The sequence below is a fragment of the Mustela erminea genome, chromosome 3 (genome assembly GCF_009829155.1).
Source record: "Mustela erminea isolate mMusErm1 chromosome 3, mMusErm1.Pri, whole genome shotgun sequence".
Taxonomy (NCBI): Eukaryota; Metazoa; Chordata; class Mammalia; order Carnivora; family Mustelidae; genus Mustela; species Mustela erminea.
The window spans coordinates 71,677,677-71,917,727 of NC_045616.1; the positions used below are offsets into that span (position 1 = coordinate 71,677,677).

Genomic DNA, 240,051 nt, shown 5'->3' on the forward strand with positions numbered 1-240,051 from the left:
CTATATAATGTCTTCTCCAATGGAAATAGTCATCTTTTTTTCAGTTTCTCTTTAAAAATAGTTTACTTAGATTCACAGTAAGTTGCAAAAATAGTAGAGCGTTTTCTTATACCCTTTTCCTTAGTTTTCCCCAAGGTTAAATCTTACATAATTATAGCACATGATCAAAACCAGAAAATTGACATTGGTATAATATGTGCTTATGATTTTGTGCCATTTTATTGCATTGTATAAATTTGAGTAACCACCACTGCCTTTGAGACATAGAATTAGTCTATCATTGGGGCACCTGGGGGGCTCAGTCAGTTAGGCATCTGACTCTTGATTTCGGCTCAGGCTGTACACCAAAAGCACATGAGAGATCCCAGTTTCTCTGCATGCTCACCAACATTTGATAGCATCATTTCTAATTTTATCTGTTCTAATAGGTATGTAGTAATATCGTAGTTTTAATTTCTCTACTGGATAGTTATGTTGACAATCTTTTGAAGTGTGTTTAACTATCTTCTTTGTCAAAATGTGTCTTCATGGGTTTTTTGGGGTTGGGGTTTTCTAATTGTCTTGTTCATTTCTTTACTGTTGAGTTTGGAGAGTTCCTCATATATTCTAATAGGAGTCCTATGTCAGCTGTGTGGTTTGCACGTATTTTCTCTCTCTGACCCACAGCGCCCTCTCTTCCCCACACCCCAGCCTCTGGCAAACATGACTGCACTCCCTTTTCCTGAATTCAGTGACTTTCTGTTATTTTTAAAAAATTGTACATATAAATGACACCATACACTATTTCTCTAGCTTATTTCCCTTGTGTAATGCCTCCTAGGTTCATGTATGTTGTGGCACATGTGAAGTGAACCAAAAATCAGGTGATCATCTTTTAATTAACAGGGAAAGAATAGTAGCTAAGTCAGAGCAGTAGACTAATGAATAGTGAAGAGATTCTTGGATGAAGTGCTTGTTCTTAAATTGATGCTACCCTTAACTGTGTTTTAATGAGAATCAGGCAGATAGAAGCAAATAACACATCAGGAAAACAGAGTAATTTATTTAGTCCTTAATGTTCTTCTCACCTCTCAGAAAAGCTTGTCTCCTAGAAAAAGAAAGAACAATTGTCTGTCTGTCTGTCTGACTACTTACCTACCCAATTACCTGCTTATTAAGGCAGGGCCTATGAAAGAAGGAAAAGATAAGGATTGAAATCTAAGGGGATATGTGAAAATATATGGAATGTTTAATGGTGAGTTGGACATCAGGGACATTACTTAAGGCAGGAACCAAGAAGATTTTAGACTTTTGGAAGTAGATATAATAAAATAGAGATTAAAAATAAAGAGGTTAGGAAGAAATGAAAGGGATTTCCTTGTCCTTTTATTCTGTCGCATGAAAGTGTGAGATGTACTGGTACTGGAGATAATGTATATTGGTGACAATTAGTGCACTCTGATGCTTTGTGCTACACAGAATTGAAATACCAATATAAATCACCTACGTGGGACTCAGGCTTTGTAAGTTGGGAAGAGGGAAAATCACAAATGTTCATTGAAACATGGGTAGATAGGAGCAGAAGGTAAGCCCAGTGATACATTCCCAAATAAAGTATCTGTTGTCTGACAGTATATTTGTGTAGCATATGCTTTATTCTCACATATGGTTTATGGTTAGTGGTGATAAATGCTTTTATATTTTCTGAAGAAATCTGTGCACGTCCGATAAGGAGTGGAAGGGCGAGCCAGGAGTGGGGGAGTAGCTCCCCAGCCCTGCCCTTAGCACCTGCTGTCCTGGCTGTGCTGCTCTGTGCTCGGAGGCCCAGTCCTCCTTTTCAGAGCTGCAAGGGGTGGGCAAGTCCGAGGCCCTAAAGAGGAGGTTCTAAAATATTCTTTGTTTTCCTTTTTTCCCCACACAGAGCTTGTCTGGTGATATGAAGGGACGCATTCTTACTTTTCTAGTGTAGCAAAATAAAATGTGCTCATTTAAATTTTCATACCTGATTTTACCTCTCACTAGTCTATATTTTGTAGAATTATCCAAGCATAGATTTTTCCATTGAGTGGATGGAATGGAATTTGGGTTGGATCCAGATGCAGTGCTAGGACATCAAATTATAAAGAGATACTGTCAAAGTTCAAGGACAGTTCTTAGGGAGAAAAAAATGCTTATCTTCTTGCTGTTAAGGAGTACATTGCAAAAGTGAGATTGATTTCCTTTGAAAATGTTTTAAATAAATTCCTTGTTTTGTGTTAACAGGTGCATTCATGCACATGCCCACATCCACACCTAAGTTTTCTTTTGAATGTTTCAGATCCTTGGTGGTTTAAATAAATGTTTTCCACTGTATTTTTTTTTTTATTCATGAATTTGACTAATCTACTATGTGCAGTTCTGATTTCATTGTTGCTCTTTGTCATGGTATTAGATTTTAAGGTATAGAACATCCAGAATTTATGCTTATTAATATGGTTCTATAAATGCTTGGCAAACATAGCCAGAGGTGACTGAGAGACATTTTTTGTTCTCACCAGGAAGAAAGGAGGGATTATTGCCAAATTCATCAATGAACTATGTCCAAAAATTCACCTTGCAATAGTTAAAAATGAGATTGGGCCAAATTTATAAAGGGCTTATAATAGACTAGTTGATAAAATCATTTTCCTAAACATATCTGATAGTTTTAAGTATATAATTTATGAAAGTAAAACGTAACTCCTTTTTCTTAGCTATAAGCTGTACATATGTATATGATTCCAGGAAAGAGACATTTTTCCCCAGGGAGGGCGTGTGTGTGTCTTCGTAGTTTGTAGAAGGAAAAAGACACACACGATTACTACCTGGATTAGGAACAGTGACTGGCAATGACCACCAGCTCTGTACGGTAGCGTCCGTTAACCTGGGTGGGGCTTTATCTGGTAGAGGTGGTACAACTTTCACTTAATTTCCTTCTACTTTTAGCCCACAAAAGCCAAAATGCATGTGCTGATATACATAGATACTGATGATGTTGTATCAATCCATGATAACAGAAAGCAGAGAGGAGTGTAAGACTTGGCAGCAACAGTTTTAGCCTTTACGTGAATAATCAGATACCAGGTAGATTTCCAAACTCTATTTTTAAATTAGATGGAATATATAGACTCCTAGGTAATAAGAATTTGTTCTGAAATTCTCAGGCTATGTGATGAGCATTTAAGTGGAGTTCAAATCATGAGCAAACCTGAACACTGTTTACAGAACAAGTGGGCATTTATTCATTAAGTAGTGATTGAGCATATTTGGTTTTTTGTTGAGTCAACAAGTGAATAACCAGATCTTATATCTAGGTGTTATCATTGAGTTTTGCTGTGTGAATATGTACTACTTTATATGAAAGCTTTAAGAGTAGAGGGAAATGCAATCCAGGAGGTTAAAACCAAAGGGAACTAATTCACAGAGACAAAGTAGAACAAGAGCATCAGAAAGGATAAAGAGGAAAGGTAGCAGGTAATAAAAAATGGAATATTAGCTGGCTACCCTCTAGTTTAGTATTTTTCTTCAATAATTTATTGATATGAACTCTGAACATCTACCTTATATGTTACAGATCACATAATTTTACTGGGTAAACATAACAAATATAAAATGACTTTTAAGATTGTGTTCAAGTTTTTACAGTTAAAATTACATGCTTAGAAAGGCAGCACGCCGGCTGCTTTAAAAAAAGTATTAATTTAAATGCATATTAATTTAGACAGGGCTGATTAAGAATGTAGAAGTTTCTTTGGAAACCCTTTATAATGAAAATATATAGTATAAAAATACAAGAGTTTAAAATACGAGAACATTTTAAGCCAGCTTCTAAAGCCATTTATATATTGACATGCTGATTATAAATCTTCAGTCTTTAAAACAGAACTCAACTAGCTGAGGTCTCTTAGGGTTTCCTCCAATTACCTTGAATTGATGAGGTTTATGGTAATTTATCATTTTTATAGCCTTGGAATTTGCCACTATACTTACCTCAAGGTTTTTGTGTTTTCCTTTTTTTCCCCAAGCAACCTACTTATTTTCTATGGGCCCTCCTTTCAGCATCTAATTTGGTTTTATTTCACTGACAAATAACGTCCATAGGGGGCAGGCTTCCTACTGGGAGCAAGGGTGTGCTGATGAAAACATTTATTTTTGGTCGTTGTCCTTTAATTAGATAGTCAGGCTTTGCACTGAAGTGAAAAAGATCTTTATTAAGTAAGTCATTCAGATGTATTGAAAAAGATTTAATGACCAAAATGTACAAGAGGTACAAATAGAAAGTGATCAAGATGATTAGTTCTCACATTTTACCACCTCTTAGATTCAACCTAGAGAACTTTTGAGAATCCCTATTGCTATATCAATTAAATCAGAACATTTAGGAAGGAATAGGACCTAGGTAAGAGGATTTTTTTTAAAAAGATTTTATATATTTGAGAGAGAAAGAGAGAGAATAAGCCGGGGGAGGGGCAGAGAAGCAGGCTCCCCCCTGAGCAGAGAGCCCAGTGTGGGGACTTGATCTCAGGACCCTGGGATCATGACCTGAGCTGAAGGCAGACACCTAACCTACTAAGCCACCCAGGCACCCTAGGTACGAGTCTTTTTTTTTTTTTTTTTTTTTTAAGATTTTATTTATTTACTTGACAGACAGAGATCACAGGAGGCAGAGAGGCAGTGAGAGGAAGGAAGCAGGCTCCCCGCTGAGCAGAGAGCCCGATGCGGGGCTCAATCCCAGGACCCTGGAATCATGACCTGAGCCGAAGGCAGAGGCTTTAACCCACTGAGCCACCCAGGCACCCCTAGGTACGAGTATTTCAAAACACCCTCCCAAGTGAGTCTACTCTGTGGCCAAATTTGAAAACCAGTGACCTGTTCCAGCTTGAAAAGGGCTCTTGGGTTTGTTTTGTTCTTTAATATGTGATAGCTGTTACATGTGGCCCCAAAGCCTGAAATATTTACTGTACAGCCATTGACAGAAAAAGCCATTTGGCCCACAATATAGATTATCATGTTTTCTCAGACAAAGGCTTCGGATCACATGAGAACTTGTTAGAAATGCAGGATGTGAGAGGCGCCTGGGTGGCTCAGTGGGTTAAAGCCTCTACCTTTAGTTCAGGTCATGATCCCAGGGTTCTAGGATCGAGCCCTGAATTGGGCTCTCTGCTCGGCAGGGAGCCTACTTCCCTTCCTCTCTCTGCCTGCCTCTCTGCCTACTTGTGATCTCTGTCAAATAAATAAATTAAATCTTTAATTAAGACAGATCCCTAGGGGATTCATAGGGATAGTAAAGTGGGAGAAGCACCGACACATGTTATGTTGATGACAGTAAGTATTGAGCTCCCTGATAATTTCCTTTACTGACTTAGATTTTATACTCCTTTTACCAAGGATTATTTTCCTATTTTAACCCTGCACAGTGATTTCCCGGGGTGATAGATTTATGCTGTTCTGTTGAGAATCTTAGTTCTCTTGCCTTGAATCTGCAGTGGACTAAGTGACGTTCTTGATGAATGGAAAGCCCCCCAAATACCATCCCAGGACTTGTGGCGATCAGCTGGTGAGGAGCAGCTGTGTGGTTTCTGCCTGGCTTTCATGAGCGTGCCCTGTGGGAGTTGCGAGCCACCGTGGAAGGTGTCTGACCGCTCTGAGCCTGCCAGGCTAGAGACATGTGTAGGTACTCCATTTGACCGTTGTACCTGAGCCCACCTTTCAGTCACCCCTGCACGTCCCCCCACCCCAAAAGACTCTAGCCCTCTGGAAGAGTCTCCTGCCCCAGAGTTGTCACCAGCTGACCTCTGCTGTTGCCATGTGCAGCAGAAGAATCATACAGCTGAGACCCATCTGAAGCTCTGATCCGCAAAGCTGTGACAGATAATACAATGATTGTTTTCTTGAGCCACTGCATTTGGGATAGTTTGTTGTCCAGCCGTAGATAATCAGGCCATCTATGTAGGACATTTAAACACTTCTACGGTACCAGAGAATTATTATTAAGAGTGATGCAATAAACTTGTGAGTTAGTCCTCATTTTAAGGTTGGTCATTTTCTCTAAATAGGCCAGAGATAAAATTTAGTGGAAGGGCAATTAGTTGAGCATACTCTTTGTGATGGCTTTGTGGTATGTCAGTTTGGCTAGACTAAACTGCATTCTCTAGAATTGTCTTTGCAGTATGTTTCTAAAGAATAAGAGCTATTCTTCCTAGGAGTTGGGAGATGGAAGGGAAATAGCAGCTGTTTGTAACACATGCACACGTACTCCTACTTATTCAGTAAAACATTAAATGGTACTGTAAAGAGACTTTGCAGATATGAAGTCCGTAATCAGTCATTAGGAAAATTACTAGGATGGGCCTGACTTAATCAGTTGAAAGTTCTTAAAAGACAGCAGCTTGGACCAGTGTCATTGCAATTCTAGCCTTCTTGTGATCTTCCATTTCTGACTGCCTGCCCTATGGATTCTGGATTTGTCTGACCAGGTCCCCAAAGTGTATAAGCCATTTCAGTTCCTCACTATGCATATGTGTACACACACACACACACACATACACACGCATCTGTACTGGAGGTGCAAATGCACCCATAGCTATGTCTGCAGGAATGGGGAGATTCGTCCTGCTGGGTTTGCTTGTTGGGTTGGCACGGACACAGATTTTGATTCCAGCAGTGCTTCCTGGAGAATGGAGCTTAAGGATGAATCCTCTGAGTGGATTCTGATTTTCTGGAATTGTTTCTTGAATCTGATAATATTTAAAGGCACAAATGGGCCTCTTCCCAGGAGCAAAAAGGGACATTGAATGTTCCTGGCATGATGTGGGTCAAGAACTGCTCAAAGTCTCACTTTTGGCTACGTGGCACTGAGCACCTGTAGAAAGTCGGTGCTTACATATGAGCTACTCGAGAACATTTCTGTCAAAATAAGGTGCACGATGGCATTGGTTAGTTACTTCCTCCTGTCCAGAGCGAAGTGGGGGATGAAAAGGATGAGCTGAAAACATCTATACCTGTCCTCCAAGAAACGCTTTTCTGTGGCTGACCACTGTATTTGGTCCGGCCAGAGCTATAGCGTTTTTGAGAACCAAAGTTAGAAGGTCCTCCTGGGTGTGGCTCATTCACAATGCAAATTCAATTCCCAGCCAGTGATTTTAAATTTTGGTTTCTGACTGTGAAGGAATAGGTTCCTAAAACTGAAGTGAAAATTTACGGGTAGATTCTGATAAAGGTGAGGATCTGAACTTCCTTAATAAAACTGAATCATCTTTGCCAGTAGATGTAGCCCTTTTACCTCTACCTGGGGACCTGAACAGCCTGGACTGGCCTCAGCAGAAGTAGTTGCCAACAGGGAACACCCGGCCATTCTCAGAACCTACAACCCAGCAGCCCTTTTTGTGTCTAGATCTACAACTAGATTGAAATCACAGCAACTCTCAAAAATGAGGTGCTAGTTGTGGCTCAGGAGGAGGGGTGAAACACACCAAAAAGAACTGAAAGATTTGAAAAACTTTTATAGACAGAAAGCCAGAGGGTGTATGTGAGAATGGGTATTATAGGAACGTCATCAAGCTGGAGGGGATATAAAGTTAGATCATGCTCACTTTGTTGATATGGCTGACTCATCAGAGATTCTGGGCTCAGTATTTAACCTGAAAGAGTTAAGAAGGGTTCTAAATGGTTGGGCAGTTGGTCAGCTGGCTGGACCCAAAACGTGACCTATGTTAAATGAAGTCAAAATGCATTATATCGTAGAGGATGGTATCCAATGGCTTAAGGAGATGGTAATGGTATAGTATATATATTCTGTAAGACTTGCTTTCCAACCATGGAAGGACACACCTTTTACAACAGCTGTGAAAACAAAGAAGTCATGGGGGGAGCCTCAGCCTCTTTGAAAAACTCTGTGGTCTCTCTTCTTGGTAGGTCAGAAATTAGAAGGGAGACCACTGCCATTGAACTAGGATCACTAAACACAGTGGCGGTAACAGGATCCTGGGAAGGCAGGAGCCACACGGTGGTGGCAAGTCATTGCCAAAGACACAGTCGACATGGTTAATATAATGAATAGTGCGGTCAAAATGGTAATCAGATTAGTCCGATTTACAGAGATTTATGCGGTTAGCCAATTATCAAGATATTTCCAGAGCAGAAATAGATGATCAGTCTATTGAATTCTTACTTTATCTGTATAAGCAGAGGAGTTCTAAGTCTGCTGAACAGAAGTCTGACTTAAATTACCGAAACACAGTCAGTGCCTTCTATAAATTCCGGGTTTGAGCTGGTTACAAACCCAGGCTCCCCCACACCCTGCTACGCTGCCAAAAATATACTTAGTGTTAATCTGTCTCCCAGTCTTCCCCTAAAGGCATCCATAGCCCTTTGCCAGGTTGACCGTACATTGGAGAAAGAGCTTTCTGGGATGTAATTTAGCCTAGCCATGTTGACACCCCTCAAAGCCGTCACACCTTGCCTTCCCGTTGTCACCTGGGTAAACTGATCTCCTTAAACCATACTGCTTGACATGATAAGGCTGTTTCTATTGCGAACATGCCAGTTCTTTCCAGAACAGGATACAAAGTCCTGGGGTGATGTTCCGCTAATCCTTTGTAATGTAAATCCCAAGATTAATTAGCATCAGTACATCTTGTGATATAAAATTAGCTATTATGAACACAACTTATGCTAGATGATCGTAGGATAAGGCAAAGATAAAAATATTCAGTAATATTAATATCCACAATCACAAATCACACACTATTAATCAGTATAGACTTTTAGTTTCTTATAAGAAAAACGGACAGCCTAGGGGACTGCTAGAACTTTGGAACCCTGGGAGATTTCCCCTTACCATTGTCTTTCAGGGATGACCAGAGTAAGGCTGTAGAGTACCTTTGGATGGTACCTGTAGATCACACTGAACCCTTGGCCCATCATGCCCGAGTGTTTTGCTCAGTCAGCGTGGCTTAGACAGGAAGACAGAGTTATGAGCTGAGAGGGTGAAGATAACGTAGCAGGAATAGTGACCACCGACACTTGGTCTGCTTCCTCATGTGTGTCACTTAGGCTCTCAGGGCTTCCTCAAGCCTGATTTTATTTTATTTATTTATTTTAAAAAATATTTATTTGACAGAGACAGCAAGAGAGGGAATAAAGGCAGGGGGAGTGGGAGAGGGAGAAGCAGGCCTCCTGCCCAGCAGGGAGCCCTATTCAGGGCTTGATCCCAGGACCCTGGGAACATGACATGAGCCGAAGGCAGATGCTTAAGGACTGAGCCACCCCAGGTGCCCCTCAAGCCTGGTTTTATATACACACCACTATCATTTGAGGATGAAATGCTGCTATGCATGCCTGATGTCATGGCTTGGTGATGGATCAGACAATTCATAATGGGTAGCTCAGGGATTATGGCCACTTCATGGCCCACTGGCACATGTTCAATCTCTGAGAAGGCCCGAAAGCTGTTTCTCAAAAGAAGAGTTATCTCCAGAGGATGGCGTGGCATTAGTCTAAAACTGTAGGGCTCTGTCCTGTGATCTACCTATGGAAGCTTGCCAGAAGCTTCAAACGGCAGTCCCATCTACCTCTGACCATTAGACGCCTTTAGAAGTGTGGGATGTTGTGGCTCAAATGACAGAGCAGTTTGTGTGGTAGCGTGGACCTGTTGAAGAACTCTCTCTTATTCTAGTACTGCTCAGTACTGGAAGGGGTATTTTGACATGCTACAAAACCTGGACCCTTAAAAATGTCACTGAGGAGGGATGCCTCTGAATTGTTTTGTTACTGGTGAAGTCTCTATATTAGGAACTGGACTTCTTAGGGGTAGTGAAAAGAATACTTCCTCAAGAAGTAGGCATGTCTATCTTTGACTTCTGGCTGTAGCACTTGGTAGCTATGTGACATTAGAAAAGTTACCTAACCTCTTTTAGCTCTAATTTTCTCGTCTACAAAATGGACATAGTAACAGAAGTCTTCTAGGGTTGTTGTGAGAAATACGATACTATATACAAAACACCTTGATAGTATGTGGTACACATTTATCACTGAAGATGTTAGTTCCTCCTTTTGCTTTACGGAATCACACATTCAGATGTTTGGGTAACAGGTGATTTTCAGTCTGCAACTGACTCTGCCATGAGTTAGACCTAGTTAGCTATGGGAATTTTTATGGTGTAGACTTGGCTCAGCTGCAATTATATTGCCCAGAGTCCTTTTTCTGTCTGGTCCTATTATAGTGGATTTGTACTTTGCCTGGTAAGCTCAGCTTATGATACTTTTCCCAGAATTCCTTTCGGTATAGTTTGCCGAACAGAGATTTTCAGGAGACTTGAAAAGCAGAAGCACGACCTGCGATTACACTCTGAAGGTCTTTGAGGTCTGAGGCAATGAGAGGCTGATGGAAATGGCCAGCAGGTTGCAGTTTGTGCTTGTTTTCTCCTGATCTGCATTCATCTTGTCTTGACTGGTGGTTCTCTGACCAGGAGGCCCCGGCTCACCCCCCCCATTCTTGGGCTAGGTATTCACAGAAGTCAGTGCATGGAGCTCGTGGCTCTACAGAGCCCAAGCTTCTTTTTGTGGCCCCACTTTAAGAGCTGGATTGGTTGAGCTACCACACTTCCCTGAAACTTGCCTTTTCTAATGTTTAGGAAGATTTCTCTCTGATTTTTGAACTCTCCTTTTTAGACCTTTACTTTCCCAGCTCTTCCAGCGTTTGTGTAAGGCCTCATTCCTAGCTAGGGTCCTTATTCCTTAATGTAATATATATCTTGAGTTTTCTTCCCTGACTGAAAGACTCTGCTGTCTAGTACAGTGGCCAGCTGTTAGCCGCACGTGCCTATTGAGCCCTGATGTGGGGCTAGTCTGAATTGAGACACACCGTGTGGAATAAATACCAGATTTTAAAGACTTAATACAGAAAACACAGTATCTATTATTCTAAAACTAATGTGATATTAATTCTATATTAAAATGATAACATGAGGGGCATCTGGGTGGCTCAGTGGGTTAAGCCTCTGCCTTGGGCTTAGGTCATGATCTCAGGGTCCTGAGATGGAGCCTCACATAGAGCTCTCTGCTCAGCAGGGAGCCTGCTTCCCCCTCTCTCTCTGCCTGCTTCTCTGCCTACTTGTGATCTCTGTCTGTCAAATAAATAAAATCTTTAAAATAAAAGATAACATGTTGAATGTAATCAGGTTAAGCACATTATTAAAATGTGTTTCTTGTCACTTTTACATGTAGCTGTTAGAATATTTAAAATTACATACAGGCTCACATTTACATTTCTCTGACAGCATGAACCTAAGTCTTTTTATTATATAGAGATGCTTTTTATGTGCTGGTGGCTACAAGGAGAATTTTCCTTTCTTTATCCATCATCTTATTATATCCGGGGTAGGTGTTGCTGTGGAATGAAATAAACATCTTCCAGGCATCTAGAGCTAGATGGAAGGAATCAAGGTTTGGTGGTGGTTAGGTGGAGTTGAAAAGCCATGTGAGTGCTTTGCCTCTAATATATAGGTTTGTATGAAATTTTGTGGATTAATGTGTGAATCCAAATATTACTATAATTCTTTTTTTCTATGATGAAACATATCCTAATTCCCAAGAAAAATAAACTTAGAAGGAAGGTTTAGTGAAAACAATTTGTTCTTAGTTGAAGACTGTTACTATATTAGGAAACCAAACACGGAAGAATATGTTGTAAAATATTTAGTGCCTGTAAAATATAAGCTTCGGACTGCCAAATATTTAAAAATTGCTCTTATTATTATATCAAGCATAGCCTGTGTAAAGAATATTTTAATTATAGTTGAAAATTATATAAGTAGTCTATAACTCCTTTCTTGTCTTACCAGTAATGTCTAAAATATTTTAGAAACAGATCTAGTAGGAGATGTTTGAGCTTAAGGATAATTTGATAGGATACTCTCAGGTTTATGACCAAAGGTAGAGCTCAGTAATGTACTGAGTGAATGTTACGATTTGCTGGCTAGATGATTAAGTGTATAGGACTATTATACAGAGCCGCAACTGTTAGGAAAAGGAGGCCCCATTTTCTCTGGATTGGTATGGAATGGCACGCTGCTCCTAAACGGTGGGAGTGCAAAAATGATTCAGAGCACTATTTGAGGTACTTATTACATTAGATGCTTTTAAGAAATAACACTGTAATTCCAATTTTGTAGGGAGGTATCATCAGTAGAATTTTAAATGTTAAGAAAACAAATGCCCAAAATGGTATTTATTTTATCAAACGTAAAACTTCCTGGAGAACATCGAAAATAGGAACTCCTATTCCTCAACTTTCTGAATAGTTTTTTTATTTTTTTTTTAAGGAAATGTTTTCTGAGGGAAATAAGGATGTCTATTTTCTTTTCTTTTTTTTTTTTTTTAAAGATTCCACTTATTTATTTGACAGACAGAGATCACAAGTAGGCAGAGAGGCAGGCAGAGAGTGAGAAAGAGGAGGAAGCAGGCTCCCCGCGGAGCAGAGAGCCTGATGTAGGGCTCGATCTCAGGACCCTGGGATCATGACCTGAGCCGAAGGCAGAGGCTTTAACCCACTGAGCCACCCAGGCACCCCTCTGAATAGTTTTATAAATACAGCAGAAAGTATTTGCTTTAGGTTCTCAGTAGGATGCTTTTCTCAGTGTGGCCATGTGCCAGGAGCCAAGTGCCACGATGCTACTAAATCTTGGGTTCAAACGAACTGGGACCCATGAAAGAAGAAAAGTGACTCTTCATCCTGCTGGCTGGAACACTTGACTTACAATTCGGTGTTGCCTAATGGCCCACTTAATTTTTGCTATACTATGGCTTGTCAGCTTCAGGCAAAGTAAAATTTAGTTGTTTGGAATTAAGAACTCTACTCATGCATGAAAGGTATTTGTACCTTATTATTAATATCTTTAAAAAAATAAGACCTCTCCTAGGGCCTTTTTGAAAGTAAGATTTTAAAGAGTGGAGAAGAAAAAGAACACATTTACTAACAGCTTGCTTTCACTAGCATTGTCTTTTAATCCACAAATACTATTTTTTCCTTTTCCTTTTTACAAAAGAAGAAACAAAAGTAGAGAGGTTAAATAACTTGGCTGTTGCTAAATAATTGGTAAATACTGCTTTGTCTTTGCATAAATTGTTTGTCAAAGAACTTTTAGATCTGTTTCATCATTTTCTTGTGAACTGAATTTTACCCCAGAGAAATCCTCTGAAGATCTGTTTTATGAAGCATAGTTTTACAGGTGAGGAAAATGAGGAAAGAAAGGTTAAGTAAATCTTAGTCCTATAACTCAGGATGGTAAAGAGTTCTCTTGATTCTTGCAGTTGTAATGAATAGTAAGAATTTGAGGTAAGAAGAAATGTCACAGTATATTTTATTATGTATCTCCAGAAGTGGTGATATTAGTGATAAGGATGATCTCACATTTGTTCTCTTCAGAGAGATTCTAGATAAAGATATCAAGGCCAAAATTTGCGTATTGGGGGAAAAATAGGGAAAGGAGGAGAAATAGTTTTTTCCTTAAAAAAGGGGTGGGAGGGGCGCCTGGGTGGCTCAGTGGGTTAAGCCTCTGTCTTCGGCTCAGGTCATGATCCCAGGGTCCTGGGATCGAGCCCCGCATCGGGCTCTGCTCAGCGGGGAGCCTGCTTCCTTCCTCTCACTGCCTCTCTGCCTCCTGTGATCTCTATCAAATAAATAAATAAAATCTTTAAAAAAAAGGAGGGGGGAGTCTGATTTGTGGATTTTAAATACTAACATACTGCTGCCGCCAAGTAATTTCAGAAGCTTATTCAATAGATTTATATAAAATTATAGCATAACTCATTGTAATTCCCATATATTGGATAACTGGTATAGTACAATTCTCAAGTGCCAAAACAATGAGAAGTTTATCTTTTGGGAACAGTTACTGTAGTGACAGGGTTGCAAGATCCATTTGAGGTTTTTGAGTTCCTGGTTTTCCTAAGTGTGGCTCATGGGCCAGGAGATGCACACCACCTGATAGCTTATCAGCAATGAGGAAACTCAAGCCTACCCCATCCCTTCTGAAAAATATGCGTTTTAATAAGACTTAATTGTGGGCATATGAAGGTTTAAGAAGTAATGCGGTTCACTTTTGACCGAGGTTGATTTTAACACTATATATACTTACCTACAAATATTGAGATCAGAAGAGATAATACTGGTAGCATCCATTTAGTCCTGCAGAATTTGTGAAACAGGACTACATACTTTTTTTTTTTTGACACGTTAAAATTTTTTTAAATGAGAAAATTAAATTGCATTGTAGCTACACCATTATGTTTTAAAAATCTTCTATGGAATTCACAACTAGGTACCTATTAATCTTCTGTTGTAAGGGAAATGAAAAGTCAAGGACTGTAGCTTACTCTTAGTTATATCTCATACCTACATTAATATATATCATGGTGTTATTAATTATAGTCACTTAACTACCCTTTTGTTTTCTTTCAACAAATGGTAAGACCTGCTTCCAAAACCGGAATGCTTTTATGCACTCTTATCCAAATACCTTCCTCATCAGTCTCCTTCCCCAATATTTGAGGTACATCACCAGTGGACCAGAGCACTTTTCTTCTTGGAGCCAAGATGGAACCTCAGAATCCTTCTCAATAAAGGTAGCCACAACAAACCAATCTAAGTTTGCAAACAGAATGGAAGCTCTTATCAAATGTAGTATTGCATATTATATCATGTCCTGCAGATACTGTTTTTCATTGGTATAAGCAATGAAAATTGTTACACAGTGTAAGTAGTTAATTCCTGCATTCTTGATTCAGATCATCTCTTACATTCCCAAAGCTCCTTTAGCAGTATTAGGACCAAACAGTCTTTAGCGAATATCCCAGCTTCATCAAATTTTATCAGGTGCCACAGACAGTAAAATCACAGGTCTTGAAATCCCTCATAAATGAAGATAAATCAATTACTTTTAACTTTGTGTGACTTTGGTCACATCACTTCTCGTCCTCACCAATAACATGAAATTAACATCATCTTATTCCAAGTGTACTGAGGAGATTAAATTAGTTAATATGTTAATGGGACCAGCTAAGCATCTAAGATAGAACAGTTATGTAAATAAGTGTTATCCTTTCTCACTTCCCTTTTCCTCTTAATGGTTTTGTTGGTAGACGAGGTGACACATGTAAAGCAATGAAAATATTAACCTAGTTCTTACAAGAGCAATAACCTCTCTCACTCTGCTGTCAATAATAAAAATGGAACTTACTGGGCAGTCCATGTACTTAGTAGGTACTCTTGGGTGAGGCTCACAGGCTTATAAAAGTGTGAAAGAGTAAGAGAAACAGGACTGTGTCTTAGCAGCACTTAAATTTATTGACGGGTAGGTAAGGAGAGGGAACCATAAACTTGGTGATAACAGTCCAAAAACTATCTTGAGAAGTGTTGAAATAAGAAAAATGATTCTCACAATATATCTATTGCACCATGTGAGAGATCCTGAACAAGGGTGGGAATGGCAAAGTATTTGCTTTTCTGACCCTATAACAGAAGCACGATTATTAGATAGATAAATGTACATTGTAGTAGACACGTACTGTTCTCACAGGATGTTAATACCATGGCCTGAAGATACTTCATGATGTTTCTCATAAGATCTGTGTAAGAACTAAAAATGTATAAAAGCAATTCTTACTATAGGTGTTGTCTTCAATAAAAAAGGAAAACCAAGGCATCCTGGAGAAAAGGATACACTGATTGAACTTACTGAACGCATATAGTGAGAATTACTAAAGTTAGAAACTACATGAAAGTCAAAGTTGAATGTGTTGGGACACCTGGGTGGCTCAGTAGGTTAAGCCGCTGCCTTCAGCTCAGGTCATGATCTCAGGGTCCTGGGATCGAGCCCCACATCAGGCTCTCTGCTCAGCAGGGAGCCTGCTTCCCCCTCTCTCTTTGTCTGCCTCTCTGCCTACTTGTGATCTCTCTGTCAAATAAATAAAATTTTTTAAAAAAGTTGAATGTGTTAAAATCTTCAGGTCTTAGGCCCACTGTGCTGTCTGATGGTGTCTTCTGCATTCAACTGCAGCCATCTGTGAAGAGTCGAAAACTGACTGTCATTGCATTTAATCAGTGTATTCCCTTTTATAAGGCATTCCTTAACAAATGATCCAGAGAAAAACCAAGTGTTTAAAAATCTCTATCTTGGGGCACCTGGGTGGCTCAGTGGGTTAAGCCTCTGTCTTCGGCTCAGGTCATGATCCCAGGGTCCTGGGATTGAGCCCCACATCGGGCTCTCTGCTCAGCAGGGAGCCTGTTTCCCCCCTCTCCTCTGCCTGCCTCTCTGCTTACTTGTGATCTGTCAAATAAATAAATAAAATCTTTAAAAAAAAAAATCCCTATCTTCATTTAGCCACAGAGAAGGCATTTAAGTGATAACTTATTATTAATTGGCCTTTTTTTGGGTCATATCATTTCAACTACCTTGGAAGCAAGATTCCAAGGCAGAAAGAACAGTAATAGTGGCTTTGCTGTTACATTGAGTGTTTATTACCAGAGTGACATTAGTAATAGAGCAGACTGAGAAATATTAAGTGCTTTTTTTTCGTGCTTGATTTTGGTGATCCTTTGTACAACAAATTCTTATTCTTTCTATGTTTTGTCTAATTTAGATCCCCCTAGCTTCTACTGAGCATAAAATGAATGATTTCAGTTTGTGAAATTGTTTTTTTACAATCAAGAAATAAATCACCTGCTGAAAGAATTCAGAAATGTAACTTAACTTGGGGCATTTTTTAAACGCATGTGTGAGAGTATATAACCTTCACAGTAATTAAGCTCTGGAGAAATAGAAATTGTTGATAGAGATAGCTTAGAAAATTAAACCTTATTAAATAATAATAATTAGGGCATATATTGGACTTCATCAGTTTCAGGATTTTTTTTTTCCTTTGTTCTTTATCGGAAAATGAGTTTTTATGTGGTGGACCTGTGAAAAACACTAAACAAGAACAACATATAATCTGTTTCACTTTAAAGCTCATTCATTATTTATAAATTTATTTTTCTTCATAAATTTATTATCTATTGAATGGTGACTGCATGACAGATTCCAGAAGAAAATGGTTTCTTCTTATCTCAGGTTTTCTCTGGCTTCTAATAAACTGGGAGCTCTAGGAAATACTGCACTTCTTAATATTTGGCAGCTTGTATCTTCATTTGCATACAATTTAAATATTTTAAAGTAAAATTAGAAATTTATAATATTTCTAAATTTACTTTAATATGCCAAATGATGTTATTCTCAGACTGTTAAGACTCATATAGCCCATCTAGAATGTTCCTCCAGACTATCCCTTTTTTTTTTAAAGAGTATTTAAGGTATTATTTTTATTTGTACTTAGTTTGTGGATACAGATCTATAAATTGATATTATCACCAATGAGCTACTATAATCATACTGGGAATCAAATTTGTTACTCTGAGAACTCTCTTATCTGTTATACTATTAAGTTTGCTCATGTATAGTTAGAACCATTTATTTATTTATTTATTTGCGTAGGCTCCATGCCCAGTGTGAAGCCCAGTGCAGGGACTGAATTCACGGAGATCAAGACCAGAGCTGAGCTCAAGAGTTGGACACTTAACTGACTGAGCCATCCAGGTGCCCCTTTAATCAACTTTTTAATTTAGGAATGAGTAAAAGCATATTTGCTAGAGATGATAATCCAGGAATTGCTTGGGAAATGGCTGCAGTTCATTTTAAAGTTCTTGAGATACTGTCCCCCCACCAATCTGTGTTTTGTTAATTTTTCAGTCCTGACACACATTACCTACACTTGGAGCAATAAATTATAAATACCTATTTTTATTTTTGTAAGGTAATACTGAGGTTTGTAAAAATATTGTTTTACAAGATATTAGTTATATACCACTAGACTAAGCACTATTAGTCTATTTTGATACATGAGGAAAAACTGATGTTTGTAAAATGTATTTAGTTTTCTGCTTTCTAGATTTGATAGTGTCTAGTGCACACTGCTGTTTCCTTTCAGAGACATAATTTTAAAAACAGTAACAGTGTAGAATAAAAATCTGTTATTCTGTCATATTTCTTAGAACATTACGTCTCATCAGATAGGTGCTTTTATTCAAATACACTTAGTTGTAATTAGGCCAAATTTGGACTTTTCCTAGACTGAACTCTTGAGGCCTTGACAGTGACAATTTGTTTGATGGTGATATTTTTAGTGCCATGACAGTTTCACTTTCCTTGTGTAAGAGTATGCTCACTGCTTTATCAGATATATAATAGCACAGTGTAGGAATGTTGTTCATAATCAAAACACTCCTCATAGGTTACACAAAGACCACCTTAATGACTGAAATAAGCCTACTTCTTTGTGCCTTAGTTTTCTCACTTGTGAAAGTGGGGTACTAGTGTTGTTTCCTATTCTGGAATAATTTAGATTTCCTTATTATTTTTTTTAAATTAAGGGGAAAACCAATTCCAAGGCTTATAATACTGTAATAATAAAAAGAAATGCCAGGTTTTCTTTGTATATACTTATAAGCCTATTTCCAAAAATTCCTTATTCCAGACATTAAATTACTTAATAAGAAAGAAAAAAATGTAAAAGCCACTCTTTATTGCACATGTACAATATATTTAACAATCTCTGTGTTAAACAAATCACTAAAGTAGTTACATTTTGGACATGCATTGCTCTTTAAACTACTGAAAGTCAGTAAGTATTTTAATTCTTCAGGTGAGTAATCCTGTAATTTGGAAAGGATTAATATATCTCTTTCTATTGGGGGTCTTTCACATTTACTATTCTGTTCTTACAATAAATAAAAATGTTGCATTAATGCTATTATTAGGTCTGTTTAAAGAACAGCCAGCTTTTTTGATAATAGAACAGAAAATAAGTAGAGATAATTGGAAACCAAAACTGAATATACCCTGCTAGATTAGTTCCCAGAAAGTATAATTTATGTTTAATGCACATAATTTGCCCAAGAATAAGTGGTGATTGACGAAATATTTTTTCAGCAAAGATACTATCTACCCAGATTATCATTTCATTTTGCTTTTTCCTACTTTTCAGTGGAGAGAAAACCTGTCTTTACAATTAAGTATAAAAGCAGAATTGTAAAATTAGAGCCAATAAATCCTAAACCAGGAAGAATTATGAAATTAATAGTGCATTGTTGCTAAGTGCTAGACAGAATAGCTTCTCAGTAAACTGTAGTTTGTTACATGAAAAACATTAATAAATAAGTCCATTATTCCCATACCTATAAACACCGACAATTTATATAATGCAACATTATAAAAACTTCAAAGCACATTTTAAAAAGGTTTAATTGCTATCTACATCATTTGTGATTGTTCAACTGTAGTAAGATATGAAAATTCCTAAAACGGAAAGAAAAAATAGCAAAGAAAGCAGAAAACAATGAATCCAATGACCCAGTTCACTGAATAAATATAGATGATCACCATATCCATGTCAAACCACCATCCACGGCTATCATCCTCAAAGTGCAGATAATCCATCCTGTGTGCACCATGTGGGAATTGCCTTCTTGTAACTGGAGCTGCACGTCTATGGAAACCTACAAGATGCATCAAAACGTTATTGTAAAGCGCATGGAATTCAGGTATGCGCTCAGAAAGGAAGCTGTGTTATGAACACTGGGACCGTGAACAGAGCGTATCTTGATGTCACTGAGTGATATGTTGTATTCCTGACAGCTTTTTTCCCCCCCAATGATAAACAATAGTCAGGGTCTCTTTTAGTTATGGGTTTTAAGGGCAGGATCAGTAAAATTAGCAAAGAGTATGGGGTATGGAGTCAGGAGACCTATTCTTGTTCTGTCACCTTCTTGGGCAAGCTATTTGATCGCTTTGGGTCTCTGTCTGATCATCTATACCATCCAATGACTTAATCACAGCAGATCCTCACAAATTTTTAAATTATTTTCACAGGTGAGCAATTTCTACATTTGAACTCGATTCAGGTTGTATTGTCACAACTGCTCTTTGTAACTAGTGATCACCAACTTAACCTTTTATCTCATACCTTGAGAATTTTATTGGTATTTGAATAAAATTCTATGAGGAGGGGCACCTGGGTGGCTCAGTCTGTTAAGCATCCACCTTCGGCTCAGGTCATGATCCCAGCGTCCCGGAATCAAGCCCCACGTCTGGCTCTCAGAGGGTCTGCTTCTCCTTCTACCTCTTCCCCTGCTCATGCTTTACAAAAAAAAAAAAAAAAAAATTCTATAAGGAAAATATCTCGTTTTAGCACTGGACAAACCGGACAAAATGGTATACCTTTGAAGAAATTTAGGTTTAATTTTTATAAATTTTAAAGCATGGGCTTACTTAAGGAGATTGGTATGTAAAAAGCCAATCTCAAAATCTCTAGCAACAACCTTGAAGAAAATGCACGGGGTATGTGAACGTGGAATGTTAGCAGTAAGTCAAGATGCTACCAGGTACTTCTGCAATGGACATAATTCTATTCCCAACCTGATTATGATTCAGGCCTCCCTAGTTTTCACATACAGATAGTTTTTTTTTCTGTTATATTCTGTCATATGGTGTTTAGATTGGCTCTAGCTGGTTTTTCATGCCCTTGTCTGCTCTTTGCTGATGATGTCAAGAGAGACATGAAGCTCTAAAACGAAAGCACTGCTTAAAGACATCGGAGAAGGAAAAACCGTAACAGGAACACAGGAATACATAAAATCATTTAAATTGAAAACAACATAGAACCTGGACCTGCCAATTGATATTTCACTATGAGACGTTAGTTTGTAAAAAGCCCTCTTGCTATGGTAAAAGTCACATCAGTGGTTGAAAGCATATGAAAAATGCAACCAGTCGGTCATTTGATCGGACTCCACATGCCAGAAAATTATAAAACCAACCAACCAACCAGCCATCAAACAAAAATACAAATGGACCAAAAATGCCCTACTGTATCCTTTGGCTACTCAGGGCTCTGAAACTCAACTAGTATACTACAGAAGCCAACTAGATCTGATCAGAAGTGTTTAGTAAAGGGACTAATTTTACCAGAAATTAATGCACTCAGTATTTAATAGTAGTAGGTGTGAAATTTTTTGTATGTGAGTGTATACTTGTCAGTGCTTACATTTTGGGACCAGAAAAACTACTGGCCATAGCTAAAGAAAACAAAATCTATATGGATAAAGGGAACATCTAGAGGAAACACCACCATGGGATCCTTCCCAGGCAACTGGTGGCTCTTTGATCTCAGTTTTTAGCTGAAGTGTTTGAGAGCTGCCTTACAGCACAGGAACACATGTGCAGGGAGGAACTTTCCTGGCGGGGGTCCTAAATGCAGAGTATTTCAGGAAACCATAAAACCGCCATGATGGTCCAAGTGCTGAGTCCTGATTTTAGCTGGTCAGGCCAAATGTCCACTTGCATTGCTATGTGTTTGTGGATTTTTTGGTCCCTATAGTGAAGGTAATCACCAGTCGGTGCCTGAAGGTGACCAAGATCAGAAGCAGCCTACAAGTCCCAAGCAGATATCTTGGAGACATTAGGATCCTGGTGCCCAATTCTCAGGCCAGGGTGATCAGAGGGTGATAGGATCATTTTGCTTGACCCCCGTGGCTGTACAGTTGGGTGAGGATATCCTTGCAGATCAAAGCGCCTACAGCTTCAGCCTCACTACTGCCAGCAGCCCATCGCTGTGCCAGCTTCCACATGGACACCTTCTCTGACAGGTTATTTTCCAGAGTGGTGTCTATTGTTCACACAGAAGCCAGTGCCCCCCAAAGCTCACAGTTGTGTATTGCACAGGCCACTCACTGACAGTACAGACCTCTGGACTTGGGACTCCTTGGGGGTGACCGGTGTTGGACTCCAACGTGGCTGCTGCAGCCCCAACTTAGCTCTATGTAATATGTGCACAGGTGCCACCCCCAAGGGTATAGAGGCCTTCCAAACACTCTGACACAGCCTTCCTCCCACCTTATTAAGGGAGCCATTTTTCCTATGGCTTCCCTGGACAAAGCTAAAATCCCATCTGTCCTGAGACTGACCTTGCTAGTCATGTTTCAGACGTTCTAGCCCTCAATTTCAGGCAGTAAAGTAGACCTTTCCACTCTGTCTACAGCTATGGGTAGATCTATACATACAGCAATCTGGAAGAAAGAGTATAGCAGGAGAGAGATGGAGGAATTTAGGACCAGATACATGTAGCTACAGAAAGAGACATAAGATAGAACCTATGGAGCAAATGCAGATGGAGATACAGGTGTATCTGTGTATATGTCTAACTGGCAAATAGAATTCTTTTCTGATTTGCAGACTCTGAACATAAAGGTGTTGGAAAGTGGGCCTTAAATGAGGAAATCCAAAATCTCTCATCTCCCAGGGTAAAATGTTAATATTTTGAGGCAGAATTAAAAAAACAAGGAAATAAACTGCTGGCACCCATATTAAAAAAAAAAAAGTGGTGGTTCTTGTATGACTAAATGAAAGTATTACTGAGAAATATTACATCTCCTTGTGATATATTGCACTTTTTCCCGGTAATAGGTACCTGCTAATTATTTAGAGCTTGAACATAAGCTTGCCCAATGGCAACATCTCTTGATTGACCAATACATAGTTTCAGAGTCTTCTAAAAAAAAAAAAATCCAAATTTTAAAGGACTGATAATCTGATCGTAATCTTTGGTTTTTACTTACTAATGCCTACTTCAAGTATTTCTGTCCTTATTAGTTTTAGTGGGGACAATACAATAAACTATGGAAAAGCTATAATTTTGGTAGCTGCTAGTAACTCCAGTGATAAAGGTTCTGTGAGGCTCAAGCTTTAAGCAGATTCTCGTTCATCTAATTTAACAATAGAAGAACACTAAACATGTTCCAGACTAAGCTGCTTATTCTGATGGCAAGTTTACACTCACTTGGGTAGTAGTATTTAAAGTCAAACTTCTTTGATCAAGGATAATTCTAGATAACTGTTTATAGGATTTATATTTAAGAAAAGTTGTACATAGTTAAGTCATATGGACATCTTAATTTTTGTAATCAATGAACATGCAATAACTTTTTAAATAACATTTAGTTGTGTCTTTTCCGATTACTTTCATCAATATTTTATAATTTTCAGTAAATTATATTTACTTACATTATGTAGATGTAAAACATGAAATTAAAAAGGATGAGATAAAGGGGAAATGGTAAATTAGAGGGCCATATTTCAAATAGATTTTTAATAATTCATAATGTTTTTGGCTGACTTCCTATCACATTTTATTTTTAAATTATTAATTTTTATTGCTTATAAAAGGTTTACAATAGGATGATGTTTCTTCCCGTCTTTTTTGTTTGCTTTGTTAGTATTAAGTCTCTTGTGTACTTTGCACTAATATTTATCTAAAACTAGATAATATAATGTAAAATCCATTTAACTGGGCATATGCAAACTTCAACATATTTTAACAGATAGAAAACACACCAACGAAGTCCGTCCTTCTGTTATTCGACTTCCAGTTTTCCTCCGCCAATATTACATACCATCATAACCTCTAAGTAAGAATGTCACTGTTAGTCTTCACTCAATATTATTGAAGCTTAACTTCTGTTTAGATAAGTAGAATATATTCTTTTATGTTCTCTTCCCACATTCCAGTGGGTTGCTTTGTACCCACCTGGGCAGGTATTCTTTTTTGGAGAGCATATTAAGGGAATTTCATCCCAACAGGTTTTTAAGACTATCTAACCACCATTCTCTAAACTGTAGTCATTATTTTAAGAGAAAAGGGGGTCTTTCAGTTAGTATAGGAGGGAGGGGAAGTGGGAAGAGTTTTTCGCACATTCAAAGATTAGCCTAATACACAAACACAAATATTTCCAAAGTAGCTGATATTCCTTTTCCAAAGCTTCTTCACAAATAGAGGCTGGAGAATAGGTAGCACTATTATTGGAAATTATTATTATATAACAAAGTGATTTTTCTGACCTAAAGGATTATTTATAAACCTTAGATGTTTCAGATGTAAGTTTCAGTTGGTTGGGTCAAAGGAACGATGGTATTAATGGAATAGCCCTAGAAAAAAGTAGGGCCAAGAGAAGACATGGCACAAAAGACAAAGCATTATGGGTGGGGAGATCATATGTGCTGGTTTCCCTAGGACAGTCTCAGTTTACTTTTGTTGTCCTGGTAGAAGTACTAATAGAGTGCCTCTCATTCTGAAAGTGTTCTCATTAATGCTAATTTCCAGCTCTGACCACCACAAAGATTCAGGCAGTAAGTTTTTATAGGTAAGGTAGATAAGGATCATTGCTTGTTTAATATTAATTTCTTCTTCAAGAAAAAGAGAGATGGGGAGAGAGAGGGAGGGTCAGAGGAAGAGAAGATCTTAAGCAGGATCCATGCCCAGCGTGGAGCCTGATGAGGGGTTGATCTCATGACCCAAGCTGAAATCAAGGCAGCCACTTAACCCCCTGAGCCACTCAGGTGTCCCTTACATTTTTTTCTAGGTGGGGAGTTAGTAAGTAGGTTTTTGTAAATATTTTGGGATTTTCAAAGCTATAAACTGGATGGGAGGATCATAATTTCTCAATCAAAATCTGATGAAAGGAAAATCACCTCACAGATACTGTTACTTGGTATGTATTAGATTATGACATCAGAAGAATTGCAAGAATACTAACCAGTGATTAATTCCAGTAATCAGTAACTGATTCCCCTGTAAAATGATTACAATGAAAGGACCTAATCACTGGGCTACCATGAGGATTAGATGAATTAATACATATAAATCACAGGCCTGGTCCATTATAAAGGTTCAGTGCATGTCAGATTTTTCTTCTTACATTATTATTACTATTGTTACTATTAATATGTGGAAGAAGCTACCTTTTCTTGCCAGAGCTTGTTCTTCATATTATGTCTATCTTTTCTGGATAAATCAATGAGTTGACCATTGATGGTTCAAACAAAATGGTTTCTAGCTGTTTAAGTATGAGTTGATTTCTTCAAGGCAGTGGCTAATTTTAAGTACACTCTCAGAATCAGACACTGAAACTATGAGATCTAATCAACATTTATAGAGGCATATTTGCGATCTGTTAGTCGCTGAGGATTTTAAGGTATTTTAGGAAACTATTAGGAAATATTATTATATATTATATATATAATATATACTAAGAAACTAAGGTAGTTTAGGAAAGTAGGAGTCTGGAACAGTGTTTCTCAATCTTTTTTTTTTTTTAAATTAGCACCCCCATAAGGGGAAAAATAAGTTAAATTTAAATTTATGTATTCTAATCAATAAATTAACTTAAACCTACTTTCTTCCTAATGAGAGAAAATAAGTAGGAAAGAATAAGATTTTGTCAGGTACAGTTAAGCTTTTGAGGGCCACAAACCAAAGTACTGTCTAGGATTTTTTGGTGGCCCCCCAAACCAATCTTTGCCCCCTAAAATCCTAGGATGGCCTAGGAGACAGTATGCCTAAAACTATCATAATAATGAAATATATACATATATAGTGATATAGGCAACTACTTTATTCCAAGAGCATTTGGATTGGAATTAATGGAGTGAAAACTTCTGCACCAGGAATTCACTTTTACATGGACTTAACGACAACCTATTACTGGTGACAACCAATAATAATTAGTCTGGTATTCAGACATGGTTTAAAAAGTATCTAATAATATTAGTACTTCTACCTGTGCTATTTTAAAGTAAAGAACACAGTAAAAACATAAACCTCATACCCCCCCCCCCCATATATTACAGGGAAAAAAAAGCACTGTGCAGGGAAAATCATCCTCATCAAGAGATCAGAAAATTTGGATTCTTGTGCCAATATTAAACATAACCATTTGGTCGAGTCAAAATAGTGTCTCTGTATCTTCCAAGATGTTCATATGGTTTTCCTTCTTTAATCTGTTAAGGTGATGAATTCACACAGATTTTTTTTAAATGTTGAATAATTTAAATCTATTAAAGTGATGAATTAAAGTGACAGATTTTCCAATGTTTCATCATCCCTTCATACCTAAGACAAATTACATGTATTCATGATACTCATTTTCATATACTGATGAATTCAGCTTTATATATTTTATATGGAATTTTTATGCCTATGTTTGTAAGGAAGATTGGTGTATAATTTTCTGTTTTATGTTATTTTTGCCTGGTTTATCATTATTTTATTGGCTTTTTAAAATATGTTGGCAAATGGGTGACAATTCTACATCGGTCTCTGTGTGTCTGTGTATCTTGTAAACAGAATTAATGACTGCTTCTATTCTGTACTGTTTCTTGAAAGATATTCCTATAGCATATAATCTTGGCAGAGAGGATGTTCCCTTTTGGGAACAAACTATATTTAAAATATATCAAATAATTATAAAATAATTATAATATATAAAATAATCATAAAATAATTGAATTTTGGGGCATCTGGATGGCTCAGATGGTTGAGCATCTGACTTTTGATTTAGGCTCAGGTCATGATCTCAGTGTCGTGAGATTAAGTCCCGCATTGGGCTCTGTGCTGAGCATGGAGCCTGCTTAAGACTTTCTCTCTCTCTGCCCCCACCTCCTGCTTGCACTCTCTCTCTTAAAAAATATAAAATAAAACTTAGAAAAAGAACTAAATTTTATGAGCTCAGAGCTCTCCAGGTAACACAACCCAGTGTGTGTGTGTAGGTATCATCCGGGCCCTATCTGTAATGTCCTTGGAGAAAAAGGGATCAGGTATCCATCATCAATTCTGCTGTTTTGGCTAATGTTGTGAGTAACAGACCATCCTTTGTTTCTGCCCCAGGAATCTTACACTTTTTGCAAACATCCTTGAAAGTGGAACACTAATTTGTTAGCTTGCTATTAGGGTAAAATCTCAGACCCTTAAGAGTTCTCAACATTTACAGTCTTGTGTCCTTTTTACTCTATGAAACAATGTGCATAAAATTACAATCCTTGATGGTTTGGTGAATCTAGCCTATAAAACCATTTGGGCCTGTTGTCTTTTCAAGTTTGGGGGTAAATTTTTAAATTCCAATTCTTTACTAGTTGTATCAGTTTCTTTATTAATTGCTAGTCTGTTAATGTTTTCTAAGGTTTTCTTAAGTTGTTTTTGGCATTTTTATACATTATCCATTCAATCCAAGTTTTTAAACACATTGGGCTAAAATTTGCATAACTGTGGTACATTTAGTGCTCCACGCAAATAATCTGGTCTTCTGAGTACATCGTTTATTTTGCACTTCTCTGCTGCTGAGAAGGTTAGGCATGGCCATGAGACTTGACCAACGAAGATGACTGTTCAAACAAAATATTCTGCATTGCTTCTGGGTAGAGCATTTATCAGTTTGAAAGGCTGCAGCAGTCTTTTCCCTTCCTCCCCAGCAACTACCAAAATACCAGACAGACTGCCCAGTCAGCTTCGGTCATAAGGCTTAAGATGATGTAGCACAGAGGACTCAGGAGGTAAGGGAAAATTATTCCAACGTCACTAGGCATTCTGGTTGAGAATCACAAAGTAATCTATAAAGCTAGTCAAGAAAAGGATGATAATCCCTCAAGTTGAATCTGACACCCCCCCCTTTTTTTCTTCATGTGTGAAAGTACTCTTGGAGAAATTTCATTGTGTGAAACTGAAGAGTGACAAAGGACTGTGGAGAAAATCTCCAAGTCAGAGTTAGGTTGAGAGAAAAATACAAAGAAGAAACCACATTCTAGAATTTTATAAATTCTATTTTATAAATAGAATTTATAAATTTATTTTATAAATACAATTTTATAAATTCTATTTTCTAAAAACAATTTTACCTCTGAAGGATTTTTCTCCTATCCTAGAATATAAAGGCCATCACTCCCTGCCCCTCTGTATGGTTTAAGTTTACATTCACCATCAGAGACTATAAATAAGGTAGGCTCCATTATTTTGAAGACTCTTTCAGAGACATAAAGATTGTGCACAATTATCTCATATATTTTTCAATTTTAGCAAATTTCACAGTGCTTATACTGGGTACTAAATGTGTTTGCTGAATGGATGGATGAGTGAGTGCCTGTATATAAGGAAAGACAGCAGAAAATAGAATGAATAATTAGCCTGTTTTCCCAGAATGTTTCAAATCAGGCCTCCCAAATATATTTTTAGCAGGAACGGAATATTATTATGAATGTATTTGAGATGCATTTTGTAGCTCTTAAGAAAAAATATTCTTTAGAAGTTAGTTCAGAGAGCACTGAAATTAGTATTAAAAGGGAAAGAGTCATCTGTCATATGCCAAGCATTGGGCAAAGCCTCAGATATATCACTGAACAAGACAGACACACTGCATGCTCAGAGCTTAAACTCTGGTGGAATGAACAACGATGACAGACTATTACTGATTGATTCTTATTTTATAGTCATTGCAATAAGTATCAAATTCATCAACACTTTGTAAATAAGGGAATTAATTAAGGCTGATGGAGGTAGGATAACTTCTACTAAGATTTGAACCCATTTCTTTTTCTCTCATCTGGGGACCATTTGATTCCCAATTCTGCTAGTTAACAACTGTGTGATCCTGAGCAAGTTACTTCACCTTTCTTACTGAGTTTCTGGAGATAATGAATGAGGACAGTAAGATCCTTTCCAACCTTACCCATCTTAAATCTTACATGTAGTTAGGTGCTTTCAAAAAAGGATGTATGCGATATCCTTCATGTGTGATGAGACAGACAAAAGGCTGAAGCACAGTATTTTACTGCTGTCTTTTTCGTATTACATAAGACATTTATGGTGCCAAGTTGATTGATCTAAGTAGGCCTTAGCAGAGGTGGAGTGATATTTTTATAGTCAAAAGTAGGTATAGAGTTACTCTGTTAATATATTTGAAAAGCTAATACAAAATGAATTTTAAATGTCATCTTTTTCTCCTGTATTTTTAGGATACCAGAGTCAAATGTATAAGTCCTATAAACTTAATTTTTTTCTAATGAATACATTAACTATGTGTGGATTATTCATAATTCTATAACACCTGTTTAATTTTCAGTATACAGTTGAACCATGAACAACATGGATTTCAGCTGTGCGGGGTCACTTACACGTGGATTCTTTTTTTTTTTTTTTAAGATTTATTTACTTTAGAGAAAAGGGAATGTGAGCTGGGGAGGAGCAGAAGGAGGGAAAGAATCTCAAGCAGACTCCCCCCTGAGCACAGAGTCCCATTCTGGGGCTCCATCTCAGCACCCTGAGATCATGACTTGAGTTGAAGAGTCGGGGGGTTAAACAACTAAGCCATCCAGGTGCCGCACAAGTGGATTTTTTCCCAATAAATACATACACAGTAATGTAAATGTATTCCCTTTTCCTTATGATTTTCTTAACATTTTTCTCTTGCTTTACAGTAAGAATACAATATATAATACATATACAAATAGACTGTATATCTTATCAGCCAGGCTTCTGGTCAGCAGTTGGTTATAAGTAGCCTTGAAGGAGTCAAAATTTAAGTGCGGATTTTTAATTATGGAGGGGTATTGGCAACCTTAACATGTGTGTTGTTCAAGGGTCAACTGTAGTTTATAAAATTCTCAGGCAAAAATCACAAAAAATTCTCATGTTTTGTTTCTGTTAACAAGGTAAAAAATGAACACCATGATTTCTTTCAAAGATATTTTTGTGGCAAAAAAATATATAACACAAAATCTGCCATTTTAACCATTTTTTGGCATACAACTCAATAGCATTAATTACATTTACAAAGTTGTACAACCATTATCACAAAGACAACTTCTGTAGCCATTAAGGAGTAATTTCCCATTCTCCTCAGTCTCTGGTAACCTCTAATCAATGAATTTGTCTATTCCAGGTATGGCCTAGGAGTCAGATCATAAAATATTCATCCTTTGGGGTCTGGTTATTTTACCCAGTGTAACATTTTCAAGGTTCACTGATACTGTAAGCAGGTATCATAAATTCATTTCTTTTCATGGTTAAATAATATTCCATTGTATGTGTATACCACATTTATGTTTATCCATTGATTTCTTTATGGCTACCTGGATTGCTTCCATTTGTTGTCTATGATGAATAATGCTGTAGTAAACATTGGGATACGAGTATCTCTTCGAGTCCCTGTTTTCAGTTCTTTGGGGTATATATTCAGGAGAAGATCTGTTAAGTCATGGTAATTCTATATTTAGCTTTTTGAGGAAACTCCAAAATATTTTTGCAGTGGGATGCATCATTTTACTTCACTACCAGCAATCTTTGAGGATTCCTATTTCTCCACATTTTTGTAAATACTTGTTTTCTGTTAAAAATTTTTGTTAGAGCTGTTCTAGTAGGTGTGATCTCATTGTGGTTTTCATTCCCTTAATGACAAATGATGTTGAGCCTTTTTAAAATATCCTTATTGGTTATTTGTATATCTTTGGAGAAATGTCTATTCAAGTCTGTTGCTCATTTTTTAATTGGGTTGTCTTACTGAGTTCTTTATATATATTGTGGGTATTAAGCCCTTATGAAATATGATTTGTAAATGTTTTCTCGTATGGAGGCTGCATTTAATGAAGTTCAGTGTTTTAATTTTAGTGCTCGTGTTTTTGGTATTATGCCCAAGAATCCAGTGGTCATGAAGATTTGCCCCTGTATTTTCTTCAAAAGAGTTTTATGGTTTTCTGTCAGAATGGCTAAAATTAATACAGCAAACAACAGGTGTTGGCAAGGATGCAGAGAAGGGGCAACCCTCTTGTACTGTTGGTGGGAAAGCAAACTGGGGCAGCCACTCCGGAGAACAGTATGGAGATTCCTCAAAAAATTAAAAATAGAACTACCTATAATCCAGCAATTTCACTAATAGGTATTTACCCAAAGGATACAAAAATACTGATTCGAAGGGCACATGCACCCCATTTTTTATAGCAGCAATGTCCACAATAGCCAAACTATAGAAAGAGTCCAGATGCCTATCAACAGATGAATGGATAAAGAAGATGTGGCATGCATACAACACACACACACACAAATAGAATATTACTCAGCCATCACAAAGAATGAATGCTTGCCATTTGCAATGATGTGGATGGGGCTAGAGTGTATTATGCTAAGTGAAATATATTAGTCAGAGAAAGACAAATACCATATGATCTCAACCATATATGGAATTTAAGAAAAAAACAGATCAACATATGGGAAGAGGAAAACAAAGGAGAGAGGGAAACCCTAAGAGACTCTTGAGGATACAGAACAGAGGGCTGATGGAGGGAAGAGAGTAGGAGAACGGCTAGATGAGTGATGGATATTAGAGCACTTGTGATGAGCACTGGATATTGTATGTCAGTGAGGAGTCACTGAAATCTATTCCTAAAACCAACATTGCACTGTATGTTAAGTGCAAATTAAATTAAGAATAATGAACTAGTAACCTTATTATTTTCTGTTCTGTGTGAACTTTTAGGACATACCACATAAGCAATGTAGAATAAAATATAAATGACTAGAAACTTTGAGTTTCTAGAAACATGTAATCAGTCCTTTTAAGTTCTGTTTGGTATGTTTTGAGAAATCATCCTTATAGTCTTTCATTTTCCCAGATTAGAGAAAGCAACGAAAGAAAAAGCAGTCTCTGTGCCAATATTACTGTATTCGCTCTTTTCAATTTTAAGAAAAAGGAAATTTAAATGTAATAATGAAAAAAATAATGGGATAGAAATTAAATGGTGTTAGATTATATTATCATATTCTATTATAACATCTATGTATATAGCCTTGCATTATATCTAGTGTAGCTATAAAATATTTCAGCTATTTCAACACTGGTACAATTGTGATGTTATTCTGTTTTAAGTGTCTCAGGCTGTTTTGGTTAACTCTAACACAAGCCTAATTAAGGAAAGGTGAAAATTTGAAGTTTTATCTGTTCAGGCATTTGAAAGTTTTCAGTGCCAAATTAAAAATCTGGAAACATGAAAATGTCTTCATATTATCCTATTAACTTCAGTGAGCTAATACTCTAATGCTATTAAAATTTGTAGGTATACATCTCATTTAATATTAATCTATTTTAAGCCATAATAAGTAAGTCCTTCTACTTCATGTGCACTGCAAAAATAAAAGACGCAGCTACAGCTATGGTATAGTTAATCATAGTCTTTCTGCTAGTTGACAAGAAGGATCTGGAACTTCTAAGCATGTCTTCAGATTATTAGCATACTCTTCATGTCCCCAAAGGAAACAAGCTGGGACTTCCCTAGATACTTACTACTTTTTAATCCTTTTTAGAATTTATCTCTTGAGATTACCCTGATAGCCAATTCAATCCAATTTCCTCTTTTAACAGATATATTTTTTTAACATATATGTATTTACAGATGAACAGACAAATACTTAGTGCCTTGGATATAATACCATTTTATGGTCTCCCCAAATGTCCTGGCATTTTGCTCAGAGAAGTGTTCACAGCATATTGGCTAAACTCTAGTTTGTGCAATTACTTGTAGATTTCTTAAATTTGCACTGTAGTTTCAGTTGTTTGTATTTGCTATCCAAAACAAATGGACAACTGTCACACACTATTAAACTATCGCTACACTAAGCCAGGGTTAATTTCATTTTAGTGTAAAACAAACACCATCTCCTTTATCTATAGCGTTGAATTCCATCTAATTAATCTGCTCTTCATAATATTATGAATATGTTCCTGCCTGGAAGTCAGAGAATTAAATAAAAGGGTTTTTAAGGTCTTTCCATTCTGAGTCCACATTTCTGTATTGCTGTATAACTACAAGTCCTAGCAGCTTCTAGAGTGATGTACCTCACCTTTGGTACTTTGGCTGCACATTGTAATCTCTGGAGGAGCTCTAAATACTGACATCTGGGATCCATCTCCAGAGATTCTGATTTAATTGGTCTGGGATATGGCTAGGGCACCAGGATTCATTCATGGTCACAGTGTGAAATAACAAATTAATACCCAGAAACTGTTTTGCTTCAAAAAACAAAACAAAGCCTTAGCTCTTTCCTTCCTTAATACAGAAAAAAAAAACTATTTTCCATCTGTTAAAGTCAGTTGAGGACCTGGAAACTTTCCGAGATGAGAAGTTCTGTTTCATAATAATGGTCTTATTTTGTAGTTGCTCTATTTTAGGAAGGTTAATTCCTGAAATTCTGGATTAAGATTATGAATGCTGATGATTATCTCTCTTGGAAGTTCTTTATCTTTTTATTAGTGTGATCAAGCTAACTGCTCACCTAAGTGGAGTGAAAAGAGTATGAGTAGTTTACATTTTACTTGCTATGAGGGATACATGATGCAAACCAAATTCCTTAGAAGCTGGTTATGTCATTTTGAAAAAAATGGTTTTTACTATGCAAATTTAATAATACTCTACAAAAAGAAAAAAAACCCCAAATTCCTTCCATAATGTCACAATTTTTGTTAGTCTAAAATAATATTTTTTTAGATTTATATATATTTAACATAACTTACTAACAATTTGAAGGCTTCTGGTCAGTAAATATGAGTAATGTTAGATTGTATAACTATCTTATATGAGGAAATGCAAACTATAATTTGTTCTACTTAGTATCTGTCATGACAGGTGGTATGAGTGTTTTTGGTTGGACATGTCCCTATTTTAAAGAGAAATTCTAGTTTTCAAATCATTTGTATCTGAGCACTTAGCATCATTTCATTAAGAAATTGTTGGACTATAGATTCCATCTCTTCAATCCATCTATAATTAACACATTTTATTTAATGAGCACTTCCTTGTTACTTCATTTTTCTCTTAGATAAATGTTGAGGTTATTATGGTGCTTTCTAATAAAGTTATGGATGGAGGCACGAGTATATAGAGATATAAGAGGCATGAAACACTCTTGTGGATAGTTATCTTTTCATTGGAGAGATTGTCCTAAGGGTGAAGCAGCCACACCTGTAAATATAAACCCTATTTATCATGAAAAGAAACAAGATTTGGAGTGACTACAAGTGTTCACTTATACTGTGCACTGCAGAACTCCAGAGAGCACCTTTCAAAAACATGACAATTTTAAAGGTCCTTCCAGGACTGCAGTGTGGCAGTCCTGACTTCAAAGCTCTGATTGCTTTTAGAATAGTCTAGGAGTTAAACTCTATGATGAGGTGGCCTAGACTAAGCTAAGGAAGAGTAAGCTACACTGTATAAAATATATTATCTAGATTCTGGTGAATGCAAGGCACCCATTATACTTGAGTTCAGGAAGTAGAAGTGGGAGGAGAACAAGGCATGTCAATTCAAGGCAATGGCTGTGAACCCAGAGACCTGAGCCACTGATACTATAGGGCTCAGTGACTATTAATTCCCAGTGTCCTTTTTGTTGTTTTTAACAGCTTCCATTTTCTATTGACATTGTCCACTCTTTTACCTATGTTGCCCATCTTTTTCTCTCTTCATTAGCATTTGTTTAAATAGCTATTTTAATATCCTAGTCTTATAACTCCAACATCTAGATCACTGGGGATCTACTATTTTTTGCTTCCTCTCAATTATTGGTCACATTTTCCTAACCTTTGCTTGTCTCATAATTCTTTATTGTATGAATGATTCATGCAAATAGAAGTAAATATTATTTCCTCCCAAGACAGGGCTGACTCTTTTGTCAGACAGCTAGGGTGAGAGCCTGATCACCTGAACTTGATAATTAATCAGCTGGGGTAGAGGTAAAGTAAGGCTGCAGATTTCACTACACTCAGTCTACCTCACTCTACAGCCTATCCTATGTTTTTTTGCAGTCCTTTAATGGGACTTTATCTCTGTAGCCCTATGGAGTTCACTATGGGACCACAGGACATTTGTACTCTGTTTTTCAGGTCTTGACTCCTTCTTGAGCATCGTCCTTTGGGTTTTTATTTAAGAGTTTAGTAGGTCTCTATCTTCTCTAATCTGAAAGGTCTGCTTTTCAGAGGTTGTAAATGGAAGTCTATTCATCCTATAAGGTTTAAAATAGGGGAAATGTCAGACTTCTGCAGAAGGTGGTGGAGTAGAAGGATCCTAAGCTTACTTCATCCCACAAATACAACTTGATAACACTGACATCAGTGCAAATAACCCAGAAAAAAACCCGAAGACTGGCAGAACAGGCTGTCCACAGGTAAATGTAGAGAAGAGGCCACATCAAAGAAGGTAGGAAGGGTGGAGATATGGTGGAAAGCTAAACAGACCCATGGGGCTGTCTGTGGGAGGGGAGGATGCTGCAGGCTTGGAGAGTGAAGAGAAACAGACCCTCACACCAGACACCCCATATACGGGGAAACTGCATAGGAAGAACGAATCCCTCAGCATTTGGCTTTGAAAACCAGAGGGGCATAATTTCTTGGATTTTTATAATCAGTAGGACTTAATACCTGGGACTTCAAAAATCAGTGGGCTGGGCTCTCAGAAACCTGGGAGGACTCAAGGAAAATGAGTCCCCACCTTTAAAGAGACAGCAAAACAAAGAGCCCCACTGAGATTTAGCATAGAAGCAGGAGTTTGAAAAACACATGGGGTGTATGAGAAGGGCGTTTGTTTACTAAACTCAGAGTAGTCTGTGCTGGAGGGGCAGGGATCTTTGGGAGACTTCTCCAAGAACAAAAGACCTGGTGGGTCACTCCAAAGTGACTCTTTTCCTGGGGAGTAGGGGAGACAACCACAAACACTAATTTGACTATGGCCCCAGCAGAGGGTTGGGGGCAGACATCTGGTCAGACTGCAGGTCTCACCAACCAGTGGAAGCTTCTTAGGGGACAACACAGGGAAAGTGCTCTGCAGTTGGGTGCTACCATATCTCCGGCAAACATGTGTTCTGACTCAAGCCTAGTGTGGCTCCAGATTAGCCCACTAACAGCACAGGGACCAAATGCTCCCCAAAACAGACTGAAGATAAAGGCAGCTCAGCCACAACACTGGGACAGAGGAGATACCTCTCATGTGCCAGGTTCTGGTGAACAGGGGACATGGTACTGCAGGACACTAAATGACCTCTTCTTCATAAGACTACTACTTTCAAGAGCAAGAGATGTAGCTGACTTTCTTAAAAACAAACACAGATAATTAGACAAAATAAGACAAATATGTGTGAAATGAACCATAGCAATAGAGCTAAATAAAAGAGATAAGTAATACACCTGATAGAGAATTTAAAGTAATGGTCAGAATGTCTGTAAGACCCTAAGCAAAGAGAAAACAATAAAGAACAAATCAGAGATGAAGAACTCATTAACTGAAATTAGAGGAAGCAGAAGAATGTCTAAATGACCTAGAGAACAGAGTAAAGGAAAGAAATCAAGCTGAACAGGAGACAGAAAAAATATGGGGAACTCAGTGACACCATCAAGCTTAATAATATTCACATTATAGAGATCCCACAATGAGAAGAGAGAAAAGGGGGCAGAAAATTTATCTGAAGAAATAATAGCTAAAAGTTTGAGTCTAGAGAAACAGAAATCCAGTTCCAGGAGGCACAGAGAGCCCTCAACAAAAATCAACCCACGTGGTTCCACACCAAGACACATAGTAATTAAAACAGCATCAAGTTCTTAAAAGTGACAAGAGAAAATTTTAAAAAATTACATACACGGAAAAGCCCATAAGACACACAGTGATTTTTCAGCAGATACTCTGCAAGGCAGAAGGGACTGGCATGATAAACCCAAAATTCTGAAAGAAAACCTGCAACCGAGTATACTCCAGCAAAGCTATGATTCAGCATAGAAAGAGATAAAGAGTTTCCCAAACAAAAGTTAAAGGAATTCATCGCCACTAAATCAGCTCTACCAGAATTGTTAAATGGGACTCTCTGAGTAGAAAGGAAAGACCATAAAAGTAGGAGTAAGAAGAGCAGGAAGCAGAAAAACAGTAAAATTAAGTCTATTTTTAAAAGTTCATGGAGCCACAAAATGAAAAGATATAAAGTATGACACCATATACCTAGAATGTGGGAGAGAAGTAAAAGAATGAGTTCAAACTTAAGCGACCATCAACTTAATACAGACTTAATAAGATATTACATACAAACCTAATGGTAACCATAAAAGAAAAATAGATATGCAAAAAATGAAGAAAAAGAAACCCAGGTACATCACTAAATAAAGCTAGCAGAGAATGAGGGAAAATACATATATATGGAGACAAATAAAATGAAAACACAATGGTCCAAAAAGTCTTTGGATTCAGCAAAAGCTGTCCTAAGAGGGAAGTTTATAGCAATACAGGCCTATCACAAATCAGTACAAAGGTTAAAAACCACATTATCATTTTAAGAGATATTAAAAAGGCATTTGACAAATTAGAACATCCATTCATGATAGAAACCATAACAAAGTGGATTTAGAGGGAACATACGTCAACATAATAAAGACCTTGTATGAAAAACCCAAAGGTAACTTCATACTCAATGGTAAAATACTGAGAGCTTTTCCCCTGTGATCAGCAACAAGACAAGGATTTCCACTCACTTCTATTTAACATAGTACTGGGAATGGGAAAAAGTCTCTTCAACAAATGGTGTTGAGGAAAATGAATAGCTCTATCTAAAAGAACAAAATTGGACCACTATCCTATACCATACACAAAAAATTCAAAATGGATTAAAGACCTAAGATGTGAGATCAGACCATTAAAATGCTAGAAAAGAGCACCGGCAGTAATTTCACATAGGCCATAGCAATGTTTTTCTGGATATGTCTCCTGAGGCAAGGGAAACAAAAGCAAAAGTAAACTACTGGGACTACATTGAAATAAAAAGCTTCTGCACAGCAAAGGAAACTGTTAACTAAAAGATAACCTATTGAATGGGAGAAGCTATTTGCAAATGACTTATCTGATAAAGGGTTAGTATCCAAAATATATCAAGAACTGATAAAACTCAGCACCCTGAAAACAAAAATCCAATTAAAAAGGGGACAGAAAACATCAATAGACATTTCTCCACAGAGGATATACAGATGGCCAACAGACACATGAAAAGATGTTCAACATCATTAGAGAAATGCAAATCAAAACCACAATAAGATATCACCTTACACTGTCAGAATGGCTACAAAAACCAACAAGGAAATACCAACGGTTGGCAAGGATGCACAGAAAAAAGAACCCTTGTGCACTACTGGTGGGAACAGAAATTGGTACAGCTACTGTGGCAAACAATATGGAGGTTCCTCCAAAAACTGTAAGCAGCATTACATTTTGACCCAGAAATTCCACTACCAGGTATTTACCCAAAGGATATGAAAACACTAATTTGAAAAAATATATGGACCCCTGTTTATTGCAGAATTATTTACAATGGCTAAATTATGGAAGCAGCCCAAGTATCCATTGATAGATGCCTGGATAAGAAGATGTGTATGTGTGTGTGTGTAATGGGATATTACTCAGCCATAAAAAGGAATGAAATTTTGACATTTACAACAAAATGGATGGAGCTAGAGAATATAAATCTAAGTGAAATAAGACAGCCAATTGAAGAGAAATACCATATGATTTCACTCATATGTGGAATTTAAAAAACAACAAAAATGAACAAAGGAAAAAGAGACAAACTAAAAAACAGACTTGTTACTATATGGAACAAAGTGACGGTTACCAGAGGGAAGGTGGGAGGGGGTGGATCAAGAGTACATGTGCCCCGGGCACTGAGTGTTATATGGTATTGTACAATTACTGTATTATATACATGAAACAAACACTGTGTTAACTATACAGAAATTAAAATAAAGTTAAAATAAGGGAAATTTCTTAAGGAGAATTCTTACTATATATTTGTTGTAGGCCCCTTTCTATATTATGACTTGATAGTTAAACTCTGTAAGACTGCAGGAAATTCCTTTTTTGGCACCAACTACTTAATCTCTAGTTTTGCCACAGCTCTTAGCAGATGTCTTAGAGGGGAAATTTGCCATGTTTGGATTACTCTTCCAATCTGACATGCCAGTCCATATGGTTATTGAAACCTCTGCTCATTTCTCGTACTCCTAGTAGACTTCTCTCCCTATGGCAAGGACAATCCTGAGATAATTCCCAGCCTTAGAAAATACTCCCAAAGAAGCACATAGCTGGCAATATTAGCTTTCCTTGGGGACTTTCCCCACACTGGAATTTTAATTCAGTTTACATTTTAAAATTTCCATATCTCTTTATTACTATGATTTTTGTAATTTATTATTTCCCCCTAAGACAGGGGCATTGATACTGATTCTTCCCATCATTTATTATATTTTACTATATCTTATATATCCTGGAGGAAGAACTCTCCACTGTTACTCCCAGAAATAGTAGCTTGACATGTACTTATTCCTGCTGTTTTTCAGGGTTCTTTGGCTATTTTCTCATTGTCGTGGTCTGAATCAGGCCCCATGTACCCCTCTAATCTGGTTCCCTCATCCAGCACATCCATCTTTTGTTTTTGGTTTTTGTTTTTTTTTGCTGATGATCAAATGAGATTGCTGAGCCAAGAAAGAACAGCCCTGCATCCTATTTTATCACTGTATCTCAAATATGTAATAAGTCTACAACACAGTGGAGGTTTACTAAAATTGTTCATATTTTCTGATCATTTGGGATAAAAGGTGTAATATAACACAAACAATAGTCTGCAGCCACTGCACAGACCCAGAATCCTCATCAGAGAACCTTTATGTTCCCTGTTTACCTGTCATTACTCACAAGAGTACGCCACACACCTTAATCATAGAATAGGTTAAAATGATTACTAGGTGTCTCAGTGGTGGATTAAGTTTTTCATTTCTTCTCTTAAGGTCCATCTCCTTAATCTTCATTTTTCATTCCAAAACTGACCACAGTTTCCCAGGATGATTCATAATCAATACATGTATTGCTCACTGCCCCAACATAGTGGTCAGACATTAGAACAAATGAACACTGCTGAAATACTTTTTTAAAAAAATTAAATAACACCATTTACTAGACAATGACAGTCCAGTTTGAGTTTGGCTGTGCTGAGTTTCTTCTTCTTTTTTTTTAATATATATTTTATAATTTTTTATTTTTTATAAACATACATTTTTATCCCCAGGGGTACAGGTCTGTGAATTGCCAGGTTTACACACTTCACAGCACTCACCATAGCACATTACCCTCCCCAATGTCCACAATCCCACCACCCTCTCCCTAGTCCCTCCCCCCAGCAACCCTCAGTTTGTTTTGTGAGATTAAGAGTCACTTATGGTTTGTCTCCCTCCCAATCCTGTGCTGAGTTTCTTTATTCTTTCAAAATATTCAGTGTCCATCCAGTACCAGAGTCATCTTACTATTTTTCAGCAAGTTTAACTTTGTGTCATCCATTGTACAGAGTAGTTAGGGAATGTACCGGTATTAGGGAAAGCAATTAAAATCATCAGCTCAGGGCCAATGTCAGATGCAGCCACTCTCTCTCACCCTAAGAATTTGTCTCCAGTGCTAATTTCAGATGCCAGTGGTCAGTGGGTGGGTTTTAAATTTATGTGCATATGTATACATTTATGTTATATATCCAAGTGTCTGGAAATGTATTTTCAGCCAACATCCAACTTCATATGGAATTAATAAAGCAAGTTCTATATATGCAAAATAATAAAGGGGATGAGTTTGTGTGTGTGAGTCTATAAGTATGTATGTGAGAGACAGAGTGGGAGAGAATGAAAGTGCTGGTAGTTTTTAAGAGCTTTGGAATGGTGATGTTTGCAAAAATGTACAATTTGTATTAGAATTCATCTGGATCATAAACTTAAGAAAAGGCATTCTAATTTTGAGTCCAGTGCCTAATGGAACTATTCTGCCTTAGATAGAGACCATGGATTCAATGACCCAACACCAGATTAACACTGGGTCACATGAATGGGATGGACATACTCTAAATTAATGTGAGCTAGCACTTTTAAACCTCTTGTCAGGTACTAGTTGCAGCTATGACTCTGTCAATCTTAGTTCTTTTCCCTTAAGTAACTGCTATTTCTAGACATTTCATCCTCAATTTATTAGTGTCCAATTTCCAATTGACATGGTTCCCAGCCCTGTTACTATCTCTGAAACAGGATCTAGAAACCAGATTCCATAAGGAACAGTTGAAGGAATGTGAATATTTCATGTATGGAATTAAGACTTGCAAAGAACATCAAATGTGTCTTTGTATATTCTAAGAAAAATCTCTGTATAATCTAGGAAGATAAAGGCATACCAATAAAAGAAAACTGTGAGAAGGCAGATTTTATTCAACAGAGATTTGTCTGATAGAATTGTTAAAATGTACAAACTTCCTTTTTTAGGTAGTGAACTCCCTAACACTGCATGTGATAAGCAGAGTATAGAAGTCCTTCTCTGAGTGGGATCATTGAGGCTGTTTGTGTACTTGTTGGAGCAGTTACATTGCGTATCCTCTGTAGCTCCTTATAATCTATACTCTATATTTTAGTGGGAACGCATCTAACTACTTGTTTTTAATGTAGTTTATGATACTGTCAGGCTTTGATACGTGGTTGGCTTCTGAAAAAAAAATTTAAACTCCTAAGTAAATCCTACAGCAAAAATAAAGTCTGATTCTGTCACTGGAAAATAAATAGAAAGGAAAAGGTACTATGGAATTTGTAAGCCCTTTCAAAAAATTATCCTGTGAATAAAATTGCTCCAGTTTCAGAGGAAATGTAAAGGTTAACGCACTCTCCTCTAAGAGGCACCATGAAGTCTGTAGCATATTTGAAAATTTCTGACTTATCTCCAGCTCTGTGAGAAGGCAAATTTCTGGTTTATATTCAGACTCCTGCTGTTTGAGCATGTATTGTTTTGTTTTCTATTAGAGATAAGCATTCTTTTCCATGTGGATATTCCTTCATTTATATTGAGCATGTATAAACTTGCAGAATTATTCTAACACCTTCAGATAATATTATGTCCAAATAAAACAATTCCCCAGGCTTTCACAAGAAATGAATGAATTTGTCATAAATAGATCTCAGATGCCTGAAAATCAGCTCCATGCTTTTTATTACTGTCAGGAAAATTAAGACATGGAGTTTTAAATCATGACCTTTTTTTTTTTTTTTTAATTTCCTTGACTTGAGAGTATAGTCAGAAAAAAATTCAACATGGAACTTTTTTCTTTTTTTTTTGCTGCAAAAGATCTTGGTAAAACTTCTTAGCTAGTTAGCTTCATATGCATAATTATGTAAAAGTGTTTGCTTCGAGAACCAACCAACATGACATGAGTGGAAATCATGTCAACTGGATACTGATAAACTGAGGATACAATGCCTGGAAATGGTGGACACTTCAGGTAAGAGAACAAAGACTGACAAGAGTCATCAGTGAAAATAGTACCTGATAACAAATAGAAAGTGTTAGCTCATGTTTATCTAGAATATTTCCATCCCTTTCCACATCACCCATTTTATGTATAAAATATGAATTTATAAGAAGAAAAACATTTAAAACATGTCAGCTTTGATCTGTCCACAGAAGCTTGGCAGGCCAGAAGAGAGTGGAATGATACATTCAATGTGTTGAATGGTAAAAATATGCAGTCAAGAATACTTTATCCAGCAAGGCTGTTATTCAGAAAAGGAGAGAAAAAGAGTTTCCCAGACAAACAGAAACTCAAGAAATTCATGACCACTAAACCACCCCTGCAAGATATAATGAAGGGGACTCTTTGGGGGAAAATAAGACCAAAAGCAACCAAGACTAGAAGAAGGAGCATCACAAGAACACCAACTTTGCAGGGAACACAATAGTACTAAATTCGTATCTATCAATCACTCTGAATGTAAGTGGACTAATTGCTCCAATCAAAAGACAAAGGTTATCAGAACTGATTAAAAAAAAAAAATAGACCCTACAAGAGACTCATTTTAGAACTAAAGACACCTGCAGATTGAAAGTGAGGGGGTGGAGAACCTGTCATTCTAATGGATGTCAAAAGACAACCAGATAGCCATACTCATATCAGACAAGCTAGATTTCAGACCACATACTATGATGAGATGAAGAAGGGCATTACAGTATGATTAAGGGGTCCATCTATCAAGAAGATCTAACAATTAATACTATGCTCCCAACTTGGGAGCACCCAAAAGATAAATCAATTAATAACACACTAAAGGAGGGGCACCTGGGTGGCTCCGTGGGTTAAACCTCTGCCTTCGGCTCAGATCATGACCTCAGGGTCCTGGGATCAAGCCCCCCTTACCCCCCCCCCCCCGCCCCATCGCCCCTCATTGGGCTCTCTGCTCAGCAGGGAACCTGCTTCTCTGCCTACTTGTGATCTCTCTCTCCCTGTCAAATAAATAAATAATTTAAAAAAAATAACACACTAAAGGAACACAGTGATGATAATACAATAATAGTAGGGAACTTTAACACCCTATTTACATCAATGGAGAGATCATCAAAGCAGAAAATAAACAAGGAAATAATGCTTTGAATGACACACTGGACCAGATGGATTTAACAGGTATACTAAGAACATTTCATCCTAAAGTAGAAGAATATACCTTCTTCTCAAGTGCTTATGGAACATTCTCCAGAAAAGATCACTTGTGGGTCAAAAATCAGCCCTCAACAAGTACTAAAAGACAAGTCATACCATACATATTTCAGACCTTGATACTATGAAACTTGAGGTCAACCACAAGAAAAAAATTGGGATGACCACAGATATACAGAGGTTAAAGAATGAATGGGTTAACCAAGAAATTAAATAAGAAATAAAAAAATACATAGAATCAAATGCAAATGAAAATAAGACAGTCCAAAACCTTTGGAATGCAGCAAAGGAAGTCCTAAAAGGGACATAAATTGCAATATAGGTCTACCTCAAAGAAGCAAGAAAAGCCTCAAATACACCTAAAAGAGCTAGAAAAAGAAAGCAAATAAAGCAAATACAGCAAAAGAAGGGAAATAAAGATTAGAGCAGAAAAAAACCAATACAGAAACAGAAAAAAACAAAACAAAACCCAAAACCCAAAACCCAGCAGAACATATCAATGAAACTAAGAGCTGGCTCTTTGAAAGAATTACTAAAATTGATATACCCCTAGCCAGATTAATCAAAAAGAAAAGAGAAAGGACCCAAATAAATAAAATCATGAATGAAAGAGGAGAGATTACAACCAACACCACAGAAATATGAACAATTATAAGAGTATTATGAAAAATTATATGCCAGCAAAAAGTATTTTGGAAGAAATGGACAAATTCTAGAAACATACAAACTACCAAAGCTGAAACAGGAAGAAATAGAAAATTTGAATAGACCCATAACCAGCAAAGAAATTGAATCAGTAATCAAAAATCTCCAACAAACAGAGAAGGCCAGATGGCTTCCCAGGGGAATTCTACCAGACATCTAAATAAGAGTTAATACCTATTCTTCCCAAACTGTTAAAAAAAAAAAGAAGGAAAACTTCTAGACTCATTCTACAAGACCAGTATTACCTTCAATCCAAAACCAGATAAAGACCCCACTAAAAAGGAGAATTCTAGTCCAATATTCCTAATGAACAAGGATGCAGAAATTCTCAAGATACTAGCAAATCAAATTCAATGCTACATTAAAAGAATTATTCACCCCAAACAAGTAGAATCTATTCCTGGGTTGCAAGGCTGGTTCAGTATTTGCAAGTCAACATAATATAACACGTTAATAAAAAAAAGGATAAGAACCATATGATCTTCTTAACATACGCAGAAGAAGCATCTGACAAAATAAAGCCTGCCCTCACCCTAAAACCTCAACAAAGTAGGGATACAGACAACATATCTCAACATCATAAGGCCATATACAAAAGATCCACATCTAATAACCTCCTCAATGGGAAAAAACTGAGAGATTTTCCTCTACGATCGGGGCAAGACAGAGATGTCCACTCTCACCAATGCTATTTAACATAATACTCCAAGTCTTAGCCTCAGCAATCAGTCAACAAAAGGCATCCAAACTGAGAAGGAAGAAGTCACACTTCACCATCTGGAAGAAGATGATACTCTATGTAGAACATCTGAAAGACTCCACAAAAAAATTGCTAGAACTAATACACGAAGTCAGCAAAATCACAGGGTACAAAATCAACATACAGAAATATGTTGCACTTCTATATAGCAATAATGAAGTAGTAGAAAAAGAAACCAAGGAATCAATCCCATTTACAATTACACCAAAAACCTTAAGATACCTAGGAATAAACCTAACCAAAGAGGGAGAAGATCTATACTCTGAAAACTATATAACACTCATGAAATAAATTGAAGAGGACACAATGAAAGGGAAAAACATTCCATGATCAAGAACTCTAAGAACAAACATTGTTAAAATGTCTGTACTACCCAAAGCGAACTATACATTTAATGCAATCCCTGTAAATATGCCACCAGCATTTTTCACAGAGCTAGAACAAATAATCCTAAAATCTGTATGGAACCACAAAGACCCTGAACAGCCAAAGTAATCCTGAAAAAAAGGAAAAGCTATGGACATCATGATTCCAGACTTCAAGCTGTATTACAAAGCTGTGATCATTAAGACAATATGGTACTGGCACAAAACACACATATCAATGAAACAGAATAGAAAACCCAGAAATGGACCCAGAAGTGTATGATCAACTAATCTTCAACAAAGCAGTAAAGAATATCCAATGGAAAAAAAGACAGTTTCTTCAACAAATAGTGCTGGGGAAAACTGGACAGACACAGGCAGAATGAAACTGGACCGCTTTCTTATACCATACACAAAAATAAATGAAAAATGGGTGAGACCTAAATGTGAGACAGGAAACTATCAAAATCCCAGAGAAGAACAGAGGCAGCACCATTTTTTACCTTGGCTGTAGCAACTTCTTCCTAGACACATTGCCAGAGGCAAGGGAAACAAAAGCAAAAATCAACTACTGGGTCTTCACCAAGCTAAAAAGTTTCTGCACAATGAAGGAAGCATCCACAAAACTAAAAGACAGCCTATGGAATGGGAGAAGATATTTGCAAATAACATACCTGATAAAGGGTTAGTACCAGAATCTGTAAAGAACTTATCAAACTCAACACCCCAAAACCAAATAATCCAGTTAAGAAATGGGCAGAAGACATGAATAGACACTTTTCCAAAGAAGACATCCAGACGGAAAACAGAATTATGAAAAGACGCTGAATGTCTCTCATCAACAGGGAAATACAAATCAAAACCCCAATGAGATACCACTTCACACCTGTCAGAATGTCTAAAATTAATAACACAGGAATCCAGAGATGTTGGCAAGGATGACGAGAAAGGGGAACCCTCCTGTACTGTTGTTGGGAATGCAGACTGGTATAGCCACTGGAAAACAGTATGGAGGCTCCTCAAAAAGTTAAAAATAGAACTACCCTCTGACTCAACAATTGCACTACTAGGTATTTATCTGAAGTATATGAAAATATGGATTTGACACGCACCCTGATGCTTATAGCAGCATTGTGAACAGTACCAAAACTATGGAAAGAGCCCAAATGTCCATTGGCTCATGAATGGATAAGGAAGATGTAGTATGTATTTATGTATATTTATATATAAATATATGGATACATATACATGTACATACCCATATTTTTACACAAAGTAAAATATTACTCAGCCATCATAAAGAATGAAATCTTGCCATTTGTAGTGATGTGAATGGAGCTAGAGGGGATTATGCTAAGCAAAGTAAGTTAATCAGAGAAAGACAAATACCATATGATTTCACTCATATGTGGAATTTAAGAAACAAAACAGATGAGCCCATTGGAACACAAGAAGAGGGAGGGAAGCTAATCCTAAAAGACTTAATGACAGAGAACAAACTGAGGGTTAATGGAGGGAAGAGGGAAGGGGAGTGGGCTAAATGGGTGATGAGTATAAAGCAGGGTGCTTGTTAGGATGAACACTGGGTGTTGTATATAAGTAATGAATCACTAAATTCTACTTCTGAAACCAGTATTACACTATATGTTAACTAGAACTTAGTAAGAATTTGAAAAGAAAAAGAGAAAACATGTCTGCTTGACTCTTCAGTATTTCCAAGATACTAATTAATAGGGTAAAAGGAATAGGTCTACTCTAGTGTGAGTGAGCTATATGGCTAAATGAATTCTCTAAGAGTTTATGTGAACTTTATTGATTTGGAAATCTAAAACTAGGTTAAAATGTTTTTTTTTGTTTCTGTAGAACACTAATTTTGTGGATCCAAAGGCAGCTATGGGAATGTCCATTCTGTTTCATACAACATCCCCTTTCTCACCTTACTTCCTTCTACCAACCTCAGAAAACTAGGCTGTAAAGAATATTTTCTTAGGAAAACAATTAACATGGCAAAGGTGGCATGGTATGTTGAGTATGGTAGTAAAACTGTGGGAATCACAGACCCCAATTTTCAAATATGACCTCATTTCCTGCAACTGTATTATCTTTCAGGAAGATAATTCAATCAATATCTTATTAAATGTGGTTTCTTTCTCTCTCTCTCTCTCTCTCTTTTTTTTTTTTTTTAGATTTTATTTATTTATTTGACAGACAGAAATCACGAAGTGGTCAGAGAAGCAGGCAGAGAGAGAGGAGGAAGCAGGCTCCCTGCTGAGCAGAGAGCCCGATGTGGGGCTCGATCCCAGGATCCTGGGATCATGACCTGAGCCGAAGGCAGAGGCGTTAATCCACTGAGCCACCCAGGTGCCCCCCCCCTTTTTTGTCTTTTTAAGATTTTATTTATTTATTTGACAGAGAGGGATCACAAGTAGGCAGAGAGGCAGGCAGAGAGAGAGGAGGGGAAACAGGCTCCCCGCTGAGCAGAGAGCTCGATGCGGGGCTTGATCTCAGGACCCTGGGATCATGACCTGAGCCGAAGGTAGAGCTGAGCCACCCAGGTGCCCTAAATGTAGTTTATTTCTTATAAAAATATTAAGAAATGAAGAAAAATACTACATGTAACGTATATGATTGCCAAGAAGGAAATTTATGACCTTAACTATTAATTTTTAATAAGTAAAAAGGATAAAAATTAATGACCTAAAAAGCCATGTTAATATGGCATAAAAAGGACAGAATAAACCCAAGGAGTGTAGCAATAAGGATTTAATAAAGTACAGAAATTAATGAAGTGGAAAGTAAAGATATAATAGAGTCAATTTCAAAAATTTTTAAATGTTTTTTGTTTAAAAATTTTGTTTTTATTTTTTGATTAAAAAGAATAAAATTGAGAAGTATCTAGCAAGATCAGAAAAAAAAAGAAAAAGAAAAAACCACCCAGGGTATGAGTAAATAATAAGAATACAAAGAAAACATAACTTTAGATATGGGATAGATTAAAAGATATAAACAACTTTTTGTTAACAAATTTTAAAACAAAAAAATGGACAAATTTCTAGCAAAATGGTATATAAACCAACTCAAGAAGAAATTGATAAAACAAATATATTCTAAAAAAGGAAATGGAGGCAATTTTACTCATATATACATATATTTTGAGACACATATATATGTCTCAAAATATTAGCAAACCAAATCTAGCAGGGCACAAAAATGATCAAATTGAGTTTATCTCAGGAATATAACAGTAGTTTCACATGAGAAAATCTATTACAACCTATTAATGCAATTCAGTACATTAACAGATTCATGAAGTAGAACTATTAAGATCATCTCAAGAAATGCTGAAAAAAAATCACAAAATTAAAAATCTATTCAAGAAAAAATTATTAGCAAATTGGGAACAGATGGTGACTTTCTTAAAACCTGATATAGAGTATCCACTGAAAACACAGAGCAACAGTCTACTCAATGGTAAATATTAAGTATATATTTTAATATCAGATATGCTATCACTTTTCCAATTCAAAATCAAATAGAAGCCCTAGCTCAGAAAGTATGGTAAGATAAAACAGAAAAAAGTATATTACACTGAAAGATATAAAACTGTCTTAATTTCAGATAAGACAGATATGATGGTCTTCACTGAAAGCTCTCCAAACTCAATAATTAGAGTGAATATAATTTATTAAACTTGCTAAATATAGACCACTATGCCACACAATTACATGTATATACAACAATAATTATGGAATAATTTTTAAAACCTAGCATCACTGCATAATAAATATTCAGAAGAGTAGGCTATTATTTAAAGAAAGAACTTCTGTAACTTAAGAGATAGATTCTAGATAAAGACCTAAATGAGAAGGTAAAACTATAAAGTTAATATAAAAAAAATCTAAGAGGAAATTTTTGGATTTGAGAATTTCTCAAAACTTCAAAACACAGTAAGGCAAAAGTAAGGTGGATTTAATTATATCAAAGTTAAGGATTTCTTTCAGTGAAGGACAACATAAACAATATACAGATGATAGTGTGGGATAAGAAATCTGTAATGTCTAAAGTTGGTCAGGGATTAATACAGAGACTATATAAGAAATGTGGGAAGAATGATAAAGGCAAAAACCCTTTTAGAAAAATGAGTAAAGGATTAAAAAAATAAGAATCCAAAAGACTAATAAGTATTTGAAAGAATCTCAACCCATTAAAGATCAGATATATGCAAATTAAAATAATGGAGGTTCCTAAGTCTTATTCTCTAACACGTGTCAATTTCCAAAATTCTAATTCTTCCCACCCTTCAAGCACTGTTAATAGGTACCTACATCAGTCTTTTGGGAGAACTGCCGGCACTAATTTAGTCAAGTTAGGTGTATGCATATTCTATGATGTAGACATTAGCTCCTAAGTCTACACACTACATAAATATTCACTTGGTTCACATTAAGATATTCATTAGTGTTATGTATGGTGTCAGGGACTGGAAGGCATCCTGCATTCCAGTCAGGGAATAGATAGATAAAATGTGGTAGATGCTTATCGAAGTAGAGCATTAATTAGAACCCACAGATTAGAGGTACACATAGCAGCCTGGATGGATCTAAAAGTTTGGTGCTAGGTAAAAAAGTAAGAAACGGGGGTGACTGGGTGGCTCAGTTGGTTAAGCCTCTGCCTTCAGCTCAGGTCATGATCCTAGGGTCCTAGGATGAAACCTTGCATTAGGCTTCCTGTTTAGCAGGGAACCTCCTACTCCCTTCTCCTGCTCTCCCTGCTTGTACACTCTTTCTCTCTGTCAAATAATTAAATAAATAAAAATTTTTTAAAAAGAGAGTGCAATATATATTTCTGTAAATTAAAATATATGCACAGAAAATAACAAATACTATATAAGAATACTAACAAAAAGATACACATTAAATAAACCAAACATAATGGAGAGTAGAGTATGGGGATAAAAGGAAACCAGTGAGTGTGGACTAGTGATGATGGTATGCCATAAATTAAGAAACAGGACTCGTCCAACTCTGCACTCAAGGTTTAGAAATGGAGAAAAGAGGACAACAACATAGCAAGTATATAGAAATAAATCTATACAAAAGATGTCTAAGGCAATTTGTAAAGAAAATTATAAAGTTTTATTAGAAGGCATTAAAGATTTAGAAGATCTAAATAAAAGAAGATTAAAAACTAGTTAGTAGACAGGAAGAATTGTTGCTGTAAGATGTCGGTTCTCTCCAAATTGACTCATACATTGAATAAGACCTCTTTATTTCAATACAGTGTAATTTTACATAGAACTTGACAAGATGATTCTAAAATTCAAAGAGCCAGGATAAAAACACACAAAACCCCAAAACCAAGGCTCTCTTACGGCACAATTAGTTTGAAAGGGGACATCAAGACTTATTATAAAGCTTTACTAATTAACACAATATGGTACTGAGGTTTTGGAAAGATGATGGAGTAAGAGAATCCTGAGTTCTTGTTCCGTGGACAGGAAGAGATAACAACTGCATCAATGCAACTGTCCTTGAAACCAACCTGAGGACTACCAGACCTTCTGCAGCTAATCCTAGAAAGAAAGTCACATAGAGAAAGGTAGGAGGAGTGGACACTGTTGGGACCAAAGTTCCTGCATGACTAACCACAAATGGGAGAAACAAGAGGATCAGGTTACATGCCAGTCACCCTAGGCGCTGGGGACCTGCACCGAGAAGATGAGTCCCATAGTATTTGGTTTCAAAAGCGAGCAGGGCCTAACTCTGGGAACTTTAAAAATCAGCGGGCCTAATTCCCAGAGAGCCATGGGGTGATAAGAAACTGAGTCCCCAAACATAAAGGGCCAGCATACTAAGTAACTTATCTTGAGACACAAGCACAGAAGCAGCACTTTGAAAAGTGCCTAGGATATACATGAAGAAGCTTTATTGACTATTCTAAGAATGTGTTTCCGAGGGGCAGGGATCTGTGGATTTTTCCACCAAAAGTACTGGTGAGTACCATTTCTCTTCCTCTTCCCTGGCCTAGACAGCCAGAGTCAGTGGTAACACTATTGACCTTGCTGGTACTGTGTGTCCTGCCCTAGCATTTCCCTGCCAACCTGTCCCTTCTGACCCACCTGCCTTAGCAGGCATTCCTCTAAAGTGGCTCCAGTCCTAACAATTCCTATAGGTGGCCCTTGCTGGAATGGCACCACTCCAAAATGAATCCTGTCCCGGGAAAAGGGAGATAATCCCAGACACCAGTATGCCTGTAGTTCCTGCAGTTGGGCCTCTTAGCAAGCTGCATAGGGAACAGCCCTGCCCTTCAGTATGCTTGCAACTATGGTAGAAAAGTTAACTCTAGACAAGTAGGCTGAGTGCTGTCCCACCCACCAATAAGCTCCAATATAGCAGAAGGGCCTTTCAAAGACTGAGGGAGCAAACCCTGCCCAGTGTGCTGACAGCAAGTAAAGCTGGTCATTGCAGCTGGCTGGGCTTAAGACAATCATGGCTCAGACACAACAGGAGGGCACATGCAGCCCACACAAGAGATACCCCTGGAGCAGCTGGCTCTGGTGACCACGGGTAATTGAGCTATAGGGCATCACAGGACCTCTTCTAAACTAGGCCACTACTTTCAATATCATGAGTTGTAGCTGAACTACCTAATATACAGAAATAAACACAGAGAGTTAGAAAAAAGGAGGCAAAGGAATAAGTCCCAAATGAAAGAACAAGACAAAATCATAGTAAAAGAGCTAAATGAAACAGAGATAAGCAGCATTTCTGATAAAGAATTAATAATAATAGTCATACATTAACAGATATTTCTCCAAAGACATACAGGTGGCCAGAAGACACAAGAAAAGATGCTCAACATCACTCATCATCAGGGAAATGCAAATCAAAACTACAATGAATTATCACTTCATACCTGTCAGAATGGCTAAAATCAACATAAGAAAAAAATACTGGCAAGCATGGGCTGAAAAAGGAACCCTCTTGCACTGTTGGTGGGAATGCAAACTGGCAGCCATTGTGGAAAACAGTATGGTGTTTCTTTCAAAAGTTAAAAATCGGACTCCCCTACAACCCAGTAATTGTACTACTGGGTATTTATACCCAAAATAGAAAAACACTAATTCAAAGGGATATATGCACCTTGATGTTTATAGCAGCATTATTTACAACAGCCCAGATATGGAAGCAGCGTAAGTGTCCCTTGATAGATGAATGGATAAAGAAGATGTGAGAGAGAGATATATATCATATATACATGATCTATGTATATATATGTGATATATATACACACATGTACGTATATACATACATGTATATATCATGGAATATTATTCAGCCATTAAAAGAATAAAATCTTGCCATTTCTAAGAACATGGATGGAGCTAGAGAGCTACAGAGTATAATGCTAAGTTAGAGAAAGGCAAGTACCATATAATTTCACTCATATGTGGAATTTAGAAAACAAATCAGCAAAGGAAAAGAAAAAGAAACCAAGATACACACTCTTAACTATAGAGAACAAACTGATGGTTACTAGAGAGGGCTAGGTGGGGGATGCATGAAAGAGATGATGGGGATTAAGGAGGGCACTTGTTGAGATGAGCACTGGGTGACCACAGAATTGTTGAATCACTATATTGTGTACCTGAAACTAATAAGACACTATGTTAACTACAATGGAGTTATAATAAAACAATAAAAAATGGTCATAAAGATACTAATTGGAAACTGAGAAACAAGTGGATGGAATCAGGGAGAAGATGTTGGAACTAGAGTTCAGAATAACGATTATAAAGATATTAGAGAATCCCTTTCTGGAGAAATAAAAGAACTAAAATCTAACCAAGTCAAAATCAGAAAGGCTATTAATGAGGTGCAATAAAAAATGGAGGTTCTTAACTGCTACAGTAAATGAGGGTGAAGAGAGAATTAGTGATACAGAAGACTAAGTGATGGAGAACAAAGAAGCTGAGAAAGAGAGAGATAAACAACTACGGGTTCACAAGGGTAGAATTCAAGAGATAAGATGTTTCATCACAAGATGAAACAATATTAAAAAACTGGGGTCCCAGAAGAAGAAAAAGAGAGAGAGAAAGAAGGTATACCGCAGCAAATTATAGTGGAGGACTTCCCCAATTTGAGGAAGGAAATAGGCATTAAAATCCAGGAAGCACATAGAATCCCCTCAGAATCAATAAAAATAGGTCAACACCCTGTCATCTAATAGTAAAACTTACAAGTCTCCAGAACAAAGAGTAAATCCTGAAAGCAGCTCAGGACAAGAAGTCTGTAAGCTACAAAGGTAGACTGGCAGCAGACCTATCCACAGAGACCTGGCAGGCCAGAAAGGACTGGTATGATATATTCAGAGCACTAAAAGAGAAAAATATGCAGCCAAGAATACTCTACCCAGCTAGGCTGTCATTGAAAATAGAAGGAGAGATAAAAAGCTTCCAGGACAAACAAAAATTAAAAGAATTTGCAAACACCAAACCAGCCCTATAGGAAATATTGAAAGGGGTCCTCTAAGCAGAGAGAGAGCCTAAAAGTAATGACCAGAGAGGAAAAGAGACATATACAGTAACGGTCACCTTACAGGCAATATAGTGGCACTAAATTCATACCTTTCAATAGTTACCCTGAATGTAAGTGGGCTAAATGCCCTAATCAAAAGACACAGGGTATCAAAATGGATAAAAAAACAAAACCCATCAATATACTGTCTACAAGGAACTCATTTTAGATCCAAAGACACCTCCAGATTTAAAGTGAAGAGGTGGAAAACAGTTTACTATGCTAATGGACATCAAAAGAAAGCTGGGCTGGCAATCCTTATATCAGATAAATTAGACTTTAAGGCAAAGACTATAACAAGAGATGAGAAAGGACAGCATATCATACTTAAAGGGTCTGTCCAACACGAGCCAACAATTTTAAATATGCCCCTAACATGGGAGCAGCCAATTATATAAACCAATTATTAACAAAATCAAAGAAACACATCGACAATAATACAGTAATAGTAGGGGACTTTAACACCCCCCTCACTGAAATGGACAGATCATCTAAGCAAAATATCAATGAGGAAACAGACTTTAAATGACACACTGGACCAGATCGGCATCATAGATATATTTGAACATTCCACTCCAAAGCAATAAAATAACATTCTTCTCCAGTGCACATGGAACATTCTCCAGAATAGATCACATCCTGGGTCACAAATTGGGTCTCAACTAGTACCAAAATATTGGGATCATTCTCTGCATATTTTTTGGATCACAATGCTTTGAAACTAGAACTCAATAACAAGAGGAAAGTTGGAAAGAACTGAAATACATGGATGCTAAAGAGCATCCTACTAAAGAATGAATGGGTCAACCAGGAAATTAAAGAAGAATTTTTTAAAAATTCATGGAAACAAATGAATATGAAAAAAACAACAGTTCAAAATCTTTGGGACACAGCAAAGGCGGTCCTAAAAGGAAAGTATATAGCAACACAAACCTTTCTTAAGAAACAAGAAAGGTCTTAAAATACACAACCTAACTCTACACCTAAGGGAGTGGGAGACAGAAGAGCAAATGAAGCCTAAAGCCAGCAGGAGAAGAGAAATAATAAACATCAGAGCAAAAATCAATGAAATAGAAACCAAAAGAACAGTAGAATACATCAACAAAACTAGGAGCTGGTTCTTTGAAAGAATTAAAAGATTGATAAACCCTGGCCAGACTTATCAAAAAGAAAAGAGAAAGGACCCAAATCAATAAAATCATGAATGAAACAGGAGAGATCACAACAAACACTAAAGGAATACAAACAATTAGAAGAACATGTTATGAGCAACTCTATGCCAGCAAATTTGACAATCTGGAAGAAATGGATGTATTCCTAGAGTTGTATAAACCACCAAAACTGAACCAGAAAGAAACAGAAAACCTGAACAGACCCCAAACCAGTAAGGAAACTGAAGCAGTCATCAAAAATCTCCCAACAAACAAGAGCCCAAGGCCAGATGGCTTCCCAAGGGAATTTAAAAAAGAATTAATACCTATTCTCCTGAAACTGTTCCAAAAGACAGAAATAGAAGAAAAACATCCAAACTCATTTTATGAGGCCAGCATTACCTTGATCCCAAAATCAGAGAAAGAGCCCATCAGAAAGGAGAATTATAGACCAATATCCCTGATGACATAGATGCAAAATTTCTCACCAAAATACTAGCCAATAGGATCCAACAGTGCATTAAAAGAATTATTCACCACGACCAAGTGGGATTTATCCCTGGGCTGCAAGGTTGGTTCAACATCTGCAAATCAATCAATGTGATACATATTAGTAAATGAAAGAACAATAACCATACGACACCTCAATAGATGCTGAAAAAGCTTTTGATAATGTACAGCATCTTTCTTGATCAAAACTCTACACAGTGTAGGCATAGAGAGTACATACCTCAATATCATAAAAGCCATCTATGAAAAGCCCACAGCAAGTATCATTCTCAATGGGAAAAACTGAGAGCTTTCCCCCTAAGTCAGGAACATGGCAGGGATGTCCGCTATCACCACTGCTATTCAACATAGTACTTCAAGTCCTCGCCTTAGCAATCAGACAACAAAAAGAAATAGAAGGCATCCAAATTGGCAAAGAAGAAGTCAAACTCTCAGTCTGCAGATGATATGATACTTTATGTGGAAAACCCAAAAGACTCTACTCCAAAACTGCTTGAACTCAAACAGGAATTCAGTAAAGTGTCAGGATATAAAGTCAATGCACAGAAATCAGTTGCATTTCTATACACCAGCAACAAGACAGAAGAAAGAGAAATTAAGGAGTCAATCCCATTTACAATTGCACCCCAAACCGTTAGAGACCTAGAAATAAATCTAACCAAAGAGCCAAAGAATCTGTACTCAGAAAACTATAGAATACTCATGAAAGAAATTGAGGAAGACACAGAGAAATGGAAAAACGTTCCATGCTCATGGATTGGAATAACAAATATGAAAATGTCTATGCTGGGACGCCTGGGTGGTTCAGTTGGTTAAGCAGCTGCCTTCGGCTCAGGTAATGATCCCAGCGTCCTGGGATCGAGTCCCACATCGGGCTCCTTGCTCAGCGGGGAGCCTGCTTCTCCCTCTGCCTCTGCCTGCCATTCTGTCTGCCTGTGCTCACTCTCTCCCTCTCTCTCTCTGATAAATAAATAAAATCTTTAAAAAAAAAAAAAGAAAATGTCTATGCTACTTAGAGCAATCTACACATTTAAAGAAATCCCTCAACTTTTTCCAAAGAAATGGAATAAATAATTCTAAAATTTGTATGGAACTAGAAAAGATCCTAAATTGCCAGAGGAATGTTGAAAAAGATAACCAAAGCTGGTGGCATCACAATTCCAGACTTTAAGTTCTTACATATTAGGTAAAGGGCTAGTATTCAAAATCTATAAAGATCTTATCAAACTCAACACCCAAAGCTGTACTCATCAAGACAGTATGGTAGTGGCACAAAAACAGACACATAGATCAATGGGAAAGAATAGAAATCCCAGAAATGGATCTTCAAGTATGGTCAACTCATCTTTGACAAAGCAGGAAAGCATGTCCAATGGAGAAAAGACAGTCTCTCCAACAAATGGTGTGGGGAAAGTTGAACAGCTATGCAGAAAAATGAAATTGGGCCATTTCCTTACACCATACACAAAAATAGTCTCAAAATGGATCAAAGACCTCAGTGTGAGACAGGAATCCATCCAAATCCTCAAGGAGAACACAGGCAACAAGCTCTGTGACCTCACCTACAGCAACTTCTTCCTAGATACATCACTAAAGGCAAGGGAAGCAAGGACAAAAATGAACTATTGGGACTTCATCAAGATAAATAGCTTCTGCACAGCAAAGGAAACAGTCAACAAAACCAAAAGACAACTGACAGAATGGGAGAAAATATTTGCAAATGAAATATTAGGTAAAGGGCCAGTATCCAAAATCTATAAAGAACTTATCAAACTCAAACCCAAAGAACAAATAATCCAGTCATGAAATGGGCAGAAGACATGAACAGACATTTCTGCAAAGAAGACATCCAAATGGCCAAAAGACACATGAAAAAGTGCTCAACATCACTCGGCATCAGGGAAATACAAATCAAAACCTCACTGAGACACCACCTCACACCAGTCAGAATGGCTAAAATTAACCAGTCAGGAAATGACAGGTGTTAGCAAGGATGCAGAGAAAGGGGACCCTCCTACACTGTTGGTGGGAATGCAAGCTGGTACAGCCACTCTGGAAAACGGTATTGAAGTTCCTCAAGAAGGTGATAATAGAGCTACCTTATGACCCAGCAACTGCACTACTGTGTCTTTACCCCAAAGATACAAATATACAAATGTAGTGATTCGAAGGAGCATGTGCACCTGAACGTCCATATCAATGTCCACAATAGCCAAACTATGGAAAGAGCCTAAATGTCCACCAGCAGAGGAATGGTTGAAGAAGACATGTGATACGCACACACACACACACACACACACGTATGTGTATGTGTATATATGTATATATACATACATGTACACACACACATACATGAATATTATGCAGCCATCAAAAAGCCTCCAAATATATATTATGCAGCTATCAAAAGCCCATGAAATCTTGCCATTTGCAATGACATGGATGGAACTAGAGGGTATTAAGCTAAGTGAAATAAGTCAGAGAAAGACAATTATCATATGACTTCACTGATATGAGGAATTTGAGAAACAAGACAGAGGATCATGGGGGAAGTGAGGGAAAAATGTAACAAGATGAAGCCAGACAGGGAGACAAACCATAAGAGACTCTTCATATGAGGAAACAAATTGAGGGTTGTTGGAGCGGAGAGGGGTGGGAAGGATGGGGTTGTTGGGTGCTAGACATTGATGTGCTAAGGTGAGTGCTGTGAATAGTGTAAGACTGATGTATCACAGACCTGTATCCCTGAAACAAATAATATATTCTATGTTAATAAAAAAAACGAAAATGGGGTGCCTGGGTGGCTCAGTGGGTTGAGCCTCTGCCTTCGGCTCAGGTCGTGATTTCAGGGTCCTGGGATCGAGCCCCACATTGGGCTCTCTGCTCAGTTGGGAGCCTGCTTCCTCCTCTCTCTCTGCCTACTTGTGATCTCTCTCTCTGTCAAATAAATAAATAAAATCTTAAAAAAAAAAAAGAAAACATATAAGCAGTAAGAGAAAACAGTTACATACGAGGTAACCCCCATAAGGCTAACATCTGATTTTTTAGCAGAAACTGTTCAAGCCAGAGGAAAATGGCATGATATATTTAAAGTGCTGAAGGAAAAAAATCCTACAATGAAAATACTCTGTTAGAGCAAAATTGTCAAATCAATATGTTGTACACCTGCAACTAATATAACACTGTATTTCACTTAAAAATATTTTTAATTTTTAAAATTATTTTAAATATTTAATTAAAAACTTAATTAAAAATTATGGTTTGGGAAAAGAATTAGACAAACAGATGAAAGGAACCCAATAAAGACCTCAGAAATAGGCCCACATACATTGGAATATAAAATATGACAGACTAGTATGCATCAGTGGAGAAATGATGAATTATTTTCAATAAATGATAACTGAAAAAAGCTAAATAGGAAGAAAGCCCAAATTAATTGTATCCCTACCTACAATATAGCAAAATAAACAACCCTCACAAAACTCAGGAAACAACAACACAATCAATTCCAAATAACTTTAGACTATTTGAAAAAGACACAGGAAGATATCTTAATGACACTGGGGATAGAGAAGAATTTCACGAGGCAGATAATACAGACCAGAAAGATGGTGAAACAAATGCAAAACCACAATTAATCAGAAGATTCCAGAAAGACAACAAACAAACCACAACTGGGAGATGGTAGTGGCTATTCATTCATACAATTAAGAGAAAAAGGAGTCACCTGGAAATATTTTAAAACTCTCAAACATCAGTAAGAAAAATGCAACCAATAAGAAAATGGACAAAATTTATATAGGGATTTCACAGATGAAAAAAATGCAATAGTCAATATTCATATAAAGCTACGATTATTCCCCATTAGTTATTAGGGAATTGAAATTAAAAACCCAATGAGATACCACTTTTATACCTATCAGACTGGAAAATCTAAAGGACTGAAAATACCAAATGTGATAGACAAAGGTGATGATAAATCAGTACATTTAGGAAAAGCTTGTAACAAGTTCTGTGAAATCATATGGATAAGACAAATACAAAATCACAAAGAACCAAGTATTTAAATGATAGTTTCAGTATCTTGGGATACAAAAAGGTGAAGGAAATTGTTTGGTTATCTGAAAGGTGCACCATTCTTTTTTAAAATTTGGGTGTACAGTAGACGATAGGATACAAATGAATCTTTTAAAGTATCTAATTCATATTTTAAGTTTTCTTTGGTACAAAATCTTTCAAATAAGACTGATTTTCTTACACTTGCTTTCATATATGCTTAAGTGTATCTATACCAAATCTGGGGATGAGTCTCTACAGCTAGTTATTACTTTATAAAATAGTACATGTTTATAAAATGTCTTTAAACTATTTTCTTGGTTCAAACCACTGTATAAAGTTATATCTGTCCTTAAACTACTTTCTTCATGCCTCAGGGATTTCATAAATCAATTTATTTTTTGCCTCAACCATAGAGGCCCCATTTCTATCTCCTTTTGGTTTCATGTCATCGTGGTACTGATTTTTTAGGTCTTCTGTAGAAGCTCCCCTACAGCCTGGCTCCTTGAAGATCAGAGTTCTCCATACCTGCAGCTTTCTAGTTGTAAATATCATAATATCACAAGTTGTAAATGCTAAAACTGCACAGTAGTTCATGCACTGACCATGGTTTTATAAAAGGAGAAATTACATATTATGTCCATATTGTATGATTATCATTCTACAGAAAGAAATTCTCAAAGGTCAAAAAGGTATTAGAGATTGCCTCGACCTTATTTTGTTAATTTAGGATGTGATTGCACATTAGCTCATTTGATACTTACAACTAAATTAATTAGATTGCATATATATACATGCTCCCATTTTACATATGGGAAAACAGAAGAATGGGTTCCTATGACACCTCTGAAGTCATTCCACTAGTCAGACCTGAACCCAGAAACTGGTATTCCTATCCCACTATAATATCTCTGCTACACTCAGTACACCAAGACACTGCTATTTTCTATTTGTTTTAAATTTGTGAGGCAATTGTAAAATATAAAATTAAATAAACTTACCTATGATAATGAATTATTCAGGATCCTTATAAGGAACACTAGTGCTTTGGTCAAATACAACTTTTGTCAAATCTGATACTTTTGCAATGAATTCATTATCTACATATTAAACATTATTGACAGCAAGGCAAAGTAAATTTAATCACTTGTTTTTCTCAAGTTTTGCTCTTAATATATAGTTTCTATTTTCTTCATATATATATTGAAGATTTACCCAGAAGATACTTAGCAAAATTCTTCCTTAAAACTGATCAATGCAGAAACACGTTTCCACTAACATTTTAATTAGTAAAAAATGGCTTCAAAGAGAGACCTTGGACAAAGTTACCAAACTTTTTTTGCATTAGTTTCCTTACCTCCAAAAAGATGGAATGCTTTTCTACAGCTTGGTAGTGGCCATTTTGCAGAGCTGGATTTCTGAAAGCTTTGTTTTATTTTCAAATATTCTTTAGGAAAGAATCTTTTTGTGGCATTGTTCAGTTCTAGAGTAAAGCAAAAGAAAACAGTAGCTAAACATTAATTTGAATACAGTGACAAGAATATGAAAAATGATTGTTGTAGTATTTTTTTTTAAAAGATTTTATTTATTTATTTGACAGACAAGATCACAAGTAGGCAGAGAGGCAGGCAGAGAAAGAGAGAGAGAGGAAGCAGGCTCCCTGCTGAGCAGAGAGCCCGATGCGGGGCTCGATCCCAGGACCCTGGGATCATGACCTGAGCCGAAGGCAGAGGCTTTAACCCACTGAGCCACCCAGGCGCCCCTATTGTTGTAGTATTTTGATAATCAATTCAGATCACTTTAAGAGAGAAGGAAAAGTGGAGTCAACATTGTAATTTTAACTCAAGCAAACCTAATTCCCCCAAATTCACATTTGATACAACTTCGATGTGTCTATACATAGAATACAGACCTACTGGGTTATCTCCTATGTCCTCTGCTATGCCAGACACAGCCAAGAGTGAGACACAGTCCCTGTCCTTAAGAAGACTGAAGAGTAAAAGATGGAAATAAACAGACAAAAAAGGAGAAGAATGTATTCTAGATGTGTGAAATAGCAACTTGAGTGCAATAATGGCTCGGGATGTATGACGAAAAGGAAAAACCTCTTGAGTACTTTTTCCTACTTCATAATCTCTATTTCATTCTATATGTGGTGGTCGAGCATTTACTGAATTTAATGCTACTGATTTTGAGGGAGTTTAAAAAATATGGAATCAAATTCTCAACCTTTCAGAGATTTGCTTATGAGCCAAAAAGAAAATATTCAGTTGAAGTAAACACAGAACAATCTGTGAAAAGGCAGGAGGATACTTATTTTAAATTCTAGAAAATATCCGAACTCTATATAAGCCACAGAAAGCACGAGGACATAGAAAAGAAATGCTCACATCTAAGGAGAACAACACAAGTCAGGGAAAGAGTTAAATCTGCTATTACAGCCTGCATTCAATAGAATATGGCTAGTTTGAATCACAGAAATACCAGTCATATAAATTTTTTTAAAGAAAATTCTTTATTTAAATTCAACTTAGTTAACATATACTATATTATTAGTTTCAGGGGTAAAATTTAGTGGTTCTTCAGTTGCATAGAATACTCGGTGCGCATTACACCAAGTACCCTCCTTAATGCAGTAATGTAGGTCTTAAAACCAACTCTTTTGACCTAGCAGTTTCTCACCCTCAGGTCTATTGGTAAGTACACACCCTATAGAATATGGGGTTCAGAAGAGTTCTGCATGCTGGGAAAAGAGAGGCCAGTCAGGAATATCTCACTCAGTATTGATGACTATCTGTACATCCTATGAAAATAAATTTAAACTTTATTTTCACATTCTTTACTAGTAAATCATTCAAAGCTAAAATCTGGCTTAGGAAGTCTCATTATTCAGCTAAATATGCATCCTAATGACAAAGGCAGATATAACAGAGACAAAACAAACCAAGAAGTGTTTATTTGACAGTGTCAAAATTGAGTTATGGGTGTTACAGCCTGTGAATAATGATAATTACATAATTTATGCTGAACTCATGTTTGTATTTAAGACTTCCTATTTTATTAGCTAGGCAAACCATAGTTAAAGATTTATCCACTTTTTAAAAAAAGATTTTATCTATTTATTTGACAGACAGAGATTACAAGTAGGCAGAGAGGCAGGCAGAGAGAGAGAGGAGGAAGCAGGCTCCCCGCTGAGCAGAGAGCCTGATGCGGGGCTCGATCCCAGGACCCTGAGATCATGACCCAAGCCGAAGGCAGAGGCTTTAACCCATTGAGCCACCCAGGCGCCCCAAGAGTTATCCACTTCAATCTGATAATTCCATTTATTATTTCTATTACAATACTTTATACTCATAATATAATTTTTGTTCCAGAATAGTAAATGAACTGTTATCATTTTTAACCCTTCAGTCCCAGGAGAACTCTGTTAATATTGTAAGACTTTTTCAAGTTAGAGCATTTATCCAAGCTTTCACCTCAAGCAGTGTGTTCACTTTGTACTTGCTGAGGTTCTTTAATGACTTTGGACCACTCAAGAATCATTTTAGTCAATGTTTCATCACCGAAGAATAAGTAGTTTACTCTATGCTAGAGGAATAATAAGGGGAGGAGGAGATCTAGTAAATTAAGCCCAGTTTAACCATCACATTTACTGAGTTCTTACTATGATTAAGACGAAATGTTAAGTACTTTATGCTGTGATGATGCATACTTTTATTCTTTTGTATGTAAAGTTACACTTCAAGATTCAGAAAATGGCTTTTGAAGTCCTATGGATACAGATATAATACTGGATCCTCAAAAGACTATCAGAGCATCCATTCCTAGCTTCTAAGAATCCATAATTCTGTCTTCTGTGTGTAAAGAAATTGGGTTCTCTCTTCCCTGTCCATTGTATCACATTCAATGCTACAGTCTGGTTTATCACTTTTAAAAACTGTCAAAGTCACACATGTCTATGATTTTAAAAATCCAATAGTACAGAGGGCAAAACCAAAACAATACAAAAAACAAAACAATCATGTGTACCCCCACTTCCAATGCCCAAGGACTGTTTAAGTGTTCCTATTGTTAGTTTTTTTTCCTGGAGATCAACCTCCTCAAGTAAAAGTCAGTCATTTTTAAGACTTGGTTTACAAAGCACTAGCAATATGTGAAATGATCAGGGTAATACTGAATGAAAATGTTTAAAAAAAGTTACCTATTTAATGTGTAGAAGGAATGTATAAACTAGATCAAATAAATTCACAAATATATTGCTAAGGATGAGGCTAATGTCAGTATTTAAGGAAAAAATGGTGATATAAAGAAAATTCTTAAGAAAAAAGTAATTCAGGTGGCACATGGATACAGTAAAAATTGTATAGATGGTACCGGATGGGTGCTTCACATGGGTACAAAATGAGTTTCACCAGAGAGTTAAGATCCCTTGCAAATGGCACTTTCTTGCCCCTCTTACACAGGTGCAAAGTAAGCACTGCCTTTGAGGCCCTGAAGATTTTAAGATACTTTGTGCACTTTCATTGTTTGAAAAGCACTGCTCTAAATATGCTTACTTTGATATTTCTTTATAATAAAAATATTTATTTGCACATATTAAAGCTTGAGAATGACTGCACTAGAAAATATCATGACACAGTCAGATACTCTTACTGATAAAAAGAATGAGTCTGGATTTCAGGCTCAGTGACTATTCTGTACAAGACAAACCAAAAAATAAAAGAGTGGAGGCATGGATGGACACAAGAACAAAACCACCATTAGCATAAGAATTAACAGACTGGACTTACTGGTAGAGAATAAGAGGAAGTGTGAAATGCTCTTAATGGGAATAGGGATAATAGATGAAGACCAATTATAGAGCAGATAAAAAGAGAAGTGTGATATTCTTTCGAATGAGCTGCATGTCCTGGATAAAGCCCAGCAGGACATGAGAATGTCAGACGGAACACAGAAAAATTTTCAACTGTGTAGGACTAGCCCCAAAACACTAGGATAACTGTCATCACTGCTCCCGCTGACTAGATGCCAGTATCATCCCCCAATTATTGCGACAGCCAAAATATCCCCAGTGAAAAATCATAGGCCTCCTCCATGCTTAAAGTCCTGGATTAGCTTAAATGTCATTTCCTTATTTAGTTAAGGACTTCGGTAAAATTTTCTTTTCTTTTTTCCAATACAGTTTACCAGTAGATCTGCTCATCAGCATGTTCTGCTAAGTAAAGGCCCGAAAGTAGTGGGTATAGGGATAGGGACATCAAAAGGGAGATGGAGCTTGAATGGAAGCAAACAGTGGAACAGGGGAGTCACTCTTGCTGAGGTTTGGTGCATCTGAATGGGGAGGAGCGATGGCGCTCAGTGATTTTGCAGTTGGGGAGGAGGTCATACTGACCCTAGCTCCTTTTGCAATCAGTACCTGAGACACTCACATTTACTATATAACCATGGGTTAGGATCTCCAAACGTGGATACTATGTCTGTAGTAGGACTGCCTACAGTAGGATCCTTCAGTGTCAGTCCACAATAGGGGAAGTGACATGCTTGGTTTGGAGGCTTCAGTCAGAAAGTCAATTCAAGAAAATACGACACGTTCCCTCAAACAAAAGCATGATATTCCTGTCTGAGGTATTCCTCCTCTGTCACCTTGACAACTCCCACTCCACATAATGCTTGTAAACCATGGCCTTTTCCTTTCCTTGATGTGCTGATTTTAGATGGCCTGCAGATCCTGTTATGAAGCATATAGCCCCTCCCTGAATAGACTAAGTGTTGGGATACTGATGTGGGGACCCTGCATCAGCAATGATGTGAGGTTGCCAGTCAATGAATGGGAAGGTTCTCACCTATCCAGTCTTCCTCCTCAGACCTGCCTACACTGGTGTCCTTCTCATCTTCAAAGAAAAAAAGTATTCTAATTAATTTGGGACATACCAGAATTTCCCCAATCTCACAAGCAAGCTTAGAATCTGCCTTGTCCAAACTTGAGGACCCTCCTTTTTCCCAAAGTGACTTCACCATTTTATGTTTTATTTATTTATTAATGTTTTTAGTTTATTTTTTATTAACATGTACTGTATTATTTGTTTCAGGTGTACAGGTCTGTGATTCATCAGTCTCTAAGTACTCTAAGACAATAAACTAACTTCTCCAAAGTATCACCAAAAGCACTTGAAACCAGAAAAGGAAAAAAGTCTCTTTTACAATAGCAACAACAAAAATATACAGGCAGAAAGCTAGTAAGAATTGTGCAGAGACTTTAGGAAGGAGATTGCAGAAATGTATTGAGAGGTGATATACCATAATAACAATTACTCAATGTTATATCAATGTAAATTAAAAATATGAATTATTCCCATATAACTTATAATTTTAATGTACTTTTGATTTATTAAAACATTCAAGATACAGTAACTTTATCAGTAAAGTAGGGGCACCTGGGTGGCTCAGTGGGTTAAGCCTATGCCTTCGGCTCAGGTCATGATCTCACAGTCTTGGGATCAAGCACCACGTCAGCCTCTCTGCTCAGCAGGGAGCCTGCTTCCCCCCCCCCTGCCCCCACTATGCATACTTATTATCTCTCTCTCTCTGTCAAATAAATAAAATCTTAAAAAAAAAGAGTAAAGTAATGGGGGTGGTACCTGGGTGGCTCAGTCAGCTAAGTGTCCAGCTCTTGGTTTCAGCTCAAGTCATGATCTCTGAGTCCTTAGTTGGAGCCTCCCTTGCTAAGGGCTCCGTACTCAGTGTGAAATCTGCTTGCGATTCTCCCTCTGCCCTTTCCCCTGCTCACAGGTGTACTTTCTCTCTCTAAAATAAATAAAAATCTTAAAAAAGCATAAAGTAACAGTATATGATAAGATGGAAATATGAATGGAAAAGAACAGCTGCCAAGAAATACATTTATATTTTAGTAATTGTTGTTATTATTTTTTAAAGAATGGAAATTCAATTAGAATAGGAAAAATGGACTGTTCAACACTGTTACCAGGATAAATGTCTAAGGACATGGAAAAAAAGCAATCCATTCTTAATCAAACCAGGCACCATAAAGATGTTAAATGGAGTTAAATGTGGGGATAGAAGGACAAAATGGAAACCTAAAATAAATGTAGTTAAGAGAATGTTTATATTATTCTTTAGTGGATAAGGCCTTTTAATACCTAACTTTGAAATTAGAAATAATAAACACCAAGATTGCTACATGAGACCTCATAAAAATATAAAAGTTCTGCACAATCACAAAACATAATAAACACAAAGGACAAACAGGAAAATGATTTACTGCCTATGACAAAAGTTGACACTAATTAAAAAAAATATTTTTTAAAGGTTTTTATTTATTTATTTGAGAGACAGATAGCAAGAGAGAGAGAGAGAGAGAGCAAGCACAGAGAGAGATTGAGAGGGAGAAGCACACTTCCTGCTGAGCTAAGAGCCTGATGCAGGGCTTGATCCCAGGACCATGAGATTGTGACCTGAGCTGAAGGCAGACGCTTAACCCACTGACCCACCCAGGTGCCCCTAAAAAGTCTTCTTGTTAACAAGCAAGAAAAACCATAAGAAAAATCAGCGAAGGTCAGGGTCAGAGATTTAAAAAGAAACAGAACAAAACAAACAAAAAATGCCCAGAGTGTAGAGAAAATAACCCTTGGATAATGCTGCTTACAATAATTTTAGAACATAATTTTGCAACATATACATAGCTTTAAAACACAGAGGGTTTTAACTACCAGTTCTACTTCTGGAAATCCCTTGCAAAAAAATACTCAGTGATGTGTGCAAAATATTTATCCCTATATACCAGCAAATAATAACAAATAAATAACTAAACTAAATGTCCCATATAGTAGACAACTTAAGTAGATCATGACATAATGACAAGCATTTTTAAGTGAAGCCAAGCAGGTTAAAAAAAAGCCCTATGTACAATATGATCACATTTTTTTCTGTAAGAAAAATAATTAAGTTCACATATGTAAAATATTCTAGAAGGATACACAGTCAAGGTGGTCTCTAAATGTTAGGACTACGGAGGATTTTGAGTTTATAATTTTATCTGGACGTTCCAATTCTTCTCTAATGAAATTGTATTACTTACATAATGTAAAAAGTTATTTCTATAAGAAAACTAGACGATAATGTTTTGGCTACTAGCAATGTCACTTGCCCTAAATTATACTTTGGTATTTCTTAAGCATTTATCGAGTATACCGAAAGACACAGTGTCAGGAAACCTGATACTGCATTTGCTCTGAGGATGTTTTTGAGGACACTGCCTACTCTGTTTCTCAATATGCCCTAGAAGAGAAATCACATAAGAATTCCTTTTCAAGTGCCAGAAAAATGTTCGCTTATTCTTAGGAAGTGGGATGTTTCTTTTAACGAACCATGAGAACCACTTAATTGTACACTTACTTTTCTTTTTCCTTAGAAGGGAGAATATCTAAAACTAAAAACTTCCTCTAATTATAGTTACTATATACAGTCATATGGTTTATGTATCTGCCCATCTACACTCACCTGCAGAATGTGGAGATAGCATTTTCCTCCCTAACATTTGGTCCACAGTAGTGCACTCAGTAAATACTAGCTCTGCTTAGTTCTATCATTCTTCCCTTTTTCTTCAGCAATTCTCTATGTTCCACACTCATTAGTTTTTCCTCTCTCCATTAGTGTGTTTTAAATACTATGTTAACTGGGTGATGGGCATTAAGGAGGGCCCAAGATGTGATGAGCTCTGGGTATTACACAAAACTGATAAATGATTGAACACTATACCTGAAACTAATGATATACTACTATAAGTTGGCTAGTTGAATTTAAATTAAAAAAGAAAAGAATAAATAGTATGTCATATTCCATCTTTACTGATACTTAGGTAATTATGTTAACGAAACAGAAGAGTTACCTGTCTGGAAAAAGACTCTGGAAATAACTGTCCGACACAATGGGCAGGGAGTGCTTGCAGGATTGTCTCTGGCAAGAGTCCGTAAGCAGGGCTCACAGAAGACGTGGCGGCACGGGTAACACATGTATGGGCTGAAATAAACATCCAGACACACTGCACAGATGTAACTTTCCTTTTCTTCTGCATATGCATTGTCATCATCTGTACTCATCTCATTATTCAAAGTCTGCAAAACATAAGCAAAAATAATTTTCCTGGCTCAGTATGAGATTGGTTTCCTTAAGAGTGAGTGCCTTTATATTTTGTTAAAATGAATAAAAATATTTATGAGAAGCACATAATATCTGTTTTTGTGATATATTCAAAGTTACAAAAAGGTTACCTTGCAACATAAGAAACTCAAAACATATACGAAAAAGCCAGAAGTCTTAATTTTTCTTTTTAGTTTTTTAAATAATGCTGAATGCTAAAATATACCCCAAATACTGAAGCATACCTGTATCTCTATTTAATCAGTACTAGTTAAGTAAGTATCAGGTATGTCCGACCCAGGATTATAGACAGATTCCCCATCTATCCTACTCCCACTAGGGCAAATAAAGTGCTTGTCACAAGGTTATGGAAACTTATATTGGCACGCGCAGATGATGAAAAGTGAGGGCAAGAGGATATCATATTTATTCTCATACCATGCATGCATTCTCTATATTTTGTCCCTTTGTGGACCTCAAGGCCCCAAGAAATGGCCAAAGCCTAATGTACATCAGGCAGCAGACAAGGCAAAAAGACTTGCAGTAATTCCAGGATGAGCCTTGTGCTGGGAAATAGGATGAGTCCCTTCCTGCCTCCCAAAGAAAATAGGTAAGAAAGAGGTACTTAGGAAAGAGGCAGCTTAGACATTAGCATCATGAGATCTGGTAAAAGAATTCCTGGGACTTAGCCTCACAATTTCCCCATCTGTGAAGATGATGTGAGGATGACACAAGGTAATCCACTAGATAACAGGCACTCTGTGAAATCCCATATAAAAAACAAAGTTTAATACAGAAAGGATATGAAGTAAATGTCTCTCGCCAACAGAAAGCTTGTGGCTATGATCTGAACAATAATAAAGAAAAATCTGCAGGAAAGGCAACAAAATCCATAATTTTCGCTCATTATTGACGTATTAATATTTCCTCCTAAACTTCTAAGATATTTGCAAAGCGAAAGGCATAAGTAAATAATTAGTACTGAATTGGGCATCCCAAATAAAAACATCTAAGGACCTAGATGCTGATTTACCTAAATTTTATTTCATAATGCCAACTTATTCTGCTTGCATTAGATGCTCAGGACTGTGCCTTGAGATTTGAACTAATTAACCTTGAAGAAACCCAGGGCATTAAAAAAAAACCATAATTTGTAAAACCTCTTAAAGCATTTCAAATTGTGACCCAAATATTTGCACAGAATTTTATTTCTATGAAGTACTTTTTGTCTCTACATATGCAACAAAAGATTTCAGTAAAATACACATTAAAGAAATAAAATCTTTGTTATTTAAAAACACAATATTTTAAAAATAAACTTGATGTAAGTTTGAAAACAGAAAGTAAGGTCACAACTATTCATCTATTACTTAAGCTAAGTGAAGCAACCCTCCCCATAGAAATAACATTAATAAAGAAATGTGGAATTCACTATGTCTTAAGGAGTTAAACAGTTTAAGAGTTTTTATTAATTCAGAACAATTTATATCTGCCAATAAATACAGTTATACAAGAAGACAAAAAGTACCTCAAGGATAGAGTTCTACTGGGTTTTTCTCCAAATTGCAGAGATATATGGTTGTATAATAGAAAATCTGCTGTTGGATGGAGAACTACACTTTATAAAGTTTTTTATTTAAATTCTCATTAGTTAGTCAATTATATTTAAAAAATTAATTACTCATTAAGGGAGTACTACCGACCTAGAAAGAGGTTTTTAATAGGTGTGTCTATGAACTCATCTTCTATCTCCTCGACAGTTTTTTTTTTTTAATTTTATTTATTTGTTTGACAGAGAGATAAAGCAAGAGAGGGAACACAAGCAGGGTGAGTGGGAGAGGGAGAAGCAGGCTTCCCCCAGGGCCCAATGCAGGGCTCCGTCGTCCTGAGCCGAAGGAAGATGCTTAACAGCTGAGCCATCCAGGCATACCTCAATATTTCAATTGTTATAGATGAAGACCCCAGAAATGTTTATCAGAAGTGGAGGAAAGAGGACAGAAAAGAGAGCTGGCAAGAACGAAAATCCTTTCTGGAACAAGGTATGCCGTTAGGAAATAATTTAAAAATGTAAACTATGCTAAACCAGTTGGCAGAGTCAAGATTAAAAAAGATCGAATTTAACAGGGATATATATAAATTCCTAATTGAAGGCTCCAAAATGGACTGCACATGTAGAAGATGAACAAAACTTAGCTAAAAGCAATTTATGTAAAGAAGACCTAGGGATTTTAACTGACTTAACTAAGCTCAATATATGATGTGGTTACTTAAAAAGCAAATCTAAATTCAAGCGCAGGATAGGGTGGGTTTATGTGCCTCTCACTGTATAAAGATCACAACAGATTTGTAGTTACTTGGAGGAACACAGACAAACTAGAGTTATCAATAGAAACACTGAGGGCCACAGCAGCATGACTTCTGAAACTACCTCCTTGGAAGAACTGTTAAAAGATGGAGGATATTCAGGCACCTGGGTGGCTTAGTCAGTTAAGCCTCTGCCTTCAGCTGGGGTCATGATCCCAGGGTCCTGGGATCAAGTCCTGATTCAGGCTCTGTGCTCAGAGGGGAGTTTGCTTCTCCTTCAACCCACACCCCTTTGCTGGTGATCTCTCTCTCAAGCTCTTTCTCTCTCAAATAAATAAATAAAACCTTAAAAAAAAAAACGATGGATTGTGAGGGTTGCTGGGGGGAGGGGGTTTGGGAGAAGGGGGTGGGATTGTGGACACTGGGGAGGGTATGTGCTTTGGTGAGTGCTGTGAAGTGTGTAAACCTGGTGATTCACAGACCTGTACCCCTGGGGATAAAAATATATGTTTATAAAAAATAAAAAAATTAAAAAAAAAAAAAGATGGAGGACATTAATTCAGAAAAATATTAAGAGGCGATGAGATAAACAAGCATCTGCATGAAAGTGATCCTAATTTTCCTCTGTGTCGTTTTCATGAACAGATCTAAAAACAAACGGTATTAAGAGAAAGTAGATTATAAAATACCTATTTACAAGCCAATGACATGAACACAGAATACCATTTTCCTCTTACACAGTACACTTGTCATGGAGCTAAACATTTATCTTGTGTTCCCCAGGAAATACTTTGGGACTAGAAATAAGACAAAGCTGTACATATTAACTAATTTCCTTACCACAAAACCCCTATGAAGTAGGTAGTATTACTATCAGCATTTTTTATAATAAAGAAAACTGAGAAACTGAGAGCTCATTAACTCAGACGGCTAGTGGTGCAGCTGGAATTTCAATCCAGCCCGTCCGGATCTGGAGCAGCACTCTTCTTCACTACCACATTCTTAAGTGAGTTTAGGGACTTCGAAATGTCCTAGCAAAAAATAAATGTTAACGTCTGATGATTATGATGTAGGTTAAAAGAAAAAGACAAATTTAGATAGGATCTACAGGGCAGTAAGTGTTAAGGCACAGTTATTAAAATTAGCAAATGAATATAATAGGTGTCCAATGTACAACTAGTTTTGGCTCCAAGGGAATTATTCCACAAAGAACCACACGCATGCAGGCTCTCAAACTCCTTTCTAGGGGGTTCCAGTCTCAGAAGGACAAAGTAAACTGATAAATAATCTAAAGCAATGTTTCCAAAAAACCCAGTAAAAACTAGCCCCAAAATTAACAGACCAAGAGTTGTTATTAGTAATAATGACAACAAAACAGCAGTGCCTCTAGCTCATTTACCGTGTTGCGATTACTGCTATATTTGGTCTTATTTCTCCAACTTACTGTTTTTTAATAAGTGATAGGAGGGCAGTGAGTAAGAGCAAGACTCCAGAGCCTGTTTGGGCTCTGCCACTACTGCCAGTGAGACCTTATGCAAATCACTTCACTCCCTGGAGTCTCACTTTCCTCATTTGTGAGGTGGGGATACTGGAAGTACCTAACTCATAGATGCTGAAAGGATTAAATGAGGTAATATATATAAAACATAAAACCTGGAGCGTGTTCGCTGCTGTCATTATATTTAATGTTTTATTTAATGTTGTATATTTAATGTTGTATTAAAAAATGAGTTTTATGTTTACAGAAAAATTGTACAGAAAATATAAAGAATTCCCACATACCTCCTTCCACCACACACACACATACGCACACACATGCACGCGCGCGCACGTGCACATAGTTTCACCTTCTGTTACCATTATGGTACATTTTTGGAGTTGATAACCAATACTGATACATTACTATTAACTGAAGTCCTTAGTTTATTTAGTATATAGGCTGCCAAAGCGAGCCCAAGTCCCTACTTTACATTAGGGTTCAGTCTTGGCTTTGTACATTCTATGGGTTTTAACAAATGAATGCCATCTATCCACAATTACAATATCACATAGGATTTGTTTCACTGTCCTAAAAGCCCCATGCTCCCCCTATTCATCCCTTTTACCTTTTCCCCAACTCCTGGCAACTACTGGTCTCTGTATAGTGTTCCTTTCCCAGAACGTCATGTAATAGGAGTTACACAGGATGTAGTCTTCTCAGACTGGCTCCTTTCACTTAGTGTTATGCATTCAAAGTTCTTCCTAATTGATCTTGAAGTTACTCCAGGTCGCTAATGAGAACTGCTCTTAATTCTACATCAGTTAATATCTTGGCTTTTAAGAAAAGCAATAAATTTGCTTCATTTTCTAAGTAAATGCAAACTGCCTTCCACCCTTTGGATATTCCTGAAAGACTGTGGTCCAGTGATAGCAGGCTGTCTTATTTTCGAGGACTGTTACATTTTTTTCAAAAACCTATCTTTATAATTCTATTTTCTTTAAACATATGAGTTGAAATCAATATCATGATTTGATTTTGCTTCAAGCTGTCTCCAAAGAAAGTAACGAATATAATGAAAATAAGTTAAGATTTGCACCCAATTAATTTATTCTCTGTGTATATGTATTCTACCACATGCAGGGGAGAAAAAACAGCCAAAAGCCAGTTTCTGCTAAGAATGACCTTGATGAAGCAGGAAAAAGATTAATTTTTATTAATTATTTATTTTTAATACACCATGTGAGAGAAACAGGAAGTACACAGAAAGCATTTCTGCTGTATACCGAAGCATTTTTTTTTTTTTTTTAAGAAAAATCTCCTTTGTTATTGTTTTAGTTGTGAGCTGAACTAGCTATTTTTCCCACTGAATACCATTGTTATGTAATAAACAATGGCCAGGAAAATTCACTATTTAGATCTGGTTATTTGACAGGCATTTTTACAAAAATGAACAAAACAAACCTGTCACTTCAAAGGAAAAAACTGATAGTATTTGTTGCCAAATAAAATGATAAAATTTGGGCTTTCAAGCAAAAATCAAAATTTTAGAAATCTTCTGGATGCTTATAGTGTCCTAATACTTACAGAATTCTCTGAAGAGATGATATTAACAATTTTTTGATATTGCTTACTGAAATAAGACATTTAGAAGAGCTGTATGATTCAGTGAACCAAGAGTTAAATGCATGATATTATAAAACTATGCATAAGTAAATTAAGTACTCAAAGTGTAAAGACAGACCAATGGATTTCAATGTAACAGAGCAAAGTTCACATCAAGTGTCAGATTCCATATTGCAACTAACTTTTAATAATCTAGCACTTGTCAAGTTTTGGTGTAATATCAAAGACATCTATCCAAAATCATCTTGAAAAGCTATTATAATACAATTCCATTTTCTATGTGTCTAGCTAGATTTTCTTCATATACTTCAATCAAAACAACAGAAAAAGCTGGGGACATCACATTGCTGGATTTCAAGCTTTATTACAAAGCTGTGATCACCAAGACAGCATGGTACTGGCACAAAAACAGACACACAGACCAATGTAACAGAGCAGAGAGCCCAGATATGGACCCTTAACTCTATGGTCAAATAATCTTTGACAAAGCAGGAAAAAATATCCAATGGAAAAAAGACAGTCTCTTCAATAAATTGTGCTGGAAAATTGGACAGCTATATACCGAAGAATGAAACTCGACCATTCTCTTACACCATACACAAAGATAAAACTCAGAATGTTTGAAAGACCTCAATGTGAGACAGGAATCGATCAAAATCCCAGAGAACACAGGCAGCAACCTCTTCAACACTGGCCACAGGAACTTCTTTTAAGACACGTCTCCAAAGAAAACAAAAGCGAAAATGAACTTCTGGGACTTCATCAAGATCAAAAGTACATCAAAGGAAACAGTCAGCAAAACTAAGAGGCAACCCACGGAATGGGAGAAGATATTCACAAATGACACTACAAACAAGGGGCTGATATCCAAGATCTATAAAGAACTTCTCAAACTCAATACCCACAAAAAGATAACCAAGTCAAAAAACAGGCAGAAGACGAGCAGACTCTTCTCCAAAGAATGGAGAAATGGCTAACAGGCACATGAAAAAGTGTTTATCATCATTAGCCATCAGGGAAAGTCAAATCAAAATCACATTGAGATACCACCTTACACACCAGTTAGAACAGCCAAAATTAACAAGGCAAGAAACAAAAAATGTTGGAGAGGATGTGGAGAAAGGGGAACCCTCTTACACTGTTGGTGGGAATGCAAATTGGTGCAGCCACTTTGGAACACAGTGTGGAGGTTCCTCAAAAAATTAAAAATAGAGCTACCCTATGACCTGGCAATTGCACTACTGGGTATTTACCCCAAAGGTACAGATGTAGTGAAAAGAAGGGCCCTATGTACCACAATGTTCTTAGTAGCAACGTCCACAATAGCCAAACTGTGGAAATAACTGAGATGCCCTTCAACAGACAAATGGATAAAGAAGATGTGGTCCATATACACAATGGAATATTACTCAGCCATCAGAAAGGATGAATAACCAACTTTTGCATCAACATAGATGGGACTGGAGGAGATTATGCTGAGTGAAATAGGTCAAGCAGAGAAAGATCATTATCATATGGTTTCACTTACTTGTAGAACCTAAGGAATAAAATGGAGGACACTGGGAGAAAGAACAGAAAAATGAAGCGGGGGAGAGTCAGAGGGGGAGACGAATCATGAGAGACTGTGGACTCTGAGAAACAAACTGAGGGTTTTAGAGGGGAGGGGAGTGGCGGGATGTATTGGCCCAGAGACGGGTATTAAGGAGGGCACATATGGCATGGAGCACTGGGTAATATATGTAAATAATGCATCCAAAACTAATGACATGATGATTCACAGAACTGTACCCTGGGGGACAAATAATACATTATATGTTAATAAAAATAATTTAAAAAAACTAATGACATACTGCATGGTGACTAACATAACAAAATAAAATAATAAACAGAAAAATAACAACATATGGCAACAGATTGTACGCAGAAACAGATGTGAGAATACATATGTTGTTTCTTAGGCCAAATATTAAAGAGATTTGCAAAAATTAAAGCAAATACCATTCTCAAATTTTTTGAATAAATTATTTTTTATTTATGTGTGAAATTTTTGTTGAAGATTGTAAATATGTAAACCATATCTATAAAAATTAACACATTTAACTGAACTTTTTTTTAATTAAAAAAAATTTTTTTATTAACATATAATGTATTATTAGCCCCAGGGGGATAGGTCTGTGAATCACCAGGTTTACACACTTCACAGCACTCACCATAGCACATACCTTCCCCAATGTCCATAACCCCACTACGCTCTCCCTAGCCCCTTCCCCCAGCAACCCTCGGTTTGTTTTGTGAGATTAAGAGTCTCTTATGGTTTGTCTCCCTCCTGATCCCATCTTGTTTCATTTATTCTTTTCCTATCCCCCAAACCCCCCACGTTGCCTCTCAACTTCCTCATATCAGGGAGATCATATGATAATTGTCTTTCTCTGACTGACTTATTTCGCGAAGCATAATACCCTCTAGTTCCATCCATATCATCGCAAATGGCAAGATTTCATTTCTTTGGATGGCTGCATAGTATTCCATTGCATATATATACCACATCTTCTTTATCCATTGAATAAATTATTTTTCATAATATATGTTATGATTCCATGTAATGAAATTATCTGTGTATGAATTAATAAATCTTTAGAATGTCTTCTCAGTTTTAATATATAACATGGTAAATATTTATAATCCATATACACAAAAGTTCTTTGGTACTCTCAATAACTTTAAGATTTTAAAGGGATCTTGAGCCCGAAAAGTATGAGAACAAATACGCTAGGAGGTAGAAAGCAAAGGTGAGTTGGGCCATAGGCCTGTATTAGATACTGTACTGAAGCATGTATGTTTTTAGTGAATTGGCAATATTAACAGTAATCTCATCTTACTAAGCAAGATGATTTAGGCAAAGAATATAATGCAGAGTCTAAATTATGGTCAGGTATCTTCTATCTGAGATCTAAAGATATAAAGCTCTAAGAAGTATGAAAAGAATGGCAGCACACAGTAGGTAAGGAGAGAGGAAGTAAGTATGGAGCATTTACTTCAGAAAGCCATACCTAGATACACCACCGTATAGAGAGAAAAATCAATCCGCTTAATATTTACAGTTCTCTTAGATGACAAATAACCTCATTTATTTTTTTAATTTTTATTTCTTTAAAGATTTTATTTATTGAGAGAGAGCATGTGTGCAAACAATGGGAGGAGCAAAGCGAGAGGGACAAGAAAACTCCAAACTGACTGCAGAGACCAATGCAGGGCTCACCTCAGGACCCTGAGAGCATGACCTGAGCTAAAATAAAGAGTGGGACAATCAACCAGCTGAGCCACCCAGGATCTCAATAAATAACATCATTTAAAATGAAAAGTAAGGGTGCCTAGGTGGCTCAGTGGTTAAGTGTCTGCTTTCAGCTTAGGTCATGATCCCAGGGTCCTGGTATCGAGCCCCACATTGAGCCCTACATCGGATTCCCTGCTCAGCAGAAGGCCTGCTTCTCCCTCTCCCACTTCCCCTGCTTGTGTTCCCTCTCTCACTCTCTCTCTCTATCAAATAAATAAACAAAATCTTTAAAAATAAATGAAAAGCAAGAGCTACTATAATACTCCGAGGTGGCCTCTAAAGCATCAAGGAAAGATGAAATGATCTTCAATAGGATTTTAGTTATACTTTCTACGTTATAATTATTTGATAACTGGCAACTCATATGGGGTTGCTTAATACAAATATTCACCTAATCAGAACACCTCATTAATAAGCTATTCTAGATAGACTGCAAATTACTTTATCTGAACTCGTTTTTTTTATAGCACTTTGCAAAACAGAAATACAGCTTTAGATTAGAGCTAATTCTAGGAATCTATGTCAAAATAATCTAAATATCCTGTACTTAAAAAAAAATCCAAAATAACATCCCAAGGTGTAGAGTGAATGTCAGTAGTTAGTACCTACAAAAGAAGAAACACACCAAATCCCTACAACCTGTGGTAAAGGAAAAACAAAATTCATGGGTCCTCAAATGAATACTGGGGCTGTTATAATTCAAAATTTTGAGTGGAAATTTCCCAGTATTTATTTCTGTAATCTTCCAGCATACCCATAGAAAGGAAGAGACTAAATGAAGTCTCCGCATACCTTTAGGAGGTGACCAATGATGGCTGAGAATATTTTTTCCCACACCATCATACTTCTCCGTATGTTTGTAGGTTATTACCATACTGAGTATTGCCCAAGCCATCAGATACAGAGTTATTCAGAAACCATTTATTCATTATGTTACTTCATAAATAAATATCCCTTCAGGCTTCCACTCTGTATACTGATGAAACTAGATATATGTATAAAATAGAACATTCCAAAGAAGTACATATGGTCACTTTCCCTATACTGGCCATTGGAAGACTTACATTTATCCCATTAAAAGCTCCGGGGGATGCAATTTTGTGGAGCTTATTTGTTCTCTTTTAAATATGAATATTAAACCACAGCAGTAATCAATTTACTTATGAAGCAAAAATCAAGTAAATGAAGTAAAAAAACTAAGGAAATAGTCCTTGCCTTGAAAGAACAGAAATTGACCCACATTCACAGTAAATAATTGCAAATGCTCAGCCCAGAATTTATAAATTTCCCCAGATTACTTGGGTCTGGGGACTAAACGCAATGAATTAGAATGGAAACTCTTCTTCAGCAAAAATCGAAGAATATATTTCTGCCATTTCTGGCTTACTTTAGAGTACATATGTGCTCTAAAATTTACTGTTTTTTTTTTAATAGAAAAACTTATGACTTCTGGTTTATATAAGTTGTATTGCTCACCACCCCCATTTTTGGCATTTGAAATAAAATGTTTGCAATATTTTGCAATGCTGGTCACTTTTTCAAAGTATCTTCTGTTTTTAGTTTGAAAACCAAGGATGTGCTAGCAGTTATTTTAAAAATACTGCATGTTCTGCACAAGTTATTAGATCTTTATAGAATGATAAATGCTGCAGTATATATCCTATGCATATTTTTATGGAAGCATTTAAATTTAATAATTACATACACTAAAAAATTACTATCCTGTCTGAAATTAAAGTCAGAGTGTTTTGTTATATAACATTTCTAACATATTAGTGATTCTGAAAGTTTTCACCTCATTTACAAAGTCTTCTGCCATGTTTACTTAAGGGTAGAAAAATGTGAATTCTAGGTCATTGGTTAGCTCCAAAAAGGAAAATATTGAGATACTATATCTTTATTTATGCTTATAGTTGGTAATACACAACCTCATAGTTAGAAGGCACTAGTTACCATTTTCTTAAAGACTACAAAATGCAGTCATCAGTCTATGAAACACATTACTTTGTCTCGATGTTGGAGAGAGGAGAGGGATAGAGAATGCACTTCCCTTTGTCTTTTCTGGCTTCACTGTAACTATCCATCTGCTTTACTTATCTTTCTCTTCAAGTGTGTCTTGTGTACAATTTCTGCCTATTACTGGCCTTTTTTTTTTTTTTTGCCATATAATTCGTGTACCCTAAAACTCACCATTTTAAAGTGTACAGTTCAGGGGTTTTGGTATATTTATAAGGTGGTACAGCCATTTACCACCATTGACTATCAGAAAAAATTCCTCACTCTGAAAAGAAACTGCATACCCATTATCAGTCACTTCCCATTTCCCTCTCTCCCCTCCTCCTGGAGCTCCACCCTTGGAAACCACAAACGTACTTTCTGTCTCTACAGATTTGCCTATTCTGAACATTTCATATAAGCAAAATCATATAAAACATGTCCTGTTGTATCTGGCTTCTTTCACTTAATGTTTTCAAGGTTTATCTCTGTTAAAGTATGTAACAGCATTTCATTCCTTTTTATGATCAAGTAATATTTCACTGTATGGAGATCCCTCATTTGGTTTACTGTTCCTGACTTCTTCTATATGTATTCTCTGCCAATGGCCTTTTAGTAATGGTCTTTAAGAAAACTGTGTTCTGTACTTTCTATTTCCTACGTAAGCTTACCCTTTCTTACTGTCCTCAAAATCTTTTTCCTTAGTACTGATGCCAGCAAAATCTTTGTTTAATCTTATCCCTCTTCTCATCTCCAAATACAAATTTACTGCTGCTTTTTGTAAATGACTATACTAGGACTCCAATCTTAATATATTCTAACTTGAATTCACTTCTCCCCCAGATGTGACTCTTGATCCTTACCTCCTATATCCAATCCTTGCCAAGTTTAGTTCTTAAACTGTTCCAGTGTTTTCCTGTACTCCCTGATGATTCCCTTTATTTTCATTGCCATTTCCTAATTAAGCTTTTTAATCTTTATATTCTCTCAAAAAATATTTATTGAGTGCCTCCTATGTACCAGCCACTTTCCCAGACTCTGAGGATACACTATGGAGCTTCTAGTCTTGTGGCACAGAATAAAAAGATGCTAGGAAAGCATTAAACAGAGGAACTTGAATTAGTTTGGGATCTAGAAAGGCTTCTTTGAGGTAGTGGTATTTAAGTTAACCTCTTGTTAGAAATCTTTTTTTTTTTATAAATGACAGAAAATCGAGGTTAAAGTGGCTCAAAAGTTCAAATGGAATCTACTGGTGCCAGTAATAGAAAAATCTAGAACTGTATCTAGCTTTAGGCAAGAATTGACTCAGTACCCTAAACAACATCTCTAAAAACTATCTTTTTCTTTCTCAGGCCAAATTCCTCACAAATTTAGAACTTTTGCATAAGCTGTTCCTTCTGGCTAGTCTTCCACTTTTACTCTTCCCGAATTCCTACATACCATTCAGACCTGTGTTGGTTTGGTTTAGTGGACACTTTTGGGAAAACCTCTCTAGCATTCATTCCACCCATCTTCTGCCAACAGTTTACTGATTTTTTTTTAATTGGGAAATTCATCCTTCCTCACTTATAGCCATAACTATGTGTTCCAGCTGGCCTTAAATGATTCAGGGGAAATGATATGGGAGGACTACCAGGAGGCTAATCCTGATATATCAGTAGCCCTACTGGAAAGACTGTACTATCTGTGAAACAAAGTGTCCTCCAGATTCTCTATACAGGACATCTACTCTCCATTTGCAAGTACCTGTCATAGGAATCTAAAGTAGCCTCTGATCACATTAGATATAAAGGATTTTGAATCTGAAATTATTAAAAATATACCAATATTCATGTTTTTTAAAACTACTATTATTTCTGCTATTGTCAGAGCAAGGCAAGGGAGGCAAGGTAATAGAAGTGACTAGAAATGGCTAATCAATAGCCTTCAAACCATTTCTGTATAACTTCTGGCCATCAAAAAAATCACAAATATTATGTTTAATATATTTAATCTCTGTATTCCTATTACTTAGAACAATGCTTGGCATATAAAAGATGCTCAGTAAGTACAACTTATATTTGAGAATAGGAAGATTGGTAGAAGACAAAATTGTACTTGCTGTACTGGAAAGACCCCAGAGAAACCATTCAGATGAATACAAGAAAAAAAAATAAAAATAACATCACTTTATACAGATAGAATGCATTATCTGGGGTTCTCCAGAATCCAAAGTACAGCAAAAGTTTACATGCTGTTACTTTACTAGGGAATGCAGGTGTGAGAGAAAAGAGAGTGAGTGAGATAAAGAGGAAGAGAAAATACGAGAGGCCTGAGTAGGCCTTTAATTGGTACCAAGTAGAGTCTTAGGAGAGGGTTACTAACTACTGTGTCCCAACTACATGTAGTGTGATCTATAGTCTGCTGAGGGAGGAAGGGAGAAAAAGGTATCTGCTGGTGCCCATTTCCTATTGATCCAAAGTGTGCTCCACTGGGCATTAACACCCCCTCATCTCCGGCTTACACACACATGAGAACTGAGTAGGCCTCACTGCATCTAATGCTTCAGAGACAACAGAGAAGCCTCCCGAGGCAAAAGCTCTTAACCTGCTTGCTGGAGTAGCTGCTGGAAAGAGCCAAAGTGGAGTTGTTCTCCAAGGCAGTAGCTAGGCAAGAACAAATACTGCTGAGGGGATTTGTGGAGGCACAGATAAATACACTTTAGTGTATTCATAGAGTGGAATACTATTCAGCAATAAAAAAGAAATAAATTACTTACATACAAAACATCAATAGTGAATCATAAAACCAGTGTTTAATGGAAGAACCCTTACACCAAAGAGGACATAACACCTGATTCTATTTTTGTAAAATTCCGTAATTAGTTAGATTACTCTGATCAGAATAGTAGTTGGCTCCAAGATACGAAACAGAAAATGGCTGAGAAGGGGAAAAGGAAAACTTTGGGAATGATGTAAGGTTTTATACCTTAGTGGAGACTATATACACAGGCATGTGCATCTGTTAAAATAGTAAATGAACAACTAAGATTTCTATATTTCACTGTATGTAAAATTCATATCAAAAGAAAAACTACCAAAAAATGTGACATATTCATGCAACAGAATATGATTCAACAGGAACAAACTACTGTGGCACAATTTAATACAGGATAACACCACTTTTACAGAAATAACATAGGCAGAACAATGCCACGTATTATATGGAGATATATATTCCTAGATATGTATCTTTCTATACATATTTCTAGACATATATATCTTTCTATTTCTATATATATATTTCTTTCTCTCACTCTCTCTCTCTGTATTATTTTTTCCTTTAAAAGACCAGAAGTTTATAAAATAAACTCCAAAGGCTGATTCTTTCTGTTGGCAATGGAAAATGATCTGGATTGGGAGTACTAACTAAAAGGTCTTCAATTTTTTATGCTTTTTTAAAGACAATATTTTAATTTTTTTAGTTAAAAATGAACTAAGTCAGTATCTATATTTTCAAAAACAGAAAAATAGAAGTAATACATGATTGCTATAGGAAATCTAAAAATTACATTAAAATATAAATAGATTCAAGTTCAATGTGGCAATTTGTATTCCAAACTATTTTTACTTCTTTGTCGGAAACACAGAATTTAAAAATGTCACTGGTTAAGAACAAAGAAACTCTGAAACTGCTGGCAGGTGGTTAAGAGAGGTCTACAAATTTTGAAACTCCTTCCACTTAATATCGCCAGGTGGTGTGAAGTATGTAGGTGTGTACGTGGTGCATACATAGCTACAATCTTCTTAAAAGTATTTATAAAATGAATATGATCATGTATAATATTGAAGTTTTTTTTTTATAAAACAATGCACTGGATGATCCTTGGTAGCAATATTATACTTTAACTTGCTCTCTAATATATTCACTTTCCAGAAAAATATATTCAAGACACTCCAATACTTAAATGAATTTCAGTATTTAGGATAATGCTGCTTTTAAAAAAAGAGATTATGTATTTGAGAGAGAGAGAGAGAGAGAGAAAGAGCATGAGTGGGAGGGGCGGAAGGAAAGGGGAGAGAGAATATTAAGCAGACCGCACGCTGAGCAGGGAGCCCGACATGGGGCTTGATCTCAGGACCCTGAGATCATGATCTGAGCTGAAACCAAGAACAATATTCAACCAACTGTGCCACCCAGGTGCCCCAGAATAATGCTGTTTTTGATGACAGACGTTTGAAAACTTCCTTTGAAATGAAGTTGAGAAAGAAAATGCAGAAAATGGAGAAAAATGGCAAGTAGATCACCAATAAATCACCTATGACCCCACTTCCCAATAAAACACTGCTAATATTTTATACACTTTCTATTTCTTTTAATTTTAAATAATATTTATAACTACCTGGTATTTAGAATTATGGTTTTACATTCTCATTTACTATGTTAGATTAAGAATTTCCCATAATACTAAATCCCAAAATAAACAACAGTTTAAAGACTGTATAATAATGTAACTATATGGTTTGCTTAAATAAGCTCCAATTATTAGCTATTTGGAGTACTTGCCTTTCTCTTTTTTACTGTTTTATATAACTTTGTGCTAGCTATTTGCTCTGCCTCAAATGCTCCCTTCTATGTCTGTGAATTGCTGACTCTTTTCTTATTTCTTTAGGTCTCAGCGTAAATATTATTTCAAAGAGGCCTACCCATAAGATGCTATCTAAATTAAAGCAGCACCACCATCTCCCAATGCACACACCAAATGTGACACTTTATCACTGAGTTTAGAAAATAATGGGCAGCAGTGTTTGGGTGGCTCAGCTGGTTAAGCAGCTGCCTTCAGCTCAGGTCATGATCTCAGGGTCCTGGGAATGAGCCCCTTGTTGGGTTCCCCTCTCCTCGGTGAGTGTGCTTGTCCCTCTCCCTCTACCCCTCCTCCTGCTTGTGCTCTCTTTCTTTCTCTCTCTCTCTCAAATAAATAAAATCTTTAAAAATTTTAAGAAAAAGAAAATAATGTCAAACCCCTTAAGTTTCATTTTCTCTATGTATGAGTAATAGTTTTTGCCTAATCTACTTCTTAGTATATTCAAGGTTGTTACAATATTATACATAATATGTGAAAAGTTTAGGTGATATAAATTGTTTATCAGTATAGCATGTTATTATGGTCTTTTTATGGAAGGCAACACACACACACACACACACACACACACACACACACTCACACACCCCATTTCTGTCCAGCAGGGCTGAGGACAAAAACATTTCTAACCCAGGTTTCTTTGTTTATTTACTTTAGTATCTGGGTAAATTCCTGCTCCTGGCAATCAAAACAGCCAGAGATTCCGCTATTAAAAGATATGAGGATAACAGCTTGGTACAGCGTTTATCTCCATGGGAAGTCTGTACCAAAGATGGAATGGATTAAAAAAAACCCACAAGACTCATCTATATGCTGCCTATAAGAAACTCATATCAGACCTAAAGACACATACAGATTGAGAGTGAAGGGATGGAAGAAATGTTCCCCATGGAAATGAAAGCAAAACAAACAAAGAAAACAAAAAACCAAAAACCAAATCCAAAACAAAAAAATACTTCCTAGAAACATGTTTCCTAGAAATACACAACCTTTTGAAATTGTATTAGGAAGACAAAGAAAATCTGAACATACTGATAACTAGTAACAATACTGAATCAGTAATCAGAACACTCCCAATAAACTGAAGTCCAGACCCAGCTGGATTCACAGGTGAATTCTACCAAATATTTAAGGAAGAATTAATAAATATTCTTCTCAAAGTATTAAAAAAATAGAAGAGGAAGAAAACGTCCCAAATGCATTGTACAAGCTAGCATTACTCTCATGCAAAAACCAGATGAACACACTACAAAAAAGAAAACTATAGGCTAATATCCATAATGAGTACAAATGCTCAAATCCTCAAAAAATATTAGCAAACCACATTCAACAATATATGAAAAGGACCATTCACCACAACCAAGTGGGATTCATCTCAGGGAAACAAGGATGGCTCAATATTTGCAAATCAATCAGCATTATACGCCACACCAAAAAACAAAAACAAACCAAAAAAACCCCCCAAATAAAAATCATATGATCACTTCAATAGATGCAGAAAAAGCAGCTGACAAAATTCAAAATCTATTCATGATAAAAACTCAATAAAGTGGGCTTAGAGGGAACATACTTCAACATACTTAAGCCCATAGATGACAAACCCATAGCTATTATCATCAAATTCAGTGATGAAAAACTGGTAACTTTTCCTCTGAGATCAGGAACAAGACAGAAGTGTCTACTCTCACCACTTTTATTCAATACGGTACTGGAAGTCCTAGCCCTAACAACAAGACAAGAAAAATAAATACAAGCCCTCTAAACTGGTAATAAAGAAGTAACCCTTTCACTATTTGTAGATAACAGGAGACTGTAACTCCACCAAAAAAGCTATTAGAAGTAAAAATGAATTCAAAAAAGTTGCAGGATACAAAATTAATATATAGAAGTTGGTTTCAGTTCTAAAAATAACAACAAAGTAGCAGAAAGAAAAACTAAAAAAGCAATTCTCTTACCCTTGTGCCAAAAAGAAGAAAATACTTAGGAATAAACTTAACCATGCAGGTGGTGGGGGCGGGGACTGAAAACAATGGAAAGGCATACTATGCTCATGGATTAGAAGAACATCAACAGCATTTTTCACAGAACCAGAATAATCCTAATGTTACACTGGAAACACGAAAGACCTGAAGTAGCTAAAGCAATCAAACTGGAGGTATTATAAATCCCAGATTTCAAGATACACTACAAAGCTGTAACAATCAAAGCAGTATGGTAATGGTACAAAAAAAGACATGAAGATCAATGGAACAAATAGAAAGCCCAGGATTAATCTCATGTTTATAAAGTCAATTAATTTATGACAAAGGAGGGAAGAATGTACAGTGGGGAAAAGACAATCTCTTCAATAAGTGGTGTTGATAAAACTGGGCAGGTACATGCAAAAGAATGAAACTGGGCCACTTTCTTATACCATATACAAAAATAAGCTCAAAATGCATTAAAGACCTAAATGAGAGATATGAAACCATAAAACCCCTAGAAGAAAACATGCTTAGTAATCTGTTAAACAACAACCCTGTCCGCATTTTTCTAGGTATGTCTCTTGGGGCAAGGGAAATAAATGCAAAAATAAACTATTGGGAACTATACCAATCCATCAGTCAATCAATCAGTGCAAGCATTTTCACAATGAAGGAAACTGTCCACATAATGAAAAGGCAATCTACTAAATGGGAAAAATATTTGTAAGTGATATGTCTGATAGGGCATTAGTATCTAAAATATACAAATAACTTTACAATTCAATAACAACAAAAAACTCCCCAAATAAGCAGATCAAAATGGGCCCAGGATCTGAATAGACATTCTTCCAAAGAAGATATATAGATGGCCAAAGACACATGCAGAGATGCTCAACATCAATAATCATCAAGGAAGTGCAAATCAAAACCATAATGATATATCACATCACACTAGTCAGAATGATTACAATGAAAAACAAGTGGTGGCGAGATTGTGGAGAAAAAGCAACCCTCATGTACTGTTAGCAGGAATGTAAACTGATACAGCCATTGTGGAAGAGAGATGGATGTTCCTTAAAAAGTTAAAAATAGAAATACTGTATAATCTGGTAATTCCACTACTGGGTGTTTACCCAAAAAAGTGAAAAGATATATGCAGCCCCATGTTTACTGCTGCATTATTTACAAGAGCCAAGATATGGAAGCAGCCTAAAATGTTCACCCACAGAGGAATGGATAAAGGAGATGTCACATGTAATAAACACATTGTATACAATACAACTCAACAAGAAAAAAAGAAAGTCATCTTGCCATTTGGGACAACATGGATGGACCTAAAGGATATTATGCTAAGTGAAATAAGTCAGACCAGGAAAGACAAAATCCATGTCATTTCAATTATATCTGGAATCTAAAAAAACAAATGAGCAAACAAACAAACATAAAGGCAGAAGAAGATCCATAAATACAGAATACAAAATGATGGTTGCCGGAAAGGAGGGGGATTGGGGGATGGGTAATATGTGGGAAGGGGAGTGGGAGGTGTAAGCTTCCAGTTATGGAATGAATAAATCATGGGGATGAAATTATTGAAATTGAAAATACAATTTCAAATGGTACTGTAATAGTGTTGTATGGTGACAGATGGTAGCTACATTTGTGGTAAACATAGCATAAGGTACAGAGTTGTGGAATCACTATGCTGAACACCTGAAATGAATGTAATGCCGTGTATCAAGTCTACTTTTATGAAAAAAAATCTATACCAACAAAGAAACTTTTGTATTATAATTTAGAAATCACACTCATGTACTCAATAGTTTGGCTGGTAATTAGCTTTTTAGTGTAAATATCACAAAACAATAAATTATAACTTAATTATATATAAAATTAAATTTTCATATGGTTTCTAGAAAGTACTGTAAAATTTAACTATACCTACTTCACAAACATCTTCATTTACAAAATGTGGCATAAGAGCTAAGTGACATTTAAGCAATATTTGCATTCTGATATTTTAAGATTTAATGGTCTATTAGTGTCTCTGAATCTTATTTCATAAAAAATTATGTTGATGAAACCAGTTTAGTATTTTAAAGACATGGTTAGCTAAGAGCATCTTCACATATATTTTAAAGTTTAAAAAATTTTATGAATATGGGTTGTTTCTTTTCTTGGGTGTTTCCATCTTGGTTTCTGCTTATGCACTTGTTTTCTGATGTTAGCAATCAAACTTCCTGTGTGAAATTTCTGCCATTCAATTTTATGTGGATATAAAGCATTTCTGTAATTATTGACTGTGTCAGAATGAATAATGCACTTACTAGTCTCATTATTTCCATTTCTACTATCCAGGTGGAAAGAGGTTATCTCATTTTAATAGAAAGCATTAGAAAGATTTTATATATGACTTGGTGCAATGTAAATAAAATATTACATTTTTCAACCCTTCCAACAAGTAGAGGACATGTATCTTGCATTGTGGAGCTAGAAAAGACATGAACAGATTATTATGTTATGAAAATTTCCACAATTCAGGTCTGTATTAAGTCCCTTATATCTGAACTTCTCAAACATCTAATTTCTAAAGAAAAAGAAGGCATTTGTAATTTTAAACAAGGCAGTTGTGACATTTCAGAGTTTCTGAGGTAAACTTTCAGTCAAGCTGAGGCCAAGGTGAAAGCATGTAACACCCAGAAGAAAGAAAAGATAGCTACAAAGTTATTACAGCACCATCTAAGTGAATTAGAGCTCCAGTACAAGCTGAAACACAGTGGAAATAAGGCCACAGGCCATACTTGGGAGCAGGACAATTTCTGACCTGTCCTCAGGCACCTCCTAAGTTAACAAGCTTAGGTAGGTTTGGTTCAGACGAAATGTGAGACTGAGTTGGGCAAAGCTGGGGCAGGAAATGATTTACCTTATAGATGTTTATACCAAATAGGATTCCAATCAAAATAGTCTGATTATATGTATCTTTGACTGTAAATTGGTTTCTCTTGGCATTTTAACATTTCTGAAATTCATACGTAATTTTAACCAGATACAGTTCTTTCATCTGAAAATCTTCCCACTTCTCTCCAAACGTATTAAACTGTCAATCCACAATGTCTTAAAAATTCAAGAAAAAAGGCAAATTTGCACCTAAGTTTAAACCAAAGAAAAAACAAAACAAAAAACAGAAAAAACAAAAAACTCAACAGCTGTTATGGGCTATGGAACATGACATTCATTTTATACTTGGTATGTTCTAGGTCTACTGTTAATGCTTTTACATACATATAATATAAAATTTAACTCTCAAAACAACCATTATCTTCCCTGTTACGGTCTGAACTGTAGTGTCCCCCCAGTATTCATATGTTGAAGCCCTAACCCTCAATGTTATGGTATTTGGAGATGGGGGCCTTTGACAGGTAATCAGGTTTACACAAGGTCAGGAGGGTGGAACCCTCTCCTGATGGGATTACCGTCCTTTTAAGAGGAGGAAAACAGAGAAAGTTTCTCTTTTCCCTGTACAAGCAAAGAACACCACAAAAAAGCAAGAAGGCAGCTGTCTAACCAAGAAAGCGGGAGCTCACCAGGAGCCCAATTTGCCAGCACTTTGATGTAGGACTTCCTAGTCACCAAAACTGTGAGAAATAAATGTCTGCTGTTTGAGCCACCCATTCTATGGATGGTATTCTTTACAGCAGCACAGGCAGACTAAGATAATCCCCCTTGCAGAGATTAGGGAAAGGGGGTTCAGAGTGACTGAGTAAGCTTAAGGTCAAGATAACTTATTTCAGCCACAGATCTGTTTAACCTAAAAACTAATTCTGAACCACTTCTTTATATTGCATCCATGAAATTTAAAGTTATCCTTTGAATCACATTTGTTCTCTGTTAAGTTTTTCCTGTATTTTTCATGTAATACACATTCTTCATCCTGGTCCAAGGTACAATCATCTTTTGCCTAAGGTGCTCCAAGAGCCTCCTACTAGCTTTTCCTACTTCTACCTGGTACACATATTTTCTCTCTCCTCCTGTATTCTCCAAAGTCTATCCTTTTTTTTTTTTTTAAGATTTTATTTATTTATTTGATGCAGAGAGAGAGGGAGAGCACACATAAGCAGGGGCAGAGGGAGAGGGAGAAGCAGGCACCCCACTGAGCAAGAAGCCCGATGTGGGACTGGGTCTCAGGACCCTGGGATCATGACCTGCACCGAAGGTGACTGCTTAACTGACTGAGCCACCTGGGCGTCCCAACCCCAAGGACTATTTTTAACACAGAAACTGGGGTGGGTGGGATCATTTCAAAATGTCACGTCATGTTATTGGACTGCTTAAATCTACAAGGTTCATAAAACCACTCAGAATAAAAACTATATTGTCTTTACAATGGCCTATAGGTCTTGCATGATCCTTCCCAACCACCCTTACTTCTCTGACCTCATCTTCTACCACAACTTACTTCTCACCATGCTCTAGCCACAGTGACCTGCTTGTTGGTCCTACTATTATCTTAGTTCAATACTCCTATGTTAAGACTTTTGCATTTACTGTTATGTCTAGAATGTTTTTTTCAGATAGTCTTCCCACCTCTTTCAAGTCTCTGATCAATTCTTATGTTCTCAGTAAGTCCTACCTTGACTAACCCTACTTAACACTACAGCCTAACCCCCACCCTCTGACATTTCTAGTTGGCTCTACTTTTTTCCATGACATTTATCAACTTCTAATATACACATAAATTTACTTATGTTTATTGTATGACCCCTATGCATGAATGGAAGATCCAAGAGAGCAACAGACTTTATCTTTATCTGTTTTACTCACTGATGTAATCCCAAGTGCCAAGAATGCTTGACAAGTAGCAGGAAATAATAAATACTGGTTGAATGAATGAACGTAAAAGATAGATTGTCATAGAAGACAGACTATATTTTAGGTGAGAAATTAAGAAAAGGCCTCAGTCAACACTCATTAACTTACCAACAGAATGTAGAAGTAGGAGTTTAGGAGTTTAGATAACTCTAAGTCATTTCACATGTGTTTAAAGTCCATTATTTGTTGTGGAAAATTACAGAATATAGAAGAAAAAACACAGTAAAGATGAAAACCACCCATTTGCCAGAATAATCACTAATATTATATATAACTAGTATTTTTTCTATGTATAAACATACCATTAAATTTTTCTAAAAAAAATTAAGATTATCCTCTCTTGTTTTTCCCTAAAGGAGATACACATACACAAATGTCTTCCATTAAACACAACATAAAAATGTCTCCTTTAATGCTATATTTTCATCTAGCTATAATCACTTTTCTCTTTCCCTTCAGAGTCAAGTCCCTGGAAAGAGAAGAACATCAGTTCTGTCTATTCTTTCCCACAACCCACTACTAGTCTAGAACTGCTCTAGCCAAAGTCATCTACGACAAAATTGCCATACCCAATAGATTTTTAGTTCTCATTATACATGACAGTTCCACTGCCATGCATAAAACAATGCATTCAACATTTAAACATTCTCAGCCAATTTCTTCTCTTACAAACGGTCATTATCAAGAATGCCACTTGAACAAAGTCTGCTTTTAATTTCTTACCCTGGTTCCTTTTCTGGCTTCCACTGACCACCACCCACAGAATGTTGGTATTCTGTAGTGCTCAGCCTTGGATCTTCTCTTTTTTAAAACTACTTATTCTCCTTAAGAAACCTCACCTTTCATTCTTATAGTTGTAGCTACTACCTGTTAAACGGATCACTCAATAGTCTCTAGCTTTAGCTCAGATCATTCTCCTGAACCCCAAATCAGTGAGTCTATAGTTATCCACTAATCTATTAGATATCTATGTCTCTGTGTATTTGCTACCCAGGCATAGGAAAACAGTGTGGTCAAAGACAGTTTAACTTTTTTTAACTTTCCCTCAAACCTGCAAAATCTTAGTGATTGTTACCATAATCCACTTGTTATTTATCCAAGAAAGAAATTTAGTAATCATTTTAGATTTTTCCCTCATCTTCATTTTCTATATCTTACCAGCAACCAGTTTACATAGATTGTTTAAAACCTGTGTGTTTATTCCCCTTTTCCCTTCCCACTGTTAATTCCTCAGTTCAGGCCTCATTATCTCTTGCCTGGTCTTAGAGTCTACTCCTCTTTCATGATCACTACAGTTCATGCTCTATGCTGTTGCCAGACAGATCCTTCTAAAAGGAACATGGAATACATTGCTTTCTGTATTCCTACAGGGAAGAGAAATCTTTGCCATTCTTTTCAGTCCAGAGAAACTTAGGTCCAGCCTCAGTTACCTCTATCAGTTTAACCGATCAACTATTACTAACTGGTGGATGAAGCCACTAGGTTAAGAATACAAGCTCTGCCACCATCCTCTTTTCCTTTTTCACATGATACTAAAATACTTAGAAACGTGATGCTTTTAGGCTAAGAGACTAGCTTGGTGCCTGGTGGCAAGTTTAAATTTGGAGCTTTATTTTCTAATTATAAAAGGAATCCATGCTTATGGTAACAAGGCAGAGAAGATGATACAATAAGTCATAAAGGCAAAACACACTGTGGCAGACGCTACTGGCTGGATAACTCAATACTTTTCTCAACCCCTTTCTCCTTTATAAGAATTATTTGTCATTACAGGAGCCAGAAAGTTTAAGTAGTTGTTTACCCTGGATTTCTTACAGCTAGAGTTGGCCCACATTTGGCCAATGAGAAATAAAGGAAATAAGCTGAAAATTCCTGGTAAGACTTTGGATTTCTCTATGAAAAGGGCAGAAATAGCTGATACTCTTCCTGCCCTTTCCTTGAACATGATGATCCCAATATTTGGATCTTACCAGCCCTCTTACAACATGAGGCAACACACATGAGAACAGAAGTGGAGGCAAAATTAGAATCTTTATCTTGATTCTAATTTGATTCTCACCTTGATAGCAGAAACTATCTCTAGACTTATTTATTACATGATAAAAATAAACACTGACCTGTTAAGCTCCCTGTCTGTCAAGTTTATTTCATTTATGGCTATGATCACAATAAGCATCTCCATTCTGCCTCCCCACTCCCTATCTCTCTGATGCAACCATCCTGGAGGCAACACTGGTGAATCCTTTCATGACTTTTTTTTGGCTCATACCACATATAAAAGCACATGTACACATAAATATTCTGCTGCCAATTTTTTCACTTATCAATATATCATGTTAGTAGACAATGATCTTTATTTTCCTCTTATTTGTCTAACCTAGTGCCCGACTAACCTTTTTTAAACCTGTTTTACATACATAAATATTATCATCTCATAGCTTCTTTTGATATTTCAGATTTTCTTTTTTCTTTTGCTTGCCGTACCCCTCCCTCCCCTCTGTCGTCCTGATCCCTTGCCCAGTCTCCCCATCTCGTTTCTTACAGCATTCCATCTTATACTTTTCATTTCCTCTATGAGGCTTGATCATTCTCATTTTACTACTCTACCCTCTGTAAAATGTTCCGATTCCTTTGTTGTGCCCTTACTATTCTTTCCACACCTTTCATAATACCTATATTGATCCCTCTATGACATTGCTAAGATCCTTCTAGGTATAGACTACTGTAACTGGACAGGAGCGGTCAAACTATTTGGCCTCTGGGCCAAATACAGCCTGCTGCCTGATTTTGTAAATAAAATTTCACTGGAACACAGCCATGATCATTGCTGCATGTTCTGTGTGTTGCTACTAAGGAGTTGTGACAGAGACTGTTTGCTCAGCAAATTCTACAGTACAGGCCATTACCTACTAGGCTAAGAAGTCTCATCATGCTTCTGAATGTAATATACTAATTTCTACGACAACCAACAAATATTTGTTGAGTCAACAAATAATTATGTCAGGCCCTGGAGATTTTCTTAGTCAGCTTGGGCTATGATAAAATACCATGAACTGGGTACCTTCAACGGGAATGTTTCTCACAGTTCTGGATGTGGGTATCCAAGATCAGGATACCAGCACAGTTGGGTTCTGGTGAGGGCTGTCTTCCTGACTTGCAGATGGCTGCCTTCTTCCCTTGTGCTCACATGACACTCCCTTCACAAGTGTCTCTTCCTTTCCTTATAAGGCCACTAATCCTGTTGGATCAGGACTCCACCTTTATAACCACTTAGCCTTAATTGCCTCCAAAAGCCCTATCTCCAAATACAGTCACACTGCAGATCAGGGCTACAACACATGGATTTGCCAGGAAGGGGAGGGGAACAATTTAGCCCATAGCAGAGATACAAAAGGCACTATGGATGCTGCTGTGAACATATCTAGCAAGACTTATAAACTAATTCTTTAAAAAAGAAGAAGCGTCAAGAGGAGGTATGGAGTGCTAAGTAGCATAAAGAGGAAATAATTAAGGAATGGGACACCAAGGGCCTGATCTAGAGCTGTTGAACTGGTAATTTAAGATATTTTGAAACCAAAATCAGAAGGAGATATTTTTCATTTGAGTGGAGGAACATACACTGGTTTTATAAGGAAAAATTCTGATTTTTTTCCTTTTAAGCCTTAAAATAATCAAATCTCTTGAGTTTACATTTTTATTTTGATTTGCATGCTCCTATTTCTTTTGAAGACTTTTTTTAAAAGAAGTCCAAAAAGGAACACTGGAAAAAAAAAAAAAAGTCCAAAATATTATTTCCTGACTTCCAGGCAGGTGCAAATCCCATGGGGCTACCACTAAGAAAGAGAAAGAACACAGCTCCAAAACAAGTCATTCTTCAGCCTCTAGCAACCGTCCTTATGCCTGCCAGTCAGTGCCTGAGCCACTGAACCCAGCTACTCCTAAGCCACAGCATGTCAAGGGAGAGGGATAGAGAGAATCTCTAGCAGACTCCCTGCTGAGGATGGAACACGAAGTGGGGCTTGATCTCACAACCCTGAGATCATAACCTGAGCCAAAATCAACAGTCAGATATTTAACCAACCGAACCACCCAGGTGCCCCAAAATAATTTAATTACTAAATTTTTGGCATTTGATTTTTAAGAGACTGGCATTCTGAGTGTAAATGGACTTTTTTTTTTTTTTTTTCCCCTGCTCCTCTTATCTCTGTTCCGTTAGCTCAAGATATACTAGACAAAGATTCTATGGGACTGGGCAAGAATCCGGTGGATCTCTGAGAACGCACTCAGCAATACATTCACCCAGACTTAAAACTGGTGGGAGGAGGACAGAAAGGATAGAAAATCCATCAGGTTTAGAGTTTTGGTAACAGGGAAGCCTACAACCTCCCATCTCCGGAATGGAGTCTCAGGAGGAAGTTAGGTCTCGGAATTCTTTCCTGCTTAGTGCAGTAAGGGAGTGGCAGAGGCTGGCATTTATTTAGCAGAGTGGGCCGTAAAGATTTTTCAGTCAATACAAAGAAAAAGTAAAGTGACCAGGTAGATAGCTCAGAAGGTATCAGCAGGCCAAATATCCATCCCATCTGCCAACATGCTGTACTTGAAAGGTTCTAAAAATTTTAAGATGCAGACCCTAGGGGGAAAAGAAAGGGAGAAAGGTTGTACTGATTAAGATCTGGTTTGTGGCCTCCAATAGAAAAATGCTCGAAATGGAAAATCATTCATTCATACATTTATTCAACAAATATCCACTAGGTACTTATTATATGTGAATAATTTTTCTTTAAAAAATAAGGAAAATTACATTTCCTGTATATGTGACTTTGTGGACTATGATTCAATCCTAGAGTAAATCTCTCCCTCTCTCATCTTTTCATTATATCATTTAATCTCTTTTAATAAAACTTAAATATGTCTACCTTTCTCTAATCTTACTCTTTTGCATTTTTTTTACGCCTGACATCAAGATATTAAAGTTATCAGAAAATAGCAGTGATTAAGAAATGAAACATGGAAGCTACTTCAAATATATAGACATATTTATTACAGAACTCTTTTCATTTCTGATTCTTAAAGAAATATACATTTTTAAAATGTCATTGTTATGTCATAAGAAACTGTATTTCTAGTCTCAAAATATGACTTTAAATTTGCATAAATACATATTCCAAATTTGACAGTTTTGGATTTCTAACATATGCTAGCTCCTGTATCAGTCATCAAAAATATATTTTAAGAAACAACTGGAAAAGATTTTTATATTGTCAAAAAAGATTTTTGGTCAATATGGGGAAGTAAGTCAAGGCAGTAAGCCTCCCTCCAGTGCTACTTAAATAAAAAAGCTAGATAAAATGTTCAAAAACCTAGTATCTATGTTGAGAATATAGGTCAGGAGTCAAAACTCTAGGCTCTATATAGAGCAAGCAAGCTAGAAAGCCTCTTTGGTCTGTGGAATGTGGTACAGAAGCCAGCTACACTGGACAAAGAGTCAGCAGAAGGATACCTGGACTTCAAACCTACACTATTTGTTGGTGTGAGGTCTCAATTAGCACTTCCAAAGAACCTTGGAAACCCTGGATAGAGAAAATAACATAAAGTTAAGTCCTGTACTAGTGAAAGCAATATGATGACAACAAAGCCAAACACAAAACTGACCACAAGGGGTTTCTTCCACAATTCAGGGCACTTGAGAGTCACAGAGAACCAACTCCTACTGAAGTTAGTTTATAATAAAAAAATTATTAAGTATGCCATAAAACTGGTAACTAAAAATTATAAGTACATGTATGAATGGAAGAACTAACTTGGACAAATACACAGAATGGAGAAATTTACAAGAAACTTGAAGTGCATTGAAAGGAGATTTTATTTTATTTATTTTTATTTTTAAATTTTTTATTTCTTTTAATTTTTTTAATTTTTAATTTTATTTTATTTTTCTTTTTTTTACACTGAAAGGAGATTTTAAAAGTAGAACAGCATCAATAAGGCAAGAACAGGTTACCATCAAAATATGATTTTAAAAAAAAAGTAAATTCGAAACTGAACCTAAATGGAGACTGTAAATATAAAAAAGGTTAAAAAAGATAAAATTACCAAACCAATAAAAAGTGCTAAAAGAAACATACAGAACAACTAATCTTAAAAATTCTCAGCTAAGTTTAGAGAAAGTAGGCTCTTCCTTGAACTCTTCCAAGTAGAAAATAGGGCTATAAGGATTTCAGAAAATAACCTAATTCAGTACTACATTCAAAGCTTTTCTAAAGAGTTCTTTTAAATAATACGCCATACATTTCTCAGATAATTTTATTATACTTTTCTAGTCCAGTGGTTTCCAATTTCACTGTCAAATCTGTGGGAACAGTTCTAATATGTTGTTTTTGGTTTTTCCTGCCCCTTACTAAGTCACTGCCTGGCTCTCTCCTGTGACTCTTCTAAAACCTTCACCATTCCTTTCAAATTCTTCCTGGGTCTACAATTTATCTTTCTCTGATGGCTTCTCACATTAAACACACACACTGCACAGAATTCTCTCGGTCTTGAATTTTGTGCTCCCCCTCTCCTTCTTGTCACAGCAAAACTTTAAAGAACTGCCTCTACTTGTTTTCCTCATTTTTTTTTTTCACTTTTGCAAATATTCCTTAACCCCTTTCTGTTGGATTACTGTTACTAGATTCAACCAATATTTCTGTTTTCATCTCTTGATCTCTTAGCTACACCTGACACTACTGATTATTCTCTTCTTAAACATTTTTAAATGTCTTGCAATATATGTCACTTCTCTTGATTTTTAAAATACAACATTCTCAAACCTGAAACTAATATAATACTGTATGTTAACTGGAAAGAAAAGAAAAACAAAAAAAAATAAAAAATCGAAAACAACTTTTTTTCTTATCTTCCTGCTTGCTCCTCCGTGCATCTTCCTTTTTCCTCCCACAAACTGGGGGCTCCTTAAGGCTTAGTCCTAAACTGTCTTCACATTTTTTCTTTTCTATATATATAATTTCCCTCGGCAATGGACCTACAGCCTTTGCTAATAACTGTATCAAGATGACTTTCAGCTCTTTAACTCTGTCCTAGACTCTCTTTTGAGCTCTATAACTATGTATCTAGTGTCCATTTGGTATTTTTGTTGTGATTTCTTAAAGCACCTCCATTCAATATGTCTCAAACTGAATTCACAACCTTCTATCTGTAACGGAGTCAGCTCTGATTTTCTTTAACTTACTGAACCCATCCAGCTGCATAAGGTAGTACTCTAGTTGTTATCTTTAATATTTCTTCCTAATTTATCAGCACATCCTGTTTACTAGTCCTTGAATTTCTCTTGAATCTACTTCTATCTTAGAAAGATAAAGATAGGATTCTTTACAATCCTTCAGCAGGGGTATTTCCAATGAATTACTCACAGGTCCTTATATCCATTTTGCATCTTAACAACTTTTGCATATTTTGCCAAAATAATTTTACAAATTCCCATTCTTATCACACCACACCATGGTTTACAAAACCTCCAGAGGGGGTGCCCAGGGGAATCAGATGGTAAAGGCTTTGACTCTTGATCTCAGCTCAGATCTTGATCTCAAGGTTGTGATTTCATGGAGCCTACTTAAAAAACAAATACAAAAACAAAAAACACCACAAAACCCAACCTCCAATGCTTTCCTTTTGCTCCCAGGCTAAAGAACAAATATCTATCCATGCCCCCTCCTACTCTTCATCCTTCACTATCCAAGTTATTGCGCTCTGAGCTCTATCTAGCCTGTCCTTCTTGTATTTCCTTACAAGATACACATCTTGGCACATGTTGGTTTATTTATCTGGAATGTTGGGCTCTCACACCTCTTCAGTTACCTCCTACTCACTTATTAGATCTTGGCTAAAAAGACACTTTTTTCAGGGAAGTTTTTCTGACTCCTTAATCTAAAATAGGTCCCCCAATGACATGCTCTTATAGCAACATATTCTTCCCTTTCACTGCACAGAGTGAGTCTTTGGTTGTGACAGCTTGATTAAGGTATGCCATACCCACTAGGCTTTCACCTCTGTGCCTCATACGTTTCCTGTTATGCACTAGCCATTGAATTACATCTGTGGAATACTGTGGGTTTAAGAAATTGCCAGTGTTTTAAAATAATTTAATTTTTAAATTCTTCGTTTCTAAACTATTCTATTTTATAATCCCTGCCCTCTAAGTCTGTTTGCATCCTGATTTTCTTTCTTGATTGGGTAAAAAGAAGAAGATTATAGCTGGGGAGTTGAGAGCTGTGTATAAACCCAGAGATACTCCTGAAAATGTGTGTGAAATTCTTCTTCATTTGTGTTACAGTATGGGAAAACACACACACACCTGATAACTGCTGCTCTAGACTGCCAAGTAATAAATTGCTTATTTTTCAAAATAAACCTAAAGCTCTCAGAAGAAGAGAAATAATTTTAAGACATCTGAAGACATGCCTCTTTAGGCTAGTCAGCAACATGTGACTAAGGGAAGTCACATTTTGTTCACTCTGTTGTATCCACTGTGTGGTGTCCTAGTTTTAACCTCTCCTCTGGGAATAAGCAAGTTTTTTTGATAAGTAACTATAATAGGCAGAAAGTAGAACAATCCAGTCTTCCAAAATAGTGCTTCAAGTTTACAGGATATTATGTTCCTTATACTGATGGTTACACAAAAGAAGAAGATATCAGTCACATGCTTTATTCCAGTTTTACAGACATCAACAAAAAATTCAGTTCACATACATAATATTTACTTTGATCAAGCTCTTCAAGCATGATGCTGTGTATAAGCTAAATTTTAAAATGTTGACCTATCTGTGGAAATCACTGCATATTACAGAATGTTTGTGTACTCCTCAAATTCATACACTGAATCCTAATCCTAATCTATATGATGGTATTTGGAGGTGGGGTCTTTGGGTGGTGCTTAAACCATGAGGGTAAAGCCCCTATGAATGGGATCAGCATCTCCATAAAAAGAACCCAGGGAGCTCCCTTGCCCTTCCCCAAGCTAAGAACACAATGAAAAGACAGCCTTCTATGAACCAGAAAGCAGGCTCTCAACAGGCACCGAATCTGCTTGTGACTTGGTCTTGGAATTTCCAGCCTCCAGAGCTGTGAGAAATGTTTTTTTGAAAATCTGTCTGCCCATGGTAATTTTGTTGTAGCAGCCTGAGCAGACTAAGACATTGTATCATCCATTTAAAGGCTGAATATTATACAAAGTACATTATTGTTCTAATTAAAGAGGTAATAAATACAAGAAAAACACAAAGGAAATAAAATCTTAAATAACATTTTTTTTGATAACCAAGATAAATATGGTTAATATTTTGTTATTTGAATTTTGGTTTTGGTGTGTATATGTATGATTTTCTACAAAAATAAGATCATGGTATATGTATTTTCCCACTGTGAACATTTTGTAAACTTGTATTCTTTTCTATCCTCATAACAGATGCAAAATATTCCAGAGCAGTGATTGTTAACTGAGTTGATGTTTTGGGACGTTGGCCAAGGTCTGCAAATAATTTTTATTGACTGGGGATGTATAAATGCTACTAGTGTCTATGCATCTGGTGTTTAGAGGCCAGGAATGCTGCTAAATATATTATAATGCACAGGCAGCCCCGTTAACAAAATCATCTAGTCCAAAATGTCAAGAGGGACAAGGTTGAGAAACCCTATTTTAGTGCGCAGTGTATTTTAAATGCTGCAATCAATGGAAGGTGAAATCAAATCTTAATGGCACTGTCACTAATTTCTGAAGAAGTATTACTAAATCTCCACTGTACTTTGTCTGTGGGATGCATAAAGTCTCTTTTAATATTCCTAAAACTCTTTGTGATGTATTCCTACTGGGTAGCTTTTAAAAAGCAAAGAAATATCCTTCAAACAATGCTTTAACATTCAGTCATAGAGGTATAATTTCTTAACTCAGCATATACATCTCTCACAGCACTCTGCATCTCTCCTACACACAATGTAATTTCACATTGATTTATGTATCTCCTCCACTAAATTACAACTTCCATGTTTTTTTTCCTCATTATGTTTCCTAGCACAAGGCCTTACCCATAGCAAAACTTAAATGTTAGATGAAGGAATGAATAACAGTAGTAACTAGTGCAATGAAGTAATTACTTTTTACACTTTGGTTACATAAGCAAAAGAAATTATAAATATAAATAAAATCAAAGTCATGTGTATTAACTGCACTTAATATTCAAAAGCAGCATACACATTTACTGTGTCAAATGTTCAACATTAAAAGGAGGGTTACACATAGTTAAAATGGCAGAAAACACCAACAGCATGTATTCGCACACCTTACAATCTGTGATTTTTTTTATGAATGACTTAACACCATAATGTAATTCATACCCAGTAATAGTTTGACTTCTCCATTCACTAATTCATCTATTTACTCTTTTTAAGAAAAGAAGATTTTATTTATTTATTTGAGAGAGAGAGATCACAAGCAGGAGGGGAGGGTAGAGGGAGAAACCTACTCCCCAACAAGCAGGGATCCAGATTCAGACTCAATTCCAGGGTCCTGCGATCATGACCTGAGCCGAAGGCACATGCTTAACCAACTGGGCCACCCAGGTGCCCATTATCTATTTACTCTTTTTTTCTGATTAATATACAGATGTCGAATGTCAAGTACATTCCTTCAAATTAAGTGGATTCCTTTAAATTAAGTACTTTATTATTCAATTTTGTCTCTTTCAACTCTATTAGGGATCAAAGACCAGAAATCATACTGAAAGAAGTTAGTTGAGTTTTCCTTCCCTTCCCTATGGTCCTCCTGACTATTTCTTATGTTATACAAATGAGTGACCCCATGTGATAATTGTCTTCCTCAGCTTGACTTACTTCACTTATCATAATCCCCTCCAGTCCATTCATCACAGAGAGAGACAAACCATGAGAGACTTTGGACTCCAGGAAACAAACTGAAGGTTACAGAAGGGACGGGTGTCGGGGGATAGGGTAGCCAGGTGATGGGCATTAAGGAGGGCATGTGTTGTGATGAGCACTGGGTGTTATACACAATTAATGAATCACTGAACACTACATCAAAAACTAATGATGTACACTAGATGTGGTGCATAAATAATGAATCTTGGAACACTGAAAAATAAAATAATTTTAAAAAACAACAAAAGAATAATGATGTTCTATAAGTTGGCTAATTGAACCTGATAATAAAACAAACACATAAAGAAGTCAGTTGAAAGTATCTACAAGACTATTAGCTTATATCTCAATGATATAACATCAACAAAAAAGTACATCAGTTATGATGTGGTCACATGTTAAGTTCTTGATATTCATCAAAATTATCTGACTTTACCTTCAGATAATTGTTTTGTATGAACAAAATTTCTAAATTATATCCTTTCCTCAGTAGCTCAAAATCTAATTTGGGGAAGCAAAATAGATCAAGAGCTAAAAAAAAAAATCCATTACAGGGATATACATTAAAAAAAAAATTATTTACTAGAGATAGAGTGCACAAGAAGGGGGAGCAGCAGGCAGAGGGAGAGGGAGAAACAGGCTCCCCACTGAACAAGGAACCCCATGTGGGACTCGATCCCAGGACCCTGGGATCATGAACTGATCCGAAGTCAGGTCTTAACTGACTGAGCCACCCAGGCATTGCCTATACAAACATTTTTTTAAAAAAATCTTTAAAAACTTATGCTTCAGAAAGGTGTTAAGTTCAATTCCCAGTTTTGCCACTTAATATAGTTTGTACTCTGAGATAAATTACTTAACCGGAGTCTCAGTTTATTCATTTGCACAATGAGACTAAGACCACTTAACCTCACATATTTGTCATAAAGTTTAACTGAGATCTTACATATAAAGCATCCAATAAAGAGCCTAACACAAGTGCGCATTAAATAAATGAACCCTTTACAGCCATGGGCATACTCAGCAAATATAATCTAGACTCTGCCCTCAAATTCTTAGGCAAGAAAGAAAAGAATATTGTGCTATAATTTGCTTATAGTTAGACATGTGTACAGGGAAATGAATAATGCATTTACAAGTTAAGTTCCCTTTTCCTTGCCCAGATATTTACTGTCAAATTGAAGAGAGAAGCAGATGCTGCCTTGGTGGCATAATCCATTTATTTTCTCTTCAGTTGGGCAAGACGGGTTATCAATAGTGATACTCCCCTCTAAAATGGGATAGATACAAGACAGGACAAATGCAGTAGTTTGCCCATTTATTTCAAAAGTATCTTTTTAAGTCTTTCTGTGAAATATATTAGTTCCTTAAAAGGAAAACAAAGCAAAACAAGACTAAAGAAATCTTTTGTTTTTGTGCCAGTATTCAGAAGGGAAGAGGTGAGCGGAGGAAACTCTTGTCAGCCTATTACCATAGTGGGCAGGATTTACCTGGCCCATAGGTTTCAACTAGGCAGTGTTGCCTGCAATGAAAGCCCTTAATAAGTGAAAAGTGATGGGTGCCTCCAAGCTCCTAAGATTTAAAAGTAGGTCATTACTTCACATATATGACAAAACCATTCATGCTCCATTGGAAAATCAGCTTTATTTCAAAAATAGATTTAGAAGTTAGAAAAAAAGTCAGAGGGGAACAACTGTGACACTAATTCCAATTTCCAAAGGCACATGTGAGTTACTCTGATACCCCACAGCTCAGCTGAACAGTATCCATCTTAGAAGAGCAATTTTTATCTTAGATGAACACATCAGGGCCTTTGTAAGAATTTTTGAAAACTATTTTCAATTTTGCTTGGAAAGGAACAAACAAATAATTTTCAGGCTTTTATCTGGGCACATGAGAATACTAAAGAGAGACTGTAGCTCTCTATGAGGCACAAGTAAACACAGAGAAGGCAACTCAAATTTGTCACATGTGGGGTGCTGCTGGATATGACAGGCTATCGCAGCAGAAATTTTAGGAAAAACAAAACCATCGTGCATTTCCTCTTAAAAATTGTGACAGAGAGGTAGGATAGTTTTCAGTAAGTGGTAGTGATTTATAAATAAAGACAGCATAAAAATAGTAAAGCAAAGTAAAGTAAAAAAAGTGACTAGTGAATTTAACAGTGTTTCATTAGATGGGTTGTTTGAAATCATCCCTCAAAGGAACTGAAAGATATCAACCACTAAAGAACTGGCACACGAGAGCCAAGAATGGTATGAACAAGGCTATGGGCTTGGAAATCAGCAATTTGGATGTGGGTATGCAATAAAAGATAGAGATGGTAGAGGAAGTAATAGTAGATCACTGTGGACTGGTGGTTTCCTGATCAAGGATTTTGATGCTGTGCTATGAATCAGGATAGGTTTCAAGGAATGGTTCCTGTGATAAAGAAAAGTGCTTAAGGAAGAGGGGTCCAGATCTGCATATGAGTGACAGACGTTAAGAGGGACTAAAGGCAGGACACATTCCCCAAGGCTGTTGCTGCAGTCCAAATATAAGATGACAACAGGCTGGACTGAGTTTTTGGCTGTAGCACTATAGACAAATGGGCAACAGCAGATGATACATTTTTCTTAAGTCAGTAAATCAGAATATACCAGTTCTTTTGGAATTAACCAAATGCTTCTCAGAAGTGGAAAAATTCAAAATCTTACTTTGGTATGTTCTTCTCCTTCATGTATAAGATGTACTTTGATTTTAAAAACTAAAAAGAAGTTACTTAGATGGTAGTATCAGAAACACCAATGTTGAAATGTCAGCAGAGGATATACAGATAGGTTTTTGTCCCCTCCATGCAGATTCTCCATACCTAAGACATTAGTTTATAACAGAAAAGAAAAAAAGAAAAGAAAAAAAAAGCATGCCTGGGTGGCTCAGTTGGTTAAGCATCTGCCTTTGGCTCAGGTTGTGATCTCAGGGTTCTGGGATTGAGCCCCACAACAGGTTCCCTGCTCAGTGGGGAGCCTGCTTCTCCCTCTGCCACTCCCCCTGCTTGTATGCTATCTCTCTTTTTGGCAAATAAATAAAATCCAAAAAAAAAAAAAAGAAAGAAAGAAAAATAAAAAGAAAAAGGAAAAGCAGAATGTCAAGTACACTAAAAAAAAGAAAAAAAAAAAGGCAAAGATTTTAATACAAATCCTGCATTGCTTCCTAACTTACAATGTGGCTGGAGGGGAGAAAACCCTAAAAACTAGTACTGTAGTTAGAATTCCATCTCTTAATTAAGAACACTCAGATGCTTTGTCTGTTGTGTGGAAAAAAAGCCCTTGAAATACAGTAGGAACCTTAAAAAATAATGCTAGCTGAAAGTTAAGGGCATGATGCAAATTCCAGCTTCATCACCTCATAACCAAAATGAATCAATACTGAAAGCTAATAAGGAAGATAGAAAAATTAATGGTGACTAGTATTTGTTTTTTTTTTTTAAGATTTTATTTATTTATTTGACAGACGTAGGCAGAGAGGCAGGCAGAGAGAGAGGGAGAAGCAGGCTCTGCTGAGCAGAGAGCCCGAAACTAGGCTCGAGCCCAGGACCCTGAGATCATGAACCAAGCCAAAGGCAGAGGCTTAACCCACTGAACCACCCAGGCACCCCTGGTGACTAATATTTGTAATGAAAATCTCTTAAACTATGATCATGGACAGAATGGGGGTGGGGCGGGTAAAATGAACTAGAATGGGCCATGAATTAAGTACTTCTCTAACCTCTATTTGAAATTTATCACTTCCTTCAATGATGAAAATGGAAGACAAACCTCAGCCATATTAGTGGTACCTGTGACACTGTCACCAACAGAAATTAAAGATATTTTGATATGACATGAAAGTTATTACAGATATCCCCAAATAGCATTTATACTTATTACTGTGATGACTTTACAGTAACATTCAGACCCACAGCTAGATTCTGTTATTTAATGCCTTAAAATAAAGAAGCATATATATTACTATACCACAAATGTGTATCATGTTTGTAACTTTTTCAATATGCTTACTTTCTTATTTATGTATTTTATTTTATACATCTAAAATTTTTTTTAAAAGGAAGTGTATACTGGCTTTACCAGTTCACCAAAGAGGTCTGTGGTACAAGAATGGTGAAAAACTCATAGTCTAAATGTAAGATAAAGGCAATTCATTTTACCGCAATTCACAATCTATTAATAGAACCCTTTGGGCCAGAGAGGTTTACGAATTCAGAATTTTAAAACATTCAGATTGGTGGAGAAGCTGCATATAACGTAATGTGCCAGCACAGTGTTGGGTAGCATCTTGGAATCAAGCATAATTCAGCAAAACAGATGAAAATACACACCAAGTGGAAAAAATAAAAGCAGTAAATACTTTCCCATTACTTCAAGTCAGGTCTTACTGCAAATGCATTCTAATCAGGACAGGTTTTGTGACCGAAAGAAAATGAAATAAAAAATTTGGTTTTCAGAGTTTTTTGAATTTTGGAATTGTGATAAGGGATTATGGTCCAATTTGTGTTATGGATAAATAAATACCCATCTACTCTGTCTTCTTCCCTACTTATACCTACTTTTCAACTCCATAATTTTAAAATAATCTTGTTTCCCCTTAAGTTTTGAATGTTAGTAATACGATTTTCTTAGAAGTTTGGTTGCAGCAGTTAAGCTTGTAGTAGAAAGCCATCATGTCTTTTTCTACAGTTCAGAGAAATCAGGTAATGAAATTCTGGTAATCGGTAGTTACTCTGAGTGAGCGGTGAGCAACGTCTCTTTTAGTGAGGACTCTGGTATTTCTGGCTACTCATCATCTATAATATTCTGGGTTCATTCTCTCAGCAACAAATTATTCATTCAGTTATATGCCATACATATACATTATAATCATAGTAACTTTATAATGAGGAGCTAGTATATTATAACCACTGTAGTTCTAACAATCCTTAACCATCTGGAGGCTGAAATGTGAACTTCAACTCTAAGTTTAGCTATTAATAGAACTTTTTTAGTAACTATATAGAATTTTTCATTGCATTTTTCTTCTATGTAGCAACAACACATATTAAGATGTTCTATTGATGTATGACCCATTTTGGGGAAAACACATTCATTTACCAAAGAATACAGATATTGGAAAGAAAAAGCAAGAATAGAAAACAGAAGACACTTTATAATCCATCAACTTGTAAAAAAAAAAAAAAAGGCATGTAAAATAAATAAACAAGGCACAATATGTTTGCTCTGCTGGGAAATTAAACTAGTATACCAATAATGATGTAAACCTAGCTTGGCAAACACTGAATAAAAAGTATGTATATTTATATCATAAAAATGCATAAACTACATTAGAAAAAAATATAGGTGAATCTTAGCAATGCAAAGTTAAATCAAAACATTATATAATTAAATTATAAAATATTATATAATTAAAACAAAACATTATATAATTTCAGAACAATAAGCTCTCCATATAAAATTCAAAATGAATAAAACTAAATAATATACTGATCACACATTTGTGTATGTGTGTTATAGAACTAAAACAAACCAGAAATACATTTAACAGAGGATACTCTATCTAGTTCTGCATTGGACATTGGGTTCCTGAGAATTCATCAAATCATTAATACCTTAAAAAAAAGAAATCCAAATAAGTAAGTAAATGTGCATAAGTGAATGACTTCTTGTCATGTTCTATAAGAAAAGCCAATTCTGAGCAACTGCGAAAATACTAAGTGTTTTGCATTAAAAAAAAAAAAAGTTAACAGGTCTTCAATGAAACTACTTACTTCAGGGCTATTAACCAAAATATGACAGGATAAATTAGGAATTGTCAGTGGTTAAAAGGTTTTTTTACCTATTTCAGTTACATCTTATTAAGGGATATACTGGAACCAGCTCAAAGAGCCAAATGTGCATATCTCTTTTCAATTCTTCTTTCACTGACTTCATATTGGTTGCTTGAAATCAGCCTCAGTGAGAGTATTTATACTACATAACTAGGCAAGTGTTACAAGTCAGGGCTCCTCACCAACCCCTACTCCCTGCACAGAGAAAAATTGTACTCAAGTATAACTGGCATATAGAAAATTCATAAATGCACCATGAATTCTAACCAAATGAAAACACCTGTGTATCCACTATCTAGATGAAGAAATAGAACATTACTAACATCCTGAAGTACCTCTCATTCTTCTTCCTAGAAAACCCATTCTCAGGCAGGGAACTTACTCAAAGTCAGAGAGACAGTAAGTTTCAAAGTCAGGACTTAGCTACAGCGTTCTTATACAATGTCGTTTTCATTGCCATCCTATCTTTTTCCCAGTTTTACTTGCTGGGACTCCCGTAACATAGGGTATCTGAACTAGCAGCTTAGGCAGAATCTCTTAGTTTGTAGTGGGAGTTTTGGTTGGGCAGAGACATTGTTGGTATACCACAAACACTCCTTTGGAGAAACTAAAGAAGGTTGGGGCGGGAGACTGTTATAGGAAGAAAGGTACCTGCTGCTCACATAAATGTTGGAGGATTCTTTTTAAGGGTTTTAATGCTCAAAATAAACCACTCAAGGCTAAAATTAACTTTCTCTATGACAGATATGAAATAAACAAAACTCCTTTGTTACTTATGAAAAGGTCTTTGAACAGTGTTTGTATCTCAATGCCATTGTGTTTCTAAAAATTAATGTTAACTATTTCCCTATTTAAGAAATATGAAGCAATTAACTGACACTTTTAAAAAATTGATACTTTTGTTCATGATAATTAGTTACTAGTAAACTATATATTTAAAATTCATATTCATTGGTTGTTTCAACACTTAGGTATGGTAATAGGAATGAGTCATCAAATTCTACAAATACCTTAGATTAGGGGTGCTAATTCAGCTGTTCAGTGTTTTTTTTTTTTTTTTTGGCTGTTCAATTTTGAAACATGAAAAGAGTAATATATAAGTGAATGGTTTATTTTGGCATATAGCACAGTGCCCAACACATAGGTGACACTCAGTAAGTGATTCCCCAAGACTGGTTTTATTTATTTATGCATCTAGCAAAGGGAAGAAAGTAATCTTAAAGAATGGGTAATTCAACAACCTCATATTTAGTTTTGAAATTAATGTATACCTTTTGCCTTTATTTTTCTATTTATTTGATTAAAATAGTTTGTGTCACCTTAGTGACATTTACCACTGTAAGTGAAGGAATATCCCAGGGGGTTACTACCTGAGATATAAAAGCTACTAAGGTAACTTAAATGCAGAAAAAAATTTTAAATAATAATAATAAAATGACAGTTCAAAAGATGTTCTTAAGAATACTGATAGAACTGGCTATGAGGTCAATAACAATATAATTTTGTTTTCTGGTCAATAAGACTCTCAAATTGTATCAGCTAAGTAGCATAATCCTATTCTCAAGCAGTATAAATACACCAAGATAAAACACCAAGCTTCCAAAGTTCAAGTTTTGGCTCCATCTCTACCAGACAAGTAATCATGAACAGTGACTTAACTTCTTTATGCTTATGTTTTGTCACCTGTAAAAGAAGAAAAATCAAAGTACCTTCCTCATAGAACTGTTTTGACATTAAATTAGCTAATACTCATATGGAGTTTAGATGAGAGCCCAGAAGTCAGTAAAAGTTATGTTATTATTTTTTTTTAAGATTTCATTTATTTATTTGTCAGAGAGAGAACGAGAGAGAGCAAGCATGAGTACAAGCAGAGGAAGCGGCAGGCAGAGGGAGAAGCAGACTCCCCACTAAGTGAGAAGCCTTATGCAGGCCTTGATCCCAGGACCCTAAGATCACAACCTGAGCTGAGGGCAGATGCTCAACTGACTGAACCACCCAGGTGTCCCTACATGTGTTATTATTTTTACTTCTTTATCATAATATTTGTATTTATGGATACTGCCTTAAATTTGCCAAGAATATAAATATATGTTAAACATGATATGCTTAAATCACAATGCACATAAATTTTTATTGTTCACTATATGTACCTAATTACCGACCTCTCTGAAAAATAAGAAGTTATTTTAATATTTAACATTGTAAATAATGGAATACATATTTTGCTAATTTATATTTTTACCACATTAAGTGATATTGAATACATCTTTAAGTACTACCGACAGCATGAACTAGCAACTCATTATCTACAGAATCTCTATCAACCAGTCCACAAAGCCAAGCAATAACCCTTGAAATAACTGGCTCCAAATGGCCAGGGCTTGATTAATAACAGCCTCCTAACTTTGTGCCCCCACTTCCAAATTAGGACAAACTGAAGAAAACCAAACATTCACTCCTAACCAATCACATGGGACACCCTGCTTTGAGTTAAGTCCCCTATAGCTTCTCCATGCCAATAATCTCTAATAAGGATACATCTGAAGCCTTTCCTTTTTCCTACCATAAAAACTTTCCATTTGCGGTGCCTGGGTGGCTCAGTTAGTTAAATGTCTTAGGGTCATAAGTTCAAGCTCCCTGTTGGGCTCCACACTGGGCAAGGAGCCTATTTAGAAAAAAAAAGATTTTTCCCATTCATCTCCGTGCCTTTGAGTCAGCCAAATGCAAGTGATGGTGGCTAACTCACATGCTATAACAAGTTTAAAATAAATAGCTTTTGTTTATTCACATTTGCATGATCTTCATTTATCTCCATGTGGTATTCATTAACAAAAGACCCAAAAGAATTTGCCATTTAAAACATATATTTGAAATATTTAATCAGATAATGGCATTTTCAGAAAGAAAAAGAATTGGGGGGAAGGGCACTCAATGAGGTTATTGTGCCTAAAAAGGTGTTTGATTTTTTTTTTTTTAGAAAAAAGGAAAAAGTCCTATAATATCATGTATTATAATACCCTGAGAATCAATGAACAAAAAATACTGGTATTAGAAGTATGTAAAAGAATACAATTAACAAAAAAAGTCACTTCTATCCAAGGTTGCTCTTGTGGGCAGAAGCATGATACGCTAAGTGATTAAATGATTTCTGAGCTTACAGAGGACTACTAGAAAGCCAATTGTTAAATCTACTATTTCTGCATGTATTAAATAAATCTATTAGAAACAATGAAATTTTTTATGTATGAGGAAATTAAGGCTCAGAGAGATGATAAATAACCCTTACCTAGTCATATAGCTACTTATTATGTGGTCAGGACTCAATCCTAAAATGATAGGATTCCAAAACAAGACAGTGAGGAACTGGTTTTTCTAAATTAACAGATTATTTTACAAATGAGATAACTCAGAAAATGTTAGTAGTGGAACCTAAGGCTTTTAACCAAAAATTGCAGAAATTAATTTTTTTTCTTACTTAAATACAAAGTAATTCACTTTAAAAGAAAGACTATTCTTTTATAAATAACTCTCTGAAACCAAACAGGTCATACTGAGAAACACAAACACCATATAATTTCACTCATATGTGGAATCTAAAAAAACAAATGAACAAACAAACAAAAGCAGAACCATACCTGTTAATACAGAATATCAACTACTAGTTGCCAGAGGGTTAGGGGGATGGGCAAAAGGGATGAACATCGGCTGAGAGATATAGGCTTCTAGTTACAGAATAAGAAAGTCATAGGGGTAAAAGCCACAGCAGAGGGAACATAGTCAACCATATTTTAATAGTTGTACAGTGACAGATAGTAGTTACACTTGTGGTAAGCAAAGCATAACAGAGAAAAGTTGTATCATGACGTCGTACACCTAAAACTAAAGTAACATTATGTGTCAACTATACTCACCCCCCCAAAAAACCCCACCTCTGGAATCAGTTATAAAAAGACAGTAGAAAACAATAAAACTTCATTGATAGGGGAAAGACTAAAGAAATTACGGCCTAGTGCTCGCTTCGGCAGCACATATACTAAAACTGGAAGAAATTATGGCCTAACTATACAGTGGAATGTTTTGTAGCCATTAAAAATGATGATGAATATCCCAGACCTGGAAAAATTTTCACGAGGTTAAGTTAGAGAAAAAGCAGTTTATAAGAGTCTATGCAGAATTAATCTTTTTGGGAAAATGTCTATATACATAAATTCTGTATGTGTAAATATAGGCATTACATAATGTGTAACAGACATAATACTACATTCATATATTTATGTATTGTGTTTATTAAATTGTATATACGTAAGTCCATAAGAGATATGGATCTCTTATCCCAAAATGTTACGAGTAATTGTTTTTTGCTTCTATAAATAGAATTATCAGAGATGTTTATTTTTTCACAGTGTTTGAATTTTTATAATGAGCATAGAGAACTCTTATAATCATAAACAAACATAAAAAAACAAATTGTGTTTATGTTAAAAGGTCAGAAAACAGAACCACATCCCTAAGATGCCTTGGTGAGTAGATACAGAGCAAAGATGTGTATCTGCAATGTTAAAAATTACAAGGCTGATAGCTGAATGACTAGTTCAAGTTTTCTTAGGACCAAGAAAATATCTCTAAATCAGAATAAGCTTCAAGAAAAGTATTCTGCTCCTCCAGATACTAATCTCTTGCAAACACCCTCACCCTCTGCAATCTCTCTCCAACTCATGCTTTTACTGTGGCTCTCCCACAGAACAGTCCTTGGACTCACACAGTGAGTGCGGTCTCCTCAGCCTCTTCACAGACTTACAGAGACCTCCTTCCTTGCCTGAACATTTCTTACCCAGCACATCACTTCTACAGCCTTCTCATAAAAGAGTGCTCCTCCTACAATACATTCTTCCCAGTAAGATCAAGTGGGGTTGGTATTCTCTAGCCCTAATTCCTCTTACAGAGTAGTGCTCTTCTACTTTTGAGAAAAACAAACAAGCAAAAAAATCCCACCAATAACACTCACACACACGGCTACCGAAGCTGCTGCTTCTACTCACTGCTGTCTGCCTTGCTCCATCACTTAGAAGTATCCCACCTCTGTACCCTCACATTCAGAAAACCCACTCTGACACTCAGTCCCTTCATTAAAGATGGTGTTTCTCTGGTTGCATGTACAACATTTCTCCCTTTAATTTTATCCACTCTTTCTGTAGAACTAGTCTTCCATATCTAATCAATTACCTGAGAAGAGATAAAAGCTGTATCTCAGCCCAAAGATACCTTAAAAAAATTTTATTATTTATTCATTTATTTGAAAGAGAGAGAGAGAAAGCATGAGCAGGAGGGGCAGAGGGAGAGAGAACCTCAAGCAGACTCCTTGCTGAGTATGGAGCCTGACACGGGGCTCGATCCCATGATCCCATGATCATAACTTGAGCCAAAACCAAGAGTCCGACACCCAACTGACTACATGACCCAGATGGCCCCCCAAATATATCTTTAAAACTCAAACTTATATAACCATATAACCATATATACAAAATCAACTATTGAATTCATCTGCCTAAATATCCCACAAACATGTCAGTCTTGGCATGTCTACCTATTCCTTATGTCACTCCCCTCCCAAACATGCTCCTTAACCTGCATTTATAATTGAAGGAATGAGCATCCTCAATTCATGCACCACCAAATCTATTCTTTCTGTTTCACCATCACATCTAATTAGTTCTCCAGTACTGTTGGCACTCATTTTCTCTCAAATTTGTTGATATCCAATGTTATTTTAAGCTCCCTTACCAGGCTTTCTGTAACAACCTCCTAAACTAGTTTCTCTGATTATCATTTCTAAATCTTATCTTCCTCCCTTCCTCCTCTACACTTCTGCTATACTGGCTTCTAAAACACAGCCTTATAAGGTCATTCTTAATTTTGTTTTAAAGTTCCTAGCAAGGCATAAAATTGTCTTTTAGTTCTGGCTTCTACACATTCTTCCACCTTGACTCCTGGTCAGAAGTGCTCCCATTTGTGCTCTTCTTCCAACATTACCATTTTCTTGTTTAGCCTCTGAATAAGCAATGTGCTCTCCCCTTTCACTCTTCTCCGCCTCACCTCCTACTCAACTCCTGACTGACTGTCTCACAAGACTTCATGTAAGGATTCCCAGGCAAAAATATCTTCTGACCCTTTAACTTTCCTGTGCAGAGTTGCCTGTCTTTCCAGGGTCCTGTCTATATCTCTTTTATGGCACTTGTCAAAATTATAAGGACATCACTGCCTTATCTCCATCTCAGCTATTAGACTGTGAACTCCTATAGAGCGACCACTCCACTGTGCCTTTTCTTTATCTATTTTCCTAACCTAAGAGTATTCTGTACATAAAAAGTGTTCATGGGGCGCCTGGGTGGCTCAGTGGGTTAAGCCGCTGCCTTCGGCTCAGGTCATGATCTCAGGGTCCTGGGATCGAGCCCGGCATCGGGCTCTCTGCTCAGCGGGGAGCCTGCTTCCTCCTCTCTCTCTGTCTGCCTCTCTGCCTACTTGTGATCTCTCTCTGTCAAATAAATAAATAAAATCTTTAAAAAAAAAAAAAGTGTTCAGCATTAGTGAATAAATGAAATAAATCAAAAAAAAATTTAACTTTACCCATTGTCATTTGATTTACTTTTTAGATGACTGGTTTAAGTATTTTTTAAAAGTAAGTATCCATAACTTGTCTAGTGGCTGGTTAATTTTTTTGAGGAATGCTTTTAAAAAAATTTAGTTCAAGGGACACCTGGGTGGATCAGTCATTAAGTGTCTGCCTTTGGCTCTGGTCACGATCCCAGGGTCCTGGGATGGAGCCCCACACTGGGCTCCCTGCTCAGCGGGAAGCCTGCTTCTCCCTCTTCCACTTGCCCTGCTTGTGTTCCTTCTCTCACTGTCTCTCTCTCTGTCAAATAAATAAATAAAATCTTAAAAAATTTTTAGTTCAAAAATTGTGATCTTCCTTTAGAAATGTGGAAAACACGATTTATTTATGGGAAAATTTAGCATAGAACAGTAGCAGCTGACTTCTGATAGTGTGGGTTCTCTTTCCCTAATATCAAGGTATCAGGTATCATTTCAGATGGCTCAGATACATTTGCCAAATGACTTTCTAAGGTACATTACATGAGTCCAGGGAAGGACATCTATTAATGTCTAGGGAAAAACATGGGAATTAAATTTTCTTTTCGCTAATGTTCTGTACATTTTCTTAGGCATTTTGTTTTATGCAGTATGCTCGAAGCTTGCCATATTCTATAGTTAGCTAGGTCCATTACAGTGTACAATATCCAAACAAAAAGATTATATAAGAAGGATGGATAATCACAAGAGACTGTCCTATATTTTTACTATGGCTTGCTTTATGACTGCATTATTACAAAACCTAGTTTTATTTGATGAGTCTATTTATAAATGCATTTTCTTCCAGCTCAAACTCTCCTAAATGCTTTCTGTAACATGACACATTACAAAAAGCATGTTGTAAAACTCCAGAGATTTTCTGGTGCCCCCAAGGTATAAAATTCTTTATTACTATTTAAACAAAAGAGGAAATAAAGTAAACAATTTTGGTCTGAGGAGCCATATGTTACCAGAAACAAGACAACAACAGTATGGTTCTGTCAGTCCCTGAGGAGAAGGAATCATTAAATGAAACACCATCTCTACGAATTTCATCTTCATCTTGTCATCAGGCCCTATTCATCGCCATTCTGACCCTGCTTCTTAAATAGCAACTTCCTAGAAAATAGCTAAGGACAGACTTCAGACGGGTTTAGTTCTCCAAAGGTTTTAGCTGCCTAAGAGTAACCTCTCTTTAAGCTAGAAAGTAACCCTTTATCATCTTGATTTTAAAAGAAAATCAACACATACAAAATATCCGTAGATATATAAGTAGATCTATAAATTTGTAATCTCTCTGTATTTATTTATGTAACTATATAGAATTTTTAAATATTTTCCATTTTTCAAAGGTGAAGTGGCATAATTTGGGCCTGGTTTTCAGGCTCAGAACACCCAAATGTACAATATTACCCTTTACAAAAACACTGGGGTATAAGTATTACGAAAATGTTAAAGTCTAAGAAGAGAAGATATACACCTAATGGTAAAGGCAAATTTAACATAAAAAATAACTTTATTAATAATACTTGACATTTCTCTAATTCTTACTATATGCAAAGTACTGTTCTAAAATTAAAGTGTATTATCTTATTTAATCCCCACAGTAACCTGAGGTGTGGGCAATATTATCTTCAATTTATAGACATGGGCACTGAAGCCCAGAGATGTTGAGTTATTTGACAGCTATTAATAGGAAAAGCCAGGACTTAGTGAAACTGTTCTGATTCCAGAGCCCAGGTTCTGGGCTGACACTATGCTAAGCTGCTTAACCTCTTAGATTCTTAACCATGTGACATATAATTTAAAAAAAAAATGAGTGAAGGTTGTCAAATGGTACAAACTTTCAGTTATAAAAATAAGTAAGCGCTGGCAACATAATGTACCACATTAACTATAGGTAATGAGACTGAATTGTGTATTTGAAAGTTGTGAGAGAATCTATCTTGAAAGTTCACATCACAAGAGAAGGAAATTTTAACTATACATAGGGATAAATATTGAGATAAATGCCCTGAAAGAAATACAGTCATGGAGACGAATCACAAAGCAACCTGATCTAATCTGATGGGTACAGAAAAATTTCCAAGGAAGGGATGCTTTAACTGATTTGTGAAGGATGAGTAGGATTAAAAAGGCAAAATGGGGAAGGAAGTGGGAAGGGGCCCCAGACAGAGGTTACAAGTGGGAGTGGAAGGAGCACAGATCTAGCAGAGAACGCAGCAGGATGAAGCTAGAGAGGCACATGGACATGGACCAGGCTGGGCTTCTTCAGCCATGTTAGAATGTTGATATTCATCCTAAGAGCAAGATATCTAGGGAGGGTTTCTAAGAAGGGAGAAGGTGTCTGTGTTTTGTAAAGATCACTCTGGCTGCAACAGGGAGGAAAGATTGGAAGGCCAAGAGGTTTCCCAGGTGATCATGCTATGCTACTAATGTATTAGGCACCAGGTGATCATGCTATGCTACTAATGTATTAGGCAATGTGGAAAAAGAAGAGGAGGCAGAGATTTATAAAGTAAATAGCATTTTGAATAACCAATAGACTTTATACTTAATGCTTGCAAAATTATTTGACTTACAAGTAGTCATTTGCATATATATATATATATTTTTTTGCTTTTCAGCCACATAACAAGAACTTACTTATTCAACTAATATTTATCAGGCCAGGTGCTATAACATATCAGGCACCATTCCACACACTAGGGTTTCAGGATAAAAAAAGTAAAACACTGTATTCTAATGGAAATGAGAGATAATATACAAGTAAGCAAATGAAAAAATAAGACACTTGCAAGTAAGATAAGTACTGTCAAGAAAATAAAACAGAGATCCTTGAGATCTCTACCAGTGGTTAGAAAAGGCCTCTCTGAGAATGAAGCATTTGTTCAAAAACAAGCACAAGGAGTCAAGAGCAGAGGCCAAGTCTGAAGGTGGGCCTATGTCTGAATATAACCAGGAAACATCAGCAAGGCTAGTGCAGTCAAAATGAAGTGAACAAGGGGGAGAGCAGTAGAAGAATGGTGAAGAACACAGGCTGGGGGAGGGGGCAAATCATTCGGGTCCTGACACTGTGATGAGGAATTCTTATTTTCTTCTCTGGCATATTCATTATATGGCAATGGGAAGCCATAGGACATTTTGATACAGAGGAGAAACATGATCTGTGTTAGCTGGGGACAGGATGGGGTGAGAAGGTGTGGGGGCAAGCACAGTAGCAGGAAGATAAATTAAATTTGTACTGTGGTCTAGGCAAGTGACAGTGATGATATGATTATTGCTGGAAAGTGGAAACAAATGGATTCAGGACATACTAAGACAACTATACTTGGTTGATAGAAAATGTCTATTTTTGTTAGATTACAGAAGTTTGCTATTTCAAGGAAACCTATGGGAAATACTTTTGCAAAAGAAAGAATTTGCCCTCATTTCAGCCATAATATAAATTCAGATTTTGACATATCTCATTTGTTTAAAAGTGAATATGTCTGTATTATTTTAACTCAGGGTTTTTCCCTACCTTTAAAGGGGCACACAAGCATTATAATGAGGAAACATCTCTTACTAGAAGCACCTTGAGGATATAGACTAGAGAGAAAAGTGAAAACTATGCCAGTACTAACTCTACCTTCTACTCTAAGATCTTATAGATTTTTAGTTTACCCTGCCCACAAAGCTTCTAGGACTCTACTGCATTTACCAAGCTGATGGAATAAATAAAACACATTAGAAGCCTCAGTCAGAAACTTTTCAGACTGAAAAGGAGTACCCTGAGTAACAGTTTGGTAACAAAAATTCTAAACCCCAGGTGAGCAAATTTTACCTCATTTTCTTTAAAACTATAAGAGTTATCTGTGAAAATTTCTAGTTTTTAATTTTTTTTCTTTGAAGAAAAAGAAATGTTAGTATTCCAGTAATTTAGAGAGAATATTACTTCAGTTGTGATGGTCAGAGGACAAGATGGATATAGATGATGTAAATATTTCTAGAAACTGAAGGCTCAACTGACAAATTTATCATAAAATATCTACAGGAGACATAAAATCCACTGACATACCTTAAACTCTTGGCATTAAGAAAAAAACTTATAGAAGGGGACTCTAGAGCTTCATGTTTATCATCCAGCAAGTATAAATATTAAGTTCACTAAATTGACATGTGCAAGAACGCAAGTGAATCTAACCTGTCTATTTAGCTCTCATTTCCTCTGTGTAGAAAAGGACAACAATCTTCAGGGAAAAGCATTCATCTCCAGTTTAAAGCTTCATTTCTTGTGGTCAATAGTCAGAATTCTACCCTTCTATCATTTCTTTCCCTTCATCCATCCCTGATCCCTCAGAGGACCTGGGGAGTCACAGAGCTCATATGAAACAGGGAATCTTAGGTGGGAGGCAGGAGGGTGTCCTCTGCGAATACTGGCTCTCGGCTGGGGAGGGCAGGCCTCCTTCCCAGAGTGTAGAAAGATTATCATCTGCTAACTACAAGAAAAATAAGCTTCTCTATCAGTTTCCTTTCCAATCAACTATTTAAGGCATAAAATTCATGTTTAACACCTTCAAAACTTTATCTGGATTCTCTCAAAACTCTTTGGTCAAGAAGCCTAGTTCTCACAAATCAAGAACATTTGCATCTAAAACAATTGTTTTTGTAAGAATTAAAAACACTGTGTCATCAACAACAACAAAATAAATAAGCAAGCAAAAAACCCAGATGCTCTACTTCATTGATTTGTTTTTTTTCTGAACCGTTTGCCCTCTAGTCACGGATAATGCAGGTATAGAACACAGCCAGCTGAACAGTGGAGGGAAACAGGGAGAGGCACAATGGAGGAGAGCGTCAGTTTATAGTTCATAAGATTATCTGCTTCAGTGAGACTTTTGTACTTCTTAAATTCTATAACTGATAACTACAGCCCTAGGAAAGTTAATTTTTTTCCATCCTTAATTTACAATGTAGTATAGCATTGAGAATTAAGAACATCCAGTTCATTAAGCTGTTAAAAGTATTTAGAATGTGACCATTCCTCAACCTTAACATTCGAAGGCATAAATTAATATAATAATAGTTGCTGCAGAATCATCTATGTGGTGCTAGGCAACGAGCTTCCTTACCTCTTCCTTCTGCAGAGTTTTGTATGAGTTAAGAAACCTTCCAAATGCAATAAACACAATAACTGATTATATGTAGTTTTAACAAATAAAGTTTTATTTTCTTAGGCACTAAGAAGCCTGAAACTGTGGGCTGCAAGCTTCCATAGCTCTGGGCCTTGTGTTCTTAAGACAGGAAGGACAAGTGTCTAGACCAGACACATTGGTTCCTTGTGCACACAAGAAAAAGCTTTTCCTAGAAGGTCCTGGAAGATTCTGCTTCTTTTCCACTGATTGCAATTATGCCACACAGTCAGTCCTAGATACAGGGCAGAATGGCTAAGTTTTTTCCCTAGGGTTTGCTTTGTTTTATTTTGGGGGAGGGTCCTCCGTAGTAAAGGCAGGCGAAGAAGGAGGAGGCTAGAAACAGGTGCTAAATTAGTGAACTAACAATGTGTGCCACAATTACACTTGGTATAGTTCCAAAATAATATATCTTATGTTAAAAACAACAACTGGAAGAGGCCCAAATAGAAATCTATTTCTATGTACTTAATAAAATGTCATGCATTCACTTGTTCATATTGAATTCCTACGTATAGTAGTAAACACAACCTAAAAAGACTCTATTCTTGCGGTGCTTGGAGTCTAGTGGAGATAAAGAAACAATATGACATATATATTAGGTGATAATAAGTACTGTGAAGAAAAAGTACCTTTAGGAAAATAAAGAATATATGTGTAGGGTCACTTAGGGTAGTCAAACATTTGAGTAGAAATGTGAAAGAGATGAGAGACTCACGTGGGTACCTGGGGGCAGATCCTTCCAGACAGAAGGTTCAAGCCCTTGGTATGAATAAGAGAACCAAGTGACTGGTGTGGCTATAGCTCAGTGGATGAGGGGATGAGTACTGATACCATCAGAGAAGGCAGAATGTTACAGTCCGTCTCAGTTTCAGTGAATAATCATTGGCTGAAGCAGACCTGTCACCCAGTTTCTACTGGAAATGTAAAACCAGTGACAGTGTACCAGGCACTCCAATACACATCAGCATAAAATCCAGTTTATAAATGAGGGATCTGAGGCTCACATTGGATAAGGCACTTACAGTCTCTATTATAAACACAATATGGCCTCATCATTTTGGCACATAGACTGCTGGTCCTTGTCATTTACTATGTCAGCAATGTTGGATTAAGCAAGATTTAACAGACTTCTTACATAGAGGATCCATCCAGACTGATCTGCATTTCGACCACCCAAAAGGAGAGCACAAATTACAGAGTATTTCCATATTTAATATACTATTGAAACAGAGATTAACATTTTGTGGAAAGCTAACTGTGGAATACTTCTATGTATTACAGTTCTATGTGTATTCACTGTGCTGATAGCTAATGTGCAAGAGAGATACAGTAGCACTTGCTATTCAGACCTATTTGGTTCCTGAGTTCAGAGGGTGAGGAGTGAAAGTACACAAAGAAAATGTGTATCTCTAAAACTTGCTGAAATCTACTTGTTTCTTAAGTTTAAAGAGTGAGAGATAGCTGTATATTTTGATGGCTGAATAATACTTTAGCGGTTTCATCTATGATTTTGAAAAGATAACATTAAAATATATTTTGTTATATTCAGCAGAAAATCGTAATCTCAAGTACAACTTTCATCAAGTTTCTTATTTTAAATGCACATTTGTTGTCCTTGAGACAATGGATTTGCAAGGTAAGCATTTTCAGATAAATATAATGCTTATTTTTAAGATGACTTATTTATATACAGGCAGACACATTATAAAATATTCATAAGGGCAAGCATATCTTTAAGAGAAAGATAACAGTTCCATGACAGAGGGCACCATGTTTCATAAGATCACTGATTTAAAAATGTTTCCATTTGCCAAATGAAGCCAAATTAATAATTTAGTTTGCTCTAAAATGCCACAATCAATACAACAGCTTCTAACTCAAGTGAGCAACAATACTTTAAAAGACAATTGCCTTATAAAATAGATTCCATTCTTGTTTTGAGCCAGACACATAAAAAAGAAAGGGCAGTATTTTCTAGCAGACAGGAAAATGCAACACACAGCAAAAGCAATTAGTACAAGGAGCAAAGTGAGCTGTCTATAAATGACAAATGAGAGCTGGGTACAAAATAGCTGAAAGCAATGAATCGCGAACATTAAAGAACACATGAATCACCTGGGGGAACTTATTAAAATGCAGATTCTGATTCAGTAGGGAGAGTGGGGAGTAGGGTAGTATACTTCTAACAAGTTCTGAGTGAGGTTAGTGCTACTTGCTCATGGACCCCACTTCTGCAGCAAACCCTTACATACACTGTTTTATATATTTCTGACAACTGCGATGCTGTTTTGAGAACTATACTACAAGGGTCAAAGTAATACTCAAAGGCTTTCTTTAAAACATTGTTATGTTTCACTGGCAAGAGAAGCAATAGTAAGTTCTTTAAAAACAAAATCAAACAAACAAAACACCCAGAAAGCACCAATCACCATTATAAAGTTGCTCTTCAAAATTATAAAAATTTTAACTGATACTTGAGATTAGGAGAAAAGAGACCAACTTGGATTTTAAGAACTCTGAGGTTTCTTACTGAGGAGATGTCACTCCCTCAGCCTAAGGCTGGGAATATTGGGTTAAAAGGCCTGTTATACCCTGACAGGATAATGACAGTGTAGCAATTGGACAGGACCAAGAAAGAGTACGAAGTTAAAAAACACATACCTACCAACAGTCACTTATCCTGAGGAATTTATCCTGAGGAAATAACAAGACTGGAGGTGTACATTTAGAATATGTTGCATCAGCCAAAAAGTGTCAACTAACAAAGTTACCAAAGAAGGGGACTGGTTAAATAAATTATGGTATAACCATAAAACGAAATATTAGGTGGCCAGTAAAATGTTGAGATAGCTCTATGGTTATCAAAATGGGAGCATGTTTACAGAACACTGTTAAGAAAAAAAGCTAGAATACATTGTGTGCAAAATTATGCCTCTTAACTAAATGCAAACTTTGGAATAGTAGGTCATGAGTCAGTTGGGAGGTTTTGCTTGTTTGTTTGCTTATCTGAATATTCTATTTTTTTCCAAACAATGATTACTTTAATAAAAGAAAATGAATAAGCATTTTTTTCTGGCACAAATATTTGGGATTTAGAGTTATATCCCACAAATTCAGAATTTGAGTAAACTACTTAACTTCTTTGTATGCAAATCAGTTTCCTCACCTATAAAGCGGGCATACTAACAGTACAAACTTTATAGACTGGCTGCAAGCATGAATATAGGCTATAGATGTAAAGTGCTTAAAAAAGAACCTTATACAGTGAGGGCTATATCAAATGTGGCTCTTACTTTTTAAAAAAATGTTTAAACTAGTCTCTTGCTGATCCCATGTCTGAGATGAGATTATCACTAGCAAATCTGCTTTTGCACCTGAGTTGATATGCTAATTCTGGGACCTTTCAAGCTTCCTGGCAGAGGAGAGTGTAAATGAGAGAAAAAATACCCTGAAGTGGTCAAACAGCAGGCAAAGCAGAACTCTGGACATAACTACCCGCAATTTTCAACGTGCAGAAGGACTACTTGTAAACTGCCAATAAGAGGATAAACTACTTCAATCTTTCCAAGATATAATTTGGTAGTGTGTTTTAAACCAAAACCTTAATAATTCTGCTCCTAGGAACTTAGCCTAAAGAAGACAGCAGTGATATTCAGAACACAAAGAGTTGAGATTCAAGGAGGTCAGTTTATATTAAAAAAAAATTTGTTTACAAATTGAGCGTGCATAGAGAGGGAGAAGCAGAGAGAGAGAGAACCTCAAGCAGACTCCCCATTGAGTGTAGAGCCCCACGAAGGGCTAGATTGATGTCATGACCCTGAGATCAAGACCTGAGACAAAACCAAGAGTCCGACACTTAACCAACTGAGCCACCCAATTGCCCCCCAAAACTAAATTTCTGAGTGTACACTCTATAACCATACAAATTAAGTTTATTATCTACATGTAAACTTCAAAATATAATTTAGAGCACATATATGTTAAATAATTTAAGTGTGAATTGTAGACTTCATTATCTCAAATTCCTTCCTCAAATCACTCATTTTTTTTTTTTCCATTTAAAGGAGAAGGAGTATATTTAGGCATTTCCTCCCTCAGCAGTCCTTCTCTTGGTTAGGCTTCCTCAGAAGTATTATCACATTGTTCAAGACAGAGATTAATGGTATTTTCTTTATTAATGCTTTCTCTCAGATAGTCAAAATAAACATTTACTTAAAAAGTAAAAAACCTTAGGGCGCCTGGGTGGCTCAGTTGGTTAAGCAACTGCCTTTGGCTCAGGTCACTCTCCTGGAGTCCTGGGATCGAGTCCCGCATCAGGCTCCCAGCTCCATGGGGAGTCTGCTTCTCCCTCTGACCTTCTCGCCTCTCATGCTCTCTCTCACTGTCTCTCCCTCAAATAAATAAATAAAATCTTTAAAAAAAAAAAAAAAGTAACAAACCTTAGAGAAACAATATTGAGAGCCACTTTTCATTAAGGATTATTATTGATTCTCCATTATTGTCATATTGATTATATTATATTGGTTATCTATTGCTATTATAGATAACTTTTATTAAGTGTTTCTTGTTAAGTGTTTTAGTCTGCCCTAAGTACCTAGCATTTATTAGGCATAAACCCTCACAGCCATTTTAGCAAAGAAAGTAAGGCACAGGGATTTTAAATATATTTAAAGTTAGTTAAATAATAGATGATGGACTAAGATCAAAGCCCATAGTCAGAGTCCAGAGCCCATGCTTATTATCACTATCTCATTCTGACCACTAAAAACAAGAACTAGAGGTCATTCTTTAAAATGAAAGACACAAATTAAAGCATGAGTAGATTAATGTACTTCAAATGTAACAAGCATATGGAACCACCAGGAGCTTAAAATATTTAGGTAAACAGATAGTTGCTCAATAACGAATCGTTAGGAAAACTAGGATGCACAAACAAAATACAGCCCCAGTCTGCTGGGGCCAGATGCTGACCTTTAACAAACAAACAGCCAGCCCCCTATCCACTGTAGTTCCCACAATATTTCCACAATATCTATTACCAACAGACCTAAAGGCAAATCCATTTAAATGGCAGTCCCTATAAAAACTCAGAGCAGGACCTGGCATAAAAGGGCCCAGGCTATCTAACGATTACCATCATCATGATGGCTGTTTACGTAACACACAGGTAATATTAAGGTAGACATAAAGCATACAGCACCAGTTGCACAAGGACTGCTTTTGTTACTTCTGGGATTCTGTCATATATTCTTATTTTTGTGCAAATCACTTGAAAGAGATCTGTGAATTCTCCCCTCTGGGTCTAGTGAACTGGATTCAGTGTGTTTTCAAAGTCTTCAAAGTCATTGGCAAGGGTAAAATTCAGAAACAATGTGTCCAGACGCCAAGGTTGTGAGAGTAATTTACACTGTTTGGTGTTACTTGGGAGATGGCAGGTAAAAGAGGCAAAATAAAAGCAAGCTGGTAACACTTGCCTTTCAAATTCCCAGCATTCTATACCTCTCTCAACTGTTAGGGGCTTACTCAATTTCTTACTTTGCTCTCTTCTTCAATGGTAGCTAATGAAGGCTGCTAATGCAAAGCGCATGTATCATTTAATCACGTCAACAACCTGCCAGGCAGTTACTCTGCATTGTTCTGTTGAAGAGACAGAGACCTTGAAATTGGACACATTTGGTTTGGAATCACAGCATTGCCATATAGCAATTGTAGGACATTAGGCACATTTTGAGTCTCTTTGTATTCCAGTTGTTTCATATGCAAATGGAGAGTAAATGCAGAATATTACAAAATTAGAAATACCATTTATAGGATAGGCATTGTATAAATAAGCCTCTGCCACACATTTTTTACACTTCCAAAAATTCTGATTTCTGTAATGCCATTTTAATGTTTTGCGATCATTTAACCCTATTTAGCTTTACTTTCTAATATTATCTCAAAATGGTGATGTTTTACCAACTGGGAAGACTTAAAATGTTTTAATAGTTCACACTCTATAAAGACACATGTAGTTAGACAGCATATGACAATCTTTCTGCAAGGTAATTCGGTGATAAGTATCAACACTTTAAAACTGTATTTTTGATGAATCATTTTAATTCTAGAATTTACTCTAAGGAAATAATCCTGGATAAACACAAGTAACTTGAGGTATGTCATCTAAACATGTCCCAAACTGTCCAACAATTAAATATATTTTCATATGTTCTGATAATTCATTTTAATATTATTTGGTTATTTAAACATTATAGAGGTGTATGTACTAACATGGAAAGATCTCATAAGATTACCAAAAGAAAAGCAGTTTGAAAATAACATACAAATTGACTTTCATTTTGTACAAAGAAGTGACAGAAAATGTATAAGAAGATGGAATTATAGGAAATCTATACATACATTAATAGCAGTAGGATACTAGGCACATACCTTTACCCTAATGCTAGCTCTAAAGCTAATCCTAACACAAACGCTCACCCTAACGACTTAACACGAACCCCTAGCCCTAACCCTAAACTTATCCCTCTGGAGATGTCCCTGAACTACAGGATAGGCACATGCCTCACCCTGGCCCTAACCCTAAACTTTATTCTAGTCCTAAAACAAACCCTAATCCTAGATCTGAGGGGAAAAAAAGATTTGGTATATACATACAGTAGAATATTATTCAACCATAAAAAGCAGATTAAAATCTTGCTTGCTATTTGCAACGTCATGGATAGAGCTATAGAGTGTAATGCTAAGTGAAATAAGGTAGAGACAAACACTGTATGATTTCACTCCTATGGAATTTAAAAAACAAAAGAAATGAGCAAATGGGAGGAAAAAAAGAAACAGGGGCAAACCAAGAAACAGACCCTTAGCTACAGAGAACACTCTGATGGTTAACAGAGGGGAGGTGGGTGGGCATGGATGAAACAGGAGATGGGGATTAAGGAATGCTCTTGTGATGAGCACAGGGTGATGTATGGAAGTGTTGAATCACTATATTGTACACCTGAATTTAATTAGTTGGCATTAAAATAAAAAGTTAAAACACATGTTAATAGCAGTTATTACTGTTGATTTCTATATCTTTTTATTTTCTCTTTTTTAAAAATAAGCCCATATTTTTGCTATGTTGTAATAAAAACTAGATAACAGTTTATGTAAATCTAGTTATAAAGAAATATATAAAAGAATTGATAGTTATTATATGGATATAGGGAGAAAAAGTCCAAGACAGAAAAATATATATAGATTCTAAAAGCTCCTTAGTAGGAAATTTAAGCATAAACTAGTATAAGAAAAGGAAGAATGGGAGGATGAAATGTCATCAAGGAGAAACACAGTAACAGTAAATCAAGGTAGAAAAATGAGGTAAATACTTTACAACTAGTACCATCTATGATATTTCGTGTTCCCTGTTCCTGGGAAATTGTCATCTGGATATGTCTGCCTATCTAGATACATACTGTAAGCAGTTACGGTCATTAGAGCACATGGAAAATAAGGCACACCATTCTGACATCAGGACAGCTTTAAATTTCACTTTTATAAAATAAGGACATGTTGGAACATATTCTGAGAAGAAATTAAGACAATGACAGGTACCTTAAAAGATGAGATTACTTGATCAAATGTTACATTATTCATGTTTTAAACTAAACTAAACTACCTACCTCCAGGTAGCTGACTATGAAAGCCCATATAGTTTTGTGTTTAATTGGTGTCTATAATATCAGCAAGAGAGTATATTCTTACACTCCCTGCCACTCTCTGCTTGCAACATTTTTTTTTTTCTCCACTCGTTAACACCGCCTCCTTCAGGGTGACATCATTTCCTCGAGGTCTCTGTTTGGGACCCCTAAACTTCACCACTATATATAAACAGGCAAACTCTGCACCTGGGTGGCTCAGTGGGTTAAGCCTCTACCTTCCACTCAGGTCATGACCTCAGGGTCCTGGGATCAAGTCCCACATTGGGCTCTCTGCTCAGCAGGGAACCTGCTTTCTCTCTCTCTCTCTCTCTCTCTCTCTCTGCCTGCCTCTCTGCCTACTTGTGATCTCTCTCTGCCAAATAAATAAATAAATAAATACCAATAATTTATTAAAAAAAAAAACAAAACAGGCAAACTATGGCTCCCTCATTATAACATTTTTCATGTCATACAGTATTTACTGGTTTACTATCTTTGCTAATAGACTGTGAGCTCCATCAAGGGCAGGGAAAAGGGTTGTTCTGCACTCTGTTGGATTCCCAGGGTTTAGCACTCAGGCTGATATAACATAGGAACTTAAACACTACGTGGATGAATGGACGAGAGCTATATGTGTTGATGGCACCTTGGTTCTTTGTAGATCTGGCATGGACTTACATTAAGGCTCATCATAAAACATCTCTCCCAAATTTATTTTTCTACTTACTACAAGAAAAGCTACCAATAACATGGGTCAGCACTTCAAATATCCTCTTTGTGAGGAGCTTAATGGAGATGACTTTTCAGCAATACCAAAAATACTCATTTCCCCAATGGTTTTTACTTCACGGGCACTATGTATTATGTACCTAGTCTTTTCCCTCTTTGTCCTGGCTGTGTTGGTCTTCTGTGCTAACTTCACTCCCAGTTTCATCTTCTTTATTCGGGCTTATCCTTCGCCATATTTCCTTATTTAAAAATATAATCTTTCTCCCTCGGCCTCTCTCCCTACTTGTGCTCTCTCTCAAGTTGATAAATAAAATCTTTAAAAAAATATAATCTTTTGTATGCCTCAAATCTTTCTAGGAAATAATCAGAAGACCTAAACAGATTACTATAAAACTCAGAAAAAATTATAATAATCTGTGGCTAAGACAATACTCTAGGTAATATGGTACTTGAATGGATTGTTAAGGATGATCAGTTTTCAGTTCTCCTATACTCAATTAGTATCCCTTTTGCATAATTTAAGTTTGAAATATGAGTCTTTAGGAGGACATTTCTTAAATTCTACCTTGGCTTTTTTCCTCTGCCACTTCTTTTCTGTTTCTCCTCATACCTACAGATGTTATCTATTTAAAGCCCTCTCCAGATTATTTGATAGTCTTCCTTCTGATCTCCTAATTTCCAGACAACATGCCTCAGTCTCCACAATGTACCCCCAAGAGTAATCTCACTAAAATGTAAACTGCTGTCAGTGCCTCCTAATTCTCAAAGGTCTCCTCAGCATTGCCTGGGAATCTGTCACCAAATCCCCTCCAGCCCCGCCACAAGCTGATCAGTCTTTTGTCTAGTCATACTGAACTACATAAGGTTCAAAGACAGAACCAGGTTAATTCATGTCTCTGTAATTTTCTTTACGTTACTCTTACTGCCTAGATTGCTCTTTACCAACCTGAATAACCAGCAAAAAACCTTTCCTCTTTTAAGGTAACTAAATATCTACTCATTATACTGGACAGCTCAAGCACCACGTCTCTTGTGAAATACTTTGTCTTTCTCGGGTAGAACTGATAACTTCCTCCTTTGTACCCCCAGTATATCTGATAAAATGCCTATCATCATTTTATTTCCATTTTTCTCCTTTCAGTAACCTAGGTTCTCCACGAAAAGGTCATGCTTCATTTATTCCCATATCCTCAGTGCCTAGTATAGTGCCTGACACATGTCTGTTGAACTGAATTCCTCACTTCAACTGCTTATTTCTTTTCTTCTTTTTTCTGAGATGATTCTACTGAGAAATGTTGCTGTGCAATGCTGAGGAAAAGCAACAAGAGCAGCAGCCAAATCAGATGGCTCTCAACACTCACAAACTGACTGACTCAGTCTGAGCAGGAGATGCAGGCTCCAAGATGAAGAGGTACAGTCACTATCCATCAACAACCTTCAAAGCAGTGTTTTTCAAACTGTGAGTTTTGACCCATTAAGGAGTCAAGAAATGAATTCAGCATGTCAAAATAGTATAGAGAGCCCTGAAAAACAATTCTGACAGTGACCATGTACCCTCCAGTTAAAAAAAAAAAAAAATTCTTCCTTTAATTTTAGTCATTTTTATGCATGCAGAGTATAAGAATACCTCCAAGCCCTGAGCTAAGAGCAATACTATTTTATGACTGCAATAAAAAAATCACTTAAATCAACAGGCTGGGCTCTTACACATACTTCAAATTCTAACTGGGGCCATGACCCATTTCCTTCCCACTGCCATCTGCCAGGATCCCTACCACACTCCTTTGGCATATTAGATGTTGCCTTCTTCTCTTTAATCTTCTTGGGAAAGGGGACCCTAAGGCTGAAAGCTGAGTCTTTTCTGTGGGTCTCCTGTGCAACCAGACCCCCAAGCAACCCAGCTTTCCCCACCAAGTTCCACCCTTGCCTCCTTTTAAATATTTTTCTGGACCATTTTCATTAGTGACCACACACCAGCTTGGCTTACTGCTGGCCTTAACCCAGCCTCGCCTGTTGAAGAGACTGTCTAGATAGCCTGCCACTTCACATGGATTCTGCTATGCTGTTGTCTAGGGTATAATGTTACGATCCCAGCTATGCCAATCTACTCATTGGATGTACTTTTCTTCAGGTATGCTCTGATATTATTCTGTTAAATTCCACCAGTGTAAAGGATATGGGTATTTATTAATTTTGGTTCTCTAGGAACTACTGAAAGATCTGCAACTGTTTCAAATATTATAATTAATGTAGTTGCAGTGAAGAATAAAGCTCTACTTTATTTTTTTAATTTTTAAAGAAGATTTTGTTTATTTGACAGAGAGAGATAGTGAGGGACAGCACTGTTGGGATGGAGGGGCAGAGGAAGAGGGATAAGCAGGCTCCCTGCTAAGCTGGGAGTCCCATGCTGGGCTTGATCCTAGGGCCCTGGGATCATGGCCAGAGCTGAAGGCAGATGATTAATGACTGAGCCACCCAGGTGCCCCTAAAGCTCTACTTTAAAAGCTTCAATGAAATTGATTTTCTTTATAAATGTGAATGATTGATAGTAGGTTGAACTTTATGCTATAGTGATAGTACCTGGTAAACAATTCATGGAAGATATTATTTGCTATTTGCATAAAAACTATGTTTACACAGATATGCACACATACATGTATTTATTTCTATTTCTTTCTTTCTTTTTTTTTTTTTTTTTTTTGGTAAAGATTAACTGCCCCTTAAGAGTTCTTTCAAGTTTTTATTTCTGAACACTTAATTTTTAAGCAAACTTCACCTTCCTGAGATAGTCTTAGTTTTATACATCACTGAATATTTTTTATTTTAATAAGTAGGAGCACTGATTGCCAGTTTAACAACAACAAAAAGCTCACTTCATTTAGTCATTCAAATATTACCTTTCACATCCAAAGTCACCTTGGTATTTGAACAGAGTCTTAGCTATTTTCCAGAAGAATCAACTCATTCCTAAGAAAACTATAAAACATATAAACAAACCTAATAAGAGCATATATATTAATAAACCCTCAAAATATGAGAAAAGAAGTTTTATTTAAAAGGAGAATTGGAAGGGTACTTGTTCTTCAGTATGCTTTGCTTCTTTAGCAGTAAGAATAAAATTTTTGATGAGATGAGTGAATTATTATTTGTGTAATACACAAATGACCTAAAAAATAAATACTTTATCAAGTCAGAACATCAGAAACATGTGAACAGTCAGAAACTCTTACATACACATGCTGATACACAAATAAAGAAACACAGATGCAAAATACCTGTAAAAACTTGTAATACATATGCTTTTTTTTTTTTTTTGACTCCAAATACAAGTGACTCAAAAGAAGACACATTCTAGCAGTTAGTAGATACAAGACAGATCCCCGCCAAATGAGGCCCACCAGAACTAACAGCATTGCTAAGTGCCAATCTATGTGCACGTGTAGGGCAGGGGGTAGGAATGGTGGCTGGATTAAGAAAAGGTCATGAATTTATAGATAAGAATCTACTTTTACAGAGAAGTATTTAGGAACTAAGTTAACTGCTCATTTATAGATTATGTCAATAACAATCTTTTTAATATGTCATAATTAAAGTATTATTCAACTGCAATACATTGTTAAATTATACAACACCTTCCTGTGTTTCTTTTAAATTTCTTCCTAATGTTTCTTTTAAAACATTAACAATGGTTCTTTTGTATCTCAACACTACCACACACTTGCTACATGACTTAGATTAAAATAGTTCACCCCTTTTATAAAATAAGAATTCCTATGTGATATGGTTACTGTACAAATTAGAAACAATGTACGTAAAGTGCCCCATACTCTTTGCTTAATCACACAGCTAATAATCAGTAATTTCAGGATTTAGGGGTTTGAATGTAGTCAAAAGCAAAATTATTACCATTAGTACAAGTACAGTACCATCCTAAGTCTTAATACTGGTTTTCAAATAAAGAATGTGGGATTTTTTTATATAAGAAAACTAAGAGTAAATATTCCATATAAGAAAGCTCTCCCTCCCACACCAACATGCATACACTCAGCTATACTTGTTCTCAGTTATTTTATCTTTCATTATATGAACATTTAAGACTCGTGAGTGATCTTTGACAAACTATTCAATTCAGTTATGAAAGAAGAGAAGGAGGAAATTAGAAAACACCTTCTATCATATTCACCCAACAGTTAGTAACTGCCTACCTTGGCTGAACCTACAAAGCATCAGGAGGAAAGACACAGAGACCCTGCCCATTAGAGGCTCACAGTCTAGTCTGAGCATACACATAACCTTACAGGCTGCTCCCTGTTATAAGCAGGGGGCTTATAAAGAGCCTAGGAGACTGGGAAGCAGCTAAATGTGCTAGGATAAACTGACCAAAGATTAACATTTAAATGAGGGTTGTTGGGTGCCTGGGTGGCTTAGTGGGTTAAGCCTCTGCCTTCGGCTCAGGTCATGATCTCAGGGTCCTGGGATCAAGTCCTGCATCCAGCTCTCTGCTTGGCAGGGAGCCTGCTTCCTCCTCTCTCTCTGCCTGCCTCTCTGCCTACTTGTGATCTCTCTCGTCAAATAAATAAATAAAATCCTTAAAAAAAATAAAAAAAATAAATAAATGAGGGTTGAAGGATGAGGGGTATGAGGAGGAAGAAAAAAGAATTGTGGGATGGCAGCAAACTGAATGAGTGTGGGTACTAATTTCAGAAACAAGGACCATGGATTTTTAGGTAAGAAACTGTTGTAGCCAGGTACGTTTTAGCTGTAATTCATGAAGATATTAAGGGCTTGAAAACAGAGCCTCACATAATGGGAGCAGAAGAAAAGAGATAGTTTAAAGGCAGGAGGTATTAGTTTTAATAACCAATTACAAGTGTGATAACAAATAATACGTGGGTAACAAAGGAAATGGAATCATGAATAATTCCCAAATTTCTAGCTTTGGCAACTGGTTAAATGATGCTATAAATTTAGATAGAAAATCCATGAAAAGTGGCAAGAAATTGAATGCTGGGGTTGTCTGTCTTAGAAAACTTCAGAATTGTACGTGGATTCAGTCACTATAATAATAGGTATCTTTCACAAAGTAAGTGCATAAACCTAGCTCAGTGTGGCTACCTGTGATAAATGTATATGTGAACATAGGGTGTGTACTGTTTATTGTTATAGAGTCAATTCATGTTTATCTTAAATATTTGGAAGAAAAAAAGAAAGATCTTTGTAAATCTTGGTAAAATTTTGGTGTATTTTCTTCCAATATTTTTCACAATTGTGATCAAATTATCTACAAACATACTTTTATACCCTGCTTTCTTCCCCACTTAACATTATGACATAAAATTTTAAAAAAAGATTTTATTTACTTATTTGACAGAGAGAGAGAGAGAGAGTACAAGCAGGGGGAGCATCAGGCAAATGGAGGAGAAGCAGACTCCCTACTGAGTAAGGAGCCCAGTGTGGGACTGGATCCCAGGGCCCTGAGATCACGACCTGAGCCTGAGGCAGATGCTTAATGACTGGAGCCACTCAGGTGCCCCTGGCATAACATTTTAAAGGAATGACTCCAACAAAAATACTCTGAGTGTTACGGTAAAATGACAAAGGATTATTGCTATTTAGAAAGCCTAGACATATAAGACCATAAAGTTAGAAAGCTTAATAAAGTATTGCCACTGACCATGCTATTAATCTTTAAATTCCTTACTAATTGAATAACAAATGGGGAAGAAGAGACATGTAAATAGTATCTATACGTCAAATTCTTATTTTCTGTGAATGAGGCTCTAAACATGTAGGAGAAATTAAGGCTCAGGTACACAAGTTCAAGGCCTGTACAAGACCTCACTGCTAAATTGTCAGTGGAGCCAGGATTCAAACCTCAATCTGTTAGTTCTTCTGACTGTCTTTCCCGTATGCTATTCTGTCCCCCTCAATACAAGCCACAAAGAATGACATGTTTTCTGCAAAGGCCGAGCGTATTCATTTTTAATGCAAGGAGATTATTCAGGGGAGTCAGCCTCAATTCTAGTGGCAGTGAATGAGAACAAGACAGGTGGGGTGGTAGACAACATAATTTGAAGGGGGTCTTTTCAGTTCTAACATCTGTGACTGCACTCTTCACTAGGGCTCCTGAACTGTTTTCTTCCAGCTCCCAATTCTATTAGTTTTCCTTCACAGAATTTGGTATCACCCAATATATATTGGATGAGAGAGAAGATCTAGTCTCTTCTCAGAGGCTTGCACGCAATCTTGTTATCAGTTCATGGAGAGTGTACACAAGAACCCATAAGCAAAACTTGACCCTCTGTGCCATTTATAACTATAATGCTTCTTAATGGTAATTATGATTATTTTCTCATGGCATTGATTTTTTAAATGTTTTTCACTTCCAGTTTCCTTAAGAAATCATATGTTGGCTGTTTGATTTCCTATTTTACTACTTCACATTGCTTTAAACTAGAGGCATAATTTAAAAATCAATAAGGTAACAAATTGCTCTTTATCAGTTGTTTCACCTAATTTCTGATCTACTAGCACAAACACTGCTCATTTAAAAAAGAAACGAGATAATGAACAGTATTCAGTGAACACTAAGATGGTGGTTCAAAATCCTGGCTGTACGTCACTAAAATAACACAGAAAGTTTTTTAAATATTTTAATGACTAGGACAACTCCCAATAAATTTAATACGACTCCTAGGGAGGGGAGTTGAAAATAGGGTATTATTTAAAAATCTCCCCAGAGGGGCACCTGGGTGGCTCAGTTATTTAAGCATCTGCCTTTGGATTAGGTCATGATCCCAGGGTCCTGGGATCTAGCTCTGCACCAGGCTCCCTGTTTAGTGGGAACCTGCTTTTCTCTCTCCTCCTCCCCCTGCTTGTATTCTCTCTCTGTGTCAAATAAATAAATAAATAATCTTTAAAAAAAAAAAAAATCTCCCCAGAAAAGTCCATTTAAGTTAAAGGGAAAAGTTACTGGGGGTAAATACCTTGGCTACAACAAGTTTTCCATGGGGTTTTCTGGATCAATCAAAGACAAATGAGGATTAATTCTTAACATTCTGAAGTATACAGCACTTGTAATACAGATTGGAGAATGGTCGTAATAACTCCTTCTATGGCTGTATTCATGCTCTTTCTCAATGTGACTTTTTTTGTTCCTTTCACCAAGAGGAAGAATCTGTTTCTCCACCTATGAATCTGGTCTATCCTCATGATCTACTTTGACCAATGATATATAGTAAATGTCATGTTCTATGATATCCAAGACTAGATTTCAAGTGTATACAGCTTCTACTCTATCCATTTTAGAAGGCAATGTTGCCTTATGAAAATTCTTAAGGATGAAAGATCACATGGACAAAGAGAAAAAACTCAAACACCATCAACCTCCCTATGAGTGAATTAGGTCATCAAGGACCTTTTAGGCCAAGTGCAGTGCCAGATGATGTGGGAGAGTAGTAACCAGCTGATCCTAGCCCAAACTGCTAGCCAAAAGATTTAGAAACAAATAATGTAGATGTTGTTTTAAGCCAGTAAATTTTGAGGGAGTATTTATAGCAAGAGATAACTAATATAGTAGTCTTAATGGACATAATCAATATTAAAGACAAAATAATACATTCTGTTCTACTTTGCCAAAAGTAATACTTATGTGCTGTAAATACCTGCTTGTATATTTTAAAAAGAGAAGGAAAAAAAACCCAGAAGACTGTTTTGCAGACAGTCTTTAGTTTTGTTAATAATTCTGTAACATATATTTAGGTTAGAACTTGAAATATAAGATCAAAATGTAAGCAAAGGGGGCGCCTGGGTGGCTCAGTGGGTTGAAGCCTCTGCCTTCAGCTCAGGTCATGATCTCGGGGTCCTGGGATCGAGCCCCGCATCGGCCTCTCTGCTTGCAGGAGCCTGCTTCCCCATCTCTCTCTCCCTGCCTGCCTCTCTGCCCACTTCTGGTCTCTATTTGTCAAATAAATAAATAAAATCTTAAAAAAAAAAAAAAATAAATAAGCAAAGACTTTTTTTTTTTTTTAAGATTTATTTATTTGAGAGAGAGAGAGAGAGCACGAGACAGGGGAGGGCCAAAGGGAAAGTGAGATTCTATAGCAGACTCCACACTGAGTACAGCACCTGCTCCGGGGCTTGATCCCACAACCCCGAATCATGACCTGAGCCAAAATCAGGAATCAGTCACTCAACCAAATGAGCCATCCAGGTGCCCCAAGTAAAGACCTTTTATACCAGAGAAAAATCTTCTGTAAAAATAATTATTTATTTATTTATTTTTAAGATTTTATTCATTTTTTGACAGAGAGCAAAAGAGAGAGCCCAAGCAGGGGGAGGAGTAGGGAGAAGCAGGTTCCCCCACTGAACAAGAAGCCCAACACAGGGCTCAATCCCAGAACCCTGGGATCATGGCCTGAGCTGAAGGTAGATGCTTAACTGACTAAGCCACCGAGGTGCCCCTAAAAATAATTTTATATCATTTCATGTACATTCAACATTTAAAAATTGTCAATTTCTCACTTTGTATATGAGAAAGCTTTTAAGTCTCAAAACTTTTTAAAAATCACCTAACCCAAAGTATATAATATTTATATTATAAATTACCCCTAGCGTCCAGTTTTTAGTATATTGCTTTTGCAAAAATTCACTTCATTTAACAATTACTTATTGAAAAACAAAACAAAACAAAACAAAACAAAAAACAATTACTTATTGAGTGGCTATTTACAATAATTAGTCACTGAGTGCCTATATAAAAAGCATGTCTTAGTTGTTATCCAAGGAAGATCCAAAGAATGCTGGTTTGGTTAATTTTTCAGTGACTTTAAGGAATATGCCACATAGTAGAGGTAATAAGACAAATTTGGGGAGTCAGAGCTATAGGCACAATCATTTCTTTTCTTTTCTTCTTTTTTTTTAAGAACGGAATTGTTTATTGTGCGGTAAGCTTTGTCCTACTTAGAATTTTTTTTTAATTTATTTTTTATTTTCAGCATAACAGTATTCATTATTTTTGCACCACACCCAGTGCTCCATGCAATCCGTGCCCTCTATAATACCCACCACCTGGTACCCCAACCTCCCACCCCCCGCCCCTTCAAAACCCTCAGATTATTTTTCAGATTCCATAGACTAAGTAAGTATGAAAGACTCTGAGAAAAAAAATCTTCTTTTAACTGTGTCTTAAGAGATGATCAGCATTTCAAAAGGATGCTCTGGTTCCAGGATGACAATTCATGTAAGTAAAACCACAGAATAATTAAGCTAAGAGGTGAAACATTTCAGATACAGTAAGCAGTCCAATCTGGCTGGAACAGAAAGTCTGGGATACAACTGACCGTAGGCCTGCAAAGACATGACATGGCATCCTAGATAGTTATTTATCCTGTAGACAATTGTAGTCAAAGAGGTTTGGGAAGACGTAAAAGGAAAAAATGTGGAGTCAAAAACAAAATAAAAGAGATTGAAAAAAGAGGATTGCTGGGAGGCCATTGAAATAGTTCAAATGTGAAGAATCTTATCTATTGCTGTAATAAACAGTAGTCTTGGGAGTAACAAGAGAAAGAAGCAGATACAGACGGTATGTGGAAAAAAGCAAAGGGAAATCCTAAGGGAAAGGGAAATCCTAAATCTTTCCACAGGTAGCGGTGTGATGAGGCTGTGCGTGCCTCTTCAGACTCACTAGAATTCAGAAAAGTAACTTTTAAATAAGATATCAAGTCCTGGCAGCTTTTTTTTCTTCCTTACTGCTCGGGATCAAGACAACTTCATGTAAACGAAAAGTATGCAGTTTATCACCAAGGACACCAAGAAATGCCCAAAGGCTGTATTTCTAAGTTACATCATCTGCTCCTTGGGAGTCCTCAATCACTGATTACTATAATCTTCTTAGAAGACATAATACTGGTACCCCAAAGAATTCCCCCACGCCTTTTCCATGCTCCCTGAAGCAGAGTCCCTAGGAATAAACCACCTGTGCCCTAGTGCTTAGATCTTTCGTTTTAGCTTTCATGACACACCATCAAGAGCCTTTAAAAATATTGATGCTTTAAACTGGTCTAGATTTTTCTGCACAGAAAACTATAGACTTTTTGTGTCTCTTTGCTAGATTATCTATATACTGCTGAAACTGCTAAGATCTAACCACCCAATCAATTCCAGACAGTCATGTTAGCCAAAATATTTTGCTTTTTGGACTTCTTGACTGCTTGATCCCTCAAAACTTAAAATAATGGCAATAATAGTAAATAATAAAATAGTAAAAGTATTACTAAAATAGTAAATAGTAAAATAGTAAAGCTACCAATTATTGGGTGCTCCTTATGTAAAATGCATGTGCTGGACACTGTGCAAACATTTTCTAACTTCGTCTTACGCATGCCTTACGAAGAATATATTTTAAAGTTTATTTTTTACATGAGGAAATCAAGGCCCAGAGAGGGTAAGTAATCCATGTAAGTGATTACCTAGCCAGTGTTGTACAGAGCCTGCCCACAAGCCCACAGTTTGAACCATGTTACTACATTACTTCCCATTATACGCATGAAGCTCCAAGGCCTAACAGAATCATGAGATAAGATGGAAAGCAGTGGATAGAGCACAGTGATTAAGAACACAGATTCCTAAGCCCTAAGACCTGGGTTTGATCCACTTAGTTCTACCACTTAGCTGGGTGGTGGATACCCACCATTAGGTGGGTCACCCTGGACAAGATCCCTAACCTTTACTGGTAAAACAGCAACAATACAGTAACTATCTCATGGGGTTGCCATGAAGATTAAGTAAAGAATATATTGAAAGGGAATGGAAGAGTACCTGGTACAGAGTAAGCGCTATGTCAGTGTTCACTGTTGTTACTGTTGTTGTTTATCATTATCATTACCATTGTGTGATTCTGAAGCATGTTACCAACTTGAAATCAATCCTGTGTGATATACCATTTAAGAAGGTTTGTTCACTTGTTTTCATTAATATTGATCTTATGACTTTTGATAGATGTAGTCTAGTAACATCAAGGAGAGATGTTTAAACTTCAACTTCAGTCAACTTTAGAACAGGCATTTAAGAGTTAGCAAGTCTGTGTACTGGAATTAACTAGGGTGCTTTAAAAAAACTGTCTAGGGCCTGTCCCAGACTTAGGGCACTAGAATCGCTGAGGGATTGTAAAAACTCCCCTAGTTATCCTGATGCAGCCGGTCCAGAGCCGAGGATTTGACAACCACCATACCGTGTAATTCTTGAGGCATCAAGAAAACTTATCTGGAGAGATTAAAAATCTCCTTCTCTTCCCTAAACATGTTAGTGAGATCAAGTTGTATCAGAAAGCTAAAAATAGAAACTTTCATGCTTTGGAAACCTTGTGAAAAGGAAGCCATCATATCCTCAGTATTTATTACTGCCTTGTGGAAAAGAAACTTTTGGCATTTGGTATAACAACAATCACCTACCAGGTGCCAGTCAAACATTGTGTACAAAGATTTTTTTGTTCTCAAGTATGCAGCCGCGAACTTTGATAAAATCTAAGTGTTTTTAAAAAGCAAAATATCCTGGGCGCCTGGGTGGCTCAGTGGGTTAAGCCGCTGCCTTCGGCTCAGGTCATGATCTCAGGGTCCTGGGATCGAGTCCCGCATCGGGCTCTCTGCTCAGCAGGGAGCCTGCTTCCTCCTATCTCTCTCTCTCTGCCTGCCTCTCTGCCTACTTGTGATGTCTCTCTGTCAAATAAATAAATAAAATCTTTAAAAAAAAAAAAAAAGCAAAATATCCTAACACTGAAACTAGTCACTTTAAAATAAAAGAATTGGGGGCGCCTGGGTGGCTCAGTGGGTTAAAGCCTCTGCCTTCGGCTCAGGTCCTGATCCCAGGGTCCTGGGATAGAGCCCCGCATCAGGCTCTCTGCTCAGCGGGAAGCCTGCTTCCTCCTTTCTCTCTCTGCCTGCCTCGCTGCCTACTTGTGATCTCAAAATAAATAAATAAATTCTTAAAAAAAAAATAAAATAAAGGAATTAGTTCCTATCATTTCATGTGTGCTGAAATGAGCACTCTCCTTTGGTTTACACCTACCTATTGTGGCTGCAAAGGCTATCCATTCTCTTGGATGAGCTGGGACATTCTTTTCTTTTCTTTCCTCTTTAGGCTTAACCCCAGGAGTAAACCCATTCATGTAATATAGATCACATGATCGCAATGCATGCAAGTTAGGGACTGCCAAAGAATGCTTCAGAACCTGCTAAAAGAGCAGAATTCAGCAATTCAGTTCTGGATAAGCAGGGACTCTTGATCCTATCACAACATACACTATTCTGCCAACCTACTACTAATTAGTTTAAAGGCTAACTCAAAGTTCTAGCTTCTAGATCTAGTATAATGATTAGAGACTTAGATAAATACTGAGTTAACTCAAAGAGAACTCACTTAACTAAGCAAGTCTGTGGCAACTCTTTCCCATTTAGTTTATATCATCAGAGAGGAAGTCATATAGTCTTTCTTTCATATAGCACTTAGTTGTTTCAAAGTATTATAAAAAATAACTTTAGGAAGACTGGTCTTTTAGGGTCCCTAGGATGACATCCTAAATGAAAGCTATCCTTTTTATCACCAATACACCTGTGGTCTCTGACTAGTATTTCTATGTACTAAAACGGACCTAGTAGTCAGTCTTGGTATAGTCCTTTGCTACTTGGGAGTTATTTATGTGCCAAGAAGATGTGGTTTATTGTTCAGCGTCCCTTTACCCAGAGTCCTGGTTCCAGGCTATACTGTAAGTTAGACCAATACTACCTCCAGTACCTTACCTTTTATCCAACAGCCCTTGCTCTCAAGCTGTTGTCTCTGTCCAGAGCCCTCTAAACCTTTGTAAAAATGCCTTGTGCCTCTTATTTTTTCTGAATCAGCTCCTCCATCCAAACTTAATTGCCCTTTAACCTACTTAGGTAAGACATGAAGGACTAATAGAATTACTTCTGTCAAATTATGATGCTAATGTCCAATACAGGATTAATTAATTATGCCTCTGGAACACATATTTATTTTCAGAAAAACCCAAGAAAACTACAAAAATGAGTAATGTGGAAAATTCCAAGGAAGGTCAGAGAAAACTCTCATTTTTCCCCTGAGCTTTCAAGATCTATGATAGCTATTTCTTTCTCTCAAGATTGGCTTAACTCATAAATTTCACTAAAACTGTATGTGGTTTATGCAGAATAATCTCCTCCTACCAAAGATGCCAACATCCAAATTCCTGGATCCTGTGGGTAGGTTAAAGGTCAAAAAGAAGACTTTAGATGGAATTAGATTTGCTAATCAGATGACCTGAAAATAAGGCGATTAGCCTGGATTAATTAGGAAGGCCCAAACGTAATTACAAGTCATTACATGGAAAAAGGACAAAAGAAGAGTCAGAACCAAAGAGATGGCATCATAAGAAAGACTCAACCAGCTGTTGTTCGCTTTGAAGATGGAAGGTAAGCATGAGCCAAAAAACGTGGACTTTGAAGCTAGAAAAGGCGAACAAATAAAATGGTTGCTCTCCTTGAGCTTCCAGAAAGTAATGCAACTCTGCCAACACTTCTCATTTTACCCAGTGAGACTCATTTCAGACTTTTGATCACCAGCGCTATAATAAATTTGTGTTGTTATAAGTAACTAAATGTGGGGAAACTGGTTATAGTAACATTAGGAAATGAATATATCACCAAAGTACACAGAGGGAGCTAGTACTCTAATTTCCTTAAAATACATGCTTAGGATTTTTCCTACAGGACTATGCTGCTGCTTGATAGAAGCTGCCTCATTTGTATTTGCTAGTAATTAGACAGCATGGGCAGATGATCAACTGTTGTGCCTCGAGATAAAAGGGAAAAAGAAAGATGGAACAACTATAAATAATTCCCCTTACACCATAAAAATGTCTTTAAATGTTCAACTGGAAAAAAAAAATACAATTACTGAAAAGAACTCATTGGCTGGTATGGCGTTATTCTGAATATTCTTTTATTCAAGAACAGGGGAAGGATGGGGACGCCTGAGTGGCTCAGTTGGTTAAGTTGCCTCAGGTCATGATCCTAGGGTCCTAGAATCAAGTCCCATGTCAGGCTCCTTGCTCAGCGGGGAGCCTGCTTCTCTCTCTGCCCCTTCCTGCTACTCTGCCTGCTTGTGCACTCTCTGATAAATAGATAAATAAAATCTTTAAAAAATAAAAAAGAATAAGGGAAGGATGGTTTATCAGATGGGAGTTAACAAAACTCCGCTAAACATCAAAGTGTAAACGGTTCATTGTGATCTATAAATTGATATCATTTCACTCGCCTCTGCCAGCACCCCATCACACACTGAAACACATCTGCCACTGGTTTTATCCTGAACTTAGGGGACAGGCCAGTTTCCAGAAAACTATACATGTCACTTGAACCTTAAACCAAAATAGATGCAATATTTATTGCTCCTTCAAATTACGGTATCCCAAATATCATCACAGTGTAGCTGTTTTATTCCAATATAATAAATGCCACTGAAAAGGAACGTAGTAAAAACACTGACAGATTTTTAGCTCATGGTAACAAGGGGAAGCATGCCTATTATTTTGTAAACTCCTTCTCACAAAGCAGAAATTCTCTTACTGTTAAAATCTGATAAGAGACTAAAATTTACAGCATTCCATACTCCACCCCAGTATATGAAGTTCTTTGATGGAAAGAAATGGTTTTGTTTCCCTGCAGAAGGAATTTTGGTGCCCTCTGGTGTTGGAAAACTAGCTAATCCACCTCACCTTTATAAACTAGCACTCCAGGGAGGGTCATAAAAGCATACAGTTAAAGAGTGGAACAGCTTATCCCAACACAGACATATAGTTCTTTTTTAGTGGAAAGATATATAGATATACAGTTACTTAGTTATAAAGATATAGAGTTATTTTTTAATGGGAAGTTTTACTCTTGGTTTATTAATCAATGTTTATTCTGATAGAATATTAGACAAGTACTATTAAAAAAAACCTGAGCCCATAGGTAGAAGACTCCTTGCCTACACTACCTGTTGGAGCCTCCCTAGTTTTACAAAAAGGATAACAAAGGTGAATGGTTTCAGATTTTGCATAAAAGAAATGAATAGAAAGGGTGACATTATTAGGATGATAGGATTTATAATTAATTCTTCAACTGTATTATACAATGTGAAAGGCGTAACAAAAAATAGAATAAAACCTAAGATAACACCTGTGAAAAATACTATCTTCGGAACATAACTAAAAGAGTTTGAGCCCCCCATATAGCACTCCGAATCATATTTTTCCTTCTTCTGAGAAATATCGACTTTATTCAATTTGATATTTAAATAATTGATGTGTAAATGTATTTTTTTTTTCAGTTTCCTGAACTTTCTCTAACACTGTTAGGCTGCTTCTAAAATTAAAAATTCCCTTTAATTATTACTTTTTCAAGAAAGCCCAGGGGACAACAGTTATAACCAGTCATGCAGAACCAGGGAGAAGGTTCCAGCTACCTCCCCAGTTTGGGGGCATCTAGAAGCTGATATTGTACGGTTATTATGCATGAGAAGAGCAGGCGAGACTTACGTCTCAGCATCCAACAGTTTCAAGGAGGTTTGAGTAGGACAAGAAGGCCCCGACTATGATTTTTTTTTTTTAAATAGGTTAGTACAGAAATGGGACAATGAGGGATGACAGGTGGACAGCATATACCACAATGGTCAGTGTGGTAAATGAAGCCAAATGTAGAGTTATAGAATGAAAACCAGGCAGTCTTCCCAGAGCACACAAGGCCAGAAAAGCTGAAAACATAGTCTAGTTCTATTCATCCAACACACCTAGCACTAAGCTCAGTCTCACCTGATAAGCTCCAATCTTCTCCAAGCGTCTCTCTGGCAGTAGCTCACTGATGATTCTGTTTTTTCTCTTCCCCAAACAAATCAGCCTTTTCCACATTTTGGGACAGGACAGCACACATCCTTGCCATTCTCTTACACCCACTGCCTTTTCCCCTCAGTGCCTGAGGAAGTGACTGCCTTCACTCTCCCCTGTAATGTCCTAAGCCTGCCTTCCTCCCGCTTCCTCCTGCTTCACAAGCTACCAGCTCACAGGAAAGAGCTGATCCAAGTCAAACACCTTGTACTGCACCTAGCACAAGCCGAAGCTCAGTAACTTTAAGCTGCTCTTTCCATCACTCCCACCGCTACAAACTCTCCATTCCATTCCCTCCCTCGGGCTTGCCTAGTCAAAACTCATTCTCTTAATGCCAGACTAAGAAAAACTTTGTGAATATACCAAATGTCACTTGGGCAGAAATATTCGTACTGTCTTTTACTACATGTAAGGAGCTATTTTAGGTGTTAGAAGGTAAGATCAAAGTATCTTGTCTTTTCCAGTATAGTTTTTCATCTAATTCCTTCTCCGCCTGGTTCTAGCCAGCTGCCTTTCTTCTGCACCATCCATCAGAATAAATTCTCATTGCTCTTGTAAATAAATCCTTCATCAAAGACTCCAGAAATTTACTTCTAACCCACTTCTAATTGCTTTTTTTGTTGATCTTCCTTCTTTTCAATAGTTCTCAACTCTGGCTACATGTTGGGATCACTTGAAAATTAAAATATACTGTATGTATGTATATATATATTATATATATATATATATATTTTTTTTTTTTTTAATAAACACAAACACATGTACTGATGCCCAGTGTAGACCAAGTGAAATATAACCTGATCGAGGCCAGGCAGTTGCATTTTTAGAAGCTCCTCAGAGGATTCCAACCTGTAGCTAAGGTTAAGGAACCAATGTTAGCCAGAACTGGTTAATTTTCCATGCCTGAATCATTGGATATGCCATTTATCTGTTCAATTCATATACTCTGCAACCACTTATTGAGCTCTCACCATGGATCTAGCCTAAAACTACTCAGCAGCTATATGTCATCCTCATAATCAAATATATGTTTCTGACTACTCCATCACAATTCTTTCTCAGCTAACCTCTTTTCTCTGTCATCAATCTTACCACTTCCACACAATCTTCCTACCCTTTCCCAATCAAGCTTGATTCTTTGTGAATTCTCTGGAATTCTCCAGTGCATCTCACGTCTTGGTCAAAACAACCCCAGATCAAATAAGCTCTTGGCCAAGATTCTCTACAATACGACACCTCTGCAAATACCTAAGAAAAAGATCACTGATGTTCATATGTGTCTCCTCTCTTCACTGGAAGGTCCATGAGTAGAGGAATCCTATTCCATTCATTGCTGTATCTTCAATATTCTGCATAGTTATGGACCAAGAGTGTTCTACCCCATGGATATTAGTAAAATGCAGAAAAGGATGAAAAAATATAAAGGTATGTGGTAATAAGATATTTTCTTAATCATCTAAGAATGATAAAACATGTGAGGAGAATCTTTCTTCAGAGGTCATGGTATAATGGTTAACAGCATGGATTCTGGGATCTGTCTGCCACATATCACTTCTATGGGACTAGGGAACCCTCCAATAAAAACCGTGGGCATTGAGTCTATATTAAGCTTTCCTGGCACACAATACTGAACATGGTGTCACAATTTTTGATGTAAGAAGTTCATTCTATATAATTAAATGGGGACAGAACCTTGGGAGTATGTACATGGTTTTGTCCAGAATTTGCCCTATACATCTTTTCCCTTTGCTGAGTTGGTCTGTATCTTTGCATTGTAATAAAACAAGTTTTGAGTATGATCACGGGGTAAGTCTCTTGAGTCCTCTTAGTGAATCATTGAATGTGGGGTGGTCTTGGGGACTCATATAATCTATAACCCTGGCTTAATCGTGAGAAAAGTATTTGTCAATCTTAATTGAGGGACATACTACAAAATAGCTCAGCAGCATTCCTCAAAACTGTCAAAGTCATCAAAAACAGGGAAAGTCTGAGAAATTCTTAAAGGCAAGAGGAGCCTAAGGAGTCATGGTACCCTGGATAAGATCCTGGAACAGAGAAAAGAACTATGCTCCATATATATAATGCCTCTATCAGAAAGGATGAATACCCAACATTTTTTATCAATATGGACAGGACTGGAGGAGATTATGCTGAGTGAAATAAGTCAAGCAGAGATAGAGTCAATTTTCATATGGTTTCGCTTATTTATGGCGCATAAGGAATAACATGGAGGACATTGGGAAATGGAGAGAAGTGAGTTGGGGAAAAGCAGAGCGGAAGACGAACCATGAGAGACTGTGGACTTTGAGAATCAAACTAAGGGTTTTAGAGGGGAGGGCTGTGGGGGTTGGGTGAGCCTAGTGGTGAGTATTAAGGAGGGCATGTACTGCATAAAGCACTGGGTGTGGTGCATAAACAATGAATTTTGGAACACTGAAAAGAAATAAAATGGAATGGGGAAAAAAAAGACAAATAAATAAATAAACTATAGGTAAAAACTAAAAAACTGTGACTAAGGTAGAGCCTAATTAATACTAATATATCAATACTGATTCATTACTTATAAATGTAGCATACTAATACGTTATTTTTTTTTTAAGATTTATTTACTTATTTTAGAAAGAGAGAGAGAAAGTGTGTGTACACATAAGCAGGGAGAAAGACAGAGGGAAAGAGAGAGAATCCTCAAGTAGACTCCCTGCTGAGCATGGAGCCTGACTCAGGGCTCAATCCCAGGACCCTGAGATCATGACCTGACCCCAAACCAAGACCCAGCCACTTAACTGACTGACCCACTCAGGCTCCCCACTAATATAACTTATTAATATGATAAACTAGGTGGAGGCATATGGGAAATCTCTGACCTAGCTTCACAACTTTTATATAAATCTAAAACTATTCTAAAATAAAAAAGCTTTCATTAAAAAAAATTCTTGTTCACTTACTGTGTGTACAGAGTATTGTGCTAAGCATTAGAAAATTTAGATCTTAAGGTAAAGGAATTAGCAATTCCATGTAATTTGGTCCACAGTTATTTTGAAATCAATTGAAATGGCAGGAAAACAAAGTTAAGGTATTTGGTGATGTCTATTAAAACTGACTGCTTATTTATATCTTATTATCTCATGAGATGGTGACTTCCTGCAAGGTAGAATCAATTCCAAAGTATCGACTTAATGAACAAGCCCTAAACATTGTTTCATTAATAAAATGAAAGAGCTGGCCAACAGGCAACATAAGAAAGATGCCCCAAATCCACATACCTCAATATTATCAAAGCCATCTATGAAAAACCCACCGCAAATATCATTCTCATGGGGAAAAACTGAGAGCTTTTCCACTAAGGTCAGGAATACGGCAGGGATGTCCATTATCACCACTGCTATTCAACACAGTACTAGAAGTCCTAGCCTCAGCAATCAGACTACAAAAAGAAATTAAAGGCATCCAAATCGGCAAAGAAGAAGTCAAATTATCACTCTTTGCAGATGATATGATACTATATGTGAAAAACCCAAAAGACTCTACTCCAAATCTGCTAGAACTTGTACAGGAATTCAGTAAAGTGTCAGGATATAAAATCAATGCACAGAAATCAGTTGCATTTCTTTACATCAACAATAAGACAGAAGAAAGAGAAATTAAGGAGTCAATCCCATTTACAATTGCAGCCAAAACCATAAGATACCTCAAAATAAACGTAACCAAAGAGGCAAAGAATCCGTACTCAGAAAACTATAAAGTACTGTGGAAGAAATTGAAAAAGACACAAAGAAATAGGAAAATGTTCCAAGCTCATGGATTGGAAGAACAAATATTGTGAAAATGTCTATGCTACCTAAAGCATTCTACACATTTAATGCAATCCCTATCAAAATTCCATAAATTTTTTTCAAAGAAATGAAACAAATAATCCTAAAATTTATATGGAACTAGAAAAGACCCCAAATAGCCAGAGGAATGCTGAAAAATAAAGTCAAAGTTGGTGGCATCACAATTTCAGACTTCAAGCTATATTACAAAGCTGTCATCATCAAGATAGTATGGTACTGGCACAAAAACAGACACATAGATCAATGGAACAGAATAGAGAGTCCAGAAATAGACCCTCAACTCTATTGTCAACTCATCTTTGACAAAGCAGTAAAGAATGTCCAATGGAAAAAAGAGAGCCTCTTCAACAAATGGTGCTGGGAAAATTGGACAGCCACATGCAGAAAAATGAAACTGGACCATTCTTTACACCACACACAAAAATAGACTCAAAATGAATGAAAGACCTCAATGTGAGAAAGGAATCCATCAAAATCCTTGAGGAGAACAGAGGCAGCAACCTCTTCGACCTCAGCAGAAGCAACTTCTTCTTAGAAACATTGCCAAAGGCAAAGGAAGCAAGGGCAAAAATGAACTACTGGGACTTCATCAAGATCAAGCACAGCAAAGAAAACAGTTAACAAAACCAAAAGACAACTGACAGAATGGGAGAAGATATTCACAAATGACATATCAGATAATGGGTCAGTATTCAAAATCTATTAAGAACTCATTAAACTCAACACCCAAAGAACAAATAATCCAATCAAGAAATGGGAAGAGGACATGAACAGACATTTCAGCAAAGAAGACATCCAGATGGCCAACAGACACATGAAAAAGTGCTCCACCTCACTCAGCATCAGGGAAATACGAATCAAAACTACAGTGAGATACCACCTCACACCAGTCAGAATGGCTAAAATTAACAAGTCAGGAAATGACAGATGCTGGCGAGGATGCGGAGAAAGGGGAACCCTCCGACACTGTTGGTGGGAATGCAAGCTGGTGCAACCACTCTGGAAAACAGCATGGAGGTTCCTCAAAAAGTTGAAAATAGAGCTACCTTACAACCCAGCAGTTGCACTACTGGGTATTTACCCTAAAGATACAAATGTAGTGAACTGGAGGAACATGTGCACCCGAATGTTTATAGCAGCAATGTCTACAACAGCCAAACAAACTATGGAAAGAACCTAGATGTCCATCAACAGATGAATGGATCAAGAAGAGGTGATACACACACACACACACACACACACACACACACAATGGAATACTATACAGCCATCAAAGGAAATGAAATCTTGCCATTTACAATGATGTGGATGGAACTAGAGGGTATTATGCTTAGTGAAATAAGTCAGTCAGAGAAAGACAACTATCATATGATCTTATGATTTGAGGAAGTAGAGATGCAATGTGGGGGGTTTGGGGGGTAGGAAAAGAATAAATGAAACAAGATGGGATCGGGAGGGAGACAAACCATAAGAGACTCTTAATCTCAGAAAACAAACTGAGGTTTGCCGGGCAGAGGGGAGGTGGATAGGGAGAGGTTGTTGGGGTTATGGACATTGGGGAGGATATGTGCTATGGTGAGTGCTATGAAGTGTGAAAACCTGGCAATTCACAGACCTGTACCCCTGGGGCTAATAATACATTATATGTTTATAAAAAAATAAAAGAATTATTAAAAAAAAGAAAGATGCCCAATATCATTAATCATTAAAGAAGTGTAAATTAAATATGCAATGAGATATCACTTCACACCTGTCAGAATGGCTACAATAAAAAAACAAACAAACAAACAAACAAGAAATAACAAGTGTTAATGAGATTATGTAGAAAAAGGAATCCTTGTGGACTGTTGGTGGAAATGCAAATAGTGGCGCAGATACTATGGGTGAACAGTACGGAGGTTTCACAGAAAAGCAAAAACAGAATTAGCACATTATCCAGTAATTCCACTACTGGCTATTTGCCCAAAGAAAATGAAAACATTAATTTGCAAAGATCTATGTATCCTTATGATTGCTGTACCATTACTTACAGGAACTAAGACAGAGAAACACCACATGTCCATCCATCCATAAATAGATGGATAAGGAAAATGTGGTGTGTATGTATATGTATACGTGTGTGTAAATACACACATACATAGTAATATACACACACATATTCAAATGATGGAATATTACTCATCCATAAAAAAGAACGAGATCTTGCCATTTGCAACAACATGGATGGACCTATAATACTAAAGATATAATACTAAGTAAAATAAGTCAGACAAAGGAAGACAAACACTATATGATTTCACTTGTGTGTAGAATTTAAGAAACAAAACAAATGAATAAACCAAGAAAAAAAGAGACAAAAACTAACTTTTACATACAAAGAACAAATTGGTAGCTGCCAGAGGGGAGGTCAGTTGGGGTATGGGTGAAAGAGGTGAAGGGGATTAGGACTGAATTTATCTTGATGAGCACCGAGTAATGCACAGAACTGGTTAATTGTTTTATTGTACAGCTAAAAGTAAAATAACACTGTATGCTAATTATACTTCAATAAAAAAATAAAAGAGAGTAATGAACAAACTGAAACCATAAATTGACACAAAGTAGATTGAGAAATAAATACCACTCTGTCTCCATCTATGACTAAAGGTCATGATGTTCTTCCTAAAAGAAGACCGTTTCATGACCAAGTTTATGTGTTTAATGAAACCAGTAAAATCTGTGTTGTTTTAATTGTCAGATTTTCATTGCTAAGGCTTTTTGTTTCAATAAACCATTAATTTTCTGTTGGAGGCAGAGAAAAAATGAGGAATATTTGTTCAATATGTGGATTACTATTACAGTTCAGATATATAAAAATTTCTCCTCTTTTAAAGGGACAACTGAGTATGTGTTTGGAATATGATCTCTGCATGATTTGAAGATGATGAATCAAGTGATAAAAGAGTAAATGAACTCCTTTAAAATCTACGCAAAGTTCAAAATGATCACTATGTAAAAATCCATGGAAATGAAATTTAGTGCCTTTGTGGAAGATATGTATCTTTTCTAGATAAACCCAAATAAGCAGGTCTTTGTTATAATTTATTGGGTCCTATTCTCCCCAGGGCCTAAATCACACCTTTGTAATAATAAAAGTAGTCTTAACTCGTATAATTCACTGAGAACAAAATAATATAGTCATTGTAAATGGTTCAGTGATTTATTACAAACCATGATATTAGGTCAATTACTTTATATTCTCATGCACAACACTCCAGAGAAAAATGAGGTAAATTCTTTGTTTCACAATAGTTTCCTGAGGGCTTTAAAGAGACATTTTCTTTTACTCATATTAAATAGACTTAAGGTTAAAAAATGAAAACACAATAGAATGAAATGCTGTTTACGAAGAATTGTTTTAAAAATATTATGCAATTATACTAGGGACAGTTTTACTTTCCCTCAATCCAGAGGAAGAAATATTTTCTCCAGGAAGAAATTTTTGATTAATTTCCTCAAAATGCTAGTATTCCAGTCTTTTCATGATTATATTAACCACTTAGACAAAAGAGGTGAGCCAAAAAAAAAAAAAAAAAGAAAAAAAAAGTCTCAAAAGAAATTAGAAAATAGTTTGAACCGAATTATAATAAAAACCATATAACAACCATAATGTTATAGGATGTAGCTAATGCAGTAACTAAAGGGAAGTTTACAGCATTAAATGCTTAGGTGAGAAAGAAAGATTGCCAAACAATAACCTTCTAAGATTCCAATTAATAAGCTGCTAAGTATTTTTTTTTCTAAAAGGAAAGAAAATGAAGGAAGAAAGAAAATATTACAGGTAAGAGCAGAAATTAAGAATTTAAAAGTAGCAAACAATGGAAAATATAATTGAAATCCAAGGCTGGTTCTTTGAAAAGATCCATAAAATTGATAATCTAGCAAAACTTAAAAAAAAAAGAAGAAGAAAGAAAAAAGAGAGCAAGAGAGAAGATACAAATCACATTAATTATAAGCTTTTAAAGGGGATATCATTACCAATCCAAGACATTAAAAGAATTATAAGGGAATATTACGAACAATACTAATATACAATTTCAACAACTTAGATAATTCACTGAAAACAACAAACTATCAAAACTTAGCCAAAATTAAAGAGATACATAAATTGTTCTATTAAGTACTAAAGAAATGGAATTCAGTTCAAAACCTTCCAAAAAGGAAATCTTCAGGCCCAGAAAGTTTCATTAACAAATATTTAAGAAAAAATAACATCAATTCTTCAAAATATTTTCCAGACAACTGAAGAGGAAAGATTACTTCCTAACTCATTTTACATGACCAGTACTATCTGGATATCAAAACCACACAAGAACAGCACAAAAATACAGAAAACCTTGGGCCAATATCCATCATGTGCAGAGGTTAGGAAAAAACTCTCAAAAATTATTACAAATAATATCCAGCAATATATAGGAAGAAAAATACAATATAATAAAAGTGGTGTTTATTGTGGGACTGAAAGACTGATTCAGTTTAATAATCAGTATTAACACTGAAAACATGATTCTATCAATTGATGAGAGAAAGCATTTGACAAAATTCAACATCCATTTATAATAAAACTTCCAGCCAACTAGGAATATAAGGAAACTTCCTCAACCTGATAAAGGGCATCTACAAAACACCTAAAACTAGCATACTTAATGGTGAGAAGCTGAGTGCTTCCTTCCTAATATCAGGAAAAAGACAAGGATGTCTGTTCTCCTCATTTCTACTCAATACTGTACTGGATGCTCTAGCTACTTCACTAACAAAAAACAACAAAAAAAAAAAAAAGAGGGAAAAAGAAAAAAGGAAAAAGATTCTGGATTGGAAAGGAAGATGTATTTAATAATGTATTACATAAATACATAAATAATGTATTTATTTGCAGACACTATGATCATCTACTAGAAAATACAATGGAATCCAAAAAACAACTACTATTCCTACTATGTTAGATTAGAAAGGTTGTAAGATATAAGATCATACTAACTCAATTTTATTTCTATGTATTCTCAATGAATAATTGGAAATTCAAACTTAAGGAAACAGTATGATTTTACAACAGTAAAAAATATGAATACTTAGGAATAAATCTGACAAGATGTCAAAAGATCTGTACTTTCAAATAACAAGATACAAAGTCAAAACAAAAATCAATTGTGTTTTTGTACACTAGCAACATACAATAGCAATATAAAAATTAAAAAAATTAACAACATCAAAAAGTAAATAGGTATAAAGCTAAAAAAAACAGGTATAGGTTCTGAATGCTAAAAAGTGTAAAATATAGATGAAAGAAATCAAAGACCTAAACAAATGGAGGGACATACCATGTTCGAGGATTAGGAAAATCAACACAGTAATGATTTCAGTTTTCCCCAAGTTGATCTACAGATTTCGTATAATTACAATCAAAATCCCAACAGGACTATTTTGGTAAATAAACAGGCTGGTTCTAAATTTTACATGAAAAGGTAAAGGAACTACAATAAATAAAACAAGTTTAATAAAGAACAGTTAAGTTAGAGGAATCACAGACTCCTACTTTATGATTTATGATAGCTACAAAAATGAAGAGAAAGGACTCCTGGCAATGAGAGAGACACAAAAATGAACTGAAGAGAATAGATAATGCAGAAATAGAACCCCCACACATACAGCCAATTGGTCTTTGACAAAGTTGCAAAAGCATTTCAATGGAGAAAGGTCAGTGTTTTCAACAAATGGGGCTGGAACAATCAAGCACTCTATGTAAAACAGCGAACCTCAACTGAAACCTCACACTTTATCAAAAAGAAATAAACTCAAAATGAATCATAATTCTTAATGTGGTACTTAAAATTAAAAAACTTAAAAAAAATTTTTTTTTAAGATTTTATTTATTTATTTGACAGAGATCACAAGTAGGCAGAGAGGCAGGCAGAGAGAGAGGAGGAAGCAGGCCTCTCGCTGAGCAGAGAGCCCGATGCGGGGCTCGATCCCAGGACCCTGGGATCATGACCTGAGCCAAAGGCAGAGGCTTAACACACTGAGCCACCCAGGTGTCCCAAAATAACAAAACTTTTAGATGAAACCTAAAAGCACCTAAATCATTAGGAAAAAATCTTTATAACCTAAGAATTAGGCAAAAGAGATCTTAGGTATGACACCAATGACATAATCCATTAAAAAAAAAGGGAAATTAGGCTTTATCAAAATTAAGTATGTTTGCTCCACAGGAAAAAAAAAAATTAAGAGACAAAAAGGACAAACTACAAACTCAGAGAAAATCTTTACAAATCACATATGCGATGAAAAACTTACATCCAAAATATATAAAGAACTCTCACAACTCAACACAATGAACACAACCCAATTAAGAATGGCCAAAATATCTAAACAGACACTTCCCTACACAATATATACAAATGGAAAAATAAGCATATGAAAAATGTTCAACATCATTAGGAAAATGCCATCAGCAAAATGCAAATGAAAACCACAATATGATGTGACTACATACCCACGTACAACCATTTAAAAAATATTGGGAATACCAGGTGTTTAAGTGAGGACTCACAGCAAAGGAAATTCTCATATACCAGGTCTTGAAATACAAAATGGTATAACCATTTTCCAAACTGGAAAACAATCTGACAGTTTCTTACAAAATTAAATATATACTTACCGTGAGATCCAGTATTCTCATTCCTGAGTATTTACCTTAGAGAAATGAAAACTTAGGTTCACAGGATAACCTGTACAGGAATAGTTTGAACAGCTCTATTCATAACTGCCCAAATCTTGAACAACTCCCTTGTCTTGAACAGGACAATGAACAAACTGAGGTTTATTAGTATAATAGAATACTACTGAGCAACAAAAAAGAACAAACAATAGATACATTCAACAACTTGAATGAATCTCATAGGCAACTGTACTGTATCAAAGAAGCTGGTCTCTAGATGTTATATATTATATGATTCTAATTTTATAGCATTACATTATTATTTTACAACATCATCAAAAGACAAGCTAAAGTAATAGAGAACAGATCAATGGTTTTCAGAGATTAGAGATAGGACAAGGATATAATTACAAAGATATAATCAAAGCACAATCATAAAGGCACAAGGGAGATGTTGGGGGTGATGGAATTGCTCTGTATCCCCACTGTGGTGGTTGTTATATCAATCTGTTTGTTCAGATCATAGAGCTATATGCCAAGAATATATTTTATCGCATAGTAATTAAAAAACGAAAACAGAAACCCAACAAGGTTATGGTGAATAAGAAAAGAGGTTTGTTCAGCACTTTCCCCCAAAGTAGAAGTTTAATTAATATCTGTTGAATAAAACACTGAAAATTAGTTTTAGTTTCTATTTTAATATTAATCCCATTTATACCCTTAAGCTTCAAAAATTTAAATAACTTTTTATAGTGTCATTAACATTTTTATTATGGTATCTGCCACACAAGGATGTCTAGTTTGTGGGGAAAAAAATTACTAAAATATCAAATGAAAGTCCTAAATCTAGATTTCCCAACCAATTATTTTAAACTTAAAAAATATTATCATTAACAATAGGTAACCTTTCCTTTATATCTTGTATGTTTATCTTCCTTATTTAAAAAAAAGCAGGAAAGGGCGCCTGGGTGGCTCAGTGGGTTAAGCCACTGCCTTCGGCTCAGGTCATGATCTCAGGGTCCTGGGATCGAGTCCCGCATCGGGCTCTCTGCTCAGCAGGGAGCCTGCTTCCTCCTCTCTCTCTCTGCCTGCCTCTCTGCCTACTTGTGATCTCTCTGTGTCAAATAAATAAATAAAATCTTAAAAAAAAATAAAAATAAAAAAAAGCAGGAGGTACTTGGGTGGCCTAGTTGGCTAGGTGTTAGACCCTTGTTTCAGTTCAGGTTACGATTTCAGGGTGCTGAGATGGAGCCCCACGTCTGGCTCTGTGCTCAGTGGGGAGTCTGCTTCTCTCCCTCTCTCCCCACTCCTCTTTCTCTCTCCCTCAGTTACTTCCACTTGTGTGAGCACTCACTCTCTAAAATAAGTAAATGGATCTTTTAAAAATAAAGAAGGGCAGGATCTACGTTGAAGTCATTACTCAAAGGCAAGGTATATGAAACACGTATTTGATAAATGTTTACAGAATTAACTACTCTTTACTGAAGATGGAATGAGCTGAATAGCTAAGCCATTAATTTATCTCAGGGATGAAATCTTTCCAGGACTTATCTTTTGGCTTGAATTAACAAAACCGTTAAAATTCTTCTTCTTTAGGGCTCTAACTGGGGTGTGCACTCACATCACTAACTCATATGCCACTTCCAAGCTTCTGCAGACTTTTACGTTTTCCTTGCTAAGGAGACATTTGGCATTTGTTTGCCAGTAGCTCCTGTGCAACCAAACAGTCCTCCTAGGACCCTGCTGGAGTACTCCCTATACCGACCTGCCACAGGTCTGACTAGAATTCCTTCATTCTGGTTCACTAGTCAAGCAGTTTGGTTAAACCACATGTATGTGAATGAATAAAAGTACCCTTTAAAACAACAACAACAGCAACAACACTGATGTTGGTCTTGCTTAGCTTTAAATTGTATAAAAATACTGTTCCTATGCTGAAAAATAATCAGTAATATAGTTTAAGTTTTCAGAAGTACCCAGCTCAAGAATTAAACACATTTTTTTAAATTGCGAAGATGTTACCTGCATAAATTTATAACACAGAGCAAGTATAATTTTTATACTTCTTTTAAAGTTCTATTTGTTTGAGAGTTATCTGAAGCCCTCTATATCGTTTTAAGGTAGACTTTCTGAATATTCACTTAGCATATGACCATCTCCAATTGATCTATGGGTTTAAGTCAAATTTTCAATAAAAAATATTGGATTTCATATCTTCAATATATTAACCATGAAGCATATTATAGTGGTGCTAAAATATATTCATTTTTTACATTCTATAATATATGCTTTGATGCCACATTACACCATCACCTGCAAATAAACCGAACTACAATGCTCTTTTCAGCATCCAGTCAAAAATATAATAATTACCCATAATTATACTCTCTAACCAAATGATGAAAAATAATTAACCTGATTGAAGCACTCAATGTGGTAATTTTATTCTATTCAGTCTATGACTAGGATCATAAGCAATGAGTTTGCTGAATTGTTTAAAAAAATGATTATGCAAAGTTGCAGCTTTCTATATTTAAGCTCTATGGATGTTAATATTCAACATACTGATTAATAAGGATTGCTATTTACTATAAACAAGTAGGTAACAAAGACAATTTGCAAAAAAAAAAAAAAGTGTACATAGAAATATACTGGTCCTCAAACTTCCAAATTTTCAGGAGCACCTCATCCACTGGCTTTAATTGGTCTCCAGAGCACCTGCAATTTATTGTTCAGCACTTTTGCATAACCATTTTTGAACCTATCATTATAGATACAGGAGTTTAAACCATAGAGAAGCACTCTTTCCTATAAAATTACAATAAGGGTCAATTATTATTAAGATAAACTTCACAAATCAGTAGATTTAACCATATCTGGATCATATGAGCACATAATTACATAATGTTCCTTAAAAATATCCATTTAAGCTAAAAGTGATGGAAGTCAACTAATTTGTCACTCAATTAAATTAGAAAGACTTCTTTGTTTCAAACTGACCTGAAATAAAATCACTGCAAACAATCCCAACATGAACAAATTTTAAATGTATATGACAATCTCACCTCAACATCATGAGATTAGTATTCATGTAAAATACTAGGATTTAGGAAAACTTCCCGAAAGGACATTTCCTAACCATATGTGAACAGAGACAGGTTTTAAGAGAGGTGCATGATTATGAAGTTCACCTAGACAGAAATGTCATTTCAACACTCATTAAAACCATGTTTTTATAATATAGGTATTCAAAGTTAGCTTCTCTCCCCAAACCCCAAGATTTTACCACACAGAATTTTTAGTAAACCTTTTCAAAAAATTACCTGCTTCTGTAGCCATCTTTCATGCCTTCGTTGTTTCCTTCTCAGATTTTTCAATTTGCTCCTTTCTCTCTTACTGAGCCTCTGGTTAATGGCCCCCAGGGAAAAACTGCCTGAGCGCAGAAAGTCCAGTGCCGAGAGGGGCTCTTCCTGGTCCGAGGCCTCCAGCATGCTCCTGCCAGCTGAGGGCAGGTCCATCACGAAAGTCAGGTTGTTAGAACTTGCATGGTCAGAGTACACCGCAGAAGCTTCTAGACCACACTGAAATTCTCCTCCTCTTTGTGTCTGGGTCTCACGGGGAGCCACTGAAAATCTTTGCAGCAGCATATTAGGATCAAAATTGGATGAAATCTGAAAGGAACAGTTATTTTTACTAGATTCTAAAGGCAAGCCTGAAAGGTGAATAGGCTGTGTTTCATTTAGCCTGGGACAGGCAGCAGTCTTACTATGTATTTTATAAAAAGTAGGTAACAAAGTCAGTTTCTCGCTGATGTTCAGATCCAAACTATGTGATTTCCTATGAAAAGCTCTTGTAGTGCATCTGCCAGTCACAAGCTGAGGAACAAAAAGCTGGTATTTTGGATCTGATGCTTTGAAGAGCAGTTTTTCATTCTTCATCTGAAAATATGTTGACCGTACCTCCAGGCAGAGTGCTTCTGTTAATCTTCCAGAGCCATTATTATTTTGGGCCATATTTAAAACCCCGTGATTTCTGTTTCTGGAGGCACCACCTGTCAGCAGAGTTTCCTTGTCACAACCTGACTGAACTCTAGGATGTGACAAGTATTTCAGCGATGGTCTCATTAGTCGGCCTGCCCGTGTTGGCTGATAATCGGTCCAGCTCTTAGAGAGATGTACAGCTGCAAGCTGGCCACAGGAACATTTTGGAGTGCTGACAAAATTAAAGCCCCCTAAACGGGCCCCACAGAAAGGGCAATTCAGTTTTCCAACTGTCCACTGGGCCTACAGGTAATAAAGGAAAGTAAGACAATGCTTTCATTGTAAAGTAATCAAACAGAATGTGAGCTGTATTTTTTTTTTAAAGCCAACCACATGAAAGTTTTCTATGCCACAGAAAAGGCTAGCTTTCTGTTTTCTGATTGGTAGACAGAATAGTAAAGGGAAACAAGCCTTCTAATAAACAGAGATAAGCAACTCCAAAGTTCTAGAATGATAACATACTGCACATCAGCCCACCCCAACAATACTCCCAAGCATTCATTCTAAAAGAATCTCTCAAACAATAGGCTGAATATGGATACAGTGTGAACTAATGAAAAGAAAAATACACTATGGAACCAGGAAGCAAATCAGTCTACAGAGCTTAATTTGCAAGTAAAATCTCACAGAAAAGTGTCTGTTTTGATACCCTTCTTGCATACCAAACACTGTGGGAGGGAACCTTACCCAACCAACAGAATAAAGCTCTTCCTGCCTTTTTACATACAACCAAAAGATACTGGTTGCATACATAACAGTGCATTTTCTATATGTAAGTGCGAAATTAATAATGAACTGGCTTAAAATTATTTTTTTCAGGAGAGACAGTGGAATATCTGCAGCACCCTCATACATTTTGTAAAGTTCAGGACAGTGAAAGCCAGGGCACTGGCTTGTTCCCAGGAAATCATTACAATGTGAGAATGAATGCAGAGGATATCTATCAAATGTTATTTTTTAACAACAACAAAAAAGTCAGAGGAGAATGGCAACTATATTTTTTTCAAAAATCATATTAACACTTTTTCAATGCGTGTTTCGCCCAAAATGTGAGAAATAATAATATCATACTGTTAACAAGGTGAGTTCTTGCTCTTATAATATTTCATTAAGAAGCCTTAAAAATTTGGTAATTTGATATTGATTGTACCACTGAGAATCATTAATTATCCAGTTTATTTTATACACATATGCATACATGAATAATATAGGATATTTCATTTACTCAGTAGTCATTGTTCTAGGTGCTGGAGATAACAGTAATAAACAAAAGAGAAAAATTTCTGACTTTATGGAGTTTTTATTCTGATAGGGGAGCTAGGCAATTAACAAGACCAGTAAGCCATATATGTATGTGGGTAAGCACATGTGCATACATGCACGTGTGTGTGTGTGTGTATTTATGTCTATATTTATATAGGTTATATATGCTCATGCATGCTTACGAGTACTATATATTACATATTGTATGTGTGTATGTAAAACGTAGCTATTTAAATCAGAGAGGAGGAGAAAGGAAGAGTGGAGTGATAATATCAGAGTAGGGGAACTGACAGTTTGCAGAGGCAATGCCTCATTGTGAGTAAAGATACATGGAAATAAGGGAAGCAGTAAATAACTGTGGGAAGAGCAATCAAGGAAGGGGAAATACCATGTTTTAAAGTCTGAGATAAAAAAGTACCTGGAGCTCTCCAGTAATAATGAAGAAGCCAGTAGGTGTAATCAAGAGTTACAAACCCTTTCTTATCTCTTGAAAGAATGAATTCAAGAAAAATAGCTCCAAAAAAAATCCTGGAAGTAGTAAATTCCCAATTTTACTCAGAAACTAAGGAACTTACTTTTTGTATTAGGCAGTTTATCCATTCTGGAAGAGCTTCTATATCCATGTGCCACACATGACAAATACTCTGATCATCAGCAGAATCATATCTGTCCTGTTGTAACAAAATGCATGATATTAGTTATTACCAGTCCTGGATTTATTTAACAAATTTCCTATTTGAGTAAAACACAAAAATATAAATTCAGTTTTAGCTAGGAAGAAAATAACCCCTGCATTCCTCTTCTTATTCCCAACCCCAAAGCAAACCCACAAAGACAAAAACAAATTTTCAAGGAATAACTGCTTGTGAATTAAAAAAAAAAAAAAAAGCCTCCATTCCATTGATTTTATCAAATTAAATTTAAAATTTAGCAAAAAGTCATAATAGACAAATCTGGCACCCTATTCCTTTTCCTGAATGTGAGGAAAAAATAATGCTATTCATGACAACTCTCCCAGGTCTTTAATCCCTGATTCCATCTGGACTCTACTAAGATAGAATAAAGAAGCTGCCAAACAATCTATTGAGGTACTCAAGAAAAGTACAAGAGGATGGGGGAGAATAATAAATTCATAGGCAACCAGAAAAGCCTCAACTAAATTTCAGCTGTATTAGAAGAAGAAAATTTCAGAGAGAGATACTTTTGGCTTTCTGAAACAGATGTGTAGGAAAATATGTAATATACAGGTGAAACTGTACACATATCAGAAGAATGCAGAGCAGGCTAGAATGGAGATACAGGACTCTTTATAACCTTAATTAACCTTAGACCAATTTACCTTTACCTCTCTGGGTCTCAGTTTTCTCACCTGTAAAAAACTTCTTGATAATTGCTAAGATCCCTTCTGGGTATACAAAATTGCATTCTGTGATGGCAGAAAGAGTTTCTTGAGAAGAAGAGGGAAAAATAATGCTTCTGTCCATATACCCATTCCCAGCATCAGATTTTACACAGCAGTAGCTTTTCCAAGTTGCCAAAACATAATTTTTTTTAGACTTCCCTAGCAGTGACACTATTAGGTACTATAATTACATTAACAAACTAAATAAGGAAATTACATAAACATACTTGCAAAGTCTGTATGCACAGTGATAAGAATGAAATAAGACAGAATCTCTGTAAGAACCTTTTGCCAAATAATCTACATAAGATTATGATGTGGAACCAAGATCGCCAAATTTCTAGGTTTAATTTCCCAAGTTGGCGCCTCTGGGCACTATATCACTTTCTCTTCCATGAATACATCTTAAGATACTAAATGGTGGCCCAGTATACAAGAAAAGTTTCAGTATGATTTCTTTACATGTCAGAAGATCTATAAAGAAACCACCTTTACCTAATTTCTGTCAGGCTCCCAAAAGATCACAATTTAATTAAAATGTGAAAGGGAACTGAGCTATTGTTGTGTTAGACCACATTTCATTATTTCATATGCTGTACACAACAGTATTTGATATACTATAAATGAGAGCACTAAGCCAAATTCAAGATTGTAACAGAGGAAAAATACTTTTGTTAAAAGGTCTGAAAAAAATTTCCATTTCTAATGTCTGAATCAACAACACAGGCTGAAAATAGTTCAAAGGCAAATACAAAGTCCTCTGAGAAAGGTATATAGTGGGCCAAAGAGAAATTTTATAGTTTTATTAATGATGCCTAAACTCTAAATCTGGCTAACAGACTGCAACTTATGACGTGAATAGAAAGAACCAAGATGCCCTTCAACAGATGAATGGATAAGGAAGATGTGGTCCATATACACTCTGGAGTATTATGCCTCCATCAGAAAGGATGAATACCCAACTTTTGTATCCACATGGATGGGACTGGAAGAGATTATGCTGAGTGAAATAAGTCAAGCAGAGAGAGTCAATTATCATATGGTTTCACTTATTTGTGGAGCATAACAAATAACATGGAGGACATGGGGAGATGGAGAGAAGGGAGCTGAGGGAAATTGGAAGGGGAGGTGAACCATGAGAGACTATGGACTCTGAAAAACAATTTGAGGGTTTTGAAGGGGCGGAGGGTGGGAGGTTCGGGGAACCAGGTGTGGGTATTATAGAGGGCACGCATTGCATGGAGCACTGGGTGTGGTGCAAAAACAATGAATACTGCTACACTGAAAAGAAATTAAAAAAAAAAAAAAAAGAAGAGTAAGAAAAGGCAAGGCAAATCCATGTCAAAATGAAGAAGGTATTATTGAATGAAAGCAAAGTTAGGAAGAAAGGAGGAAATACTAGAAACAGTCTCTAGCTCAATCATCTTACTGCTCCCTAATATATATGTCCTCACAAGAGTGTTGGGCGGACGTACAAAGGTTTATTTTATCCTAGATTCTCACAAAAACAAAAGAAGGAAAAATTAGGTAGAGGGAAGTAATTACTGGCTCCAGTATAGTAAAGTAAGTACATAATCTGGTGTATCCTCCCTCTCAAAACAAAGTATTTATCAATGACAATTATAAAAGTAACCAAGAGCTGAACTAAAAAATATAGCTGCGGAGATTTCCATGAACCAGAAATTATGAGGAGCCTCTGGAAGATCAATGAGGAAATAGCAGCACAATGTATTCAAGTTCCAAGTACATAATAGATGGGAACAACACAAATAATGGTCCATATCAACGTGGTGAAAATGAGAAACAAACAAACAAACAAAAAGCCCTGGGTAACCATCAGGGGTAGAATGGATGTCTGTCTGTCTCCAGGCAAGAGGTGTACCTAAGGAAGAGAGAAATAGAGCAACATCTTAGGGTAGCTGGAAATGCCTAGAAAAAAATGGAAAGCAGTTACAGAACTCCAGAAGATGAGTTACTAAAGATCAATCTCTATTCTTGCTGAAAATAGTACCATGACATATAAAGAACATGAGCTAGATTTGTTTGTACTAATAAGATACACCTCTACTACTACCGTTTGCTATTTTTAAAAAGTCAAGTGAATTAGAAATAAATGCACTCTGAGCTATGCTATTAAAAGCATACACAACCTAAAAATAAGTAGTATTACAACTTTTCTAAGGAAACAAACATAAATATAAAAAGTACCTAAGATGCCATGTACCGAGTTGACAACATTGGTTAGATTTGAAGGAAGAAAGACGAAGGTTGGGAGTTACTAAAAGGAAATGTTAACTTTCTCATTATTGCTTTACTGGGAGAATATATTAAATAATACTTGTATAATTAAAATTTAATTTGAAAATTGATTCAAGTAAAAATAAGAGAAACTGATTACTTCTGATTCTGGCAATGTAAAAGTAACTGGTATTAGACATGCTCTCAGCAAGCATTTTAATAGATAACACTTAGCAATAACTTACACCTGTCAGAAAGGCTAAAGTAAAAAGCTCAAAAAATAACAGGTGTTGACAAAGATGTGGAGAAAAAAGTCATTGGCAATCACTTTTGGTGTGACTATAAATGGGTACAGTCACAGTGGAAAACAGTATGGAGGCTTTTTAAAAAATTAAAAATACGGGAGACAAACCAAAAGAGACTATGGACTCTGAGAAACAAACTGAGGGTTTTTGACAGGAGGAGGGTGGAGGGGATGGGTGAGCCTGGTGGTGGGTATTAAGGAGGGCACAGATTGCATGGAACAGTGGATATTTCATGCAAACAATCAATCATGGAACACTGATCATGATGTACTGTATGGTGACTAACATAAGAAAAGGAGAAGAAGAGAAAATTTTAAAATTAAATAGAATTAAAAATTAAAATAGAAATACAGTATGATCCAATAATTCCACTAATGGGTAATTTGCCTGCCCCCCCCCAACAATGAAAACACTACTTTGAAAAGACAGATTCACATTTACACTTACTGCAGTCTTACTTATAATAGCCAAGATATAGAAGCAATCTAACTGATAAAGATGTGGTACACATATACAATTCATTCTCACTTTTTCTATACCACACTGTATTGATGGTCCTAGTCAGCAGAGTATGGCAAGAAAAGGAAAAGAGACACACAGATTAAAAACAAAACAACAAGATACAACTTCTCATCAAATAAGATGGATAATAAAGAAAAAAGAACATTAAGTGAAGAAGAAAGAAGTAAAACAGTGATACATGCTAGAACATGGATAACACTGAAAACATTATGCTGGGTAAAAGAAGGCAGACACAGAAGGCTACATATTGTATGGCTGCATTTATGTAAAATATCCAGAGTCCAGCACATCTATAGACATAAAGAAGATCAGTAGTTGCCTGGGTTTTGAGGGAAGGGTAAATGGAGAGTGACAACTTAATGAATATGGGCTTTCCTCTTGGGAGGATGAAAATGTCCTGGAATTAGACAGTGACGATGGCTGTGCAACACTGTAAATGTACTAAATATCACTAGTAGTAAATTTTATATTAGGTATATTTTAGCACAATTTTTAAAAAAGAACAATGTAACTCTTTTATTTGTAGTCAGCATAGTATGAAGAAAATACTACTAAGGAATTCACCAAAATGGCTGTTTAAATTAAGAAGTTTGCATAATTTCAGTATACAATGTCAACATACAAAGGTCTGTGTATCACATTTCTGTATATTAACAACAAATAATGGGAAAGCAAAAATGTTTAAAATATCACTTAGAAAAGTATCCAAAAATATGCCCTCATTAGGTATAAATTTGATGCAACATATTTAAGACCTGTCCACTGAAAACGATAGAACGCTACACAAAGAAATTAAAGAAGACCGAATTAAACCAATGAATGTATCATATTTTTAAGATATCAGTTCTTCCCAGATTAATTTACAGATTCACCACAATCCCACTCAAAATCCTAGCAGGCTTATTTGTAGAAACTGACAGATTACAAAATTTACGTGAATGCAAATGATCTGAAACACCCCAAGAAATTCTGCAACAGAAGACGAAAGGCAGAGTCCATATACTTCCTACTTTCAACACTTACTGGATCAGTGGAACAGGATAGAATCCAAATAGACCTGTATACATGCTCAATTAATTTTTGGTAAATATGCCAAGGTGATGAGAAAACATACACTCTTCAAAAAGTGGTGATGGAACAACTTGATAACCATATGAGGCTAAAAGAAAATAAAAAAGTCCCAAACAATCTTTTTTTAAATTAACATACAATGTATTATTTGCTTCAGGGGACAGGTCTATGAATCATCAGTCTTACACAATTCACAGCACTCACCATAGCACGTACCCTCCCCAATGTCTATCACCCAGCTACCCTAACCCTCCCATCCCTCTCCCCTCCAGCAACCCTCTGTTTGGTTTCCTGAGATTAAGAGTCTCTTATGGTTTGTCTCCCTCCCTGGTCCCATCTTGTTTCATTTTTTCCCCTCCCTTTCCCCCATGATCCCATACCCTGCCTCTCAAATTCCTCGTATCAAAGAGCTCATATGATAATTGTCTTTCTCTGATTGACTAACTAGAGGGTATTATGCTAAACAAAAAAAATCTTGATGCTTACCATATACCATACATAAAATTAACTCAAAATAGATCTGATTCCTAAAAGGTTACACTGTAAGTACAAACTGTCTAGAAGAAAACATAGAGGAGAAAACCCTGTGATAGGAAATGTATTCTCAGAGTAGAAAAACACAATCCATTAAAAAAAAAATGATAAGGTGGATTTCGTAAAAATAAAAACAATCAACTATTTGAAAGGTATCAGTAAAGAAATAAAAACACAAACCACAGACTGGAAGAAAATTCACAAAACCTGTATCCAACAAGAAATTTTTAGCCAGAATATTAAAAAAAAAGTCTTACAACTTAATAAGAAAAAAAAAACCCACAATTTTAAAAATGAGTACAATATTTTTAACAGACACCTCACAGAGGGCACATACTGATGTTCAAAACCACATTTTAAAAAAGGTAGAACACCATTAGTCACTGCAGAAATGCAAATTCAAACAACAATGGATTCCACTGTACATTTATTTTAAAAGTTCATAAAGAAGAAAAAGAGGAGGATGAAGAGAGAAAGAAAAAGAAAAGAACTAGCAGTATCAGTACTTACAAAGAGCAACCAAAAATCTCATACATTGCCAGCATGAAAGCAAAATGGTACAGTCATTTTAGAAAACCTTCAGTCAGTCACTTAAAAACAATAGCTGCACTTACCCTAAGACCTAGCAGTAGCTGGCAATAACCAGGAGAAATGAAAATAGATATCCACATAAGATTTGTATACAAATATTCATAACAACTTTATTATAGCTCAAAACTATAAACATTCTAAACATCCAAAACAACTATGGCATCCCTACAATGGATAAACAACCATAGGATCCATGTAATGTAGTAATATTCAGTTACAAAAAATCAACTACTGACATATGCAACAACATGATTCAATCTGAAGTGTGCTTGCTTTTACTTCCTGTATTCTTAGAGAAAATTCCTTTAAAAATGTGAATTTTTAACAGTTTGGTCATATATGAGCCAAAGCTCATCTTAACAAATTTAAGTGGACTATACAAATCTGTCTGTTAAAGAACCTTGGGAAAGTTACTGAAAATGACTCAATAAAAATAAGCAGTCTAGCTTTACCTAAATATCTTGCCTTAGAAACGAAACGAAGGTATGGATAACATCTTTGCAGAATAGAATTAATCTCACAAAGCAGAACAGAATTAATCTCACAAACGTCTGGCCTCATACACATTAGCCCCTTACATTAGGAGCTGACCTTTATTGAGATTAGTCTAACTGTGACGAATTTTTTTTTTTAAATTTATTTGACAGAGATCACAAGTAGGCAGAGAGGCAGGCAGAGAGAGAGAGGAGGAAGCAGGCTCCCTGCTAAGCAGAGAGCCTGCTATGGGGCTCAATCCTAGGACCCGGGGATCATGACCCAAGCCAAAGGCAGAGGCTTTAACCCACTGAGCCACCCAGGCGCCCCTGTGATGAATTTTTTTAAAAGACTGTTATTGAGAACACAAGCTGGATTGCACAAATAAAGTCATTTTTACTTTGACATTAGGTCCAAAACTTTCTCTGAGTTTTCAAGGTTTTATCTATATATGGACTAAGTAAATATTTCTACACTGGTACAAAGAGCAGTAGCATATTAATGTCAAAGTAAATTAATGGCAGTCATTCTATCAATATTTATTGAATGATTACTAGACACTATGTTACCATATACAGGGAGATAAAATTTATACACACACACACACATGCCGGGGACTATGCTGGGTACCTTACATTTATTATCTCATTTTGTTATTTCATTGTACATACTCCATTATATTATGTAATCAAATAAAGTGATCATATTTAATCTTGTAAGACTGGCCATAATAACAAAGAAACCATCATTGACTATAAATTGTAGAGATGCTTCTTGAACATTCTTACAAGAATAAACTGGAATCACAGTTCTCAGAACTATGAAGGGTATTTTAGAAGGTACTTACTTTTACTAGCTCACTAATATTTATGCTATATTTACTATGCCCAGGCATAGTAAGGACTGTTTTAAGGATTTAAGGATTTTTACTATTTTACAGAGAAGGAAACCAAGACAAGAGCAATTAGGTAACTTTTAAGTAACTCGTCCAAGGTCACAGAAGCAAGGATTTCCAGCAGACAGTCGGGCTTCAGAACTTCCGTCTTCAGTCACTGAGGACAGAGTGACCTCAGTCACAAGTGTTACTTCCTGTATCAAATAAATACTATCGTTTTCAGGCAATCAACCTTCTGATATCATTAGCATGAGTATGTTTTCAGTCATGATACTACTTTTCCCTTACAAAAAAACAAAACAAAAAACCCCAAAACCTGAGCCATAACTTATTTTTAAATTAACCACAAATGATACACTAACTTATAGAAGATGAATGGTAGGTTTAGAAAAAAATTCTACAACTGATTCTGAATGGGACCTAACCTGATTTTTATTTGACAACTATTAATATGAAGCAAGCACACATTTTTCTCTAAATAGTTAAGAGTTAAAGCATTGTTTCATGCCAACAGAGGAAGAAGAAAATCAATTACAGCAACAGATACACGTGAGGGGAATGTGAAAGGCTAGGTGAAGAATGTACAGTATTTTCTGTTTTTTTCCTCAGGAAACTTAGGTATAGCAAACAAAGACAGCCAGGGTCAACAAAGTAGCCTCAATTATAAATGAGACTGCCAACTACTTCACCTGTACTTACACACAGTCTTAGAAAACATATGTAATATTCATGGTATTTACTTCCAATATAGTTTAACAGGTAAAGCAGGGCATCACACTATGAAGTTTATAAGTCTACTGTCAACTAATTTTTAAAACATTTTTTTTATTACATAAAATGTATTATTAGCCCCAGGGGTACGGGTCTGTGAATCGCCAGGTTTACACACTTCACAGCACTCACCATAGCACATACCCTCCCCAATGTCCATAACCCCACCCCCCTCTCCCCACCCCTCTCCCCCCAGCAACCCTCAGTTTGTTTTGTGAGATTTAGAGTCTCTAATGGTTTGTCTTGTCAACTAATTTTTAAAAATCAAAAACGTATGTGATAAGACAAATTTTAACAGATGTATTTTAAGATAAATGACTACAATGGAAGCAACCCGATTTTAGGAATTTAAAGCCTTTAAAGTAATAGGATGAATGGTTATCTCCTTTGGGAAAAAATTAAACTGAAAATTACAAAAGCAGTATTATTAGGACTTAAAAAACCTCGCGAGACAGTTATTACAGGTCTCAAATTTATATTTGGGGGAGGAAGGAAGAGAAGAAGGAGGAATTAACAGCCAATTTCACTTAATGCTATCGAGAAATACTGACAAAATATTTTGTAACTGAAATAATTTGTTCAAGCAGCAGGGGGAGCCAAGGCATTGTTATTTTTTTTGTTTATTCTTTAAGGGTAGGGAATGTTTCTGGTTGCTATGTATAGGGTGAACTTCATTTAATTTTAAAATTACAAATGTTATGCACTATCTTTTTATCATTAAATGATCTTTAAGATTTTTAATTAAGCTGACAGGTTTAATGTAAAAAGCTGACATAGACAATTTAATATTATATGATATTTTTGAAAGATGTTTAACATTTGGCATTTCCAATGTTAGCATTATTACTCCCTCAGCTAATTCATTAAAAGTGAGCCAACTGTATATTTAACTACATGGCTATAAACATAACAGGGAAAAGACTGGGTAAAAAAAATATGTCATTTACATTATTAATTAGAGTGTTACAAATATAAAGGAATCAAATTCTATTATCCTGACCCTCCCCTTTTTTTCCCTATTTGTACTCTGAGAAGGTACTTGAGGATGAAAACTTTTTTTACTCAAAAGTTCAGAATGAATAAAAAAATGATTTAAAGCCTCACTTAGGGTCTCCCCACATTCAACCTTGTCAACTTTCCAAAAATTCACTCTTCACACAACACACACAACAAAAATAATCTTTTTAAAATTCAATGGTCATATCACTCCTTTTCATTAGCTTCCCAGCTTTTAGAATAAAGATCAAAGCCCTTAATTTGGTTCACAAGGCCATAAATGATCTAACTAATACCTTTCTTTGTAGTTTTAAATCCTGCCACACTCCCTCTTGATCTCTGAACTCCAATCATGGAAATCTTCTAATTCCATGGATAGCCCATATTCTCTCCAGCACAGGGCCTTTCAACACGCTGGTCCCAAAGGGTAGAATGTGCTTCCTCATGTATTGCTGTCGCTAGTCTTCCACCACATCCCCACACAAGTCACTTCCTCAGACAAGCCTTCCTGTGACAAGTTAGTTCAATCCTGTCTATATCATGTTCTTATGGATTTCTATACCTTTTTTTTTTTGCCATTTACATGGCCATAAATTAATATTTATGATCAACCACCATCCCAAAAGCTTTGCAAGGACAGGGCATCTGTCCTTGTGCTCTTGTTTGAATTTCCAGTGTCTATTATAGGAACTGTTTGTTGTTTCTTAGCTTGGGCTCCCTTACCAAAATACCAGACATATCCTGTGTGACTTAAACAGAAGACATTTATTCCTCTCAGTTCCAAAGGTTAGAAATCTGAGATCAAAGTGGCAGCATGCTCAAATTCCAGAAAGATCGCTCTTCTTAGCTTGCGATGGTCATCTTCTCACTGAGACCACACATGGTGGACAGAAAGAGAGACCTCTTTCTTCTTATAAGGGCACAGTCTTTTCAGGTTAGGGCCCTATTCTTAAGATCTCATTTAACCTTAATTACCTCCTAAAGACTCATCTCCAGATGCAAACACACCGGGGAATAAAACTTCACCATGAGCTTGTAGAGGAGATACCATTAAGTCTAAGCATGTGGAAAGATTAGGTATGAAATAAATATATGCTGACACTAACAAAAGAGAACATAGAAATATTTCAAAATAAACAATATAAGTATGATTTGTTTCATTATTGTAGCTACTAGAAAAAAGATACCATCACATTAATAAAGTCAGAGAGAAAATGAGCAAAATATGTTAGCCAAAAAAAGGTGGAAAAGTTGTATAATCCAATACTCAATTCAACATTCAGTAATCATATCTTGGCCACCTTGATTTTGAAAACTGAAACACTCCACAGTCTGTAACTGAAAAGAGTCATAACCCAGTAATTATAATGCTTTAAAATAAGTGTTGGACCATTCCTCAGTCCCCATTTTCCTCCATTCACTAAAACCTGGTACTTGGCCTTCAATTCTCTCAACTACAACGAACCTTGACCTCCTCTTTGCTAAAGCCAATGTACACTGTCATGTAGGGTGTCTACACATGTCCAGTTTGTATGCCAGTTCAACACAAATCTGGAGGGCACCCTTCACAGACCCACACCCTGCAGAACTGTATGGTGTACAACCTGTACACTGAAGCTAGTGTCTGGTCTTTGACATCTCACCAAAGACCCAGTGCCATTAACCAACCCCTCTTCCTAGGAGATACCCATCCACTGAATTGTGTAACACCGTATCCTGATTTTTAGCCCTACCTTTCTTGCTCATCTTTCTTCCTACTGTGTGCGCTTTGTTTTTTTCTGTCCATCCTTTCAACACTCCTTGGCCCTCTTTCTCACTCCATTCACATTGCACATGGCGATCTCATGTACTGTCACAGTTGTACTCTCCACTTGCATGCTGATGACTCCCAGAATCCCACTTTTAGTTCAGATCTCTGTTCTCAATCCCATATCCTTAGAATCAGTAGCCTCTTAGAAATCTCTACTGGAATGTTCTATGAGCCACATAAACTTGACATGTCCAAAACTGAATCTAAATTGACTGAAAAACTAAAACTGAGGACACCATTCTTAATCACTGGCCAAAACCTCACAAATGGGGAGCATTTCTGTCATTGCATTTTTATGTTTTCAGGGGTTTTTTTTATTTTATTTTTATTTATTTTTTTGACAGAGATCACAAGTAGTCAGAGAGGCAGACAGAGAGAGAGGGAGAGGCAGGCTCCCCACTGAGCAGAGAGCCTGATGCGGGGCTAGATCCCAGGACCCTGAGATCATGACCTGAGCCGAAGGCAGAGGCCCAACCCACTGAGCCACCCAGGTGCCCCAGGTTTTTGTTAGTTTGATTTTGATTTTGGTTCTTGCTCCTATTTCATGTATCTTAAGCCTAAAAGCTGGGGTAGGAGCCCCTTTCCTCCTTGTGGACACTGTAAACTGTCTCAAAATTTCCTTCCAAATTCCTTCTTGCATGCCTTACTACAAGCCAGGAGCTGGAAAGCTAAAGTTCAAATGTCCTAGATTGCCTTACAGCTCAAGTTCCAAACATGACCTAGCTTCCACCAGGCTGATATACCTTCTCAGTATTATGAAAGCAGAAGCAATGACTGTATCTGTGCTCTTTTTTTCTAGTAGGCTTGGTTTTGAAGGTATTTGGTTATTCTGCACCAAGTTACTGTGATCCCAGTATCAAGTTTTTGATGCTAAAAAGCAGAGTGTGGGACCTCCATTTCCTGGCATGGACAGGGCTAAAGAAATGTGGTCCTTGAGCCAAAAGCTATGGATGCCATCTTCCCAGTTTGCTGATCCTCTGTGTTTTTCTGAGGGTCATTTCAAGTCCATGTGGGGTGCTGAAGACAGCAGACATAGTCTGAGATTCACTCAGGGTGAGGAGATTCTAAGGGGGACCCCTTACATAAATTTGGTTTATAATCTCAGTACAAGGGTGAACGAATAGTAAATGTGGTGTACAAAGGAAGACAGAAGGAAACTTGCTAATGTCAACTGTGGTACTCAATAAAAGGAAAGGGAAAAAATCTTCCCCTCAGGTCGCAGAACAATTTCTTAAACAAAAAGTACAAAAAATGAAGGAGATGACTAAAAGTCAACTACAGTACATGATGAACTCCTGTTCCTTTAAAAATTCCACAAAGAGTATAATATAAATTACAAAAACTGGCCAAAGATATTTGCAATAGAAAAACCAATAAAGGATTAGTATTTAGAACACATAAAGAAAAACAAAAAACAAAAAACAAACAACAACAACAACAAAAAAACCCAAAGGAAAAGCACCTACTAAAAAACAGGTAAGAAAAAAAAGCCATTTGACAGAAAACACCAAGAGCCTGAGAGATGAGATGTGGAATGCTAGTGACAGTGACAATGGGGGTGATAAGCAATGCTCAAGCACTGCTCCTAGCATTGTCAGCAGAAACAGTTCAGGGCTACCCAGCAAAGGCTGAGCGTGCACATGCCTTAGGAGGCTGCTGCTGCCTTTACTCTCAGAAATTCACTCCTGCCCATGGGTGCCAAGGTATGTACAAGAGAGCTTATAATAGCACTGTTTGTAAGAGCAAAACACTGTAAGACTCCAGTGTCTGACAAAGCAGGAATGCATTATACACTGTGAAGTATTAATGCGCCAGAACACTATACCAAAGTAAGAATCAGTGGGAACTGTACTAAACATGGCGATTTCAGTGAAAGCAACAATTCCTGGAAAAAGACCCACTTACAGTATGATTTCATTTACAGAAATTAAAACAACACAACACTTTCAGAAACAAACTTATTTTATATACATGACTTTTTAACTGTATAGTTTAATAGGCAATAAAGGTAAGAGGTGATAAATTAAGCATTCTTTCAGCATAGTATCTGATAAAATTATGTTTATGTTTAGGTTCAGTATTTTTAGTTTCCTTTAATTAAAACAGATCTTTTGTGGGGTGCCTGGGTGGCTCAATGGGTTAAGCCTCTGCCTTCTGCTCAGGTCATAATCCCAGGGTCCTGGGATCGAGTCCTGCATCAGGCTCTCTGCTCAGCAGGGAGCCTGCATTCCCTTCCTCTCTCTCTCTGTCTGCCTCTCTGCCTACTTGTGGTCCCTCTCTGTCAAATAAATAAATACATTCTTTAAGAAAAAAAAAACCCAGATCTTTTGTTCATCATTAATAATTTTTATGAAATGCTTCCATGTGTAAAATGTAAAGCGTTTTTATAGTTAAAGAAAGATCAAAAGAGAAGCAAATACCAATATATCCACTACTCAGTTTAACTAATATACAACCAGTACTTTAGAAGCCCCCTCAGGATCGCTGATTACAGACTTCTCCCAGACTTAACAATGATACTAATTCTGAAGATTAGCTTTTAAGAGGTTTTTATATATGTATGTATATGTATGTGTATATATATGTATGTCTTATTTTACATGCATATATTTTAATATTTTATGGAAATACAAACATTGAATATAGATTTATTTCTATAAATATATATTTAAAAAATCATTTTATATATTTTTAACTTATAAGGCAGTTTTAATAGATATATATATGCATCTATGTGTGTGTATATATATGTATATACATACACAAATATGTGTAATAATAAATATTATAATAAATAATATAATACACAATTAATATATTATTATATAATTATATACTGTATACTTATATAATAATAATAATAAATAAATAAACAATAAATAAAATGTATATATATGTATACATATACATTTTATTTTAAATATGAAGCTATGGCAACAAAAATGCAGTTCAGTGGTTACCTGGGTCTGGGCATGGGTGCAGGGCAAATGGGCCTAACCTAACTTTTTGGAGTGATGGAAGGTTTTGAAACTCTATTATAGTGACAGTGGCTCAACTCAAATATTTACTAAAAGTCATGTAACCATATTCTTACAATGGATGAATTTTATGGCTTATAAATTATACTTAAAAAGTTATTTTTGTGTGTGTGTGTGTGTGTGTGTGTGTGTGTGTGTGTGTGTGTGTGTTTTACTGTTTTGGTTCTTCTGGGAAGCCTTCCATAACTAGACCAGGCAGCAGTTAGTTTACCTCCCTTTGTTACTGTACTTAACAAATCAGGATATACTGCTTGGCCTGTCTTCATCTAGGTTTAAAGCCCCTAAAAAAATAAAATCAAATGAAATAAAAAAATAAAAAATAAAAAATAAAGCCCCTAGAGAAGTAGAATGCTTTTTTGTATTCTGCATCACTTTCTTGCACAACCCATGCCACTACTAAAGTAGCACTTAATGTTTTCTTGCTCATTAAATAACTATTAAATGATTAATAACCAGGATTTCTGCACTTAAATAAAAGTATCAGCCTCTCTACTGAGAAGGTGTGAAATTGCATGCTGTCCTGAGGGAGGAACAAAAGGAGCAAAGAGACGGTGGAGTTTAGAGTACTTGTTCTGGACCTTCAGTGTCAGGTCCAACTCTAGCTGCATTGCTTAGGAAAAGTATGATCTGGAGCAAATTATTTAACTGTCTGTACCTCAGTTTCCTTATCTATGAAGTAGAGATTATCTTCCTCAAGACAATCTATTCTTACCGTATAGGGAATAACATAAGACATTTAGAACAATGCCTAACGAACAAACACATAAAAAGGTACTTGACATCATTAATCAGTAGGGAAATGCAAATTAAAACTATAATGATATACCAGTATACATCTACCAGAACAGCTAAAATTACAAAGTCTGAAAAAGGGCTGACAAAGATGTAGAGCAAATGAAATTTACATTCACTTTGGAAAACTGGTAGCAGCTTTTAAAAACATTAAAATACACCTGCTCTGACGACCAGGAAGGAATACTGACCAGTGAAGTTTAGGAAGATGCAGGTTGGAATATGAATGAAGGTGACTGTGACTGACTTCCCAAACAGAACCCTGGAAAGCTCCCTAATTTCGATTCTGTGTGACAGAAAAAGGCAGGCATGAGAAGGTCTCATTACTGCCTTTTAGGATTGCAGTTGAGACAAGCATGCTTATAAAGTGAATTAATATTTTAAAGCATTTAGAAACAATGCCTGACATAGCAATGTTATACCAGTAGACAGAGTTAAAAAAAATACCTACTCTGTGGGCCCTCAGAAAAAATAAAACGGAAACACAGAAAATCTTTTACAAGAATATTGATAGTAGTTTTATTCATAACCCCAAACTAGAAATTCAGATATCTAACAAGAAAAAAAATTGATAAATTATATATACATAAAAGATAAATGGCATTCTACTCTGTAAAAAAAAATCAACAAAAACCAAAAAAAAACTACAAATACAAAACATAAATGAATCTCTAAAACATTTGCTAACCAAAATAAGTCAGGTACAAATGACATGCTGCATGTTTCCATGTGAACGAAGGTGGAGAACTGGCAAAACTAGTGTATGGTGATAGACATTAGTCTAGTGATTGTCCTGTGAGAGGGAGAGGAGGGAACTGGCTGGAAAAGGGCAAGACAACCTTCTGGAGTGATGGGAATTTATATATTGATCTGATTCACAGCAGAAAGGAGTGAAAAAATTTATCAAATTGTAGACTTCATTTTTTTTTTTTTACTCTGTGTAAATAATACCCAACAAATTACTCTTAGCATAAGTTCCCCCCCCCCCCAATTAAAATGTTTTGTCCATTTTTAAGAAGTATCTGATGTGTAGTAAGTATGCAAAAAAATTAGCTACTATTATCCATTTTAGCTGGCTACTTTGTTAGAGTGGTGAGGAAATAATCATTACATATGGTTGAGGCGAAAAACCCACAAACTAACAAGAAACCCACAAACTAACAAGAACCAAAACCTGAGTGTCTCTCAAAGAAGGGGAAACAAACAATGACAGCTGATTATAGTCACTGTATTGAAAGAAGAACTCCCTACAGTCTATGAATTACTGTCGAGTTGTACTTCTTTCATACTGCCTCTTCCCTAATGCTCTTAGAGCAGTTGAGGGATTTTATTTTTATTGTTTAAAAGCCACTTATTTTCCCCAGGATGTCTAATTAAGAGCTTTTAAATATTACTTAGATTTTCCTATTGACTTTCAAATTACACATGAAGTTGCTCTTCTAGGTCCATATTGAATACTAACTATACACACAAACACACATACACACATACATATATAGATCTACACCTCTATACATGCACACAAATATATATGTATTTATAAATATATATAAAAATAGGTTTTCCACTTCTTACTAGGATCTTGAACTTAATTGTGACTAAGGCTCATTCATGGTGGGGATATGAAAAACACTAACCATTATCTTCAACTTACATCTATGATACTGCACTTCAAACTTTGAGGGCATGTTCATGTCAGCAGCTAAATGTACAGTTAATTTTAGCCATGGAAAATGAGATGGCTTGTGAATACCACTTTGAAATGTTCTCAATGGTAAAGCAAAATAAAGTAAAAGAATCTAAGACAAGTGTTAAAGAGATAGGTGTGCACCTGTGGGTCTGCCCACAGCATTCAGATACTAGCAAAGTGTTTGAAGACTGGAGTTCACAGTACTTACCTTAAGAACTTGATTCTCAAGGTAATTCATCAAACACTCAGAATTTGCTATACATTTTCTACATTTCCAACAACGAAGAAAACTTATGTCTTCTTGAATATGATTTTGCGTTATCAATTCTTTGCTTCTTTTCATCTGTGGAAAAATTAACACATTTTTAAAAGTTGGAACTGTGTCAGATTAAGTGTGATTTTCTAAACTCTTACCACATTAGTTACACGTGGCTCAAAAGAAAGAGAATTATCATTTAATGAGGTACCTACTAGTAATCAGGTCTTAGCTTAGCAGGACTCTATAAACTATGTCCTGGATTGAAAATTCCATTTACTTATGATGATGATGCATTTTGTTAGTGATTACCAGCTTATTTTACTTTTGCAGAACATTTTGTGTCTGTTTATTTCCATCTTTCTCTCACTAAAAGTCATAAAAGGCAACTGCTAAAGGGTCAATTAAATAAGTTAATGCAGTGGTTTTTAAATGAGTCCTAACAAAGAACTACAAATATTCTTCTAAATAGGAAGTTTTAAATACCCACAGCATTAAATTTGAAATACAATAGAATTTATTGAGTTGCAGTTAGTTATGTGAAAATTGGAAGTACTTACTTTAAATTGATGGCAAAATCCCTTAACCTGAATGCAGTAATTTCTCTTGTATATTGTACTCAGTGAAACAAAAAGACTTATAGAAGAACCCTACCAATTTTGTCATCTACTTTTACACCTGAGATTTTATGTAAATAATGGAAATTAGACCATTTGGGCAGAAGAGTTTCACACTAATAATGATCCCAAAATAGGTGGAGTATATTTACTAACTTGTCTGGTAACCATTTATTAGAAAGAAAGGAAATGTCTACTAAGCTATCCACAAGGGACTGACTAACTTCCCTGGCCACATTTCCTCATTTGTTAGCTCCTTCATCTTTCATCCGTTCATTCAACATTAACTGACAGCTAACCAAATGCCATACAGTGAAGTCAAACTCCAGGAGGCAATAGGCTGAGTAACACTTATTTTCTGTCTTAGAAGTGCTTGGAAAGTTTTAAAAAATGATACTTAGGCCCCACTCCTAGAAATTTATTTGGAGGTGGGGAGTGAGTTAGGAGTGGGCACTTTTAAAAAATTATCCCAGGTAATCCTGGATAACTTTTTAAAGTATGGTCAGGTTGAAGAAAGAGATGTATTACACAAACTATTAACTAAACTGCAACAGCTCTAAGGACTATAGAAGAGGGAAAACTGATGAACCCTAACCACATTTAAGGATTTAAGGAATCCTGTATAGGAGGGCACAGCATGCCCCTCTTGCAGCCCATCTAGCCCTGACCTTCAGGTAGCTAATTCCAGTTCTGTCTCCACAGATATCATCAGAGCTCATCTCATTTAAATTATGTCCTCAATAATCTCAAGAACATCTTAATTTGCAAATGTCTTATCTCCTCCTGCTTGATGTGCCTTTCTTCATTGTTGAAACCCTCTCTATTTGGCTCCTTTCTTCTCTTAGTATCTTATGTCCCCATATCCCTTTTAACCACAAATAGTTCTCAGCCAAGAGTAGGGACTTCAAGAAGAGGTCCTATCAGAATCAACAATGGAGGGGCGCCTGGGTGGCTCAGTGGGTTAAAGCCTCTGCCTTCGGCTTGGGTCATGATCCCAGGGTGCTGGGATCAAGCCCCGCATCGGGATCTCTGCTCAGTGGGAAGCCTGCTTCCTCCTCTCTCTCTCTGCCTGCCTCTCTGCCTGCTTGTGATCTCTGTCTGTCAGGTAAATAGATAAAATCCTTAAAAAAAAAAAAAAAAGAATCAACAATGGAGGAGGTAGGCAAGATGGCGGAGAAGTAGCAGACTGAAATGACATCAGGTCACAGGAGTTCAGCTAGATAGTTATCAAACCATTCCAAACACCTACAAACCCAACAGGAGATTGAAGAGAAGAGCAGCAATTCTAGGAATAGAAAATCGACTACTTTCTGAAAGGTAGAACATGCGGAGAAGTGCATCTGAAGTGACAGGAAGATAGACTGTGGGAGGAGGGGCTGGCTCCCGGCAAGCAGGGGAGCAGCAGAACACAAAATGAGAATTTTCAGAAGTGTGCTCCACTGAAGGACATTGCTCGAGAGGCTAAGCGGGGTGGAGCCCTCACAGGGACAGTGTGGTCTCAGGGTCACAGGGTCACAGAAAGATTGGGGGTGTCTGAGTGTGGCAGAGCTCCCAGGTATTGAAGCGGGGAAACCAACTACAGAGACAGAGCCAAGGAGTGAGCTCTCAGCTCGGGGTTACCTTAAACTGTGATCCGTGGCACAGCTGGGCCACCCCTCTCTGAGCAGGGACCCCACAAGTGGCAGATCTGGGGAGGCTCACATTCCTCCCCCAGGAGGTATGGAAGATACTAGTGTGGACACACTAGTATCTTCCATACTAGGAGGAGCAGCATGGAGCAGGAATTGGCAGGGTTTGGAGACTCCAAAGGGGGCTGTGTACCAGAGATAGAAATGCTCAGTCACAGGCAAGGTGAGCTTGGAACGTGGTCAGATACCAGGGAGACAGGAGTGAATGACCTATTTTCTCTGAGGACACACTGAGGAGTGGTGCACCAAGCTCTCAGCTCTTACTGCCATTTTCACTCCCGTCCTCCAGAGCTCTATGGAAAGCATTCAGGGAACAAAAGCTCCTGAGAGTGAACCTGACCAGATCTCTTAGCCAGGTCCCTGGGAAGGGCGGTGCAATTCTGCCTCAGGAAAAGACATTTGAGAATCACTGTAACAGGCCTCTTCCCAGAAGATCAGCAAGAACATCCAGCCAAGACCAAGTTCACTGATCAATGAGAACTGTGGAACTCCAGAGCTCAGGAAAGCAACACATAGAATTCATGGCTTTTCTTCCATGATCATTTAGTCTTGTAAAGTTAAATTAAAATTTTTAAAATTTTATGTTTCTTATTCTATTTTTAACTTTTTCTCCACACTTGTATCTTCCATACCTTTTTCTAATGGTAGAAATAGTAGATTGGCAGCAGACTTATCCAGACTCTGCAAAGAGCAAAACAGCCCTACAGGAAATACTGAAAGGGGTCCTCTAAGCAGAGAGAGAGCCTAAAAGTAGTAGACCAGAAAGAAATAAAGACAATATACAGTAACAGTCACCTTGCAGGCAATACAATGGCACTAAATTCAAATCTTTAATAGTTACCCTGAATGTAAATGGGCTAAATGCCCCAATCAAAAGACACAGGGTATCAGAATGGATAAAAACATAAGACCAATCGATATGCTGTCTACATGAAATTCATTTTAAATCCAAACACCTCCAGATTTAAAATGGGGGGGTTAAACAATTTACCATGCTAATTGACATCAAAAGAAAGCTGGTGTGGCAATCCTTATATCAGATCAATTCGATTTTAAGCCAAAGACTAAATAAGGGATGAGGAAGGACACTATATCATACTCAAAGGATTTGTCCAACAAGAAGATCTAACAATTTCAAATATCTATGCCCCTAACATGGGAGCAGCCAACTATATAAACCAATTAATAACAAAATCAAACAAAGAAATTGACAATAATACAAAATAGTAGGGGACTTTAACACCCCCCTCACTGAAATGGACAGGTCTAAGCAAAAGATCAACAAGGAAGTAAAGGCCTTAATTGACACACTGGACCAGTTGGACATCACAGATATATTCAGAAAATTTCATCCCAAAGCAACAGAATAACACTCTTCTCTAATGCACATGGAACATTCTCCAGAATAGATCACATCCTGGGTCACAAATCAGGCCTCGACCGAAACCAAAAGACTGGGATCATTCCCCGCATATTTTCAGACCACAATGCTCTGAAGTTAGAACTCAATCAAAAGAGGAGAGACGGAAAGAACTCAAATACGTGGTGGCTAAAGAGCATCTGACTAAAGAATGAATGGGTCAACCAGGAAATTAAAGAAGAATTGAAAAAATTCAGGGAAACAAATGAAAATGAAAACACAACTGTTCAAAATCTGTGGGACACAGCAAAGGCGGTCCTGAGAGGAAAGTATATAGCAAAACAAGCCTTTCTCAAGAAACAAGAAAGGTCTCAAGTACACAACCTAACCCTACACCTAAAGGAGCTAGAGAAAGAACAGCAAAGCAAGCCTAAACCCAGCAGGAGAAGAGAAATAACAAAGATCAGAGCAGAAATCAATGAAATAGAAACCAAAAGAACAGTAGAACAAATCAATGAAACTAGGAGCTGGTTCTTTGAAAGAATTAATAAAATTGATAAACCCCTGACCAGACTTTTCAAAAAGAAAAGAGAAAGGGCCCAAATCAATAAAACCATGAATGAAAGAGGAGAGACAACAACCAACACCAAAGAAATACAAACAATTATCAGAATATATTATGAGCAATTATACACAGCAAATTTGACAATGTGGAAGAAATGGATGCATTCCTAGAGACATATACACTACCAAAACTGAAACAGGAAGAAATAGAAAACCTGAACAGACCCATAACCAGTTAGGAGATTGAAGTAGTCATCAAAAATCTACTAACAAACAAGGGCCAAGGGCCAGACAGGCTTCCCAGAGGAATTCTACCAAACATTTCAAGAAGAATTAATACCTATTCTCCTGAAACTGTTCCAAAAAAAAAAGAAATGGAAGAAAAACTTCCAAACTCATTTTAGGAGGCCAGCATTACCTTGATCCCAAAACCAGACAAAGACCCCATAAAAAAGGAGAATTACAGACCAATATCTTTGATGAAAACAGATGCAAAATTTCTCATCATAATACTAGCCAATAGGATCCAACAGTACATTAAAAGGATTATTCATCACAACCAAGTGGGATTTATTCCTGGGCTGCAAGGTTGGTTCAACATCTGCAAACCAATCAATGTGATACATTAATAAAAGAAAGAACAAGAACCATATGATATTCTCAGTAGATGCTGAAAAAGCATTTGACAAAGTACAGCATCCTTTCTTGATCAAAACTCTTCAAAGTGTAGGGACAGAGGTTACATACCTCAGTATCACCAAAGCCATCTATGAAAAACCCACAGCAAATATCATTCTCAATGGGGAAAAAACTGAGAGCTTTTCCCCTAAGGTCAGGAACATGGCAGGGATGTCTACTATCACCACTCTATTTAACATAGTACTAGAAGTCATAGCCTCAGCAATCAGACAACAAAAAGAAATTAAAGGCATCTGAATCAGCAAAGAAGAAGTCAAACTATCACTCTTTGCAGATGATATGATACTTTATGTGGAAAACCCAAAAGACCCAAAACATCAAAACTGCTAGACTCATACAGGAATTCAGTAAAGTGTCAGGATATAAAATCAATGCACAGGTATCAGTTGCACTTCTATACAACAGCAGCAAGACAGAAGAAAGAGAAATTAAGGAATCAATCCCATTTACAAATGGGTGTAATTGCACCCAAAAGCATAAGATACCTAGGAATAAACCTAACCAAAGAGGCTAAGAATCAGTACTCAGAAAACTATATAGTGCTCATAAAAGAAATTGAGGAAGACACAAAGGAATGGAAAAGTGTTCCATGCTCATGAATTGGAGGAACAAATATTGTGAAAATGTCTATGCTACCTAAAGCAATCTACACATTTCATGCAATCGCTATCAAAATTCCATCCATTTTTTTCAAAGAAATGGAACAAATAATCCTAAAATTTATATGGAACAAGAAAAGATCCCAAATAGCCAGAGGAATGCTGAAAAATAAAGCCAAAGTTGGTGGCATCACAATTCCAGACTTCAAGATCTATTAAAAAGCTATCATCATCAAGACAGTACTGGCACAAAAACAGATACATAAATCAATGGAACAGAATAGAGAGTCCAGAAATAGACCCTCAACTCTATGGTCAACTAATCTTCAACAAAGCAGGAAAAGGACGTCCAATGGAAAAAAGACAGCCTCTTAAACAAATGGTGCTGGGAAAATTGGACAGCCACATGCAGAAGAATGAAACTGGACCATTCCTTACACCACACACAAAAATAGACTCAAAATGGATGAAAGACCTCAATGTGAGAAAGGAATCCATCAAAATCCTTGAGGAGAACAGAGGCAGCAACTTCTTCGACCTCAACCGCAGCAACTTCTTCTTAGAAACATTGCCAAAGGCAAGGGAAGCAAGTGCAAAAATGAACTACTGGGACTTCATCAAGATAAAAAGTTTTTTTTTTTTTTTTTTAAAGATTTTATTTATTTATTTGTCAGAGAGAGAGAGCAAGAGCGAACACAAGCAGACAGAGTGGCAGGCAGAGTCAGAGGGAGAAACAGGCTCCCTGTGGAGCAAGGAGCCCAATGTGGGACTCGATCCCAGGACGCTGGGGATCATGACCTGAGCCGAAGGCAGCTGCTTAACCAACCGAGCCACCCAGGCGTCCCAAGATCAAAAGCTTTTGCACAGCAAAGGAAACAGTTAACAAAACCAAAAGACAACTGACAGAATGGGAGAAGATATTCACAAATGACATATCAGATAATGGGCCAGTATTCAAAATCTATTAAGAACTCATTAAACTCAACACCCAAAGAACAAATAATCCAATCAAGAAATGGGCAGAGGACATGAACAGACATTTCGGCAAAGAAGACATCCAGATGGCCAACAGACACATGAAAAAGTGCTCCACATCACTCAGCATCAGGGAAATACAAATCAAAACCACAATGAGATATCACCTCACACCAGTCAGAATGGCTAAAATTAACAAGTCAGGAAATAACAGATGCTGGTGAGGATGTGGAGAAAGGGGAACCCTCCTACACTGTTGGTAGGAATGCAAGCTGGTGCAACCACTCTGGAAAACAGCATGGAGGTTCCTCAAAAAGTTGAAAATAGGGCTACCTTACAACCCAGCAGTTGCACTACTGGGTATTTACCCTAAAGATACAAATGTAAGGATACAAAGGGGCATGTGCACCTGAATGTTTCTAGCAGCAATGTCCACAATAGCCAAACTATGGAAAGTACCTACATGTCCATCAACAGATGAATGGATTAAGAAGAGGTGGTATCTGTATACAATGGAATACTACGCAGCCATCAAAAGAAATGTAATCTTTCCATTTGCAATGATGTGGATGGAACTAGAGGGTATTATGCGGAGCAAAATAAGTTAATCAGAGAAAGACAATTATCATATGATCTCCCTCACATGAGGAATTTGAGAGGCAGGATTCGAGGTTTGGGGGCTAGGGAAAGAAAAAAATGAAACAAGATGGGATTGGGAGGGAGACAAAGCATAAGAGACTTTTAATCTCAGAAAACAAACTGAGGGTTGCTGGGGGAAGGGGGATATGCAGAGGGTGGTTGGGTTATGGACATTGGGGAGGATATGTGCTATGGTGAGTGCTGTGAAGTGTGTAAACCTGGCAACTCACAGACCTGTACCCCTGGGGCTAATAATACATTATATGTTAATAAAAAATAAAAAATTTATTAAAAAAAAGAAACGGGTAGTCTTTATAACTTATGTAATGATATAACCTATATAAAAGAAAAACTAGCTCCAAAAAAATAATACAACTTTGACATACCAAGTAGACAAGGATACATAAAACCAAATGAATATAAGAAAATTATATACCAATTTATTTGTGAACATGGATGCTAGAAGCCTAAATAAGATACTAGCCAAGAGAACCCAACAATTAAAACAAAGTTTTATGACCAAATAAGATTATTTTCAGAAATTCAAGGAATGTATAAAATGGAAAAGAAATCTATTCAATATATTCAACAAACTAAAAGATTCAAAGGAAAAAACACACAACCACCTTACAAGATGCAAAATAAAACTTCATTAAAAAATGAAAATATTTAGCATTGTAGACACAGAAGGAAGTTTGCCTAACTTGACAAGGAAGGAATTTATTGAAAACTTCAGTAATTATTATATTTGATCACAAAACTTTAAAAGCATCCCCTGAAAGTCAAGAAGACAATTTTGCTCACTATTCACCATATTATTCAACTTCACAGCAGAACTATTAGCTAACACAATTGAAGGAAAGTAAGGAAAAGGCTCAAGGACTGAAAAGAGTTAATAAGTGAAAAGGAAACTAAATTTCTGTTCTAATACATGACATCATTTTTTCTTTTTTGGGCTGCAGATATTTCCAACTTCTTAGGACTACGTAAATCACAGTGGTTAGCAAGTTTGTTCCATGATACTGAGGAGCAAACATGTATGGATAAACATTTCTATCACACACACACACACACACAATTTCTCAGTTCCCTTACCACACTGCTCATTCTCTTGATTTTCAGCTCAACTACATCACTTTCATGTACTTGGTACTGTATATAAAACTTTTATATACTGGTATATGTATTTGCCTTAAGCTGTTAAAATTCAACTTTTTAAAAAAGATTTTATTTATTTTAAAGACAGAGAAAGAGAGCATGAGCTTGTGGGTGGGGGAGGGGCAAAGGAAGAGGGAGAGTGAGAATCCTAAAATTGACTCTATACTGAGCATGGAGCCTGACCCCAGGGCTTGATCTCATGACCCTGAGATCATCCTGAGCCCAAATCAAGAGTCAGACCCTTAACAGATGAGCCACCCAGGCACCCCTAAATTCAGCTTTCTGATTTACATTCAATACTTCCAGTATTATTAATGAGCAGAGAGACACCTCCCACCCCCTTCCAGTACATTTCTTACCAGTTTACATGATAAGAATAAAAATCATGGGAAATACTTTCCCACACCGTTTTCCTTATTTGAAGGACATAGTGTGCTATTGAAAGAAATCTTCTAGGACACAATGTTAACATTTAAAAATAAGGTAATGCAGTGCTAGTAATATACTAATTCTCCTTTAGAATTGATTTCTCAGTCTAAGTACTTATTTATGGATACATGTACTCACTTTGTGAAAATTCATCAGGCTGTACACTTGCGATCCATCTCCTCTTCTCTATGTAATAACTTTCAATATAAAAATTACTTTAAAAACTTGCAGCGACTTCAAAGTCAGTCTTTGTTGCCCTCTCCCCTATCATAAAATCCCATGGTTGCCTCTATTTTGAGAAAAGTGGGTAAAAAATGCTCAATATGGAGCAATGTCTATAGTGGTAACTTTCATCATTTAGTTCTGGTTATGAGGTCAGTTTTTATGATAGATGGAAGTCAAGGAATTCCAACGGGAATGAGACAAGGAATCAGAGATGTTTTCCTACCTCTGCTTAGAAGGGGATTACATTACCAGGGAAAACTGGAGAATGCAGAAAATATAACAATGTGCCCCTGCTGGCCTCTCATTATAAAACCAATGTGCCAAAAATCAGTTCATACATGGAGACAGTCCAAGCCCCTTTCACCACCAAAGAACTGGTTAAACGCTAAAGGAGACTTTTGTAATTCAAACCCTGAACAAGTTGCGGTGGGTTAAGATAGAAAAAGCTAATGTTAAGGCCTCTCACATAAACATTATAGTTCACAATGTGCTACTTTTCCACACCAACTTCAAATCTAACAGGAGACAACAACAACAAAAATACACTTTCATGTTTCATGCATAGAACTTTGTATTCTAATTTTGTATCATAATAGTACAAAAAAGAGACAGCTTTAAATCAGCTATTTCCAGCAGTTTCATCATCTTTATATATTATTATCTAAAATTGGGGCAGAGAGAGGGAGAGATGAATAGGTGAACACAGGGGAATTTTAGGGCAGTGAAACTACAGTTTCGAATACTAGAATAGTGGATACATGATGTTATATGTGTGCTAAAACCTACAGAACCATATATAACATGAAGAGCAAACCCTACTGTAAACAATGGACTTTAAAAATAATACATCAATATCCTTTCATTAATTCTAACAAGTGTTTCACATGAATAGTAGATGTTAATAGGAGAAACTGTACAGGGGGAGAGGAATGCATGGGAGCTTTCTTTCTGCTCAATTTTTTTTTTTATAAAGCTAAAACTGCTCTAAATATAAAGTGTATTAATTAAAGATATATAATTATTTTGATGTCTAGTAATAGCATTATTTACTCAAAGTTATTAGTATTCATTAACAAAACAGGGTAAATTTATTTTTGCCTTGGTTATTTAAATAATTCAAAATAGCTCTTCCTCTGAAATTTGATACAATATTGGTTTTGCTAAATATACGAAAAATTTCTACATTGTAGAACAGGTATGGTACCTGTTTAGGGTTACTGAAATGCCATAACAGAATACCACAGAATTGGGTGGCTTAAACAACAGAAATTTATTTGCTTAAGTTCTGAAGACTAGAAATCCACTATCAGAGTGCCAGAAATTTGGGTCTCTCTTTTTAGCTTCCAGACAGCTGCTTTTCCCCTGTATCTTCACATGGACTTTCTACAATCCATGTACATTTCTGGTGCATCTTTCCATTCTTATAAGGATAGCAGTCCTATTAGATTATGGCCTCACCCTTACGATCTCATTTAAACTTAGTTACAGTTTTGAAGGCTGTATCTCCAGATACAATCATATTGGGGGTAAGCATTTGGACACATGGATTTGGTAGGGTAGCCTTGGGGGCAGAGTTCAGTCTACATTTCTTCCTCTGGTCCCCAAAACACATGCCCTTCTCACATGCAAAATACATTCACCCTATCATTCTAACAGCTCCAAAAATCTTAACCTATTCCAGAATCAATTCCCATTCCCAAGTAGCATCTAAGTCAAGAATGGGTGACACTTGAAGTATTCCTGAGGCAAAATTCTTCTACAGCTGTGAACCTATGAAACCAGAGTAATTATGTGTTTCTAAAATAAAATGGTGGGACAAGCAGAGGATAGACACAGTTCTATGCACGAAATATAAAACTGACTTTTTGTTGTCTGGTGTTTTAAACTTTAAAAAAAAAAGAAAAAGTCAATGTAAAAAGAAAAATCTGAAAGAAAAGAGGAGACAAGTCCCAGACAAGTTCAAAACCTAGCAAGCCAAATTTAATTGGATATTAAGGCTCAACAATAATTTTCTTGGGCTCAACGCTCTGCCCTTGAGGGCCCACCAAGGTAGTGGTTCTGTCTTCTGTCCACTGTGCAGGCTGCTTGGCACCCTTGGCCATGGGAGGCAGTCTTGCCCCTGAAGCTACGAGCAATGACAGCCTGGACAAACTGCAAAGGTGGCCCCACACTATGAAACTCGGGAGAGGAAAGCCTTGCCCTCTAGACCTGTGTACTCAGGGCCTGGACAGGCAATGGCACTCCTGCTAATCTCAGTTACCCTCGTGGTTATTGTTCACTTTTCTTGAAGGATAAGATGTGTTCATAGCTGGGTAGCTCTTTATCCTGTTTTATAGAATCCCATAAATTTAAAAGCCTTTCCTTCTTCTGTCCTCTTTAGTTCAAACTGGCAATGTCTCTGCTGGTATGATCTCATCTCTATTCTTTGTGTTTGTTGAAAAGGCTAATTAGATACAAAGGTAATCTCTTTTTGGAGGAATTAGGACTAGATTCCTATTGGATTAGGGCCTGATCCTTGACCTCATTTAACCTTAATTACCTCCTTAAAGGCCTAACTCCAAATAAAATTACATTAGGGGTTAGGGCTTCCACATATAGATATGGGGAGAGAGGGAAGACAATTCAGTCCATAACAGTACCTAGCGATACCACGCCAGTTTTCTCAACTTTCACATTATTAGAATGCTCATGTTTTATTGTGTTTCCTGTTAAAGAATGTGTAAAAGTAAAGTTCTGGCATAAAAGAAAATATTTAGTTCATAATTCCTCAAAAGGTAAAATTTATCTGCTAGTGAAAAAGAAAGAAATATGGCCAAAGAATTCGCAGGTCTCTTATCTATTATTTATGAATTTCTTAAAAATTAGCACCAAAGGATGTAAAATTGGTAAAAATGTGACATGAGTAATGCATACTAAATTAGAAAATAAAACACTAAACTGATTTAGCCAATTCAAACCATCTCAGAGGGAATAATATTTCTAACTTTATTTTTTAAAGAAAAAGCTAATGAAACTATACTATAGTTACCTATAGTTGATGTCAACCTCAACTCTCAATACCATGTTAACTCAGCAGAGTGGATGTTACTATTATGTTATATAATAATGAAGTATCTATACCCCTCAGGTCTGCTGAAGACTGGCGAGGAAGCAGTACGTCTATAGATAAACATGTTGGCGGGAGTCTATTTTCTGCTGATGAGATAGGATTCCTCTTTAATGTACAACCAAAACAGACATTAGCTCTTATAAAGCAATGATTCCATGAAGAAGAAGGAAGGAAGGAAGAAAGGATGGAAGGAAATAAAGAAAGAAAAAAGTCAGTCTTACTCTTTTGTAATGATGACAGCAGTAAAAAATCAGAACTATTAAAAGAAATTGGAGTATTTTTATTTTTTTAGGATTTTAATTATTGATTCGAGAGAGGGGGAGAGAGCATGAGCAGGGGTGGGGCAGAGGAGAAGTAGAAGCAGACTCCCCACTGAGATGGGAGCCAGACTTGGGGCTCAGTCCCAGGGATTATTTAGTTGAGCTGAGCTGAAGGCAGATTCTTATGACCTGAGCTGAAGGCAGATTCTTAAAACAGTGAGCCACAAGGCACCAAGTAGTTCATATACATATGTATTTATTTCCTGTATATATAAGGTTAACAAAAAATATATTGATGTCTGGCAGGATTTTTAGAGAATGACTACTAAATGATTTTTTAGAGCATGATTTTTTAGAGAATGACTACTAAAATCAGAGAGAAAATGACTTACATAATAGGTATTTTCCACTACTGATTAAGAAACACACTGGTCATACCTTCTGGGGGCTTAAATTAAAAATGTGTATATGGGGGCACCCGGGTGGCTCAGTGGGTTAAGCCTCTGCCTTCGGCTCAGGTCATGATCTCAGGGTCCTGGGATCGAGTCCTGCATTGGGCTCTCTGCTCGGCAGGGAGCCTGCTTCCTTCTCTCTCTCTCTCTCTCTCTCTCTCTCTCTCTGCCTGCCTGCCTGCCTACTTGTGATCTCTCTGTCAAATAAATAAATAAATAAAATCTTTAAAAAAAAATGTGTATATGATTTTTTTTTTTTTTTGCTTAAAACATCATGGTGTATTTTTAGCTTTTAGACTAAGGCATAGTTTGTCAACTAAAGGTCGTATATACTAGCAGTGTTTGGTACATTCTGTCTCCATAAAATGAGGAGGATTATTCCTTTTGCAATATAAAATGCAGACTGTTCTTAATGAAAGAGAAATCTCATTGTTACATAGGACACAATAACCCCAGGAGTAATCCATGACTATTTTACAGAAGTGGGCTTTGGAAACATGATTGTGAACATGAATAGAACACCTAATGTAGTAACTCTAGTGAGAATAACCTGCACAGATATTTTGTACACTGACGTCAGGTCAGCTCTCCTTGCTGATGGTTGATCTTGATCAGTGTTGTCAACACAGAAGAATAAAATATGCCCAAATCCAAACAAGCCAATGAAAAGAAGAATAACACTGTAATCAATTGTCAGTAAAAAGTTACAAAAATACAAATGACTGAGTTTTCAAAGTAATAAACAGCCACTACATTTGTTTGTGACCTGTGTAATAACACATCAGGACACAAAAGTAACCTTATGCTAAGCAAAAATTAGAAAAGGGTCTTATAGATATGACCAGATCCCTATGGAATTTATATGCCTTATGGGGCTCTGTAGTAATTCTGGAACACACGTTATTTAGTGAAAGCTAGCTTACAATTCAGCATTCCTCTTCCATTAGTTTCCAGTCTTTCTCAAGGGTATCAGATCCTGTATAAGTACAAATAAGAGACTGAATTGGCTGACTTCTAAACTGCCAATTCTGCAATTCTAGACTTAGTAGCTGTAGTGACTAAAACAGCAGTTAGAGCCAGCAAATTATTAATTCTAAAAATGTCTAAGTCACAAATCACAGAAGGAGAACTCAATCTTCTTTAGTAACTGTTGATGTCACACATTTCTGGATTCAAACATGATAAAGTCAATTTCAACAGCTTTATTTAAATGGTGCTGCACATACTTATGTATTCACATCCAGAAACATTGAATTTGAAAAGCATACAACTTTTGTTGATAACCAAGTACTAAGGAGTTCACACTACCTCCTCTTCATCTACCTACCTTTCACCCATCCTCTCTGCTACCTCCCCTGGAAAAGCTGAACTCTTAGGCATGATGCAAAGCATATTTAACTTTAAGGAGAAAAGGTAGTATGAATCTGAAGTTGCAGTAGCTACCCAGTTACTTCCTACCTTCTCCTGTAACTACATACAGTTACATACTACAATGCAATACCACCTCTTTATTCTTTTAAATTTCTCTTTTTTTCCTTTTCTTTCTCTCATACATATACCTCAGGCACTCAGTCCTGAATGCTCATTGCAGTTTTTCAATACAAGTCATACTTTCAAGAATTGAAAAAAAAAAATCGTTAAAGTACCACATTTTGTTAACTTTTGTATTTTGATTAATTTTGTCCATTTTAACTGCTACCATTCTTTGGTAAAAGAATGAACGAATTGGGGCACCTGGGCAGCTCAGTCAGGTAAGTCTATGACTCTTCATTTCAGTTCAGATGGTGACTCAGGGTCATGAAATTGAGCTGCACAATGGGCCCTGTTCTGGGCGTGAAAACTGCTTAAGAGTCTCTCCCTCCCTCTGCCCACACTCCTCCCACTTATACACACACACGCACATGTGCTCTTTCTCTCTGTGTCAAAAAATAAAAATTAAAATTAAAAAAGAAGGAATGAATTCTAAAGATGAATGGAAATAATAGTGTGTAGGACCCATATATTCACCAATTTCTTCATGCTACTTTCTAAGGGGGAAATATAAGAAAAAGTAGAAATTACATACAGAATTAACAGAACTGTAAGGAGAGCAAAATACACTTTAAAAATAAATGGTGTGCTTTTGTATTCAAGAAATCACCATAGAGTAAGTCTGCCATTTTTTTTTATTTAAAATTTTTTATTTTTTATAAACATATAATATATTTTTATCCCCCGGGGTACAGGTCTGTGAATCGCCAGGTTTACCCACTTCACAGCACTCACCATATAGCACATACCCTCCCCGATGTCCCTAAAGGTCTGCCATTTTTTGTTTCAGTAATAGATTTAGTCATTTTGGGGATTTCTGAGGCATCTAAAATATGTCTCATGTATTTTAAATAAAACTGCCAATAATATCCCTAACTGGACTGAGAAGAGACAGCATAAAGAAGAAAATAAAATCAGGAGATTGTTTAAAATCAATCTTAAGTTGTGCTTTGAAGCTACAGATATTCATTCATTCAATAAGTATTTGCCAGGCATCTACTATTTCGTCACAAACATGTACTGTGAAAACATATGAGACACTGAGAGGGGTTCTAAGCCAGCTGGGTGAGAGAGAGTACACAAAATTATCAGGGTTCTGGGAGGGAAACACCTCAATGAAGAATTGATCTTGAGGTTCAACAAAGGCTTATTTCCCCCAAATCTTTCTCAGACTGATTTCTAGCAAAGTAAGTAAGAGCTATAAGGTATTTACTTTATGTTAAATATTTTAATATGATATGAGCCATGGTCTTAATCAAAAGGTGGCACTAAGTAGTTGTCTAACTTGCCATGCTTTTATTGGATGGCTATATTCTTTTCAGATGGGTAAAGTATCCACAACCAAGAAATGATTCCAATGCGAAAGTGGCAGCAAAGATAAGCGCAGTAACCTGGCTTCAAAATCCAGTTTTCCTCTAAGCAAAAGGAACAGTTACACAGAGAGGCTTTTTGTTGGCTATAGAGGCAACTATATACTTGGTTACTGGGAAAGATTGTCAGTAATTGAGATCCAAACAGAAAAAAAAAAAACAAAAAACCCGTAGGTATGTCCCAGTGGGTAAAGCACTGACCTGGAAGCTAAAAACCTTGGGCTTCTTTACTTAATTATCCCATCATCTCCCCCCCCAAAAGGGTTTACAGCTCCTGGTATTTTACCACTTGCTCTTTCCTGAGTAGTCTTTAATTGTGAATAGTTCATGAGTTACTTAAGTCTCTGATTAGTACTCAAGTCACTGTACCACCAGGGATGACACTAATGCATACATTTATTTCTTCCTGTACTCTGTAAGCTCCCAGAAAAAAAAGTAAGATTTAGTTTTAGATAAAATTCTTTTTTTTTTTTTTGAAGATTTTGTTTATTTGAGACAGAGGGAGAGAAAAAGAGCATGGGGAGGGAGAGACAGAGGGAGAGGTAGAAGCAGACTTCCCCATTGAACAGGGAACCCAGTGTGGGGCTCAATCCCATGACCCTGAGATCCTGACCTGAGCCAAAGGCAGATACTTAATGAGTCACCCAGGTGCCCCAAGTTTTAGATAAAATTCTAAGTATAAAGCATAATGAAAAACACTGCGGCAGTTATTCAGCCAAAAGCCAAGACTCTGATCAGGGTGGGAGCAGTGGCGGTAGTAAGTAATGGTCAAATTCCAGATACACACTGTAGACAGAGCAAACAGGATTTCCAGACAGAGTGAACATAGGGTCTGAGAGAAGAATCAAGCATACCTCCAAATTTTTTAGTATGAACGACTTTAAGGATGGAACTGCCATCAACTGATATGGGGAAGGATGCAGGTGCATGGAGTTCAGTTTAGGACACATTAAACTTGAGAGGCCTATTTAACTTTCTTTTTTAAAAAAGATTTTATTTATTTATTTGACAGAGAGAGAGCACAAGTAGGCAGAGCAGCAGGAAGATGCGGGCTCTCTGCTGAGTAGGAATCCCAAGGGGGCTCGATCCCAGAACCCTGGGATCATGACCTGAGCTGAAGGCAGATGCTTAACTGACTGAACCACCAAGGCACCCATTGACTTGCAAGTATAACTATTAAGTACACAGATGGATTCAGGAATCTGGACTAGTAAAGAGTGTCTGAGCAGGAGATTTAAATGTGGGATGGTTCTCTAAAGCCAGACAATGGTTGAGATCTACAAGGTTTTAAGTATGGAAAAGAACCAAATACTGACCCCTCATTCTCACTCAGTTCCTCCTGAGTTTTATAATCTTAGAACATAAACTCTCCCATGAGACAAGTATGGGGCCCTGTCTGAGGACCTGTCTCTCCAAAAAGAAGCCTCACACTGAACAGGTGCTGAAAGGACATCACCAGAACAAAAATACCTGTTAGGGAAGCTTCTCAGTTTGTGTATATTGGGGCGGGGGGTGGGGCTCCTTGGCTCATCTTGGTAGTATAAATTCAAGATCTAAAATCTGACAGAGATCACAAGTAGGCAGAGATACAGGCAGAGAGAGGGGGGAAGCAGGCTCCCTGCTCAGCAGAGAGCCCAATGCGGGGCTCTATCCCAGGACCCTGGGATCATGACCTGAGCTGAAGGCAGAGGCTTTAACCCACTGAGCCACCCAGGCGTCCCAAGATCTAAAATCTGAAGTTAAGGCTTCTCAGTGATTGAGGAGACATGAGAATCTGAAAATGGAAAAAGGAAAAGAATCAAATCAACCACTTACTTATTCTACCTTTTCTAAACAGACTATTTTAGGATAACCAAAGAGTTAGTGAGGAAAAACTCGATGAGGCATCATGCTAATAAATATAGGGTGATTAATACAATCACCATTTTTCAACCCCTAATAAAATGATAGATTTAGGGGAAAAGACCCTCAAAAGATATAAGAAACATTAGAAAAAAGGGTAATTAACATTATTTTATAATATAAATACAAGGCTGTACCACATGAACTCAAAGATCAACCCTAACATCATCACTAAAGAACCATAAATAAGTAGAGGACAACTGTATTAGTTTGCTAGGGCTACCATAACAAAGTACCACAGACTGGATGGCTTTAGTAACAGAAATTTGTCTCACAGTTCTAGAAGCTAGAGGTCTAAAATCAAGGGACCATCAGGATTGGTTTTCTCTGAGCTCTTTCTCTTTGGGTTTTAGATGGCTTCCTTCTCATGGATCCTCATATGGTCTCTGAAGGCACCCATCCTGATGCCTTTTTGTGAATCCAAATTTCCTCGGCTTATAAGGACAACAATCAGACCGGATAGAGGCCTACACAAACAGCCTCATTCTAACTTAAGCCCCTCTTTAAAGACTTTATCTCCAAACACAGTCACATTCTGGGATACTGGGAATTAGCTCTTCAACATATTAATTTGCAAGGACACATTTCAGCCCATAAAAACAACCAAAAATAATGCACCTCCTGAGATAATGCAATTAAAAGTACTCAGCACCATCTATATTCTTTAAAAAAAATTAAATTGGAACCAAATCGAGCATCAAAATCTGAGAACCATTTTTCTTTACTAAATGAAGAATAAGGGGACATTTTAAATGACAACAATAAGCATACAACTGGCCATATACAGAATGTGAAAAATTCCACAAATGACTTTAAGAGATATATCAATCAAATGCAATGTGTAGACCATGTTCAATCCTGATTTGAAGAAGTTGGCTCTAAAAAATGTGTTTTTGAGACAAATGGGGAAAAGTACACATGAACTATGTATTGGATCATACTAAAAAATGGTTAACCTTGTGGATGTGAGAATATAATGCATTAATATTTTTTTAAAGGTCCTCAGGCTACAGAGAAATATTGTAACTTTGGTTATTTATAGGCAAAACTATATAATAGAGAAACAAATGACATAATGTAGGAAGAAGAAAAATGAAAGAATAATAGCTATTAAAGCTGGCTGATGGATACAAAAGGATTCATTATGCCATTCTCTCTACTTCTGTGTATGTTTGAAATTTTTTATAAATAAAGTTAATAAAGAGAATTTTCAAATGAGACTTTTCTCTGTATTCTTCTCAGAGACTAGGTCAATATAGACTTTCTTATAAGCTCTCTGGGTCAGCAATTTTTTTCCCCCTCATCTACTGTTTTATTGAGAATGTTGCCCTTTCTAAATCCTGGTTTTACTGGGAAGTTTCTGTTGCCACCTCTCTGCCCTCATGTGTAGCCAAGGACTCTGGTATCCTGGATGACTAGAGGTATTAAAATCCGTGTCCCTAAGTAAAAACAAAGGAAACAAGCCCCTATGTCATTGAACCTAGGCAACCTCACTCCAAGAGCAAGGACACTTTCTGTCTTGGGTCTACTTTCCAAGCTCTCCCCGCCTTTGTCCTTGGTTCCGCTGCTTTCTTTTATTTTGTTACAATTTCATCTATGAATCTACATGATACATAATCAAACATTTCTAAACAGGTCCTAGATATCTGGAGCACAGGTTTCAGGTTATCGTAACTGGTAGCCTCTCCTGTGCAAGAAAAACTTCTTATTATTCCTGTTATTTAGCAGTGTCACTCAGAGTTATAGCCATGATTCTTAGAATTTGTTCTGAAAACTTGAAAACCCAGAAAGAAAGGTGAGGGAAGAGGATTAAGGTGAATTAAGGGTAAAGCTTCCTTGCCATTTTTTTCAAAAAAGATAGAATGGAGGGAAGCCGGGGTGGCTCAGTCAGTTAAGCGTCTGGCTCTTGATTCTGGCTCATGTATTGATCCCAGAGTCCTGGGATCAAGCCCTGCATTGGCTTCTGTGCTCAGCAGGCAGTCTACTTGTCCTTCTCAGTCACCCTTTGCCCCTCCCCAACTCACACACACATACACACACTCTCTATATATAATCTTAAAAAAAAATAAAAAGTGTAGGATGGAATAGAATTTCTCTAGCAGACCAAGGGCGAACTGTGAAGAAAGGAAGACAATTCATTCCATACGCTCTATAAACAATACGCAAATAAATGTGCGGCCTCACAAATTCTAGGCCAGAAATTATGGTTCTAGTCACCAAAATTTTACTTTATGAAAATCTGAGACATTTTATTCTCTACACTGAAGGAAGAGTCTGTTGAAAATGCAAAACCAATCCTCACTCTCCTGCTTCTTTAGAGGCTTCCTCGTACTTTGCTGACCAGGTTGCTGCCCAAGCTCTGTCCCTGTCTGCCCTATAGTCCAGCAGTCCAGCCTTTTGCAGATCCTCCACTCTACTGGCTCTCTCCTCCGACTCCTATCGCTGGATCCCTGGAGAGCTCACCTCTAGCCTCTAAGGGGTACCTCCATATTCTTCAAGTCTCGGCTTAAATACCCCTTTCTGGGGGGATATGGATAATAAACTATTATTTTCCACTGAAGACCTTTCTTATTCTCCCTCAGAACATTCATCACACTTTTAATTACTTGTTCCAGGTCCATCTTCCTTGCTGAGTTGCAAGCTTCTTGACAGTTCTATCTACTATAGTGCTAACACAGTGTGGAGCATCAATCAGTTGACTGAGTGAGTGAGCAAGTAAGCAGAGGAAAGAAAAAAAAATCACTTCCTTACTCTGCTTAACATCGAGGCAAAACTTATTGGCATCACCAGGGTATTCTGGCAAACACTACCAAAGGTCTGGTCTCAGCCTCATAAAGCTATTATAAAGGCTGACTTTTTAGAGGCTCCATCTTGGAACATTGTCTGAGTTGCAAGACATCCTATGTGGTTGGATGACTATGAGTTTCTGGATGTATTCAAATTATTTATAAACCTCAATGGAGAAATCCATCAGAAAAATAGACTTTTTCTCTTTTTAATTAGCAAAGGGCCAGAAAGAGATAAATACACTCTTTATATATTTAAACTGAAATCTCTATAAATACAATATGAAGTCAAAGAGTTGGTATTATTTTAAATACTAGCTAGTATTTTCGAGTACAGTACTTATAAAATGGCATTAGCTCTTTTAATCATCAGGACATTCCGGTGAGGTAAGAATTGTTAACTTCATTTCACAGATACGGAAAACTGAGGCCCAGAGAAGGTAATTAACTTTCTAAACTATTCTCACCACTTTGTGAAGGCAAAGTTCTTATTTTCTTGAGTCTTAAGATTTATAAGGATAGGAGGAGTGAAGTGGATTGAAGCCCTCATGGACAGTTTAAAGTTGGGATGGGGCAAAGTCCTCTCTGTTAAGCTATCTACTGGGATAGAGGAGGCAAAAACACTACAGCCTGCCCACCCCCACTCCCCCACCTGCTGGCATCTTAGATGACTACAGTTAAGAAGAGCAGATGGTAAGGCATGGAAACGGCAGCTAGTTACAAGTATCAAGATCTACTTTCAGTCTTGATCAGCTTTTCGGTGGCATCAGAAGTATTATCCTTTAGCCATTCTAACAATAAAGCAGGGCCCAATAAGCCAACAGAGCCTGCAAAAACTGCACACACTCCTAGCTTACCGTCTGGATATTGGTACTTTTTTGGTTTTAACATTTGCATTGACTTGGTGTACTTTACATCATGACAAACCTATCATTTATTCTCCCATTTACCACTGCCTGGCAAGCAAGTGCTTGTCTACGTAGAACCGTGCTATCCTACATAGACAGTCCTTCATCATGGATCACTCTGAAATTCAATAATGCTCATAACTAAGAATATGTGGCTTATGATCATCCTGAAATGGCCATGCTGCACTAGTGATTCTTTCTGTCTTCCCCTTCACTGAGGCCCTCAGAGGCTACTGAAGAATGTACCGTTTGGCTTGCCTTCTTTAAATGTTTCTCAACCTGTGATGCGCTAATTTATCCCACATTCCAAGCAGTTACTCATGATTCAGTGCATCTAATATGCATAATTTCACAACAAAACATTTAATGATAATCAGTTAGACTGTCTAATGAAACAGATTCAATTTTTAAAATTTCTTTTGAGAATGCCAGTATTTAAGAAAGTGGCAGTAGCACTGTTGCCCCCATACAAAAGCTTGTAAGGGATTCCAAAATAATATCTTGACAAAAGAAAAGAAGAGCTTAAATATTTCACTATTTGCCGAACACCTGAAGCATAAATTGAATACTCAGGATACAAACATATTATTCATGCAACTACTACCTATGAAGCCTTTGAAATTAATGTTACATCACGGTTTCTTTCAATAATAAACCTTCCTCTGTTCCACAGTATTTCAGAGATTTCATTTTAGGAATGAATCACAGGAAGACCTGACTAGACTTTGTGTGAAACAGACAAAGTAAAAGAATTACCATGATCACTCTTCTACCCACCTACTCAGATCTATGGTGGCAGAGCTTGCAAAAATACAAAAGCACTCAATCCTGTTTCCTGTCTCTAGAAGGCTTTCACCAACTGGTTCCCTGTTCCCTTCTGTTCTTTAGACGGGGCATCATGCCCCACCCTTTACTGCCCATCCATTTCCCTGGGAGAGAAACCGACATGACCCATGCAAACCCAGATACAACGGCAATTCTGCCATACACTGTAAACAGGGTTCTTTGCATTTCAGTTCTCCGAATACTCTGTGGCACCTGCCACAAACCCCTACAATTCCCGCCTGTGCACTTGCTGCTATTTGTGTGGAACACAGCAAGTGAAAGAACATCCAGGAGTTTCAGGGCAGTGTCCGAGAGGCTGAGAGGGATGTCTTCGCAGTTTGCTAGTTGGTAGAGGACTTACCTACCTGAGGGAACTGACTGAAGGACAGAAAGAAGCCTCTTAGTCTGTATTTATCAGGCAGTCTGTATCAACAACAAGGGTGGCAAGGAAATGTAGGCACTAATGTACAGAAATTCTTCTGAGCAGAGGACAACCTACTCTTAGAGTCACTTTTTCCCCTGGTTTTTGTGTTTTATGAGGTTTTTGGTTTTTTTAAATTTTATGTCGTGTTTTCATTTTATTCTGTATCTTCATAGGAACCGCATGAGAGAGAGAAAAAATTACTGGAGGCAACTATTCAGATACCAATTTTGAACAGGGAAACATTTGTACAACTTGTTACAAGATTAATAATTTTATGGATATTCCAGTGTTAAGATATATGGCATGTTTACTTCTTACCTAGAAATAATTTATATCAGTAAGGTAAAAAACTGCAAAACTTGGGAAAACACTATTTCGAGAAGAGGAAATGCACATGGCTAGCAATCATATGGAAAGTGGTCAATTTCACCAGAAATGGGGAAAGTTAAAGTTAAAATAAGATACCATTTTATGACCATTACATTGGGGAAAATTTAAACATCTCACAATATCCCATGTAAAAAACGATATGAAGCTACACCGACAGTCTCATCAACTGCTATGGGGAAGTACAAGTAGGCACAACTGTTTTGGAAAGCAAACTGCCAAACTGTGGTAAAAGAGAATGTTTACCTACTGATTTACAGTTTTACATCTAGGTTTTTATGTACATAAAATATATATAAGAACATCCACCTTAGCAACACTTTGCAGTAGGTCTGACGCATAAATTTCTGTTCATTGATACAATTTAATACTGTATAGCAATAAAAGCAAACTAGAGGGACATGTATCTAGAAAAAATTCCAAATTATGTTAAATAAGGAAAAAAGGCTGCAGAAATATACTCATTAAAAAATGACATACACAGCATAGTGACAGTTACGAAAAAAACTTTCAGGGCATGTGCAACAATGTTATATTTTGTTAACAGATACATCCTGAGATAGTATAAGTTTAAAAATATGAATGGGAATAAAAGACACCAAGTCTAAGATAATTGTAACCACTAAGAAGGAATATAGGGGGCTTAAATCTTATTTTTAAAAATCAGAAATAATAGTAGAATGTTAATTTTTATTTGACTAAGTAATGAAAACATGACTCTTCATGTTATTATTCACTATTTGAAATGTTTTATGATTTTTATAAACTACAAATTATTTTTAGTAACATGGAAACCACATATTCTGCACCCTATATCATAAGCATTTCTCAATGTTAATATCTAAAACATTTATTTTGATTTCAAGAGTACATAAAGCAACATTAGAATTGCATTAGAGGCTTACTTACAGTCCTGTATATACAATGAAGAGAAAAAGAGGCTATGACCATAATCTTTGGGTCAAAGAGATTAACTTTGCTAGTGCTTCTCACGTGTTGTGTATCTGAAATATCTGAGTATTTTTTAAAAGAACAGATGCTCAGTAAATAAATAAATAAATAAATGGACAGATGCTCAAGCCTTATCCTAAACCTGCTTGAGAATCATTGCTTTGAGAACCACATACAGCTAAGACTGAAAACCACTGATCTATCAACATGGCACAAAGAGAAAAATGAGCAATCCTGATTGATTAAGATAAGTCACATGGTTGAAATGGTAGAGGGACAGGTTTGTCAATGACTATGCAGATAGTTCTATGCCTCCCACCTATGCACTGTACAAGAAAAACATAAAACGTGAGAATAATTAAGAAGGCATGTATAATAATTTCGTAACAGCTAACATCACAAGGGAAAAAAAGAAAGACAGTAGTTCAAATGAAATGCATCATTCACAAATGAGGTGTTCTTACATGACAGTAACTAAATTAGACTAGAAAAACAAAAACAAAAACAGGACATCACAGAACTGTAAGAGAGTGAAGCTGGGGTACTTATTTCCCTAGCTCCTTCCTTGCTTGGTCACAGAAAGGCCAGAGCTGTAAGTTGGACAGACTTTTCCACATAGTTACCCTCTTTGGGCTTTAGTCATGGTTCTCTTCTTAATATCCATTCAGGCCTAGGGAAAGTAATGGCTCCCACTACTGCTAGTCCTGGGATGCTTCACCATCCATTGTTGGCTTATTTTAATCCAGGCATACCTTTCAAGTTAAACTCTTCTCCATTATCCCATTTAAGACTGCAACCTACTTTCTACTAGAATACTAACTGATATAATTGTGAAGCATGAAAAAATTGTACCTGAGTATCTGATTAATAAATTTATTTCATAGATCTAATGTTATAAGGTGGTGTATCCTATTATCCAGTGTTCTAGTTCATATATATGATTCAGAAACAAATATATATTTAAGGTATGACTTGTGCCTTTGAGGGAAAAAAAATCAAGATGGAGAACAAGTTCAAATAGAAAGTGAAATAATAAAAGACAGAGAAAGTAACCAACACATAGAACTATCTGGTAAACTATAAACAAGAACTAGGAAGTCAGGGAAAGCTTTGTGGAAAACAGTGGTATTACAGTGGGGTCTTAAAGAATAGAGAGGATTTAGAGAATGTTAGTCAAGTAGAGTGGAGAGAAATGGATACTTTGAGCAAGAAAACTAAAATAAGCCAAAACACTAAATTGGGAACGGATATGGTTGTTTGGTGAGCAAACAGTATAATGCCTGACTAAAAGAGAGAAAGCTTTATTTAAAGCTATACAGCCTTAGCTGGTTTTAAGTCAGATAGGTGTAGCCATGTAAATATTTATTATACAATTTATATATTATCCTAAAGACCAGTAGTCTGAGAAAAAAAATGGGTTTTGCCATAAAACCAAAAATTAAAAGAGAGTATGGCCAGAAAAATACACCTCAGTTTTAATTTCTATCTCTATTAAGTAAACTTTAAACAGTCCTCAATCTACTCATTGTACCATTGGCCCAACTGTCTACAGTATTCATTAAAAGCTGTCTACTTTGGTGCCCATACTTCAATTCTAGCCCCTTGGATGAATTTTTTTAATAGGCTTCTAAATAGGACAAGCAATTCTCAACCAGAATACCTCTCATGCTTATCTCAGCCATTTTATGAAGGATGCTTTGAAGCTGCTTTAAAAATGTGTGCTAATGATGTACTGGTTGTTTCTAAAGTCTTCCAGCTATCACACCATCAGTGAATTAGTCAGATAAAGAGATTATAGAATTTGAGACCAGTTCTATTATTAATATAACCTTCTTCAATATTTCTGCTTGCTACAGAGAAATTTATCAGGATTAAAAAAAATGCAATGGATTTTCTTAGCTTTTCCACTTTTCTAAAAGATTTGCCACTCAAGCCATTTCCTTACATTTTTTTTTCAAAATCTAAGGAAGCAATAAAACACCTTGTTAAACAATTAATGTTTACAGTACCAAGAATACTTAGATTTCATCAATATGATTCTATTTTAATATACTTTATCATATACTAGGGTGAAAAAGATATTTTTTGAAGATTTATTTGAGAGAGAAAGGGAGAGAGATGGTGCCCATGCTTGTGTGCTGAGGGAGGGGCAGAGACAATTTTAAGCCGACTCTGTACTCACACAGCCCATTATGAGGCCTAACATGGAGCTCCATCTCATGATCCCTGAGATCATGACCTGAGCCAAAATGAAGAATTGGATGCTTAACCAACTGAGCCATGAAGATGCTCCCAAACACATTTTAATGTGGGTATTTTTGTGTCCCCATTTTACTGTGGACTACAATCAATTGTCAGGGTATGAAACAAATTATTAGTTTCAAAATACTTAACAAACATGCAAATGTACACATAGAAATAAATATTTCTATGTACGAAAATACACACAGACATAGAACTTTAGCCTTCAAGTAGGCATTGCCCCCTTCAGAATGTTCCCTCTGGGAAGGATGCAGTTATTCTCACAATGTTGCCATTATTTAAAACTATTACTAAGTTACCCTTTTCAAATAGCTTTCATAGCCTTTCAAATAATCTTTTAAACATCCTTAATAGTGGTAAAATCTTGAATATACAAATGAGTTTCACAATTATGCAGAAATCATTTTATCAAGTTTTTCAAATAAAATATGGGTTCAAAATGAGTTACTTTTTTTTAATTGAAAAAGTACAAACACAAACCAGTCCTTATAAAAGTGATCCTTGAAGTATGTTTCTTTTACTTATAAATGGACTAGAAATTGCAAAAGATTTGAAATAATTGTGACTCGCAGCAATACTTTTACAAGTGTTTAGCTTCCTAAAGTGACTACTTAGAATGACCACTCTCTTTCAAAAACTTATTAACAGCATGTTTGCAGGGAGGGGCAGAGTTTCATGACTCCACAGTCACACTTTGAAGTCACAGGGCATCTTTTTTTCCATGTAGTTAACCATATTTACTTCATTAATTCTCTAAATATCCCTTATGAGAGAAAGGCCAGATTATCATTTCTTTTTCCCCCCCCAGGTAGCTGAATGAAGGCTGAATAAGGAAAGAATCTTGTTTATTTCACGAGTCGATAAATGAGTCTAGGCATACTGTGCCCTAACATTTGTGCTATGTAGTTAGCAAAATGTAAATGAAATGTTTTAGCTTTATGCTGCTGGATAGAAAGGCATTAAATGAGGTAGATGTGTCATAAAATATTACAGAGATCTATTAAAATGATTATTAATTCATTGCACACTTGCCTGAAAGAATTCTTGCTTCATGTATGACAGCTACTTATTAAAGAGGCTGGCGTCTACCTTAAAATACACTCATAAGCATTCTGCTGGAGTCTACTTTATCAAAAAAAAGAATGCTACTTGATTTTAGAAAGAAAAATAACTTCATTTTGAAAAACCAAAAATACAAATCAAAGAGAGGAAGAAAAACGGGCAGTAAAAGATCTATCAGCAAACTCATGTAAGAGCAAACCCTAGGGAAACTGGTGAACAGCTGCTGGTTGTGGAGAGTTAAAAAACAACAAAAATGCATGATTACAAGTCAAATTTCACTGAAATTATTGAAATGGTTATTCTCCTAAACTTTTAATTCTTCTGTTTGAGAAAAGAAAACCTGCTGCTCAATATTCTAGAACACCTATGTGCCCACTTCTTCCGTTCTATTTATTCATTAAATAAATATTTAGGGCTCCCAGCAGCACCATATTTAAATAGGATATTAAAGATCTGATAGGCCAAAGACAAATTTAGTCCTCACTGTTACTCCCTGATCCTATTCAACAACTGAAACTGTAACAGCGCTCCAGCTGGTCTTAAGGGCTAACTTGCTTCAAGTTAACACACTCCTTGTTTGCTGATTTAAGGCCCTGGATCTGTAATAAAACTAATTTGTTTTCTTTGAGATCTGCAGACCACTGGCCTTGGACTAAGAGACTAGAACCCTCCCAGGGCACAGAGGCCCACAAGTATGCTTAAAGCCACCTCAACTTTCTGATTAGCCCAGCAATCTTTCAGCCAATTTTTTTCTTTTTCGTTTTAAGGCCACACGAATGACTCCACTGATCTCCCTTTGTCCATCTGTAAATCTTGCCCTCCACTGCATAAAGAACAGAGTACTCTTGTACAACCACCCCTGGGTACCAAGGAACCAGATCTTGCACAGCCTCCAAGTACCAAGATAACTCGGTAGCTGGTATCACCAAGTCTACATGTAATCAATAAATGTTATAGAGTACTATACTCCCTTAACTGATTAAACCCCTTTAAAAACCTCTGGGCCACACAGAAACCTAGGAAGGCCTTTGGACAAAAGTCTACCTTCTCCCCCAGAGGGCTGGTCTTCTGAATAAAGCTCATATTCCTCTCCAACCAAAACTCATCTCTTGAGGAGAGGAGGGATGGGGGTGAACAGGGTGATGGGTATTGAGGAGGGCACCTGCCTTTGATAAGACTGGGTGTTATACTTAAATAATGAATCACCAAGCACTATACCAAAAATTAATTATGTGCGATACAGTGGCTAACTGAACATAACTTGAAACACACACACACATAAAAAACAACAACAAACAAAGTAAGCAAACAAAAACTAAACAAACAAACAAAACCCTCCTCTCTTGGATATTGGTCTTTCCAGCAACAGGCAGCTGAACTTAGATCTCCCCAACAAAATGATTCCAGTCTTTTAAGCAACACTTTTTAGGGGTAATATTCCCAGAGTCTGAAAAAAACTCAACTCCATTTTTAATGAGAGGTCTTAGTAATTAAGGACTTACAAAACATAAAGAGTATCCAATGGGCATCCTGAGCCCTACATTTTGTGCGGGGTTAAGTGACTGGACCAAGAATAACTCTCAGCCAGACAAGTTCTAATCACACCTCCCACAACGGCTGGCTGCTTAGTTCTGATAAAATCATGTTTCGGCGTGGGTGCCTCAGCTGTCTGGTCTATAAAATGGGGTAATTTAATAGGTACCTGTCCATACAACGCTCCTTTGAAGTTAACTAATGAATGCTCTCTTGGATGCACCTGAAACGATCAGATGCTACTAAAGTATTGAGTACTATCTGGAAAAGAACACGGGGTAATACATACACATTAGTGCTAAATAGGGCAGTAAGAATAACAGCCCCCGCCCCCAATCCTCTCCTCATCTCCGCCCCGCTGCACAAAGCGTCCTTATAACCTCAGCCTAGCCAAGTCTGTACACTCTGGATCCACGACTGCAACAAAAGCAGCTAAAAGGCCAACACCAAAATGGACCAGACAAAAGAAAGTGGCTCTGAGCGGAGGCAGCGGGCCACAGAAGGGGGGTGTGTGCCGACTCCTCCCAGAAGCTCTCAGATGAAACAGGACTCAGTTCCCCAGCTCCGACCCGGAGGGCATCCGACAATCGACCCAGTCGCCCACCATCCGCTCCCTGCCCTCCGCCGGAACCCTGCTCCCCCTGCCCCCAAGCGTGGCCCCGATCTTCACGGCCCTGGCTCGCATCTCCAGACCCGGTGTAATTCCACCCGGTCCAGGGTCGCGCCCGGAAGGCTCCGCAGACAGCCTCAAGGGCTTAAGTTAAACCGCGGGGGCCGCGTCACCTGAGGCCGGGGCGAGAGGCAGCCAGGCCAGCCCCAGCCGAGCCCCAGCCCAGCCCAGCCCAGCCCAGGCCAGCCCAGCCCTCCAGCAGTCCTGGCTCCCCGCGACTGGAGTCCGGCAGAGCCACCACAGCCGGTCAGGGCCGGCGGAGGCCAGACACCGTCGGGGAGGCGCGCCCCGCCGGGCTCTGAGCCGCCAGACCTTACCTGCGTCTGTGTCCGGGAGCCGTGGGCTCCGCGCCCCCTCCTGGCGCGCCCCGCGCCCCACGCCCCGCAGCCCGGCTCGGAGGACTCGCAGCGCCGCGGCTCTAGCGGCCGCGATGCCGGTTCTGCGAGACGGGAAGCGACAGGAGCCAAACCCCGCGGAAAGCGCTCCGGCTCGCCTGGGTCTCGGCGCCCCGGCGCTCCGCGCTACACAGCGCCCAGCTCACTCACCTCGGTGGGTTCCGCCCCGGCTGAGTGTGGGCGACGCCCCGCCCTGACCCACTGCCTACCCGAACGAGCGGCGCCAGCAGTGCCGGGCTCGGCGAGACCCGGACCAAGTTGTTCTCTCTTGCCGTCCCTTGCCAGAGCCACCGAAGTTTCCCGGGCCTCCTGCAACCTCGGCCTCACCCAGTCGCAACCGGAGGTCTGAGTTCCGAGCCCACCTGCTGGGTCTGTTGCTTCTTGTGCCTGAATTTCCACCTTTGTTCAGCTGGGATTCATTACTAAAGTGTTCTTGACTTCATTCTTGACGAATTACGGTTCCTTTGTGAGTTGATGACCAGAAGTAAATCAAAAGTGCTTATTCGGGGAGTGTTGGGGAGGGGGGAGAGGGTCCTCTTGGAGTAAATCTTGCCTTGTCAACAGCATATCAAAATAATGAAGACAGATGATCCAGAGACTATAAACATAAAAAGCAAGTTTTATTAGTTGGTTTGAGGAAGGGGAGGAAGCTCTAAGGAGGGAGCTTCTGAAGACTGTATCGGCATTTCTGCTAGATAGAAATTTCCATTTGCCTGAAGTGGCTTATTTGGACTCCTGTGCAAGACTGGGGTTGCATGTAATGATTTCCCACCAGAGAATCTAAGGCAATCAATAACAAAACCAAAGACAAAAAGTACAGGAAACTACAGACCAATATACCTTACAAATATTAATACAAAACTCCACAATAAAAACCTGGCAACCTAAATCCAACATAAACAAAACATTTTATAACATGACCAAGAAGGACTTCCCTGAGGAATGCAAGTTGGTTTATTGAAGTAATACTCTTAGAAGAAAAGGCAAATGGACATTGGGGAGGGTATGTGCTATGGTGAGTGCTGTGAAGTGTGTAAGCCTGATGATTCACAGACCTGTACCCCTGAAGCAAATAATACATTCTATGTTAATTAAAATAATTAATTAAAAAAAAGAAAAGGCAAAGGCCACAGGATCATCTCAATAAATGAAGAAAAAGCACTTGATAAAATCTAACACATTTTCATGATAAAAACATTCAACTAAAAGGGAACCTTCTCAACATGATAAAAGGCATCTATAAAAAACCCAAAGCTAAGATCATACCTAATGGGGGCAAAAATGAATAGTATACCCTATGATCAAGAATAAGACAAGAATGTCCTCTCTTCCTACTTCTTTTCAACTTTGTACTGCAGGATTTAGCTAGGACAATTAGGCTGGAACAGTTAAATACCAAACAGTAAATACAGCAAATAGAAGGCAAAGAATTATTGAGGAAAACCAAGACAATTGCCCTTGGAACCGAAGGGCATTAGGACACAAGCTTTCAGCTCAATGGATAGAAATGATCTATACCAAGGTGTATTATTGTGAAATTTCAAAGCATATAATGGTCAGAGAAAAGATTTTAATAGATTCCAAGAAAGGAAAACATAGATCATTTATGAACCTTCAGAAATTAAAATGATATTGGACTTTTTGATAAAAACAAATTCTGAGGGAAAATTATTTCTAATCTAAAAAATAACATGAGGTTAAAAGCAGGTATTTCAGATATGCAAAATTTTAAGTATTTTTTTTCATGCATCCTTTCTCAGAAAACAATCGGAGAATGTGCTCCATTATAACAAATGGTTTGCCAGAAGAGGGAAGTGAAATTTATACCCAAGTCAACTACGGTAGGCACAGTGGCTCTGAAAAAGATGTTCACATCCTAATCTCTGGAACCTGCAAATATATTACATTACATAGCAAAAAGGACTTTGCAGATGTCATTAGAGTTAGGAACTCAAAATACAAAGACTATCCTAGATTATCCAGGTAGGCCCAATGTAATCACATGATTCTTTAGAAGCAGAAAACCTCCAGCTGGAATCAGGAAGATGAGACATAAGGGAATATGAGAGAGATTTAAGGCCTGAAACTTGATAGAATCTCCCAGTGCTAGAGGAAAGCATACAAAAAACACAAGGAAGAATGTGGGAAGCTCATAGAACCAGAAGCCTGGCTAGATTCACAGTTTTTTGTTTTGTTTTGTTTTTTAAGAAATAAATTTTTAGAAGTACAAAGTTTATTACCAACAGGGCTGGCAGAAGAAAGACAAGACAAAAAGTCTTAGCATTTTCTGAATAAGGCATGTAATCTAGTCTCTTATTTACTATGAAGCCATAGAATATAGTCAGAGAAATGACAGGGTTGAAAAATCTGGCAAATAAAAACAGGATACCCAGTTAAAATCAAGTTTTGGACAAATTTTTAGTATAAAAATACTTATACTAAAAAAATCTTTCGTTGTAAGTTCAAATTCAACTGGTTATCCATAGTGACCTAAAAAGTGAGCCCTGAAAACAATGGTCCTCAACACTGACAGTACATTGGTAGCTCCTAAAGGGCTGGTGAGGATACCCGTGCCCACTGTCACCCTGGTATGACTGAATCAGAATTCCGTGGGGTGGGCACCCAGTTGAGTCCAGTGTACAATCAAGGTTAAAGGGGTTAAGGTATACAGGTCTGGTAAACTGAAACCACCCTCCCCTGCCAGTTTACAACCTGTAAGTAAAAAAATATTCTAACGAATTTTCTAACAAATATTCATAGTCTCAAAGTTACCAATGAAGACTATGATTTTCAATACTTTGCAGAAGAGCTTTAATTTTTTTTTTTTGTACAGACAGATAAAAGCTCCACTTCATGGTTATAAGGTACCAAATAAATACTAAGTTAACTGCTAGGTAATTGGTATCTCAATATTTACTGATAGTATATGGCACCCTACCAGATATACTGGCTAGCAGAATATGAAGTCATCTCAAAGTCCCTATGTCAGTAGTCTTCGCACTACCTAAGAGCTGAGGTTTCTAACTTCTGGCTTCAGTTACAATTACCATTCAAAATTAAGATCAATAACAAGGGAATTATAACTTATGCCTAGAGACCCAAAACTGTGTGCTACAACTCCTGTCATTTGAGATTAGAGCAGGGGCTTTTAGGTGATTGGAGACAGCAGGCAGTTAGAAAGAAAAACTTGAGTTAATGGCATCATTTGCAGAGGCAATCTTGGAAGTTGTGAGACCACCATGGTAAGACAGAGAGTCGTTAGGAAAATTCTAGGTTTAGGACCATAGCAGAAAAAGAGCTTAAAAAGTTCCTGTTGGAAAGACTGGAAAGAACTGTAAGAAAATCATGTTGTAGAAAGCAAAGGCTTTCCATGGAAGTGTAAAGAACAAGTAGATCGTGTCGGACATGGCAAAGAGGTGAAGGAGGAAGAGGAAAGGGTTTGATGACTCACAAGGCAGTACAGGATAGCTCAGGTGTTGGGCTCTGGAACCAGAGGTCCCTGGCTTGAATCCCACTTAAAATCATAAAACCTTAGGACAAGTTTCCGTATCTCTCTTTGCCTTAGTTTCTTCATTCAAAAATAGGAAATAATGTAGAGTTATTATGAAGTTTCAATGATTTTATCTACATAAAGTGCTTAAAATGGCATCTCACATAGAGTAAGGACTTAGAAAATACCAGTTGTTAATTGCTAGTATTATTGACAAGCTTTAAGAAAACAGTTTGTGTAGAATAATACTTTAGTTGGGTCTCATTTCAGTGAAATGACGCAAATCCAATTCGAGTTGACCCAAGGACAATATTCACAGGAATAAGTCTATGATAGTTTTATGCGTATTCAGATCTAAGTGCTCAGATGTTGCCATCAGCAGGATATCTCAATCTTTTGGCATTATTTTTCCGTGTTGGCTTTATTTTTAGGCAGGATCAGCCTATGCAGTGGCAAATTTGGCCTCCAGTAACTCCATGCTGAAATTCAAGCTGTTTAGCGGTTGCAGTGGAAAAAGAATACCTCTTTCCCACTAGTCGCAGCAAAGTTCTAGAACTGAGGCTTAGTATACAGACTTTGACTGCATGCCCACTCTCATCAATCACTATGAAAAGAAGGAGGTAACTACCAGGTTGGCCAAGTGAGTGTCATTTACTCACCCATAAGACTCATGTGTGAGTGTATTGAGATGTGGGTGTTGGAAGGCATGAGTCTCCTTACTCAGGCCATAAAGGTTGAAAGTGGAAGAGGTATAATTTCCAAAAAGAATGATGGGTATTATTATCAGAATATGGAGATGGATATTTAGGCAGGCAAAAATAAAATGTCTATTTTAAGGGGTGACTGTATGGTTAAATGAGCACAGAATAAAAGATTACTGAACATCAGATAAAGAGAGCCAGGCTGAAGCTTGAATGATGGTAGAAATCTGTATGTAAGTTTGGAGACTTTCTTCAAAATGTTCATCATCTCAGGAAGAAAAATAAAAGCAGTCTAATGATATGATTTACATGAGGCCCAGACTTGGGAAAGTTAGCATGCTCAAAGGACAAGGATCAAAGGAATGAATGTTTCATAAAAGAAGTGCTGTGAATCTGTGAATCTGTGAATCTGTGAATCTGTGAATCTGTGGGTCCCAAATTGGGCAGGGATGCAACAAGGCCAGAAAAACACTGACAAAGTAATCTCTATGTTCCTGCAGTAGGAATATTACACAACTAATGCTGAAGCTATAGAGCAAAGCAATGCTCCTAGAGATGGGTATGTAACAGGAATGGAGATGGGAAAAGCCTTCAGGAAAAAGTAGTTGTGTATTTTTCCCTTGGACACTCTTTCTTCATGATGTAGAAGACTAAACATACTGCAATTTGAACTCAAATCAACTGGAATCTGAAAAAGCTGAATAAATCTGATTTTGTATTTACAAGTAATCAATACATACAAATTTGTATTTTATTACTGTTGGAATGAAATGTGACTCCATCCAAAACACTCTAGGGACACTAAATCAGAGGCTTATTTAGTTACTATATTAAATTATAATTATATATACTATAGTTATATATACTAATTAAAATACTTAACATATTTATCATAAATATAGATTAAATAAATTAGCATTACTAAAATCAGGACAGAATTTTTTTTTAACCAGGTTATGTTCATTCCCTAATCTTTAAAACACTAATAGGAAAAATCTTCTTTCAAAGAAAAGCATGATATTATGAAAATATCAAAGAAGACTTGAGATTTATGATTTATTAGCTACATAATCTTGCGCAAGTCACCTACTTACTTAAGATTGATTTTTTTTTTAAGATTTTATTTATTTATTTGACAGACAGAGATCACAAGTAGGCAGAGAGGCCGGCAGAGAGAGAGAGGAGGAAGCAGGCTCCCTGCTGAGCAGAGAGCCCAATGTGGGGCTCAATCCCAGGACCCTGGGACCATGACCTGAGCCGGAGGCAGAGGCTTTAACCCACTGAGCCACACAGGTGCCCCCAGTTTGATCTTAAATGGTATGTCTTAGTCCTATTCTGTTCTGATTATCAGAACCTGATCAGAATCAGTCCTGTTCTGATTATCAGATATGAACATTATGTGACAATGTCTTATAAACAACAAAATCATTTAAATAGGTCATTTTTTATTAGAAATATTTTACAATTTAGATACGTACTTGATTAATCCAAAATTAGATAGACAACATTAATTTCTAGCCTACTCATAAAGGATACACATTTTAAGACTAACTTTTCATTTAAGTACTTCCTTCCAAATTATTATACAAATTATTATATAATATAATAAAATAATAAAAAATATAATACAAATTATACAAATTATTATACAGTCTTCTGCCCCTCACCTGAGTTGTATTTTCTCAGGTAATAATTTAAAGTAGTTGTTCAATCAATTTGTTTATCAGAATCAATACAACCAATTCATTTATTGAAACAGAGACTATTACTAGTTTCAAAGAGGTTACATATCCTTTCCACCTTCAAATGTTAAGGGACCCATTCCAAATGTTATTTGTTCAGTTTTAGAATTTAATCATTTTTAAAGATTTATTCATCTATTTTAGGGAGGGTGGGGAGGAGAGAGAGAAAGAGAGAGAGCACACACATGAGCAGAGCGGCATAAGGACGGGGAGAGACTCTCCAGCAGACTCCTCACTCAGCACAGAACCTAATGTGGGGCTCCATCCCATGCTGAGATCATGACCTGAGCTAAAGTCTAGCGTGGGAAGCTCATCCTTTGAGCCACCCTGGTGAAACCCCTGGTTTTAAAATTTAAATGAAATTGGCTTACGGAAGCAGTTGTTTTTCATCAGAGAGTAAGAAAGAGGGAGAGAAAAGAAAATGCAAAAAAATGTGATTTACATGTGCTGCCTTGCCAAAATAATTCAAGCAAATATAACCACTTAAATATTATGACAGTTTTTATTCTAGCTCACTCTAGCAGCAGTGAGTCTGAATCTATCAGACTGCCTACTCTTGCCTTCCCTGCAAAAGGCTCAACTTGCAGTGTGTCCTAAATTTTAAGTTTACGGTCTTGGGCCCTGAAGACATGAAATTCACAAATTTACCAAAATAGCATCATTTATATTGGTATATATCATTTCATATACCTCTCTGTCCCATAAACTATATATGTCCAAAGTGAATGCTACTACTGTCCTTGAATGGAGCAGTCACAAAGTTACAGTCTTATAGCTTCATTTGCAGACTTTACTGTTAGCTATCCAGTAAGTGAAGATGCCCATTTCAGTAATTCTTGAAATAAATAAACAAACAAAGAAATAAAGGAAGGAAGGAAAGGGAAGGTGAAGGGAAAAGAAAAAAAGGGAAGAAAGGAAAAGAAAAGAAAGGGAAAAGGAAAGGTTATGGTTAAAGGCTTGCTGTAAGAGTATTACCTAGAGGGCAAAGTTCTAGACACAGCACCTTCATGAAATTGGGCCATTTTAAAAAAAATTTTTTTTAAAGATTTTATTTATTCATCTGACAGAGAGAAATCACAAGTAGATGGAGAGGCAGGCAGAGAGAGAGAGAGGGAAGCAGGCTCTCCGCTGAGCAGAGAGCCCGACGCGGGACTCGATCCCAGGACCCTGAGATCATGACCTGAGCCAAAGGCAGCGGCTTAACCCACTGAGCCACCCAGGCACCCCGAAATTGGGCCATTTAATTAGATATTTCACAGGAACGGAATGAATGCCACTGTGATGCCTGAAGGCGCTCTGAATACTGGGGATAGTTTAGTCCTGTCTTCTCCAGTCGGGGTCATGAGGCGGATTCTACTTCTGCAGGGTTTATCCATGTACAGCGAGAGGGCGTTAGCTCCGGCACAGACTCCTTGGCCTACGTAGCTTCAGCCTTCGTCTTCCAGGGCCAAAAAGCCAAATGCTGATTTGAGGGTCATTTGTGTAACACAGACATCATCTTTATTTTGAACACCAACTACGTTACTATTTTGTGGTGTTACTATATCCAAAGTTGAATGAAAAAAAAAATTCTCTGAACTGATTTCGTGAAGCAATGAGTCCGTGAAAGAAAGAAAGCAAAGAAAGTTAATATGCATGCCCTCAGGAAGCATTTTGTTTTGTCAGGGAGTGAGGCTTCTGAGAATCTTTGGGTCTAGATCATGAACAGGGCATAGGTTGGGAAACTTAAGAACGAATAACCTTGGTCGGTTAAGATCAGAGAGGAAGGCAAGACTGAGGGCATGATGGCAGTACCTCGTACTGACAGAGCTAGCTGAAACGTACCTTGCACATCTACCAATCTGGAGTAAAGATAAGCAAGGAGGATCACCAACGTCTACTGTAATGAGCTCCTCACCACTGCGGCGCTAAGCAATGATTAATGATTGTTTTATAACACCAGACTTTTAAAATTATTAATATAATTTATGCCAACATTGCAGCACCCTTTAAAATAAATTTTCAGCTTTATTCCGACACTCAAGAATTCATTCTACACAGATGATTTTCAGTTTTGGCCTTGACTTTGGCCACATAGGATTCAAATATGATTCAAACAAAATGCATATTTGGTGCACTGCAGTGGGAGATTTAGTTAAGCCTTCCATGCAACTCAGCAACTGCTTCCATAATATCCTGGAAGAAAGCTATTCAGTTCTGTTAGGGCTCTTCCGGTGATGAGCAATTTACTTGTGAACAAAGCAAAATTTTCTTTGTCTTGTTAGTAGACAGCTCTAATTAATCAAATTTTCTTTACCATATCATCCTGAAATCTTCCTCATGACATTTGGTTCACTACCCTTAATTCTGTCCTCTGGTGGAACAAAGTAATAGAATACCTGTTTCATAAGGTTAACCTTTAAAGATCTGCGGGCAATCCACTGCCGTTTCATTTTCAGGCTAAGCGTGATCAGGCCTTCCGCTATTTATGGTACACACAGGCCTTACATATCAGTGCCCTAGAGCTCTCCTCTAATATTTGATACCCTTCTTAAAAAATGTAGAACCCAGATTTAGAGCCTACATTCGCTCAAGAGATTTTTATTAAGAATCTCTCTTGTGTGTATGTAGAGTGGGAAGATACAGCAGTGAACAGAACAGATAAAAATCTTTCCCCTGTTGAGCTTACATTCGCATAAGGAGCGTTAACAAATAAGTAAAACCCACTGGCATGTCAGAAAGTAAAATATGCTATGGAGGAAAGCAAAGCAGGGAAGGCAAATAAGACGTTCTGAGAGTAGGGGTGGGGTTCCATGTTATAAACCTCCCTTGAAGTACTCTGTTTCCAAGGATGCTGCTTCCTGTTGGGACCCTGACTGATACAGTGCTATCAGAGTAGATGTGGAAGAGGTAAGCCAGTGCACACCTGAGGACACACACACTCCAGGAGCGGCTGGTACAAAGCCATGTTGCTACACACATAGTCTGGGAGTGCAGAGTATAGAAGACATTTCATCTCCCTTGACCACTGCATTATATGCCCATTGGTGTAGTCAAAGGTTGTAGCCATACTCTGTGTTAATAACTTTGTTATAACTCTAATCTGATTCTTTTAAGATTTTATTTAATTTTTTTTCTTTTAAGATTTTAGAACCAATACAGGATTATACATGTGTATCAATTTTTGTCCTTTTTTTTTTTTCATTAAACTTATCTTTAACAGGCACCCGCTATGTCAAATGTCATGCTACTTACTGGGAATCCAGTGGTCAATAACATAAGAGTGGTTTCTACTCCTCTGGAAGTTTTAGCCTAGGGTAGGCAACAAATAATCACACAAATAAAAGTAAAATTAAAATCCTAAGTGCCGTGTAAGGAAGGTACAATGTAGTATGAGAGACGATACCTAAAGAATTCGACTGCAGTATGGATGTTGAGGAAAATCTGAGAAAAATGATGATTGAGATAAAAGTGAAAAAAGAAAGTGGGCAATTTGGTGAAATGGGAAATTAAAAACATTCTAGAAGAAAGAAAGAGTCTGTAAAGGCTCTAGAGATGAACATGAATTGTCAGTTCGAGAAACTGGAAAGAAGCCCTTAGGTCTGACACAGATCCAGAGAATAAATGTATAAGGAAAAATGAGGCTAACAAAATAAAAAATGGCTAGATCATGCAGGGCCTCATGAGCTATGGTAAATATTTTGTTATTTCCAAAGTAGTGAGTAGCCACTGAAGAGTTCTAGCAGCTGTGTGAACGCGTCAAGTAAGTGTTTTGAAAATACCTGTCTGGTAACAGCATGCAGAATGAATCAGAAGGAGTTAAGAATAGACTCAAGAATACCAATTAGGGGCTACTTTAGTAACCTGGAGGAGAAATGTTGGGATTATGGAAGGAATGGAGTACCCTTCCTCTCTGAGAGATCTTGAGGTGAAATTGTCACAAAAGAGAAAGTTGGTGCCTATGACGACTGCACTCTATTTCTGGTTTGCATAATTGGCTAGATAGTAGTAGCATTCAGATTAAAAGTAGACTACTTTAAGAGACCCATGCTTTAGAAAGAAAGGTGGTGGATTTGGATATAGGAAATCTAACATTGTCCATAAAGATATCCAAGAAGAAAAGTCAAGCAGGCAGATGGGAATGTAGATCTGGGGCTCCAAAGACAGGTCTCCATACAACCAGCCAACTATATAGCTTGTCATCATCATACTGGTTTTCCGATACATAGTTAACAAAATTCCAAAAATCCTGATTCTATTTCTAGCTGTTTTTATTTCTGAGTCCTCTGAAATTTGGTAATGTACTTTCCACGTACTCTTCCAGTTTGGTGACTATTAAACCAGACAGTGTAAATCCTTATCAAGACCTCAGTTTGGAAACCTTAAATCCCAAGTGGATACTGACTGTGATTCGAAACAGCATTCTCCAAGCCGTGTGTGTTCTCTGGGTTATTAGCATATATTTTACATTTCTGGCCGGCCCTGTGCCTTCTTCTTTTCTTTCTTCTTGGTATATGTGTCTTTCCTATTTCTGCTGTGTACTTTTGGCATGATAGCCTCGAAAGATAGAAATGGGTAGCTAAAAAAGTAGAGAAAAAAAAGAATAAATTTTTAAGGTACCAAAGCTTTAAGTGTTTACTTGAAAAATGACTAAGGGAAGAACATTACATAGCAACCATGTGTGTTTATTGCTTTTTGGTAAATCTAGGCTATTCCTTTTACTGATTCATTGTGTGTCTATTCTGGTACTTAGTATAAAGTTATCAGGAACAGCCAGCTGTAATATCCCTGGTTATATGTAGAGCATGGCTCCATGTTTTCCACTGTCCTAGATGATGTTCCAAATCCCAATCTTTCATACACAGAGCTGAATTCTAAGGCATCTTACACATCTCTACATAACTCAGAGGTCAACTGTCTGTCTTCTTCTCAGTCAGCTCTTTTCTGTTTCTACAAGGCAAAGCTCACCAAGCATACTGCAAACTTTGCAGCTTTGCGGATCCCGGCAAGATCATGCTAACCCCCACCCCAGCATATCTCTTTCAAAAATCTGATTTTTTTTTAAAAGATCCTATGTATTTATTTGACAGACAGAGATCACAAGTAGGCAGAGAGACAGGCAGAGAGAGGAGGAAGCAGGCCCGCCACTGAGCAGAGAGCCTGATGTGGACCTTTCGGGGCTCGATCCCAAGACCCTGGGATCATGATCTGAGCCAAAGGCAGGCTTTAACCCACTGAGTCACCCAGGTGCCCCTCAAAATCTGATTCTGCTGTCCCTTCCCAAGTCTCTGCTTCTGGCCACACCATCACTAGACTCCTCTTTAGACACTCCCATCTCACAGGTCTCAGCTGAGACCCCCTGGTTTCTGTGCTCCTAGACCTTCCTTCCTCAGGAATTTCTATCTCTGCTTCTCAATGTTTCTTCTATAGAGCTATTTAGTGTTTTCCTAGTTTCTAACTCTAACTTTTCACACCTCCCAGAGCTCACCAACAAAGGACCTTCCAGGTACTAGGGCCCAGTCTCTGAGGGCAGTGGGAGATGGTGAATCATACGGAGTATTTAAAAAAAAAAAAAAAAACCGTGAGATATTTATGACATTTTCTCATTCCTCCCACACAGAAGGAAAATCAGGCTCTTTTTCTGTGTCTCAAAGCCACCCCAGGGTAAAGAGTACTTTTGGGAGGAATGTAAAACTGGAATTACTATAGAGGGTATTCACTAAAAAACACTCTAACATTAGACTGGAGGGGAAAGTAAGAAATCTGGGAAATTAGGAGGGGTGGAGGGGATGAATTATTTGGAGAGGTTATAAGAAATGTAGACAATTTATACCCAGAAAGAACTGCATTATAACAACCTATGTTTTATTTGAAAAAAGTTAATGACGGGCAATCCAGTAACTAGTAAGGCAATTGATCTTCAAGTAGAGAAATAGTGTGATAAATATGCCTACTAGTTTGAATCTATACTCTACCACAACTGGCTAATGACTGAGAAAATTAAGAAGGAATCCACTTTCCTGAGATGTGTGGAAGCTCCATCAGAATGACTAGCTTTATCAGTGATCCACACCAGAAATTTTGAAAATTAGTATATGGATGTTAGAAATGATTCTTTATTCATGTTGTCAGTGAGGTTTAAAGTGTACAGATTGGCAAAAACAAAACAAAACAAAACAAAACAAAACACTTCACAGTTACCTCCAGGCTTGCATAAATAGCTTATAAAAATCTTCTAATCCCAGGAGACTATGCTGTTGAGAGTACCCTAACCCTAAGCCTATGGAAGACACTGGGTCATGTGTATAGGTACTTCTGGAAGTGTCTCTTATCTGATCTTACCGGAAAGTTGACAGACTCCTATAACTAGAACATTACTGCCTCTGCCTTGGTGAATCTTTCTTCTGTCCTTTATTATTGTTATTATTGTTATTTTTAAGATTTTTATCTGATGGAGAGACACAACAAGAGAGGCAACAGAAGCAGAAGGAGTGTGAGAGGGAGAAGCAGGCTTCCTGCTGAGCAGAGAGGCCTATGAGGGGCTTGATTCCAGGACCCTGAGATCATGACCTGAGCAGAAGCCAGAAGTTTAACCCACTCTCAGCCACCCAGGCACCCTCTTCTGTCCTTTAAAGGACAGAAAGACAAGGACAGAAGACAAGCACAAAGTCTTTTTAAAGGACAGAAGACATCGATGTCATTGAGTTTACACAATAGGTTAGTCATTTTTTTGTCCCCGTGTGTGTGTGTGTGTGTGTGTGTGTGTGTGTGTTGTGGTAAAATACGCATAACAAAATTTGCCACTGGAATGATTTTTAAGTGGACAGTTCAATGATATTAAATACACTCATAAGAGAGTGCAACCATCGTCACCATCCACTTCCAGAACTTTCTGGTTTTTTTTCAAACTTAAACTCTGTACCCATTAAATAACTCCCTATTATTCCTTTTCCCACCCAGTCCCTTGCAATCACCATTCAACTTTTTATCTCTATAATTTCAACTACTCTGAGTACCTCGTGTACGTGGAATAATACAGTATTTCTATCTTTTTGACTGGCTAATTTCACTTAACATAATGTCCTCAAGCTTTATCCATGTTATAACATATGTCATAATTTCCTTCCTTTATAAGGCTGGATATTATTCCACTGTCACTTTTTTTCCTTTTGGCCCACTTTTTTCCTCTAGGATTTATAGCTGGAGAAATTTTGGCTTGAGACTTGTTTTCATTGAAATACTCCATCTGGTAGCAAGACTTTTGGGGGAGGAGAAGAGTCCTTACTTACGTCTGTTGAACCAGACTATTGCTATTTACCAAAAGTATCTAATAATTAGGATTGATCAAATTGGCTTAAGTCAGTTAATCAGTGTTTAGTATAAAATATTATCAACATCTTTATTTATTTATGAAATCTCAGGATTATACACCACTTTTTAGAAGAAATGTAGCCATATTCTGTGAATAGTTGTGTTACAGTCAAGTAGGAAAATTTTTAACAATAAAATTTTTATTCATTTATTTCAAAACTGCTTCCCAAATAAAATAATTCTAAACAATTCTTTAGAGCTAGGCTTTTGATATCTAAATGGAGTCAGAGTTTGGATTCAGCCTTTTAGAAATATGACTTTTCAGCCACAAATACATAGAAAAATGATTTTTTAGTTTCAAGTTAATTTTTTGCAGGTGTTCTCATTGCTTAACGCAGTGGGGCACACAGGAGAAATTCTCTTACAAATGCTGTGCCTGTTCTAGGACAGGAACCTTTCATTTCTGCATTATTATTACAATTCAGAAAGAGCCCAGGGAGGAGCCAAGGTGAACAAAGAGAGGGAATTACAAGAAATCAAACAGAAAATGTTGTCCAAAGGAAGCAAACATGATAGGAATTGGAGATAAAAGAAATGATCAAGTTCAGACTGATGAAATAAATAAGTGCCCACTACAAAATCTCTACCTTGGGTCTAAGTGTTTAAAATTATAATTTTGAAGTATAAATTATTTTTAATTGTTTTCTAGTATTGGAAAAAAAATGAATGCTTTTCTCTGCTGGGAGATAAAATAACATATATAGAGCTGATTCACTAAACATTACCATGTGCTAGGCTCTTTGAAAAAACAGTACCTTTATTTTTTAACTCCTTACTATTCAGCTCAATACTAAGCACATATGATTCGCTTATGTATGCAAGTTCATTGTAATAGGAAAGCAGTAAGACTGGTGGAAAGATAAAATTGGCACTTTTAGAGGATGTACATTTCCTTAAGATGGAAACAATCTAGAAAAAAAAATAGGAGGTATCACAGAACCCATCCAGATGTAGCAACAGCTTCTTAAAGTAAGAGAGTGCCCCATGGAGACTTTAGCTATGGATGATGCCGCCGGTGCAGAGTAAGGATTCCTTCAATACAAAGACTTGCCTCTGCTTCCTAGGGTTCTGGGCCTGTTGACCCACCAGATAGAGGTAATTGGGGGAGAACAACCCAAGAACATTCCTAAAGATTTGCTGCAAAACAAAATGATGAGATGGTCAGTCTCCCAAGAGCATCCTTCAGCAGGACAAGCTTGCGTTGGAGGTCATTTCTGAAAAGTGCTACAGAGAATAGAACCTTTACTGTATTACACATGTGGGCATCCTCAAAGGTAAAATTTAAAGAACTCAGGGTAAGCCTGAGGTATGTAAGGCTACAAAAGACAAGAGTCAAGTGTGTGTGTATAATATGCTTGTAAATATTGCCACTAGGTATGCATGTTATTTACAGGTAGCCAGATCTTACAACTTTATTTTATTTTTTTAAAGATTTTATTCATTTTATTCTTTTTTTTTAAAGATTTTATTCATTCATTTTCATTCATATTTTTTAAAAGATTTTAATTCATTCATTTTATTCATTTTATTCAATGTCAAATTCATTTATTTGACACAGAGAGAGAGAGAGAGAGATTACAAGTAGGCAGAGAGGCAGGCAGAGAGAGGGGCAAGCAGGCTCCCTGATGAGCAGAGAGCCCGATGTGGGGCTCGATCCCAGGACCCTGAGACCATGACCCGAGCCGAAAGCAGAGGCTTAACCCACTGAGCCACCCAGGCGCCTCCAGAGCTTAGAACTTTAAATGCCAGAACTAGAACCATTTTTCCTGGGCCTCAATCACCATTCTGAAACTGAATCTATCACCTCTTCCTAAATCTGTATTACCTATTAAAAACAGGTAAATTATTTACTTTGAGGTCGAACATCACACTAGACATGTTAAGATCCTGAAGAGCTCAATTTGTCACTGAAATCAGCAATATTTTAGGAATATAATGTGTGTTTTCTCTATCTTCACCCATTAACTCCCAAAGTAGCAAGTTGACATCTGAAAACCATTTTTAAAGGACTAGTCAATAAACTTCCATAATAAAAAAATACTTTAACACAGAATAAAACCTATTTAAAACGTTTTAAAAACCCCAAACTTCCTTGGGGCACTGGGGTGGCTCAGTTGGTTAAGCATCCAACTATTGGTTTTAGCTCAGGTCATGATCTGAGGTTGTTATATTCAGGCCTGTGTTGAGTTTCATGCTGGACATTGGCCTGCTTAACATTGTCTCTCTCCCTTCAACCCCCACCACTGTCTAAAAAAAAAATAATAAAATAAAAACCAAAGATTTCTTGTCTTATAACAATATTTCTATCTTAGTATTTTATACCACCCCCAATGAGAGGACAGGGAATATAAACTTTATGGGCATTCTTAAAATATCTGAGCTTGTAAACATTAATTCATACTTAGCTATTCTTAATGAAGATGGAAGCAAAAAAAAATTAAGATTTGTGCTTTTGGTAAAAACAAGGCACTTTAGAGCCCCGATGATACCTTAATGTTTATCCTTTCCCCTAATTCCATTAGCACAATACCCCCTCCTTCTAAGTAGATCTTTATGATTGTTTTAAAGTTACAATACCAATATTCAAATACAAGAAACCAAAGATCTCATGTATGGCTTTAACATATCTGTGAATTTATGCAATGGTTAACTTGTCAGTTATTTGGCTTTAATACCTCAATCGTGCATTATATATTATACACGTTTTTTCATCAAAAAGTTTTGGTGCTTATAACTTTGGTTGTCTGGTCATCTCATTCTGCTCTAACTTGCAGCATAAATTCTGGGTGAGTCATATAAATTCTTTGAGTCTTAACCTATCTGTCAACCTCCTTTTAATATATGCAAGTATCTGAATGCATGCATATATTTAAGGGGAGAGGATTCGCAGCTGCCAATAGCTTCTTACAGGAGCATACAATACAAAAGGGGAACAATTTTAAAAATCACTGATGTAGGTATTTTTTAAAAAAGATTTTATTTATTTATTTGACAGAGAGAGAGATCACATGCAGGCAGAGAGGCAGGCAGAGAGAGAAGGGGAAGCAGGCTCCCTGCTGAGCAGACAGCCTGATGTGGGGCTCCATCCCAGGACCATGGGATCACAACTTGAGCCAAAGGCAAAAGCTTAACCCACTGAGCCACCCAGGCACCCCTGATGTAGGTATTTTTAAAGGCCTTGTAATAAATGCTGTTTATTGGTGCCTGTCTAGATTCCCTTTACAGGCTGGTCCATTCACCTGTGAGATGTTGTCAGTGTCAAGAGAACTCAAGATGCCTTCCTGCCTCAGGGAAAGTCCTCAGGGAAATGGGCGCCACCTTGCCTGGATGGCTGTCTAAACCACCACCCCAAATCCCTGACACAAGGCAGGAGAGACCTCAAGCAATGACTGACTGGCATGCGGTCGTCGAGAGGCAAATCTTGGGGTAGGATCACTTCTCTGGTGCAATTTGAGCAAGTCTTATCTTCCTTCCCTCTTTCTTCTCTTCAAAGTATTCCCAAAGAATCACTTGAATAAAAATCCCTGCCTTAGGCTCTGCTTCCAGGGAAATAGAGTAAGACAAGCATCTTTGAGCTCTGGGAAATGGTTTTAGGATACAGACTCAAAGGATGGGCTGCACACTCAAAGACATCAAAGGATGGGTTTCTATAGTTTCCTCATTCATTCTGGATTATTCTGCAGCTAGACAGTTAAGTGAGATACTTAAGATAATTAAGTGAGGATACTATCACACTGATAGTAGGTAGAGTCTGATGGTCCCTAGCATGACGCTGTGGAATAATTGCTAAGACATTACTTAGCAATGGTTCACCATGGTGCAGTGGGATGGGATAGAGCTGAAAAGGGATCTGTCACCTGGTTCAGTGTTCAGTGGGTTGAGCAATGTGGGGAGATAACTATAAGGACTGACACTGGGTTGCTCTCACTAAGTGCGAGCAATGCTTAAGAGATAACAAAACATATCTATTCATCAACCATATACAACAAAGAATGAGGATCAGTGGGCCTCCTTGGCACCACTGAAAGAGACTCCTATCATCCACATCCACACGCTGATGACATGGCTGAGAACCTAATTGTAAAAGTAGTAGAAATTCAGAGAAGATTGAACTCTCAACCCTGGCAAGTGTTTTAGATCTAAGTCAGTGTGCCCAGATAGGAGTGTGACTGTCAGCCATGGGAAGAGGGTATTTGGGTAGATGTACATGAGAACCTTTGAGAAAGATGAACTCCTGGATCCCCTTAAATGTTCTGAATCTGCAGAATTGGCTTATTCTTTGTATTTGAAGATAAAAGTCTAGTTGCTTGAAGCCCATGCAGAAACTTCAAAGGAGGTGGATGCCTTATAGAACCCCCAATCTTCTGACAATCTGCCCTGTGTTTTATATTGGCCACCAGAAAATAAAATCTCAGCATCTCTTAAGCAGGCAAGTGGTAGCTAAGTTTAAGAGAGCAGAGAAATTGGGGCGCCTGGGTGGCTCAGTGGGTTCAGCCTCTGTCTTCGGCTCAGGTTGTGATCTCGGGGTCCTGGGATGGAGCCCTGCATTGGGACCTCTGCTCAGCGGGGAGCCTGCTTCCCCCCCACCTCTGCCTGCCTCTCTGCCTATTTGTGATCTCTGCCAAGTCATTGGATAAAATCTTAAAAAAAAAAAAAAAAAAGAGAGAGCGGAGAGACTATGCGCTCAAAGTGCTACAGCTCCTAGACGACACATACTAACCCAACCAGGAAATGATGCCTGAGAATGGATCCTGATGTTGAATCATGAGGGTAGGACGATCAACTGGCTAGGGCAGTTTAATGACATGGGAGCACTCTCCTGTGATAAGGATTTAAGCCCTTTGCAATAGAAGTAGGTGATGATTATACTACATTTCTGGAATGACATGCAGGAAATATTTTGGAGATGTTGGAGCCGGGTTCGCCATCTGTAGAGGAAGGGATCCAAAGGCTTAGAGAAGTGGGAATGATTGAAGGGTATTTTTTTGTTGTTGTTGTTGTTTTTAAACGGAAAAGCCATTAACTGAACATATCCTTTGGGAGGGCCCACATCAGAAGCAGGAACAGAAGCAGTTTGCATATGAATACATCACGTAGTCTTGTCTCAGGGCTATGTTAATTCTCTCACTCCTCTTCTAATGTAGTTTGAAGGGACCTTAATCATCTGATCATTCTGCTAAATTTCTCATTAGTCTACTATATTGATGATATGTTAATTAGATCTGATAAACAGGAGGCAAGCATGTTACGATTCATATGCCCCAAAGGGTGGAAGATTCAGGGGCCTCCTGCATTTGCAAAATTTTTAGGGGTCTCTCATCTTCTCACTCAGGATAAAGCAAAGGAATGGCTTCTTGAATGTGCAACTGAGTTGCCAGCTTCGGAATCATACCATGTCAGCAAGACTTACCGTCCTCAGAATGCATTTTCTGTCTTCAATCAACGGCAGTCATACTCTCAGTTTCAAAGGGGAACACTTCTTTATTGATATTATAAAAATCTAATAGGAACAGAAAGAAATAAAGGAAATCTTTATAGATGAGGGCAATAGTAAGCAGTAAAGGAGAATAAGTCAGAGTTACATCAAACCATATACCTAAAGGATCCAACCTCATCAGTAGGGGAAGCCCCATGGAGACCACGAGGCTGGAATTCTGATTCAGAGGCCTGGTGGTGCATCCTTCCCTCAGGTGACTCTGCCATCTGACCACCCCATAAGGGCCATATTTATAGGGCAAGTGATGGGGTCTGAAGTTAAACATTTGCTTGCCTATATGCAGTTTGTAGGTAGCTGCATTCTTGTGTCTTTACATCTTCAAGGAGCTCAGGCTAGGTATGTTTGCCTCCCCCCAATCCCCCTACCACCCGTTCCCAGATTCCATTCTAGGGGGCCAACCCAGGCCAGAGCCAGAGGGGATGCAAAGCAAAATTTATAGATCTAGGCCTCCAGACCTGAAGGGCAAATTCTGACTTGGAGGCCAGCTTATAGCAACCAACCAAGCTCCCATGATCCCTTTTGTAGCACAAGACTCGCAAACAACGTTCTTTAGCCTGCCTGCATACCTGAACTTTGGGGTGGTCAGTTATGCAAGATACATCACAGAAGCCTCCAACCATACAATACAGTGTTATTTTCCTCTACCCTATTCTGCTTCTTATACTCATCTTTTATCTGAACTCACTCTGTGAATAAAACACTTGAACAGAAATCCCTGTCTCAGTCTCTGCTCTCAGGACTATGAACCTACCTACACAGTCATTATGTAGTTCCAGCACAGTAGGAATCTATGATTATACCAGGTGGAGGGAACGTGGAGTTCAGATTAGGTTACGGATAGCTGAAGGGCAGGGAAGGCCAAGGGAAGCATGGGCAACAATTTCTTGAGATCAGTGCTGTTTGCCAGATATCTTTACCAGGGTCTTGTACAGTGGCCTTTTGAAGAAAATGGCTAGTGTGTAATGAGAAGCTGCAGAATTGCTTTAAAATTAAATCCTATTGATTGAACAGCTTCCGTATGCCAGAGATACAGAGGAAGAGTGGATGAGTGACAATTGGTGGCTACGGTCTAGATCAATGCACTTCAAGTTTTAATGAGTGAATAAGTCACTTGGGGATTTTTTAAAAAATGCAGATTTTCATTTTGCATTTCTCAGAAGTTCCTGGCTGACACCTTTATTGCTGACATGCAGACCATAGTTTCAGCAGTAAGACTCTCCACTGCAGTGGTGCTGTATAATAAAATTATAAGACCTTGGACCCCTGGGGGGCTCAGTTGGTTAAGTGTCTGCCTTCAGCTCAGATCATGATCTCAGGGTCCTGCGATCAAGCTCCACATCAGGCTGAGCCTCCTCCTTCTTCTTCCCCTGGCTCATATGCACTCTCTAATAAATAAATACTTCAAAATAAATAAATAAATAAATAAATAAATAAATAAATAAAACTTATGTGCAATTTCCTTTTTTTCTAGCAGCCACATTAAGAAATAGATGAATTTTATATTTTAATTGACTCAAGATATATAAAATATTATCATTTCACCAAACAACATGAAAACTATTAATAGAATATTTTACATATTTTTATACTAAGTCTTCATTCTTCAGTTTGTGCTTTATGCTTGTAGAACATCTTAGTTCAGATGCTAAATTTTCATTGGAAATAAGTATCTATTTGCATTCCATATCATCTTCAAAAGTAGATTCATATAACTCAAGTTACTCAAAACATACTTAAAAGTTTCCTAATAACTGAATCAAGCATGAGCTTTTAAATGTAGTTTATTAAAGGGGAATACAATTTAAAAGTTTCCCAATAACAGAATCAAGTATGAGTTTTTAAATGTAGTTTAATTAAAAGGGAATACAATTTAAAATTCTGTTCCTCGGTCACACTAACCACATTTCAAATGCTTAACAGCCTCCATATTAAGCCAAGTAACTAATTCATGCAAGATAGACAAGAAGGATGCTGAATGGAACACGAGGGGCTGGATCCCAGGACTCTGGATCATGACCTGAGCCAAAGGCAGAGGCTTTAACCTACTGAGCCACCCAGGCACCCCTATGGTACATTTTTCCCCCCTCCTTGGAGGAATGAGGATTTTTCAGGGGGTAAATGACAAGAGTCTGAGTGAATAATGAGAAAAGTCCTTGTATTTTTCTGACCATTTGTGGCTACAATTATTTTGACTTATTTTGATAGTGCAGAGGCACCAGTATCTGGTTTTCTTCTGCAACACTGTGGACCCAAGGACTTGCTATTATTGTTTTTACTTAACAAAATACTAGATGTCAAACATTTCAATGATTAAAAGAAACTTGGCTCTCAGGGAAGAGGTGCCACATGTGCTGGGACCTGCACAATTCTCCATCTGTCTTTTTAGAGGTAGGTACATTTCGATTCTAGACTCTGGCTATGGAGATAAATTGGCTTGTATTTGGGAGGGGTACCTCTTTGTGCCCACTACTAACAGTTTTGTGTGGCATTATTGTGATACTTTGCCTAATTCTGTGACACCTAATTTGGTTTCCTATCAAAGGAGCCATTCATTCCACAGACCCCCAGTATGGGCTTCATACCCTAGAAAAGATCTATCTTCCTCTCTTCCTGCCTCTTTCCCTACTTCTTGGTGGGGACACAGTCGGAACCAGCTCTCTTATCTCACTCTATTCAGCTCAGACTCTTAGTGTGAGCTGGGTCTAATTTTCTGCCTTTCCTTCTGAATTGCTGACCCAACATGGTGGCTACCTACTGAGCTGGTGAAGCTTTGCTGCCCCCTTCTGGTTTCAAGCCACAATAAATACTTGCTTAATGAATTCTGGAATTCTATTTTAATTATATGCTTTTCCAACTGCTAGTATGTAATCAAAAGCTGCATAAAATTTTTTTTAAAGTTAAATAGTATTTGTTGAGCTGCTTCTGTGTGTCAGAGATGTTAGCAATGGAGATACAGCAGTGAATAAAATAGACAAAAATCTAGGCCTTCATTGAATTGTCAGGGAGACTGACAAGAAATACATAAACAAAGTATATGGTAAATCAGGAGTTTTACAAAAATAAATAAAGCTGAGAAGGGAGATAGGGAGTGAATGAGACATTTAAATTTTAGATAAGGCCAACGAGGTTCTCCTTGAGACCAAAGGGACATGAGGGAAGCAGTGAAGAACAAAAAACCAGTGGGGCGGAAAGCTGTTTGGTTTGTTTGAATAACATTAATAATATTAAGAAGACTGTGTGGCTGGAGCATTAGGGCAGAGTGAATGGTGGAGAGTAGGAGGACACAGTTCAGAGAGCTAAGGAGGGATTACAAAGGACCTTGCAGTGAACTACATATTTACATAAGTGACTCCAATTATGTATATATATATTCAGAGTCATGTGTGTAATATATAATTATATAATATATATAATATATATATTATATAATATATATAGTAGTGTGTATAATATATAATATATATTATACATTATGTACTATATTATATTTTTAATATTTTTATATATATATGATACTCTTCTGAATCAGACATGACATACTTAAATAGATCGCTAATATTATAATATATAATATTATATATATCATATAATATATATTATATTATATAGTATATATAGTAGTGTGTATAATATATATAATATATATTATACATTATGTATTATATTATATTTTTAATATTTTATATATATATATATAGATAGATGATACACACTCTTCTGAATCAGACATGACATACTTAAATAGATCGCTTTGAGGATTATCTAATGAAGAGACTGCAGGGGTGGCAAGGGACAGGGAGGTAGGGAATAACAACTACTTGGACCAGCACGGTAGAATGAAGATAGTGTGATGTGGTAAAATTCTGAGTATATGCTAAAGGTAGAGAATTTGCGGATGGATCTAATTATGGGTGTGAGTGAGAAGGCTCCATGATGATCCGATGGCTGAGCAAACAAATGGGTGCAGTCGCCATTTACTGAGATGGAGAGATCTGGGGAAGGGCAGGTTGGAGGGACACAGGTAGAGAAGAAAACAAAAGTAGTTATTTGGGGGTATTCTATTTGAGATGCCTATTGGGACATATACCTAATTGGAGATCAGAATAAATATCTACGGTAGTGATATAATCTTGGAAGAGATAGCCTATAGAAAGACAGTATTTAGAGCTATAATTCTGGATGAGATCAAATTAAGAGCACTGATTCAATGTGGCAGAATTCGGTTAAAACCAAATTACCACTTGCAATGTGAACATGGTTCTGACTGCAGTGGTGCAGGTTCATTTTAGATTTAAATGCCCATTTTGCTATGGGGTGTATGACTTTACTCTCCTGTTATTTTTCTTTATATGAACTTTTATGAAACTAGAGTTCACATAACTCATTTTGTCTGGTCTTCACATGGCGGAACTCTAATGTTTATAAATTGTACCTTTGACTTTATTCCTTTAGTTCACTGTAGTTCAAGTATTGGCTAGCTGTTCTAGGACTGTGAACACAGGTGCAAATGATGGCAGGGTTACACAATGCCTGCCATGCTTTGCCCATTCCCATGTCTTCTCCTTCAACTAGAAAATTTGTGCATATCCTCAAAGACTCAGTTTGAATGTCAGGCCCTTTGGAAGTCCTTGATGTGACTGGCCAATGTCTAGTGTTCCCTTTATTGTGTTTTCATCATGCCTCTTTTTACCTCTCTTACACCCCTTGTCAGATACATTGAGAGAAATTTTAAAAGCTTTGAACAAATGCAGAATTAGACTGTGTTCTTGAGGGGGAAGAAATACTCCATTTCTCTCCCAATCCTAATCTCCCATTACAGTTTTATGCAATCTGTCAAACTTTTTTTATAAATTTACAATTGGATTCTAAAATCTACATGGAAATGCAAAGATACTAGAGTAGCCCAAGCAACCTTGAAAAAGATGAACAAATTTGAAAATGAGTACTGCCTGACTTCAAGACATACTACAAAGTTTCAATAAGCAAGCTAGTGTGATATTGCCACAAAGAGGAACTGTTCAATAACGCAGAACAGGGATTCCAGAATAGGTCCACACTAAAATGAGTAACTACTTTTCAGTGGTGCAAAAGCAATTCAGTGGAGCAAAGATTTTCAGCAATTGTTACTAGAAGAATTGGAAAGTCATATGAAAGAAATGAACTTTTTTACTTTGCAGAATACCAATGTACAGCCTGAAACTCATGAAACAGACAAAAAATTTTGTGAGCCTGGGTTAGTGCAAAGCTTTCTCATATACACCACCAAAAGTATGATCAATATGAGAATATAGATAGAATTTTATCAAAGTTAAGAACTGCCACTCTTCAAAGGCATTTTTAAGAGTGAAATACAAGCCACAGTCTGGGAGGAAATATTTTAAGTTTTGTACCTGAAACATATATCCACTGTAAGTAACTTAGTAATAATAAAAACATGTAGCAAAAAATGGACAAGCTATTTGAACAGATGTTTTGACCAAGAAGACATACAAATGTCAAGCAAATGAAAAGATGTTCAATGTTATTCATTATGGGAGAAATAGAATCCCAACTACAACCAGATAGCACTAGTGTTGTATTACTTCTTAATGAGAGAGCACCAAATAACAATAAGCATAAAAGTCAGAGCACCATTTAGAACTTATTAAGGCATGCAGTATAGCAAACGAATACTAAAGGATAAAGATTAAGATGGGCCACTCAAAAAGAAAAATTTAGTAATGGTGAGTTATTTTAATATTATAGGGCATTAATGACATTATCTAACTGCTGTTAATAGAAGTCTTTTTTTTTTTTAAGATTTTATTTATTCATTTGACACAGAGAGAAAGACAGTGAGAGAGGGACACAAGTAGGGGGAGCGGGAGAAGGAGAAGCAGGCTTCCCACTGAGCAAGGAGCCTGATGCAGGGCTTGATCCCAGGACCCTGAGTTCATGATCTGAGCAGAAGGCAGACACTTAACCAACTGAGCCATCCAGGCATCCCTGATGGAAGTCTTTAACAGGCCAATATGCATTCTCCATATTGCATCATTAAAAGATGGGTTGGAAGAATTTGCCTTTTTGTGGGATGATGTATCTGTTAGCAATTTTGCAAACTGGACATAAAATTATATTCAAAGAGGCACTTGGAGATGTTTTCCTCCATCATGTAGTTCAAGAAATTCTTTAGAATTCTTCTTTAGAAATTCATGATTATTTAGCATAGTAATAAGAGGCTAAGCAATCAACACAAAATCAACTTGAGATAACAGGACACCAAATAATGCTTAACCATTAAGGAATTTTAAGGCCTTTCTTCTCAGCACTACCATTAATAATTGACTATCTGATCTCATTGCTGAACACATCAAAGAAATGAACGTACCGTTGGCCTTCACTGCCCTTGGGTTTGGCGTAGTCTGTCATCATCTCTGAAGGCGGTCATCAATTTTCTCAGTGTTTTCCTCTCTATTGTTTTATTGTTATTTTCATTAATAGCAGCAAGATACCTTTCATGGTTTTGATTTAAAGATAATACCTTCGCTATGAGTTGAAGCGTTTTTTTTTTTAAAGATTTTATTTATTTATTTAACACAGAGAGAGAGACAGAGACAGAGACAGAAAGAGAGATAGATCACAAGTAGGCAGAAAAACAGGCAGAGATAGAGGGTGAAGCAGGCTCCCTGCTGAGCAGAGAGCCTGATGTGGGGCTTGATCCCAGGACCCTGAGATCTTGATCTGAGCTGAAGGCAGAGACTTAACCCACCGAGCCACCCAGGCACCCCAAGTCAAAGCATTTTTGAAAGTACTCATATGTTGCTACCTTCAGTCTTTATTAAATATATTTGCATATTAAAAGACATACAATGTTTAAAAATATCCTGGAATTTTAGCATGGCATTAATATCTAATATGCTCTTCCAGAAATACATCAGATGTACTAATCTTGGACTGGAAAAATAGAATCCACTTGCCTATGTGGAGAAAAATGAAGCCTAAATTTTACTTTGGGAGAGTATTCTGGAAACTTGGATGTAGACAGATTCTTTCTGTGGAACATTACTTCCAACACTCCAGGCTTTGGGTGCATTTAAGGATTTGAAGGATCTCAATGTGGACCTCTCTCAGGGCACAATAAGAGAACACTGAGGAGGCAGCTAAGGTCCAACACCAGCTGTTTTCATGAGCAGACTCTGCCAAGGTAATCCTGGGGCATTGTGAACAAGTCCACTGAAAGGGTTCTGGAGCACTGCTGTTGCCAGCACAGCACAGTTCTATGGTGAACTCCAGTATAAGTGTGGGACATGGCCTAGACTAGGCCAATCATAACCCTATGTGACCTTTGCTAAAGTGATTGGACCAAGAGATGGCATGTGACCTGACCAAGCACACTCTGGTCCATTCCTACATATTTGATTGGAGCTGGAGGGAAGAAAACCCTTTTTCCTCTTAGGTTAGCAAGTAGACTGTGGCCCTGTTCCCACAGCATGGAGAAAGCCTTCTTGCAGTAGGCCAGAATGAAGTTGCACAAAGAAGAGCATAGATCAGAGAGGAAGGGAGAGAGAACAGATTGCCCTTGGGCCTCTGGTTCCAGTCTCCAACCACATCAGAGTGTCTCCGGTCTTGCATCTCTTTTTTCACATTTTAGAGCTATGATAAGGTTAATATCATTTGTTAATAATCTAAATGAGAATGTTAATGTGATTAACACCTAATTATGTGGAGGAAAGAAAAATCAAAATGTACAGTGATAACACTGGATATTACTTAATTGCCAATACACAATCAGTAAGAAATAAAAATTTAACAAAGAGATATGATGGTTTTAAACAATCAACTTAAAAGGAGTGAAACTGGGCCAAGCAGCAAAAAATAATAAAGTTTCTATTATGTAAAATCCTATTATAACATTTTTTTATGTTACTTTTGGAGAGAAAATGATCCAGTAATACTCCATCGACCTTGGACGCTGTTTATGATTTGTGTGGTACTTCAAAATTTGTCTCACCATGGGAATCTTAGCTAATAAGATGGTGAAGAAGGATATTGAGATGTTTGTTAAAAGGAAAATAACATTTGGGTTATGTTTCAGATGAAGAATTATTTAGGATGCCTCAAAAAATTGAGTTTTTTAAGTATTTCAAAATTCAAGAATTTTAGCAAATCACATAATTTTGTCTTGGTATTTCACTGATGGCCATCCTTCATAATGTGTGTGTTTAACATGATAGTCCAGCCTCTTTTTGTCAGTCATGAAAAACACCTCGGTCTTAAGTACCTACTTTCCAGGAATCTTTTAGACTTCTCCCTCCTTATTTGTACCCATACATATATATTTAAGGAGCAAAAAGTAATATAACAAAAACCTTAGCAAAATACAATTAAAAAGCCTAATTTTAAGTTTGTAGAAGTTTCTAAGAGGAGATGTTAGAGCTCATCTGGTTCAATGACGATATTTTATTGCTAAGGGATTGAAATCAAGGAGATAAATTTGAAGCCCAATGTTGTGTTTGCTACTAAGAAAAAAAATGCTCCCCAACTAAATAAAAATGATTTTTAGGTAATACATTGTTTTGCTGTTTCTTTTTTTCTTTCTAATATTTATTTATTTATTTGCTAGAGATCACAAGGAGGCAGAGAGGCAGGACCCTGGGACCCTGACCTGAGCTGAAGGCAGAGGCTTTAACCCACTGAGCCACCCAGGCACCACTGTCTTGCTGTTTCTATGCCTGAGGTTTTACTGGCTTTTTATACTCAAACTTCTTTGGCCCTATTTATTGAGTGATAGGGTTTAGTGCACGAATTCTCAAAGCATATATCTTGGACCAACAGTATCAATAGCATCTGAACACTTACTAGAAATACAAATTCTTGAGCCCATCCCAGATCTGGTGAATCAAACTCTGATAGGAGGATCAGGCAATCTGCGTGTTAACAAGCCCTTAGGTTACATGGATGTACTAGGCTTGTGAAATACCACTTGGTCCGAATGTCAGTAAACTGAAGTCTTTAAGTTGAGTTTCTTTAACTAATGGGTGACAATTGGCAGCTCACCAACCTTAAAGCAAATCTACTATACTTTTCCCTTTCTTAAAATCCTCTAAGACTTCCCCCCACAGGCTACATAACACAGTTTAACCCTTTTAGCCCTATGTGAAGTGATCCCCTCCAAGTCCTTTCAGCTTCTCCCTTAACTTTTGGTGCCAACAACACCAATATCTCTGTTCCATTACTCATATTACTCCTTTGCCAGGAATGCTTTTTCTTACCTCTTCACCTGACTCACTTTTGTTATGCATCAGACTAATGGCCCAGGACTTGTAGGAAGTCTTTGGCTTCCTCCCAAGAGAGGTTCTATATCTCCTCTATTGTTTTCGTAATATTCTACATCCACGACATCATTGACAGATGAAAACACGTAGTTATTCAGTACTTAGAGGAAGATGAAAGAGCGTTCCAGGACAAAAGAACAGCTTTTACAAAGGTCCTGTGCTGGGAAAGCATGGCACAAACAACAAAATGACAGATGTGGTGGAGTGCAGAGGATGAGAGGAAACAGAGTGTTATAAATGGAGGCTGGAGAGACGGGCAAGGGCCAAATCATGTCGCACTGTAGTTAATAAAAGGGAGATTCATTTGCATTTTAAGACCAACAGGACAATGTGGTTATGCTTTGAGAAAAGTGAATGTAGTTAAGATTTACATTTTAAGAGAACCACTTTGGCCTTCTCTTTGAGGGTATTAAGAGCAGATGTTAAGTAACTGATTGGGTAACCACTTCAGTAACTGAAGGAAGAGACAATGGTAGCTAAGACTTCTCATGTTTTTATAGTGAAAATAAAGAGAAGGGAAGGGACTCATCAGATTTCTGGGATCTGGTGATGGCTGGAGGGGTGAGGCAGAGTTAGAAGTCAAGAATGACCCTAAGGCTATTGGTTTGTATAACTAGTTCGTTCCGTCATTTACTTGGACAGTACTGGAAGACCACTAGGTTTTGGAGAATTTGCCACGGATTTGAGGCAATGTCATAATCAAACTCAGAGGCAGGTCAAAGGTGAATATAAAAATTGGGGGTTAACCGCTCAAAGGTGGTCTTTAATATAAAAGGTTTTATTTGATCAGTGGGGATAGAGGCCAGAGAGAAGATGAGTAAGGTGTTGGGCAAAATGGGTGAAGGGGAGAGAGAAATATAGGACTCCAGTTATGGAATGAATAAGTCACAGGAATAAAAAGCAGAGCATAAGAATACAGCCAATGGTATTGCAAAAGAGATGTAATGGGACAGATGGTGTCTATACTTGTGAACATTACGTAATGTAAAAACTTGTCTTCACTAAATTGTACACCTAAACTAATGTAACATTGTATGTAAATTTTTTTAACAGGTGGAAAGTAAGGAGACAGAATTGGAACATTTTATTAAGTGTATTGAGAAGTGAAAATGTGAAAAGAGAATGATAGGATTGCCACTGAAATGGGGAGTGTAGACAAATTTGGGTTTAAATAGAAAGAAGTTGGGGGAGTTTCCATCTACAAGTTTATATTCTGTCAGGAAAGTTACAGTTGATCATATACACAGTGTGAAGGGTTTATAAACCCTCATTCTGTTGATTAGCATTTTAGGGATCACATCAGGGCTTTGAAATCAGACATTATATTATTAAGAGATGCCAGGTATGCAGAGTGAGGCATTGTGAAGTACATGGGATTTGACTTCATTGGTTTTGAGTTCAAGTCTTCTCTCTACAATTATGGACACATGGAAGGGTAACTCTAGTCTCATAAGATAGTTGTAAGGGGTCATTGTAAATGAGAAAACTCAGAACAACAGTGTCTATGGCCATGGAATTTTACAGCCTGAAGTTTCTTTGTGGATCCTTATTCTAACAACAACTCCAGTGAAGGTCATGAAGAAAGAGAGGCCCAGAGCAGCAGGGTTAGGATGGGATGTAAGTATCCCATTCTTTATGTACTTTCCATTATTTCATATTGTTCAATAGCCTTTGGAAGAATTGATTTGGGTGGTTACCTTGTTTTGGCTTGCTTAACTTTTTATGTCTATCTTATCTATTTCTGAAAGAAAATTTAATGCAATTTATAAAAAAATATGCCTCTTTTTTTGGTATTCTGGGTAGGTGTAGTTTTGAAGTCAGTATCTAATAACTCAGTAGTAGCAACATTGGCTATATTGTTTACACCTGCCATCTTTATACTACCCAATAAGGGAACACTATGGTTTAAATAATCTGAGCAAACTTAACAGGTATCTCAGTCCCTGTGTATTCTCAAAGCATGGCTCATTCTTTATGAGCAATGTCCTACTACTTAATACTGCCTTTAAGAATACAGTACCTAGGGGAGCCTGGGTGGCTCAGTGGGTTAAAGCCTCTGCCTTCAGCTCAGGTCATGATCCCAGGGTCTTGGGATCGAGCCCCGCATCGGGTTCTCTGCTCAACGGGGAGCCTGCTTCCTTCTCTCTCTCTCTCTCTCTCTCTGCCTATTTGTGATCTCTGTCAAATAAATTTAAAAAAAAAAAAAAAGAATATGGTACATAGCCGGCAAGATGGCGGAGGTGTAGGGGACCCTATTTCAACTGGTTCCCTGAACCGAGCTGTGTATTTGCCGACCACCATGAAATGGTGAACAACCATGAAATCAGCTTGATATGTAAGAAGATATATCAGGATCTATACCAACAGTGTATCTCCGGTGGCTGGTTGTGAGGTATGAAGCAGGAAGCTGAGACTCTGTGGACAGGTATCAATGGAAGGGGGAGGGAGCTGCATGAGTGCTGGTGCCAGAAAGATGAAATAACACAGGAGCACAAAAGAGTCCCACTCTGGGGCCTAGGCACAGACTCACAGACTGGTAGCCACGGGAAAAGGACTATAGGGCAGCCCCCCACACTGAAACCTGGAGCTGCAGGAGTGTGCATGTGAACTGGGGGCGGCTGGTGGTTTTAGAAGCACAAAGGGCAGAGATGTGCCTGGACCTGGAAGTGAGGGCTGGGAGTGCTGATGTGGGGTGTGCACAACCCAGGTCGCTGTGGTTTTTAGCAGTACAGACAAGAACAGAGTCAGTGTGATCTGGAGGGCTTTCTGGAGAACAGATTGCAATCTCCCTGTTCTGAGACAGAAGTTTGGACACAGTCATTTCTGCTCTGACTCTTGGAAGGGACACAGAAACTTGCCAGGGAAAGCTGCCAGAGAACAAAAGCTCCTCCCAACTGGTTTTCACTGAACCCATCCCCCACCACAGGGGGCAAGGCAATTCTGCCCAAACAGGGTTGCCTGAGTAACAGTGGGGCAGGCCCCTCCCCACAGAAGAGAGGCTGAAAGAACAAGAGGCCAAGAGCCCTAAGGTCCCTATAAAATGGTTGCATTTTGCTTGGATTGTGGTCAATAGTTTGGACTCTACATTCCCTCAACCACCTCTCACAAGAATGACTAGGAGGAGGAACCCACAACAGAGGAATAATTCAGAGACTGTGACCTCTGCCACAGAACTAATGGATATGGACATAAGCAAGATGTCAGAAAGAGACTGCAGGGTAACAGTTAGGCAGACAATAGCTAGGATGGAGAAAACCATTAATGGCAACATAGATTCTCTAAGGACAGAAGGGGCAGAAATGAGAGCTGATCTGGCAAAACTTAAAAATGCTATCAATGAGATCCAATCTAATCTAGATACTCTAACTGCTAGGGTAAATGAAGCAGAAGATCAAATTGGTGATCTAGAAGACAAACTGATAAAAAAAAAGGATCAGAAGGAAGCCTGGAACAAACAGCTTAGAATATATGAAAACAAAATTAGAGAAAAAATGATGCCATGGAAAGTCCCAATGTCACAATTATTGGGATCCCTGGGGCGGGGGGCGGGGGGAGAGGATGAACCAGAAGATATAGTTGAGGAAATGTGAGCTGAGAATTTCCCTCATCTGAGGAATGAAACAAGTGTTCCTGTCCTAGAGACAGAAAGGACACCCCTCTCTCCCAAGATCAAGGAGGGCAGACTCATCCCTCACCATGTGATAGTGAAACTTGCAAATCTTAAAACCAGAGAAAACATCTTAAAGGCAGCTAGGGGGAAGAGATTCCTTGTATACAGAGGGAGGAACATCAGAATAACATCAGACCTGTCCACAGAAACCTGGCAAGCCAGAAAGGACTAGCAAGACATATTCAGAGCACTAAATGAGAAGAACATGCAGCCAAGAATAGTTAATTCGGCAAGGCTGTCATTTAGACTGGATGGAGAGATAAAGAGCTCCAAAGACTAGTAAAGACTGAAATAATATGTGACCATAAAGCCAGCCCTGCAAGAAATATTAAGAGGGTTCTTCAAAAGAAGAAAGACCCCAAGAGTGATATAGAACAGAAATTTTACAGAGACAATCTATAGAAACAAGGACCTCTCAGGCAACATGATAGCAATAAAATCATATCTTTCAATAATCACTCTCAATGTGAATGACCTAAACGCACCCATAAAATGGTACAGGGTTGCAGCATCCTTTCCTGATTAAAACTCTTCAGAGTATAGGGATAGAGGGAATATTCCTCACCTTCATAAATTCTATCTATGAAAAACCCACAGCGAATATCATTCTCCTTGGGGAAAAGCTGACAGCCTTACCTTTGATACCAGGAACACGTCAAGAGTGGGCACTCTCGCCACTGTTCAACATAGTACTATAAGTCCCAGCAACAGCAATCAGACAGCAGAAAGAAATAAAATGTATCCAAATTGGCAAAGAAGAAGCCAAACTCTCTCTTATTGCAGATGACATGATACTTTATGTGAAAAACCCAAAAGACTCCACTCCTAAATCACTAGAACTCATACAGCAGTTCAGTAGTGTGGCAGGATACAAAATCAATGCACAGAAATCAGTTGCTTTCTTATACACTAACAATGAAATTGTAGGAAGGGAAATTAGAGAAATAATTCTATTTACAATAGCACCAAAAACCATAAAATACCTTAGAATAAACCCAACCAAGGAAGTAAAGGCTCTATACTTGAGGAACTATGGAACACTCATGAAAGAAATTGAAGACACAAAAAGATGAAAAAGCATTCCATGCTCATGGATCAGAAGAATAAACATTATTAAAATGTCTATGCTGCCATGATGTCCTTCAACAGATGCATGGATAAAGAAAATATAGTCCATGTGTACAATGAAGTATTATGTCTCCATCAGAAAGGACGAATACCCAACTTTTTTATCAACATGGATGGGATTGGAGGAGATTATGCTGAGTGAATTAAGTCAAACAGAGAGAGACAATTATAATATGGTTTCACTTACTTGGGGAGCATAAGGAATAACATGGAGGACATTGGGAGATGGAGAGGAGAGGTGAGTTGGGGGAAATGGGAGGGGGAGACAAACCAAGAGAGACAGTGGACTCTGAGAAACAAACT

The 240,051-nt window shown here is 37.0% G+C and overlaps 1 protein-coding gene across 1 annotated transcript; it reads right to left on the reverse strand.

Annotated features, from left to right (window-relative positions):
* Positions 1-17,275: 17,275 nt before the first annotated feature.
* Positions 17,276-207,110, reverse strand: RNF180 (ring finger protein 180). The gene is made up of 7 exons (XM_032336146.1): positions 206,779-207,110; positions 177,030-177,164; positions 160,268-160,363; positions 157,713-158,672; positions 68,511-68,736; positions 60,963-61,088; positions 17,276-19,588 (listed from the first exon to the last, which is right to left on the reverse strand). The coding sequence occupies exons 2-7, from the start codon at positions 177,162-177,164 to the stop codon at positions 19,389-19,391; spliced, it is 1,743 nt and encodes a 580-aa protein (XP_032192037.1). The 5' UTR covers positions 206,779-207,110; the 3' UTR covers positions 17,276-19,388.
* Positions 207,111-240,051: the final 32,941 nt, after the last annotated feature.

Coding starts and splice junctions, on each gene's coding strand:
- RNF180 (XM_032336146.1), bottom strand. CDS start 177,164: ATGAAAAGAAGCAAAGAATTGATAACGCAAAATCATATTCAAGAAGAC. Junction 68,737..157,712: donor AAAGATGGCTACAGAAGCAG/GTAATTTTTTGA, acceptor TATGTTTTGCAG/ACTTTGAATAATGAGATGAG. Junction 19,589..60,962: donor AGCATTCCATCTTTTTGGAG/GTAAGGAAACTA, acceptor TGCATCTTGTAG/GTTTCCATAGACGTGCAGCT.